Source organism: Vidua chalybeata, chromosome 4, assembly GCF_026979565.1.
Source record: "Vidua chalybeata isolate OUT-0048 chromosome 4, bVidCha1 merged haplotype, whole genome shotgun sequence".
NCBI lineage: Eukaryota > Metazoa > Chordata > Aves > Passeriformes > Viduidae > Vidua > Vidua chalybeata.
In genome coordinates, this window is record NC_071533.1 from 31199352 (window position 1) to 31487709 (window position 288358).

Below are 288358 nucleotides of genomic sequence, written 5' to 3' on the forward strand. Positions count from 1 at the left end.
ATGCTGACAAATCAGATCGTTCAACTGTAAAGTTCTCCTTGTGATCCCTGCTTCTCTGTTATGGCTTGCATTATCACAGTACCTCTAATTCAAGCTCTCACATTTTTATGGAGGGGAGTAAGAAATCTTGTTAAATTATATAACCCGAGGAAAGCAGGGAAGGAAAATTAGCTTGGGATAAAGCAGGATCTAAGACACAAAACCACAACTGCTAATTATTTCTGTATAAATAGCAGGTAGGCATGGGCTAAGGTAGACCTCACAAGGTAACTGTGAGGACAGCTGCTTAATTGTTGTTAAGTGCATCAAAAACTTTTAAAGTAAAGAAATATTTGAAAAAGTACAACAGCTTTTTTTTTTTTTTTTTTTTTTTTTTACCTGCTCCAGCCCCTTTCAGGTAAGAGGAGAAAGGAGAATAGCATCCAAGTGAAATAGTCCCATCATATCTGTAATACTAAGAGACAAAAGAAGATTTTTATAGTTTTCCATTTTAAAGCATTTTTATGGATTAGAGTATCAGCAGATCTCTTGTTAGCTGTGTTTTGTGCCAAAAGCTTATACAATCAGTACCAAATAAGTAACAGAATATAATTTCAGCATATGCTATTAAATGTGAATAAGTGTGCATTGAGGACAGCTCAAAACTAAATTTCACCAATGTTAATAAGAGCTTATAGAATATAGAAATAGAAACAACACTAGAAAATGGAACATATTCCTAGGATAAGAAGGCATGTAAGGAGACAGGGCATTTTCCTCTTCTTCTTTCATTGATCTGACAAAAGCTTTGTATGTGGTAAGATGCTGTTCTCTTTGCAGCCTCACAGAAAATCCTATCTGTTTAAGTCATTTGCAGTGGACTTCAGAACTGCTTCATATGAGTACCAAATGAAGCTCAACAGATGAATACTTTCCATAGGATAACTCAAAGAATCCATTTTGTAACTAGTCTTGTTCATGCTGTTCAGTACAGTGAGGTACATGATTGCTGTGACCTTCAAGTGAGCATTTGGATTTTTGAAATTCATGAGTGTCACTTATTCTCTCCAAATAGTCTAAAAAAACTAAATGGACAAGTTAAGAATTCTTGATTATAGCCACACATAGGTTTTCCACTCCAATTTCTGATTTACAAGTGCTGGAACAGAAATTTATTCTTCTCCAGACAGCTTTTAATTTGGCTGTCAGATGAAAAATTAGGTCTGCTAGAGGGAACAACAAAAAAAGAGCGTCTGTTGACCCTCTAAACTGAACTCCTTGTCTGAAAGCTGCTTGTTGTTTGGTATTTGCTGAGTAATAATGAATGCCTACTGAGAAATAGACTCAGAAAAAAAAAAAAAAAGGTATTCCGGACAGGCACTTTCAAGAAAACTGTGGTCTGGCATCAGGTTCTCCACCAGGTGTATTAAGGTTTTGGGCTTTGTTTGTCATGCAGGATAACTCTTTCCAGGAGCTGAACAGAAGAAAAATCTGCAGACTGGAGTTCTGCTATGGAAACAACAGATTTCCCCCTCTGGAGGACACTGTGCAATGAATTGATCAATGCCAACATTCATACTTTACATTCACCGAGGTGTTACTGACTAAAGTCCAGCTGTGAGAGACCAGAGAAATTGTCCATTTGAACTGAATGCGAGTGCTCAGCTCCTGTGCAGTGAGGTTGGATGAATCAACAGGAAGCACAGTTACTGCCAGAGGGGCTTCAGGAGCTGCAAATGTGCTCCTGACTGCTTGCAACACAGCACGAGACTCTTCAAGATCCCAACCATGTGTAACGGTGCAAGCGACCTGGCTTTTTGAGGGAATACAAGGGTCTATCCAAACTCTTTCACTGGAAAATCATTCAAGTCAAAGGACGCATCCAGCAGCAGGAATGCCTTGGCCCACAGACTGAATGGCAGCATAAGTTGTTTAATGCCTGTGTACTCACCAAAACTTGATTCACCATTGCCTCAAAATGCTCTTATCCTCAGCTTTTAAGAATTTTCCTCTAGTGACATCAAGAATTATATTAACTAATATATTGTCCCTAATTTTAAACTTGCATCAAATTGTAAATAATAATCTTTTGACTACTTGAGTCAGAGGTGAACCTATTAAAACCACATTTGCTTACAATCCAACTAGGATTAAAATTTTATTCTCTCTCATGAAATCACCACAGAAATTTCAGGCTTGGGAGGAAAATGTGAAAATTAGATGTGAAATTACACAAGGTTCTCTGGTAGGTGTGTGTGCGGCTTTTTGTGAGAATTTAGTGATGTGAATTATCTTTTTTTTCTCTTCAGGACAACACTGCACATGCTTATTTTAATATGGTAATTGGCAATGTAAATGATAGACTTAAACTGACAGTGAATGTAAATATGTGCTAAGATCAAACTATGTAAGACAGAAGTTTGTTTTTATGTGAGTAGTTGTCTGCAGCAAAGGGACGGTAGGAGGTGATTCAATAGCATCAGTGTTTTGAAGTGTTATAGCCAAATCTGCCAAAATTACTTCTGTCTGAGACCTAGGTCCCATAATTACTATTTTCTGTAAGTCTTGAGACAGTACTTTTATACCTTAGACTTTTTTTCCTGAGTTTACAGCCAAAAGCAACTTAAGATTTGCAGAGCTCTCTGTATCGAATAGAATGAGACTAAAATTCTCCAATTATGTGTTCATTAATATATTGTATTATGAACGTGAAAGATGCCTACCATTGTTCGAAGAGGAGAAAAAGTTAGACTCTCTTCCTTCAAGTGCTTCCTATCTTTGGACCTTATCCCTCCTGAAGCGGAGTTCTGCAGTTGCCTGCAAAAGGTGCAGGACTCAATTCTAAATCATGCTAAAAAACATTAAGGCTCTATTAAATAAATGTACTTTTGCTAAGGAGCTGAAGAAAAAGCCACCAGTCTAGCTTATTCCATATAACCAAGAGGGTGATTAAATGTTCCAAATATGCAGAAGTCAAATGTCCCATGTCTGCTTTAAATCTTTTCCTTTTATAGGCTGTGGGTTATACTCCCTGCTTTGAAAACCTGTGCTGTTTAAGAACAAGAATTTATTTACAGTTTTGAAAACTTGCAACTAATCTTGGATGAATAGTCTGAATTAACCTTTGGCAGAGAAGTTGTAATTTCTAAGCCAACACATAACTGTATTTTGCATTAGTTTAGGAATATTGGGTACTTTGAGGGGTTAAGAATGAAATATTTTCCATGATTCATATCTCTTTTAGCTTGAAAAGTCAACAACTCAATTCCAGTGTAGCCAAAAGGGGTTTTCAGTCCAAAATGTCTCATTGCTTGCAATTAATTTCGGCTCTTGCAATTAGGGTTTTGTATCCCAATGCATTAATGCATGAAAGCAGCTGCACAATGAGTAGTGCCACATGTTTGAACTAAAAATAATCTGTGTACATTGTTGCTGTGCAAACAGTTGTACATTTTGGTCACTGAAGATAATCTCTGTGTTAGAACAGCAGAGATGCATACGAGATGCAAACTGTACGACTGTGAGGGGACAATTGTGTGTGGCTGCTGATGCCACTTACCCATGCCCTGTCCCTTTTTGTCTTAGCAAGTATGCTGAATCCTGTTATTTAAATCCATGGAAAAGTACATCAAAACTTTTAGTGTTAAACATACTTAGGCAAATGGAAACTACTTTGTTTTCCATGAAATAAGGATTTTGGAGCTTAGACAACTGACATGGTGCTTTAGGGAGGGAGGAAAAAGGCTGTGCTAGTTTAGAATGAATTCTGTCTTGGAGATGTATCCATGGGAGAGGGTAAAAAACCCTCTCAGCTGAAAATGGCATGCTTTCCAACTTTATGAGCTCAATCCTTCCTCCACTGTGCTGGTTTTGGCTGGGGTAGAGTTAAATTTCTTCCCAGTGTCTAGTACAGGGCTGTGTTTTGGATTTGAGCTGAACACTGAGTTGATAATATAGAGATGTTTTTTTGTTATTGCTGAGTAGGGCTTATGCAGAGCCAACACCTTTCCTGCTTTTTTACTGCCATGATGGCAAAGACATTGGGGGTGCATCAGAGGTTTGGAGGTGACACAGCCAGGACAGGTGACCCCAACACACCAAAGGCGTATTCTAGACCGTATAACATCATGCTCAGTATGTAAAATGAAAGGAAGAAGGAGGAAGGGGGGACATTTGGAGTGATGGCTTTTGTCTTCCCAAGTAACCACTACATGTGATGGGGCCCTGCTCTCCTGGAGATGGCTGAGTACCTGCCTGCCCATGGGAACCAGTGAATTCATTCCTTGTTTTGCTTTGCTTGTGTATGCTGCTTTTGCTTTCCCTATGAAACTCTCTATCTTAACCCACTAGTTCTCTGGCTTTGACCCTTTCAATTCCCTCCCCAGTCCTGCTGGTTGGAGCATGAGTTGAGTGGCTGGGTGGTGCCTGATTGCTGATTGGGGCTAAACCACAACATCCATTTACAGGTCAGTGTTTTGTGGCACCATTGAAGAGTCTTTGTCTTTCAAGAAACTCCAGAAAATGTATTCTGATCCCCATCCTCTTAACATTCATGAGTGGCTTACCAATGGGTGACTCCTTTATCCAAACCTAAGAATGACCTTTGGGTCTCAAAAGCACTTGCTTCTACTTCCAGCCTTGCACCTTAATCTCTGCTCTCCATTCCAATGTAAATTATACAGAGGAATAGATTATGTCTAAGTTGGTTTTTTTTTTTTCTTTTGTTGCAGATTTGCAGCCTACATCTTGCATTATTTACACTGGTGGGTGTCCAGTGCAATACTGCACTAGACCACAGCCTGGGTCATCACACATGCTGGGAACTGCTGGCAAAGTGCACCATCATGAAGAGACCGTACCATATTCCATTAGAGGATAACAGCAGCTATCACTGCTTTGTTGGTAATAACATCTTAGGTGTGTTGACTGTCTTTGTTTTCCAAGCACAGTGCAATGTGCTTGACTGCCAACAGCCATAGCTGACAGACTTTGGCTGCTGCCTTTCAGCATGGACTCCTGTCTCCAGTCAAACAGCTTGGATTATAAATTTCCAGTGGAAATTGTGAAACTACACTCCTGCGAGTAAGTCATGATCTTATTTGATGGGATGCAGTTTCAGGTGGCTGCTGGTCACCAAGCAAAATCCGAACAGTCTGTGTGTGCCCTGTCTGAGCACAACAGAATGGCAACATTGGTAAAAAAACATGCCTAGTTATAGTACTAGCACATAATTTATAACAGAGGATAATATAATTATGGTTAATAAACTAGGTGCTTTTAACCATTTACCTGTATTAGATAAATATATAATGTTTTCAATAGAAATATATAATGTTTTCAATAGTTCTCTTATGTGTGCTAAGTTAGGTTAATGACAATATGTTATTAAGCTGATACATGCACTTCCTGGTTTTCTTTCTCACAAAAAGGCAGCATCAATTGAATACTGACAGTGGAGAAAGAGGGGCTGGGATCCTGCAGCTGAGCACACAAGAAATGCAGCATAGAGACAGAGAAGTGTTTAGTTTCCCATTCAGAAGGAGTCAAGAGAGGAAGTTTTTAAGTCCAGAGTGTTAGCTATAAAGAGACTTTGATTTGTGAATAAAGAAACTGATTGCTATTGCATCTGTACCTGAAAGAATGGGAAACAAAAAGAGATATATTCCCTCTAGTTAGGATTACAACTAAACCTGGTTATTAACTACTTCTAAAGGTGAAAAACTTGAGTATTGGGGCCAGAAAGAATGATGGTATTTGAGTATGTCTTTCTCTTATTTCAGTCATGGTCTCTGCTTTTAACTCTGTGTTCATTTGTTCCTTGATTTTTTTTCTCCTTTTTTTTCCCTTTTGAGAGTGAGACAAGAGTAATGTGTGGCCATGGAAGAACTTGCATTGTACAAGGTTTTCTGCTGCATGTTGGCAGACAAGTAGATGTGGTTCTGGCATCTGATTTGTGCTCATTTGGGTTTGTTTACTGACAGTAAACACACAAAAAAAATAAAAAACTGTGAGAGAGCAAATTTTTTACTTGTACTTTTGCCAAGATGTACTTGCATACTCTCTCTATGCCAGGATTTTCAGTAATGATGGCATTAAAATTTACTCTCTTCTCCCTTTGGTCATAACAACTAAGCTCATTTATATTTATTTAAATTGGCTATTTTAAAAATCCTCTTTTCAGTTAAACCAGCTTCTCTTTTCTAGAATAATAACATGGTTGTGTGATTAAATATAAAGGTCGTACTGCAAAAAAGATCTTGTAATGTAGAGCTAGAGAAAATGAAGCATTAATTTCATAATGTTTTAAAGATTTCTGTGTTTCTCCCTCTCTCCACCATAATAGCTTGTTTGGACAAATTTTAAGGTAGGTTTGGCCCTAGAAATTTCAAGGTGCTGAACTCTGAATTTATTTTTTTTTAAAGAGGCTTAAAGACCCTATGCATCCAGCATTCCTTTTCCTGAATTTTGTTCTCAAACTTTAATTTATAGACCATGAATAAAGCAATTAAAATATTTGTAAACACAGGAAAAAATTAAAAGGATTCTTCAAGCATACCTGGAATTGCAGGTTGTGCGCTTTCCAAAAAAATGAGTGTTAGCTTATTAACCCATGAGAATTTCTCAGCTGATTTAGGTAGAAATTTTGAGAACCAGCCCTAGGCTTCAAAGCCTGCCTTCAAGACCATGTGCACTGCAGGGAGTACTCAGGAGGGTTTCATGACAAAAATGGAATCCAAACATTTACAAATTATCTGTTTCAAAACAGACACCTAAAGGTGTTCAGTATTTTTTTTTTTTTTTTTCATCTAATCCTTCTCTTCACTTAGCTCGTTTTTTCATCAGAATCCACATCCTAGAAGCCTTTCTTTGTAGATTGTGGAAAGAATGAAAATCTCTTTTGAATATAAAAACTTCCTTGACTGGACTGTCTGTCCAGCATGTCTGGCACACAAGGGAATTTCCTTCTCTGCTTGAAGAGATATAGAATCAGAAGGATGCAGGTCATCTTGGAAACTGGGCTCTCTGCCCCCTCTCCTTCTTTTTTTTTTTTTAATTTTTTTTTTTCAGAAAATGCACCAGCCTGAAGTGTGGGAACAAAAATGCATCATCCAGTAAATCAGAGGGTGATCATCAGAAGGTATGTGACAATTTATTAGCTTATTTTTCATCATCTGTCTGGTATGGAGTATAACCCAAGTATATCAGTATTTAATATTAAATAGTAGATAAAGAAATAATACATTTAGTGTTGGTTGTCCATGTATCAATGCTTTTGGCTATGCTCAGCTATGGAATATTTTGTCTTCATTTTAGTTTTGCTAGTAAATAAATAAAGGTGGGTGTTTAGTCATAGGTGCTTAAACATATGAGCTACTGTTCTTACACCTCTGTTGTTTTTACTGCCTTATACTTCAGTGCCTATATGCTACCATCTGATTTGCTCTTTTTTTTTTTTTTTTCCATACCCTTGAAAAACTCAAGTCAGTCTTGAGAAAAATTAGATGCATCTGGAAACATTCAAAAAGTCAAAATTCAGACACAAAGAGGAGGGTTAAGTACTGAGGCATTTCAGGTTCCAGGATAAAGCAAGTAATACACGGCTTTTAAAATTTTCAGTTTTGGATTCAAATGCCTAAATTCCATTTCATGCCCACATTAGGGACCTAAGTCTTGCTTTTTCTAAACAAATAATAAGGGTTTTTAAATAAGTATTCTTTATAGATATACTCAAGTTCCTAGTATTGTAATTCTCTGTAAAATTGAACACAAAAATAAAGAAATGTTTGAGAAAGGTAAAATCCCTTTTTAGGAAAGTATCAAAATGCCAAAACAAAATCTAGACACCCCAAAAAATGTTAATATCTATAATTTCTAGTGCATGAAGAACTGGATCCACTTAACTACTGGTTCATTTAGGCTTTCAGATAGCTGTAGTGTTCTAAATAAAAATATACATACTGCTCATAGTGACTTGCACTAGAATGGTGTTCATGTAGCCCAACTGCTGTATGAGAGACATTTCTCTCACAAGAAAATGTGGATACCTAAACCCAGAACAGAGGATGAAGCTTGGCTGCTACAGACTAGCATTAATTCCCCTCAGGGAAAGTATTAGCTAACTTCTGGATATGAGCTGTGGCAAGAAGCAGAGGTGTGAGAAATCACAGGATGACAGTGGAAACCCACAACAGAGGAGACCGAAAGATCAAAGAGGAGCTCTCAGAAATCTGTGTCCAGCCCTGCATTCTGTGCTGAACAGGAACACTGAGGCAGTGTGCTGCAAGCTCCTGGTGAATTAGAGGAACTGGTATTGGAACAACAGACACAAATACTTAGCAATTCTGCTGTGACTGCACTATTAAAATATGATTCAAGTAATGGAAGACTGTCCAAGCCAGTGTATCAGTGTTTCAGAGTCAGAATGACCTGCACCTCTCCCACTTCAGAGAAGTGGGAGAGAAAATGGAGAACAGCAGATGTAAGGAAAGATTCAAAATAGAGGGTTTAAAATGCATACAGCTATTTAAGTATTTTTTTCATTGAAAAAAGTTTAATAAAAATGGGGTACTATCTGAACAATCTGTGATTGAGCTGAAGCTCTTACTTGTGTTTTACATAAGTCATGCTGTCAAAAAGGAAGTTAAAGTAATTTAACTGAACCACCTAACAATACTGCTTAGAAGTATAAATTTGACTAAGTAAGAAAATTAGTATTCTAAAACATGAAGTCTCCCTACGGGAAATAGGGCATTAAAGATCAGTCTTGATTTCCAATGGCAGATAACTGTTAGATGAGTAGTATAGAAGGCTATTGATAGCCAATAGAAAAAAAATCTATTTATGTTTGCTTGTTCAAGTGAAATTAATTATTTAGAGGCAATGGTTTTGCAGTAAATAAATTTGTTTCTATGTAAATATAAAGAGCAGTCATTGCAGTAACTCTTCACAGAGCATAATTTGGAGGGAGTTGTTTGGCTTGTGGTTGCTGTTTTGGTTTCTATTGCTAGGAATCCCAAAGGAATCTAAATATAGATATATAATCAAAAATTGCTTCCTTTCCGTTTGGTGAATTGACATGCTGCAAACAATTTATGAAAGAAAAAAGAGATTTTAACTTTAAAATGTAAGCTAGTCAATCCAGTGAAACCTGCTTGAAAGAAGGATGAAAGGAAGCATGGAGTTCCATTGCTAACAGTAATGCGCATTACGGGGGGAAGAACGAAATATTCTTATGCTGATTAGAAAGTATTACCAGGCTGTTTACTTTAAAACTCACAAAGATTAGTGCTTTGTACAAAGGTACCAGTGGCTTTCTCCTGCAACACCTTGTTGCCTGAGCATGGTTTCAGTCAGCTGAGATTTTGCAATCCCTTCCAGGGGCCTGGAGGCGTGGACTGCACTTCTCCTTCCTCATGCTCTAAACAGGTTGTGCTTCTGAACTCCAGACTGACAGGTTCAAATGCTGTGGCACAAGGGTACCAGGATAAAGGGTCTATTTGTTCCTTTTTGTATGTGGGAAAGCAAATAAGGAAAAGAAATAGTTTTATTAAGAAGGCAAAAATAAATTACTCTTTCCCATCAAAACACAGTAATGAGAGTGAGTTGTAATGAAAAACAGGAACAGGAAAGAATTTTTTTCCCTATTTGTCCAGTCTGCTGACATGCAAGTCCTTTCCCTAAAGAAATATTGCTCGATTTCTCCACTTTTTACATTTCCAGAGAATTTCTTTTATAGAGAAGGGACCTACTCTCTCTGCAGTACAATGTCAGGGCCCAAGGGTACTGGAGCTTATGGTTCAGGGTGCTCTGATGCTCTAAGATACTGAGGGAAAAAACTCTATGCCCATCCTCTCCTGTCCTTGGGAAACTTTAGACCCAGTAATGGCCATAGAAGAATAATAATCCTGATGACTGCTGTGCAGTAGAAGCTACACTAACCCTTTTACAAAAAGAAAGCATTAGTTTTGAGGCAGTAATTCCTCAGATTTGCCTGTGCTTGAGCAGTATATTCTAAGGCAGCTTTTTTCAACTTTATGCTATTTCAGCTTTTTTATATTCTTATTCTTATTTTTAATCTCTGACCAGAACAAGAAGGGATAACCTGTTGTCTGCAGAAGTTATCTGGATGTGAACAGTGGCATATAGACTTAAAGATAACAAGTAGGAATGGAATAGAACTTGCCCAGAGGACAGCCTAAGACTTCTTCCCAGGAAAAAAAAAATTGTCCTATGAAATTGCTTTTTATGCTTTTTTCTAAATTGCTTTTTTAAAAATTGCTTTTATGGCCATATATATAGTAGATAAGATTATGCCATTGCTGATACTTCCACCAAATAATTTCTTAACGACATATTTTTTTAATAACTTTGGAAATTAACAGCAACTTATTATAATGTTTTAAATAAACATAATTACAATCCATTAGAGAGAATCTTTAGTTGATTTAGTTGGGGCTTTTTTTTCCCAAACCGAATTATTCCTCTTCCTCATTTCTATTTTAATAACATGTAACAAAAACAGAAAACAGGAAATTCAAATTTAACTACACTGCTACAATTACTAATGACCCAGTTTCATTGCAAGATGCAAAAATATCTGGAAAGTCTATTTTATGTTCAATATGGCTTCTGTCATTCTTAGAAGATGCAGCCATATCTGATAGAAATATTGTACTTAAATGTAAGCAGGCTTGTTCCAGTTCAACTAGTGGAGTCTGCAAAGCTAGGAAAAAGAAAAAGAACCAAATTAACAGGAAAAATTACTTGACAAAAATTAAGACTTTTTTAGTGTGTCAGGTTACCATCGCTTTGAGCCATTGGTAGTAACTAGTGTTTTCATACACAATGTAAATTAATCCTTCAAATTTAGAAATCAATATAATGCAGGTCAGGTGCAGATTTCTTGTCTGTTTCTTCACCAACCTACAAAGAGAAGGGCAGGGGCTTGAATAAGTCTGTAAAGGCAATGTTCTCACTTGCTACCATGCATTGCTCCAGGTAAGCTGAGAAGTCAGTTACTTTTTTGGGAAAAGCATCAATGGTGTTTCAAAATTAATTTTTAAATTAATTTCTGTTTTGCTTAGGAAAATGTAGGTGGCTGAGAAATGCAGTTTTGTTGTCAAAAACTAGGTGAGCACAGAATAATTCTTCATCATAGGTACAGCCTGTGTATTAAATTTTTAGTAAAGTAAGTGGTAATTAAAAATTAAAATTCCAAATGCTATCTCACTTACAAATTTAGGTCTGGCATATGGGTTTGGAACTGCCAAGGCAACGTATATCTACAGAACCAGTACAGACTGTTCCATCTGAGGCTTCACTGCCATCCCCTGTGGCATGGTAGGCTTGGCTGTCTAGGTGTTCTTAATATTCTATTTAGCTGCCCACAGAGAGTACAAAGAAACAGAATTCTTAGACATTATTCTGAAGTCCCTTTTAGAAATGCAGCTAATCGATTCCCAGTATTAATTATAGATACATGACTATATCATGAATATATATATTATTTCATACTAACTCCATTCTCAATATCATACTGAGCAACGTGAAAATGAAGGTTCATTGAAAGGATAAAATAGGAGCAGTTTCAAGAGGGTAATTATTGTAACTAACAGCAATTGCCTTTTTTTTTTTTTAATATCCATGCTGATATTGAAATACAAAGCTCAGGTTATTCAAATGAGAGTAATGGGATTAAATCTAGAGGACTCTGACCCTTTAGGAATCGTAGTTAAAATGAAGTACCAAAAGAAATTATCATATAAAGATTTGGTTTATAAGTCTTGCTGCAGACTGATATTTCAGTCCTTTGTGTGTTCCATCATTGCAAACAGTATTTGTGTTGGCACCCCATTGTCCTTTCCCACACAGCCTCACTATGGTTTTTGGGAACTGATGCTATTTGGGAAGATTTTTTTCTTTAAATATCTTCCTCTCTAAAACAGTTCACAACATAAGGGAAGGCCAAGCCAAGAAAACTAATATAGTCAGGAAAGACAGCAGGGTAGCCACGGCCAATACACACTGGCTATGGTATGTGAGCCACTTTTCATTTGAGAGATTTTGTGGATTTGAGCAGGTCAAGTGGAACAACCCTCTATTATGGCACTGTGGAAAAAAAAGTAGAAATTCATTCTGGTGCACCTTTCCCAACACTAGTGCTTAACTATCAGAGGGAAAGTATAAGCAATAATTTAAAAAGATCATTTTGACTATACACATTACACAGGAGAATATTAGACTAAAGAAAACCCTGACCCGATGGAAATCACTAAATAAATGTTTCCTTCACAGGGAAATATCTTCTACTTATTGCTTTGAGCATTAGCTCTTATTTAAAATCAAGATTTTATTCTGGTTGCAAAGGAAAAAAAAAAAATTTGAGAAGGTTTATCCATCAAAAAACTGCCAGTGATACCACTACTCCTCTGTCATTCTCCACAGAATTATTTTCATGATGTTCTTTGCAAGCATGGAGAACAAATTATAAGACCATCTGTTATTGTGTAGTACTACACCTGTTTACTTGTCTTCTGGTGTACAATCTAAAAAATTAAATGCCATCATTGGTATTTATTGCAAATGCCACAGCAAAAATAACAAAAATCTGAAATGAAGGTTGTGCTGAAGCTTTAATCTACAAGTAAAACACAAAGTTTTCTTCTGGAAACTGGGAATGTTTCTCAGCTAGAGACCTCAGACCCTGCTCTAAAAACTCTAGCTGTTCAAATTACTCCTGCTCTGGTGACCTGTGGGTTCTTTTGCTGTAATGCTACAGAGTAAATAATAATGGCTTATTTTTTGGGGTATTGTAGAGTTTAAAACAGCATTTATAGGGAATTAAAAATGAAGTAGTAATATTGAACATCTGTATCAAAGCATATCACATAAGATGAGCATCTCAGCATTGCTAACTTGCAACGAGGTGCTCTCATAATCTCTAGCTTCCCCATCCCAAACTTCATTAAAAATCGCTGAAAAGAGTCACTGTTCCTTCCAAATTCAGTCAGAAAGCCACACAATGAGAAAGGGCTGCTCCTTGTCACACTGAAAACCTCCCACATGGCATTAGTATAGCCCATGACAAGGGAAAATCAGGGGACCATGCACATAGGAAAATACTTTGACTATGGGAAATGAATGACCTTCCTGAGAAAGTATGTAAAAATATATAGTAGAAATGTCTATTTATATAGACATTATATATAATATATAGTAGAAATTGTAGAAATGTCTATAATCTGGCAGAAATAAATAACATAATAATTTACACATATACTATGTTTACAGTTGGTTTTAATACATCTTTTAGCAATGCAACACAAAATAATGTTTAGATGTGAGGTGCAAGAACAAGATTTCATGATAGGCACGTTTTGTCTAATATTGTTATTTATATAGATAATGCTTCTGTCATTAGAATACACATACATAGACTTGTGTCACATGCTAGCAGATTGATTGGAAAATATATACCTACTCACTGATATACATTTTACAAGTGTTAACAACCTCTGTCTTTCATCTTAATAGACAGAAAAATACCTTCCAACTAGGTGAACATGTGTCAGATAGGATTATAAATGTTCCATTATTATTCTCATAGTAAAAGACTGCATTAAAAAAATATTAGTTTTTAGCAATGTTTTTCCTGTTCTTTCCTTGGCCATTTCCTACCTCATTTGTTGGTTTTGACTACAAATGCAAACCCTGAACATTTATTTCATACGACAGGACAGATTTTGGTGACAGAAGCCTCCTGAGTGCCCAAAATGAAATAAAAAACGGCATTTGGCATGAAACTATTAAGTCTTTGTTTTAGAGCTGGGTAATGCCACAATGCCCAGGGAAGGATGTCAATTTAGTGTCTTCTTTCCCAGTCCTCCTTGTTGGCAGAAAAGAAGATTTGTTACTAACAGCCTTAGGGGCTTCCTCTTATAGAGCAGCCACTGGTCAGGCAGGTGTGAACAGGTAGGGAACAGTGACTGTCAGGGCTGGAAAGGGATGGAAGTGTGGCACAGCGAGTGCACTCAGTGCCAGGCGCATCCAGGCAAGAAAAATGGAAGCACATCAAACGAAGCTTCGTACCTCACCCACACAACAGATTCTCAGATCAGATGCTCAGATCCTTAAGATTTTGAATTACTGGATTCTTACTCAGTCTTTGAATTCACTTTTAATTTTCTGAAAGACAGAATTCGTTCCATGGAAAGTCATTCTTCCAGGAGGCATAGGTATAGGCTAGAACAGACCAGTTCACTGCTCCTGAGGCACTAAGAATGCTCTGCATGCATGTACAAATCCCAAGATCCATCTCCCTCATCACTGAAAAAATACTGAAGGGGGAAAAAAGGTGAATACTGAAGAAACAGAAAAAGAGATAATGCAAAGGGTTTAGTCTCTCATGCCACAAATATAACATTATTTCCCTGATGTGAAATGTCTTGAGAAGAGTGAAGCTGCATCTACCACATCTTACCATTAACATTGTGCCCCTTGGTGTAAGCATAGGAGGCAGAACAAGATTCTCATTCAATACAGGTAAGACTTATTGCAGATGCATTTTCTAAAACCTAGAATGGCAAGTTAGAAAATACATTTGGATTTTATGCTGATGCTGCTGAAATGCTTTGCTAGCTCTGAGTTAAGCTTCTTCATTCCCTGTGGCTCCAGCCAAAAAGAACCTCTAGTTTTGCAAAAGTTTTGACTGTGGTATAACTTCTTTCATATTAATAATCAGTCAAACAACAGAAAATTAAATAAATGTATTGCGTGATGATGAGACCCTCTGATCTACTGCTACAGTATGGGAGTGCTACAGCCCCTTGCTCCATAGCCACGAAGGGCCTTTACACCATGAATGAAAAACAAATTAATAGAACCCTTTGATATCCTTCCAATAAAGCCTCACCACATTCAAAGTCTCATAAATTCTGTTACTTGAAAAGCAACAGAACATACTCATACTGCTTTTAGTAGAGGAGCTGCTGGAAAGGGCTGTTTCAAGAACCTCTGTAAAAGGAGTTATAAAAACAATGGTAAATCTTCCCTTCACATCCATTAAACAGCAGAGTATAAACCACTGTTATTTGATTTCTGTCCATGCAATGGTATTGAGTTTCCAGTGAAGATGCTGAAAACAGCAAGGAAGGGAAAACAAAACAAAAAAATCACTCCCCTGAACAACCCTGAATGCAAAAACATGCAAGAATTGAGGTTTTACAGATTATTAGAATCATCAAGGCTGGAGAAGACATCCTAGATTGTCCAGTCCAGCCTTTGACAGAGTACCACCATATCAATTAAACCACAGTGTTAGGTGCCACATCCAGTCATTCATTTCTTTAACACTTCCATGGATGGTGACTCCACCACTTCACTGAAAGGGTGGCTAAGCATTGGAAAAGACTGTCCAGGGAAGAAATCCTTCCTGAGGTCCAACCTGAACTTCCCCCAGCAGAACTTGAGGCCATTTTCTCTTGTCCTGTTGCTGTCCTGGGAGGAGAGACCACCCCTCACCTGGCTACAAGTTCCTTTCAGGCAGTTGTAGAGTGTGATAAGGTCTCCCCTGAGCCTCCTTTATAGCAGGCTGATTATGAGCTAAGCATAATATAGGAATCTATTTGGAATGCTGCTCTCATCTTGCTCGTCACTTTAGGAAGTAATTCTCCTTCACTGTACCCAAGTCCTTTTTTCATACACCCAACTGAAGACTGGGTATCCCTCTGCTACTACCTGAGAGCCTGTTGTTACCTGTGGATAACCAGAAACATATCATAACTTTGTTCTCTACTGTCTTTAATACTTACTGAAAAAACTGTTACATCTTTTGGGGAATAGAAAACGTTAAAGAAAAGTGAAATCCACTACTTAAAGTAACATTTGAAAAACAACAATCAAAGCAACCAAAAAGCTTCATAAACCCAGAAGTATGTGAATTTCCTTACATAATTTTACTGTTATGTCTTTTGACACAGCAAATGCACAAAGCTATTTTAATGATACCCATTATAATATCTGAATATTAATATTTCTATAATACACTTTTTTCAAACCATCACTTTTAGAAGCCTTTATAGTTGAATTCATGAGATGAAAAGCAATTCAGAAAATGTCTCCAGCTTTAAATATCAAACAAAATACTAGGGAGGTAGATTTACCTTCTGAACCAAGATACAAGAGAAATAGATATAACAGAATTGATAGTAGAAGTATCTTCAAGAAGTCATAAATAGAATTTTTTTTTCTCTACATTTTTCACTGCTTTCTTTTGTGGCCAGACTCCTAGACATGGGAGCTGGCTAGTGTATCATTTCTACACTTCAGGCAAAGCTTTCATTCACAAAGAAATTAATACCTGACAATATGCATCAGCTTTTGCTAATGAGCTCCATAAATCAAAGTTCACTACAAAAATAAGTATCTTTCTAACATTACAGGCATTACCTATACTTGATACATATGTGCTCATCCACATGTGCTCATGACAGAATGAAGTATAGCACTTCTACCAATTTTTAGTGTTGGAATAAAAAGAAGTCTGCTTCCATAATTTATTTTGTAAAACATTATTGAATAGCAGCCACTTAATTATGTTCATTAGAGAACAGAAAGTTTTCTGAGATTGAATTATGCATTCACTCTTCATAAGCTGGGGAGATATTGAATGATTTCTCATGTGCAGACAAAAATATATATATAGAAATATATGTATCAACTTATCACACCTACAGCTGAGCATATCACCTACAGCAGCTCAACAGCTGCTCAACAGCAGCACCTCCATGATGTGTTTACAACCCATTGCTCATATAGCTTATACCACTGAAGATCTAAGACAAGCCTTGAGAAAAAAACATTTTTAAAAGAAAATAAAATTATAAATTCAAGAGGTAAAAAAAAAAAACCCAAAAAAAAGGGAAAGGAACTTAAAGGAATTTAGTCCAGCTTCTCTTTCTGCCTGGGGTTACTTAAATCAATTGCAATATTGAGTGACACAGTAAAAAGGCAGTGGTTCTTAACATGGCAAAGACAAAATAAAATAATTTAAATTTTCTCAGTTCAACCACCACTTGGGACTACAGTGTACCCAAAGCAGACAGAATCCCAAGTTCCAGCTCTGACACAGAATTTCACCTGATTGATGGCACCCTGTCTGCTAACTTGGTGCTTGTCTGAGGTAAAAATCACTTTTCAGGCCTGCCTAATCTTTGGTTCACATACCACAAATGTCCCTGTAGACCATATTTTATACAGTGGGCCTTTATGTAGTTTTGTGCAAGGTTCCAAGGACAGGGTTATAAGATTTTTTTCTTTCCTTCTTAAATTTATTTTGTTCAGGTTAATCTTTAAACTTTACTTTGTTCCAAAGTGTCTGTAAGGATGACTGTTTGATTGCAATGTCTGAAAGCTCTTAACCATTTCCTTATTTGCACAGGAGAAAAAAAAAAGAAAAAGGAAGAAAATTTCTTTTCATGAGACCACTCCCCATAATGAGAATATTTTGAAGGGTTGCAGACATTACTGTAACAGTGGCCTAAGTCAAACCATACACCAAATGCTTCACAATTTGTAGTTTCCTTTGCTAAGCATAATACTGTATTCTGCCTGGGGTTCAAAACACTTTTCTAAGATGTTAAGCCACTTCCCACAAACTTCACTCTCAGGAAGTTTGAGTTGGCTGCTTTTCCAAGGAGGTTTGAAGGATGCCAGTGTTCTCAGCTTTGTAAATGCAAAATGAACTTGTATTTATGTTTCAGATCAAATGAATGGCTTAAGTTTTACATTTTATTTTTTAATCACTGTGGTGGCACTTTGGAATCCAAATGTCCAGTTCTCCTTTTCTTTTTTTTCCTTTGTAAGCATTTGCCTAGTCTGTTTGACAGAACCATTAATTTCAGACTTTACACAGCAAAAATACACAAACAAAGATCCTGTATTTCTAAATGAGAGGCTGATGGACAATTAAAAAAGTCTCCATAAATAAATAAAACAATCAATAAATAATAATCAATCAATAAAATAATAAATTAAACAGATGATACACAGTGGTTTCAACACACCTGAAAAGATCCACTGAAACCATGTCTCAAATTTATTTTCCTTTTTTAGATTATGCTTATTAAATTTGTAAACCTTAGACATTTTGATTTGAATAATGTATTAAGCAGCAGTGATAAGAGCACTAGCAGCAATATACTTTTCTTAGCTCTGGAGTAAAATTAAAAAAAAAAAAAACAAACAACCAAAGAAAGAAAATAAAACAACTCAGTAGTTATCCCAAGTACTTCAAGAGCAGTATTAGATCAAAAGCAAATTTTGAGGTACAGCTGCTCATGAATATAACACAAGAGAATTTTTACGAGTACCCCACATAAACAGTGACCAAAAATTAAACTATTAATACAAAAGAAATCACACTTGAAAGTTCTTGGCATGAAAGTCTTAGGTTCAAATTCTATCACAGCCCTATGGACTACTACTCTGCCTGTAGAGTTAAGAGAAGGTTGTCTCAAGGCCCAGCCAAGGACAGTCTATTCTGAAGGTATGTAGGCTTGTCAGCCAAGGGGCCATTGTCTGCACAGAAATAATTTTAAGCTGTCACAGTTCCTATTTTCAGCCAGGAACTAACTGAAGACAAGGGTATTTAATGTCTCTAAGCACTTCCTGAATTGCATTGCATCAGTTTACTCTTCCAAAAGAGCAGAGTCCTGAATTTCACCCTCCTTTCAGATCTTCTCTTCTCCTACTTATGAGTGTTCTCACTTTTTGAAAAAAAAGCCAGAATGACTCAACTGTCAGGTGTGGCTTTAAGAGACTACAAAATTTCCATTCAGTCACTAGATAGAATTATTTAAAGTAGGGGGTGGAAAATAGAATGAAGAAAGCACAGGGAAGCAATGCTGCTGCCTATTGATTGTCAGCTGGTGCACACAGCCCATTACACCTTTGGAGACAGCCTAACAAACTCCTTTTAGTGACTGGAAGGATGGCTAGCTGAGCTGAATATATCGATTTTGCCTTCATTCCTCATGTGCACCAGACACCACCCTGACATTGACAGAGCCTGGATCCTTCTGAAACATACTTGAATTCAGCAAATTTATTACAGTTAATAGCAGCAACTGTCAATACCTAGAAATTAAACAGAAAGCTTTCCAGAAGCTCAAAGTGTCTCCCAAATTATTGAAAGAACTGTAGGGGTTAATGTTTTACACATTTTCCCTGTTCATTCATTTGAAGGGTTGGATGTTCAGGTGCTTAAAAAAAAAAAAAAAAAAAAAAAAAAAAAAAAAAAAAAAAAAGGAGTTTTAGAAGAAATGAAAAGGAAACCCTAGAACTCTTCAAAGAAACACTGCTACTACTAAACGTAAACCAGCACTATAAACCAGTCACATCATTTAAAAATTATTTTTCATGTAACTGAACTACACTACAATAAATATTCCGGACAGTAAATGTCCTAATTGTAACTTGGCAACACCTTTTGGCTGCACCAACATATTTAAATAAAGCATCAGACAGTTATAAGGCAAAGAAAATACTTCATTTTGAGATGTGCCATCAGCAGCAAACACATACTACTAGGTTTTGCTACAGAGATAAAATAAACATACAAAATATGAATCTGATAAAAGTTCCACAGCTGTCGGGTTAAGGTTTTTTAAAAAAATATTTGTGATGTCTTAATGATATGGACATGTAGAACAATCCCTGAACTGTATTAATGTGATTTTCCCCATCAGGGAATTTCTAAATAAAACTGGTGAATTTATTCACAAGATAAAAACAACAAGATCAAAGATAACCTCCATCACTGATCAGTGTTGGAAAGGCAAGTCCATCACACTATGTTATCGCAAAGCTCAGATAAGCCCTTTTTTATATAAACAATAGGCAAAAGTGCTCCGAGACTCTGAGAGCCCATAAATCTGAGACAATATATAAAAATGGATTCAGATTGTCTCCAGGTACCACCCAGCCAATCAATCCTACTCTCCAGACTCAAGCTTTGTTGGGCAAATAAAGGCAAACAATAATTTTATTTACTCTACGGTAAGGAAGAAAAAGGTAAAGCATGAGGAAATGCTACAAGTCACAACATGAAGTATAAATAGGTTTTAGAAAATATAAGCCAGGGAACTGAGCATTTCTGGATAACAAATATACGGGCTCATTTTAGACAAATGCCTGCAGAAAGTCTTAAAGAATTGACAGTTTTACTTTGTTGTTCTACTTCAGTTTTTCCAAGCTATTTTGGAAACTTCTGAAATCTGTCTTTTCTGTGGGGAAAAAAATTCAGTTGCAAAAAAAAAAAAATTCCACCTTTGCACAGATTTTTTAATAGCAAGAGAAAAGCTGCAGTGCATTCAGAGTATTAGCTTATCATTGTCTACAATTATCCAATATATCCAAGAAAATTTAAGTGGGTTAAAGATATCACAGAACTAAACAATCGCTCAAAGTTTGAGAACTCCTTGCTTCTGGAAAATGCCAGACATGTCAAAAGAGCTTACACAGGTCAGAAGCAAAAATTCAACAAATTTTTTCTTGATACAGACACTGTAACAAAGAAAGAGTCAGAGTTCTTGACCGATGGATTCCAGAAGTACAGGGAAACAAAAGAATACAGGCCATCAAATTATATTAGAAAAAAAATCCATTAAAAGATATGTCAAAGTTGGTACTAGAATTCAGACAAAGATTTGGGGGTCAGGAAAACAGTGAGGGTAAGAAATTTCATGTGTTTATCTGCAGTGACCACACAAAGTGGATCCATGACTGAGTAGTTATTTCCAGCTACTAATATAACTCCAGTCTAAAGCTCACAGGAAGTGCACAGTGGTCAGCACATGTTAAGTGAAAAAATTTCTGCTCTATACATTGAACCAACTGCATCCCTCCACCCAAATACCTGCAACTGTTGTTAACTAAGGCAAAGCATGCCCTGAAAAAGGAAGTGTTCCTGGACCTGAGCAGGGCCACTGGGATCTTTTGTTTTGAATCCAACCTAAATTAAACCATACAAGTGGACCATTGTGATGTCCCTTTCAAATACCTATAGATTCCAGATGTTAATTCAGAATACAATCCATTATAGAAGAAGATAATAAAACATGTGGCTTTTGGCTGTATATGCTTTTATTGCCAGGTTATACTCAGTATTTCAAGCTCTTAAGCCTTATCAGCTGAGATAAACAGGATCAGGGGGACTGGGGGTGGTGGGAAAAGGAAAGTCTCTCTATGATGAGCTTTTCCCTTCCTATCCTTTCTGGTCATGTCTTCGTAGCTAAACAGTTCTCTCTTTCAGTAAGTCACATGACAAATGTTAGCTGTTAACCCAATTTAAACTATTTTTCTTTCATTTTCAGTACATTCCAATCAGCAGCGTGAACAACAGAGAGTGCCCAGCAACTGGTGAGTGGCAGATGCCTGAATACCACGTTTTTCATCTCCTTTCAAATTCCTTGACTCATGCATCCTGTCTGAGCTAATGTTAGTTTCCTGATTGCAGTGTGAATCTACCCTTGGACTCTAAACAAGGGCCTGAACCATCCCAGAAAGCTCACTCATCCTTGCTAGACTTCAGCTTCACTGTGCTTTTAGTGACTGTTTTGCCAATTCACATCTGGAATTTCTAGATTTGCATTGATTTAGTGCTCCATTTCTTTTCCTCTAATTTTAAAGTAATCCTAGACCATCATATAAAAAAACCAGTCAGTCCTGACTTTATTTGATCTCTAAGAAGAAAATGAGCTGCCACCACCAAGAGCTAAACTCACCATACTCCCATTATTACGTTAACATATTCCTCCACTTGAACGAAATTCCCCCAAAACTGATATGAACCAGAAAAAAAACATTTCTTGTTTGTAATGAACTTGTACCTTTCTTTGCCCAATACTATGAAATTCTCTAAATTACTGTCATGTTCTAGATACTGTAGCAGTGATTTCACACTACTTAATATTATTTAAAACTTCTGTGAGTATGAAATGCAATGATACTTAGTCCAAGAACCTGAGTTTGAAACTAAAAGGATGCCTGTTCAAATAGAAGACAAAATGGGGAAAAAAAAAAAAAGACAAGGAAAAAAGTAGCTTTATTTTTAGCTCTGATTCAGGAATATCATCCAGGAACAGAAAGAAAAGTATAGAGTTACCAAGCGCCAAATTTTCTTAAGTACCCTAGCTGTGATTAAGGTACAAAGAGTTATAGCTCTGTAGCAAACTCATTAATAGCATTAACTAAGGATGGAAAACAGTAGTCTTTTTTCATCCTTTCATGCCACATAGTTAATACAAAACTTAACTTAGGGTCATTGCCTTTATTTTTACATGCTACAGCAGTGGGCCATATAAACTATATGACAGGGTTGGACAAATGCTTTATTAAGCCACTAATCCCAAACTTCAGCTGCATATGCTTCCATGTTCAGTTATTTACCATGGAGTCTTTTTTCTTTACCATCTGAACTTCTCACTATTTCCTTAACAATAAAAATATTTCCCCCAGATCTTGTGACAGGGAAATACTTATACCTCTATTTTACCGAAGGAACCGAGATACAAAGTCCATACAGAAAGTCTACGGCCCAGCCAAGATTTCCTGAGACTCACTCCAACACTTCCTCCTGTGAAGCCTTTTAGATCTTTTCTTTCTTTCACAAATGACTAATCTGTAAAAGATTGTGGGAGTCAGAGTTGAGAAGAACCAGGTAGGGATGCCTTGGGAGGATTCATATATTAAAGTCAGGGAGAGTAACTGAGTCAATTTCCCGAGGTCCCTTGCTCCCACATCTTAATAGTTGCCTGCCTGTCACCCAGGGCTCACTCCCACAGTCTAGAAGGTTCTGTGCTCCCTTTCTCCCATTGGCTCCCAAGTTGCTCCCCTCCCATTCTATTATTGGTCAACTACACGTCACCCCAGCTCAACTCCTCCTTCTACCCTTATCCCCATTGGTTCTTTGTACCCTGTCCCCTCCTACATTCCCCCTGTTTATATACTTTGTATCCACACCCTGTTGGGGCTTCTGCCACGGGCTCCTGCCTTTGACAGTTGCCTGCGCTCCGTCCCTGGTTCCCTTCTGCTGTGGTTTGTGTTCCATGCCTGTTTCACCTGCCTCCCTCCCAGCCTACATTCCTTCATCCTACCCTCAACCTGATCCCACAATAAAACCCAGTTGGATTACTACACGGAGTGCACTTATGTTTGTCTCTGGTGAGAGGAATTACTACATCTGGGCACCGGCAGCTGGTCAGCTGGGGGTTTGGTTAGTGAGATCTGGGGTGGAGACGTCGCCAGCTCTGCAAGTCACCCTATGGGACACGGTTCAGGGCAGCCCGCAAAAAATCTCCGTCTAAAGAATAGGCTTTTAAGAACGCATACACACCCTTTGATTATTTACAAAAACTAATCACACAAGCATTTTAAATAAGATTTGAGTCTTACCAAATTCCACCTAGGTATTCAACACAGGCTGAAACTACGGGCACCTAATATTGTACACCTGTTCAAAAGTTTCAGTAAATCTGAATTCATGGCAAATGAGTTGTGCTCAAAGAACTCACCAAAAAAAAGTACATAGCCATTTTTAGTTTGCAGAAATCAAGTCATGTATGTTATTTGAGCAATGAGACAATATACAAGGTCAGGAGCCTACAGAGTTCCAATTCAAATGTATTTACTCAAGTACAGACCACACATCTAAGCAATAATTGCTCCAATAATTAGTGGGTGGAGGACAGGGTCTCACCTTAAAACTATGACAAACAAAGGAAGAAATAGTAACAACAGCAGTAGCTGCATAGTCTAGCACTTTGACCACAAACTTTAGGCAACAGATACAGCTTTGTTTCCTCAGTTGTGTTTTTAAATCAATAATAATGTTATTACCCCAATGTACAGTCCACCCAAAAGAAACAAACTAAAACATGAGGAAAGTGAAGGGAGGAAGTGGCAAAGCATGTTTTGCAAGGTATAAAATCATACCTTACTTCTTCATAGACTTCTAGTTGGGAAAGAAATTATCCTATTTTCCTTTTTCCCGGGGCTATTTTCTGCAGATTACTCAGTGTTTATTCTCCCTACCAAAGGGCTGCCAAGGCATTAGCCACTCTACCACTAGCCAGAGTGGTTGTACACAGAGCAGAATCCCACCACAGAGTTCTGGTTGAACAAGACTTTCTTTTGCACCAGAATAATCCAGTAACAATGCTAACTTGAGACATTCACAATAATCTCCTATTAATGCTATGATGACCATGACAGGTAGCTTTTACTCATTTCTGTTTTAAAGCTGGGTGCTCTCCTTTATTTGTGAAAACAAACAAGCACACAACCAACCCAAGCCCAGGTTTCAAATAATGTCATTTGTTTCTGATTGCAGTACCTTTATAAAATAGTACAAAGTTATTTATGACACAGTTCAGTTTACAATAATGCAATTCAACACTGATGAAATGTTGAGGAGAGTAAGATGTTAAGTATCACAATCCTGTTCACCCCAAGAAACTGTATAATTGTGCAATGCACAGCAGATTTCTATTGTGATTTTCATTCTCTTGTTAAAAAGACAGTGAAAAAACCTAAATGAGTGGGCATTCTCTTTTTTTTTCTGATTTAAAATTGTTCAGAAAAGTCTATACTGGAATCCATCCTGTGAATCTGCATTATTCAGATGGCACTTAATTGCTCATTTTGTGGAAGGAAATGATAGCTCATAGCCCTCTTAATAGCTGCAAGGAAGCTACCAAAGATGTAAGAGAATGGACTCATTATATTCCTCACAGTATTTTTAAACTTCCCTATTCTTGAACCACAGCACAGACTGCTCTTGAGTATCTGTTCAGCCCATTTACAATGCATATTGTGCAGATTAAGACAAGAAATCTCTTCTTCCTGTCTGCGCAAGCATTGATTACAATAGCAGTTCCTAAGACCCATAATTTTCAGACTCATTCACATATTTTTTCCAAGCTGTATTTTATAGATCTCATAGTTAGACACTTCAGAAATTGATTCTTTCCCTTCTGAAAAGAGAACAGCATGGAAGTGATGTGCAGGCAGGGAATAAGTCTTCCTAAAATAAGCATTAAAAAAAAAGCTATCTTAACTGAGAAGTAATTATAAAGTTAAGTTTATAAAAAAGTGCTTTAACATTGATGTGTCTATTTAAATACCTTATTGTATACGTTTACTATGAGAGGTGCGATACCAAAATGGGTACAAAACCTATAGAATTGAAATATCTTCCTCAGGTTTTGGAAGGTTTTTGCTGGTTTTGCATTATTTTAGTATGGGTGTGTAGAGTTGGTTTGGTTGGTTCATTTTTGCCTCTAGTAGTACTATTGCTGCACTACCTTGACAAACATTTGCTGAAGATGTCCTTTGTATGTAGAAGTGTTTTGAAAGGTTTTGTGAGTAAGAACAACACAGTTTTAGTTCTTGGACATATTTGGCAATCATATTTCTTCAAATCAAAGGTCAATTGTTTCTTCTTAGAAGCTGTTTACAGTCCAGTGTAGAGTTTTCCAGGAACTGAGTTGCACAGATATTATAGAGATATTTATCCATGCACAATGCGACTTACTAAGAACTCTATTCAAGTATTCTGCTGTTTCAAGTGCAAAATGACAGAATGTGATAAAATGTGACATTTCACATAAGCTGAACTCACAACTGAAAATAGAGCACATCTGAAATTATTCTGAAATAGCCTGAATGTTATGATTGACCACAGTTATTTGTATATTACCACTATCTTTTTAAGGTATATTTAATCAGAGAATGCAAATGTACAAAGATACAGAATGCCCACATTTGTTATATTTAAAGAGATTACAGGATATATTTCTGTGGGTGGTTATGAAATATTTGTATGTTGCCATGCACAGCTGATCTGATTGTTGTTAGAGAGTTGTATTTATAAACTGGTGAGAGACTGGTGGCAGTAGCACATGTCAGACTGAGAAAAGCTTGCTGGATATGTATGTACATCATACTGTATGCAGTACTAATTTAATCAGGAATAGCCCAAGCAGGCCTGCATATAAACTACTGTTTTCAACTTAGTCTCAAGAATGTAAAGAATTTAATTTTTAAGATTTATACCTCGTTTTTGTCCACAGGGAGCAGGAGCCTTAGCAATCTATTGCTCTGGATTCCAAGATTCCTCTCATATCATCTTATTAATAAAACTGTCAGTCACAAGACTGATAAGACTGATTTTTTTTTTCTTTATTTTACTATGGCAAGAAGCTCACAAAGACTACAGCCTCTAATTGATCAGCTACTCTATTAAACTATATCTGTTTAAGGGAAAAGTGCATTTAAAATCAAATTATATTTTAAAATGCTTCTTGGAAAAAAACATGAAGTGAAAGTTTCTGCCACGTGGAAGACTAATCTATGGTTGGTATCTGATATACATTCTTCATTGCTTATCACCAAATTCACTGAAATCTGTACAGAGATCTATTTTTTTCCTGTTTTGCATAGACTTACTGCATTTGAAGAAACCTAAATTTTTCCTGTTATCGTCATAGCCTCTCACCTCAGATATTTTATAACCAATTCACTCATAATTTTTTTTCTTTAAAACAACATTCATGAACTTTTAATTGAGCTAAATAAAATCAATTGGTATAGACAACAGCATAGAAAGCCTAAGACATTTATTAGGGCAAGAAAAGTATTAGAGGATGTAATAGTATATATCCTTTTTTAAAAATGTCCAAGTACCTCAACTAGGTTAAGTCAGCAAGGTATCCAAATTTTAATATAGGAACAAACTTATACACAATGATGGGCATTTGTTACATATGTCCTCCTTCTTACATGGCTGGTAGACACAGTTAAAAGTGTAACAGCAGATTTGAATCCAAATAGGACAACATTTGGTCTATTCCCTATGTTCTGAGCTACCTTGTCTTCCACATCTTCCACCCACAAGGTTTATAAATCACTCCATCAGAACCTGTCTCATTCTGGGGAGAAAGGGGAGGGGCAAAGGGGAGAGTAAGGAAGTTGTTTAAGTTGTGATTTGCTCATGAATTTGGCTTGTGAGACTGAAGCAACTCCTGCTCCCCCTTCCCCATACAGGAGTGACTGCCTCCTTTCCTTTCTCTCTGTATGTAGATGCGGTTTCACAGCTCAAGCCCCAGCTGCTCTTTGTACACAACCCAGCAGAGGTTCATGACTTCAAGGCTTCAGTGACATCCACTGAATAATCCAAAAGCCAGAAGTGCATGCAATTATCATTCAGCTACTGTGAGGAATAGACAGAAGATTCAATTCACCATCACTTATGAATTTTTCAAGACAACATGATGAAGTTACATAGACATCTTGGACTGATTTTCATTGGGGGTGAAAGCAGAACTTCCTTAGAAAAGGGTAGGCAAATTCTTAGGGATTGTGAATTACCTGCTAGATTGGCCCTATAGCTATTCTTTCAAGGAGAAAGGTGATTTTTTGGTTTATTTGTTTTGGCTTGGTCTTTTTTCATGGGTGGATGAGCACAGAGATCTAAGCACATTTAGAATCTTATCCCCAACAATCCAAGATTTGTTCTGAGTGCTGGTTATCTACTGGGGTTTTTTTAATGAAAAGAAAAACATCATTACCTATGGTGAAGAAAGGAAATCTGCCTACCTTAAAAATAGTTTTTAACCCAATGGGTAGATGAAAACATTCTGTAAATGTCATTAGGAAACATGTCCTGACTTGTTATTTATATCTGCTGGGCTTAAGTCATACTTTTACTTTCCAAGCCTTAAAGACAGTGTCAATGCCAAAATGTCTCTGTTGCTTAAGAAAGAATTAAACCATTTACTCCCTTATTAATGCATTGCTACTATTCTGAAGAAACTGAATTTTAATTTGAAACCAACTGTGGATGCTGTCTTTTTTGTAGTCTAGTGCTGATGCAAACAATCCATTCCTGTTCGTTTTTATTTCCATTCTCATCAAAGCTCCCAATATCCTGACTATAGACTTGGAGTAATTTGTCATTGAAAGACTGCTTCTTATGCTGTTCCTGTGACTTCTGTGAGAAAGCCACATTAGGAGTTTCTAGGCAAGAACTGACCCTAAAAGCAGTGTCTATTCTAATTCTTAAAGTCAGCTGTACCAGCACTATCAGAATCTGTCTAACAACAAAACACAAACAAACCTTCAAGGGAATAAGGTAATTATACCAAAAAATGTCTACAACATTTTCTGTGGAGCAGCCAAATTACTATCCTAGGAAGAAATATCTATAACACTTGCTAAATCTTCCAATTATCATCTTGTTGGGTATTTTTTTTTGTCTTGTGGACTTTTGCAATCATATGTTTTTTTATTTCCAAGGGAAACTGTAAAGACGTATACATATAAAGTACAGATTATCAGCAAATATTAAAAACCATGAATTCCAATGAAGCAATATCCATTAGAAAGAATTCTGTTCTCTTAGCTCAGCCTATGTACTGTAACTATCACAGAGTATAACACAATTTGAAGCAATGGAGGTTTTATATACTATCTTCCCTTAATATGTTGCCAGCCTGAATGAAATATTCCTTATGACAAATATAAGGATTCCTATGCTAATCTTTTTTATACACTTTAATTTTTAGCTCTAAACATTAATGTTTCCAGCCTGTCTGCAGTTCCTTGCAGTTCTTTTTTGCTGCACATAACTTGCATCTTTAAAGTCTCAAGCCTTCAGCCACAACACATCATCAAAACTTGCAAGACTACTGTTGATCCCACACATCTGGAAACCATAGCTTCAGGACAAAAACACAAAACCCAAATGAAATGAAACAAACAAAAAACCACACAAAATATCACCCCACCAAAACCAACCAGAAATTCCCACTGCTGATTTTATTTGGTCATACATAACATATGTTTAAGTAGCTTTATATATCAGGATTGCATTGCTAACTTTGCAGTCCATTTCCATTTTTTATGTAGTATGCATAATACTGATTTAAACTGTATCTCTATTAAGCAAACTAAAAAAAAGAACCTCAAACAATTTTCTGTAAGAAAAAAGGTGTTTTCTGCAACTAAAGCAGATTTTAATTTATGATAAGAATTATGATTTTTAGTTTGATTTTACAAATGAACTTTTTGTAAGAATAGATATTTCCACAAAACTTATAAACAACAGATGAAAAATCAACAGAAATCGGACAGTTCCAATATCCTTTTTTGGTGTTGTTTTGGAGTATGTTATAGTCCTAGACTCTAAGATCAGGATGGCAAGAATATTTTAATTTCCATTAGCAAATTCTATCACTGAAGAGGAAGGACACTGATCATCAGATGAAAGCCTTGCTTGTACTCCTGCATCATTCTACATTTCATGTCCACACATCACTGGTCAAATGTCTGTAGCAGTTTGGATTTAAGTACACTTCTGTGGAGTATTCTGATATAGCACGGAAAGAGGGATGCTTGCAAATGGTCTTGCATGCGTTGGCCCATAAATAACCCTAAACCAGAGTTCTAATAGATGCTGTAACCTGATCTGTTCAGAACATATACACAAGCAGATATTTCTGTATTTTGTACTAAATAAACAAGCAGCTGAATAGCTCCTGACACCCCAATGCTTGGTAGAAATACAAGCAGAAGTAGTCTCTGCCACCAAAAGCCATATATGTAGGTTATTATGTGGGGTGGGAGCCAACCTCCAAAACTAATCAGCTTCCCCTTGTGGATATTCTCAGCTCAGTCAGAGAGAAAGAGAAAGGTTTTCTAACCAGGCGAGAGCCTGGGAAGCAGTTGGGAAAGAATGTAAATAATTCTCTAATCTATCTTGTTATTCACATTGTTTATAGATATGTCCTGCCACTGTGCCTCATTCACTGCACACCAATGGTGTGACATGTTTTTACTCCAAGACCAATGAAATTAGTCTTCTCGATGTTCTCTATATATAGAGCAGTACATTTGAAATAAATCAATTCATTCTCTTTGCCTTCTAATCTGGAGTTCTCTGTTCCTGTCCTGCTCAATGGCATCATCCCCTCACTGTATTTATTCAGTAACATCAGCCCAGCATTTGAGCTGGGAGCCTCTGCTGTGGCAGCAAACATGAATCCTTAAATAAGTCAGGCAAGGTTAATTACCAGTGTGTTTATGTATAAAGATGATCTGTGACAAGAAAGATTAAACACAGGTAAAACACCATGTTGTTTGTTTAAGATTTTCATTGCTTTAGAAGCAATTTTGTATCTCATGAGCACAGCTATCAGAGCACAGTTCTTTATTTTGTTTAAGAAGCCTGTTCACTCAATGTTACCTAATTTGATCAAAAATCAGCATCCACACAGCACATATTTTCCCCCTCATAGGCTATCTGTGTTGCTAGGTTGGGCAGTAACTGAACACTCTCACATGCAGATGTATTGCAGACCTATAAAACATTACCAAAATTTACTGAGCCTGGTGAGGGTGCTTTTGTTACAGCTTTTGTTTTAAATCCAGTACTGTGTCTGCCTCCTAGGGCCATGAAGTAAGTCTCTTTAAAAAGAGCTGCAGATTTATTCTTCCACTTTGAATAAGTGAAAATGTGTTTTGTTGAAACCTCCTGAGAATAAATGGATTTCCTATAGAATCCCCTTTTGTTTATGGCTTTGATGAAAACATTTGGCACTTGATGGTTCCCAGGCTATCTCCAGTTTAAAAAAGAAAAAATCAAGTGTGCTGAGTGTTAAAATGTTTTCAACTAACTCAAAGCAAGTGTAATATAAAGATGTGCATCAGGTGTCAAATTAGTATGGAAGGGTAATGCCTCCTGTCTTGCCTCTTCAACATTTACACTCAGTATACTGTCCCCTTTTGCTCTTAAAGCAGAGCTAAGGGCTGAACCTGTTCACGCGGCCACCTGAAATCCAAACCTTTTCATCTCAGTTTTATCATCTACTATTTCTTCCATTTCAATTTCTTAAAACTGGGCAGAAATTGTTGAGATTACAGGCAGGTGCTAACTCCCTACAACCAGCCCTTTAACAGAAAAGACTGCAGATTGAAACTTATTTGAACACAATGAATTTCCATTAGATTATTAAATTATTCATAAGAGATTGTTTTATGTTCCACTAGCAAAGTGGTTCAGACAAAAATTTCTAACAGAGAGCTATTTACACTATAAATATACAGAAGACACAATAAATTGACACTTCCAAAAGGCTTTGTGTAGGGTTGGTTAACAGCAGTCCCAGCTTTTGGTGAGGAAACATTATTTACACTGAAGCAGAGAAATATTAAATCTACATCAACTTTTGGGACAATAATAATTTTTCAGCAGCAATAATTTTTGAATCAGCAAGCTCTTTAACACATAATATGTCACATGCAAATCTCAGAACTAACTATTCCCATTTGGAATAGTCAGGACTTTTTCCATTACTTACTTTGAGGAAATAAATACTTTTAATTTTAATCTAATTCACTGTCATCCTCACTTGTCTCTTGCTTCATTGAACTTTTTTTACCATTCTTATAAATAGATATGACACAGACCTGGCAAATCCATCCTAACTAGCAAATATCCACCTGATTGAATCAACTGTCACTGACTGGTTAAAACATCATAGTTCAAAGTCATTGGTTTTACAGTCATTGCAAAAGTGCAAATGCTTTATCATTTCTTGTTAGAGGCAAGTTTCTATACTTCAATTATCCCCTGCTCTATATCTAAAATAACTTCACCTTTCATGTGCTTTGAGACACAGCCACACAACTGAGCTCAAAATAACCGCTAAACTTCAAGAAAAAAGCAAATTAAGCATAATTTCTAATTTCATGTGATCTAATTTGACTCTCATATCTCCTTGCTACAGTTCAAACCTCCTTCCCAGAAACCACTACCAGCTCCCAATTTATGTGTAAGAGACGTGCAAAAAATAATCATGGCTGCAGTTTTATGGGCCCAGTTGATAATCAAAAGGACTTCATCCTTCTCTTCAGAGTGCTTGGGTTCCCATTGCTCCCTTCTGTGAATCACTGAGTCAGATATTGTGTAGAATAACTATTTCTTCAGCTTAGCTTCCTGTACTACCAAGTAAAATCAGATCACAGGAAGGGCCAATATCCCAGTCCCAACACAGGCAAGCGATGCGAGTGGCACTTCTTATTTATAGAGCAGTGAAAATTGTCCATAGTATAATTCTGTAAGATGCAGAAAGAGATGAAAAGCAACCCAGCATCTTAAAGGTACAGTGAATAACCCTATGAAGACATCAGGTCAGTGTAAACATGCCTACCTTTTCATTTGGAAGCACAACTACAAGGGAAGCACAAGAGTCTGAAGAGAATAGTAGAATTAGTAAGTGATAAAGTGAATGCAAGAGGGATTTTCAGTATTTGTTTCCACACAAGAAACTACTTGTTTTCATCCTGGCAAGGGCAACATTGAAGGGTAATGTGGCAGAGGCTCATAAAACCCCCTGTACTGTGACAAAATGAGGTGAAAAAAAAAAACCACTGCCTGTTTTAAAAGAAGGGTTAAAGAAAGATGAGACAACGGTCAGAGTAGTCAAAATAAACCAAAAAGAGGCTTCTTCTTACAGTACAATATGTACTTAAGCTTGATGCCACCAGACTGTAACTACTCACATGTATGTTTATTGTTGTGCTTAATTGTTTGGTTGGTTTTTATTTGGTGATTTTTAGTAGGTTTTTGTTTGTTTGGGTTGTTTTTTTCCTCCAATAATGTGTGTAAGAAAATGAATTAAATCCAAAACCACTTCCTCTGCTTTGGGTGGTTTCTGAACCATGCATGTGTTTTCCTAATCTGCAAGAGTGTTCAGAGAAATACCACCTCCACCACCACTATGCTGTTCTCTGATACTTTTCCATAGTAAAATTATTAGGGAGAGCGGAAAAAGCTTAGCACAGCTCTGACTGGTCTGAAGCATCGCTCACTGTTGGCAGACCTATGCAGAAAAAATTGCACTTTCATTGGAGGACATCCCCCAAATCTGAAAATCAACAAGCTAAAAATTATTTACTGAAGCAAAGCTCTTATGGAACGTTAATTATTTGCATCATCTTAACAAAAACTTATTAGTAATGGCTCCTTTTTCTTCTTTGTTTTCTATTGCCACTTGCTCTTAATTATTAAAAAAAAAAAAAAAAAAAAAGCCTCTTCCTAATGCAACTTGAAATCAGGGGCATACCAGATGCCCCGTATTAAAAAAAAGGAGCACACTAGATGCCTAGATGACATTTCTCACTTTGATGTGCTTGGAGTCTATTTTATATGTTTGCAGACCACCCCCTCTGCCACTATTTTCCCCATCCACCCTCCACCCCCCCAGAAATTTAATTGAACCTGGGAAAAATCTAGAGACTTGCTTCAAAAGCACATCCCTGATTTGAAGTGCTAGGTCAGTCCAATGTGCCATCAGCATCAGGACCATTATAAGACATGACTGTAAAAAAATAAGGAAATAATTTAGAGGGTATAAAACTGGATTTTTAAAATAATAATTGGACTTTAAATAACAATTGGCCTTTTAAATAACAACTTAGATACTCAAGAAAACACTGTCACTTCTGTTCTGTTGTCTTGTTTTTACATTTTATGTTCAAACAGTCATGAAGCAGAACTGGGAGCAGGCTTATTCTGGTGATGCATTAAAATATCTCAGCAAACAAAGTTGGGAATACAAGCACTGCCCCTTTAAGAATCCTTTTACCTGTGGTAGCAAAGGAGTGCAAGTAGGAGTGCAAGTCTCACTCACCCGTCGTCCCAATGTTACAGAGGACACAGACAAGTATAAACACAAGGTGAACTTTTCAGTTCATCTATGCTTTTATGTTTTGCATTAAGGTTAATGTTTTAAAGAAAATGGAATAGAAATGGGTTTTTCTGTACTTTAAACCAGTACTGACTAATATTTCAGTCTGTGTACCTGCTTAACCATGGTCTGAAAGTATCTGTCAGTATAGCTTTAAACAATGTTTAACAAATATTGCCTTCATGAATCAGGCTCATAGCCAGAATATTTTATATACTGCTGACTAAAATTGGATATTTCTGAGGAAGGTACAAACTGGATACTTACAGAATAATAATATGTTCACAAGACAACTTTCCCTGGGCCCCATTAATGTTTCAGCACCTAAAATCTAATCCATTTCTGTTCTGTGCCCCTTTGCCAAGTACCTCTGGCACTTTCATACTTGAGTGTGAGCTAAAGCAAAGCGACCAGCTACTTTCGGGATTGTGTTTCCAGTCTCTGAGGAAAAGACTAGGGGGGAAAAAAACTGAAAGAAATGCTTGCAAATAACTCTTTGTTTGTTGCACTAGCAGCACATCTGTTTGGGGAGCAGCAGCCACCATACCAAATTAGTCTTTTTTGGCATCCCATCTCTTCTGCCTCCTTTTTGCTGTTGCTTTTTCCCACCTAAGGAGAGTGCCATATCAACCTAACTTAAAAAATTAAATCCCATTATATCTTTTTGCCCTTCATGCTGCTCCTGTCTCCGCTTTCTCCATTTGGTTCTGGATATCAACATGACAAAGCAGCAGCTGCATACATTAGCTGAAAACATTTCAGTTGTAATTGATCTGAGACATAATAACTATACTAATGTTCTCATTTACAGTGCACTCATCAGAGCTTCAGACACAAAAAGACTTTTACAATTTTACAGATGAATTCCCTTCAATCTTGGTGTAACTTTCTAAGTGGCTTCTGAGAAGTCAGTCTGTACATTCACTGAGGTGAGTCCTAGTACATAGCAGTAGTCATATGGGAAGGAGAAACATCAAAACAAAGGAGCAAAATGAACAGAGATATCCCATATGGCAGGAATTCTTCTTTCCAATACAACAACACAGACAAAGCATGATAACCACAAATTTTAACAGTCCCAAAATGTAAATTGCTGTTTGTAATCAACTTCCTGCTCACTGATATAAGGCTTTCCAGGCAGTTCTTAGGTTTCGATTGTCATCCTGGGCCTACTGCATGTGTAAGACATATTAAAGCAATTTTCTTCTAAAATCACTCCAGTGACTTTAATACGTTTTTTATTTTGTTATATTTATCATTAAACACAGGTACTGCTCATCCTGTGTTGGCACTTACCCTCTTAAAATATTATAGCTATGGGCTAATTACCAGACTACTTCTGTGTCACTCAAGTCTGCATTCATTACACACAGCTGTTGTGGCAGAACAAGTTCAAGATATTAAGTGTGATGGTATTATCCATGTTCACCTTTACCAGGATACAAAGTCCAAACAACAGAAATGCTGGCACTTGTGGGATATTATAGACAGTCAGCTGGAAAATCTTCCCTCATGCTCAAGAGTGGCAGCAAAGCCCCTATTTTCTCTATTTTGAAGGACTCCCATCTCTCCCTCTCACTGTGCACATCACAATGCTACCTGAAGGCACTGACAGGATGGCCAGGGACAGCCCCACTGATGAAGACATTAATGTCAGCAATACTGAATCAGCTCCACTGTCAAAGCAAATGGACCAGGTTCACTCTCAGAAAACCTACACCAGTGCCTAGGCCTCCTTGTCCAGACATGAAAGAGAAGTGCCACAGCTGGTTAAATAATTCTGCTCAGAAGATTAAGTACGTAAGGCGGGCTGTCATGCTTCCCGTTGTCCTGATAGCCATGCACTTTACAAAAGATGCCAAGTGCTATTGCAAACAGTTTGTACTTCCATGACAGTAAGTGCTTCTCTGTGTCTTTTCATTGCCACAGACCAGTGCTTTTGATCCATCAGCAGTTCTCAGGGCACATTCCCAAGGGAAATTCTTTGAAATGTACCTTCATTTTGATCACTGACCTCAAGCTGGTCCGCACCGCAAGCACTAGTGCAAAGAGCTGCAGTTGCTTTGTGCAGAACTTTATCTGATTACCAGATTTCAAAGAAGCTAAACCAGGCTAATCCACCACATAAAAGAGTCAAACTATTTTTAATGCACGTTTTCTCTTTTAGACCTAACAAGCGACCTAAAATTCAGACCACAGTTTAGCACAGCTTTTTTTTTGTCTCAGAGCCAGTCTGCTACAGTTTATCACAGAGGATCATGCTGTATTAAGAATATTATTCTAGAGATAATAGGGCATTAGAAATACTTAGGAAAAATCAAACATACAAACAGATCCAAGAAATAAACCTCCAAAAACACATGCAGAAAATGAACATGTAACAACTTAATCTACTGATAAAAATTTAGCTGTTATTACTTTATTCTGATACAACTAGTATATCTTGCAAAGACATCAGGGTTTTATATTTTGTTCAAATTAATGACTAACAAAGACTTCATGTAAAGACTAATTCATTTGTCTACTGCATTTGACACAAGAGTTGCTTCATGGTAAGTTGTGTGAATTTTTTTCACATAACATCTGCAACACTTAGAAAATGCTTATAATATATTGAGAGCCCCAGCTGTTGTGGGAATGAAGAAATCCTAATGATATCAGAAAGCAGGAATTATATTTCATTCATCCTTTTTGCCATGGTGAAAAGTCAGTCAACATGATCCAGATGTTTGTTCTGAGTGTTAGAGAATGACTATGTGGTAATTATTGTGTGATACACAAGCTTTTTCCTTATAGTGCTGAAATAATTGATTTAACCCAGAGTAAAGGATTCAGAAATATAGCAACCCTCTTCCATTATTTTCGGAGTAGAGGACATGGTTTAACATTTTTTTCATATTTTGATACTCAACATGAAGTCTCATGAAATTTTCCAGTGGCCAAAAAAAACCCAAAAGGATAACGATATAAGTAAATAATGACGTATTCGAATGGCAAGTTAGATTTCCTACCAAGGTAATATATGCAATTTGTCACTAAAGTTACAAACATCTTTTATAATTATTTTCAGTTCTATGTGAGACTCATTCTACTTTTTTTAATGGGGTGAAAAATTGAAGTTTGGAGTGCAAAGCATATTGCAACTACCCAAAATATTTTTTTTTTCTTTTAAACCTAGTGCACTTACTTGCATCAAACCCACTGTATCTGAGCTCATAAATTTCCCAATTCCAGCCCCACAACTTTTTATGAATATGGAGAAATAGAGCACCAAGGGAGTAGAGAAATCTTTCACCACAGGTCCAAGACAAGACCACTGAGGTGGTGAGCTATGAAAGCACACTGCTCCTCTAGACCAGCTTAGGCTTTTGTAAATACACCAGAGTCAGAAATTTAAATAAGCCATTAATACTGACATTTAGGCTGACGGAGCTTTAACACCTCTACTCTCGGAAGCATCAGGTGAAGTGACAGCTATTTCTGTGTACCAGAAAAGAGAGGAGCAGTAAATAGCTATATTTGCACCTGCGTACAAGTTTCATCATTATATTTTAGTAGACTGACAGAGTGTATGTTTACACCACATCCCCTTTCTTAATGTTTTACAATACCAGCTGTGAGAAAAAAAAATTTAAAAAAAAGTCACATAACATTTTCCATTGATTTCCCCAGCTGATGATCAATGTCTCTGTGACACAGACAACCATCACATTGCACAGCCCATGCAAAGTCAACAGCAGCATAAAAACAATTATACTTGCAAAATTATTGGAGCTTCTGAGGCAGGAGAAAATGCAAGATTGCAACAGGCCTGTTTCCTCTTGAATGGGCTTAGGATAAAATGGAACTTACTCAACTGAAAGAACAGACAAATCTACTAAGAGAAGCACCCAGGAAATGCTCTTTGCTTTAATCTCCTTGCTGTTGCCTTAACATCACAGGCATAAATTAAAAGCCTTATTCTAATTATTATTATTATTATTTATTTAAATGAAAGTGGCAATGATAACTACAATAGTATCCCACCCCCACCCTCCAGTGGACAATTGACTGCAATGGCTATAAAGTCTTCTCAACTCTAACATAGTGACAATACAGTGCAAATAATTAACACAGCCCAGCAGGGTGATGCCAATCTTATATGCAACATCTGACTTCAAAGGCTACACCAGTTGGAAAAAAATAATGTGAGCCATAAAAAGAATAAATTTACAGCTGCAGTTAACTGAGTCCTTATCGACAAATACTGTTTGCTCCTTGTGCACCTGTATTATGCAGCAGATAGCAATTAGTCAGAAATGCTGGTCTTCAGATGCTACTTAAGTGAACATGTTTGCATTGGCTGTTTGTTTGTAATGCATAATTTATTGCCAAATGCTTCAGATCCAAAAAAGCTGCAATGGTGTTTGCTCACATCCAGCTTACAGTATTGAACTTAACCACATTTCTACAAAGCCAGACACACACTTGGATTCCTCTGGAAAGAGGTAGCATACATACTACAAAACTTAAAAGCCACTCAATCAGGTCCTGCTGAAACTTCCCTGACGTGATCAGGAAACTACAAACTACAGTGAAGCTTTAATCTCTATCACCCACCACATTCATGTATTAGTGGTGAAAGGTGCTCTCCTAGGAAGACAGACAATGTCTGACCTCTTTTTTGGTACCAAAAATCTGTAACGCTACACTGAAGTTTAAATGGGGGCTGGGCAGGAATGAACCCATTGAGGAAGCTGGCTGAAGGTTCACAACTCAGCTAAGATGCAGAACGTTTCAGAGAAATAGCCAATACATAGATGAAATTCAAACAATAAATTTCATTAAGAAGTTGGAACAACACTTTTCTTTGCAAAAAAAGTTCTTGAATAAACTTCCAAAAAGGAAAGACAGGCAAGCAAAACACATTAGAGTCAAGTACTATTTATTTTTGAGGTGTTCAAGAAAATGTTGAACTGTTCCTTGACTAATGATTTCTTCAGAGCTTCTTAGATGAGGAAAACTTTGGGTTAAAGTTCTTGTTATTTACATTAAAAAAAAAAAAAAAATTAAATCCAGTCTGTAACAGTCCGTGCATATGTATAAGATAAAGAATGAAGGGCAAAAAACCAAAAAGAATGCAAACAAAACCCAATACTTAAAATTACCTAAATTACTAAATTGCCCAGATTATTCTAAACATTTTTAATATTTTTATGGAGAATAGAAACAACAAGAACATGCCAGTTGGCTAGAAGAGTGAAATTTCTAAATAAATTACTTATGTAAATACTCCCAGTTGTAGCAGCTAGCATATGAGACAAACTTCTCTGTCTTGATAAAATACCAATTTTATATTTATTTATCTAAGTGTTAAAGTAGCAGTAAAGGACCGTGGGTGGATACAATTGTATCAATGAATGTACCTGTCTAGTTTTGAAATAATCTCTCTTTACAGACAATAGAAAGAAATATTTCTGGGTAACAACTAACTTTTTTGCCATGAAGAAGGCATCTTAAACAGGTGAGAAGAATCACACCCTAAAGTTCTCTCTTTCTTTTCAAAGATTTTTGCAAGAAGTTGATGAGAAGCTAAGGGGCAGGCACCTACATCAGGAAACTCCTCTGCCCCATTTCTGACAAAGCCCGTAGGGTTGGAGTCACCCCAGCTCTTAGGTGCAAGGTTCAAACCATTATCATTTTGGGATTTTTTTTTACCCCAATATACATACAAGCCATTTCAGTGCCACGACAAACACTTTGTATCCTGCTTTTCTCACCAAAAGTAGAAAAAAAAAAAAAACAAACAAAAATTAGAGCATGACAAGTTTGTTCAGAGCACTTTACAACAGAATAAAAACTTCCCAGAAAAATAGGGACTCTCTCATATTGTTTCCTCCCTGTTAAAAGATCCATAGTAACCTCCAATTATTCTGTCACAATAGTTATCTGGAAGTTTAGAGAACTGTACATGTTGCAAAATGGAGGTTTTGTTTCAGCGCATAAAACCATCTCTAGAATGAAAGAGGTTAGGCATCTACTTATGTTAATGAAATTCCCCAAATGAATATTTACAGGAGTGAAGATAAGTCTTCATACATGTTTAGCTTTGCAGGAGCCTGGGGAAAAAGAGGAGCATGTTTTGTGCCAAACTAAAGACAGCACATAGTGTTTTTGTGGAACTCTTCCCCCAGATTCCCCATCCTGACTGCTAATATTTGGCCTACATATCTTGGCAGGAAGAGAAGTCAAGGAAGGAAAATGTGTGACATTTAGGCTCAAAGTGCAGCAAGTTCCTTTTTCACTCCAATGGAACTGAAATTCATCAGGATCCTTATTCTTGTGTGTCATATTCTTGAGGCTACCAACAGACAAACCTCATTTTCTTTGTTTAGTTTAATTATTCACCGTCTCCTATAGATCAGTAGGCACACAAGAAAGTCAGGGAAGCTACATGGGCACAGTGAGCCGAGTCTTTGTGAATCCAGAGCTGTTATTATATTCAGCATAATTGTGAAGGTCATGTACCACAGCCTGACAGTTTGGACCATGGAGCCACCACCCTAGACCTTCAGTATAAACACCACAGTTATCAAATATAGCCAGCACTGAAATTCACAACAAACCACAAAATGATAGTTTCTGCAAAAGTCATAGCGGCCTTCCATTTCCACTCACACCTGGTTTTGATCAAAATATTTGCAAGCATTTTTGGCTACTTGAAGCCATGTACTGGAGATGATACTATACACAGCTCCTAGTCCTGGAACAGGGAACCACAGAAGCAGCAGCCCTGCCAGCACTGCACTCCCTAACTACTTTCCCACACTCGTAGCTTTGTTCTGATATACAGGATTTTTTCCTCCCCTTGCTCACGTAGGTGAAGACAAGGAATTCTGCATTTGAAAGTCCAAGGAATACTTGATCATGATAACAAGTCAACTATCAAGGACAGTTTTGCAGGTTACTATTAAAAAATCAAGCATCTGATTAACAAAGGCAAAGAAAGAAATACTAAACAATAAGAAAGTGAAATAAGCTGGGCTCAAATAAGTCAACTCACTAAAATCTAGATATGTTTGCTACAAATATATTTTGACTAATCTCAGGACCTTGGCAACCTCTGTCCTACCAAGGCACTGGTTCTTTTCTCACCTAATGACCCAGTTGGAGTTTCATGGGTGACCATAGGTCTTGTGACTTAGTCGCATAGAAAAGAAATCTGCGTTTTCACCTATGCCCATCCACTGTTTGTATGTTGAGTGGGCAGTGCCAAATGCTTACACGCAGGAGAGGACAGCATTAGACACAGCTGACCTCAACACTATTTTAAAAGTTAAAAGCTTAGTAGTGTTTTCTCTTGTATAAATTTTGACACCTCCTAATTAAAGGAAGGTAAAAATAGGTAAAAAGAAATTGAAATAACCTCTGGTGGTTTTCAAACTGTGTGCTATTTTACTGTTGCAAAAGCTTTTGAAGTTTGATTCCCGATGACATACATCACTGACTCCTGCAAGACTTTGTAAAACAAGACAATAAATTTCTGTTTTCCAAGACTAATAAAAATTGTGACAGTGTCATATAGGATTGCAGATGACTTTTCATACAAATTATTGGAAAGCTGATTTTGGTTCCATAAAATATATAGCCATATCATTATAATTTACTAGAGAACGGAGGTGGAGGGCAAATCATACCCCACTTCATCACTCTGCTGTTTCAAAGGTTTAAACATTTTTTTAATCCCCTTTGGTAGGAAAAGCAATAGAAGGCAAATATAAAAGCATCTCTATACAAGAGGGGAGATGCTTGATTAGGAAGCAGATTGAACAAGCTTAGTTCTTATATTCTTCTCAGTATAATACCCACATATGTACCTACACCACTGCTGATGTTAAAAACAGGAAAAAAAAAAATCTGTAGTTCTGAACCTAATTGAACCATTTTAAAAGGGAGTAACAATCCAGACAATTACAATCTTACTAATGTATGGGTTGGTTGAAGTGATAGTGAGAAGTATTAACTCAGCAAAATTCAGTGCTCTCTCCATTTACTTAGAAATAGATATTATCTTTACTGCCCACCATTAAACAATCCCCCAAAATGCTCTATGAATTTACTGTTTGTAATTTGATTATCTGAAGTGTTTTCTTTAAATATTTAAAATAAAATATTCCTTCCAATTTTGATATTAAACAATCAAAACATTTTCTTCAATTAAAAACATTTTTTGCCAATTTGTCTCATTTAAATAGAATAGTATTGAAGTAATGCTTGTAAATAGTTTTTCTTGGCATCCTTGTCATATGGCTATGGTGTTCAAAATGTAATGACATTATGCAATTTTTAAAACAGAGGAATTTATTTTGCCTAATACATGAGTCAGTAGATATATCTGTAGACAATGCTTGAAATGACTGAACTTGAACAAGAAACCATTTGCAGTTTCATCTGTGATTTATTGCTTACTTCTGAAATACTGTCAGACAAATCATTCCAAGTACTTGATGCTGTACATAACATGGCACATCAAATCTGTGAAGGTAGAAATCCTTTCTTTGTAGAACAGGAGTAGCTTAGAAATACTCATTTAATAGGCTCCAAACAATTATGTGTGTTCCTATGCTTAACCAGTAACTCACACAAAAAAATCCCTATTGAGCAGTAAAAGGCTCCTAGCAATAGTAAAGGAGAGGCAGCAGGTTTGCAGAAACACTGTTTTACTCACCCACTTATTTGTATTTACCTCATTTTAGAAAGCCACAGTTAATGGTACCAGTTTAGAGGTAGCATAAAGATATTCAGGCAACTTGACCACACCAGTCTGAAAGTTTCATACTCAGAGATCTCATTTGACTCTTACCTTCCTCTGTGATACCTATCTTTTTGAAGGGGTTAAAGAGGTGGCTGAAATTCTTTCTGCACAGAGGGAAAGGTCTTCTGGGCTTGCCCGTAACTGCCCAAACCTTGGCAAAGCTAAACAAAGAGCATAGACAAAAGCCCTGCCAAGAAATCTGAAGGTGATCCCCTTCCTTGCCAGGTTTTCTCAGCCTATGATTGTTCTTTTTTTCCCTTATCATTCTCATTTGCATTCTTAAAAAAAACCCACCAAACCCCAACAATTCTCTACCTAAATCCCACATATCTGGAGAGAAAGGAGGGGCATTCTCTACACCAGAAGCACCTCCACTGGAGCACCTAGCCAAGGAACAAAACATGACTTTAAATTCCCATCTCTGCTGAAGGTGACAGAACAGAAAAAGTAAGCTCAATGGGTTTACAGGGGTCTCTGTCATCATTCTCCACAGAAGCAGCTCTTGTGTGGAAAAAGTACTTCACTGAAAGCGAAAAAGAAAGACATTGTAAGTAATTTTATACTCAATGACTCAGTGTCAGAAAATTGGGTCCACAGAGAGCAAAAGTACTGGCACAACCTAAGAAATAGAACATTTATTCAGGATAGGGATAGCTGGCCAACCACACTTCGTATTTTATATTACATATGCCATTATTTAAATGACTAATTGAACAAGTCCACAAGCAAAACTGAGAGTGCTTTATCACAGAATATTTTTCCACTCCATGGCTTAAAGCATTCCCACTGGAGACAGTTAAGTAGGGGTCAAACCTTGCCATTAAAGAAGGAATTTCAGCCTTAACTTTCGAGAACCTGATAAAATATTTTCGCTTCTTCTTGATTTTTATTTTCTTTTTAAAGGGGTACTTTTCCAACAATTTTTTCTTTCTGAGAAGCTTATTAAGGGTACAAGCCACTCATGGGGTGGATATACTGCAGTCACATTTTGTGGGAACAATTGGTTCATTCTTTTAAAACACCCATCTGTGGTTTTTGTCTTGGGAACAAAACTGAATTTAAAGACAGCTTAGTATCCCACTAAGTATCTGATTGGCTGTACTTGCCAGATTATCACATTCACTGACATTGGATTTATTAAATTTGATGACATGAAATAAAGGAGATTGGAAAAGGAGTGCCAGAAAACAGTACCTATCTGTGTCTTACAGTGCTTCTTCCTTAAGGGCAACCGGAGGTTGCTGCAGTTTCAAAATTGCCATTTCAAAACCTTCTGGATCTTGGCCACAGAACATTCTTTTCAAAATTGCCACAGACACAGATCACTCAGATATGGGACACACAGAGACAAAGCAAAAAGCCAGAGAGGTACAGACCCACACACAAGCAGCTGTTGACTTTTGGTGCAGGGCATACGTGGATTTGCCCATAGGCCTAACAAAAATATTCCTTGCCTCTCATCCCCCATTAGACATAAAAGACCATAAAATCATCTCTTAACTATCTCAAAGGCTACTTTTAAATACTTTAAAACCTCTGTATTCTGGTATTTTTTTTCCCTAGCCTTCTCGAACTGCAGATTTTCTTAACTTGAAGTGTACTCTTACCCTTTGTGACGATGAAGACCCCAGGTCAACAACTTGTTTCTTCAAAACAAGAATTCCTCACTGCCACAGGAATGCAAAGGAGAAGAGGAATGCAAACTTTTCAGCACTGCATCTGCTGAAGATATTTGTGCTGGTGCAAGTACAGGAAAATGCAATGCTGAGGGCTTTGCTGGAGCAGGAAGCACAACAGGTGTTTGAAATTTGCTGAAGAACAGCAGCAAAATGTAATTGCACCCAATAGCTACGTAACAGTTCTAACAACAATTTTGTTAAAAAAAAAAAAAAAAAAAAAAGGCATGTATGCCCTCCTAAGTTGAGATTTTGTCACTACTTGCAGGCACTCCCTGTGTGAATGTGCAACAGGTCAGCAGGACCTAGAATCCCCCAGACAAGGTCAGCCCAGCCCAGCATAGTAATGAACTTGAGGGACCTAAGAAACACCTGGGGGGAGTGCACAGGTCTTGCAAATTTGAGTTTAGGTGCCAAAAAAGAGAGGCTTTTAAAGCATTTTGATAACTACTTTTAACATCTTAAATCCTTCTAAGGTCTCCTCTGGAGTGGACCACAATTAGAAAACTTGATGTCACTTAATTTGTTCTCCTATTGATAAAAGTAAGGGGAAGTGTGAACTGCAGAAAATAAATATACAAACATTCTTACCTGTCACAGATGTGATAGGAAATACCCATGATGCTGTTTTACTACACAGGAAACTAAATCATTTACACAATACTTACAGGGTTTTTATCTTGAAAATCCTGATCATGTAACAATCAATTCTTAAAATTAGATTTGTGAAAGGGGGAATTCTGTTTCACAAGCAAACTACTGACAGAAGTACAAATATTTCATATAATGCTGTTACATTCAATTTCATAAACTTTTAGCAAACAGTATTACTATATCTGTCCTCCAATTTCAGATCATTTATTTGATCTTTATCTCTTTATGTGTGGTCACTAGATATGCCTGGTTTAAGAGTCTAATGAAATTTTGAGCCCTTCACATATTAGAAAATGCCAGACTGCCAACTTTTAGGAAATTAATGTATCTATGGCTTAGTACTATAGCACTTTAAATAGTGATGAGTTTCAGATCCATCAAGTCTTACATATTAACTAGAAATTGTAAAGCAAATAGGTGAGTTTTCAGCTTAGAAGTGGTGGAATTCATAACTATTAGCTTTGCAATTGCTTAGAAGTGCAGAAGGTGCATATTTTTGTGACAATTTTTTGACAATGATTGATGGCCCAATTTTCCATTTGAAAAATATAGTTGCTGAAATATAGGTAAAGCTATACTATTCTCCATCTTCAAACTTTTGTAAATTAACCTGCTTTGATACTCTTATGAAAACTGTAAGCTTACACAATTTTGCAAACTTAAGCATTTGATACATGGAAAATTCTACTTCATCACAATGAAACAGTAAAACAAAATAATAAAGCTGATTTTCAATAATAATTAAAAAGTAGTTGGTTTGCATAAACAGCAGTTGTTCTAACTTTTTAAAGTATTGATGAAAGAAGCAAAATCAAAACCCAGGACTTTTACTGTATAGTGTATTTCATATTGTTACTGTATGTTGACAAAAAGAACAAGAGATTAATTTGGTTGATTTTTTTTTTACAATCATTTCTGTGATTTTAAGAACATGGGAAGTTTTTAACTTTTACTTTAGATCTTCAAAAATTTTTTCTTTTTTTTTTTTTTACTCTTACTCGAGTGATGAATTTCTATTTAGCACAAATAAGCAGCAGGAATTAGTTTTGATCACAGGATCTTTACCTTTTTTCACCTCTTATTCAATAAGCCAAACTGGACTCATTGTAAACCATGCGCAGAACACAGTTAAGCATTTCTGAAATCCTTCTTCTATAAACAAGTGGAGTAAACCTAGCCAGTAGCATAATAATTTTCAAAAATGATGGGAAGAAATCTGGGATCATTGGGTCAGTGGAAATTCCTTTGCATTTTTAATAGGCTGGTAACCAAATTCGAAACGACAATGTAGAATCTTGCAGAACCAAACAGAAGATCTGAATAGCCTGGCAGTAAAGCATGGCAATGGCAGTGTTAAGACTTATCAAGCAAAAAACTGACATCAACACCTGATCCACAGCTCAGGGAGTGCTATTTTTGAGGAAAAAAATATTTTACAAATCTCTGTTGCCATCATAGCTCTCTGTGAGCCATTGAATTAGAAACTGGTCTTACTAGTTGGGATTGTAATATGTGTCCCTCTCTGCATAGGAAGTGGGTCAACACAAACAGGTGGCTTTTGCATTCTCTGCTGCAAGTATGAGATATTGGTATTATTTTGAGACTGTATATCTTGGTGTTCAGTAAAAAATGAAGGGAAATTTATTTTTAAAGCAATCTTAAACTCACACCAGTACTTCTTAGAGGAATAATCACAGTTTGCTGAAAAATCAGCACAAACAAAGCAAATCTATTTTTAGTTTTGTAATTTTTCATTTTAAAATTTGAGTGATGTTCTATTGCAATCATCAAAGCGGTAGAAAGTTTCTTTTTAGTTGTCCTTGCTGATAAAGTGGTTTGTTTTTTTTTGGTTTTTTTTTTTTTTTTAATGGCATGCTGAGAGAGAAAACTTGTACTTCTGAAGCACGCACAGAAAGATACAGACCATCCTTTCCTCTGAAAATGCTTAATTGATTTTCTGATGAATCAAAAATACTATTCATTGAAATAATAGTTTACCAGATGTCCTGTAGCTGCCATGAAAACCATGAAGCAGCAGAAAAAATAAACTACAGTTTATGTGTTGATTCAAGAAAAAAAAATGGAAAAGGTTAAAAATAGAATGCCCATTTACATGTAAAAGAGTGGGAGTATTTTACTCCAGAGACAGTGACTGGCAGTAGATGGAACTATTCCAGAGAGTACAATTGCTGGTGAAGTAAATTCAGACTATTTTGAGTGAGAGACAAACAAATCCCGCCGGTTAGGGTAGCATAGGTGGAAATGTGGCCTGACGTGATGGTGCGGGATGCAGCGTGACACGTGGACTCTTTACACATCCGCTGTTGTCTATCCTACAGCTCTCTGCTGTGGTCAGCAAGGGACATGGAAGGACCACGAGGACCTCTCTTGCTGGCTCCTGTCTCAGCACACACAGAGCACTGCTTGGGCAAAGGCTCATGTTACAGCCTAAAGCACCAAGTTCAGTTCTCCTTACCCAGCCACACATTTTCTTTGCAAGACACATTGTATGAATGAATACAAAGGAGTAAACAATGAGATACCCCCTCTGTGCTACCAAGAAGAATTTGAATGAGTTCTCCTTGCAGAAAATCTGTTACCTGTCATGTCTTGCACAGCACTTGATTAAACTCAACCAACTTGGGTACAGATTCTTAGTTGCAATGTGGCTAGATTTTGCCACCCTGCACTGCTGTACTTCTTACCAATGAGTGCAATCAAGGAGAATTTTAAACAAGACTAAATCAGGGCAGCTCTCAGGTTGTTTTATGGCTTGTGGAAGGCAGCCCAGTCTGCAGGGGACCACACAGCTGGAGAAATACAGGAAGTGAAAAAATAGGCCAGTGTTAAAACAAATTGGCAATTCTGAGCATGTACAAGAGTGACTGCAAATTGCCTTAACCTGGAACCATCTATCTTCACTTATCCATTTGGAGAAATAAGGAATTTAAGGCATCTTTCAAACTAAGGAAGAACTTGACTTTTTTCTCCCTGGGCCTTCATAGTGAGTAGTTCTGATGATGGGAGTTCCATTCCTTCACACTTATGGTAATACAAGTAAGGAGGCAATGGAGGCTGGCTTCCTGCCCCTTTTTATTTGTGTTCCAGAAACCAATTTTTGCACTGTCTGTGATCCTGTTGCAATACCTAATGAGAATATAGATTGCCTTCAGACTTCATTGTAGATAAGACCACACATGGCAGAAGTCATGAAGAACAAGCTCCCTGGGGCCTTATCCACAGATGTGGCTGTCTCCTCCTCTTACAGGTAGCTAGCTGATCAGCTGCTGTAAGGGCAGCACCCCAAATTCCTGTTCCCCACATAACTGGGGACCACAGGGATGTGCTTATTTTCCCTACTGAGAAAGGAGTTTTTTATGGTCAGCCCTCTGTAATTCATGAATAACCTTCCACACTCTCAGAAGAGAAATAAATTGGCTATACAGCTATTTTGCTCCAGACCAGAACAACACAATAAATCACAATGCTTTGTCAGGGACGGGGATGTGAACTCTGGTGCCTGGTTCAGGTGTTTCTCAGCAGCTTTCAATATAATCTGCAGAGAAAATGCCTGCCTGGAGTTGCCTCTACAAAGCCATTCAGTGCATTGCCCATGGGAAGCACATACTTCTCACATCACCCTTCTTCCCCTCACACTGCTTTGATTTTAGTAGTATGGCAAAACACCAGACCTATCTATATTCAGGCACAGCTTTTGCATGGAAATCTCTGTATAGCAGGCAGCTTTCTGGCTTTTTTTCCATCACAAATCTTACAGGAGAAGAGGAGCAATTTCAAAGAGTTTTACAAGGAAGCCTCAGGGCTTTGCCAGACTTCAATGGATATGTTTAGAGCATGGTATATGGAGGTTGAACTGCCTGACTCTCATTAACATTAACAGAGACAGAAGGCTAAATGCCTGCGCACCATTCTGGTGACATACCCACAGCATCTGGCAAGGAGCCTGCTGCCATTTCTAAGTCCTTTTGGATATGATTCCTTCTTCGACATCAGGGTGGCAAAGTAGAGAGGGACAGCCTGCTTTCCTTCAGCTAAGACATTCTGAAAAGTAAAATAACTGTGAGGGTTCTGCCTGAATTTTAACACAGGACTTTCCACTTGCACATGAATTTACATGATCTAGCAGCCTTACAAAAACTAAATTCAAAACCCCATATCAAACAGACAACAAACTGCTGTCAACTTATTTGTTTAATATGAAAGAGTAGGCTAGCAGTTACACAGGACTCATGGTCTCACAAAAATTCTAGGATGACTGGATTATATGTGCTCTGAAAATTATAGATAAAGGAGGTACATTTCAAACAATAGGGTGTTGCACAGCTGAAGCAAGTAGCTAATTTAAAATTTAACCTGTATTAATATAAAAAATTCTTCATTCTGTGTTTATGAACACCTGCAGTTTTTATCACTTACATTTTCACTGAAAACAATCTGTTAAAACTGTAAAATTATTATAGTGTAGTCCCATAGTATGTCACACTGGCAGTACCTTTGATCTCAGCCCCTGGGAAACATTTTTTCATGTGGGCAGCAGCAGCAGCTGTAAATACAATGTTAATACTGTTGAAGTATTAAATTTCTCTTTTATTTTGATGGCTGAAGTCTGAGTGCTTATGCAGTACTACATTTTCCATATAACTTGCTTTCAAGTTTCTGAAGTTTCAAGATAATCTAGTGTCCAAGATAATGGACTGTCTTAGATACTTTTATAATGGTGTTAAAAGTGAAAAAAAGGGACCTCTCAGTTTCTTTAAAATCTGGGAAAATATACTTTGGTGATAAATCTTAATCTCTCAACATCTTGATCCCCTCTTTAGCTGCTGGACAATTCCCAGCTTTTCTGCTTTAACCTGATTAGAAACAACCTGTTGGCTAAATTACTTTGTTACAACCTACAGATTACTTCATGGTTTTTCTCACAGGTTCAGTCCTACTTTAACAAAAAAAAAAAGTCACTTTTTAAAATGCTCCCTGCATCCCTGGTGATTGTCTTATCACCTAGCTCGTGTACCGACTTTGCCATACACAAAGAGCCCAAGGATCTGCCCTTAGTCTGCCACCGTGCTGTGCAGCCCATCAGCCACCACACACCCATCCCAACCACTCCTGATGCCAATGGCATAAAGACTGGATAATGCCCTGAGCAGTGTGAAAAACAGCTTGAGCTAGATGAATGCTACTCTAACCCCTACAATTTTATCCTGATGGAATTGCTTTGAAATAATATCTTACTTATTCAAGTTTTGTATGGGGAAAATTATAAAGATTAGGCACTTTTATTGTTCATGTACTGAGTGCACATCTTCAGTAAGAATATTTCTTAAACAACATTTTAATAAAACAAGCAGCACACGCATTCTGTTAAGTGAAAATTTATACACATATCAGTGTTTCAAGTGCTTTATACCTTTCAAGGGCACTTACATTAAAATGTCTTAGGAAAAGCGATTCTACTAAATAATGTGCAAACAATCTTAAGTGTCAAAATTATCTTGATTTAGCCTCTTCTATTCACTGCTTTTGATTCTGAATGAACACACAAGCCACAAGGCCTTTTCTACTTTGTATGCTCTGTACACACTGCCATCAAATGTGCATAATAATATGCATTTTTGTTCATTTTCAAATACCACTGTAATAGTCAGTTGTGCACACACAAAGCTTTTTAAATGCATACACTGTGGTTTTGTGCCTTAAGGCAAATCTCATTTCATGCTTCTTGGTATCAATATAGCTGGGGAATGCAAGGACTGAAGCCTATATTCAGGGTCTAAATCCAGAAAAGATATAAAAGATCTGTTAGAAGGAGGTCTTTTAGGGGGTGGAGGGAGGGTGGGAGAAAGAGGGGCAAGCAGGAGAGTACACTTCCTACCAAGGCCGGTACATCTCTTTCCTCTTCAACCTCTGAGTAGAATTAGGCATACATTTAAGACTTAGAATAGCCAGGAGGCTGTTCATGGTTTTTTTTTTTTGTTAATCAGGCATCAGGTAAAGCCTTTAAATAACCACTTGCAAGGACTGGAAGTCAGCCTTCCCCTTTTCCCAAGCAAGAGCTCCAACTGCCCCAGGACACCTAAATAACATGACTATTTTGGCACAAATTCTGTTCACACTCTCCCCCACCTCCTCCCAGTAATGAAAAAAAGCATTCCTTTTATTCCTGCATATTCCTTTTCAGAGTGGAGCTTTTCACAGAGGAAAGCCATATTAGAATAGCTTTTACATGGAAGATTGGGGTGAAAGATGGACCTAAACCCCTTCTGCCAGGCAAAGATTGAACCCACATTGCATACTCATACTCCTGAATGAATAGAGACTCCCATCACCTGCTTCTGCTGCTGCTGTGCTTCATGAACAGCCTGCGCCCTTAGTCATGCTCAGAGGATGCCAGCTGGATAGAGCCCCTCAGGTGAAACAGACTGAGGAATGACTTGCTTATAAATTTAGATTAGGTTAGATGTAAATTACGTCTGGGTCACTCCAAACTAAGCTGGTTTGGGATGTCCAGGAAAAAAGAATTTAAAGCCTTCAGGAAATACAGGGATTTTGACATGAACGGGTGGCTAAAGACAGGTTCTGTCTGCACTCCCTCTAACCTAGCTCTAGCTAAGCCTGCTCCATTTGAGAAGCTGGGCAGCCATGTCGGTGTGAAAGCTCAGAAAAATGCATGGTAACTAAAGGATTCAGGTGGCCCCAAATTTATGTGACCCCTTTATGACTTCAAGGAGCCAGAAAGGCTGCAGTTTGGAGCACAGAGCCTTAAAGCAAATATTAGGCAGTTTTGTTCTTTCATATTCATCCTGTCTTGATTTTCTTCATATTATTTATATGGTGGAAAATCCTAGTAAAAGAAATTCAAAATTTTAGGGACGAAAATTTCACAGGACTTTAAATGGCTTGGTGGAAAGGTTTACACAGCCACGCTGCAAAAGATGGTGGAGTGTAAAAGAACAACCTGTCAGATGTGAGCCAAGAATGGAAAAGGACAACCTACTTGACTTAGATATGCAGGTACCAGCCCTTGTTTAAGGGGGAGGGTGCAATCACCTGTTCTATAAAAAGCACATCACATAAGGGGCTCAGTATGACTGTATCACAGCCTCCAGTGGCCCAAATCTGCTTGTCTGCCCTGACAAAGCTGCTTCTTGGGCCACTCTTTGCAGCCTGGTTCTGAGTCACAACTGCAAGTACCTTTAGCTGTGGTGGCAAAGAAAATTGTGCAAGGATGGACTTGCTTCCTGAAATCTGACAGGAGCACACATCTGTGCATCCTTGAGACTAAATCAGTCAGGCATGACACCCATCAAGAAGTTAGGGAGGAGAGATGTCTCTTTATAGCTTGGAAAACCCATTTTGCCTCATATAAAATACTCTAATTTCCCACCTCAAAAACTGCTAGGGTATCTCCCAAGCAAAAACTCCCATTCCCCGACCACCTTTGTATTGCAAACACCTGTACGGTGTCATAGACTACTAGAGGAATAAAATAAATATATTTTAATAGAAATAATATTTTAATAGAAATAATTCTCAAAAAAGCTATGATCAGTGACAGGATCTACCATTTAATCTCCCATTTGTTATGGTAGATTTAAACTATAAGAATCTGTTCTTAGAGTAGTTCTGACATTTCTCATTCCTGTTGATATACTAGCTAGACAGAGAAGAAACTATTCTATTTACTGTATAGAAATCAGCACACTGTATTACGCACAATTTGCAATAACATAAAACTGCTTTTGTCAGAGTAAATATTTATAAAACTGTGAGTTTAAAATATTGTGGTGTTTTTTAGTAAAGAACTTTTCCTGCAGTTTAGAAATATGAATTCTGGTGAAAATAATATCAGGTGGTACTTCTTCCTTTCCCACAGCACCCTGATATCTGAATTGGAACATTATGGGTGGTGGAACTGGATGGGTGGCCTACTAGATGGGTGAAAACCTGCCTGGGCCCTGAGGCCAAAAGGGTGGGTAGTTAATGGCACACGCTCTAGCTGGAGGCCAGTTGTGATTTTTTCAAGACCTCTCTTGTCTAATACCGTTTTAAGTGATCTGGAGGAGAGGTCAGAGTTCATTTTCACCGAACTCTAAGGGGACACCTAGTTGGTGCATGCAACCAATCTGCTCGAAGCCATGGCCACTTCCAGGAGCAGCAGGCAGGCTGGAGGGATGGGCTGGCAGGAGCCCTAAGTAACAAAACAAGGACAATTGCAAAGCTGTACCCCTTGAATGCATGAAACCCGTGCAGTGGTACAGCTGCTTGTGGAGCAGCTCTGTAGAGAAGACAGTGGTGGATTTAGAGATGAAGATGCTCTGGCAGTAAGGCAGGGTAGCAGCGTTTGGGGCAGTATAGTCAGGAACATACACAGTGGCAAAGGAGAAAAGTCTGTGCCCTTTAATTTCACATGTCAACCCTATCTAGGAGGCTGTGTTTGGTTTGAGGTCTCTTGAGCAGTAAAGGAAGGCATTGTTAATGCAGCAAGTTCCATGGAGGACTGCCAAGATAGCTGGGACTGCAGCAGGAGTGCAAGCATCCTGTGTAAGGAGAGGCTGAGGCTTGCTCATCTGAGAGAAGGAATGGTGGTTCAGAGGACCCAATGGAGCCCCCAGTGCTTATGGTAAATTTAGCATGAAGACAGGGTCACAAGAGTCCCTGTCAGGAGGGTGAGAGACAACAGACATAAACTGAAACAGGGGAGGTCCCACTGAAAACAGGAGAATGCTCTTTTACCCTGATGGCAGGCCAGCAGTGGAAGAGGCTGCCAAGGGAGGCTGTGCAGCCTTCAGCCTTTGAGGCTTTCAAGACCTAACTGGATCAAACCCTGAGCAGCCTGAGCTGACCTCAGGATTGATTCTGCTTTGAGTGGCAAGTTGGACTAGAGACCTTCTAGGGCTTTTTCCAACCTGGATTAATCTATGATTCATTGCACGTTTTAAGACCTTTCCTGGAGCTTTCAAATCACTACCTTCTTTGACTTTCTTTTGCTTTGGCATGAAAATCCTCTGAACTGTTTCTAAAAGTACATCTAAAACAACATCCCTCAAAATAACTGTTCTATTTTAGGTACATACTGTCATCATATATATATGTGTATATATATATATATATATATTTAAGTTCTAAATACTGCAGCTTATTTTGAAGGGCTCTTCATGAAATAATGAAAGCAAGGGAAAGCTTTTAAAATTTAATCTAGATGAGCTATGTAGGAATGAATTATGCTTAAGGATATGCTGTCATACTTAAATGTAGAAAGGTATACTTACAAGGGTTACAAGTATCAAACGAGCTTCTTAGAGAAATTAGGACTTCTTTAAGAAAAATAAAAGGAATTGAAAATGTCTGTGTGGCTTAAGTTTTCTTCTTTTGTTACTATGGCTACAATAAAGAATTACCAAAGGAGAGAATTGGATTGGTACAGTATTAAAGATTTGAAGTGCTAATTAGTATTCTCCTTCTATTTCTCTGATAGCCACATAATCCAGAGCCATTTATTCTAAATCACTTAACTCTGAATGCTTTTTAGCATTGTTTTGAAACTAAATGCCAACTTTATTTATTACACATTTGTCTGTATTTAAAAAAAAAAACCAAACTCAGTTCAATTAACATATTTTTGAAGTCTAGACTTCTTCATTTTTAAATACTCCAGACAGCCATTTATTTTCAACTTTTTAGGGATATTATTTTCTTTTGTGCAACTGTATTACACAGTATATTTCCTTTGATATATAATCATTTCTGTGGTGCCTCCGTGCTTTTGGCCACACATAACTGTACATGTTAGTACATAAGATTTCTCTATCCCAAAAATAGCCCTTTTAAACTGAAACACATTTAGGTTTTGTACCATTTTAATTGCACATTTTATATTTTTCTAGCATTATAGAGACATCTTTAAAGCCAAGCTGTCTACTGTGCTTAAACACTTCCACACTGAAGTGCTTCCAATCTGAATGCTAATATTTCTGTCTCATTATGTAATTTAAGTTTGCATGATGTACACACAAATTAACCAAAAGAATATAAAACTGTTTGCAAATAAAGGAGAGAAAGAAATAAGGTACTTTATGTGGGCACAGTTCAAATGTTAAGCCAATTAGTGAAAAATACCACTAAATAGAAAAATCAAGAGAAGAGTTTTTTCTATGTGTTAGGCAGGCACTGATTTTGATTCAGATTTTGATTAATTCTTGGCTCTGTCTCAGACTTGATAAGGGACAAGCTATCTAATCTCCTTCCTGCCTGAGGTGGTGGATCCTGGAGTTAATCTGACTGCTGGCTGCTGCAGGCCTGCCATCCTCCCTGTCTCAACTCCAACCCTGGCTAAGGCATTTCAGTTTGAAAAGCAGTATGAAAAGGTTTTGTTCTCCCCTCCCTGCTTTCCCCTGCTTTTTATAGCTTTGAGGCTCAGAAACAGCCAAAATCAGGGCTGGACAAACATTAGAGTTAGTGTGAAGAGAGGACTGCTGGTTTGCCAGAAAAGACAAACTGCTCTAAGTGAGGCTTAGTTATACTGCCTGGGATACCAGCTTCAGTTTCTCTGCCCTAACATAGGTTTAGTGATGATTCCCTCTTTCTTTTTTCCTTTTTTATCCTAATTTGTTACTTGTAACCTGTCTTATTTTAGCAGTGAGACATATTTGTCTTACTAGCTATACATAAAGAACAAGAACATATGCATGAAAGTTCTAAAGGAAAGATGTTGAAAGCAGAAAAAGGAAGCAACAAATGGATTTCTGCCAATAATGTAATTAAAGGCTTCTCGGAAGGTGTTTCAGCAGATGTGTAAGAGTATGATAAATATTTGAAAGCACTGGAGAACAGTTATACTCTTGCTCTTCATCATTACCAATAATAGGTATTTTAACAGATGCATTAACAGCCCAATCTGCAATAATAAGATCAAGCAAACCACAGAGCTTTCCTTGAAAACTTTACTGACCCAAAGACAGAACTAATGGTCACCAATGTATGGCTGCATTTTCATGACAAAGTAATTTTTTCACTGTTATGTCTGGTCTGGAAAAAATATTCTGCTTCAGGCATGGTAAATTTGACAAGATTACCACTTGCTATTTGAGCAGACAATGATCTTGTCTGACTAGGTGACAGTAATTTTTTTTCAAGGCAAAAGGAACAATTGAAGATTTGTCTGGAAGTAAGGCAGGACTGTCTTAGGACAAGTTAACAGTTAGAAAACTTAGGGAGTGGAAAGAATATGAAATCATTTACTTTTGAACAAAATCTCACTGATTCCCAATAAATAATGGGACAGAAGATACTCTTATTTTTCCTTTTTTTCAAACAGTCTGGGAATACCAGATATGAGGCAGGACAGTGCTACCGATCACGTGTGTTAGCACAATGTTAATTTTTAATGCAGGGTGGATAGGTGCAATTGCCTAAAAATCCCAGACCTAGGACATGGAAGTCCATAGAATGTGTGATCTGAGCATCGGTACTAACAAAGCCCACTGACCTTGCAGAGCTCACTGAGATATCTCAACAGCAAGGAGATATCACCTCACTTATCTGCTCAAGTGGACAAGACAAAGATCTGTGAGAAAGAGCACACAGATAACACAGGGCTCTGTGTACCTTCCAGGAAACAACATGAGCCAGATTATCTCCTCCACAGCAGCAGTCCTTGGAAAGTTCAATGTTGTGTATAAAAGCATGTATATTTAAAGAATTTTTAAGTAACCTTCATCAAAAGCTTATAGAGGCACTTCATGCACATTCATTACCTGCAGTAGGACTACTCATTTGTGTTGAACTGAGCCCATCTCTAAGCCTTTGTAGAAGAAAGCCCTTGGAAGTACATGAAACATGCCAGTGAAAATGAGCTGCTGACAGTGAAGTTCTCTAAGAAACTTGTATCAAAACTGAGCTTTAGTAGAAATTCACTGGGGAAAGGACTGGATCAAATGCCACACCACCTAGCTGCTACCAACAGATGGGCAGCAGTCCTGGCACACTGAGCAGCTCTCACAATGGTATAGTGAGAAATGGGCAGGAAAGAGGGGACAGGAAGAAAAAACATGGAAGCAGAGTGGCTGGGGAGGTTGCTATGATTTTTTGCATAAACAGCAATGACCTCATATGAGAGAGGTTTTTTTCATTCCTTGACAACTTGCTAGGAACTAGCAGACACAGAAAAAAGCCAACACTTGGTACAAAAGACAGGTCTTTGGCATCTACTTCTGTTGGGTCAATTGCTCAGCATGCAGACTGAAGTATCAAAACAGAAAGACACGGAGTAGACAACTCTATAAATATATTATTCCATTAATAAAGGTTTTGTACAGTTAACATGGCTGCAAGAAGTCTGCAGTATGAAAAGGTTCACCAAAACCAATACACAGTCCTTATAAGGAACTTAAAATAGACCTGAGAAGTTTGATCTCTGGCAATTTTGAATCTCCTCCCCCTTAGGATAAGCAGATACAAAATCTTTGAAGAAAACCAATAAATATATTAGTAAAGCATTAGAAACAGATTTTTTTTAAAGAAAATTAGAATTTTTTGAAGAAAACCAGCAAGTACATTAGGAAAGCGCTAGAATTGAGATCCTTAGGGAGACTATACAACAAAGCAATTGTCATTGTTACCATTATCAATAGTCTTGTGTGCAGGGGATGAAGCATAGCCTCTGGCAGAGGACAGCAGGCAGATCTAGACTTGATCTCTTTTGAAAATATTTCACTGCCTTCTTTGAATAAGCCTTGCCAATATCAGTGATGCACACAATTACAGTACTACATTTAATATCGCCATGTGACAAACCTGTCTCTCTGCCCTATGAAAACAAAGAAAATGGAAAAGGTAGCATTCTGTAACTGTCAAAATAGTTGAATTATTTTAAGGTCCACATTAGACTTTTCTATTAATTTTATGTACAGGATACTCAGGTGTTAGAGTGATTATAGTGAAAAACGCAACTGTCACATATAAACTTAATTTCTTTGGTTTACAAAAAACCCCAATACCATCACCACCCTAACACAAATAATACTAATAAATTTCAAAGTATAAAATAAATGTAAAAACACAAGAATGTTATGACTCACCCAATGACACATCACATCTTAAAGAGGCATGAATAATCATTATTTCAACAATCAAGCATTCAATCTTAATTTAATGCTATTGTTGGGAATGAAATTACATGCAAGAAGAAACATAGTAATTGTTATGTGGCATTAATTATTTATACCGCATATTGATGTTCTCTACAACAGAATTACAAGAAACTGCAGTGCAGGTCCTGTACTTTCCATCCAATTTCTTCAAACCCATGTAAATCTGTAAATTCTTCACTGCAGGTGAAGCATTCACATCTAAGGCGTGCTGTTCATGGTTATCAATGAGTCAGGAATTCTCCTAAGTCTTTGGTGTAGGTGGGATTATCAGTGCCTGGGTTGCATATTGAAGCATTGCAGTGGGAAGAAATCTGTTGTCTCTGGTATAACCACTTTGATAGGAAAAAGGCATTGGCATGGCATGATGTATCCTGTAGGTGCAGCAGAATCTAATTATAACTCAGAACAATTAAAGCATTTTTTCACTCTTGAAGTTAGAAGCTTTTATAATTAGGATTTTCTGTTCTCTAAATGTATTTTCTGCTAAGAAGTAACAAAACAAGTGTGAGAAGAAAAAATCCATCATAGATTCTTATAAAATTCATGTTTGCAAATAGAGTTTTCATAATTCCAATCTCTTCACAACATAATTGAATAAATATTGACTCATAAAAAAAAATATATAAATCACAATTTCCTCCATTTCTCTTAAGGCTTATTTCTGAGTAACTTTTCCATTTTAAACAGAGAAAAACGTATGACATGTATTAATAAGCAAATAAAAGTTAAATGGAAAACAATAAAATATAAATATTAAAAGCTTTATTTCATGATCACAATTTCTACATAAATAATGTGTGTGATTTCTAGGACTGATCCATTCTGATATCTTACCATAGGAATTTCACTTTTTTGGACATATAATTTTGAGTGATAGAAACTTCTACAGACTACATTCACAGGCATGTTTACTTAAATAATTCATTCAGCTATTAACTTACTGAATATCTCTTAAAAATTCCTCTATGTTCACTGTTTATATAAGTTATTAATACATAATATGCATGCATAAGATTTTTCCTATATATTTTATTGTCATTTAACATTTCTCTCGGTTTCCCTGAGTTATCAATCTCCCCTGTCCCCTCGACTCATTATTTTCTGTTCCAAATAAGGCAGACATAAATAGAAAGAGAATCTGATATATGCATTATTCAGTCAGCTTCCTGTGTTATTTTTCCCTTGAAGTGGTTCACTGAAATATGCTCCACAGGGCATATGAAGGTTATAGCACCTAGTCAAAGGAAATACATTTCATAATAACTATTATTTCTTTCCAGAACTTCCCACTGAGACCTTTCTTCACCTAAAATAGTTTGCATGTCTACATTCTATCTTTTTCATCTAATTGCCTATAAATTTCCTGAAATACAGACAGATGAACAATCAGTCTTAAGACATCTGACAGTAGAGCACTTGGACAGAACACAGACACAAGAAATCAATGACAGTCTCTCAAGAGGCTGGTCTTCAGTAGCTCGAAGGGTACCATTATAATATCCCTGTATTTATTAACAAACTGAATTCATCAATTGGAAGCACTGCATGACCTTCAAGCTTTAACACACGTTAAACCAAGGCTGTGCATATTTTACTACTGCTCCCTGAAATTTCAGGAGTACAGTATTAGCAGTTGAAATAGAGAATGTGCACAAAGGCCCATGGAAATATACTTGCTGGATATTCTGATGGTTATTATTTCTTCACATGATTCATGTTACTTATGGTGTACTTTGTTCGGTTTCTGTGCCTGCGCACATAAATGGGAAAGGGAAGTGTATTATGAGATGGTGAAAGGAATACTGTACTTGCCAATTTGAACAAATACAAGAGCTACTCAGTGAGCTAAAGATGGCCAGCACGTACCACACATAAATTGTCATCTGTCTGTTCCTAATGAAATACAGCCAGCTCTCACAGCTTGGAGTTAAAGTCTTGACCTCCTTCAGTACCAGACCAGTCATCCAAACATCTACACCTTCTTCCCTCTTCTTCTATGCTAAGTGAAAGAGAATGTTATTTATAGCTCAGTATGTTCTAAGTAATTTCCTAGAATAACTGCTAAAAAGGAGATGCTGGGAAGTAAATGCAGCAAGCAGACTTTTCATTGAAGAGAAAAACTTACTATGGTCTTACTCAGGATAGTAAACTGTTCTACTGTCACCCAGTGCTGCATTTATCATCACACTTCCCCTTGTCTTCTGATTGGCTTGTCACCACAGCCAGAACATACTTTTAGGTTCATTAAAGAACATTAAAGTTCCTCAGACTTAATATCTTGTCTTGTCCACCTGATATATCTGATTCCATGTAGATGTTTGAATAACTTCAAGGACACCCAGTTCTTCCAGAAGAAGAGTTGGAGTTTTTGTGAGGTATACATCTTAAATTCACAGGTTCTTAATAGAAATTTAATACATAACTAAATACACATACAAGAACATTAAATCCTGTCCTCCTGGATATTTCTGATGATATTTGTGAAATTCCTGAGGATTTTTTTCACATTTTTTGGTGAAGATTCAGGCTATTTTTTAGAAATATATATATGCACAGTATGGCACAATACAACCTCTCTTCTAGCCTGCTCCAGTCTGACAACCAAAATGAATCTACAGGAAAAATATGGGGGAATCAAAATATTCTTTCAGTCTCTTTCCTGTAATGCAAAGTGTAGCATATCTTTTATATGTTAATTAAAGTCTCCTATGATTTTCTGCAACTGCAGACAAGATAAGAATAAGAAATAGTTACTTCTAGCAATGACTGATACAAACCACCAGGAATTAAAGCTGTAGGTGGAGCTAATGTGTGGAAGTTGCTTTTACACACAGGGAAGTTCTTTGGGGGTGAAAATGCATATGAACCCCTCAACAAGGTGGTGTACCATGATTTATATAAGAAAGACAGCTCACACATCTCACCTACTGGACTCAGAAAATAATAAAATATTAGAAACATCACACATTTGAGAGATGAATCAAAAGGTGCTATTCAGAGAAGGCTGTTGTATCTCTTTTTCCCAGATAACGAACAAAAAGATTGTATCAAATTGATTTTCTTTTCCAAACAAACCTAACTTCAAACAAATCAAGTTATACTGAAGTCCCAATGTTTGGCGAAAAGGAAAATATTCCTGGAAAAAAGAATCATATGCTACTTTTAAGTAACAACTGTGAGGAATCTTCCGTGATAGTCTAGTAATTATTGACTTCATTTGCTTTCCAGAGACTCCACAGTCTATAAAAGGACTGGAAATTCTTATAATGAACACTATAATAGAATTTATTATGCCAGCAGAATGAAGCCTGTGACAACACTTCTCTTATAAAATCTTGGTTTTAAGAGTTTGTAACTTATCTCTATAAATACCACATTCCCCACTGTATAAGTCAAACTAATATTTTCCCACAATATAAAATTATTGCAATGATATCACCAATTTTAACTGAACAAAAGTCTCAATTAACAAAGATGAAAAAGCAAAACCAACCTTATTGCATTATCAATAAAATGTTTATTTTTAAAACAGTGTGTCTGAATTTTAAAACATTCAACACTGGTTCATAATTGGGGTACTTAGACTGGGGATAGGAAGCAGCTTTCCTGTTGCCACTGAGTGTAAGTGCAAAATATGAAGTACTGAATACATTCCTTTCCCTGTAATTTACACTAATTACCGCTCATTCTTTTGTCAGTATTATGCTATTGTCAGTATTTTGTTTGCATGAAACTGCCAACATGACAGGAATGACAACATAGCAAATTAATAAAAAATATGTATATAAAACAAGAATGTATTGTAAGAAGACAAAGCTAATTTCATATTAAAGGTAAGAGCTGAAACAGACACACAGGCAAACAGGGATGTTTTCACTCTAAATGCAAAGTCTAGCCTATGAATGTATGAATGTACAAATAAGGAAATACACACACACACACACACACACACACACACACACACATATATATATAAAGAAATAGCACTTTTAATTTTGAAACATTAATACTATACCACAGAGATTTTCAACAATCCAGTATCAATCTGGAGCCACATGTTATATTTATGCTGCACAGTTTTGGCCCTTTTTTAAAAGTACAATAATTTAGATACTCAGCCTCAAGTTTTATATCCTTGCTGATAAGTTTTTACATTTGTAGCTGCCAAAAGAAGTATAAATTTGGATTTCTTTCAATCTCAAAGGAGTGAGAAAGAAGAAAAAGTTCTTCAGCAGATCATTTGAATACTGTAAGATGTTTTAGGTTGGAGAGAAGCATTTGCCAGGTCTATAAAGAAGACTAAGAAGTATAAAATTCTACCAGTTACATCAAAAATGGTCCTTAAAAACAGGAATAAATACCATTAGCAAATTCATCCAGAAATTAAAATGATTGTTCGTGACATATTGAACAAGGATTTTTGATCTATCGCATACATAGTAAAGGAAAGACATCTGACCTGATGAAAACCAATTTATTTCAATCCCATTTATGCTCACATGTCCAAATAATCCATAGAAAGTAAAATGATTCCCACATTATCCTTCAAGCGATAGGTGGTAAGAAAAACCTGCAAGGAAGACATACCATTGAAAAATCAGCTACTCCTTAATTCCTGGCTTTTCAGGTAATTCACACTTTAATTAAATTTAATTTGCCAGGCTAGAGTGTGTTTGAAGCAGGGCAGACACACACCAACCCACAAACTGTGGAATCCATTGCAACCTTTAAAGGGTGCAACACTAGTTCTGCTGATGTGGGAACAAAGTTGCACTGATGAAGACGTGCTAAAAAAATCCAATCAAAACAAAAAGGTAGCACACTTCTATTTTAATGCATATCTGGGTTACTGTGAGAAAGCAGAAGTTTCCTAATTATGAATGCTGCATACAGCATCTCAGCACCTCATGAAATAATTGCCTGGGGAAATCACTGTCCTCCCCTTACGTGGCAATTCAATTACATGACAAAAACTTCTGCAGTTCCATTTCTTTTTCATTCTGTATACCCCTGGGTTCATCTACGTGGTTATTCCAAACCAACTTATAACAAATAAAATTGCATTTAGCATGGTAATTCCATATTCAGAATTAAAAGTGCCTTGTAAAAAGAAGGTGCCATGACCTACATTCAACAGGGTAAACTAAGAAAGGGACAGGGACTTGCTTAGCAATTCACCAGGCTCATCAATTCACCAGGCACCAAAAACATAATGCTGATTTCCAGTCTGAAAGGTTACCAGCTTGAAGGCAGAGGAGAAGGAGATGATGTTATTACATTAAACCTGGAAACACAATCTTTGGTTATAAAAGCACAGAATCTGAAGTTCAGAATCACAGTCAAGATTTCTCTGTTTTCTTGTAGTGCAAGAAATGTTTAGTGTTCTGATCTGGAAAAAAGAGAAACTTTCCCATGCAAACTGAAAGGGCTGTGAAATTCATTGCTGTGTAATCTGCCAGTTAATTAAATGTCTTTATGGAATATCACAAGAGAGATAATAGGCACACGGTTTAGAATGTGTCTTTGTCATCAAAGAAAACTTGATTTTAAAATCATTTGGAGCTCATAAAAATCTAACTCCAACCTTGGAAGAGAGCACATTAAGCAACCAGCATTCATTTGGACAATTTTTCCTTTTTCATACTAGTAAAAAAAAAAGATTACCATCAAGAGAATCTCTCTGTGACAAATATTCAAACTAGTAGACTTCCAGGGTGTGTGCACATTCATTCATTTGTGAAGGAGCTATACAGGTGTACAGTGTGATGTGCTGCACACAACCTGTGTGTTTAGGTATTTACATGCACTCCTGCTTCAGAAGGGGCCTCCTGCTCCATCCACTATGCAGACAGAAGACGATGCAAAAAACAGGGCAGACTGTTTGATGGACCCCTGTCCACTTCTTAAAATGAAGAAAATTAGATGGTTTCAATATCTGCACATTAGGGAAAATGTCAATATAGAGAGAGAGAGCAAAAGCATTCAAAAAAAAAAAAAAATGGAGAAGGGAGGTCTCCAGCCCAGCTCTCCCCAGCTGAAGGAGTGCATGGTAATAGGACTAAAATTTCACTTTGCTTCAGAGGTGTCATGCACCAGAGCTGAGGAGGTACATGGGTCAGGCAGCTCTGTAAAACACACAGCCCTTCTCTCAGATGCTCCCCAAAGTGCCTTTGTGCTGGCCCAGAAGGAAAGAGGGTCTGTTTGTGTTTGCTATTGGGCAAATGAATCCACAGTCAGATGTCTGATGCAACTGACTTGACAGTCACTAAATTGACAGGCAACATATTTGGAAATAGTTTTAAGCTCTCAGTTTCTTCTGAAAGGACAAATGTATTAAGAAAAAAAAAAGTATACATCAAAAAGCTTTTTAACTTTAGGTAGAAAGCTGAATATCCCACTGAAAAAAAAAAAATTAAAGATCTCTTGTAGAGTGAATGCATCATGTTATTTTCCCATGCTTCCCACATGAACCAATTTCACCCATGGGAAACACAGGAAAATATATTTCACAGTACATACCTCTGGTATACAATTTTGATGGAGCTCCAGCAAAAAGAAAATTTGAAACAGCAGAAAATTAAACATAATACTTCCAATCACTGAAAATGCTGTACCTACAGTAAACAATGAAATCAAGCACAGTAGTCTGAAGGAACACTAAGGAACTTCACACAGCAAACAGAAGACTAAACTTTCAAAGTAAAGATATTTTTGATTGCACAGTGGGAGGAAATTTCTAAGACATGTATCCAAGCTAGTTTTTTAAAATTAATTTCTCACTTTCTAGACTTGAGTCTCAAAGTACTCATGTCACTTAAACAGAAATTGCAGCTGCAAATAAGTTTAGGATTTGCTGAATTAAATGGTAATAGACTGAAGCCAAAGATTACATGCCCCAATAATTAGGAAATAGCCAATATATTTAAACATTTCTTTTTTTTTTCTGTTTAGAACTAAATATTAGCCAGTTGCTCAGTGACAGTAAACTTAAATCAGAGGCCTGATCTTAAGTTTTTATGCATATTGAATGTTTTAATCAAATTCTCAGCCTCTTGAAGTCTTCCTCAGCCATGTGCAACCACAACCCAGCTCTTGCCATTTCCATCTTCAATGGTTTTTCAGCAAACTGCAGAAAATCTCTCCAAATCCCTGCACCTCCTTGCAATGTTTCCCTCTATGCTTTGCAGAAAATAGGCAAAGCACAACATGAAATAGGAACAGCTGAACATTTGGCTCACCACTGGGAACTGCAGCTCAAACCAATGACATACTCTTATGGCAGAATGGCAAAGTGAGAAAAGCATTCGATGAGAAGAAGAAAAAGACAGGAAAACATTCTGACAAAACCTTTGTCTTTTATGACTTGACAAAGTAATGACAACCAGACAGAACCTTGGGAGATAAGTTTACCTCTACAGCCTGAGAGAAGCCGCACATCACAACACATCCAAAGAAACATCAGCCAGAGCAGCACATTTGGTACCCAGGTGTGAAGGCATGGCAGATCTCTCCCAGTACAGCATACCCTTTGCCTAGATGCTTTCTGCCCCTGATGGCACACCCTTGCAAAGTCGGTCAGGAGTGCTCCTGCCTTTGTGGCCTTGGAGAAGACATTTATATAGACACCAGTGTCATCTCTTCAGTCTACCAGAGTCAAGGTGCCCATTAACAGGTCTCTGTCATGCTTGTTTTTGTCATCCTACACTTCCAGGCAGACTCAGAGCAGTGTAAAACACAACTCATCTCCCTGCAATGGAGATAGACACCTATCCCTTCAGAGCTCCTCAAACAATGAACACCACCAGTTGCCAAACACAACCAGCTTCCTTTGTAAACACAAAGGAATCCTTTGCCTTGTGCTTAGTTTCTTCAGTCTTCCTACACTCCAGTCTCTTTTCATAGTTTCTGATGCCATTTTTCTTTGCTCAAAGGGGAGATTTTCAAAGGCAGTAATAAAGTAAAACCCTACAGCCCATTGGCTCTCAAGAGGTGCTTACCTTATATTTGTGTCTGTAAAGAGTTCCTCTGACTCTTCCATTTTTCATCCGTAGAGATACTGAGCTTTTCCTTTTTGTGTTTTGGCATGGACTAACTCCTCTTCGCCAATTACTAATTCTATTGCTTAACTACACTGACACTCATCTCAAATATACAAAAAAGACTGCTTCTTCTTTCCCATTAGCACAGCCTGTAGGCACAAAAGATACGCACAGTCTCAGGCAGTCCTGATGCACTGCTTGCAATGCAGAAGGATGTGTGCAAAAAGAATGTATGAAAACAAATAAAGTTAAATATTAGATTACAAGATTTCTATTTTAATCTTGTTACATTTTCCTATGAGAGGGAAAAAAATTTAAGTTTTAAGAGACAAACCAACCCTAGCTCAGGAATAAGAGTCCCCTTTCTGCCAACAGGGAACGGTGTCTCAAGCCATCTTCCTGAAACTTAAAAATAAATCTATACCTGACCTCTTCTCTTACATCCTCTTTAAATAAGATTGCTGTCATGACCTCACTGTTTAAAACTGTCCCAAAGGTCACAAAGAAGTTTTTCACTGCAGCTGTCACTCAGAGTGACCTCTGAGGATTCTGCAAGGGGAGCCAAAATTCCAAAATCCATTAAGGTTTCTTTAAAAAGTTGTGAACTGTGCTACCATATTTAAGGCAACAATTTAAACTCACCACACAAAGTGCTTTGACATGGTTGGTTATGGTTAGTATAGCAGTGATATGTTAATTCAGGTACTTTTATAGGGTAAATTATTTATATAGAGAACCTTGTTCACTGCTTTCACACTAGAAAGAATGCTGTCTTTACTGATCTAAACACCACCTTGAGCATGGACAAGGGGAACTGCAACATTGCTTAAAAGCTCTATTGTTTTTTCACATTCCCTTTGGGCAAAAAGAATTTTTAAATATTAGGATAGTTTAACTAGCTCTTCTTTTTTTTTCCCTTCCAGGAAGGCTATGATGATGTCATTTGCCTTTAAATATTTTCTCAAAGTAAATCGAGGACAATTCAACTTTGAAGAAATGCATCCTTTCCATGGTTGGCTCCCAGGGGTACTGGTCCCCAGCCCTGCATCCTGTGGGTATTTACATAGTGGCCTATCTGTGAGTTGATGGCTATCATCATCCTGTGTGGCACCATTCCTGGCATTGCTGCCCCTGGACAACATGCCATAAAATTGGTCTGATGGCATTTCCCAAATGACTAGAAATTCACATTCTCTATTTGCTCCTGTGAGGTACCTTTTGTCAGGGCAAAGTACTGCTAGCAAGTACGAGGGGAAAAGGTCTATGTTCTTATGTGCTACATAAAGCAAAATGAAAACACAGAGAAACTCTTAAGTAAGAAATTTGGTAAGAGTTCAAAGGCTATTGCTTATACAAGAAACTTGATCTTACTTGAAAAATAAAGGTGTGATTTCACACAGGATATTGGCCTAGATATAGACCATTTCCTATCACATAATGTACTATTATTTCACATCCTTATCTTCAGTTTTTATCTTGAAAGCAATGATTAACAAAGCAGATATAAACCCTTAGAAGCTTTTTCTGGGAGAAACTGAAGAATTTATCAGATCATAAACATTACAAGGCAATTTGATGCCTAGGTATATCCTTTACAGCATAAGAAAGCACTTGACTCTCTGCTTATTAATTCTTTGTTCTATGATGAGTTGAATATCTCAGTGTTAAGATGAAGATTTAATGTTTGTGGAAATTATATGTGTGCTACTCACAGAAAGGCTGATGTTGGAAGGGACCCCTGGAAACCATGTGGTTCTAGTCCTTTGCTGAAACTGGGCCACCTACAGCCAGATGGCCATACACATGTCCATGTGGCTTTTGAATATCTACAAGCAGGGAGACTCCAAAATCTTTTTGTGAAAACTCTGCCAGTGCTGTGTTACCCTCACAGTGAGAAACCTTTTCCTGATGTTCAGAGGGAAACTCCTGCTTTTCAGTTTGTGTCCACTGTCTCTGGTCCTATCAACAACTGGGCAACATGGAAAAGAACCTGGCTCCATCCCCTTTGCACTTTCCTTTCAGGGATTTGTACAAATTGATGAGATCCCCTTCAAGCCTTTTCCTTTTCCAGCTGAACATTCACACCTCTCTGAGCCTTTTTGCATACAGGAAGTTCTCCAGTCCCTTATTATCTTAGTGGACTTTTGCTACGCTCTCCCCAGTACATCCATGTGTCTCTTGTACTGGGGACAGAACTGGACACAGCACTCCAGGTGTGCCCTCAGCAGTGCTGAGTAGAGAGGAAGGCTTGGCTCCCTCGCCCTGCTGGCAGCACTCTTGCTAATGCAGGCCAGGACACTGTTAGCTTTCTTTGCCATAGCTGCACGTTGCTGGCTCATGTTCACCTTGGTGTCCACCAGGAAGGACCTTCAGATCCTTTTGTTCAAAGCAGCTTTCCAGCTGGGTGGGCCCTGGCATGTATTGGTGCCTAGGGTTGCTCCTCTCCAGAATGCAGGACTTTGCACTTCACTTTGCTGAACTTCATAAGGCTCCTGTAGTCCCTTTCTCCAGCCTGTCAAAGGCCCTCTGCACAGCACCACAACCCTCTGGTGCATCAGTCACTCTTCCCAGTAAGGAGTCATCTACAAATTTTCTGAGGGTGCACTCACTCTGCCCCAACATCCAGAGCATCAATGAAGATGCTGAACAAGACTGGACCCACTACTGATCCTGGGGGGTGTGGATGTGACAGCTTGATGAGAGTGTGAGTAAACTAGATAAGTTTTCTCAAGATCAGCTTGTGAGAATTTAAGAATTTGAAGATAAACAATGATAGCTTGTTATTATAAACAACCTGTAAGTAGTACTTTCTTACTCTCTGTTTTCTTGTTTTTCTCAAAGACTGTTTAAAGGAAAAGTGTTTTTGTTAATTAACCAATCAAGTAAAATGTATTGATTAGTTGACCAATCTAGCCTGTTGGTATCAGAACAGTGTATAAAAGGGAGATTTTCAAAGTAAAACAAGATGCTGAACAAACCAGCTTTCTAGAAAGTCTGTGTTGTTTCTTACTCAACAGCAACATCAGGGCACACATACTGCTCTCCCACTAGAGTTTCTTCTGGCCTGACCAGTTGTCCCGTTTTCAATCTACCTCACTGCCAGCTCATCCAGCCCACACTTTATTAGCTTCTCTAACATAGCTGTCTAATTTAGTTTCATTGATTGAATGGAATAAAACCTTATTTTTACAAGTAGGAAAAAAGCTATATTACTTTGGCATTAACATGCAACACTGATAAACTACTGGAAATGTCCAATTGCCAAGGTGACTGAAAGGAATTCCTCACAGTCACAGATCGTGGTTTAGGCCATAATTTTGTTTTTGTCCCTTTTGTTTGAGATGTTAACACATAATCTCTGTTCAGCAATGGCTATGCTTTAAAGTTTGCCTCCAATACTTCTTGAACCATTGTTAGCAATAGTCAAAATTTCAGCACCAAAAAAATGCTAGTATTTTAATTTACCCGAAAGTGATGGGAAAAAAAAAAAGAATATGTCAAATGTATTAGAAAAGATTGTTCAACCTGAGTGGTGCCTTGGGTACAATGCAATGTACAGCAGGAAATATAGATACTAACAATACTCTGTAAAAGAACACTTAGTAACATTTTTCTATCCTTCCTGAAACTAATTAGTCTGTATGACACTTTTATTGCTTTTATTGAACACTTCTCAGTGCATGCAAGAAGTGTGTTGCATCTCCTGTGTAAAAGAGTTACTTTAAGATCCCACTGCTTTTTTGGTAGTGAAACAGCTGAGCTGTTCCTTTTGAACATGTTCAGCCCAGGTGTGGCAAAGGAAATCAAGTTTAAGACACTTATGATAGCTATCTTTCTGTGAGGCAGAACCTGTGCTGAATTTCAGCACTCTGTGATCACATAATGCAGCAGGCACATCCATTTATTTAAATGGGCTGTGTTTTACAGCTCCTCCTGAAAATGTTATGGGCTGTAATTCAAACTCTGGCCAAAGGAGTCCTAAACTGCTGATCTATGGAATTTGGAAAACATAGCATTCTTTCAAGTATGCTTTCATCAGTGATCACCACAAATAGAGACAAGAATGCTGAACTAGATGAGCACTTGGTTTAAGGCAACACAGACCTTTCACTTGTTTTCTTATTCATAGACTTCTAATCAATAACCAGTTTTCTAAGTGGAAGCCAGCCTGTCACCAAGGACTGCATGCACATCCCACATATATGTACAGACTGCTTCCCAAAGAGCCAGATGCCATAAAATTGTCAGGAAAGGATGCCCTCTCACCTGCTCCCCAGCCAGGACAAGATTGTTTCTGACTGTATCTGAAATTTGTGCTTAAGCTCCAAGATTTAACTACACAGCATAACACAGAGTAAGATTGTTGTTATAGTTAGTTGCTTAAGGCTTTGGATGAAAAAGATTTTATAGCTCAGATATGCTTTGTCTTTCAGAACTTACCTTCAACATGAGACATGAAAAATAACTAAAGTGAGCCACAGGTAAACAGACTTATTTTTAAGGCTTTGCATGTGGAGCATATCCTCTCTGGAGAACAGTGGTGGAATTTTGTTAATTTGAATTCCATACATCCTTCAGCTCGTCTGCTAGGACTTTTCAATTATGTGAAGGCACCAAAAAGGCCAATTCCTGCCTGACATCTCCTCTCTGCAAGTATACCAAAAGTCTGCTTAGCCTTCAAGCATAAAGATGCTACATGGTACCCAGGTGATTGATTTCTCCTCACTGAAAAGTATGTTAGTCGCAATAAAAGAGATGTCACCCTGAAGGCTGAAAGAACCAGGGGTCCAGCCTTTTAAAACCTGAGGAAATAAAGACTTTTTTGTTTACTTTACTGTTTTTGAGGGCAATCACTCAATCTATGACAAAAGAATACAGAATTAGCAAGCTATTAATGAAGGTGAAAAACAGCCTCTCTTCTGAAATTGTGGAAAACCTCTAAAAGAGTGAAATCAAGGTTTGAAAATTTTCTTCTTCTTCGTCTCTAAATGAAGCCTTTTGAACAAAATAGTGAAGTTCATTTTACAATCTTTTGAGTCTCAAAGTTGCTAATTGTTCTGATCACTGTGTGATGCTGTTTTTCAAAAAATTATGGCCTTCAAACATTTCAAACGTTATGGCCTTCACTCTTAAATAAGTTTCACTTTCAGATACTGTCTGAGACAAGGCCCACCCCATAGATATGTGTGAAGCAGGACAAAGACAGATAAACAAGTTTTCTTCCCAACCTTGCTAATTTATTGGAATTCTACACAATGAAAGGAAAACAAGTCTACTGAGATGTGGTTCATCACTCACCCTAAACATGAGAGACACCAGATCCAAGTTGGCTTGGATCTGTCTTCAGTGAAGCAGAATCTGTAGAAGGTAGTAACAGCTTGAGTCAAACTGGCACTTCTGTCTTTACTTTACTTAGGCAAAAAAAAGCTGGCCAAATCAGCTATATGGAAAGCCATTCCAGACTCAGAACTCCTTAAGATCTTTGAGAAAGCAATGTTTTGTTCAGAAAACAGGCCTGTGTGTGAAATATTCCTGTTGATAACCTTATGCACCTAATAGAGCTGCCTCAGCTGGGAAGGCCAGGCTTTGCCTCTATACTTGATGAAGACAGACCAGCTCAATGACACAGAGCAAGATTCAGAGCAGGAATATAGCTTAAGTACTACCACAGTTGCAGAAAAAGCTGTCATTCTCCCATGACTGAGCTGTAAACTTTTCCTTCTTACAACAGTCTGGAAGAATGCCAGTGAGGCAACAGGCAAATTGTCCTCTCTGAAAAGTTTGTCCAATTTATGCTGAATTAAGCAGCCATATTTTTACACTGTGATTTTGGCAGATAAACAAAACCAATGTTTTTGGGTTTAAAAGGTGCACGAAAGGACTTTCAAAGGCAAATTGATAAAGCATCCCACACAAAAACTGATACAAGGAGCAATCTTGCTGAAAGTAATTTAAATATCATATCACAGAGTCAGAAAAGTTGGTCTACTTAGCTTCAGCACCTGGTTTGAACAAGAATCTTGAAACCATAATTCTTTAGCATTTCTGCGTGAGGTTTTGTGAGAAAGCCTTGAATAGTAGCACTATTATTGCATCTTCAGAAGTTAAACAGAATGTAAATGTTTACAATTTTTATTTTCAGAATTTGAGTAATCAAAATGAGACTATTTAAGCAGCTAGCATCTGAATTGCGAATTTTTAAGAGTGTCAACCCAGTTCTTTGCTAGAAAGGAATTCAGGTAACAGCTTGCATTAGATAATGTACTCGCTAATAAAAACCAAATATTTGTGTTTCTATCTTTTTTTCTCCACACTCTCTGTTGTATCATCTATGGGTTTTTCTTCTCCCCTTCTGCTGAAAAGGAGCTGTAAGGCTGTTCAACCAGGCAGACACAGAGCAAAAACACTTAAAGTCTTTTAGGAGCCAAGAGATCTGCAGTTAACGTCCTTGGTGCTTCTCCATGACTCCCATGCTGGCCACAGCTGACAGGAAGGTTCCAGGAATGTGAGTATCTACAGAATCCATAAAAACAAGGCTCAACATCAGTCATCAGCTCCCCCACCTATTCCTCTGGGGAGAACAATTACTTGTGACTGAAGACATTTATTGGGCATAGGATAAAATCTACAAAATCCAGGCTGTGCTATTTGGATTTTGTCTGTTTACAGGAGCTACTTTGTCCTACCTGGTTGTTTCCACTGTTTAGACCCATTAGAAACAGCCATTATTGCCAAACAGTGATGCTTACATTAATGCAATTCAGGAATTCCTAGCTTAAAATACACAGTAGCATTTTAAAAAGATCTCCACAAAGATGTAAGATCAAAACTTGCAACGTTTATTCCACATTAGAAAATCGCAGGCTTACTACCCACTTATGTCAATTTCCAAGCATCCTTGGCATTCAGCTGTCATTACCTGTAGCTGTGAAAGGCACTGTTAGTTGCTTGTTAGTAATTCATTATTAATATCTTCAGTCAGTTTTTACCACACCTTTTGCTTAGAAGTAACCCATGGCCAGGAGCAGCTGCTCTGCCTGGCAGGACCCAGGATGCAGCACCAAGCAGGAGAACTGCACCCTTCACTGCTCCCCTCAGCTGGTGCCTTTCCCACATCCCCTCCTGGGTGAGAAATGAGCCTCTCCAGACTTTCAGCTAGGGAGGAGGTGGAGTGCCAAATCTTCTGAATGTCTGAGGAGAGGCGGAAAAACGAAGTCCTGGCAGAAGTAGTGAGAAGATGAAGCCTGAGCATGGAGCCGAGGGGAGGCACGGAGCTCAATGATGGGTGAAGATGGCACAAGAGGGTGGCAAACAGAAATGGTGCTGATTTTGGGTCAGACCAGAGAGACAGCCCTGTGAAGGTGATACAAGGAGCAAAGGGGTAAGGAGCTCAAATGTGGGTCCATAGCAAGCAGCTGGGAAGGAAACTGGTTCAAGGAACTGGCAAGGAAGAAAGTGAGCCAGAGAGTGGCAAGAGAAAATAAACTAGTCGTAACATTTAGAAAACATTACTCTCCATATCCCACATGGTTCCAGAAACTCCCCATTACTCTGCTGCCACCAAATAACTACTCCAAAATTCATGACCAGCCTTTTTCTCCTAGCAAGTCTACAGAGAGGATGAGACCTCCTGCATTTCCTACAGTAGAATCTTCTGTAATGGAATTACATCTTTTGATTCTTCTGCTGAATTATGATGCCAGAGGCTATGATTTCTGTCTTTACCTTGACTTGCTGTTCAAAAGCTCTTTAAGTAAAAAAAACCAACAAAAAACAAACAAGCAAACAAAAAAAAAAATCAAAAATGAACAAAACAAACAAACAAACCCAAAAAGAAAACCCCAGAAAAACAAAAAAAAAAGGACAACAGTAATACAAAAACATCCCCAACATCCCTTCAAAACACTTCTGGTTAAAGACTCAAAACTCAAGTAAACCAGGTTTCTTGTGTGACCATAATTCTGTGTTCTGATACAGGGTTAATATTCAGACTGGAAAATTATATGTCACATTTACACCAGAATTTTTTCTTACTGAGTAGGTGTTTGAGGGTTGAGACAAAATAAGAAGCCACCTGAATATTTTCCAGAACTGGTATCAGAAAGTCATACTAACTTGTAAAAAACTCAAATTTTCATCAGAATTCATTTTCACTATGGAAACAATAACAGAAGATGTTATTTCAACCTGATGGCTTCACATCCACACAATTTTGAACATTCTGAATGTTTGTACAAATAGCATCACATTAATTCCTTTCCTTTTTCTTCTTGTGGATTTACAGTAATGCAGAATTAATAAAGCAAGTGGAAGTCCTGGCAACAGAAGACTTTTCCATTTAGAGCTGCCTTTCAAAATGATAAGGAGAAAATCACCATCCTAACTTTTCCCATTAAATTGTATACTGACAGGTACAAATATGCAACGACACTGAAACATTTATTCTCCCAAAATTAGCATTATTACTTTATTTTGTGATTCATTACAATCTGAAAATCCAATAGTCAAAAAAATAAACTAGGCATAATGTTAAAACATTTTACAAGCAAAATACTTTACTGTTTCCATTTCAATTTGCATGGGGTGGGATAAGTGTACTGGTTAAAGAATAAAACATACAGAAGAACGATACCATAGAGTTCATCAAACTGCACTGCAGAGTGTTACTTTTCTGTGAGTGAACAGCACTTCAGCAGCTGTTTCTGTCAATGGAAAACCCTACACTTCACCACTGACACAGCTGCCTTCCCACGAACATGATGCATCATGATGGCTTCAAGCCACTGGTTCCTTTTCTTACATTGTAGGTAATTCTCCTTTAAAGATATTAAAGAGTTAAACAAGCCAGAATGCATCCATCTATGCTCATTTCTTTTCTACCTGAACAAAGGACAGTATGGAGAGGGGGAATTTTTAAATTCAGCTTCTGAAACCGGTTATAGTAACCTCTGTCTCATATTTTTAGTCTCATGGAGCTAGCAAGCTTAGAGCTTCATCCACACATCTCTGTCTACTATTACTGTGAATCCAGGTAAAAAACCTGTACTTTTCACTTTGTAGAAACAAACTGCAAAGAGATCATGCTTCTTTCCCACTGTAGTCATATCTCTGTTCCTCCAACTGTATAAATCTGGCTTTAAAGTCTCACAAAACTAAAAAATAGTTGATCTAGGTTGTAATAAAAAAAAGAATATTAAATACCTTTGGTAAAAATAGATATATTTAACAAGTTTAGAAAAGCAAATAGTTATATCGTCAAAAGGAGAGTATAAAAATGTACACGATAAAAAAAAACAAACACACAAAAAAAATCATCAGCCATAGTAGTAAGAATAAAGGCACTGATCTTTTCAATGTTTGCTTCCTTAGCTCACGTTATTGTCCAGTCTTCCTTCTAAAAGGCAGGAGCTTTACTAAAGCACATGGAAAAATCCAGTCCTTCCTACCAGCATTAGACAAATTAAATTTAATTCGGAAAAAGACAGTCTGTTTTAACTCAAGTTTATACAACAGAGAACACTTTGATTTAGAGTACGTAGAAGTAGCTGAACACAAAGATTTCAGGTGTTTTCAACCAGAGGCCAGATGTACTCGAGCTGTAGAAATGAGACAGCCAGCAGGATCAAGTCTCCATGATGTCAGCCTTCTAAATCTATTTTTTACTCCTAAATTATAAATCCATGTATTGCCAAGAAACTTGTGGGGGACAAAACAATACATATATTTTAAATCCCTCATTGATGCCTTTCTCCCATCCTTTCACTGGGCCTCCAAACAGAGCTGTCACACAACATATAATCCCAGTTTGGCTTCTCCTCTTTTTAGAGCTCACTGTAAATCTTCAAGACGGAAGATCCCCAAAGCAAACAACTGAGATTACAGAAGGAGATAATGCACAAGCCCCATAATAGAATCAGCCATTGATTGAATGTGCTTTGAAAGAAAACAGCACAATTATATCATGTTTATCCTTCAGTATTCCTTTTGCACACACAGTCACACTCCTCGTGGTGTTCCAAGGGTACATCTGTCAATGATTTATGCAATCCCCGGACACCAATCCTTGGCTTCAGCTGAAGAACCTGAAGGAGAAGAAGCCAAGCATCAAGAAAACAGCAAGTGTTTCATCACACACCTAGACTATGAGCTAGATTGCACTAAAAACCCACTGGATGACAGGAAGAATATTAAAACTGAATTTCTTCATTAATGCCATTTACAAAACTGATTAAATCATGTTGAACATGATTAAATCATATTGCTTTACCAAAGAAGAGTCTTGCAATTTCAGATTTCCACTTAATTTTATTTAAGAGCAAACAGTAGAGTTAACCCAATTAGAAAATTCTATAATAAATAATTTCAGCTATAAATTTATAGCAATGGAAATGAAAATTATTTGTTTCTTCATAAAGTTGATATCTACCACTAGAAAAAGAAGAACAAAAGGTATAATGTGTCTGAAATGCACCAGTAAATACTTCAGAAATTAATTGCTAGTTGCACAGAATAGTATATTAACAAGGAAGAGTTCACTTTTTTCAATGCAATACCTAATTAAAATGCTAAAAATTATTTATATTAAAATATTAATGTTGGTGCATTCGTTTTATTAAAAATAAACACCCTGATTGGCTTTCAGTATTTCCAAACATGAAAATTTAAAAATAGTGCAAACCTCGTGGTATTTTTTGGTGACTTTTGTTGGCACACATTGGCACTCATTGCAGCTCTGCTGACAACAGGCACAGTTTCCACCACAGCGTTTCACCAGCAGACACAGCGGCCAGAAGATGGTGTCCGTTCTCTTCAGCTCCTCCCTCAGCGACACCGAGAAGTTGCGCGGGGTGCAACTGTACAGCCGCGCCTCCTCCTTCAGGAGGTTCAGATCCACCACTGCAAAGAGACAGGGAGAACGGCGCTTGCCTCATCTGCAACCCAAGTTCCTTTGTGGCAGATCAACTTCAGCGGTGCAGAACCCATGGGGAAGGTTCACTTTTGTGCAGGTTCAGCACAGAAGTACAGTACTGCAGTTCCATGAATACCATGAAACTTAAATGGAATGATTGCTGCATAGTGATATCAACCAATTATTTTATAACTCTGGCAAAGTTGGTTCAAATTAAAGCAAGACTTGTCTGCTATGTTCCAGTACATGTTTTATCAGATCAACTCTAATGGAAATCACTTTGTTCACACAAATACTCTGAGCTCCAGTGTTGCTATTCTATGGTCATTTTGGATTGGAGAAACACACACAGAGCAATTAAGAATCTTGCAAGGTTTCAAAGACATTTTTAATTCACTTACAATAAAGCGTTCAAACTTCTTCCTTGTTACAATTTCAACTATTGCTTCTTTGCTAGGGTGCTGTAATTATAAGAAAGAATGAAACCATTCATATCTAAGCAGAAGTCACTTTTATGGAATAAGAACTTCAAGAAGTTGTCATCATCAGGGAATTCTGCACAGAATAAATAACTGTACAAGATTGTATATCTATATAACTATTAGTAGGTTCCATTTTCTCCTTCCTCTTCATAACAGCATATACATGAATTTCTGTTGTTTCTCTAGGGTTCATTTTCTCTTGATGTGTCTTAAATAAAAGTTCCTCCTTGTAAGCAACTAACTTGAAGTTGCCCTTATAGGGCACCAGTTTCCCTATAAACTGGTTCCACTGTATCATACTAAAGTTTCACTTTGAGAATGGTTGAACAGCAAGTTCATGAAAAGATCTGAAAGACGACAAGCTTTATGTTCATCTTAGCTGCATAGTCAAGAGCTAACAAGCCTTGAAAGAAGCAGGGAAAAAATTGTATAAGACTGGGGAAAAAAAGTGAGAAGCAATGTAAATTGAATTTATTTCAGAAAAGTCAGACTGTAATGATCATGATCTATGATGTTTTGTCTGAATTGATTTTTCTCCACACCTACCATTAAGGAATAGAAGTGATGTCTAATTCACAGGGATACTACTCTCTCTAGTGAAAAACAAAATGGTAAAGAGAAAATGAAAACCCTAAGATAACATGGCTATTGAGATGAGTGAAACAGAGGCCCCGAATAAAGTGACAAAGACCTTTAACCAACTGGTTTTAAGCTAAATCAAGAAAAAAAATAGGGGGGGGGGGAAAGAACCCAGTGCATTAATATAGCTTAAAAAATACTTTAATGTCATCTATTCATAAATAAAAATATATACAATAAAGCTAAAATAAGTATCTGATCTGAATCACCCTCTAGAGAAATACCTTTTTTTCCCTCTCTACTATGTAAAGAACCTCAAGAGGTCATCAAGAACTTCAGCCTATCAAGGCAAGATAATTCCTCCTAATTCTATTTAAACACATAAGACATAAAAAAAGAAATTGGAAGCTGAATTTCTTTAACAGAAATGCTCACTGTTACTCTCCAAGGAGCAGATCTTCAGAGAGGAATTTCAATCCATGTTCCTTCAAACATTTCTTTTGCAGGCATATCCTTATACTGGCACCCATAAGTAAGGAATTATTATTGTGAAAGGTCAGTTAAACACACTGAAGCCTTTTCTTTGCTTGCACTCACAGTGAATGCCAAGCTGGGGAACCTCATTCCACCACTATCAGGTTAACATAGGCTCCTAAATAAACAAACTGAATTTTAAGAGGGAGGAGTGTGTAATAACTCCAATAAAGTTACTGATAGGACACCAGCCTGCCTCCCACACTGCAAGAGCATTCCTTGGAGAAAGTTGAGAAGAGAGCAGAGGAAAAAAGAGACGAAACTTCCAGGGGAGAGATCCACTGTGAGAAACCAGAAATTATTTAAGCCCTTCTGATCAGCTAATAGCTCTAGGCTGAGTCACTTAAAAGGCGGATATGTCTACCTCCATTAATCAAGGACTGTGGACAGGAATGGAGTATTTCTTTCTTCTGTAATGTTTTCAAACATATAATAAGTGAGCTGTCTGAATGAGGATAAAATGCCTGAAGCACACTGTGAGAAGTGCTAGTTTTGCTCATACTTTCTCCTGGAAGATTGTTTATGCAGAGACTGATATGCATTGTGCAGGGAATTGGAAGGAGCTAATCTTACGTGCTGGTCAGCCCTTCACCATGAGATATTGAAAGTGAAAGTGGGCACTGACACCTCTTCCAGCAGGCCCACGGAGCAGTGGGAGAGAGATTCTTGTGTGGTGATGTCCTCCATTGCCTCCTGCCTTCTGGCAGCAGCAGAGGAATGCATCCATTTCCATACCTACAGCTAGCTGTAGGTATCGAGAAAAGGGCAATGCACTAAAATTAACAGCATGTTACTCACTTTGTCACAAAAAAGAAATTAATTTGAACTCAATCCCTCAGACCTGCAGACATTAATTTTAAAAGGGTTCTCTTGGAGAACACACAGTCAGCTCTTAGCAGATGTCTTTCAGTGTGCTGTACTGTTACAACAGGCTTCAGGAAAGATGAACTAATGTCATGTTTGATTTCCATGCTTTAAAATGTACTAAGGTATATTGCTATGATACCTCACAATGAACCCTTGCCCTATCTTATGTAATCCAATTTCATTAAAAGGTCTGTGGCAAATTTATCTAGTGCTTATATAGTCACTTCTTTGAAGTGTGTGAATGAAGCTGTTATTTTTTCAAAGAGTAGCTGTCTGTTCAAAATTTATTTTAACACACTGTGGGCACGAAACTAGATGAGAGAATGTATATATTCCCTTAAAAGTGTTTACTTAACCACAATAAAAGGTTATGTGGATTTCCCAAGTGCACTGAGTTTCAGTACCTGTTATAATGTGAACATTTAAACACTCCTTCAACTTGGCTTCCACTCATGTATCATGTTTGACACAACAGTCAAGGTTCTTTTGTCTAGCACTAGTTCAGGAGGAGTGAAAGGCTCTGCAGTAGCATATAAATGGAAACACTAAAATAAAAATAAGTGAAGGAGAAAAATCTAGATGCAGGTAGGCCTACAGTAAAGTGTATTTCAGGAGTGTGCCTACACTGGCACACACAACTGAACCAATCCATGTTCACAGCAGCCTGAAATTAATTGTGTTATGCAACTGACAATGCAATTTTCTGGCATCTTCTGGATGTGTATCGAGTACCACAGGGAAACTTCTTTCCCAAAACATTTTTCCAGCTGGATACTGCTCTCAAAGTCAATTAAACAAATGAAATTCCAGTTAGGGCACTTGTGTGTGAGCACAGATAGCAGCAGAATGGTTTTCATTGCTAAGCACTTTGGAGATGCTCCTGGCAATGTAAGTTTCTTACTGGCTTCTACAATAGGAGTTATTTCAAAATCTCAAGCAAGAAGAGAAGTATTAAAAAAAAAAAAAAAAAAAAAGTGACATAACTGTACAAAAACCACAACTGCTAAGGACTATGCTTTCACTGGGACTATTTTTTTCCTCCTTAAGGAGATTTCAGAGCATGATCTAAAGATTATACATAGATTTCAGTGGGAAGTGATGAGATAATTTTTTTTTGCACAGCAAAATATATTTTATTTTTCAGCATGTTTAATAGTATAGAAGAATTTAGGACTATATTTCGACATCAAAGCCTCTGAACTTGGTTTTTCTTCTTTCCTGACTAGAAGTTTTTGGAAGCATTTTATCCAGAGAAAACATCAGAGACAGAAATTCTCTGGAATTTAGGTTGTCTAAATATAGTTTTTTCATACAAATTATTAAGTAGGAGTAGAGGATAATTCTCTGCATAAAGTAAGATACACTTCTTTATGACAACAGGACAGCAATTTAGCTTTTACACTGAAACACTGTAAAAATGAAACTGATCTAAGCATGAATCAAAGAGTTTGAATAAAATGCAAAATTTTAGGATATGCCCTTCTCACAAACATTTCTTACAAAGGTTTTGAAATACAGCAACATGTTGCTTGAGAGAATATCTGGGGAAAAAAATTAAAAAGAAGAAAAAGATTTTGCTTTTCCTATCTATTAAATAGTCCTATGTCATTTCAACTGGACATATTTTCCACCTCAGGCTATTAAATTACAGACTAAGTAATGGAGTCTGAGGGTGGTCTCTAACGCAAATGTGGCAATATCATGATATGTTTATTCTGTGAAAAAATCTATTTCAGCATCTAATTAGAAGTCTTTAAAAGATTTACTCTGATAGTTTCTTTCTAAGATGTGTCTTGCAGGGAGGTTCTTTTGTCTATATAGATGTTATCCACCACCTGCATTTTGTTTTTCTCCCACTTACTGTGTGCTTCTGGCATGCATTTGGCAAATACTAAATCTCTTTAATTAAGGAAGTGTTAAATGACTATCTGAGAGCTTTTAAAGATGTTTCCTCCTCTTTGGCTCATAATTCAGCTGCTCTATGCACAGCTATAGCACAGCAAGATGGATAGGGTACAAAGTTGATTTCTGGGCTCTGATCTAAGAATTAACTGTCAAACCCTTAAGTTTGAGCTATGCAAGGTTCTACTTCCTCCCTTTTCTTGCTGATCAGATGATAACCTTCTAGTTTACATTCACCAACAGGGAAGGCTGTTCAGTTATGCTCATATGTTTTCCTTTTCATGCTCTGTGGTGGACAAGGAAGGTGGCATTGCCTTCACGCTATCCATCCACATGTTATCCATAAACATGAAATAGTGGGTAGCATCTGGTTGGGATGTGGCAGGAAATTCAGGAGTGTCAGATGTAGAAGGAAGAAAATGAGTTGCTGATCAATAGATCTACAAAATTTGAAAACACAGTCTACTTTACTTCTGATGAAGTTGACAACTGCATGATCAACCCAGACATGAACACATGGTATTTCCTAAGGTGTCATCAAAGAGAAACATTTAAGTATTGCTCTCAATTCATTTCATGTAGAGACTGGAAAAATTGTAGGGAAATAAAAAATCATGCACATGATACAAACGTAAGACATTACCTACCTAAAATTAAAATAAAGTTTTTGCCCTCCATAAAAAAAGAAACCCACAGATTTCAAATATGTTACCCTATCAAGATGCCCTGCCTCCAGGTTTCCTACAGGAAACTGCTGTGTTTGCTTTCTTTTTTTTTTTCTTTTTTTTTTTTTTGTTAATTACACTTTGCTGCCCTATCCTGCTAAATTCCTTTAAGTTTTGAGTTGAACTATTATCCTTTTTCAATAATACAATGGTGAGGACAGTAACAACAATGGTATCTGCCCTCTTTCTAATGTATTCCTTTCTTGGAACCAAAACTCAAGGTGAAGAACGCTCTTAATTCTTAGTCAAGAAATCTTACCCATAGCAACCTGCAAGACCAGACAGAAGAGTAAATTACCTCTTGACTTCCTCCCATGAATGTATGCTTTCCCAAGAAGTTGCCACGTTGGCCTGTACAAATCTTCCAAATCCAGCTGCCACCGCTCTGGTTCGAGATAGCGGATAAGGTCTTCCACGGTGCTAAAACCAGCAACGGCGTTGTTTAATACATCCAAGGGCAAGGCTGATGGGGGTAGCAGTGATGGGCTGGGTGCTTCTGTGTGGTGCTGCAATCAAACCCAAGAGAAGAGCACCAGTCAGAGGGTTAATGGATCTGCTGACAAAGTGCTGTGCTTTGAGTTACATAGCTGGGAAAGTTTATAAGCGGATAGCTTGTTTCCAAAGTACAGTTTATCTAATAAGACAAATGACAAGAGTCAAAAAGTACCTAATCATTCTTCAGCAATAATTGTAAACAAACTTCCACTGCAGAGTTTGCCTACTTCTTATATTTCCAGCCTTGCAGCTAGCATGCCACTACACCTCTCCTTTGAAGATGTTCATTGAGTGACGGATGGGACTTTAGAAACAGAACAAAGGGTGATTTAAAAATATGGCCCCATTTACAGGCATTTCCCAAACCCCTCTAGAAATCTGAAACATTTCACGTTCTGCCTCAGAAACTTAGCCACAATCTTTGTCTTCTTGTCCTTCAATGCAAAATATTAACATACCCCAGTACAAAGACAGCAAATATTCTTGCTCTCATCTATAAATAAAAAAAAAGCACCAGTTGTGTTTCATACAGTACTAAGAATTACTGAACAGTAATGAACAGAGTAATAACAACATCTGGCATAACTAAAATTATTTCTCCCTTACAAAGAGAAAAAAATGTTCCAAATGAAATCAAAAGTATTTAAACATTGAAATTGAGTCCTCACAAAGTACTTTACCACAGCACAAATCTCACTGACAAGCTCAGCAGACAGGAGTATTTTGTCACAGACAATTCAAGCAAAGTGAGGCATCTGTTTTTGTTTACAATCTGTTTTAAAATTATGCATTGATTTGTATTTTCAAAACAAAAAAAATGGCAGGAAGGTAAGCCTAAGTAGAAAGCTGCTTCTGAAACCTGCAGTTTGGGCTTCAGGCTTTTCTTTATGCAGGCATTATGTCCACAGTACTGCACCAGAGCAATTCATCTGGATCACGTGAGAAAAATGAAGAAAAAATTGAACGTGCTGCAGATTTAGGGGATGGAAAGGAGGAGAATATGTGTTGTTTAAATATATATCTATATTTAAAATTCCTCATACCACTTAATGCCAAAATGGTGCTCTCAGTACTGTAATGTGAAGTGTGTATATCCTATAATTTTTTCCAACTGTAATGTCAGATCAATGGTAGGTAGTCATTTACCTTTTCAAAATGATCAGGGAAATTGATGAGAATTGTAGCAGTTTTGCTGGAAAAGAGGATTTAGTGCAACACTCAACAGAAGTTTTCTAAAATACATATTCCGGTGGTAGCTGTATTATGCAATAATAATATTTTATTTTCTGCCCTCTAAATTCTATTAAATATGCAGTTTTGGTTTCAGCTAAATGTGTGGTTGAAAGAGCAGCAAATGGGAGTAACCACCATGGCCTTCCTATTTTTTGCTTCAAGGCTTTCTCTCTCTACAACTTCAAGAAACGCAGCCACTAGAAGGATTTGTGCTGCTTTTTAACTGGAAGTCTTGCAAAAATAGTCCAAAACATAGATTAAGTGTTCTGCTACTGTTAATTTTACAATATTTTCATCTTGGTAATAATTTCCAATAGAGTTGGTGAAACAGTTGTTTCCCATCCTGGATGAACGTAATTTTCAAAATATTAAAATATTTCTTCTTCTCTTTGCTGTATTGCCTGCATTAAAATAGCAACACATTGACCCATTATGATAATAAACCAACAGATTCTGGTCTATAATTTAAATAGTTGCTCTTAACAAAATATGCTACTTAGCAAGCTTCTGCTGTGACACTGTAATTCAGATAGTCAAAAAAATAAACATTTCAAAATTTTTCTTCCTGTTTTTCTGCACAAAGCTGTAACAGTCACATTTCCTGGTTTGAAGGTGCAGGGTTTTACTAACATGAAAAACAAAGTCAGTGGTAGAACTAATAACTGAAATAAACAAAAAAAGCTTCTATTTTGTCTTCAGCTGAAGAATTTACTTCAGTGTCTTACTTCTGTAGGATTTTTGTTGCCAGAAAAACAGGTGGATTCCAGAAAGAAATGTATGGATCTAGAAGCTATTTCCATATTTACAACTTACAGCATCCACACTAAACAATACATATGTAGCAAATAATCCATCAGTTTATGGTATACTGGATTCAATAGGCATTTTTAAAATGTTGTGAGGATATGGTGAATCACTGCACTTAATTGTAACACAATTAAAGCTGCCATCACTTTCTAGTCATTCTCACAGCAGGCCAAAACAGAAAGAAAAAGTAATTGAAACAGCAAAATCATACAACTTTGAATGTTTTAGAATAAAGTCATTAGGATCTCAGGATTAAGAATGCTTTTTCCAATAATCTTTAATGTTAGTCAATTTATATGTCAGTTAAAATGTCCCAAAGAATAAAGATAATTGATATCATAAAGCTATAAATGCTGTATATTGAATTTGTGACATAATAACCTTTATGAAATCTCAATTCAATAAACTGTTCAAGATAAATGGTACTTCTAATTATACTTTACATTGTTTTTACTTGCTAGTGGATACTAATTATTTTATAATTTAAATATTTTGGATAGAACATCCAGGGCCACATAAGTGGTACTCCTTCCAGTGACTAAAACTATATATTAGAATACTATACAATTTATAATTTCACTTGACTTTCTCAAAGTTTGTCATCTATAGGCAGAATTTGCACATACAATAAGGTTTTACTCGCAGAGTGGAAAGCAGAAATGATTCGATGCAAGAAATTAAAACTTGACTTCTTTGATGGTACACACCTTTTAGAGCAAGCAAATGCAGAACTTCAGCGTAACTCAAAAGTAACATCATAGCTGCTGAAATGCTTCTTACCTGAAGCTTTCTGTCACTTTATAGTAAATCTATCACTCCTGTTTTAATTCAATCTATATTTCTCTAGGCAGTCCTAGCTGGATACCTCACTCTGCAGCTGCATGGCTGACACGCACTGGTGTTCTCACGCACCCTCTGTGCTGTGCCATGACACCAGCAGTCAGTGGGTGTCAGAGAGAGTGCTGCCATTTCACAGCAGAATGGTGCTGGGAAAGCCTCCCAGGGCGACCACTGATAATCTCTAGCTGTTTTGCTGCTCAGTATTGATGGAGATAATGATCTGATAATGAAGCAGCCATCTGTCAGGTGGACATTTATTCTATAGATGGTATCACCTAATTTACTCCACAGAAATTTCTCATGTCTCCCCTAACAGGTCATCTCAAAAATAATCAACCTTTGATTTAACATATATTTATTTATCTGACAGGGGAGATACAACCCAAGAGCGCAGACACTTCTGCTGTCCAAATACAGCAGCTATCCAAAATATCTTTCCTGATGGAAATCGTTTTCTGGGAAGTGATGTTCTCCACAGTCTGCTATAATAAATACTAATTGACAGTAAACACTTACTCTGTCATAGCAACACATTTTCAACTCATGTCAATGTTTTAGGTTTGAGATCACCTTTCTTATTTTTTTTCCCTGAGCATGAATAATTTCTGTCAAGATAGATTTGACAAATGCATCAAGTTCTTTATGTGATTCCTCTATAAAAGTCATACTGTGTTTTCTTTTTCTGTTTTTCTGACCAGGAAACAATTTCACATTACTTTAATAAGCATAAATATGCTTAGAACCAAGATAGAGGCAAACAGTTGCATATTTACTGTTAGTTAAAATGATTCAGGATGAAAACCAGAGCAGAAAACATTAAACTTCTGCTGGCCTGTACAACAGCCAAGAATGACAATTGGTGTTGGATGAAACGGAATTTTCTTCAGGTTTGTTTATATTGTATTTCTGCACATGCACTTAGCCCTTTCAAAACAAATACCACACTGAAATCCTCTAAGTTGTTTACAAACATACAAGACAGGCCAATAGATAAAATTTAGGCAACAGTAAAAGATATAGGCTTGGAAAAAAGGACGGAAATAATACAGATTAATGTCACAAGACTATCCAGCCCAGAACATCACACATAACAGTGCCCCAGAAAAAAATTAGGGACTAAAATGCATCTTATGGTGCTCACAATGTTAGTTGTGCCCTATTAAAGGAATCAAAACTACTCCATCTAGCCTCCTTCTCAAAGGGAACAGAGTAGGACACTACTGTAAGTAGAATAAGAAGTCAACCCTCACTGAAGCAGCAGATCTGAACAAAAACTTCAACAAAAAAATTTAAAATTATTTAGTTGGAGTTAAAGCTTAAAGTATTATTTAGTATGTAGCCTAACTTAAAGACTTATTTCTTGTTCTGACACATATTTCTTGTGTTATTCTGAGCACAGTATTTAAGTCAAACCGTCATAATGTAAAGCATCTGGAAATAGTATCTCCTTGCTATGGCAGCATGACTGTGTATATGGCTGAAAATAAACAAGAGGCAAACTTCTGAAAAAGAAGAATAGACCTACAACAGCAAAACCATCACAACTAAAAGCACAGCAGCTGCTAACACAAATACAGTTTTAGATTCACTCTGGCACCAGGAATTTCACAGCATACAGGTTTGTAACACAGCCTTATCAAATCTGTAAAATGAGCATAAAGGCAATTCCTTGATTTCACAAATTCTGTGAGAGAATGAATACAACCAATTTTTGTTAGATACTCATTACTGGTTTATCTGAAGAATACAGAAGTGTGTTAGACAGATACCAGGTATAAATTTGGATATGAGACTGGATATTATAACCTTTCCTGTTTGCCACTATCCATCTCCTCTTTCCTTGCACTGCACCTGCTCCAAGGATAAACAATTCAGAACATAACAGCACTAAAATCTATAAAATCAGCTCTTAAGCACTATTACGACCTAAGAAAAGCATTTATTTTGCTCCTGTTTCTCAGGGTAAGAGTACTAACACTCTAAAGGCACTAAACACTACTCTCTTCCAGTTAAAGGAGAGGCAAGAAATAGTAATGTTAGGTTGCTGCCGCCAGGAGTAAGGAATTTCATGTTTAATAACACAAGCACTAAGTTAAGACTGGAAAAACAAAAACAAGTGAGTCAAATATTTGGCATGACAGGACACTTACAAGTACTGAATACTATGCCTCAAATAATTACCTCCCCACGAAAGAAATCCCCACTTTTTTTTTTCCTTTCTTGTCTTGAAGAAAATATTGTCAAGCAGTTTCTGAGTTATGACCCATTCATCAGTTGGCACAGTTCATAGAAACCAATACACATCAGTGTAGTTTAATCAAACTAGAAGGGACTCTATTAAAGCCTCAAAGGAACTTAGTCTCCCCTGAAACCCAACTAGGATCAGTAATTTGAAAGAAATAACATATTTCTCTTAATGAAATATCCTCAGAATTTGTTTTTTTTGGTTTTTTTTTTTGGTTTTTTTTTTTTTAATTATTATACAGGAACACTCCAAGTCCTGCTTAGATTTCAAGATATGCTTTTGAAACTTATAGTACATGCACATTCTTGTAACACACACTAAAGAGCCTGTTTTCTTCCTTTATAATCACAGGTAACCGTCCTACTAGCATCATTAGAAGCTCTGGGAGAAAGCAGATATCCAACTCTCTCAAGTTTGCCCCGAGGACACAAATTTCTCCGCATAACAATAGCTCTTTGTTTTCTCCCAGAAGTACAGGCAGTAATAGGTGTGAGGAGCCTCTAGAAATCCTGACCTGCCTGAAAAAGCGCATACTTTTACTTGCTTGCATCTATGCAGTACAAAAGAAAAAGCACTTGTGAAAGTCTCTCAATTATAAAGACATCTTCTCTGTGCAACATTAATGTGCACTGCTAAGAAAGTGTTAGTCCTGTTCAAGTTGCAAGGCAGAAGGAAGTGAGGTGATCTGTAACTGGGCCTGTGTGCAAACACCCAAGTAGAGAAATCAAGTTCCGGGATCCTTTTCTTATGCCTTAAGTAAAGGAATGAAAAAAAAAAAAAAAAGAAAGAAGCCACAGAGGCAGATAAATCAATTTAGACTGCCAAAACCAGGAATAAGGCAAGGATGTTTATTGCACATGGCAGAGATGGAAGTCAGGAAGGCTGCCACAGCTCCTATCCACTGCAGCACTTTTTACTGCTTAGGATGAAGTTACTGGCACAGCAGCAAAGATGGTTGCAGGAGAGGCACATCACCCTGGGGCTGCTGAGCAGGTAGCCTTGGTGAAACAAGCTCCAGTGGCACTGAGTTAAACATCCCTCTCTTTCTGCTAGCCTCGTCTCAAGGATGCAACCTCTTCCAGTCAAATGGTAGAGGGGTACCAGCCCTCCTCAATTTAATGCTTCTGCAAATATGAACCAGACGTCAGGATAACAGCACCTCTCTTTCCTGGGCCTCCAGCTCTCTGCCTTTCACAGGCTCCCTAAATTTTCTGTTCCTATAGAGTGCTATAGAGTGCTTATCAAAAGCTTATTCAGGCTCGCTTCATGTGCATGCAGGGTTTTCCTTTTATTTCACTGAGGACTCCATTTACTGAGTATGCCCTTGCACCAATTTACATCTTAAAGACAGAGATGGCTTTCCAAACTCTGCATCCATATTTTTGTTACTACAGTTTGAGGATTGCTTTCTGAATAGTGCGTAATCTGTACTCCATAACCACCAACAGGAGAAAGAGCACAGAGATCACAAGGGAAAGTGAACACATTTGTGCCTTTCTGGTTTTGCCTGTCATGGGTGGGAATAAAACAATAAAGATGTGCAAAAGTAGCATTGGATAACAGTCTTACAGCTTAACTAACAGCATAACATTTCCTCAGGCTAAACTTCTGAGATAAAATGTTGAAAATGTTTAAATATTCCCCTAAACAGAGTTTCTGTGCAGTTCACAGAGAAGGCCTGGAATTCTAATTGTGCTGGAAACAACTGCAAGATGCTCCCAAGGAAGCTAGCAGCATGGAAATAGCACAGGATGTCACTAATCATCAGTGTTCCTCTGGCAAATTGCAGCTTTTTGCCTGAAGTCTATGCACACTGACACCTTTTGAAATAGACAGTATAGGTGTGAGAGACACTCTGTGAAGACAGAGCTGACACATTTGGAGCTAGCTCATTAACTCTCAGAGGATGCCATCAACAGCAATAATCTCTGTAAGCTATATTCAAAGAAACCTTTAGTGATTGGTTAGCTATCATAAATATCTATAATAATGTATTTGTACATAAATAGTTGTCTTTATACATGCATAAAATACAGTGTGATTTTTTCTGTGATCACATCTATCAGTAATCAATCACACTAATTCATTTTAAAGGCAAAAGGCAGAAAACTGATGCTTAGCTCTGTATTGTATGGGAGATCTTATTGTCAATACACTTCATCATGGTAGTTTTAGAGGTTTCTATTCCTAGGAAATATATACACAGACACAACTATATTTCTTGGGTGCAGTTGCATGTCATTGATTTTTTTCAGTGCATCTGGTAAGTCTCATTGAAGAAGCATGTGCTACTTCATGAGTAATAACCTGCCTCTCCTTTCTGGAAGTATTTGTTTTTTTTACAAAATGACCCAGTGATTCTTGTATTCTTTTCTTTTCATTCACTGATTTATTCTTTGAGCTAATTAAGGAGAGAAGAATTGTATAAACAACTCTGCTTGAAAGCTGTGTTGCCAGCCTCTTTGGCAACTGCAGAGACCTCAAGCCATGAAGCATAAACCCCTGCAAGCCCAAGAATCCAGAAAGCTGGCAGATTCAGCCAGATACTTGAAATGAAAGTCAAACTCTGATGCCTTTTTTTTCTACCTTTCTAATGGCTTTTAATTGTATTTGCCTGCATTAGGAATTTGTGGACATGGTAGTGAAGAGGATTCTAGATAGAAGACTCAAAGAAATGTAAGACATCTCACAACTTGGACACATTTTGACTTAGTAGGCAAAGACCCAGCCTTACTATTCTGAAAGCAGGACCTGATGAAGCTGAAATTCACTGAGTTGAACAGGAAGCATTTAAAAGCAAACAGCCTGTGATAATAGTATAGAACAAGTTATAGCATAGATTATCTCCAAGACAAGAAACTTCAAAGTCAAGTCAGTATGTCAGTTTGAATCTCAAGTTACTTCCTGAAATAATTTTTCTTTTTTTTATAATTTTCAATTTACTGTAGATATACAAACTAATTTTAGGTTTATTATCCCAGAGTCAGGGTTCCTATTAAGTACACTTGTGGCAGAGTAACATTTAAACTATAACTACCTCCAAAATCTTAATTTTTAGTAAGGACTCTCTGCTTTTTTATACATTTCTCTCTTTTAAATGAGACTTTAAAACAAAATTCAGAGTGAGGTCTCCCCATACCATATATCTCTATATATATATATGCCATAAGAAAAAGCCTACCTTTTGTATCCTAGTAACAATTGCTAAATATTTTGATTTCTGAACCTCAGAGTAATTTTCATTATAACATTTTCAAATCAAATTTATGAAATACATTTAAAACTATCTGTCTGTTCCTGTCTCATGTATGAGCACATGGGAGGACTATAACTTTAAAAACTTTAAAAAGCTATAACACAGTAGATAATGTTATGTCTTGTACAATTTAAATGCTTAATAAAAATATTTAGTCTAATTCAGACCACAAGCAATACTAACATCTGTATACTTATTTTAAAGGGTATGAAGTGTGTTTGTGTGTTTATACAGATAAGGTACCTGCTGAAAATGACTGAAAGTAGATGGCCTATAGGCAAAATGAAGTACCCAAATAATTTACCAAAGTATAGTTTCTCTCATCACAATCTTATAAAATCTTTCTTTGGAGAAAGATCTTGTCATGTGCTTGCAGCAAGGTGCTAAAACAGGCAAATCCCCCAGTGTCTGAGAAATCATAACCTTCATGTCTTATAGCATTTTCTTTTTTATATTCACAACAAATTAACAGCTGCTCTGAAGCCTTACAATGTGTGGAACGTGTGAAGGAACGTGCAGGACAGGTGGTCAACTATTCACACCTCATGGGACTGCTGCTGATTTCTGCAGGTTAAGTTTTGGAAACACAAAATATTTTCTTAAGTAGTAACTCTGTCCTCCCTGTCTTAGTGCCTTCCTTTCAACTCTCCCTTATTAACTACTCATCACAGTATTTAAGGACATTTAAAGTTTATTTCCTGCTTAATCTAGCTCACTGTTAAGAGGTCATTGCAGCCTTGTACCCATTTGCAGGGCAGAACTCTGTATTTTCAAAAAAATGGGATATTTTCTCCTCATACCGCTCTCACTGAGGAATTAAAGTGGAGCTCTACAGAGACCCCTCTAAAACTACATCAATATTTCATTGCTTGATGACTTTCTGAACACACCCACAATTATCTTTTTATGTTTCCACCCTAAGCTCTTAAGGTAGCTTTGTTTTTGTTTTGTGCTTGAGCTGTCCTTGTGATTAAAGCAGTGGGGTATTTAGTGACTGTTTTAAATAGTAGTGACATCATTTTGCACTAAAATATTCCTTCATGGACATTCAAATGCATGAGTTGACAGCTAATTAAGAAGTGTTTTTTTCAAATGCTGCTATAAACAAAACTTTTACCTTCATTTTGTGAATATAAAGTTAAATGTAATTTTCTAGGTTGTTCTATTTTGATGAAAGTAGTATTATGCCTGCAATTCCCTTCTGGAAGGGAAACTATCAAGATTTATAAATCAAATACTGGGAACAAGAAAGAGAATATCTATTCTCAATGTTTATAATGATATCCTTATATTTTTTTTTACAGTTTTTATTTATTGCACAGAGACCCTGGCTCCAAGATTTAGCAGAATAGGATTCCACCACAGCTTAGCTTCTTTCCCTGAAACTTTGATACTATGCAAGTCCAGTATACATACCTGAAGGCTGAATTGTGGAACACCTTTTACTTCAGTCAGGAGAATGTGACAACCTGAATTTTCCTTACCATATGAAATTATCATCAAAAAGGAGGAATAACATCGTAGTTGAACTGATAGCAAATAAAGTGCCCAAATGAATCAATGCAAAAAGAGATTCCTGCAATCAGGTGGCAGTGGGCAAGTAGTCTTATGAATGTTTGCTCAGATTTTATTGCAAATGGGGTTACTGTGACTATTGATCACTATCATTTATAGACACACCTAAAATTCAAGCAGGAAAAAGTTGTGGCTGCTATATTTATGATTTACAGAAGCCTTTTTTTCTTTTCTGTACACAAAGCCCTAGTTCTTAGTTGACTGACAGTAGCTGACAAGGAATAAACAGCCAACATAAGTGCACCTGTTCTGAACAGAAAATGCTTTTGTACCTTCTTCTGTGACAGGGGATATGGCCAGCCACAGTTAGAGGACACCATGTCTGCAGACATTTTTTAAAATTACTCATTTTACTCAAAAGACATATAACAGCTTAATCAAATTAAACAACAATAAGTGTTTGGAGTCAGTGAATGAACTGCTCTTTAAGTTCCCTCTAGGAACTTCCCCACTGCAAATGGGTAGGTGTTCTTAGGAAAATGTTTACTTATCCCACTATGTTCACAGGAGGTTCAACAAACCTTAAACACTAGGAATGAGCATTTGTTACAACTGGAAAGTGTATTTCTGAAGGACAATGAAAATTACCTCTACAGTGAACACTACTTTAATTTGATCCTTCAGTGTACATGTTAAATTGCATTCCACAACAGCTTTGTGTTCATTTCATATCACAATAAAATGAACACACCCAACATTCCTGTACAGCAGACATTGCAAATCAGAGCTTGTCCTGCCTTGAAGGTAAAAAGGTCCTTGAACAAAGTATTACTTTGCAGGGAAAGAACCTCATCTCTGTCCTAATATATCCATTCTTAATGTCATCAAACATTTCATGTTACCTCATTATACTTTGATATATATTATGCACACAAGAAGAGTAATGTGATTGCACAAAAAAATAAAAGTAAAAATTAACTGGGAAAGTATGCTTAATAAGAGAATTTTAAGAAAAAGTATTTTGAAATCCCTTGCATTTAGGAGTGAAATATTAAAAGTATAAATACAAAATCATAAGTAGAGTTTGAAGCAGAATAAACAATGTTACAGAGGAGACCAAAACCTGAATAAGAGATGATGGGATCCTGTTTGAAAAAATCAACTCTCATTCAGATATTTTCAGAACAACATCATAAAAACAGATGTTGAGCTGCTAGAGAGGTCTCAGCTGAAATATAGTGTTCAGATTTATCTCCAGCGCTTGAGAGATATAGGCAGAGAGAAACAGGATATTCACATGAAAGAGCAAGATGAAAACAAAAGAATGAACTATGATAAAAGATTAACTGATACAACTCCTTTTCATCTCAACAAGACCAGACTGACAGGAGATAACAAACATGCAAAAGAGCATCAGATGATCAGCTGTTCCCTAGTCCATCAATGACAAGAATTATTTATGTTAAGTGTTTGAAAAAGTTTTATACAATGTAAAAGTGTGCAACAGATGACATGGGGAATCTCTGAAATCTTCATTCCTGGACTTCAGGAACAGCACTAGAATCTAGCAAGAATGAGCTTAGTGTATCTGCTCCCCCTTAGAGCAGGACAATTGCTCAGAAAAGATCCAGTCCCACTGAGTTCCCTTCCAGCCTTGCATCTCTGTGATTGCATTGCAAAGCATCTACCCGGTAATCTTGATCTTTCTAGAAGAGCCGTAAAATAATGCTGAGGGACATGCTGAATTTTAGAAACAAATTAATTCTAAATAATTTTAAAATCTGCTTTTACTAACTATGCCAGGAGCTCTTCTGAATACTTAACCAAACACTTTTTTCCCTCAGTAACTCTTTGTCCATTTGTACATTTCAACCCTTTGGATTTAGTAAACTAATGGTACATATAAAAATAAATAACTGCATGCCAGTATACCTAAATATAGAATATATGGTAGAAAAATACATTTATTTTTTTTTAGCTGAATGTCAAACCACAAGCCCTTAACTAAAATGAGAATGAAACTACTTCAGTTTTGGACTTTCATTTAGCTACTATCTCTTGAAGAAAATTAGGGAGTCACAGGTTTTTTATTAAAAGTTAGTTCCTTGGGAGTAGCAGAAGTTCCTTTGGCAGTATAACTTACAATTTCTTTGAAAACTCAAAATAGTATGTAATATAACACACTTGAGAAAATGGTTTTAGTATCAGCTATAAAATAAAAGTAGATGCATTTCTGCCATGCTATACTTTTTCAAAGCTATTTAAAATTGATCCTTCAAAGATGGTTTGAAAGCAGACTGCTTCATTCTATTTCTAATAGTCTCCCATGAAATTTGGTGCTGCTTACAGCAAGAACAAATCCATTAAAAAAGAATAAGGTTGAATTTTAAGGCACCACTATAAACAACTGCCTCAGCCCGATTCTTGGTGTTATTAAAAATGAAGTAAATCTTTGAAACAGTCTAATTACTTTTACTATAGTGAATAAATATACTTTTTCCTTTGTGCATGCAATTCCTTTTTAGCCATTTCCTTGACAAAAAAAGAAAAGAAGGAAATATGGCATCTGCCAAGTAATAAACCCATATTAACAAATTATTAAGTATCAACAAATCAAATATTTTGTAGAGAAAATATCATTCTCCTGAGGACTTCTAGTTCATCAGCTCTCTTCCATTAAGCCCAATATCTTCAGTTATAACAATGTCACTGTTCACAGATGTGACCAAATTATCTCTAATTAATCTGATGGTCAACTAGATCAAGTATCTTGATATAGATGGATAGATAGATAGTTAGACAGACAGACAGACATCATTATATTCATTTGGGCTTGCTGTCATACTATGGGTATGGGGTACTCTTTTTAACAGAAATGACAGCAAATTATGCTGCTTTATGTCCTCAACCAGGCCATTAATCTTCCTTGTAGCATCTTAAATCTATTCATGCATTGATTGTGGCCCCATTCCTGCCACCGGACTGTTCATAGCAGTGACCCTGACTGAAAGGGATGTCCCCATGTGCACAGACCTTCATCTGGTTTCCTCCTTTCACACTACTCTGGTTTTGCACTGTGCTGGAAAGCTACCACGTCAAAATACCTGCACAAGAAAGGAAGGAAGTGCTGCACACTAACACTGCACTAATCATAACCCATTTACAAACTGCTGCTAGCTGCTGTACCTTACTGTCACTTCTGAAAGAGGTGAACGTTTTCTTCAATTTTGTATTTCAAAAGCATAATTTTAAGGGTTGCAAAGCCTTTTAAAGAGGCACCTTTCATTCTTTTCCCCTCATGTCCCCTTTTTAACATCCACTTGAAAAATTAATATTTATGTTCTTAAACATACTTTTCTGCTTGTATACTCAAAATTTCCCTGTGCCTCTTATTTTTCCATTTACTGATTCAGCAATACTGTCAGTTTCTGATGATTTCATGTCAAATATATGAAGCTAATTACAGAACACAAGACATCAACAACTGTGGTTTTCTAAACTTTAGTTAATTGTGGTTTCACATGCTGCAATCTAGGAAGTGGTTAGATGTTGGGCTTATTATCAGTTTAAGTAAAAAGCCGAAGTGTGAGGCACTGGTTGCACCCGAATTTCCCAGCTCTTAAGAAATATGACTTTCTGTGAACTGCAGACATTGTGGGGTTCAACAGAGAGAAAAGAAAGTGATTTGTTCCCTTAGCCTGCTGGACTGAAAGATACTGGCTAACCACAGGTCTATCTTTTGACCGAGTCAGAAAATTTACTTCACAGCCATATGAGTGAAAATACTCTTTTGCATCCCCAACAAAGCACCATCTCAGAAACAAGCCAAATAAGAAGATAATTTAAGATGATATTAAAAATGCATTATTTGCAAGCAATGATCACTGAATATATATTGTGGTATGTTTTTTCCAGGGCATTATGGACAGACACTGCAAGAAGAGGGAAAAAAAAAAAAAAAACAACAGGGGGGCAGGGGGAGGGAAGCAACTTTGCAAGGAAAACAGCAGTCAAGAACACTCACTGAAGAGATCTGCATGGCTAATTCTGGTGGGATTTCTCCCACCTGCCCTACACAGTGAAGCCTCATGAGATCATCTATTTGTTTAAATAAGGATGAAAACACATTCTGAAAGTTATCAATACCAAAAAATGAAACATAATTGAGATGTTCTGCATGAATTATGCTTATGAAGCAACTTTAAACAAGTGGACTAAAGTGACTGTGCTGAGTGCCACACTTTGCTGAAGGAAGGCTCAGTCTTGTATTTGGAGAAAATATTTTCTGGTTTTGTAAATATTTATACATTTGAGATACCTAATTGCCAAGAAGATAGTATTACCATGTTCTTAGCCTTCTTTCATTATTTACTATTTAATTTGAAGCTACTTTGCATCTTTTAGATTATCTGTGCATTCCCAGTGGACAAACAATGATTTGAATTAACAAATTAGGATGCCTGAGCACTAACCACTTGGGGAACGGAAGGGAAGACAAATTGTCATTTCAAGTACATCACCATAAACTTCATGTAAATTGTCTGAATTTAGATGAGCATAAATTCCCTTTGTAAAGTTATATTTCAGTTAAGAAGTCAGAAGAGGACATTTTGCTATTTAATAATTCAGGTTATATTCTCAAACAATATACTGGTATTAGATATGGGTTACCTTAGTAACTATTATGTTATTAAAGAGAATTCTGAGAAACTTGGATGCCATAGGAAGCAACTAAAACACTGACAACTCTTTTCTTTTTTATCTCCTACAATTCAACTTCTCCCACAGAAAATTAAATCATTTTTTTGGGATTACCACTGACTGTAATCTCAGAATGAGGGCATCAATACTGTTTTTAACCTCATTACCATCAAAGTTTAATTCCTCCAAGCTTCCTCTACTTCATTACTGAATCTGATCCATGGTGTATAATTCCCTTTATGAGTAGATTAGAGGAATACACTGGGCAGAACAATAATCTCAGTGTAATAAATACGTATAGGAAAACAGTTATTTGTCAATTAATTAATTAATTAATATATTTTAAAAAAAATAAAAGCCCCATCAAAATCTATTTGGGATTGAATAATGTGACCACTGTTGTGATGGTGTGGTCATTGTTTTTCAGACTCACAATACCTAATAGTTCCTGTTGAAGGCAATGGGAACTGCATGTTTAAAAATCTGTCACCAGCCACACTGTAAATGACAAAAAATCTAGAATCAAAACTTCCAAAGATTTCAAGCCTATAAATTAGATAGTATATGATTCTTATTGAAATTTCAGTAGTGTTGCATATGAATAGAAATAACATTAAAATTGCATGGAATAATAAATTCAAGTTGGTGCATTGTTAAAATAACTTTAAAATACATTTATTCACCAGATAAAGCCTGCAGGAATACCATTTGTAAACAAAATGGCCTAACCATGACAATTTGGCACTATAGCAATTGCCAGTTATCACCCCTTGGGTAACTTGACTATTGTTTTCACTTTCTCCTCTGAACCTCAACACTTGGCAGAAACAAGCTGCCATCCTTTTCCTGCAGAAATAAAAACAGTGGAAATTGCCATTCTGCAAGAAGCCATGGCCCATGGCAGACTCTACCTGGGGACAGAACACTGTGCATGACAAAGTCAGAGCAGGGTATAAAAGATCTAAACTGAAAAATTCCTGTGCTGTACCCCATGCAAGACGTGTTGCTTCCACATTCTCTTTGGGGATTCTCTAGTTGCTTCATTACTAATTCTCTAATTGCTCAATTAGAAGATTACCTTTTGTAAGTATTTAACTAAGGACAATGGAGAAGTCTTCAAAAATAATTGTACTCTCATAATTTATCAGGGAATCAAATTTAGAGAAAAATTAAGAAAATAATGGTGTTATTAAATCACAACTTATTTGAAATGTCCTGCACAGAAAAGTTGGTCCTGTTCACACTATGATACCTTTAATGAATTGATTTTCCAAATTCCTTTTCAATTTGTAAGTTTCAGATGATGAAAATTCAAACTTTATAATGGAAATTTAAAGACTTTTTCCCTCTTTAACAGCAAGTCTCTTTTCCAATTTAAAGAATTTAAAAACTTTCTGAAAATTTCTAATTGTCTTTATTGTTAACTTGACCATTTATCTTTGATTTTTGGTGAAAATCTGAGCTATACTCTGAAGTTTTTATACCAGCAAACAATTTCAAAACACTCTTATGAACCTTAATTCCACATTAATTTTGCATCAAAGATATACTACTGTTTTAGACACCTAATTGAAAAGGGTTTTTTCCTACATGAAAGGTGCTTATGACTTTATTAAGCAGAAAGGAAATTAAATAAAGTAAATACAGTATTTAAAGATATATAGATTGACAGAGTGCAAACAGGAGGAGATCAATGACAGAACTTACTTAAACTAAAAGACAAGCATTCCAAGCCAAAAAGGCATTACACAGATGAGTTAAGAACAGGAAGCATTTTATTATTAACTTTTGATTACCCGGAACACCTCACATTTAAAAGCCCAAAGACAAATATGCTCACACAAATCAGAAGAGTTCAGCAGATCAGAATGATTTTAAAATATAAGCAAGGGCAACCCTATTAACAGCTCACATATTAAAAGCCTACATATATGTGGGCAACTGTTCTTCCAGTTAGAAAGTTAAAAATTGTTTGGCATTTGATCCTTTCTCCTCAAGAAATATAGATGTTGACTGAGAGGGTTTGATAATTTGGCTCAACTAAGTTATCTTACTCTCCTTGGCTACCTAGTCATTTTGGTTTTGTCAGTCAGCAGGAAAGTTCATGGTTGGTTGCACAGTTAGCAAAAATTTGTTTTCAAATATATTTTAAATCTTAGGGGTTTCCAAGCTTCAAAGACAGTGACCTTTTAAACATTCAAATGCAGGCACAGTAAGAAAAATAGTGAAAATATAACACTTGGAATTTCAAATTCAGAAATTGCATTTACTATGCCAACCATTCAATAAACTACGTAGATACTGATTTCTAATAAAATTTCCTTAGCACAGCATCTGTCTTTTTAAAGATGGTCATGATTTCTAAAGGGTGCTTGTCATACTATTAGAAGAATATTTAGAATAAGAGATGTCTACCGACCAACTCTGAAGCTAAGTGCTACCAAAAGACACTAGAGCTACATTCTGAACAATAAATTACCATATTGATTTAATTATTGACACTACACTGAAAATCCCCTATCCTCCTGACACACTCAGATGAGACCAAGAAGTGCTATAAGGGATGACAGGGTGGAGTTATTAGAGAGTTCCCCCAAGAAAGTCTTTTGCAGCTGAAAGGGAAAGGCTATTAGAATCCACCAACCTCCACAGTGCCTGTAAGATTATATGCAGAATTTCTTGGACAGGCTGTGTCATCTGCTTTTACACCTCCACCTTTCAAGTGCCGTTAAACTGGGTCTTTCATGCATTAAAACACGCCCTTCAGTATGAAGCTCAGCATTCTATTTCTCCTCGTAAATCATCTTTACTTTTTCTTTTCCTGTGATTTATTGCTCAGCTCCAAAGCAGAGTGAAATTAATAGTCAAGCTTCTGGAAATGTCTTTGGTCAAATAAACTCCCATTTCTATATGCTAAGTTATTTAAATTTCGTTTTGTTTTTAAGCAATTACTGTTCTTCAACAACATCAGTCAGCTATGAGCAAACATGGACGCAGCCTTCCTGAATGCCTTGTCTACTACCTTAGCCTGAGATAATTGCAAGAACAGATGTGACAGCTTTGTGATTTTCTAGACTTTCCCATGAAAACAAAACTGAAAGCTTTTCAACAACAATCCTGGCTTCTTCAGCCAAACCTTTCATCATCATCATTAAAAAGGTTTTGAGCACTTATAGAAGCTAACAAATGACAGCTCATAATCCCCATCTGTAACACCAGAGGCCAGGTACTGCAAAGACAAGACAGGTGCAAATTTTGGAATTCCCATAGTGCTTATTATCTACCCCTTTTTAGAAAGAAAAGGATTTGTCTTAACACCACTACCAATATACCACAATAATCTTCCCACAAGCAAACTCTTACCCTGAAGCTACTATACAGTGTTATTACTTTGTCAAGAATTTTTCTCCTGGATTTAAAGAGGTGCCTCTACCAACCTGTGGAGCTAGATTGTGCTGTAAGCTATCTACAGAAGCTGCTCCACTGCTGAGTTTATCTCCAGTGTCTAGAGCTGTCCCCTTCAGAGCTCTAGCACGTGAAAATTAAATAAAATAAATTGCGAAGTTACACTCTCCTGTCCCAACTTCTTTCATTTAATTTCTGCTTTTGCCTTTTCCTACCAGAATCACAGTAAGAAAATTTAGCGTAGTACACATCACTCTAACTAGTTACTGCCTGTATGGTTAGGGTGAGGCAATGGATAGGATTGTGGCATGACTAAGACACTAATAATGAACAGGAATGCACCTAAATGGCATAACTGAAAACTATGGTGGTGCCTGAAACTTAGTATCAAATGTACATTTGCTTTCCTTTTTCTCAGTTAGCAACCATGTCAGACACAATGCCTCAGTGTGATTTGAAAGGAAAAAAAATCAGGACTATGCCAGTTACACAGGGGATTACTTCCAGAGTGGGATAGAAACACTTTGCTTGGGAATTTGTAGAGAAGCCATCAGCATGCTTTCTCAAAAATGTTGATTTTTAAAATTGGAGAAGTGATGATCAACTAGATGATTGAAGCACAAAAAAATGGACTGCTAAAATAACTTTGGGGAAGAGGAAGGTGGTGTTGGGAGTTCTTTGTGGTTTTTGTTTGGGTTTTTTGGTGGGATTTTTGTGTGTGGACATTTTGTTGCCTTTTTTTGTTCGGGATTTTTGGGGGGAAGATGGTTTGGGTTTTTCAAACCAAACATATCAAGTGAACACTAGCTTATAAAATATTTAGCAAAGGATTAAATAAAAAATTACAAATAATTGAGACACTGCATTCTTTAGGATAGATATGATCAACTAGATTGGACACATAAACTTGAACCATGACTACAGAATAATCTTGCAAGACTAAAGGAACATTTGAACATCATTGTGAAATATTTCTGTTGAAGTAGCATCCAAAGTTTCAATTACAATATATAATTGAGTTTACAGCTGAAGAATGACATTTTTATATTTATATAGATTGTTCTTAAGTCACAGCCTTGTTTGAAGGTTTTTTTTTTGAGGACCCTCATATAAAACTCCTAAATTTTTGAAAAAGTAGAGCACACAACATTTAAAATTTACACGAGTAAATGATAGTCCACGTAAAACTCATTTCCAAGTTACATATGCATAAACCTCTCTGCTGAAATGCTATGAGACACTAATAAAGTTTTTAAATACTAAAAAAGAGTCCCATACAATAGAAATATTCATTACTAAATGGAAATTTAATAAAAGCCTTTGGGTAATTTACAGAGAATGAAGAAAAGAGATTGTCTCATGTATCTGAAATACTTTTCCAATACAATTTCTAAACTTTTTCACTTTTTAGGGTATTTAATTGTTTCCAATGAATCATTCTATGGTCTGCTTTTATCTGGGAGGAGAGGGTTAGTATGTGATCAAAGACATTATTTGCAACAAGGAGCAATAAAGGTTGCCTGCTTATCCTTGAAAGATGCATTACCCCATTTCTTATTTATGGGGTAATTTATTTATTATGGGCTTATTTATTGAAACAAGTTGACAGAGAGTGATCTAACTTGGACATAATGCTGTGGAAAACTAAAAGGAGAGTAGTTTTCATGAGCTCGTGTCCATGTCACTTGTTGTGATTGCCCCTCAATAATTTCTTTCAAAAAAAACTCCCCCAAACTCAAAAATTAAAGAGTTTTAAGAGTTATATTAATGTACCATTAAAAAAACACTTTGATACTTGCTGAACACTCCTGAATTTTTCAGGAAGAAAACTTGTACAGATTTTTTTGTAAAGAAAAAAAACACCAAAGCATGACATTTGTGGTAATGCAATTGCATTTAATTTTGAAATTACTGCTAGTTATTTAGAAACAAGCAAATTAGCTGATTTTTCATCTCTTGCCTCAGTGATACAGGATGTGATATTCAATAAACTTCCCAAATCAACAAACTTAAATCTTAGTCAAATATATGATAAATTTGTAAAAAAGTTTAACCCAAGGAAACGAAATTAGTTTTTTTCCACAAACAATGAAACAATTTGGGATTCTTTTCCACCTCAGCCACTGTAAGACCAACATCACAGAAAAATACGAAAGAAATGGTTTACACTACATGTGTTACGTGAGAAATGGCATTCAGATTTTGGCCAAACAGAAAGGAACCTTGTCCTTCAAAGTACAGAACTTGCTATCAGATAAGTACACTCATTCCTTTTAAGAACTAAATGACAACACCAAAACGGTTCAAAATGTCATTCTTCCTTTTAGAGTCTCAGAAAATCCTCACTGACACCTCAGCTTGTGGTGATTAAGGGTACACTTCTATGGACTTCTGTGCAGGTTCATAATCTTGCTAGATTCCTCTCTAACCCTGTCTCTCTCCAAGTCTGCTTCACACACACAGATCTTTAAACTTTTTATGATGTCCATGGGACAGAATGAGATATGGTCACAGGAAGAAAGGCATTATGATTTAATTAGACAGTATACTTCAGAGGTTCTTTTGCTTCAAAGATTTTTTTTCCCCCACCACTCACTTTAGTCCCGTGGATAATAGCCACTCTCAGTTTGTACTTTTTGCATTTTTTTGTTAACTGAAACATTTCACTCCTATCCATGTATTTTGGGGTAATACTTAATGTCTCATTTAAGAAATTATCTCATCTAAGATGTTAAGCAAAAACTAAATGCAAAATGGAATCTCCAAGGGAAGAATTAGTTCCAAAACACCTTTGATTTACAATGAATTTTGGCCACACAAAAGAAAATTAATATATGAAATTTGCACACTGGAGCATCTTTAGTAGCCTGTTCAATTATCCAGACTAAGGTTTCACTGTACTTAATCAGTGGAAAATCTGAACACAGAGGTTTGTTTTAGAGTCCTTCCCACCACATGAAGGATTTTCACAGTTCCTTTTCACTTCATGTAGAATTGCAAAGTGCTACATAACACTCATCCACTCCCCCGATTCTTCCTACCACCTTGGCTTAAACAACCCTGAAATGATTTTATTTCTAAAACTTTTTGACCACTTCTAAAGAGAGTGTAGAAAAAAAACTTGTTTAGGAGATCAATAATGTCCTTTATGATGTTTCTGGATGGATTTCCAGTTATTGCAGGCACAGTTAAGCATCTCTTGGGCTTCAGCACAGACATGTGAGAAACACAATTAATTGCTGTGAAATCTGGAGACTTGTAATAGGAAACAAAAGCAGGGTATGAGCATTCCTCTCTGTTCTAGTTTTATGCACTTTTTCTATTAGTATTTTAATTTTATTTGCCTGTTTCAATCAACAAGCTAAATTAAAAATGTTCCACAAAAAAAAAGTAATATGCCCAATCTTTAAAGAGCAAAGCTTAGCCAACTTGGATGAAATAAAGGAAGTATTACATAGCTCTAATAAGAATATCTATTTAACTTTCATTACTGCTAAAAGCAAGAGCAATACTAACAAAATACCTGCATCAAAAGGGGAAAAATAAAAGCAAACCAAACCAGACCACTCTCAGATTGACACCCACGTAGCCAAACAGGTACTGCACCAAAATCCCAAACCACCTGCTAAGTCATTTTTAAATCAGGTCAGTCTTTAGACAGCTTCTTGGAGTTTCATCTTTGCTTGCATAAAAGAGGGTTAAGTCTGTTCTTTTCAAAGATCTTTGGCATGATCTTTGATGACAAATGACATGCTACCATATGCCAAAAAAGAAGGGGAATACAGTCACCCCCAGCTTCAACTTTAACTGGAGCTGCTTTGTTCTGAGTGCCCTGAATAATTAATAACTACTTTGGCAATCAGTCATGCATTCCTTAATGGCACCTCAGGCATCAAGTATCCCATTCACCCGCTCCCCAACTAACAATGGACTTTATTACATCAAGTTTCTCTGCCAAACTTGTAACTGACATAGTTTAAACTAAACAAGTCACTAGGAAGAATGAGGCCCAAATGTATATTATAAGAGTTTATATGATTTCCCTCAATTTCATGTGGCTATTATACGGGGCAAGTGAGAAGAAGAGGAAAAGAAATGAAATATGGATTGTTTAGGAGGAGGGTTTAGGTGGCACAGTGCTGCAAAAATCATGACTTTTAATAGATGGATAGCTGGTCAAAACTGAGAACCATCACTAGGCAGCCCTTACTGAATGATGCAGCTCACCAGTAAGCACAGAGTAAGTGACAGGGCAGAGCATGAAAGAGTGACTGAGAATAACAGCTGTGCTGAAAGGAGCATAATCATTTTGGAATAACACAAACTATGTTGGCTTAATAAGAATAAGCTTTTTCAAGACTTGCTTCCACTTCATGGTATCACAGACAAAATTAACTTGTAACTATAAAGTAGAGGAAAGAAAGTGGGAGTAAGACCAGAATTACAGAAAGTTCCAGATGCAGCCAGGGTACTCAACTTAAAATGGAAGAAATTCAAATTATTAAGATCTAATTAGTTAGAGTCTGAAGACAGGCATCGTGTTTCTCTTGGGGAACATTCTGCTTATATACAGTATCTGCAATGCTTTTATGCAGTGTCTTCCAATCCCACATCAAACCTCTCTAGAGAAAGATGTTGGATCCACTGACATTGGAATGGCTGTGAGTCCTTTCCTTTAGAGTGACTAAATCCTAGAAATAAAGTGGTCAGATCAATAGCCATTCTCCTACTACTTATCATGTGAGAAGTTGGTTTGAAATATAATATACAAAGTAAAAAACAAACAAAAATTATATATGTGTATATATATATACATACATATATACACACGATAAATTACAGCAGATCTAAACAAAGCCATTTCTCTTGCTCTTTAAAAGACCTGAAAATGTGTCCGGTGCCCCTCAATGTGTGTGGCCTTCAAATACAGAAACAAGCGTGCACTGTTTTATTTCAGTTTTGCTTCATTTCTCCCCAAACAATCTCTCACTTCTAGTCTACCAGGCATCTCCCCCTCCCCACTACTTGTGAAAAAAAAATGAGCAAAAAAAATTAACTGTTTAGGACCAATTCATTGAACTGAATCTCTTAGTGAATCAGTTATGATTTTGCAAGAATTATTTAAAATTTAAGCTCATTTCTATGGCTGACATAATTTTGTAGAGATTTGGGAGGGCAGCTGTAAATCTGATTTTCTCTTGAAAAGCTGTATAAGAAACTTTATAGTCATAAAGCAAGCTAATTTTTTTTGCATTGGTTTTCAATTGCTTTAGGTACAAGAAGAAAATTTAATCTTGGAACTAAACAATATCTATTTAATTTACAATCTGCTGTCTGAAATGTATAATTGTATTCTGCATGTCTGAAATGTGTAATTGTATTTTGCATTCTGCAAAAAAACATATTTTTTGTTGAAAGAGATCACAGATATTTTAGTGGTAGATTTAGAAATTAACTGATAAGAAGTTGCTATACTGCACATTGTGGGACTCATTCCAAATTCTTATGACAGCAAGTGGGCTGCTCGTGTCCCTTGCATGTGTGAGGTGTAACTATTTTGAACATTAAACCATTGTTTTATGAGTGCTGGTGATTTAAATTTTCTAACTGGTTTTCCTATCAAATATGAAGGAATAAACTCAGTCCATTTGTACAGCATGACACAAAAATAATTATACATATACTCCTATTTTCAGGTGCCTTTGTTTAATCAGTTCTACAGACATAGGATCACACATAAGTTAGATAGATACATAGCAGGTAGGGTGTAATATTAGAGCTGTGACAATGGAATTTGGCACCAGCCCCACAAATAGAGGTATTTGTTGATTTTCTTTTACTATTTTCTAAAAGTAAACACACTTATTACATTCTGCCCTCGGGTGTACTGATTTTTAAACCTGGCTTTATTTCAAATTTGGAGACTGACATTTTATTTAATTTTAAAGTTTACTACTATGGGGTCATAATATTCGACTAACAAAAGTTATTCTAACTCATAAAAGAGTCAAATATGCAGATCAAACCTTTAGTCCCTTTAGAAGTAGTGCTTCCTTAGGCATAAGTAGTTAAAAATATTTATAGGAAAACAACACACATAAATATATATATATATACAAACATCCCACCCCTACTACACTACACTGACACCATCACCAGCATGCTAAATATATTCTTCTCAATAACTTAAATTTTGCCAATGGGGAGAAGGAGCAAAAATAGAAAAATAAAGCCAGCCAAGTTCATTCTGAGTGAAGCACATGTCAATGGGGTTACAATATGGATTCTTTTGATCAATTTCTTATTGAGCTTGGAGATATTTTCCACCAACCAAATACCACAGACCACGAGACTACTTAGAAGATTGAAAGTGAATTATGGGGAATTTAACAAAAAATACTCCTTACTCTCTTTAAATTTGGAATACCTATTTAAAAAAAAAAGTCAACTCCTGTTTTCCTCCATTTTAAAGTTTCATGACATTATCTCACCCTGAAAATTCCTGTAAACATATTTTTGCTATCACAGGTCTTTCATTTCATGAAAATAGTAACAGAAAACTGTTGACAATGAAATTAGCCACATTTTAGACAATGACTAGTTTAATACCTGTGACTTATAAGCTTTAAGCAACATTCAAGAGAAGCCTAAAGTACAGTTTACAAGGAAAATGCAGTGAAAAATTAATATTATGGATTGTCTGGTTTGTCTCTATAATAAAACTAGCTAAAATCATAAGAACTCTTCTGTTTGGGAACTAGGTATAATCATCTGGTTGAGTATGTCTAATAGCAGCTGACTAATAAAAACATTAATCTCTTCAGTTTCTTTTTTTAACTTCCCAATCCTCTTTCAATATCACATTGCTGATTCATAAACTGATCTGTTTTTTTCTCAAAGCTGGAATTCTTTTTTTTTTTTCCACAGTACAGTATTAGGAATGCAAACATTTTACTGAGTTTTCCACACAAACAACCAAGCCCACAACTTCCTAGACCAAAGCTATCCAAAAAGAACCACAGGAACACTCAGTTAAAAACACAAACAAAATGTACAATTCAGAAAGACAGATTGCACACTATTATTATTATTAAGAAATAAACAGTAATTAATCTTACCCTATTAAAATATTCTTTTGAGCTACCACTTCAAAGATTTTGTATCCTGAAATGTTTTGATCTGAAACATGTTACTTACTGGCATAAGAAGTGTATAATGGATGCAGAATCCAGGTTCAGAAGGAAAATATTCATCAGACACAAATCTTATTCTGATCTGGTTTCCTTTGGAGATCTGTCTGCTTGGCACAGTACTGGAACCACACCAGCGTCCTAAAACAGTGCCATCACTAGGCTCTTCAACTTCTACAAAGTCATACCTGAACAGAAAAGAAAATAAAATGTTTATTTACTGACAAAAATTCTATAAACTTCCTAATTTAACCAATAAACTGACTCTGCAATTTTTTATTTTTTTAAACGCTAAAAGTATGCAGCAGCTATTTTAAACTTAGCTCCCAAGTTGCTACTGACTTACATACATAATAAAATCATGCAGTGAGGTTAAAAAAATAAAAGCAGAGTTAGCATTTTGAAGAGACCCAAGTGTATGGTTTTGCTTCTTGTACAGAAAGCAATTACCACATGTGTGATAGGGCAGAATGAAATCAGAGGGAAAAAAAAGGCTGTAATTGCCTGAGTGGCACAGTGGAGCATGTGCTGCAATGCCACCAGCAGTACACTGCATGCCACCAGGGAAAGTTCAGGGGTTTTTTGGTACTGAAAACCTGCTTTCCTGGAATATCAGAGGTGAATATCTTCCTAAAGGTTAAGTTAAGCCTTAGAGAAACTTGGAAGGAGTTGATGCATATCCCAAAAAGACATTTGTTGAGCAAAATCCTAGACCTCACTGCATGTCAGAAAGAACCTGTTATTGTGGAAATATTGACAAGAAACATATGGGTAGGGAACATGGAGAGAATTAAACATATTAAGTTTGATTCAGTTTCATTGCTTTTAACATGTGGTCTGGGTATCCTTGGGGATCAGTGAACAACTTCAACCAGATCCATGGAAGGTAACTAAGACATGCCAGTCAATCATCAGTAAGCTTCAGTATGGACAAAGGTCCTCATTTTCCCTGGAAACGTTTAGTGGCTTCCCAAGTCATAAAAGCATGGAAAGCCACTGCTCTAGAAGGTACATCTGGTTTCAGTGCTTTACCCTGCTTCATGTCAGTTCCCCAGCCGCCCACTGACAGAATAAACACTGAGCATTTCAGCTGCATTTTCCCTGCTCCAGCCTGAATCCCCCAGAGCTCCAGTGGCAGCAGAGCCCGGTGGTTTGGGAAGGTGAGAGTGTGCTGGTTAAACCAGGGCTAGCACTCAGCTGTTTTCAGCTGCAGCTTCCCCAGCCAAGGTCTTACTTTTAAACCACAGTTTGTATCCTAAGCATGAGCATAACAAACCTCTGAGAAAGTTTTGAGGTTTCTGATATTTTTATGTCCTCTTGCATGTGCAGTCATATATTAAATACATCTCACATAAATCTAAATTTGTAAATAGCAGAGTCTTTTCAAGGGTACAAACAGTCCTGATGATAGCATCGTCCTCTGATGATAGCAATGGCTCATATTTACAAAACATGCACACAAACACACTCTACCAAATATGCCAAACTATATTTAATGTGAAAATTATTACCTCATAAACGTTTTCTACTAAAGCTTTTTTCTGGATTTTTTTTTTCAGTAAATCTAATCTTTATAATGATTCCCAGTTCCCTAGTTAGACAGCAGGCAATAAATTCTTGTGTTGCATGTTTGTGCAAGACTGACTCGCACATTTATTATCTCCATTTAAAGTACCACTATTTTTTCCACTTAATTAAAAATGAATGCAATGAATATGCTCATTAACTGTTCAAAATCCATTACTGCCATGTACCACAGTTTTAAATCTTTGTTGAACTTATGACACTAATTACTTTATCATTATCTTTTCTCCCCCAAACACAAACTAATTCCTTTAACAGATCCACCAGTGTTTTTACTTTATGATCAAGTATACAACTTATTACAAAGGCAATGTGTACATTAATTGTACTAAGGCCTCAGGGCTCAACACATTTATCAAATTTATTTGGAGTGTTGAGCTTTTTTTCTTTTCAAGATCAGCTTATGAAATTTCTAAAGATAACTTTTTTTATTTTTCACTTAAGAATATGAAATAATTACCTACCTTTCTGATTTTTAAAGAGTGAAATAAGCTATTTATTGACTTAGGTTTAAGATGCTGAGGGGAGTCAGGGGGCCTAGTGCCTCTACCTAACTTGCAGTACTTTTTATTGTGCTCTTTGGTCTTCTGGTACACCTGAAGTAAAAGAGAAACTCACATTCCACAGTTTAACTCTTAGACCCTTCAAGTAAAAGCTAATTAAATTCATTAGTAGAGAGGTAACCTTGAGGGAAATAAGTAACCTGAAAAACCAAATGAAATTCAGCTTGGATAATGACATTTTTAGCCAATAACTTTATTCCTGTCAGTTATCTAGGCTAAATGTGCTACAAGAGCCTGCCAAAAAGCCTTCTGTGAGACTAAAATTCCTTCCATCACACATCTGAACTGATGTCTGAACTTTGTGTAAAAATAACAAAACAAAGCTGTTCAGATGCTTTAGCATTTACATTATTGTGCTACGTAATTTTCCGCTGATGTCACGGAGCTAAGGAGCAGCAGGGACAATAGCACAGCCATGGAAAATTATTTCCCCATCAAGAGAAGCTTGTACTTGAAACACAAGAGAACTAGAATAAATAACCAAGAACTGAGATGCCATTTTTCAACTGCAATGGACTAAGAAAATGTTAAAATGCATGTTGAACTTACCAACGCAGAGGGCTTCTTTTTTTTTTTGCAGTATGCAAAGGAACAAACACAAGTCTCTTTGAAAATGACTAAAGAAATGCTCTGGTGCTGTATCTGTAATATTTTTTTTTTAATATTACTAAGTAAAATTTATGCCAAAAAGGCAGTCCAATCTCCTTTCCTAGGACTAAAGATGCTCTGGACTTTAGGCATGATGCCCACAATGCCTTCTGTTATACCTGTGCAGATTATCTACTCCCCTCCCCTCAGGCCTGGGTGCCTAGGAACATGGATTGAATTAACAACCTGAGCAAAGACAATTTACTGAAAAGGAGCAAGGAAGTAACATAAGCAGCTCAAAGCTTCAACAGCTTTCCAACCAGGAAATGTATTTTCCAAGGGTATGTTTTCCTCTCCTTTCTTTATGTTTTTCTGTGGTTTATACTGTCATTTCCTAAACATATTCTGAGAGGCTGTTTATCTTGGCTTGAAGTTTTGTGACCTTTCTATGGCTTCTCTCTGCCCCCAGAATTCCACAAATATATCAAAAAACGTAAGAAGCAAAAATCCACCAGGTAAAACCCTTTGTCATATCAGTGGTGTTGAACCTTTCCATCTGCATACAGATGCATGCTAGACAAAACTGTAGAAAGCCCATTAACACAGTTTGTGACAGGTGAAATTTATTCTTCCTTCCCCTTTTAATAAAAACAAGTTTCTTTTTCTTTAGCTAAGAAACAAGAAGTTGTTAATAATCCCTATTGGATTTTTTATAGCATTTTGTGGGGCAATGTAGTATTTCTATTCCAACTTGTTTTAAAGCACATAGAATTCTGAGGTTTTCCTGGTGTTGGCATAGCACATCAACCTGCAGACCCAAAACATCCAAGGTCCTCTGGCAGTTCACCAGACAAACAGTTGTAAAATAGCACTGAAATGGTTTGGACAGCTTCAATTTTGGAAACACTAGAAATTACTAAAAACTGTAATCAGAATTTTAACACCATCATTCTAAAGAAAACTTTACTTCCCTCTTCCACCTCTATTTGAAATAATCTTAATATCTGCTATTGCAATATATATATATATTTCCTATGAAACAAAAGTCTTGGTTTCCATCATTTGATATAACTGTGCTTTTGTATAGAAAAAAAGTGTGAGGTACTGGTGATACCTTACATAGTCTTCATTTCTTAGATCAATTTCAAATCACATCTGTAAGTAATAATATTGCCTTTTGTAAAATGAACATATTGGCCTATAGAGGAAGTGAAGGCCAAACATTTAACTCGACAATATTTTTTTCAAAGCTTGGCAGATTCATGTTTATCTGAGTGGAAAAGGGAACACTGGAGCATGACAGAGGCACTCAAATCCATGGTATCTAATAGCAGCTTTGTTAGTCCCTGTAGGCCAATATACAGCAAAGATGTGTGATAGAGCAAGAGGAATGCAGAGCTTATGATAAAGGGCAGAGGGAAAATAGGAGGATCTCAAGAAGGAAGAAAAGGACAGAGTGGCATGCTGGATTACAGAAAAAAAAAAATTATTCCATGTAAGCAACAAGTTTACAGACATAGCAGTACAGTTGTAAAAAGAGAAGCATACTCCATTATGCATTCAACAGGTGGAGAAGTTTCTTTTTTAATACCAATACTGCCCCCCTCACTGAGACAAAATTAAGTTTTCCTCAAAGACAAAGGCACAGACACAAAAGATACATCATGTGAGATGAAAATCAAAATGACACAAAGTTTAAGTCATTGTTAATAATGAAACTGCAGGTACTTGTGCACCACTTTTCAGTTTATGTAAGATGAAATTTTAACTCAGGCATTATTTTTTTAATTTACAATGTGACCAGGTCAGGCAACACAACCACCTATTGCCCAAGTTTGCAAGCTTCAGAAGAGCTATTTAATTCCATTGCCTTTCAAATGCATTATTTTACCCCATAGTCTTCTGCATTTGTTGCCAGACAGAAATATCTATATTAATGTCAGACTGGCCTGTTCAGGCCAGTCCCCCATTCAGCACAAGATTTCTGGAACTGAAAACCACTAGCAGTGTACATCAGTAAAAGTTACCTATGAATAATGTCACTTGCCAGATAGGCAGCAGAGAAAAGAACTCAGAAAGCAGATTTCCTGGAGGGACAGAAGGAAGATTGCACCTTGACTGAAATGGTGGCTCTGTGACAGCACCAGTAAATACCCCGTACAGAGTAGAAGTTCAGTAAAGATTGTTCTGCTCAACATCATCAGAAATATTTAACTGGGGCTACTTTGAATGACAGTAAAATCAGGAACAAAACATTTTTCAAAAACTAGCCAATACAAAATTTTAATTATTTTAAATATTTCCTCTGGATTTTGTTTTTCCAATATGAATTTCCAAACAAAATTACCCAGAGTCATTTGATTGCAGTTCCTGAGGCTCACCCCACGGGTGATTTACCCCTATGACTCACCCACTTTAGGAGGACTTCTCATGCAAGAGGAAACTCCTTTGGATATCATTACAGATCATCCAACAATTAAGAAAAGACTTACATTCTATGATTTCTGTAATGAAATCATCATGCTTGATGTTTTAACATATAAACAAAGAAGAGATGATGGAACACCAGTGATTTGATGAGAAATAAATTTCCATAGTAGTTTCTGTATTTGCTGATCTTATACACACCGTGTCATAATAGTAACTAGAAAGAAACAACAAACCCGGATATAATCCAAATAAATAACTGATGAGGTCAGCTTTTGTACTCAGAAAATTATGTTTAATTATATACAAACATCACTTCTAGCAGTAGACATCACTTCCAGCCAACGAATGAGCATAAAAGTATCCCCCAAGTATCCTGGCCTGTCTACATTTTCCATGAAATAAAGATACTCAAGGTATAAACAGAGAACATTTCTAACTGCCATTCCCCAAATATGGATTGTAATTTCAGCGCCAACTTACTTTGAATACATCTCTTTTAGAATATGCAGTACTGCACATTAGGAACTGCCTTATGGAAACACAGATTCATTCACAAATGTTACATGGTTGCCATGGTTCTCCCTGTTTAATCTTTTCTCACACTGATTAAAAACAGCCTGAAGCTTCTAACACAACCACACAGCTCTCTCTGTATTTCTACCTTTAGAATACATGGGAAAAAAAAGTTTAATCCTTAGACTTCAATTCTCTTCCCTTTCACTCATTGCAAGCCAATTTGATCATAAATATACACTTAACCACACTACAAGTGGAAAGGAAAAACAAGTCAGAGTTCAAACCCCCAGATTCTACTCTTCAAATATTCAAACCCTTTTATTTAAAGGATGCACTGATTGTTTGATTTGGAGAAATTAACTGCTGCACTACCACAGTCAGTCTACCAGAAAACAGATTTTCCATTTTCAGTGGATCAGTACTATGTGAAGGTGAGAAATACACATTTTGCAAAGCAACTTTTATCCCTTGGTGAATGCATTTTGGCACTGCATGCAAAAATAAGAAGCTCAAAGAAATGTATCTCTTTTCCTCAAAACTCCCATTTATATCAAAAGTTTACTTCAGTGCCATTTAATAAACCATGTATTGCTGAAAACATTTCCCTGATGACTAGGAAGCTGGCACACAACTTTATCTAGGAAATAAATTCTCATGATTGATATCTAGGTGCACTGATAAACACTTCTATTTCTCAACCATAAGCACATGAATATCCCACAGCCTCTGAAAGTGACATCTGCCTCGTGGGGACAAAGGAACAAGAATGAGAAATTGCAAACTAGGTACCTTGGTAAATGTACTTCAGGCTCTGAAACAAAAACCATTCTAGCTTGTACAAATAGCAAGCTTTCAACTATTTAAGCATATATTAAACTACTGATATGGATTAAGAACATAAACAAGTCATTTCAGGAATACAGAACCACAGAATTCAGCCTCTGCTACAAACTAATTTATACCCATACAACTTCTATTCATGCAGCATTTCAAGCACTTGAATAAGAATCTTATAGAAAGAGACAGTATAATCCTGCAGATCAGAATTGGAGGTAAGGAAAGAAGATATATTTATCTTCATTGTATTACAGAATGACAGTATTCCCAATACCAGTCAGAAATATGTTTAGCTTTTTTTAAACACAGATTAAGTTTGGTCCAAAAATGGCATGTTATGAGTACAACAGACATATAAACCAAAAAAGTGCATGAGATTTCTTACCATCACTATTACTATATATCAAAAAAGAATTTGGGAAAAAAGGTGAGCTTGGAAAAAATGTAAACATACAAATAAGCCTGCAAATGATGCTCCAGTCCATGTACTTAATTTGGCCTTTATCTTTAAATACAAAGAATTAAGTTCTGTGTAGATGAAGTTTCCAAGGATTTCCAAGGATTTCCACAGTTAATATGCTACACTTACCTTTTTCCTATCTGACTACAGATTCTCCTGTAGTCTTTTAAAATACAGCAAATAAAAAAGATTTTCCACAAACTTAGAATTTACTTGGAAAGGTTATTTTTCAAGGACTGAAAAATGGGTAACATTTACAAGAAACCCTTTCCTGTACTGTTTCACCTCTGACTGTCTACTTTGTGCTATTCACTGGACCTCCTTAGTATTCTGCACCAGTTATGAACTAAATAATAACACACACACAAAAAAAAGTGGTAATTGGACAAAGTATTCTTACTGTTTTGTACTAGAATACACAGAAGTATAGCAGTACTTCTATTATTGGCTTTGTCTTCTGCTGTGCAAGGCATTACCTGTCTTATTATTATTATGTTATAATAAAGCATTGTGTGGAAATGAACACCAAAGTTCAGGGTCCTGCTGTACTGGACACTAGACTCTTCAAAGCACTTTTGCTTTCATAAAGATGCAGCTGCTCACAGAGTCTCTCATCACAGAGTGAATCAGCTTAATAAGTATCCTGTACTGTACAGTACTACACATTCCAGATTTTGGAGAGCTAAATGCCTTACCAAATTTTTCCCAAGACTCCTCTGTAAAGTCTGGTATATTTTATCTTGGGGATTACAGCAATCATAATAAATCACATGTTCCTACTGTACAGATCAACATTTTGTAAAAAACCAAAAACTCTAATGGACCTGAGAGTTCACATTTACAGCCAAGGTTGTAAAGCACTATTTCTAAGCCACTATAAAATTTCTTCCTCTACTCACACTGTTCACAGTGGTCAATGTATCTGTTCCAGATTCTGTTTTTCCATTGCTTTTCAAGCAGCATTAGAAATATTTATTCTAGAATCCCAAAGAGTAATTTCTTCTTTATGCACTCTCCAAGATATTCCAGGATATAAATCCTGGAAAACAGCAATGGCTCCAGTCAATGATGTGCAAACTACTGGCTAAGCAATTTCCTAACAATACCCAAAAAGTATAGTTTTGGGTGAAAAAAAAATCATAAGGAGCACAAGGGGCATTTTTAGCAATGTGCCTACTTCAGGGGAGGCTGGGGCTTTATCTGTGTTCATTTAAATGAAAACACCTTTATTTTCTTTAACTCACAATAACATATGGCCTCTTGGCAGCTACACCTGCATACAGGATTTACCAATCCAGGACAGAGCGGTTGTCACAAAGTGTGATATTCTGCTTCAGGACAGGCTAGTAATTGCTACTCAAACAGAAGGTGAAAAAACACTGTAATGTAACAGACCAGTCTGCGTGAGCCAGAAAAAAAAAACATTCCCAATCCTAGCAGGAGATCACTTTTCACCTAAGGAGTGTAAGAAGTTTCCTCTCACTTCAGTTTTACTAGTTATAAATTGATGGTCATAAAATTAGGCAAATCTGTTTTCAGTCCAGCTACAGTATATGAATCAGAGGGTAATCTGAAGACATATGTCTTAATAATTGGTGCTACAGCACTGGTCTCCCTCTTCACATACTACTTTCAGAAAATGAGATGATCTAATAATTTTACCTTATAAAACCCCTATGATGTTCCCACATGACCACCTAATATTTTTTATAATAATGCATCTTTCTTTCTGCAGTTTCTTATGCACATGCATCTTCTCAGATGTCCTGATGATCAGATTGATGTAAATTGCATTACATTTTACTTCTATTTTATCCTAATGGAGCAGCATTGAGTGCAAGACTGGATTGCTACTAACTTTTCTGACTGAAAATATTTGCTGGCAATGCTGTCTGACTACAATTGCATGTGAGAAACAAACTTAGTTAAAATGTTTGATGATACACTTAAAGAAACACGGATAGTGTTTAGGAAAAGGGCAAGTGGAGAAAGGTAAAAGGAAAAGCTGCACAACAGGTGAAGAAACACACTGTTCATCTAGGAACAGGACAGTTGGAATGTCTGCCATTCCTATTTAATCCTGCTTATATACCTGATGGTGAGTCTAACATCAAAACTGTACTTAGACTTTCATTAATCTGAAAACATCAGGAAGGGAGTGATGCTTAAACTGACATATTTAGACACTACACGGGGTAACTTTAGCTTATGCTGCTGGTCCTGACTCTGCAGCTTGCAGAGTCTTGTCATCAGGAGCTAAATTGAGCCTCAGCAGAAACTACAGGTGGCTACAGGCTCTGTCTTTGTCCCTCAGCTCAGGTGGTAGTGGTTCACAATATGTTTTTCTGCCCCTGAAAGTAGAGATTTACTTCTGTATTTTAATAAGTTGTAGGGTGAGAGCAGGAGAACTCCATCAATTACAACTGATGCCAGAACACCCTAGAAAGAAGCAAGACCCATCAGTTCCACATTCATATTCAAAGAAAATAACTTCAGTCTCCACCATTAGAAACACTGCCAACTATGGTAACATAAAACAATTTTAGAAGCAATAAATTAGGATTAGGATCATTTACAAAAATATTTTGATAATGGGGACACAGTTTACTTTATTCAACCAGCTTGCTTGAGATTGAGAGGACCAGGAAGAAATTTTAAGCCCAAATTTTTTTTAAGTCAATAACTGGAGTCTCTGGTGTGAAAAAGGAGTAAGGGATTATGTCAACTGCCCACTTATCAGCAATCATTCTCCTACACACTCATCTAGGCTGTGAAAGCAGGTGTCAAATTACTTCCAAAATAATATCTATTATAGTGTCCTCTAGCAACAGCGGATACTAAAAATGAATGCTGAATTTACAGAAATGGAGGGAAAAGTGGGTGGGTGAGAATGAAGCCTCTAGGTTTGTGCAGAGTGCCTTTCTGATCACATCACCTGTGCTCTGCTGTCCTCCCATTCCACCCAGAGAAGCATCTCCTTCACTTTTCCTTTCTTATGTTTCATTCTGATTTGCTTAGAGAATACAATTTTGCAGCTTTAAGCCCTTTCTGTATAACAGAAGAGCTCACTCTTCTTGAAGCCTAGGAAATGTGTGTTATGGAGTAGCCTCAATTATAATGACACTGAGCTTTGTTTTTCTGATTTTTGTCGCCTTTTATTGCCTGAGATATCTGCTTTGTCACACTTATAAATCTCTTCTCATGAGAATGGTATTAAGCAGCTTTCAATAAGCAGTAGAGAACCCAAAAGAGAGGATATACTTCTGGATACAGTACACACCTCTGCCACACTGGGAACAGCGGACAATAACTAAACCAAAAGGATGGGACCAGCTGAAAGATGAGTTCATGTTTGAATTATGTGGAATGTTTTTTCTGGAATCATGCAATATCCAAAAGGAAGGCATTTCTTAAAAGAAAAAAACCAAATAAACCAAACCACCAAAACCCAACAATAAAACAAAAAAAACTACCACTATAGTTTTGTTCAATGAAATCAGAATAGAGAAGAAACAAATCCAGATATTTCTTTTTATGCAAAAAATCCACTAATTTTTTCTTTAGAACACCAAGAAAGCAGGAAGCATAAGTTTGTTGGATTATTCATTAGAATTCTATTCATTAAATTGAAATAATGTTGTTACATTGCAATTCACATGAGAGAAATAACTTTAGTAGTATACAATTATTTTCTTTATAAATAAAAGAACAATTTTTAGATAATTAAAGGACTCTGCTCATAAATCTATATAACTTCTTACAAATTTTGATCCCCATCCCCCACTTTCATCTTCCATTTATCATCTAAACCTCTCTTGTCCTGGCACTGCTTTTCAGTTGTCTTGCAAATAGATTGAACAATTTAAAATCAAAACCATAAAAAACCACTCCACAAACATCAGAAGAAATTACTCCATCAGCCTATATTGACACAAGCTTTATGTAATTTTCTACACACTGTTCCTAAAATGCCACCTTTCTGCTATTGATAAAACATCAATGCTGCTACAGAGGACTTCAGATTAAATTAGGTACTTCATACTAATTCTCTGCCATAAGTATTTCAATTAAACCAAGGCACTTGAGTGCTAGAACTCATCCCAACCATTTAAATTATATGTCCCCCTTTCAGGCTTTGAATAAAAATGATTAACGAGTTATTTATGTGTTGGGAAAAAATTAAATATTTTGTATTGAGGAATGAGAGTTCATAAGCTTTTTTTTCGTATGCCCTGTACATTAATGAATCATTCCTTTCCAAATGGATCTGAGTCACAGAACAGAGCTATAATATATTTTAACTCAGTTATGGTTTCATTTTTGCAGAAGCTACAGCCAATTATGAAACACTTCAGTATCACTGATATGTAGAGTCATCTAAACAGAGCCCAGCCCACCCATGTGTCAAATCTCACAGTATTAAAGAATATTCTGAGTTGGAAGAGACCCACAAAGATCATTGAGTCCAACTCCTGACCCTGCACAGGACCCAAGAGTCACACCCTGTGCCCAAGATCATTGTCCAAACACTTCTTGGAACTCTGTCAGGCTTGGTGCTGTGACCACTTTCTTGGGGAGCTCTTCCAGTGCCTGATCAGCCTCTGGGTGAAGAACCATTTCCTAATATCCAGCCTAAACATCCCCTGACACAACTTCAGGCCACTCCCTCAGGTCCCACCGCTGGTCACCACAGAGAAGAGATCAGTGCCTGCACCTCTTCTGCTCACAAGGAAGTTGTAACTGCAATGAAGTCTCCTCTTCTCCGAGCTGAACAGGCCAAGTGACCTCAGCTGCTCCTCACACACCTTCCCCTCCAGAGTCTTCTCCATCCTGGTGGCCCTCCTCTGGACACTAACAGCTTAATTTTTATATTTTTTTTTTATATTATGGCACCCAAAACTGCACACAATGTTCAATGTGACGCCGCCCCAGAGCAGAGCAGAGTGGGACAATCCCCTCCCTTGTCCTGCTGGTGATGCTGGGCCTGATGCCCGACAAGGACAGGGTTGGCTCTCCTGGCTGCCAGGGCACAATGATCACATTCAATTGCCATGGACCAGGACCCCCAGCTCCCTTTCTGCAGCGCTGCTCCCCAGCCTCTCGTTCCCCAGTATGTCTGTACACCCAGAGTTGCTCCATCTCAGGTGCAGAATCCAGCACTTGCCTTTGTTGAACAGCATATCATTGAAGATTATCTCATAAAAAAAAACCAGGTGGTTAAAATTGAACATACTGAAATTCTAAGGCAACAGCTGTAAGAAAAGTTTTAAGGATTAGTCTTCACTATAACTTTCATCTCTGCTTTCAGGATTCAGTGGGTTTTGGTACTCAATATTTTGGGGATTGTCCCAGTTTGAAGCCTAAAATTTTTGGGGACTCTTTTCTGAATTCTCAAGTAAAGGTGGCAGCAGCAACCCCTTCATATTCAGAAATATGAGAGGAAGCAGTAAAAATCCCAGCAGCCCAGCTACTTAGCAACATGAGTCACTGTGAATATTGTCTTCATCAATTCCACTTTAAATACAGAGTTCACTTAAAGGTCCTTATCCAGTTATTCAAAGCCAACTTGAACTTTGTACTTACTCAGGAGATAACTTCACCCTCTGTAACCACAGTCAATGAGGAGAATTTAACACTGAGAGTAAAGTCAGCCCATCAACTGTGTCCAGAAAAACAATTTTCTTGGAAACTAGACTTTGATAAGGAACTTGTTGCCCTCAAAAGCCCCAGACAGAAGTAATACTTACTTTATGTGAAGAGTTCTATTTCTTTCACAAGTCTGTGCTTGATATTGGTGTGGCCTTCACACATATACCAACACTGACTCTATAATGCACCCAAGGTAAAACAAGAAAAACAAAGTTTTTTTTCTTCTCTAGGGGGCAGGGTGTGGGGTGGAATTTCTTCTGAATAGAAGAAAATAATGCTGACATTATAATTTCATGCATGCACTCTCTTGGTGCTGCAAGGTGCTTGCATACAAAGGAGCAAAACAGAAGCAAAATTTCTGTTGCCTTTTTTACTGAGGCATTAGAGAGTCACAGTTATGCATCCGTATTTTACTCCACATACTAAATATTCAGATTTGTAATAATAACAAGAAAGAAAGTTCCACATGGTGCAAGTAACTCATTGTGTCTTATATTACACAGAAAGGTATCTTTGGAAAATTACGTAACAAAATGTTTAGTCTTTTTATTGTGTTTACTGTAACTTATCACTGTCTAGCATCCATTTGAAACAAATTATGCAAAAAAAAAAAGTAAAAAGACTGCTAAGCAAACATTTTCCTTCTTCATAGCCACAGATGAAAGACAGTGTCTGTATGTTTGCTCTTTAATACATCTTTTTCAGTATTGTCAAACTAAGCCAAATCTTCTAATTCTTTAATTCTTATAAACTATTTCCTAACAATACATTCATTAGGAACACATATGACTCTTGAAGCAGTCTGGATTACAGTTTATACCACAGAATCTTGATGTTCCATGAATGGAAGGCAATAGCTCAGTCACAACAGATCTGCACTGAAGGAAAGTAGCTTAAGGAAACACAGAAAGGGGAGGTAGTGAATTTAATACATGTGGCACTGAATAATAAAGTATCATCCTAAGAATCCTCAGAGGAAGAATATTCCCAGGATTAAAAATTAAGTATTGAATTTGACAGGAAGAGGAAAAACAAGTCACATAGATTTTACCCTATGTCAGCACAGATGGCTGCCTTCAGCTTAACTAATTTTCTGCAGGAAAAAGTTCCACAAATTACACATATCAAGTAGACAAGCTTTTAAATCTCTTTCAAAACATTATCGGTTAATCCTTTACTTATACATGTAAATGAACAGACTCACATCTGCAGCTGCTAAAAGCCTTCCTCCCCCCTAAACAAACAAACTATAGTTGATAATTTAAATTATTAGAGGGCTAAAGAGAGTTGGAAATTGGTGTAACCATCCTAAAATGTAGATGTTGCTAAAATAGTATTTATTATTCTACTATCAGTTAGTTCCATAGCCTTTTACTCATGTATTTTATCCTTATCACCTTATCTACAGTAATTGCACTTTGGATTTGTGACACATTTCTGTGTTTTATGATATATAATAAAAGTCAGACTGTAATCATCAGATGATTAGAAAAAACAGCTGCAACCACTACTCAGATGAACAACTAGAGCCACTCCACGCACAGGGAGAGAGCAAGTCTGATACATGCTCCTGATGGAAGAAAGATTCTTTCTTTTCCCTTTCCTATTTTTGCCTTGCATTGTAATACTCCTACCAACTCACATCATCAGACTTCCCTTCAAGGTCAAGTGTAATATCTATGCTCCTGCTGGAAGAAAGCTAAATCTATGTCTTCCTGTCACAGAGGAGTTAATCATAAAGCTGTTATCACTTCATGTTCTTATTGACAGAAAGCAACAAATTTGAGCAACAAGCAACAGCTGAGCAAAAGTCAGTTTTTGGTCATGAAGAGTTATTGCAGCTCCCTGGCAATAGGAGCTGTCTGGCACAGGAGTCTAATGGCTTTATGATTAAAACAGGATTGAGGGGCTAGCATCATGAAAATAATGACCTGTCATATCAGCTACCATATCAACAGCAGAAAAACTGTGGTTTTATTTCATCAGAAAGGGCAGGCGTATGCAATCCAAATTTGCAATGCCTCTGCTAGAAATTCACTGCCACTTTTATCATGTAAACAGTACTGCACAAAACACCCAAGAGTTACATCCTTCTCCTTTTTGTTTGGTTGGTTTGAAGGGGGATTTTTTTGCTTTAACATTTTTCTTTTGCAAGTCACAACTGAAATCAAACACAGTGTATGAAACTGAAATTACCGTAATATGGCAGGGATTTATATATCCCTACTGTCAACCAAACAACCTACATCTCTTCTAGACATATGCATGGATCTAGTTTCCAAAAAAAGTGGTGTTTTTGTTCACTTTGGAAAGGACACAGTGGGATTCTTAACATTTTGTCCATAGGAAGGATGAAGTGCAGATGAAGTAGAACTATTGTGAAAAAAACCAAAAAACAAAAAAACATTGACTATCTTCAAAGGAATGAAAAGAATGAAAACATAATGTGCATGAATTTCAAGTACATCACCATTGTAAAACCAAGAGAAAAATCATCTGGTTAAATACAGGCAAAATACCAGAATTTTATTCTAAAAACCCTGTAATTTAAATTTACACAGCAATTATGCTTAAGACTGTTGAGAATTAGCAGAATGTGCACATTACAGGTGAGTCTGAGTCAGAAGGGCTGGCCTTAACAAAGAATTTTTTGTAATGCAAATTTGCTATATTAGTAAATACTGTAAAAGTTGAATAGCAAGTAAAAACTGAGTGGAAAAAAAAAAAGCCATGAAGGATCACTTTGATTTGCATTTGGAAAAATATTTGAAGTAGAGCCTAGACTGGTACCTGCAAAATATCTGTAAAATGTGATATTTGCTCTAGATGAAAAGACTTCACTGAATATTTTGAAATGTCAGAACTGACTTTGAAGAAATCCAAGGTCAGATACAGGAAAAAATTTGCCATAGCTTCAGGATGCATCCATGACATTTTTTAGTTACCACTACTATGGTACTCCTGTTATAGAACTACATTAAACAAAAAATACTTGTACAACTAGATATGTTTGAGCTTCATTTTTCTCCAAAGTATGAGCAACATTTTAATCACTATGAGATGTAAAAACTGCTAATTATCTTAAGCTGATATACTCCAGAATATTCTCTCATTGGCCCTATGAGCTGACACCACAGGGCACCATAGTCTGCAGAGATGATGGAGAAAGTTCTGGCATGAGCAGCTTAAACAGGTAGAGAGACTGAAAACTGTGACAATGACCACAGCAGGTAACTCATGAAGTTATCTCATACAGAAGGGAGAAAATGATATCCTGATACACACTGTACACTGCACAGAAATCTAATGTTTCCTGGCTGCAGTTTTTACTTAGTTTCAGTCATATGTCAGAGCTAAAGGTATAGAATTATAGTAGATTAAACTTCATGTGATGTTTCATTCTGTCCTTTGTCATATAAACTTGCTTTTGGAGAAATCGTTGAGCACTCTACATCAACAATACTGATTTGTGTGTTTCAAGATAGCAGAAACACAGTATAGTAATAAATTCTGTGTGATGTAGTCAATTAAAAAACCTTTAGTTTTTCTACAGAAAATATTGGAAGAAGTATAAATAATTTTATTAGGAACTCTAAGGGTAAGAAATGCAAGACACAACTCATAAAGAGCTATTACTCAGGTAGCTGGTTACTTACTTGACCCGTGTAGAATTATTTTACATATTTAATCTGTCTCTTAGTTATTTCCTCAACTTGTTAGCTATTTATACTCCCTTTACATCAAACAAGGCGTAATTTCTCTTCCTTTACTGAACTTGCTACTGGAATTAAAGTTCAGAGGAATCTTAGAGTTAAAATCAAAACCATAAATCTTTTCCAGAGACAAATATAACTCTCTTTTTAATCTTCCAAGCCAAAGTATTTTTTCAGTAGGACACATATCAGGAATTGCAGTCATACAACTTCCTGGTATCCCTGCACAAATACGGGCATGATAAGAGTCCAACTGAGTGAAGATTATGAGTGACTTGTTACTGTTTCTTAATTTGCCAGTCCTTTTGTATTTAGCACATTGTTTACTTAAAATAAATCTACTCGATTAAAATACTATTGTAGTTATAATATTATAAAACATTTTAACTTATCTTACTTCTCTTTTTGCAAGTGTACGAATGAGTCACGCTACCTGGATTTTCTTTCACTTGCCACTTCATTCTGCCATGTGCAAAGAAAAGAAAAAGCAAGCTAAGCTTTTACTTGAAGAAAAGACTTAATGTGCAAAGGGAGTGCACTCATTCAAGCAAACCTAGGTTTATAGTTGTTAGTATAGTACTGATATGGCCTTGGTAATTACTTCCTTTAGAGTTATGAGAAAAAAGGTATTTATCTGTCTGTTATAAACACCTTCTCCCAAATTAAGGATAAGTGCAAAAAAAACCTTTAAAAATTCAAATTTGTTATCAAAAGTTGACACAAGATGTGAAACCAATGGAATAACAGTTAATTAGAAAAACTGAAAACAAGAATCAAGTCAAATGTGTGTATGATGTACACAAAAAAAAAAAAAAATCAAGACAGAAAAACAAAACCAAAAAAAAAATTACTTTGAAACAAAAGTCTTGTGTGAAGTACTTCTCCAGGAAGACATCAAAGGAGAAAATGCCATTTAAGTGACATATTTTATTTAATTTACTGAAGAGTCCAGACAATGTACCACTTATTCACACATCGGGACTTTTTATGACGTGTTGCTGCCATGACAGACAGATATAGGATACAAGAGTTTGGGATCTCTTCTCTTTCACCTCCCACAGGAAATGTATATGTCAGTCCTACTGCCTCACAAAACATCCAAAACTTTACCAACCACATGGCTTGGTTCAGAACTACATCTGTGCTGATGCCTGTTATGTCACAACTGTTTCTCTTCCAAATTACAAAGCCTTCAGCTGAGAATCCTGGAAGGAAACAGAGATTCCACAAGTCCTACAGAAACATTTGCCAGTGACTGAGCATGCAGATACTTATTGAAGTCAGGGAAAAACCAGTACCACTGAAGAATGTCAATTAGCACAGTACTTTAAGTGCTGTTTTTCATAGATAACTTGACAATTTAAGGCCATTAAAATATTGTAGAGTAGTGTGTGGGGGTGTCTTAAACAGCTGTGTAGTACTTTGTGTCATGACCTGAATTCTGCTTTAGGTAACTTACTCACCAGAATTTACTCTGTAAAAATTAGACATTCATAATTCTAACATTCTGTCAATAATATTTTCCCAGATGTCAAAACTTTTACTTGAGGGGAAGATTAAATATGTCACATTTTTGAGTTGTTATATATCTATGGCCTAGATATTGAATGCAGAAGCAAAAATGGGAGCACCCCAGAACTTTCAAGCATAAAAATTTCCTCTAGCACTATAAAAGAAAATCATAAACCAATACTTTAAAAGATGCATTTTATAGATAAATTAATGTGCAAGAGCTGATTTTTGCAAAACTCAAGCAATACTTTTTTTCTTCATCTCTAATCACCTCTTTCAGAATTTCTTAAGTGAAATGGAAAGTAACTTACTTGCAAATGTCATCTTCTGGGTCCTCAAGCCCAAACCTTTCATCAAAAGTAAGTTGTATCCATACATTTTCATCAAGTGCTACTAATCTCCACACTAGCACAGTGTTGCGTGGGTATGTATGTGGAAACTTGGGGCTGTGAATACTCCCATTAGTAGTCACAGTAATTATCTTCTCATGGTGAGGGTCCTGCACACCTACAGGAAGGACAGAAAACAGAGGCATCAATACTCATTCCTTCTCCTTCTCCCAAAGTGTTAGTATAGGATGCACAGATAAAAACACTTGTTTCATTTGCTTTTCTTCATCTGGCAAAAATTTCTGCTTGAAAAGTCCATATAATAACAACAAGACAAAAGTTTTTCTAAAACCTATATATTGTCAGATTGGTATTTCACTCAGTAAATGATAGGGATTCTCAGAGGTAGCTATTATTAAATTTTTTAACAAAATAAGGTCATAGTTTTATACAGGAAATTTTATATTACTTTCTTTTCAGCTATTCATTTTTTTTCAGTTAGATATTTTACCTTATTTTTCAGACTTTTCTTTATAAACAGCATTCTGATGAACATTCATTTGAGTTTATAAAACACATACTTCAGTCTACTGTGAAAATACACACTGCAATTGTACACTGCAATATAGCCATATATAAAGGTTGACAGCTAAATGAATGTAGTGCAAGAAAAGAAGGCAACAGGCACTGCATTGCTATTTTAAAAGAATCAATCTATACTTAAATATAATTTAAAGTCTGATGAACTTTTGCCTTCTATTTTTCTGGGCTTGTGCCTTCTACTTTTGGTATGAAAATGGTAAATTTTCTTTTAAGCAGAATGGCTGCTTATATCAAGCTAATGGAGTGTGGTCTTGCCAACATCCACACACACTTGCAAAGGACTGACTGCAGTAAGAGAGGACAGCATGCAGTAATAAGAAAAAAGGCATGAAACCAGAATTCCTAATTTAGATACTTCATTGGGTTTTTGTTAGCTGAGTCACAAACATTCTTCTATAATGTACAGTCTGTCAGCTGAGAGCTGCTTGCTAAACACAGGAGCCAACAATAATAAAAATTACTTTCCCAGAGATTAGTGCATCAGAGTGCTATTTCCAAAGCATTCAAAGCACCACCATTTCAGATAAACATGTCAAAGTGTGGTATCTGATGACACTATACTTAGTGGTACTTTTTGTCCTTAAAAACACGAACAGAATTACAAACCATGATATATTTCACAACATTAAAAAGTGTTTTCTTTTGCATCATCAGGGCACTGATAATAACAGCACTGTAAGTAAGGACTGTAAATAGTCCAGGCATATCATGAATGAGAAGTCAATAAAAAGAGGGGAAGGAATGAAGACATGTCTACTTAATTTAGTGAACTGCATCTCCAGTACCTTCAAGTTCCCCCATTTGTAATGGAAAAATATCTGTTTGCTTTACACACAACAGTGTTACATGAACATATCAAATTTCCACAGACACCACATGCTCCATTTCAAATATTTGCTTTTGCACAATGGAATTTCTTCTCTTACAAAAGAATTATTTTGTATGATTACAAAGGCAAGTAATTGCTGTCACTGGAGAATTAAGCTTGTTATTTCTCTTCAGATAAGCTGCAATATTCCTTTTTATCTGTTCTACAAAATTAGTATCAGTGTACCACAAAATCTAGCCTTTTTCTACTGAGTTCATGCATAGTCTAAAAATTGCTTTTGAGTAGACTGTGAAAAGCACAACTACCTGTGTATGGCTAAGATGAGACTATAGTTTTTGATCTTTGTGGAATGACTTTGCAATTCCTGGCTTTATTTTAGGTATAAATCAGTCCAAATTACATTAAAAAGGCAGTAGCAACCTCACTCAGATTTACAGAGCAGTCAGGTGCAGGACACCAAACCTACATACATAGCTGTTGTGGGCTGTCTGGCTGTCTGCCTTTCTATGAACAACCATCCTCCCCACGCTCATCCTGATATCCCTTTGCTGTCAAAAAAGAAAAATAAATAAATAAAAAAAAATTATACCTGTACAAACAGCATTGAAAAACTCTGAAGCATCAGTTTAGGCAAGGACTGAGGTAGACAAGGCACCATCTCAGCCAGGAGACAACTGGGAAAATGGGGACAGACAAGGACTAGAACCATGCATTTGCATATTTAGTAAAAAGCTTCAGCAGATGATAAGCAACCAAGATCATCTTCAGGAGAAAGTCCCAGAAATGAGTCAAACTAGACAGGAAAAATCCTGGTGTTGACCTAGAGACACGGTTACACTTATTAGGAAAGGACGGCACACACTTAACGTAGCCTGAAGTCGAAGAAGGAGTCGCCGCAGTCGTCTTTGATGTGGTACAAGATGCTATCACCAGATTTATACATCCATTGGTGCAGAAAGTCTGCCCCTGAAAATTACAAGATTCCAGGCATTCTGAAAGCACGGCAGTGCCTAACCCTTCCACCCATGTAGTAATGCAGATGAAAAACCACAGTATCACCAAACAGATCAGTAGATGCCACTGTAAACTGAAATTAAACCCACCGACTAGACAAGCTCATTCCTGCCTACTTCAAAGAAAGTCTCTTCCCCCATGGGCACAACACATTTCACAAAGATCAGCACTGACACTTTTTAAATATAGCAAATACCTCTCTCTTAGTACATTGTAATCTCTATATTTTAGCAAGGGTCATGGTTAAAACTCAAGAAATATTGTATGCAGTTCAGGAGGCAGAGGAGGAACTGCAGAAGAAGAGAGGAGCTCCATGGGTGGAATAATTACCTTGGCACTGATTCACTTAAAAGGCCACACAGTTCCAGAAAAATTCATTTTTAAATCCTTCTGTTAAAACTAGACTTTTTCCACAACAGGACAACAGCACTGCTAATCACACAGTCTTAATATATATTATTTGGTTAATTTCATCTGATAGCCCTAAATTATGAAAAACAACTTTTAGGCCTTCAGAAAGAACATTAGTTCATGTGTGGATATCACTGCTTAAAAAAACAAAGCCAAATCCAAACATAAAAAAAGTCTGAACTCCAAACATTTGCCAATAAACATTAGAAATTTTTCAGATATACAGAAATGTTTCAGTTTGTGAATTTTCTGTTTTAAAACTGAGAAACAAAAACTATTTGGTCATTACCATAGAACTTGAGGGAAAGAGGGTTTTTTAATTAATTGAAAGGATCTCCAGACAACATTCCCATACAATTTTTACAACACACTCATCTGTACAGAAACTGAGACTTTGTAAAGAAATTCTCTGAAATGTAACATAACATGCTACTTCTTCCTCTTTCACCAGACTTTCAAGAAGCAGTAAGCCTGCTTTCAACAGCAGTAGCACAAGCCATACAGGGGCACCTTTTTCTGCCCTGTCTCTGATTCAGTTGCCTCCAGGCACTTCTTAGCTATTATTCGAATACAACAGTCAAAAGAAATTTAACTCTTTTTGCTAGGCACAAAAGAAAAACTGGAAAATTATCTGTTATTGGCAGAAAATTGAAGACAAATACCTCTGTTCTATATTGTTTGCATAAAATGGCTATCAGGGCAAAGTCACCCAAAGCCATACAAATGCTGCTATGCAGAGACCTCTGGAGACCCCCCAGTCCCAGCTCCTGCTTAGGTCACAGCTCCTGCTCACATCAGAGCAGCTCAGTTATTGGAGGGTTGGCATTTTGCAGACAATGCTCAAAGTTCCTCACAGATGGAAACTCCACAGTACCTTGGGATAACTTGTTCCATTGCTGCACTGCCTCTCTAGGTAAGATGTTTTTTCCTAATATTAAATTTTATCCTCTTAAGCTGCATTTTTTTACCCATGATTCTTTCATTGATTTTGTGAGGCTTTTTTGTTTGTTTGTTTGTTTTGGGATTTTTTTGGGGGAAAGGAGACTTGGTTTGTGGGTTTTTGGGTTTTTTTTTGGGTTTGGGGGTTTTTGGTTGTTGTGGTTCTTTTTGGTTTTTTTTTTTTTTTTTTTGTTTGTTTGGTTTTGGGTTTTTTCTGTTGTTGTTGTTTTGGTGGGTTTTTTGGTTTTTTTGTTTTTTTTTTTTTTTTTGGGGGGGGGGTTGGTTTTCAATATTTGTTCTGGTGTTACAGTCTGTACCTTTTACCAGGAAGAGTTTAATTAGTCCACCCCTTGCTACTGCTTTTCAGGCAATTGGGGACCTGCTATGGATGCCTCACAACGTTCTCTTCCTCAGACAAAACAAGCCCAGACTCCTCACTGTCCATCACTTCCTGCCACCAGCTGGCTGAGCCTTCAAGCCTGGCCATCCAGCCAATTTTCAACCTAAGCAAGCAGTCTATTCTTCCCAGAATTTTGCCTCCAGTGGCACAAGAAATGTTTTTGATGCTCACAGGGTTTGCTTTCATCAACAACTTTTCCAGTACTAATGAAAAAAAAAACCTTAATACTGACTTGCTGTATCTCCTAAGAGAGCTTCCCTAAGCAGTATGGTCTGCACCTTTTCTGGGATATGTTTCTAGAAATGGATCTTCTGTGGATTTTCCATTTTCAGTTGATTCTATGATACAGCTACCTATTTTAAGTCTTGACATGATCCTTCAAGTATTAGCAGGAAACTAGAAAAAGAGATGAACACTACCCACACACAATATACACGTGATCTATCAACATCACAGCATGATAAATTCAACCTCTAACTAGAAATCTGATAATTTGCACAGTTACATACTATCCCAAATTAGAAAATTCAATTTATAAAGTATCATATGGATACAAAGTAACAAAGTAGGAACATGTAAGATAAATATTCTATTTTGTTTACATTACTCCTCCCTCTGGCACATACTTAACTCACACACTTGGAAAGAGGTGAAAAAATTCTAGTTCACCCAACTCAAGATGAATGTATAGAAGAACTGTATTTGGTTTGTTTTTTTTTTTAAATCCTACGATTTAACCTGTTCCTTTTTTCTTCAGTTACTATTTTGAGTTCAAACTTGTACTGTTACCTTAGGCACTGAATATCATACACTATTTGACTGCTGGCTAAAGGTCTTTCTGCCTTTCACAGTATGTTAAGGACTGAACACAGATGAAGTGAGTGGAGAAGAAAATGTTCTCTAATTGATCTTCAGGAACCCTCAGTTTTGGCAGCTGGCCCAACAGGGAAGGACAAAAGGAAGAAAAAGAAATGGAGGACAAGAGGGGTGGAGCAGGGGAAGACATCAGTGAGTGACAAAGCATGGAACTGCAGTAACAGATTTAATAAAGTTTCCACACAGCTGTGTGATTTAATGTCCTGCAGAAGATAATAATGACTAATCAGAAACCTTTTTTGATTCCAAATTGCATCAAGAAACAAAAATGAATTTATACTTTAACTTTATAAGCTCATACTTTATAACCTTTGAGTATTCTGCCAGCACTTTGCCTAGTATTCTGGCTTCTGCTCAAAGAAGAGAATGGCAATTAAACAGGGGTGGTTTTTTGGTGGGGTTTTTTTGGTAGGTTTTTTTTGGTTGGTTGGTTGGCGGGTTGTTGTTGTGTTTTTTTTGTTTTTTTGGTTTTGTTTTTTTTTTTTTTTTTTTTTTCCCTGCACAGTAAATCTTCTTGCATTAAAAGTAACCTCTGTTGAGATCTGTTTTCAGACCAAATTCTTTTGGAAGGCAGTCTTGGTCCTGAACTTCTCAGTATCTTTTAAAACTAGATAAATACAACATTTTAGCCAAGATAAAGAATTCCTACTGCTAAATGTTAGATGAGGTAACTTCTTGCTGTTATCACATGCTCAAAGATGCAATTATTGTAGAGTGTTTCAATAAGCATTTATTCCAATGTCCACAGGTAAAGTCTTGGCTACACTGGCATCAATATTAAAGCCCCTGCTGACTTGAATATGAAAGGAATTCCATCTATGCTAAATACATAAACCTGTTAGAATTATTTTATAATGGACTGATAATAATATGATCTGCTTTCTTTATCCTGAAAAAATAGGATTATTAGTACATTGTATATTCATAAGACAAATACATACACCAGTCATTCAAGAATTAACAAAGTAGTCTGTAATACAAAAATTAGCAGGTAAAGTTATTATAAACATCCTTCTTTTCTCTTATGGATGAAATAAATACCAAGCCCATCTTTTTGATTTTTTTTTTTTGCATTATTTCTTGTCTAAATTATTATATAGTTACTAAATTATTATATAGTAAGTAAGCATCACATAAGATACAGTCTCTAGTCAAGGATTTCTCCCTGTCTCTGTCCTCTAGCTTGAGTGACTGGAGTCATCTTAGACAGAACAGGCATCACTTAAGGAAAGAAAATTCTGGCCGCTTCCTACAACCAATGCTATTAATATATTTATCAAAATAATCCAGATTTTTTTTTTTTTTCTGGAGGTGCAATGCTATAAAGAGGAAAGGATATCAAATGTCAAGCAGAAAGTGTTTTAGAAATTTTAAAGGCACTATATTATAGTTCATTCCATTCCCATTTTTATTTTTTACTTTGAATGATTTACAATTCATTTACACATGTGGGTATAGTCTCTGAATGTCAAAGCAGTACCTGAAAGCGTGATGACAAAAACAAAGCCAAAACAATATAGATGGAGAAAGGGTGGAAAAGAGAGAGAGACAGAGAGGAGAGGAAAAGGGAAAGAAGGTAAAACCCATCATTCTGAGTAGATCACTCCCCCTACCATGACAAGGATTGGCAGACAGTAAACAGCCCTATGTGTGCAGGGCAGACAACAAATGTAATCAGCCTAAATACCTGCCTTCACTCATCAACACCTGAGCTCTTCATGACTTCCTCATCTTCCTGCAACAAGACTACTCTTAATATTTTTCTCTTTTGCTATATTCCAGAGCAGCAATCTGTTAAACAATATACTTTATGTTTTCCATTTCCTATTTTCTCTTCCCCTGCTGAAGGGAGAAGCATTTTAAGTAATCTCCACTCAAAAGTCCCTCTCTGCAAAATTATTTAATTAAAAACTGTTGAAACTGAAGCAAAGCATAACAGTAGGCAGTGATGGATCAATTTTCCAGCTTCATCTCATGGAAGGCTAGAGCATCAGGCTCAGTCTCCTTTAATAATGAACAGGTAAAATGGGCGGTCCTGAATGATAACAAAACTCAGGAAGGGAAAGGCTTTTGAAAGCTATCACCCAGGTTTTAACAAACACATGATTAAATGGCATGGGATAGAAGGAACTGCAAGTCTCCTTGGAAAAGTACAACTTGCTCTACATGAAAAATCTCAGTAGAAAAGATCTGCAGGAATATTTAATGCTGTGAGGGATGAGGAAGCAAACAGAAACAGTTAACCAGGAAACCAGGAAAAGGTTTGCCCAGCTGGAGATATTTATATCCATTCAGAGATAGCAAAGTTATTTATTTACTTTATAAAGAAGAAAAAAGTATTTTGTTTGGGAGGTTTGGGTGAAGAAATATTAGTACTTTCAAATCTGTAATCTTTCCAATTCTGTTACTAAAAATAATTGTTCCTTCTTTCCTATGGGAACTGATTTAGAAAAGTTTTGAAAAACATAATTCTGACATGTAAACAAACATCAACAGGAAGTACAACTATAAATAGTATCTACAGCAACAACAGAAACTCAAGTGAATGTAAAAACCATCACATAACTGTTCGAGCCCAGTGCTTCCAAGTTGTTTTCAATTTTATTACAACAGAGCTTAGAAGCTACATCCAAAATTAGCTTTGTTAGTACAGGAGACCACACACATGCCCACACAGTATCAGTCAGTCTGTCTTGAAAAGCTGTACATACCAGCTGAGATAGGAAGGGACAGGGAAACAGAGCATTATTACCCTGATTTTCCAGACTGTGCATGGCACAGAGTGGTTACAAGTGCAAGAAGATAACTTCAACAAAACAGTGAAATGAACCTGGATTTCCTTTCATCTCGGTTAAAAGCATTAATTTCAATGCCATATATTAAAACCTACTTGTAGCTCATTTTTTAATACTAGCTATGGCTCTTCATGTGCTTTTAAAGTCACGTGATTCATACGCTTTATAGAAAAAATTCTTTAAAATCCAAACCATTTGAAACTTGCACTTCTTGATCTTAAGTCAGATTTTGCTGAAAAGCAGGGCTTAATTTTATTATGCCCCTTTTCTTTATGGTGCCTTCAGTTTATATTGTGCAGCACTTGTTAAGAGCAGATACTAGTAAACATTTGTGAAAAAGATTATCCATGGTCCATGTGGAATTCAGTCTGAATAAATAGACTCTATGGATACAGAATGTGTTAAACAGCTCTCTCTCATTTTAGGTATTACTCAGAATAAAAAAAAGACTGATCATATTTCAAGAGGTGGAAAGAAGAAATAAAAAAAAAAGATAAAACTACCACTCTAATATTTAGAAACACCAGCCCTGAAATGCTTTGGTTTGCTATTTGCATTGTTTTGCTATTTGCATGGATTTTATTTTTTTAATTCTTTACACAGTAGAGTATGTTACATATATATCAATTCAAACATTTATGAAGATCATTTTTAATAGTCTAAGTTCTGAAAAAAAATGTGTTGCCCAAGACCATATTGAAAAGCATCGCTGCAAATGCTTTTAGTCAGAAAATTACACTGATGAAGTCCTGTAAGGGGGCACATAAAAGGACACCAGAGACTGAAGGGTTTGTGCACTACAATTGAAGGCAGGAATGCAGCACATTTTGGGCTAGTTTTATCTACACAGCAAGAGTAGCCATAAGAATGAAGCCCATGTGGCATTCAGTTCACTATCAAAAGTGCAGAGGGTCCTAAGCAAAACTCTTAGTACAGAAGTGACATTGCTACTGGAAACTCCAAAAACCAGCTGAAAGTTGTCCCAAGCTTACCTCACATACACACAATATGTACCTCCAGAATAATCTTGTGTTAAAAAGGCAAGAGAAACAAAATAAAAAGAAATCATTTGGCATCACTATTTTCTGAATTAGACTACACTATACTTCCAAATTCAGAGACATAAAAGCATTACATCTTTAATGTCCATTTAAGCAAAAAAAAAAAATTTATCTGGTGTTAGCCTGTTAAAACAAAGCTTTTGGAATAATATGATGTCTTCACCTAATTAAAATTTGATTCCTAGAAGATGATTTCACAGGAAGCAGTCATGTATTATCAATATATATCTGTAGAGATGAATGCAATGCAACTGTTATTGAACTGGAAGACCTTCAGGCAGACAGCACTCAGTACAAAATCAAAATTGAAACATTCATTTCTAATGCCTTTGAACTGAAGGTTAAATCATGCAGCATGTAACATATTTGTATGTGTAGAAGAAATTTAGAAAGGAAGCACAAGTCCAGGTACAGCAGACAGTCTGTCGATCTGCAAGGACAAAATGAGAAAGTTTTGTAGGGTATAAAAACACCATATGGAGAGCTAATACTTTTTACAACTCTGTTATCATGCATCTCTGATCCTGCTGGCTACTGAACTCATGCATATGTGAAAATGAGAACCTGTTTTTACAGACAGGCCACAGTGACAAGAATCTGTTATTTAGACAAACTGATGAGAATTTTCCTAGGACAGAGAGATTTTCTAGCTTGAGGGAGAGAACTATTGCCATTCTCTCTAAATAAGTAAAAACTTTCCCTTTTCAGGTAATTGCAAGTGGTACGAGCCTAACTGATCATTCAGACCTTACTCTTCAGGAAAGCCAGATGAACAATAACATCACATTTGCAAACAATTTATCCTTATTTTCCTGTGACCTTTGTATTTTTCCAAAGACCATAAAGGCATAATGGAACATCCATAAGAGACCTGTATCCCATAGGCTAGTGGGTATAAAATATCATAGGCATATGGTATTTTACATTAAAACACTTCAAAAAGACCCTTCTGCTAATCTAGTATAGCAGGTGTCTTTGAGGAGGACTGACAGCAGGGCCCAAGCACCATCAATCACAATTTATGCCACTGAAAAGGTTATATATAGTGCTGCAGTCTTCAGAAACATATTGATACACTGATTTAGGCTTTACTCCCCAGAGCTGCCAATGTTCACATTATTTCCCATGTTAACTTATTATTTTATTTGTTCACAAATAATTTAGGATTTTTTTCACACAATAAGACTTTCTGTACAGACAGACTCTGACTCCCTTGAAAGCACTGCATTTGACCTGAGGCCATGGAACAGGCTTCCAAAATTGATTGATAGCACTGGGATTACAGGAGTGTCAGTGGTTAGAAGTGTGGAATATCACAGGGTGAAAACTATCATCTCAAGAGCCTTCAATCCCAACCTCAACAGAGGTAGAAAAAGGAAGCCGAAAACTGGTAGAAACCCATCTGTCCACCAATAAATAAGACCTGCTTTCCTGGTAATTTATCCTAGGTGAACAGTAAACTAGGTTTGGATACTTAATGAAAACCACTTTCCAGTCTCTTCACTCACATTTGGAAGAGGTTTTGGATGCCAGTTTGTATTGGCATATGAACTCCTTGGGGAGAAAGGTAGAACTATTTATTTCACAGGCACAGAACTGCACTTTTTAAGAGCAGTTTGGACAAGTTGAATTCGAAGTTCACATCACATCACATGAGTCTCAAGACAAGAAGGAAATGAAATGCCAGAACTCTACCAAAGAGAAGGAAAATGGAAATAATTTTCCCCTAGTTACACTTGGAGTCACTACAGAACAACTCAAGTGTTAATCCCCGTGTTCTAATCGTAAGAGTTGTTTATATTTTAAAATAAAAGAAAACTATAGTAATTTCAATTAAATGAAACTGTGCCTTATATTACGGCACTGCATTTTTCCAGAGCATAGCAGCAAGTTACTATATGAAAGAGAACAGCTTTTGTAAAGATTCCTATCTTGATGCACACCTCATTTATAATTTTATGTCTAAGAATTCCAATGCATCCCCAACAGAAGGCATTTATCAACAGCTTCAACACTAATAGGTGAAGCTAGTAATTCAATTGCAAAACAAACAAGATAGGAATATCAAGCCCTCAAGCTTATGCCTTCATGTAAATTAGAAGGAACAAAACAATTAATACATGCTTAATCTAATCCAGCACTGCGATTAACGGGATGTCTGAATCACTTGGTGATAAATGCTCTGCAATAAATAAACATATATATATTACACATGATGGCTGAAGAAGAAAGTAAATATTTCTCTTATCTAATCAGCTTCCCTCTGCAGAATTTTAGCAATATCAGCTATAAACTTTGATGGTCCACAATGTTGTTTACTCAGTCCACCATAGCACTGCATGAAAAAGAATTCTATGCACATAGAATGCTTAAGATGAATCCGAAGATTGTTAATTAATAGCTTACTGAAATTTTTAGCCATGCTAATATTTTTTCTTATTTCTAGGCACTGTAGCAGAAGCCTATTTTATTAAAAACTTGCACAATTAAAAAAAATAATAAGCAGAAAGTCCAAAGTGTTATGGCAGATGTTTTGTTTGAAATTGAAATCTTGAAGTTAAGATTATAATATGCCACAGGTAAAGTATTATCTGCACATCAAAGCATCACTGCTATAAAGAAAAATGAAGCACCAGATGCCAAATGTTGACTACCTCCGCTATGAAGCTGAAAAAGAACCAAAGGCTGCTGAATGAAAATCAACTGAGAATGTTTAGGATTTGGGGGAGGTGAGGGTGATCTCGTTGTTTCAGTTCCTGGTTGTTTTAGAATTTTTTGAAACAGCATATTAACATGTTTTAAATATTTCAGGTCTTCTGTAAAAGCAGAAAAGTTACATTATCACACCAGCAAATCTGACTTGATGATTACTGATTTCACTCTTTTAAGATTCCTTCCTCACAGACTGGATTTCCCTCACTGAGGGAAGTAATTGATTTATCTTTAGCAGGTTGCACTTTAACACAATTTGGATTTGTAGTCTCCGAATAAAGAAGTTTGCTTCTGAAAACATTATTCCCTCAGACTCTTTTAAAACATGGGCATCATATACAATTTCTTTTAGGATGATCAAAAAAGCAAGGCTCGGGATATTTTTTTTTTAATCCAGAGATGTCTTAAACTCAACTTGCTTAGGTTTAGGTCTTCAGAAGAAGCAGAAAGAGAAGGATTGGTATTTCATGGTATCAATTATTTGCATAGAACTTAATATAACTGAAACAGTTGATTTCACCGAAAGTTTAGCAGATTCTCTGCAATGAGAAAAGTTTTCAAAATAACCTTTAAGTTGAGCTGTTACTGTTCAAAGAACAGTGCACGACCATGAGCACTAAAAAAACCACTTTGAAACATGTCTTCTCTTTTAAATCTAGCAAATACAGACTTGCTAACATATACATTCCTTCATAGGGTACTAACTTTATTCTGGTTTTAAATTCATTAATTTGTGTATTTTAAGAAAACTAAAGCTCACTCTATTAAAAGCTATTAGACTAATTCTTTTTAGATTATCAGCAGGATACAAAGACCTCATGGTTTTAATTATTATTTTAAAAAATTCCTATGTACAGAACTTTTACCTAAACTATTTAAATATTCTTATATGAAGAGCAGGATGACTTATGAGTTGCATTGTTGCAAAGACAAACCATATGCATCCATATACAGGCATTTACTGAAGAATTGGTGAAAAAATATAAATTCTTCTGCCATTTAATACTATTTGTTACTTCACAGTTCAGCAGAAGTAGTTCTGTGATGTCTTTTCAGATTTAATGCTGTTGTTTAAAAAAAAAAAAGAGTTTTCTTGGATGGAGATCTTATCCTAATCTTTTAATTTTTTATGGTATGTCTAATTACTGCTAAGTGCACTTCTGGAAGTAACATCAAATCTACTTGTAAGACCCAGGGAGTTCATAGCACAAGGGAAAGTGAGAAAATAATTAAAAGGAGTAACAACAAAATAAGTCATCATCTTATTTTGAAATCGGCCAAATCTGATGAAGGCTAAAGTGATCACATACTCTCAGCTCATGGGAATGCACATTTGCCTCTGGAAGATTCTTGTTGTACCAAATTGGAAGAGGAGAGAAGAAACTGTTTCTGCTATCTTTAAAGCTGCAGGCCTAAAACTAATAAAGATGAAAGTCTTTGTGCCCACTTCAGAAGGGATGGATGTGAAATATATCAAATATCAGAGGCATACATGAAGTCAACAGTGCTAACAGCTGTATTAAAACAAGTCCATACCATTAGAATAATTACTAGCAGAAAAAGAAATTGAGGGTAGAAATTAAAAATGTGCCAGATTCAGACTAGCACAGTTGCAGTGATTTTTCAAATTACAACCCAAGGATGTCCTCAGATCAGAACTAACCAGTCTTGGTATGGAAAGGTCAAAAATATTCTTCAGTTCAGCAGAGACTTGGAGACATGTTAAACAGACTTTAAGAGTATCAAAAAGAATGGGCAAAAAAATCTCACCACCAGCAGCCCGAGTGATTCCACACATCAGGAGAACAGAAGGTGCCCCCTCCTCCTCCCACAAGCTGGATTTCCCATTTGCTCCATTATTCTACCCCAGCCTCCTGCAGCTGTGAGGATCCCACAGCAGAGCCCTTCCGTGGGGCGCAGGAGGTGAGGCCAGCCCCAGGACAGCACCGCTCCTGCTGCTTCCTCTGCCATGCTCGCTGGAGTCAAGCCTGGCACCAGCTGCATTCCGGAGCAATTCTGGCTTTAAGGCAGCTCACATCTTTTAGCAACACCACCTATGCACACCATCAGACAGCCGCCAATACTCTAGTCAATATCTTCCTTTTCACACACTGGTAGAGAGCAACGCCTTTAAGTTTGCTGGCTGGAGCTAACAGAAGCCCTCCTTGATACAGGTATTCATTCTCGTGAGCTCAGATTGTTTCAGCTGTTCTGGGTGCAGTTTTCCACACCGTAATCATCTCATGTACTAAAAGAATGGTACTTCACTGCGAGAGAACAGATAGAAGAATGAAGACGTATTAGGGCATTTCAGACATTTGCTGTACTGATAAGCCTTCCTTTAGGAGACTTCCCACAAGGACTGGAAGTTTCCACAAGGGTCTGCATTTGCACTTTGTCCAGTGCTGCTTATTACCCTCACTATTTCTAGAGACTGGTCTGGGAAAATATTAGGCAAAAGCTCAATTGAAACAAAGTAACCTCTGTAAAGTAAAAATAGTATAGATTAATAAAGGGTCTAGAAGCACAGTTTCTTTCTTTATTTTGGCAATTCTTCACATACAACTCCCTCCAACCCCCAACAGCTGGAAGGCTGGGTTTTCATTCTGTTCTCTGGTACATCCTGCAGATGACAGTAAACCCACTCTATCCATTTGCAAAATCACTTGCTTTCCTTGTGACTGCTGTTAAAATTCAAGCTGATAACAAAACCATCCTCCTTCTCAAGGAGACACACAGCATTCCCCAGCACACACCCTCAAGCGCTAACGCCTGGTGCAGGATGGGATTACTAGGGATCAGAAGTTGGCAAATCTGGGTATCTACTCACAGCTAAGCCCAAAGCCATTCACAAATACAATATTCTGGGTCTCATTGAAGGCATTTAGTTATAGCTGTTCTTGTTTTCTATTATAATACTTCCTTCCACAGGACAACTTTTTTTGTTAGTGCTACTACAAAAGAGTGCCACATAAATTTTGAACAAAGTCGATACTTATCGGCAATTCCCAATTAACTATCCCAAGGATTTGTTTAATTCATCCCCTAAAGCTTTTACAGTTACTGTATGAAGAGGAAAGCAAAAGCCATTTCCTTTTGTGTTATAAATTTCTATTTAATTTTATTCTAGTTCTGGTTACAAGCCAAAATAATTGTGTATCATTGTCAAAAGGCAGGAGTTACAATAACAATTATAAATGAACAAAAGCAACTAATGATAAATACTTACTGTGCCTGTCTACTCTTGGAGATAAATCCTGAAAGATGATGAGAACCCCATCCCCTTTTCCAGCAGAGCATGTAATTATCTTTTCACCTGGCTCATATTACCAACCAGTCTGGGCTGGAAGACCAGTCTTATATTGCTAACATAATAAAATCTTACACCTTTAGTACAATGGAATTCATCTTAAGCCGAAGCAAAAAAAACCCAAAACCTGAAAATATTTAATGACCTCCAAAGCTAAAGAAAACAGTTTATTTTCTTTAAGTGCACTAAACAGTTCACCATTAATGTCTAGATTTTAGTACTACCTTAACATGAGAACACGAGAACTTCATTTCATCCTCTTTTATCACTGTCATTTATTTCTATCATTACTGGGAGTCAAAGCAGCTGGATGTTTCTTTTTTTTTTTTTCCTTTAAATTCAGGGTACTGTACCACTATTAATACCTAAACATTTAAATTAGTCATAGTCATTTGATGACACAATCTACTGGAATCCTTCTCTTCTTCTCTTTCCCTCTTTTATTCCATGTACATTACAGCTGGTAACGTGGATGAAATCCAGATGTTATGTAAAACAGCTGCAAATATGTGCTTCTATTTAAGCCTCCAGTACTTTTACTCATATACAGAAAATGCTTATACACTCAATGTCTGTGAGATCAGTTCACTGGAAAAAAAAAATTAAGTCAGCTGCTATGACTTGTTAACTGAAGTCAAAAAGACCCCTCAGCCAAACTCAGTTCTTAAAGCTGAATACCAGTTGGCTTATTAACTTATTCATTCAATGACAAAATATACTATTTTGTGTATTATTTTTGTGCTTTTCTTCCCCCTATAAGCTCACTATTCATCCCATTTTATTTTTTGATTTTCATCCATATATACATAACAGCACTACATAAGAGCTGACTACCTGTTCTCTTCCAAGGTCTGGCAGTTTTATCTAAGTCTGCAGTCCTAGTTCTTTAAGGCAAATGAAAGCTCTAATTTTTCTCCAATTCTGTTGCTTTAACACAGAATCATAGTTTTTCTATTCATAACATACTTTTTAGGTAAATTAAGCAAGGAAGGAAATATTCATTAATCACAGCAGAAAAATTAAAAAAAAATAAAACTCCAGTTCTAATATATGCATTGAATAACACCACATTAAGAACAGTTTAGAGGGAAAAAAAAAGGAAAGAAGAGGGTATGGATGAATTTTATTTTAGTCTTACGTAAATATCAGATTTGTGAAGTTCAGTGTGAAATTATCAAATATCAGTGTTTGTATACTCACCAATATATCAGCAACAAAAGAAGGGCTATGGAGAATCTCCACTTTTATGGATGCATGGGGAAGCATAATGAAGAAGGATAAAGAAACTTTAATTGTTAGTCATCATGCCAGACTGGTTCCCAAGACTGGCTTCTTTAACAAGGAAAGGAGAGAAAGCAACCAGGAAACATTTTCTGCAATTTACTGTGCAGAACCCAATAAAATACTTGAGCCAAAGTAAGATACATTACTTTTATTTATCCATGCATGTGTATGGACACACACAAAAACACCCTATGCACAATTCTAAATAATCATGTTTGTGAGGAGGCCTGTGGATATGTACTCTCTAAGCACACAGTTCTGTCTAAATAGTTCAGAAAGGATCACCTACCTCCCTGCAACACACTTAGCCCTCAGATGAAATTCTGAGCGAGGTATCATGCATGGACTCTGAATAACAAAGCAGCTAGCTGCCCAACTCTATGTCACCAATTCCCAATTTTTAATGCAGAGTGGTCTTGCAGAATTTTAGCATAAATATGCAGCTGAGCATAGCCTGAGACAGCTGAATAATAAAAAGGGGAGCATGAACGCAAGGAACAGTGAACCAGTTGCCCTGTGTGAGGCTACAGAGAAGTTCTGAATGCCAGAACTGGTCTAAGTTTAAGGAACAAACTGTCCAAACCTTTTCTACAAATGCAGTCCTGCAGTAGCCTTCTCCTGTATGAGTGACCAAGATCAGACAGTGCATTTAAGAAAACTTTGATAGGTCACTATCTCCTGACTAGTATCTAAGACAAAAGAAACTCTTCCAATGAATGAAGATGAACAATGAGTGTCACAACAGAGAGAGCAGTGTAACAGCCAGGGCAGCAAACACTTATAAACATCTTTACCTTTTCCACAAGTTGCCATGCAGTAGTTCTGTGCAAAAAACCCACAGATGTAATCTCTCTCAAGTTATTTCTCTTTTTCCTTTGTCAGATCATAATTTTACTGCATTTGTTTGGGTTTGGAACAAAGGTTTTCCAATCAGAAAACTATTTCATGGATAATGAGGGTTCTCAATTTTGCCACTACAGCAGCAAAACTGGGCACTGCTCAACAAGTACTGACTGACAACATGGTTGGTTATAGAGAGGATTATTATTATTATTCTATTTTCCACTGAAATGTAGGTGAGATTATCAAAATGGCCACCTGCTTAGTTTGTGGACTAATAGTTTACTGACTACTGTATTCAGAAAACAATGTAGAAGTGTGAAAATATAACACAAAATTCCTAAAATTCTGAATTCATCATTGCTCACAGTTTGAACGAGGAAGAAAACCCTTGTAATTTAATTCCATATTATCCTATGCTTTTTGGTTCTTGGTTTTTTAGAACAAAATATCATTTTTACAAGACATAATTCAGTATCAACTGCAGTCAGTCACTGACAGGAGTGGTGAAACTTTTCAATACATGGATTTTTAATAAAAGGCCTTTTTTTCTTCCTGAATTATACTCTTTCATATCCCATTACTCATAATTTCAGCTTCCATTTCCAAAAGCAGGAGCTTAAATTTCTTACTTAACAAAGATAAAGCTTCACTCTTTCTCCTTATTTTAGTGTTTATGATTTACATCTCCTTTCAATTTTGAAAAATATTGAAGTGAATGGGATAGAAAGAAAAAAGTCAGTTTGAAAAAAGAAGTCCCTGCTTTCTCTTATGGGGAAACAATAAATAATTAATTTTTTTTTTCACCATACACTTTTTATTCTTCCTTTCCCATCAAATGAATAAGAAAATAAGTACAAGTATTTTAATCAGTAATTAACAATTTTTACAAGTTGAAACATTTCTTTAAAATTTCAGCTTAAAACTAATTTTCTATTTTCCACTTACATGCACAAATTAAGTTTCATACATGTGAAGAAACCATGGAAATCACAGATATTCTTATTTATGAAAAGAAATTAAAGGGTTTTTTTAAATTTAACCAAATTACACAGACAAAATGAGTTATACTGCTCTAGTTTTTGCAGATTAACTCTATTTTCCAAAATAAGACCTCCCTCAAGTAGCTTGCCATTATTTTAGCAGATTCATTTAAACTACTTTAATCTCTCTTGAAAGATAAAAATCTAGTCAACAGCAGAATATAGATCAAAAAGCCTTTGCCTTCAAAGGCAAACAACTTCAAATTATAGCTCATAAAACAATAACACACCAAGTTTATTCACTGTGTCTTTGTTTCAGAAAGGTGTTTTTAGGCACTCTTCTTGCAAGTTCACCTTCTTTTCTCCTTCTACATAACTACCCTTCTCACTAGTAAGTCTCAAAATGCAGTGAAATCAAACTGTTTCTGGGACTTGGAAATACCAGGATGGAGGATTACTACACACATGCAAGTGTACAGGGGCTTAACATTTCCTAATTTAAATTAGCACACTCTGGGTGCTTCTGCAGCCACCAAGAAGGTGCTGGGAATGCTTTTTGATCAGATACCAAGATGAAACATTTCCATACCAGCTGCCTCCCTCCAGAAGGACATGTGTGTAGTTAGGAAGCAGGCAAGCTAAACAAACTATTTTTGCAGTTTATTCTTGCAGCTGTCTTCATTCTCTTAATACAGCTGTGCAAGCCATGAAAAGTCTACGTCATAATTAACTACTATGTTTTCACTCTTCATCTCCTCTATAAAAGGCATATAATCAGTCACTTTTATGCTGAAGCTTCTAATATACATCAGTATAATTACTGCTATAGCATTTAAACAAAACTAAACAAGTGCTATTTAGTCAGAATCATGGTGGCGCTTACAGTGTTAACTAATGGCTGCTGCTAGTGACAAATTACTCTCAGTAGATACTTTGTACAGCAAATGACATTTCTCTTTTGGCTGCATTACTATCAGATAATGAGACTGCTTGTGCTTTTTGGGTTTTGTTTTTTGTTTGTTATTTAAATAACTCCCAGAAGAAAAACTCCTAAAATTTCAAGCCTTATTACAGGATACCTATGACCCCGTACAGCTTTGGTGCTGTTCCTATTACAAGGATAATTCAGCAGGATCGTAACATCCGGCTGTTACCTAACTTTCTGCCAGACTATAGGTAAAAATTAATATTTTTTTATATAGCTGTATTATATAAATACACTTTTTTAAAAAAAGTCTGTTTAAAATATCTGAGAGCTTTTCCAGTCTAAATATTTATTCTCACTACTACTTTTGAGGTCTCCAATTTCTGTAGTCACTCTCACAACTTTCATCAAGGTCTCACTGATGCACAGTCAGCTTCTGCCATCTCCCTGGGGATTACTCTCAGACTAACACATTCTTCATAATGATTAAATCTAGTGGGATGTGCTCCTCAGGAATATTAGACTGTCTGAATTTGCAGCATCTTCAAAGAAAAAAGGTCTTCAGAGTAAAACTACTTTTTCAGACTACATCTATCCAAAGCCCAGCATAAGTCTAACAAAATTAAATAGTTCTGTATTCACAAATGGCAAGAGCCAACCTTTGTCTCACAGAATCCAAGCTGCAGTCAGGAACATTATTATGAGCACACTTGCCATCTGTACTCAAATGCTAATGGCACAACTGGATTGACTGTATATGGACAGAAATGGTCTCAGAAAGATTTGGATTACAAAACAGATAAAATATAACAGATGTGCCCATCAGCAGGCAGGCTGGCATTCGCTCCGCAGCAGCTGAAGCTTCCAAGAGTAAGCATACTGGAGTAATTCATCTCTTTCAAGCTTTCAAGTCACAAAAAGCGTAAGTTCAAAAGTACCATAAATATATAAGAGAAGAAAAAAAAAAAAAAGGAAAAAAGATTACTTGTTCCTTGAACCATGGATTGATTATAAACAAGCTCTAGTTCCAAGCCCTGTAGTATTATTCTGCTCTGGATCCAGCCTCAGCCAACCCATTCTGCAGTTCCTGAGTGCACCTCTGCTCCCTGATGAGCTGGGCAGAGCAGCTCCCTGCCCACAGGAACTCCGGGCACACCAGAAATGGGGTGAGACAAGCAAACACCGTGGTGCAAGCCTGCAACAAGCACTCTGGCACTGCCCACTCGACTCGAGGTTTCAGCATTGCAATGCCCACTGAGCAGCAGACTGCAGAGCAAAGCAGAGTGTTTGGAAGAGTTCTTCCCCAGGGTGAGGGCACTGCCTAGAGCTGGCTAAGGGGGGCAAAGATTACACCATTATGCAGCCAGCTTTGGGCTCCTGCTTCAACTGAAGGTCAGCATCACACTCTTCTAGCAGCATCAAAGGGCCACCTTCCTCATGGGAAACTGGAGATGTTTGAAAATCCTGGGAAAAATCTCTCTGGGCTAGGAACTGATCTGTTTCCTAAATCCCATGCAAGTTTGTCAAGGGAAAGGGAAGGGAACAGCCACCATCTCTTCGTGTAATCTTGCTGCTAAATTTCCAAAGCCAGTGACAGATTTACACCAAAATTTTTTTGACACTACGTTCAGATGGTGTTCCACTTTCGAAGACCATAATTTATTGTGTATGTCACCATGTTCAAGAGGGGGGAAAAATTTAAAAATCCATCTTTTAATATTTTCCAAGCTTCTACCAGACTGGCAGACATCTGACAGTTTTATCCTACTTTACTACTTTTAGGAAAAAAAAAATGCAACACATAGAAATACTGTTTCCAAATGAAAAGACAGAATTTTGGAAGAATCCCAACTTCTTTTCCACTCTACTGATCTGAAAATGACATAATGACCTGATGAAGTCAACTGCCAAATACTTCTGAGGCAGACTTCAAGAGCTCCAGATGGCATTATTCAGAAGTTCTTATAGCCCTCATCCTACCGGCTGGCTCAACAGCATTAAAAAATTGTTATTTTCCATATGAAATCCTACTTCTGACCACAGTAATATTTCCACAACAAAAAGGATACCTGCTTAGAGATGACATAAGGCAGATTGGATTTTGTCTAATATGTCTCCAGTCTGCAAATAAAATTAATATGTAATTAGATGGCATTATCAGTTAGTATTAAAATTAATATTGTATCTATATTAAAATTCTAAACAAGTACACAATTGAAAATCAGATGTTGAAGATTATATGCATTCCAATCTTGTCTTACCAGTTCCAAATCTGGAAAATTCAAGTTCTCAGATGATTCAGATTAATGCCAGCATTGCTTTTAGTTTTATACAAGAATACTTTATTATACCTCCACAAAGGATTTTCCAAAGGTTATCAGAAGTACTGTCTGGAAAGGACCTGAACGTCAGAGTCTAAATTCAGAATTCAAGTACTGTAGAAATTGGCATTAAAAGCAGCACAGTTTTAACAGATCAGGACATAGCCAAGCAAGAGACATTTTCAAAGGTTTTCTTCTCTCTTCTCAATACCAAATGAAATATCAGCATAATTCACTTTGGTAGAAGTGAAACTGGGCTGGCAAAATAAATGAGAGGTAAAGGAGCTTCAGCACTTGGTTTTATGTGGTTTTCTTGTGAGGTCTGGTCATTTACTTAGGAAAAAAAGTTAAAGAGTAAGAGCTAATAATGCTGTTGGCTACCATTAGTCCACCCCAGGGACTGATGTCCTGCTGGACATTATCTTTGAGAATCAATACATAAATACACAAAATAAGAATGCAAGTGATTTACAAAAGTAATTTATTAGCAGTTATTTTTAAATGAACTGTTATGCAAAAAGAAAGGCTAATGACAATACTCTGGCTGTGAAATAGCTCACCTTCTTTTCCTCTTGCTCTTCCCCCTTCAACTTGAGTGAAAATTTTAGTTTGACCTTCCAGCAATTCTCCTCTCATTGCTACATAATCTGTTGATCTTATTTCAACATTCCTAACTTTTCTTTGCTCAGATCTCAAGTGGCCATTTGTGAAGTAGCACAGATCAACAGTAAAGATGAGAATTAGCAAGCTAGCTGAACAACATGAAAATATCTTCTAGCACATGGTCTCCAGGAGGCCACATGTGAACACAACTGCCACTTCCCAGAGGGGCCAGTGGGACACGAGGCAGATTGCACTTCCATCAGCAGCCCAACATCAGACCCTTCAGAGGAAAATCAGAGGTGTAACCACTCCACTACAAGACAATGATGAAAGGAGACCAAAATACCAACAGAGAGCAGTTTGAGCAAAAATATTCCTGGAAATATTTCACCTATTTATATTACATACCCAACAAAGAAAGGTACAGAAATAAATTAATACTGAAGGCATGCAGCAGCTGGGGAAGTCTCATATTTAGTAAGGGATCATCGTCTTATTTCTCTGAAGTCAGCATAAGCAAAAAGTAGTGCAAGTTTTTGTTCTTTGAAGATTATTCTGTGCTCTTAATTTTGATCATTCTGAAATAAGAAAACACTGTTGCAATGCCTTGGTATGTTAATGGTGACCTTAATAAGGTATTTATGTGAACTGTAAATTTACAAAGTCCTTCAAAACAAACAAACAAAAACCCACATCAATGAGACCTATTTCTCCCTGTAAAACAGCTTATTATTTACAACCTCAATTTTGAAAACACTTATTCATGTGCTCAGTGTTAAAGACTGCAGTTAGTACCACAAAGGTCAGTGAAATCATGCAAGTAAATTTAGATCTTCACACAAAGCAGGCACATAAATGAATAAAGCGGTTTTAATGGAAATTTTTGTTTTGGTATAATTTATGTAGAAGCCTTTATTTTTTATTATTTTTACATGACATTTATAAGAATGACTTAGGTCAGAAGTGGTTTCCCTAAAGACTAATAACTAGCAAAATCCAGAAAATGAAGGGTGGCTATTTGAGGGGTTTAAGAGGGATATTTTGCTCCTTGTTTGGGTTTTTTTTTTTTTTTTTCTTGTTTCTTTCTAATTTAAAGACAACCGTGTGGTCCCTCAAGAAACAGTGCTGAAACTACCATTGCTGGTCTACTAGTGATTTCTTTAAAGTAGACCACGGCAGGCAAGGGCAGCCACTGATAAGGTGGTGGCTCTGCAAGGAAGGTCCTGGGCATTGTGGTGGGCAGCAAAAATGAACAACTGAGCATCCTTGCAGCAACAAGGGCTAAACACCCACCTCGCTGCATCTGGGGGTGAGACTGCTCAAAGTGCTCCTGTATTTGCAGCAAATAATGCAGGAGGAAAGACTGAAGGACCTGGGTTTGTTAAGCTCGGAGAAAAGAAAGGATGCATCTCATAGTAGTCATCCACAACCTAAATGAGGGTCACAGAGGTGTAACTTAGGACACAAGTAACAGGACAAAAGCCAGTGGTGGCCAGCTGCAGGAAGACAAGGTCTGGCTGAACATGGGAATAATGAGGGTTCACAGAAAATAATGAGGGTTCACTTTGAAAAGTCAGCTGCATAAGGCCCTGAGCTACCCCCATCTAACTTCCCTTTGCTGCAAGGAGGAGGCTGGACAAGGTGACCTGCAGAGTTCTCCAGCTAAAACTTCAGAATAACTAGCATGGAACAGCTTCATTATGCTTCAGTGAAGCTGGAACATGGTCAGATTGCAAGACCAAAGACTACAAATGAACTTGTTAAATATATTACACAGTGATTTCTTTAAACTCCAAATACTCCAAACAATGAACCTCAAGCATGATCACACCTGAAGTCTGTTCTTGGTCTACATTCCACAGCACATCTTACCTGCATGCAGAAACAGGCTGGCTCCTGACAAATTCGGTGTTCCAGGCACAGGGACAAAGACCGTAACACTTGATGGTCAAGTGAACTTTAAGTCACACCAGGTATTTCTCATGTATTCCTTTAACTATCTAGAACACTGAGGGTAACCCAGAACACAAAAAGAACCTTCAGAAATATTATTTTTGCATGTGTGCAGAACTATCAAGAAAGATATGTTTAACATAGTCTTTAACTATGTAAAAGATTAACATAGAGCTTATAGAGCTTGGCATTATTCCTGAGAACTTTAAAATGGTTTCAACTTCACACAATATAATATGACAAAAAGCAGAATTGCTTGATAAGTTTTATGCTATCCTAAAACACCAAGATAAAGTCACTACAAAAAGAAAACATATTTTTTAACAGGTGATTCTAAACCCCACAAGAAATTCAAGCAGTGAATCCCAAAAGCCAAGGTACCAAAAAGACCATGCCCCATGGGTACCAATTACTGTATCCTTATCAGCAATATTAAGTTGTAACTGCTGCATATAAACAGAAAACACATGCCTTTATATTAGTGTATACACTAGCAACTATCAAATGTAATTTCATTTCAGGTTCCAACTTCTCACTTTACAGGCAGACTGAGCAGAAGAGAACACAAAACATTTTCTGATGTATGCAATACTTACATTAAAAAAAAAAAAATACAAAAATCTCACAACTTGTGCCCACACTAAAGGCAATCTGCTGGAATTATTATGTGGTCATGAGAAATTTTAATTCTTTAATAGAACTGTAGTTATCATGAAACCTCATGTCTAGTTTTGGAAAAAAAGTAGTCCACAACTTTATTTGGGGAAAAACAATAATAGAAAAAAGAGTAAACAAAAAATTAGGGCCACTTTCTTTAAAAAATTCTAATCAAATTCTCTCTCCCTCTGTATTTTAGAACTCTACACAACAATCAATTTTTCCATGTTTTGGAATTAAATTAAGGATAGTAAGGTTCTTTTGCTAAATATATATATAAAAATAACTGCAACTGTCCACTTAATCAGAAAAGCAGGCACTGCTTATGCTATGTTAAAGACAGTGGAATGACTTTTCCTGCATTAATAGCATTTTGCATAATTGTCGGTGTCTTTAATTTTGCACAAACAGGATTTACAATAGGACCAAATATTGAAAAAGTTAAAAAGAGATGTAATAGAAAGAAAACTTCTAAAACTACAAGTACAACACAGTTCTTCCAGTTTAAGATCATATTTCATGCAGCACCATGCAGGAATGTCCTGCAGGATAATAAGTAAGGTTCTCTGTAATAGTAAAGAAACAGACAAAACAATTACTATTGAAAAAGCAACAGATTTCAAATCTGCTTCAGAAGCTGAACTAGGTAGACAAAAACTTAAACAGAGAAGTAAAAGAAGAGTAGGGAAACATTTCCCATGGAATTTCTCCTTTTAAAGCTCTAGAATACATTCCTGGAATTTCACACACAGGCTTTGCTATGCACATTAAATATAAAAGTGAACAGAAGTCTCATGATTAAACCTCACAGAATTTTTAATTAACCAACACTCTATGATTCAGAATCATGATCAGTTCTGCCAACCAGCACACTCATCAGTGTCAAAGTTACCTTGAAAACATGCCAAAAAGTCATCCTTTAAGAATACAACCCTCTCTCTGAAAATTATAGATTTACTGCAAGTTGCAAGAAATAAGTGTTTGCACCAGCAATGTGCTACAGCATGCTGCTTAAAAATGAGAAAGGCACATTCACGAAACATTTACAGCAAGGACAAAGAGGAAAAATTCTACATTGTATGGAATTCATAAATGAATGTGCTTTAGAAATGTTTCAGTGAAACAAAGGAACAAATGAAAAAAAATTGGTTCAATCAGTCAAAGAACTTGTACCTACACAACAATACTAAAACATTCCCTAAATACTGGTCGTCTAAATGGGGATAAATATCAGAAGAGATAAATATCCCTCACTTGGCCTTACCTACCACTGGCCCAACTCCTCCCAAAAGAACAAATAAGTGACTGATTTTATTTTTAACATGCAATGTGATCTAATTATCTTTTTTCTTTACTTTTAAGTTATTGTATTTTTGTACTCACTCAATACATGGCTTTTGCATTTAACTGGGCCTGAGTACAAAGATGGATCATTTCTCTGCTCCAAAAGCATATAAGAGGAGACGGAATAGCTCTATTTCTCTCTTTCCTCATTAGGCATGCCACTTCTTAAGCTGAAATGACACAGGGGGAATCTTAATTTGCATAAGCTGTCATCTTTCTATGCTCAAATTTTTGTTGAGAATTTGGAAAGTGACGTTACAGGGCAGATAATAACTTATTTCATATGGCCTCTAGCAATGACCAAAGGGACTGTGCAATTTAGTATATTCTAAGTAAAAAATCTACAAAACTCAACTGTTCAATCAGTGTCTTGAACTTACCTTCTCTGTCTCATTCCATTTATCTTATTTCCTCCAATCACTGATACAGTATCTAATTCTACACCTACCACCACAAATATTTACTGCCATAAATTGTCATAACATGATAAATTGTAAAGTAATTGTACACTGCCACAAACTTTATGACTCTCTAGGCAATGTTAGAAAAGCTCAATAAATGAGTAATCACGAGACTTATCAAAGGCATTGAAAATACATAGAACTGGATTGGAGAAAGATGAAAATGGCTATAATAAGATTAACAAGGATTCTCTTTGCTAATTCAGAGGATTTTATGTTGATGGTGGCTGGGGAAGACCTTGAGATTGGTCATATTAAATTAAATCCTGTGCAATCCCAACCAGAAATTCTATCACTCCTTGGACTCATCTCTTTTCCTACACAATGCCCAGCTACCTGGAAGTAAAGCAGATTTATAGAATAAAAACAAACTGCTATTATTTCTTCCTGACTCTTGTTTTCTTCTGATTATCTTCTGAAAGCTTTGCAATAGGGCCAAAGGTAATTTATAGCCAAATTTAAATGAAGTGAATAACAAGCAACAGCAAAGTATTAGATTTCTTTACAGGGTAGCACTCCAAAGAGCAGACAAAACAAGCTGGCCTAGGGAGGCAGCAATAATAAATTATGCTTCATTAAACACATGAAGGGTTTAATTCTGTTCAATAAGCTTTTGTTAAATTTTTGCTTCCTTGAAATTAAAATGGTCATAAAAAAGGAAAACTGAGGTAACTTTAAAGGATTATAGCAGGAAGGCATCTGTTGTCCCACAGACTTTCATTCTCTGTTAGTGAAAGGGCTGAGAAAAGAGATGGAAATGCCAATTTTGCAGCACTACAAACTGTAGAGCTCTTCAAGCTGGTCTTCAATGGGATGGTCAAAGGAGGTTAATGATTCTTCCTTTGAGCATTCTTCCCCAAAACTCAAGCTGTGATCATTGCTCCTGGCATCAGAACAGCAAGAAAACCCAAAACCACTTCCACCAAATTTTATGCTATGAACGACTGAAGAAATGAACCTGCCAACACATCCATAAAGTAGACTACAAAAAAATTCACAATCTCCACTTTTTAATGCATATGTATTGCAAACACAGGAATTTGCAAAATCACTGCTACAGTGCTTCAGCCATGCTCACTCAAAGTAAACATGAAGTTTCAAGGACATTTACTCCTTCCGTCACTTTACAGCATCACCATTTGCTATTCCACAAGTTTGATTTGTTACATTAATATATATTTTCACTAGCCTCACATTTCTTCCCAATTAGCCACAAAAGCATTCATTCAAAAACATTCATGTGCAACCAGACTGACAAATAAGACTGAATGAAAAAAAAAAAAAAGCGCACACACAGAAAAAAAAAAAAGGGCAAAGCAACAACACAACAACACAAAAGCAAATAATACTTTTTTCCCCCCTCTTAAGGGCCACAGTAGGTCAGCCACACAAATATTGCAGAGCAGGGCCAGGCACAGGAACACCACAGGAGCACCAAATTGGCTGCTAAAGAGCATGGCAAGGTTTGTACCCTTCAAGTATTTCCATTTCCTTAGGATAAGACTGGCATGTAAAATGGACAGGCTTCTGTCATAGCACAAGGTTCACAGAAAAAGGTGTGTGAAGAGAGGTTCACTCACTGAGCAACTGCAGGTAGTAGGCCCAAAAAAAAGAAAGAAAGCAATTCTTTACAAAAATGCATGGCTGACCTGTAAACATCTTTACAACAGAGTCCTGTGGGTGCTGGAAATATACAAAGAGTGAAGTGGACTGAAAGCTGGACATGTTATCAGAATATAAGTTCACTATGCACAGAAACTGCCTCTGATTCATGAGCTATAGCCTGGGAAAGAATTCATACACAGTTCATGTTTATTCTTTTTCATATTTAGCAACCTTTTTACCTTTAGCCACTTCTCAGACAGGGCATATACAGGCCTCTAAACATGCCTATGCTCATGTCAAAAAAAAAAAAAAAAAAGTTATGCATGTATTTGCAGATTTTTTTTTATTTCTTCCAATATTTCTTATTTCCATAATAAAAAAATTTATCCTGTGTGACAGACTAATGTAATGCGTAAGAATGGCATTGATTTTTACACTGTTAATTACTCTAGATCAAATTGTATTTAAAGACTGTATTGTCCTTATTCAGCAAAATTCAGCACAATATCATGGGAAGATTCAGAAAAATAAAAATTACTAGGTTAATAAACAATGTCTTCTAAACTGCATCCCTGTTAGACAAAGTGATTTAACCATGTTTTAGTTCCTCCACAAACATCGATCTAGTTTAAAATTACCAAGGTATCTTATTTGCCCAACCTATGCATTATTTTTATTAAAAAAACAACTACAGAATCATAGATAAGTTTGAGTTAGAAGGGACCTCCAAAATCATCCAGTTCCAACTCCTCTACCATGGGCAGAGACACCTTCAACTAGGCCAGGTGGCTCAGAGCCCCATCCAGCCATTGAACACTGACAGGGATGGAGCAGCCACAGATACTCTGAGGAACCTATTTCAGTGCCTCAACACTCACAGCACAGAGTTCCTTCCTTATATCTAATCTAAACCTACTCTCAGTTTAAAGCCATTCCCCCTTGCCCTATCACTACACACCCTTGTGAAAAGTCCCTCCCCAGCTTTCTTTTAGGCTCCCTTCAGGCACTGAAAGGCTGCAATAAGGTCACCCTGGAGCCTCCTCTTCTCCAGGCTGAACAGCCCCAGCTCTCTCTGTCTCCACAGAGGAGAGGTGCTCCAGTCCTCTGATCATCTTGGTGATCCTTTGGACTCACACTGACACATCCATTTCTTTCCTGTGCTGAGGACTCCAGAGCTGGATGCACTAGTCCAGGTGGGAAATGAACAATAAATGCAGTAAAGTAACTTAAAATATTTCAAACACAACAAAATACTAGGTTGCTATCAATAATACACCAAGAATTTGTGATACGGTGCAGTTTAGTCTACTGAACCTGTCTAACCAGACATTCTTCAACACTCCAAAAGAGTATTTTGAAAGAAATATCTTTCAGTATAAGCTTTCTAACGTGAACACTGCATGTTTTAATGGCTGAGGAGGGCTCATCTCTCATACATGCATGAATACTCCTAATAGGAGGAAACCATGGTAAAATACAAGAGTTGGGACCATTTCTTCTTCCAGACTTCTCCCATTCAGGAAGAAATAAGGTACCTTGCATGGAAGGCTGCCTCACATGTCAAAGCAGGCATCCAACTATTGCTACATTTTATATAGGATACAAATCTTAGAAAGTCAAGGAACTAGGTTTTTTTTCTCAGGTGAGAAAGAAGATCAGGAACAGTAAAGAAATAACTGTTTGGTCCTATTTTTACCCAGGCAGGCCAGACATTGTGCCTGTTCTTTTTCAGCTTGATGAAGATAACTAAGTACATATTCTTTGCTGCCTATGATGAAAAAAACACATTACTTAACCACAAAATCACATTCAGTGTTGACAAGATATTGAGATACAATTTACAAATAAAATGCAATACACATGACTGGCCTTTCTTCACTGAAATTTAGCTGCCATATATGAAAAAGACCTAAAAACCAACTAGAGAAATTGTAGGCTAAGAAACATCTGTTTAAAGAACCACTTTATTTATAGCCTATTAATTTTAGGCAGATGTCCCCAAATCAATATTTATAGTATTTTTAACTAAGAGTTGTTTAAAATAAATTATTTCATTCAAAACCTATTAAAAATAAATCCCACAGGCTTGCAACCTCTGCAGTTTTATTACTGCAGCAGCAAGCATTGATAGCAGTGTGAGGAATGCAGGTGTTGAAGAAGAGTGCAGATGGAAATACAGCACTTCAGAGAGTTTGCCTCAAATCTATTTCAAGCTTTGAAGATAAGAGTATTTCATTTCTCCACAAATGGGGGAAGGGGGACAACAAACAATCTTAACTCTTCTCTTTCAGTAAGTGTTTGACTAATAGGGGTAGTGGTCTCCTGGGCAAACAATATTTGAGCCTGGGTTCAAAGTATTCTCAGGAATACACAGGCTCCTTTTATAAACGACAGACTTGGTCTGCTCTGTAGTTAAGCACACAGAGCCCTGTATTAGCTTCTCAGAAGGGCAATCTAGCCCATGCAGAAAAATCCTGGTCCTCAGATTCCTGGATAAAGCTGTACAGGGCAGAAAAAAATCACTTGTAAGTCTACTGAAGTGCACCATAGAGTCACATCACTTTAAAACAAAACAAAGACCCCCAAAACTTTTCTGCCATCCAACTACACTTAACTCTGCCAACATGCATGGGGAGTTGTGCTTTCTCAGTTTTAATTTTCTCCTTAAAAGGAGATTTTGCCTCAAAGGACATTATCTCCACGTCCCCAAGAATTCACAGAAACCAGAGCAAAATGTTATTTTGGATGTTAATCTATTATTTTACTTTCTAATTTAAACAGTTATAAGAAGCACCAAGTTCAGATTTGGTTTACACGCATCAGATGCTATTTAACATAAACATCTTCCTTACATCCAGTAAGGACTGCCATGTCATTTCCAAACGTATCAGGCCTGTGCACACTGACCACAAACAGCCATTCTTAGCCTAAACTACTGAAGTCCTTCTTTCCAATGTAGCAACGACTACATTACCACACTCTCTTCGAACAGCAAGCTCACCCATCTCAGATACTTCTAATTAGAGGACAAAACTAAGCTGTTGTCTAAATTTAACAAGGAAGGCCAGAGCTGGCTATCATTATTCGGGTCTCAAGGGCATTCCAGACATGTCCACTGCCTCTAGCCAGAACCCACAACTTTTACATCCTCCAGCTAAGTCAGTAACACAATTTTAGAAAGCTCTGTCTCCTCTGTCTGCAAGGCACCATTCTGCAGAAAAACTGCTCTCATCAGGTCTAAGACAAGCCATAGAAAGCCAAGTCACTAGACCTCTTATCTGCAATTTTACTTGTCATCCCAAATAATCTGTAAATTCTTGAGAGAGTCCCTGCAGAAGGAATTCTCAAGAAGCGTGATTTGTTCTACCCATCACATATGCACATATAATTCAGAAAACATTGAATGGCAAGCATTGTGTTTCCATCCCCACCCCCTTTATCCTCAGGTACAGCAAAATATGGGTGGAACTTAAGGAAAAATTGTCACCAAAAAAAGTTACTAGTAGCAATCCCTGCATCTTACTTTAGATGATTTGCAACCTACCTCAAAGGCAGAATTTCTCAGAAACATTTGTTAGTGGGTATATGCTAAAACACTGAGCTTATGCCCCATCAGCAGAATTTGTGATATACAGCTCTTAAGAACTGTGGCATAACTGCCATTGTATCACTCACCACATATCAGACAAAGTATTACATAAAAAGAATTTATATCACAGATCTTTCTAGAATAAGAAATAAAGAGCATGCCTGCAAAATATTTAGGTCTGAACAAAAAACAAATATGCTTGAAAAAGACTGACTGCTTGAGTCAGGCACGGCACTTGAAACATGGTTGTTACAGACAAATCAAAGAACAGAAACACAGTCTCACCAGAAGATTTAGAGTTGGATTATCCATTTTGAACTATGTACCATCATATACTCCTTAATTCACTGCCTTTTAAACTGCTTGTTTCCACACTGTCTTCTTGATCTGCTTATAGCCCAGAATAATTTTGTTATCAGTCACAGTGTTTATCAATACTATTTCATCTACATTTTAAGAAGTGCTCCTCAAAAGATGCAATTTTGCAAGAGAAAGGTATATTATTCATTTGTATTAAAAGAAAACACTGTCAAGAATTAGAATCACAAATATGTTGAGAGAAAGTAAAAAATTTCCTTACACTTTTTTTGTTTAAAAGCCTCACCTTTATTTTGCAAAATATTTTTATTAATTCTACATATTCTAAAATAGAAGAAGCCGCTCACAATAACCCAGGTTTTGCCCAGACAGCACACAACCATAACACGCTTCTAAATGGAAAAGGTAAGAAGCAAGGTAAATTTCCTGAACTGAGTTGCATCATAATTAAACATGGTGAGAAGTAGTGAGAAAAATATTGGAAAGACAGATTGATTTATAGTTATTAAAGCCTGAGAGCAGCAGAAAGGTTCTTCTTTGAAGTTTTAGGAAGGCAGGTATCATTTCAACATTGACTTCAATAACTCCTGCTTTGCAATTAGAAGTCATATTTCTTACAAGTTAGTCTTAGCATCTCAAAGCATTTTACTGATAAAAGGTAGGATAACCTGAAATCGTTCAAATTAAATTTGAATGGTCCACTGAACCCTTAATGATGTCTAATCCCTTCCTTTTTGAGATTGTGGATGTATTTCCAAAAGGCTGTTGAAAAGACTTATCTTCAAATAAGCCTGAGAAGCTTCCTAAGTCTCAAAGAGATTCAGAACAAGACAGTAAGCAGATCCAACATACAACCAGAAAAAAACTGCAGTGAATAAACCTACCTGAAGCTGGTATAAAACACAATAAAATATGTCATGAATATTAAACAGTATGGTTTACATACATGTTTCAAATAATTATTTCACAAAATTTCCACCCTGCAATATCTTTATAATTATTAATTAGTATTATCAGAATCAGAACATCTGGTATAAGTATTAAGAATGGTTTTGGACTGCAAACCTTTTGCTGATTTTGCTGACTACCAAGTCAAATAGTCACCAAACCCTCCTAGTTCTAGTCACAATTATCTTGGCATTAGTTATTAACCAGCTTGTTTAGAAAACTTCACACTTCAAAAATAGAGAACCATTAATTTGTAGATGGATTTGAATCCATGTTTTTGCTTGTATATGTAGCATAAGCAATAACCTAAACACAGCTTTAAAGTTAAATATTTTCTCCACCAGTTAACAGCTCATTAAACTAAAAACTAAATTAATCCAACATATGTGTTTTGCTACCTAGTAATGTTACATGATAGCATCCAAGAAACTCCTGTTTTAATGTTCTTGGAGAAGCATTTAAAGGCAGCATTGCACAAAAGAGGAAAATACTGTAATTCCCTGTGCATATTTGGATGCTGAAATAATAAACACAAGAGACTATATTCCAAATTAACTATTCCTGGAAGAAAAAAAAAAAAAAAAAAAAAGGAAGAAACAATCCAAATATTGATGGTTGCTATTATAGGCAGTGTAGTTTCCTACAAAGGAATCTTCATTAGGATACTGACACAAATCCCTTTACTGAAAGCTTCAGCTTACTTAGCAGACAGCAAGAGAATCATCTTATACTTCAGGTAATTAAATTCTAATTCATACCTACCTACCTTAGCTTTTTATGCTAACTATATTACTTAATTCACTCTTTTTTTAAAGGATTGTGCTTTTAATAGCTGTATATAATGTTCTACATGCAATAATGCATATATTTATAATTTTTCTTTTGCTATTGGAAAAATGGCTAATCCTAGTCAGATTTTAAACATGCAGCAATTTATCCTATGACTTTTGAAATGTGTTTCTGCAAATCAGCTCAGTTGCTGCTGAACTGTCACAAGATAAATATATTATTGACATTTCAAACATTGCTGAAATCATCTTACAGGCTAGAAAATGGGATTATCAGTAGCCAGTTTCTCTAGGGGAACACTAGGGAAATTGGCATAATTTTGGCATAATTAAATTCAATAAGCAGTTCAAACACACCTTACATTTGGTTCAGTGCCACATGGAGAAAGGTTGGATGTAGATCAGTACATTCTCCTTGCTGCCAGTTTCCCTAGAAAAGAAAATATCCAGCTTGCTCAGATCATGCCTAGTCCCAGCAGTATCAGCTGGGGACTACTGAAATTGCAGCAACCACTACAACAGGTAAATCTTACATAAGATTTACATAAATCATACACTTTTGTGAAAATTTGATGACTTGTCATGACACAGGGATGAATACCAAAAGCAGCAGCACAGTATATGCATATTCTAACTGTGTTTTAACATTCAGAGTGACATGAGCTTAAAGTAAAGAAATAATTGTAATTCTTTCATAGTGCCTTAGGGACCAAAGCCTCAACAGACATGATTTTTATGGCTAGGAAAGCTGTTGGTTCTTCAGATATTGAGCTTATTGCTACTGATTTTCTTTTTCTAATTACTATTTTTAATATTTGGTTATTTTATATTCTACAGTATCTTTTACTAGACTCTAAAAGGGATGCTCAGCTTCCAGTACTGCTTACACAGTACATGCAAATACCATTCTGAACCATGTTTAATAAATGTGATACAGTTCAGATTTTCCTCACTGTAGGAAGGAAATGCTTAAAATATTCACCTAGGAACAGATTCTGCAATGTTCAAAGACCTCAGAGTGATTGTGTACAGGTTTGTATTCATGAAGACCATCTCACACTCTGCATTTCAAAAATGTTACACCAATGTAGAAAGCTAGGTAATTTCAACTGTCAGTGGGAATCTCAAGGGAATAACATAGATCATTTCTCTCTTGGATGACATACCCCCAGTCCTTCTATTAGATACTAAAATAATTATCAGCAGCTTCACTGGAAGCAACAGTTGATTTTAAAAAGGGAAAGATGATTATTTGGCAGTCTTGTGAGTCAAGTGGAACCTGCATCTTCAACCCATCACTTGACAACCTCAGCTCTTCCCAGGTGCATTCAGCAAACTAGCAGGACAACCCGTCACTTTTCTAGCTGCTGTACACTGACAGCATGAACTACATTTGTTCAAGAGGTCTCAAGTTCTCTAGGTCTTTCATAGGCTAAATAGCTATGGATTATTCTGCAGACTTAGAAGGTGAAGTGCCAAGTATTAATACATCATTAAATTTTGAGATAAAGACAACTGAACTTGTCCCTCTGCAAGCTGAGGGCAGAACAACAGCTGCCCTCCCATTTCTTTTCAGGCAAAATGGAAACAAGGAGAAAAAATGGGAGAAGAAAAGCACGTGTGGTTGCAAATTTCTCCAGTAAATAGATTTTCCACTTCACTCAGAAAACTAGCACATAATTTAATGTATTTTTTCAAACTGCATTTTATTCCTCGTAATAATGTCTCATTTTTTTTTCTTTTTTCCTGTCTGTCTAGCTACCATTTCTTCTCACACCCACCTAAATAAATTTCCTTTTTCCCCAGAAAAGAAGCAATTTCAATTGTTCTAAGGTTTATTACATTTGCCTTAGGTATTGCTTAGCTAAAATATACATATTCAGCTCATAATTTGCTATAAATAACTCTGCAACTTTCCTTTGAGCTTCATCCAAGTCATAATGATATCTAGCTCCAAAACCAATCTCATTGGAGTCTCATACTTTAGACAAGAAAAGTTACAACTGCCCAGCATCCCTGGAAGTTGAAAAAGTCTTTTTTTGCTACCACATGGCTTCACATTCCTCTCTGACACCACTGTTTTCACTAGTTCTTCCTTGGATTGAATTTCTGTGCTCCATTGCTATCAAAGTGGTGTTTCCATCTTCTATATTTATTTCTTGGTTCTTGACTGTCAGGTACTCATTTTTCTTTATCTGTCTATGAAAATATATTCAGAGAAATTCTTCACTTTTGATTCTACTTTAAGTATTGATTTTGTGGTCTTCACAGTTTGCATGACACATTTTCCACCTCTTTTTCTGATAACAATACCAGGAAACCATAATGCAATCTTACCACTGTGCTTCAGCCTTACCCTTCTCAGATCTAAGTGGTCAGCACTTCTGAACTTGAATTGCCTCCTAATTTGATATTGCATGTAGTAAACTCAGCAGCAAACATCTACTGTATTTCATTATGTGTCTATTCACCTCCTCTATACTTTTCAACTCCCTCTGGTCTGCTAAAGGAATTTCAGAGACCAAAAAAACCCCAAAATAAACCAAGAAAAATCTGGTGCCTTTAAAGATAGAGTTGGATTGATTTATCAAGAAGATATGCAACTTAAAAAGAACAAGCTGAGGCATCAGATTCCTTACTTCTATAAAAATAAGCTACTTTTTAACCACTAAAACTTACAAAATGATAGAATGGTCAACATAGAGACACAGAACATCCAGTCACAGAGATGGTGAGGAGCTGTCTGACTAAAAACCCTTTTTTTTAGTACCAAAATGAGAGTTAAGGATCCATCCTAAAAGTCAGCATGAGTAAGCCTCAAAAAAGCTTAAATTTAAGGCAGAGACTCTGAGAATTTATGTGGACACTGCACATTTAAAACTCAAGAATCCACAACACACACAAGAAAAAACATTTTTTTCTCTTTTGCCCTATTTGTATTCTCTCTTGCAATACACTAGCTAAAGCTAATTGAAAGTTTCAAGGAGTATGAATCTGTGAGGCTGTTTGACTTATCCTTCCATTATAGACCCACTGCAAAATAAAGCAAAAATGGCATAGCATTAGGGCTGAGCAATACTTCAATGCTCACAGTTTTAAAACTCTGTATTTAAAACAACTGGATGTGACACTTAATGCTATGGTCTAGGTGCCAAGGTGGTGACCAGTCAAGGGTGGGACTTTCTCTTAGAGGTTTTTTTCAAACCTACATGATTCTGTGATTGCTTCTTACACACAAGAAGCCTACACAGAATTTCTTGTTATACAAATTGTATGAACATATAGCAACAACATGACACCCTTAATAGGAATTACTGCTTTGAAAGAAAAGTCATCTTATGGAAAAATAACTTTTCTTAAGGAAGACTTTAGATAGAAATATACCTCCAAAAAAAAAAAATGTATATATGTAATATGTTCCAAATCCTTGTTTTACATATAAATGCTTCAGCAAAATATTTTGCTCTAGTAAACTAGATGATTACTTTACATTAGATGAACCTTGGAGCCTTTCAAAACTAAGAGCATACATGAATGTAACTCTGAGGTAACATTTTGCCATAAGCCAAGATTGGGACATGGATGACACAATATTGAATACCTCAGAATTCACATTCTTACTTCAACTGCAGTAAAGTACTATTTTATCAACTGTTCTACTGTTGTTATTTTTATAATGTCTAAAGTGTGGACCTAACCCACAGAAAGAAAAATAATTATTAACACAATAAAGAAAGGCTAAATCACACACACCCCCTCGCAGTGTAGTCATATTTACAGGGTTTCCAAAAGAAAAAAAAAAAAAAAAAAAGTTGTTAAAATAATGTGAGCAGTGGAAAAAAGCAGTTAACCTCACAATAAATATCACTGCTACTTCAGGTGTGTTTCCCAGTATCCCATGCTCCCGGAAATGTCAAAAAATTTGCAGATTAATTCAAATATTTTCAAAAAGTAACTGTGCCTCAAACAGCAGACATGAAGGGAAGGAAGCTTGAATTTGCAATGCCACACAATGCAAAACTACACAAGCACATTTCTCCCTCACACCAAGTATATCTAGGAAAAATACAGATACATCAGAATAGCAGGTGGCCTGCATTAGGAAAACTTTACCAGACACATTGCAGTGCCAAAAAGCCACATTTTCTTAATACTGAGAATAACTGGTTTGTACTTGGCATTCTGAGGAAATTATAAACTGTATTCCACTTTAGGAATCTGTGTTATACAGAAAATCTCTGTATGTACTATATCAGAGAGTAAATAACACTGTTAAAAGGATCAAATATAATAATAATGTAACTGAAGTACATGTCAAATCAGTCATAGTTCTTGAGTGATATTTTATTTCTGAAAAAAGGTCTAAACAAAAGAGAAAAAGCAGACTTAATTGTATTTGTAATATGAAGACATTGAAATATTAAACAATGTCTAAAATGTCTTTTTAACACAGCAGTCTACTTCATCTTCTCAAAATGAGCCCTGAAAATGGGCTGCTTTGCAGTATAGAAACATATCTGCTTTTTCCAGATTAAATGCTTTGACCTACAGTAACCACAGGTTAAGTTGAATGACACCAAATTATTTCAATCAATTGCAATTTTAGCCTAGTCATCCCAGTTATCCCCATTATTTATTTTGCCTTTCCCAAGAAGGTATATTTATCATCTTCTCATTTGTGCTTCTTTATCTCCCATTTCTTTCATTTTGCCATTCCTCCGCAGTAAAGGAACTGAAATCTCTTTTCTCATGCTCCCTGATTAGTTCTCACATTCCTTTCCATATCAGTTTCTCACATATTCCCTATCTGTCTATATCCTTCCATACAGGAAGTCATAGAGACCAAATTCAACCCCCACAGTACCACTTGCTAACACATTTTTATCTAGAATTTTTTCCTGCTGTGAATTACGCATAACTCATTTTAAGCACTTTGGGATTCAGAACCAAACCTCTAGTAAGCAACCTCATAAAATTCTTCAAGTGCACACTTGAACACCAACACTTCAAGTGCACACTACTGCACACCAACACTGCCCAGTATATTACTCGAGAAAAGTAATTTATGGGGTGAAGGGATGGAAACAGATATCCTTCAAATCCTGTGCTACTGGCTGTTGGAAAAGAGTAATGAGCAGCTGGAACAAGGATGGATGAAAACACAGTGTTATGAAGAAACAGAACACATTATTTTGCAGCTTAACACTGAACTTGTGACCTGGCTAATGAGGAGCAGCACAGACACACCTCGCTGAAGCAGAGTCATAGAATCCTCTGTTTGCAGGAGGAGAGCACAGAGCTGGAGCTTAGATGAAATGTTTATCTACAGAACTTCAGATTTATGCAGAGATTAAATCCATTACTTCAGAGCACTCAACCACTGCTTCTCCACGGGAGGCATGGTACTAAGATGTGCGTGGTGGGTCTCTGCTGTGGAAACAACTGATTACAATACTCAGGTCAAAGAAGTCACCTCCAACACACAAGGGAACAAGGGAGCTGAGCACCACTACCTAAGGCTACCCACTAAATGCCAACTTTATCCTTTCAGCTTTGTTTAACAAAAAAAGACCCCTTAGGATTTTTAAGGGCAAAATGTTTTCAAGAAACATATTCTTTGTCTCTGTTTCCTGAGACGTACACAAGCAGGGACTCCTTGGTCAGAGCCATGTTCTGTGGTCCAAAGAAGTATAACGAGGGTCACTGGTTCACTGGGGCCAAGGAGAAAATTCCCAACAACTTCAGCAGGCACCAAGTTATATTTTCTATGTCCACAACCATTGTACACAGCTGATGGGGTTTTATTTGTTTATTTATTTATTTGGTTTTTAAACTACTAGTCTCAGGTTACTTGTAGCTTAAAAAAAAAAAAAAAAAAAACCCAAACAAAAAACCCATAACTAACCAACCAAAAAAACTGGGTCTTCCATAGGTGTAATGTAGGAAAGAAAATGCTTCACATCCAGTGAAGCAATTTTTCAGGCCAACACATTCACATGCTACTATATTTTCCAGTAAAAGAATTAACTCCAATTTCACATGAACATGTGAATTAATAGAAGAAATGCAGGCTAAAATCAAGAGAGGTATATGCTTCAATTGTCAGAAGTTTGTCATTAATACAGTAGTCAAGTATACAGATTCCTGATCCTTTTATCATTATCAGGAGATATAGTACAGGCACTGTTACAGTGGGCGACACTGAAATTATCACATTTTTTACTTTCAGGAGAAAGCAAAAGCATTATAAAAAATAGAAAAACAAAGCACTGCAACTCTGTCCTTGCAACAAGCCTGAAACTCTGTCACCAGGTTTAACTCTAATATGGCCCAAAAAAAAAAAATGTTTTAAAGCAAGATACTCATGCCACATTTTATTCTGCAAAGGTGACAAGGATGCTATTTGTTCACTGCAAGTTACTGAGACAGCAAGGCTAAGCCAGGTGTCCTAGACACTGCTTCTGGCCTTTGTCACGGCAAGTCTTCAGAATGGGCTGCTGAGGAACTAGAGCAGGCTACAAAAGCACCAGCTCAAAAAAGATAAATACCCATTATTATAGCTGTAGTACTTTGCAGATTTTATGTCACGGACACTAATTAGGAGACTGATACTTTTCAGGGCATCTAATAAAGCCTGAAAATTAACAGTCCACCATGATGGTTGTCTGACAATGAAGCAGGTATTCTGAGGTCATTAGCATGATTTTCATGCAGTTAAAACATCCTCAAGAACCCACGGTTAATGCAGCTGCAGTCACTACCAGAGTGGAAGAACTGACCACTGCAGCTATTGGCAAGAAAATCAGCTTTATATATAATACCTGGCACAGACCTGTAAAACTTGTTTTGCTTCCCATAGTTCATGAGACTTTGTGTCAGGTCAAACACAGCCACAGAGCTACAGGATTCACCCAGGTAAATGCTGAAGATGCTGCTTTGCAACTGCAGCAATCTCACCCAAGCATAGTAGAGGACAAGGGAAAAAAAAAAAAAAACTACCCTTTTATTTCCTGGGAAAGAGTCATCTCTATATTTTCCACATCATATCAGTATGGGATCTAAATCCTAAGTAATGGAGTGCATAATGCAACAATGGCACTTCAGTGAAAGCTGAGATTAATACTGACATGTAAAAATTTAAAACCTGTTCAAAATATTCTTAACAAACCTTTCACTATTCTGCTGGATTTTGTGGGTTTGGTGTCCTTAAAAAAAAAGCCTCAGTAAGCCTTCTCATATATTAGCTTTTAGGAAAAATGTTTATGGGATTCAAAGTTTGCTGAACAGGGTGAAGTTTTGAATAGCACAATGTTAAGATGATAAATGTGTGACTAATTCATGGATTATTTAAATAGCATGCACAATATTACACGGACACTGCTCAGATTTCTAGAGTTAAAGATTTGCCCATGTTCCTTCAGTAAATTCCTGCTTTTACAGGGATAGAGATTAGTATTTTGTAACCAATCTGGAATGGAATGGATTACATTTAATTTCAAAAGGATTGCTAGTTTTGTATTTACATACATACAGAACCAAAGATTCAACCATATGCATAAATACATGCATCCCAAAATTTGTAGTGATGTACCTTGTACATAACCTGTCACTTCACCACATTCATTTCTAAAAACTTAGCTTGATTCTAGACAAGTTCAAGGGTTTTCCTTCAAAATCATCATCTAAACACCAAGTTTTGCTGTTACAACATTTCACATAAAAATATTTAATATATATATGCTCACATACATATTTTATATGCTTTTAAAAATATACATATATACAAACATTTATATATAAACACATACCCTCAAGGAAAAAAACAAACAAACAAACAAAAAAAACCACAACAACAAAAAACCTTCTGTTATTACATTTCATTTTTGCCCAAAACCCTAGTTGTATTCATAATAACAAATTAAGAATAGCTTGAGGGTTTTTTTGAGGTCAATTGAAACACATGGGCACTTCGGAGTGTTTTACTTTATTTTTCATCGGGTGTTAGCTTAAAAACGAATCTGTATCTCTCAAGGCCCAGGAGAGTCAGGAAACTGCAACAGTGGCTCTTGATGGGCCAGCAATCAAAACAAGAAGCTGTGCATAAAACAAAGTAGCAAGATCTGCTACTGTTGCCAGTTTCATGGGCCACAGAATATACATATTACAAATTTGTCCATGCATTCACTTTTAACAGTTGCTTTAATTAATAACTTTCTTAACATATCTCCACAAGTCACTTTTTATTTTCTTTCAAGCCAGAAAAGCTATGGGCTGGAAACAGAACTTCATCAGCCACTGGTCACATGATCCTGAGGACTGTTCAACAAACTTTACCCCAAAAAATAATATGTTAAAGTAAACTATCACCGTTATTAAGGGGTAAACCGGAAAGATTGGCGAACCAATTTGCCAGATACGTTAAAAACATATGACTCATGGGAAAATTTTTGCTGCTGACTGATCTTGTATCCCATGTGCATCCCAGAATGTTTTACAAGTTACATATAATTTATTGCTCTCTTGCATAAATCCTGTGTAAGAATTTCTAAGCAAGATCAGTCCTAAATGTAAAAACCAGCATTATGCAGGCAGTCTCTTTATATTGGTCAAGCAACTACTTTTATAGCCTGAGACAGGACCACCTGTGTGAGCTTAAGTAATAAAAGTAGCACTAAAAAAGAAAGAAAAATAGGACAGACACAAGAGGGAAGATGAGAGTCCTAAGATTTATTTTGTAGATGCAAAAACATTGTGTAATTTGTAAACAGCTCTACTTATTTAGTAGTTTCTCACCAAAGCAAGGGATAGTATTTTAGGACTCCAGCCACACTGCAAAGCCTACTAACTCAGAAAAGGTCATAATCAAGTCAACAGGAAGCACCAAACATAACAATCCAGTTATTCAGTCAACTCGCCTTCCTGTGGAGAAAAAGAAAGTCATACCATTCTTAACATCACACCTTTTAAGATATGGAGGTGTTCTGAATTGTTTCTTCACTTACCACCTAACCTGGTAGGGTAAGCATGACCTCACAGAGCATAGCAGACAAGATACCCTCTAGATTCACAGATCTAGAACACAATCACAATTTACCAGCTTAACAATTACATGTGAAGTCTGATGCTATAATCTCTTAGCCAGACATTTCACTGGGACTGACTCCATAGGCTTTGAATGATCCCACTATTTGTGTAAAGCCGTCTTCAAGAGATCAGAGGCTGGTCCTGCTGAGAGGTGCATGCCTAACAGGGTCTCCTTCCTCTTTTATTATAGAGGAGATCAAAGACTGAATGGAACAGTGCTGCACTGCTTCACATGCAGGGGGACAACATTCACCTTTTTCTCATGCCAACACAGTATTTTAATGCTGACAGCACATCTTAGGTATAAAATTTAAAAGCTTTTTAATTTATCATCAATCTCTCTGGTTTAATTTCTCCTCAATTTAAAGCAAAGAACTCTCCTTTTATGGTATGATACAATGGGTTTCTGTAATAGATGTTTTTAGATGAAATTACTTACCATATTATTTTTTTCATATACATATATTAGAATTTTGTGGACACTGAAAAGCTACATATTTATCCATGCTCCAGTTCTTAATAGGACCACCATAGTAACAGTCTACTTTTCTACTTACAAAACAGACCAAAGAAGACAACAGTGTTGGTACAAACTTGTATGCTGAAAAAAAAAAAAAAGGCCTATGTAAAATATCTCAGAAGCCAGTGATATTTACATCAAAGAAACCTCAACAACATGAAAGCAACTGGAAATTGAAGCTACCCATCACCTTTATGAGAAGTTGCAAAACGCTCTTATTTATATCTACAGTGAGCTTTCAAAATTTGTAGCAACTAAATTCAGTTTTAAGTTGGGATAACACTATGACAGTCAACCCCAACCTTGAGTTCAGTTGAACTGAGTGCATTTCTAACATCACATTATCTACAAAATTAGAAACTCAAAAGCCACAATTCAGAACTGCCTCAGTTGACTTTCCTCCCACTTAGATAGGCCAAGAATGCTTTTTTTTCAGAATAAAAACAGGGCACCAGAAAAGCCACCAAGTCACAACTTTCAAAGTGTCCATTTTATAGGTCTGCCCACCAGCTGCTACAAATACTGAAGTTGATACGGTATAATACTGTTTATTCACATTTAAATTTGTGAATTTACAAGATTCACACTCAATATTACATTATGGTCATACAAGAGAAAAATAAGACCACATTTGTTGCTTTGTCTCCACCAAATCTCTAAACAAGAGGGTTTCATTATTTTGCATTCAAATCTATAGTACCTTTTAAAAAAAGTATCAATACAGCCTAGTAATTACAGAACAATTATTTCACACTCTCACAGTATCATCCAAACTGTGATAAATACTCTATTTCATAGATTTGTTTTGCTTGCTTGTTTCTAGAAACCAAAGCTATATCAAATTCTCTTGCAAATTTTATGAGTTCTTGAAACTTGAAATACCTGAGTCTCTGAAGATATTAAAATACTTCAAGGATTAAGCTTTAATTATATTTATTATCTGTTACACAGGCAAAATTCTCTAAGTTTTGTATTTTAGCTTTACTCTTAATAAAGCACGAAGGGTCAGCTGCAAAACAGATTTCTGGAAATCTCACAGTCAATGGGCCTCAAGTTACACTTCACTGTAGGCTTTATGCAAACAAGAAGGGGAAAAAAAACGGGGCTAGAGGGGAAGAGAATAATTGTGAAATGAAGTCTACGAGCTGAAGTGACTGACGATCTCTGAATAGAGTACAGCTATTTTCTTAAGTTTGTATTTAGCAAATGGAATAAAATGAAAACAAACACATCTCACCAACAGCAATACTTACTACCTACTGATATTGAAATGCGGATTATCAAAGACTAATGTTTAAATACTATAAATCTATCAACATAACTGCATTTCCATAAGTTCCTTGAAAATTGAGATCTTAAAACCATGTTTCACAGACCTGTGATTTTTTTTTCCTTACTAGAGACTATTCTTTCCACAGATCAGCATTCATTTATAGAACAATCTAAATCAAAAGTGTAAATTTTACTTTAATAATGCCAGACAAATGCATGTGCTTTGTTTTTTGGGGTGACAGGGTATGTTCATTGGTTTTGTTTGCTGATTGGCTTGGGTTTTTCAAAAAAAAAAAAAAACGAAGCTGCTATCAATTTTTAGAAGAACCATATAAAAATCGTACATTCAAAGTATGAATATGTGAATGGAAAGTTACAAGGAAAAAAAAAAAATTCTCATGAGCAATGTCATACCTAAACGTTTGGCACATGGACTGGTTTCCAAACAAATCTGAAAGCCTGTATCACACTCCTGGAAAGAAAACCTTTATTTAAAGAACAACAAACCACATACTCATCCCAGTTCAAATCAGTATGTGTGTACCATACCATGAAAAGACTTAAAGCAGACTCAAGGGAAAAAAAACTACCATGGTGGAACAGGATGTGCTTTTTGGGACTTTTACTTTGAAATAAGCCCCTCTTCTCTCGAAGACTTCCGTGCTCCACTCAGAGCTGATCTACTCAGATCCTCAAGTCAAAAACTCCTCCTGAAGGTCCTAAGGTATTTAAACATCAGGACTATTTAAGTCATATTTTAAGTCCACTCAGTCAGAAGATGTGTTCAAATTTATGAAATTATATACTCCTGGAAGGATTCTGAAATGTCATGTTACAGCTTTTCTCCAGGAAAATCAGACACAAGGTTTGAAATCCCTCTGATAAAGGAAAAGTCCTGGATCTGTCTCATCATGTGCTAAGATTGAGGATAGATCATTAGATTTCTTTATTGCAAGAAAGAGACATGGCCATTGTAGTTTTCTAAGAGCATACATATGTAAATATTAATAAAGTACAGACTAATAGCCAATTAAAAGCCATCTGGGTAGTTTAGCAAAAAAAGGCCATCTGCATTTGGAGACAGCTCATATGATGAAAAAGCATCACCTCAGCTTACCAGGAGCAGAGTATTTCTGGATATACACAGGAGCCAAGCTTTTTGGGTAGTCAGCTACTACTAACAAGAAGAGTATCAAGACACATGAGCTTTTATCTGTTCTCCTATCTCACCAGCAAAGATAGGACAGTCATTTTGCGATGGCATAGATTATATGCACAAATGACAATAATTACCAACTCCAGAACTGCAGGATAAAAACCCTAGAAGAAAACCTTGAGATTGAAATAAACCTTCCAGCCAAGGTCAAATCCCTTAAAATACAACAAAAACTTACCTTTCCTCATGCCTGCTCTGTGAATTACATGCACTTTAACAACAGAAGACAAAGAAAACAAAGAAGACAAAGAAATTACTTCCACTTTGAATTATGTCAGCTCCAAAATATTCTTCTGTTTCATTACAATTTTAATAAATGAACAGCCTTAGCCCTGAACTTGAGTAGTAACAGAGGATACTATTACAAATATAAAATTGGCATCAACTTTAGCTGAGTCTAACTTAGTAATACCTCACTCAGTGTCACATTCCCTGCCTCATCAGTTTAAAAACAGACTTCAATTTTCCTGTCCAAAACCTTTAAAATCCTATTTTCATACCATTTTTCTCCATCCCATTAAAAACCCCACACATAGTAAGAAAAAGCCCACCCACACCACAAAAACCCAACCCAATCACCATCTGGTGGGAATGCAAAAGAGGTTGATTCTAAACAGACAAAACTGAAAGGAGTTGTGAAAGCAGAGGATGCAACAGCTCCACAGTTTTGACCTTTAGAAAGACCCAGCTTTTCAGCAAACACAAATTCCTTTGTATTGGATGTGAAATGGCAAATATTTCCTGTTATTAAGGAAGGTTTTGGATTACCTTCTCCTCAATCAAATACAAGACTTCTGATAGCTGACAACAATGACAATAAAAAGACTGTTAAGACTCTTCTGAAGCTGAACTTAAAAGCAGATCACGTTGCTATTGTGAAGAACAATAACACTGCATACATGGCCATCACAAAAATTGCATTAAGCTTTTTTGATGGTGCAAACAATTTCAGGGTTCTGACAGCTAGGAATTATTCCTCTCCTAATTTCAGATATAAAACCAACAACCATGGAACATGAAAACTAATGACCTGCTGCTTTAAAGGTGAAGATATCTGAAAATAAAGACTGAACTTTAACCCTTTGGTGCCATCATAACCACAGCTCCCACAAATATCCCAGGCTTACAAATACAGCTTTCCTATCAGCTTAGTTTGGAAAGAGCTGCCAGAATTTTTAACAAGGCTTTGAATCACGGAAGGGTTTTGTCTTTGGGACTTTTCACTGGTGATTCCACAACTGCAGAGTTTTGTTCCTTTATTCCCTCCATACCATGTTTTCAGCTTCAGTGGTAATAGAGGATGCCAACTGGTTCGTTATCATTTCAAAGCAAGAGGTAGCCTTTAAGTAATCAAACAAATTTTTGTGTAGTTCAGAGCAGAAACTGATGTTACATGCACAGAGCCCATTAAAAAAAGCACAGATAAGATGCAAAACAACAAGGCTCTTCAGTTCAGTATGAAATCTGGTACTTTACCTGGGTAGTCAAGTTCAAATTACTACTTTGTAGCCAAATTTGAGTATGCAGTTATAATGCACAGGCTGTTACATCAAAACAGCTTATTTTATCATACCTTTACAGTTTAACTACCACTAGTCACTGAAGCAGAAGAAACAGATCTGAATCTACAAGATACTCCACATTCTCACCCCAATCTAGCAATGCACCAAAGCAGCAGCTGATCTTTCAGCACAGAGTCCCTCTGAAGAGTTTCCTGACCAGGATCAAAGTATTCACATCATATCTAACATAAGAGAATCAGCTCCTGCCTAGTACGTCATGCATGTGATTCGCACCTGAAACATGAATCAGCTCCATGATGCTGAGTATGGCTAACTGAGGAACAAGTTTAATATGCAACCACAGGAAAGAGAGGTCAGTAAGACCTTTGAGAAGTCACCTAGGTCATGCCTTCAGCAATGACATCAACTACAAAATCACACAGAGGAGAAAATAACCCATACTATATAATGATACCAATAACAATCATAGGCAGCTAGAAATGGGAAAACAGCACAAAAGGTAATTAAACTGATATAAAGAAGTAGGAGAAACAAAAACTAAAGAAAAAAAGGAAAATAAAAAGATGGTGTCCTGGTTTCTAGAGTAATACTTCATAGAAGACATAGTTTAGTCTAACATCAAATGGCAGCTTTAACTCAAAAATTTGTAGATTAGTTATTTGTAACTCCAGCTAATTGCACATGGCATGCCCTGTGAATCGAGAGATAATTAAACACATTAAGTGACAACAATTGAATTCTAAGAATACACTTGATCCCCTTGAGGCCCAATTTTCTCTGTTTTAATCCTGCTCACTTATTTCCACTTAAATAATAGCTTTGCTTGCCTCTGGCTGAGCAAAGTTCAGGATTACACCACTAATTAACTAGCGGCACTGGGATTTCTAGGCCTACACAAAGTAGCGAAGACTTAAATTGAGCAAGTGCCCTAGAAACTCTGCTATGCCACTGATCTTTACTTCTTTGGAACAGAAATTACTTTCTTGGTTCATCTGTGGTTGGGTTACATATTTTCAAAGATTACATAGCACCGGTCAATGCAAGAACATGACCTTGCAGAGAAAGCTCCCTATATTATGAAAGCCTCTACAAGGTAATCTTAATTGTCTGAATTCCTACTTGTATGGACTGATTCTGAGAACTTACACACAGCCCATGTGCAAATTCTTTCTGGATGTCTCCACTGACTGCAAATTTAGACCTCTATGAACTTAACTGCACCAATTCTGCCTTTGCAGAATGGTATGACCAAAGGGAGCCTAAGTGAAAGGGAACTGGCTATTACATGCAATTCATCTTTTCTGAGTAGAAAAAAAAACCAAGATTCCCAAAGAGTTTATCTTGATTTGAAACTGAATGTTTAAAACACCTAAAAGCACTCTAATTGAAAGTATATTCTTAGCAAATATGACACATACTGTTATTACAATGTTCAACTTGTTGTCATTTTACTTTGACATAATGAAACAGTCCTGAAATAAAAAACACTTCTATGGAAACTCTCACATCTCACTGCACAAAGATACACGTGGTACAATGCATCTTTGGGAAACTAAGTGGGAATTTTGAAACCTACCCCTTTCAGTATTCAACAAGTAGCGTTCAACTCTTCCTGTAGGCATTTTTCTTTTCCAGAAAGTATTAAAGGGCTTTTTTCTGATTAAACCAAAGACAGCCAGTAATCACATTTAAGAAAACCTATTTAAAAAATTTTAGTATAAAAGCTAGAGTGGAGTACTGTGTGCATCATAGCATAAGAACTAAAAACTGTCTAGCTCTTGTGCCATATTTCAAGTGTTTCCAACTGTCCTGTAGCTTCAGACTACTTGCAGTTTCCAAAACAGTTGATGGAGAATTAAACCACACCTAGACATGTTTCATAGGGCACATTACAAGTTCCCTAAAACACTTTACCATTTCACATAAAAGAAAGAACATATTTATTATGCTCTCTGCAGCTAAATTGCTATGCAATTATTTTGTGCCTTCTCGAGACAATAATACTTTTTGACAGTGTCATTTAAGTGTTCTGCATTCATCTCACAGAGCTCGAGATCGCTCAAATTTAATCAAAATTTCTTTGATAGGCAAAATAGGCCTGCAAGCAACGACTATTTTTTAAATATTTCCATTTCATTGAGATGAACTTTTGTTTGTTTGTGAGGTTTTTTCCTAAGAATATTATTGCTAGATACTATTGATCCATTATGATTGACACTGAGTATCTAGAAAGAGTTTTAGATATTTTAAAAAGATATTATCAACTGAATCTCTTGATAAATAGGTATTTTGAAAAGACACACAGTGAGAGTTTGATTTAAGTGCTATTTTTATAAGTAAACCTGAGAGAGGCAAATCAGGTTAACAAAACACATCAACTTCAAAACCTATTTGTTTATCTTAAAGTATTTTACTACTGGAGAAAGAAAAAATTACTTTTTTTGCCTTTAATCCCCCAAACTTCTTTATTTAAACTGAAGTTTACAAAGTATTAGCTGTAAGTTTCTGAACTGCATACTTGGAAATGCGTAGTTCTCTGGGCAGCTCACAGACAGAGGGAAACACCCCTTCCTGACCATAAAAGGTCTGAGTGCATGTTCTCAAGTGGAAAATGTGTGGGATCTTATTTACAAACGTATAAATACATGCCATTCCTTTGCGCTCACAGGCACTGTTGAAAGCGAGCCAGAAAAGGAAGTACTAGCAACTTGATCTGAGATTTCTGTTACATTTTGTCTGGCATGGTATCACTTCAGCCTGTATTTTCAAAATTGTCTAATTATTGTAGTGAATAAGGTCAGAAAATATTGCCCAAATATGAATTGTGTTTTTCAGTCTGTGCTTCAAACATCTATTTCTCCTCATTCCTCCCCCAATACCTTTATACCCTCCTAAGGCAGAGACAGGAGACCTGGGGAAAAAGCTCAAGAGATCAGTACTGAATCCAGCAGCAACCAAGAAATGAACCTCTTGGCAAGCAGCTTTTCCCTTGGAAAGGGTTTCCAGCGGCCAAGAGCCACTGGCAAGCAGTGTGGCACTGGCACCGTCCTCAGGGACACCAGTCCCTGCTCTTAGCACTGCCTACCAAGAACCAGGCTTGCTTCACTACAGGCTTGACTTAGCAGGGTCATCCAAATTTCAGCAGAGCATGCTGTTCATGATTGCAGAATTCATTCATTCTCCCAAAATCCAGTAGAGCGAAAAAATAAAACAAATAATAGTTCAATTGCTAGGCTCTCTCTAAATATAAAAGGTAATCTTGAAAAATACTCTTCCAAATCATCTCAAAATAAAATACAAATCATTTTCCAGGGTAAATTTAAAGGTGACTTTCAATTTGACAATTTAAACAAAATAGTGCCATGTCATTTTCTAGAACTGCAGATTTTAAAAATACTACTAGAAAATAAGTACCTAGTTCTTATCTTGTCATCTCTACCTGATAAGGTTAGGGAAGATTATCATTTGAGCAGGTGCTATTTATTCCATGCATAAGAACTGGAACTTCAGAGCACAGAACAAACCAGAGGTACACGAGTTCTCTATTAATTTACTTTTCTAAGAATATTTTTTATTTTGGTTGCAGTCAACCCCATTCCTAAATGCAGAATGGCATCCAAATGCTGGCTCAGGTGAAAACGGAAAGATAGTTAGGTGAAGCATCTGGTATTCTAAAATATGTTTTTCCTAATGTAAGAAACCCTAGAAAATATTCTGTTTAAAGAGGAGGGGGGAGTGGAAATCAACCCCTATCCACACACAAGGTAGACAAAGGTGTGGTTACCTCATGAGAGAAACTCAATAGTAAAGAAATAAAATTCAAGTCTAAAATAGGGCAAGTAACAGGAACCAGCAACTCCTTTGCAATATGTTAATATCACTGGCCACACTGAAGAACCTACTTACATCCAGGGGCAGGTTCTTCTTTGAACTAGGATCTAAAATAATCAGCAAGGAAAAAAAAAAAGACAAAAAAACAAACAAACAAACAAAAAAACCAAACAAAAAAAAAAAAGAAACAAACAAACAAAAAAACACACACACACACACAAACCCCTAAATCTGTGCTCTTAGGCAGAGGCATAATGGACGAATAGATTCTGGCCATGAAGGTTTACAAACTAAAAAAATGTCTATGGGAAGAAAACCAAGGCCAAAACAAACAGAACACCACTTGACTCCACAACCTAACACTAGGAAAGAACACTTGAGAAAGTTTACTTTCCATTTTTACAGTCACCACCTGATTTACAGCATCTTTTACCCATATTAACAATGATATACTTGAAGTGGAACATTGAAATGTCTTGATCTTGTGAAATTTATAGCTTTGACTCACTGCAGTCTCTATCACTTCCAGATCTGAGCACAACACAAAGCAATTTCTAGCATCTTTTCCCATGTGCAGAGCTGCTGTCTGTCCTTCTGGGCCAGGACTGCATGGCTGAGGGGAAAACCTGAATATTAAGAACTTGAAGCAAAAGCATGGAAAACTAGAGAAAACACTATTACTGTGTTAATCCAGGGTCTTCTCATATCTTGAATACTGCTCCTCAGTATTTCTTGATACTTGAAATACCAGAAGATACATGCTTTATGTGCATTTTTGCTATAGACAAACACACAAACACTCTGCAGAACAGTGTGGCAGATGCAAGGCTTGGAGAAGCTTCTAGCTGAGTCTCCACAATAGCTGGTCAAATCTAAAAGTCATAGGCAAAACCAAAGAGCAAGATGATACTGAATAACATGAACCAACAGTGTGCATGAAACAGCCAAAATACGATATTTATCAGTTATGTGGTTAAACTTTCTCACTAGGAACTGTAAATAGCAAAAGTTTTCAAGACACCAAAAATCCCTTGGGCTACCAAACACCCAAATTCTGCCTGCAAGTTATAAAAATTTCTGACTCCTACAACACTGGAAGGCAGGAGAATACTCCAGGGAATCATTGCTACATTCCTTACTGAGTATTGTCAAGCAAAACACAATGAGCCAACTATACCTTTAATTTGGCCTGAAATGGCTGCTATTACCTCCTAGAACTTTCTCAGGGAATTGCCTTGGCACACAGGTCTCATTACTAGTGTTTTCTTTTAATCTACAGTCCTGAGATCACAGCATTATACCTAATCTTATCTCTTCCTTTTGGCCTCATTACCATTTGATGATATTCAAAATTCATGTATTATTCCATATCTTTAATTACCTTGCCTTGCCTACCTTTAATAAAATTGTTTCATCTCAAATACAAAGCACTTCTTTTTGAGTACAATCAACAACATTTTTTCTTGAATTCTCCTCAGCCTAATATTAATTATATAAGCTACCTACCACTAAGTTTTACTTCTTTAAAAATATCCATATTTACAAGGTAAACTTATAATTCTTATTTAATTTTTTTCTTGGTAAATAGCAGTCATGTCTGAGTGAACTTTGCAATTTTTCTGCCTATAATTCTGTTCCATTTATCTTCTCTGTCTCAAAGATTTTAGTTCTCTTTTCAAGCCCTGGTTCCTACAGTTTCTCCAAGTTAAAAATGAAATTTAACAAATTGACCTTTAGTCACATCTTCCATGTAAATATCTCAAAAAATCCTAAAACAGATCCAAATTAGTGTAAAGCTGGGCAACAGAACAGCAGCTACATTCTTAACAGATGCAAATGGTAGATAAGAACCTCAAAGTAGTTAATAAAAGGTTGCTCTAATTGCAGACATTATCATAGAGCAAGAAAATTAAGTGTTTACAAAGGAATTTATGGGGACCAAAAGCAATTCTCCAATTTCATTTTGGTCAAAACAGTGTGCTAACCTGCAGCAAGTGATAAGGTATGTCAGTCACTGTCTCAACCCTCCAGCATGAATGGGGAGAGAGAAAGGCAAAAACATAACAAAACAAGCAACAAAACCCTCACAAACAGAAGAGCCTTCATGTCCCCTCCAGTACCAACACAGATGGAAGACCAGCACAGTCTTCAAACCCTCTACATCTAACACTCTGTATTTCTTTGAAAGCCTACTCAGGTAGTAGCTAAACCTAATTTCAACTAAGAGACAAGAACAGGACCTCAGCCTTGTGTTTTCAACTGCTAACTGCTCATGCTTTGTTACTACATGAGTGATGCCATGATACCAAGAAATATGACAGAGGTGTTACACACAGAGGCTGTCATTAAATGAAGTCCATGGCAACATTTTTGCCTCAAGGCAGTAATAAAAAGGTCTTAATGATCCTGGAAGATTTCTGCAAGTGCTTCAACAAAGTTGTTGGCACTACCTAAAACCTAATATACAGCTACAGCTTGACAAGTGTATATTTAAATTGCGTATGAATACAATTGTTGGAGGTGGCATCTTCATCATTAGATAACCCTCTGCAGAGAGATCAAGATGGTAAAATTCTAAAGCAAATTATGAGAAAGCTATGAAAAGAAAACAGAATTATTCCTAACCTCAGAAATTAACAACATAGAAATATTTTACTTCACCTTAAAAAAGACAAGTAACTATGTGAAGCTATTTAGAGAGTCATTTTCAGGACATAATCCCTTTGAATGTAATATTATTTATTTGAACTGGTATTTGTAAATAGAGGTTTGAAGAAGTAGGGAAAATATTGCACCTAGAACCAATGTACCAGATACTCTATTTATAAAGGAATAAAATTCAGAAAACCTGAATTACATGGAGAAGGCTTCGGTTGTGGAGCTGAATGAAATTCCAGAGCAGGAAGAATTTTAAGAATAAGGGTACCCACCTTAAAAATAAAACACAAACGTAACTGTCAGAGAATGAAAGTAGTTTCTTTGAATTAGATCTTGTTTGCTTACAAACATTCTTAAAATCTTTATGGTATTACTACTTTTGCCTTGCTACTGTCACTACATTTTAAACACGGAATTTTTGGAACTGCAAAAGACAAGCATCCGAGCAGTATCTCTTCTTCTGCTGAAGAGAAAGCATTTATTCACATTACCTGGCTAAAAACCACCAATATCTTTCATGGAAAAGATCTAGAGAAAAATTATTTACCAGATATAGCATTATTGGATGCCCCATTTTTTAAAACCATCTTTCTTATGGTGCTTCTCTAGTCTTTGCTACCAAAGGTAGCAGTAACATAAACATCTTGGTCCTTTGAGCAAATAATCCCATTGTGTTTGTGGGGCATTCTTTGTTATCAAGTCATCTGGAACAGAAGGACTCATGACTTTCTGTTTTGTGCAGTCTTCAGGAACTGCACCCCAGACAACTCCAGTAGGATGCAAGATCTTTCCCTCTAGCCCTTTCTAACTGTGACAGAAAGCAGATGCCAGCTGAGCACTCAAAGCCTGATGCCGACCATTATAACTGCTATTTCTGCTAAGGTGGTTCCAGAGATTTCAGGGCTGTTCACAGGAAGAGAAATTACCAAAGCTCCTCTTCCTCCTGTTTTCCCCATCCATATATAAATACATATCTAATAATTTCTGATCAAAATGTTTTTGGCTGGTGCAAGATGCCGACCTTTCTATTCAAAAAGAGCAACCCTCTCACCACTGCCAGGTTTGCACACTTCTTCCTTAGGGTTCAGCTTATTTTAAAAAATCTTCCAAAATGCACACATCCACACACACCCACCCCAAAAAAAAAAAATCAGGAAGAAGAGATAAGAAGGGAAGCAAGGGAAGCATTGGATGCAATTTTATTTATCCTCAAAATCATTTCAGGCATTATGAAATTAATACCACTGAGCAGTTTGTTACATTCTATCCTCTGGCTTTCAGGATCAAGTTCCCAGTGTCAGCATAAGCAAGTGCCAGAAAAGCAGAAAAGTTACTATGTTGATAATTTTCAGAGATACCTATCATTTTCCAATTACCATTAGGTTTCATTTTTTAAATGCTTCAGTCTTGATCTTTAGAAGTATTATTATTTCCTCTTGTTTAAAATAATGACAAGTATTGGTACAAAGCCGTCCCTGAAAGCCACACTTACTGGCCACACAAAAGACAAGCAATTTGAAAGGCCATGTATCATATCTTAATTTTGGTGCACCAGAAAAAAAACACAGGAAAGTAGAGATTGCTCATGTTATTAATCCAATATTGATAAAAAAACCTACGCATCTGCTACTTTATCTCTAGTTCATCAGACATATAAATGCTTAAATGTTTTAGCATAAAAAAAAATTGTAACAGCTGAAAAAATGTTTCTCTCTTCACTCCATGGGATATGAGCCCTGATTACCTATATGTTTAAACCACCGACACTATACACACCCTATGTTTTGAGGAACAGCCCATCAAAAACGGCTGCCAGTAATGCTGAGGACAAACCAAGCCAGTATATTGCAATGTTTATGAACTGATCACTGTCTTTGCTGTTTACAGCTTCATCTCCTGTACCAGTGAAAAATCTTCCAAACTCCCCTTTTAAATACCTCTACATGATGGAAAAATCAGGTGATAACAATCTAGAAGTATAAAATAAGTTCCTCATGCACAACAGGATGGAAAAAATAATTAACCCCATTCAGTAATCATCAAAGAAGAGCTTCTGTGCTGGAGCCCTTTTGTTCATTCTTCTACTACAGAAAGGAAAAAAGATGCAGAGGAAAACAATTTCCATGTAGTGTTGTCACAGCATCTTGGTTTCTTCTATTGTTAACTTTCAACACAGACTTCTTTCACATTTCTGTCTTTACCTGTCAACATATACTACTTCCTTTATGCTGTAAGTAATTCGATGTTGTTCAGCTATTCTGCCAATTGCAAAAAAGAGCATTTATCCCTTGCCATAAAAGCAGAAGCATGGGGGGGTTTGTTACAGTTTTCATCAAATTTTTAACAAGAGCATAGATATTCATATCTGTGCATTAGTATTTCTCTGTAAATGGAGTAGAGATCCTGTTTCTCAGCATACAGCTTGGATTCCTTAGATTACCAAGTATAAGAAAGCTATAAAATAAAATAAAAATAAGAAAGCATGATTAGCTTTTATCTTTCAAATACTATTTTACATGAATAAACTTTATTACACTTTAACCATTATTAGGGTTTTTTTCAGATAAGAAGTAATTCAGATGCTGTAAATTATTTTTATAGCTAGACAGACACAGCCACCATAGCAAACACGAACACAATTGCTGGGTTTTATTTCACGTTTAATAGACATAATCAAAAATCTGAAAAAGAAGTCATCAAGATGCTTCCCTTTTCCAGGCTTTGAATTAATGACAAGGTCTTGATCTTGCAAATGTGCATCATGTAACTTTTTCATTCTAACTAGATCAAATCACTTCCCAACTTCAATGGAATTCCTCATACAAGGTCAAGCCCTTTTGTGTATCTTAGGGAACAACTCCGCAATACATCTTTGCATCTTTTACATCTATCCAATCCAAAGTACTGCCAGTGGGGAAGTTCAGGGATTAGAGCTAGTCAGCTGGTAACACACTATTTATAAAACACTATACATACTTAGCATGTATAATAAATTGCTAGTGGATATAATGGCATACTTTATAGCAATTAGCAACTTTAGAACTGCTTTTATGTTAAGGATTTGACTAAAGCAGTGACAGAAATTAATATTTTTGATAACAGCTTACTTTTATTTAAGTATGTTATAAGATATCTTTTAGAGTAGACTTTGAGTTTCAAAGTAATGAATATTCAGCAAAACAATGGAAAGAAAAATGCAACAGAAAAACCAGCTACCTCTGAAAATAATTATATTTTAGTTGACTCTGAAGTCTTAAATCAGCCAAGGGATTGCAGTAGAGGCAGCAATAAAAAATTGTTTTTAATAAATTAGTTATTAACAAATACGTGATCATGCACTTAAATTTAGAAAATCCAAAACACTGAAAAAGCCAAACAAAAAAAAAGTCCTACATATTCCAAAGTTGTTTTTGAAGATCCTAGAGTAGGGCTAGGGAATCAGGACCCAGAAACCAATAGCTCCTATATTCTGCATTCAGTAGCAACATCTGGGTACACACAAATTCCAAAACCAGATGCTGTGAACCCTCTGCCACCACACATTATCCCTCTGTGGAGCAGAGAGCTCAACATGCAGCTTGGATGTGGCCAGTGATACACATGTTCAAAAGCCACTATTGCCTGGAATTGAATGATTTTAAAAACAGTTGACATGCAGAAGAGCAGAGAAGATTCCATTCTTGCCAAACCCAAGAAAATGAAAATAAAATGTAAATATTGTCATGTTACCTAGCATCAGTTGATCTCTATGTAGATATAAAAGATTACTATTTAAACTCTACACAATTTATTGAATGTTTTAGGACCTATTAACACACTGATAGCCCACCTTGAATTCATTCAAAATACTTTTGGCTCCAATATTCACCACTGCTTGCCCAAGCCAACTTAAAACAAGAGAGTCTCTGATTCTTGCTTTCTGAAAAACTAGAGTTTTCATTTCATTTCTTTTAACTATGTTAAAAACAATAACAATTTGGAAACATTTCACTGCTACTTCATTGGGTATTACCACTACACCAACTTCCACGTGCATCTTGACAAATGAGGCACATCAGAGTTCTGTAAGATTCTTGCTGATAAGGCAGGCACACACTTTAGAAACATGTTTATCTTTCTACTTGACAACTATACAAAACCATCTTTTTCCCCACAAGCAATATGAAAGTTTTGCAAATCAGGTAGGTATTTAAGCAACAGAGCTCTCTTTACTGTCATACTTTGCCGAGGTGTGGCATTCTTGAGGTGTTAGGTAATATCAAAGACAATCTCAGTGGTCTCCCTTCAAATGAAAATTATTCAACTTGATGTCTCAGGTTTCAACTTTTATATTTTTCAGATTGTATTCTACTTTAGTGTGTAAGTCTAGGCTTCGTATTAGGGGACAGTAAGCTCTCTCCACAGAATAGGTAGACAAAACAATTCCTTTTCTAGCTGGGGACCCAAGGATAGCCGATCCAGATCTCAGGCCCAAGAGCATAAACAACAGTGGACCGAAGAGAGAAAACAAGAAGGATGGAACTTCATGGGCTAAAGCTGTAATTGGACAATTAGCTCCAATATGAAAATGGACCAAAACTTATAAAAGTGTGAGATCTGTGATCTGTTGTTCATTTTGTGGCCATTTTGGGTTGTGCTGCCCAAGGTGGATCCATTTGAGACCTCTTAATAAATACCTACTTTACTCCTTTACTCTTTAGCTCTGTCTAGTCTCTGTTCTAGGTCAGCCTTCACAAGGTATCAAACTCTAACTCTATGCCAGTACTGTTTGGACTCAGCCTGGGACACCCACTTCCCAACACACATACCAGTTCTTGTAGGTACTGAGAACAGGTATAGAATAAAGATTCCCAAGGAAAAACCACAAAAAAAAAAAAAAAAAAAAAAAAAAAAAAAGACTGTTCTTAGCATCTTATGCCAATCTTTATAAAGGTTTTTAGGCAGATAGGTAAGGATTGCTGAAAGATTCAACCATCCACAAATTCAATCTCCATTTCAAAGCTGCATTAACACTACAGGCAAGTACTTTGGGACTTCTCATAACAGCAAATACTGTGAGAAATATAGTGAGTGCTTAGCAGAAATTTTTAGAGTATTTAAAGTTTCAGACTCCAGTCTGCCTATAAATATTATAAATATACCTCACACCTTGGTCCTGGGATTTTTGAATGACACAAATAAAGCAAGGCCATCAAGAATCTTTAGCCATATTTTAAAACAATAGGCAAGATCAAATCCAACAGTTCAATCTCCTTTTATAATGTTTGTTTTGGAGCCCTTTCTTGTTAGCTGTCAATTAAGAGGTTTTACCTCCCTTTCAGATCCATTATAGTTTCACAAGCAACAGAAATGTTGGCAGGTATGAACCTCCCTGTGTAACAACAGACCAACTAAGTAATAAGACATGGAAATCTTTAAATATTAAGATAGATCACTTCCCCAAAATTTCCTTTTGAAACATAAATTGTCAATAATACACATATAAACCTTTTGCACTTGACACTGTCTGATGCAATATTCATTCAAATCACTTTCTGAAGGACTTCTTCAAATGCTGCATAATCACACATACACATTATCCAGGTAAGAACTGTTAGTTTCACAAGCACATTATCAAGCCCAAGAGAGATACATCAACAGTTCATTATTTAGCACTGTACATACAAATAAAGAGCTTCACCCATGTACAGTTAATTACTACCAACTCCAGACTTGTGCTTAGCAAAGTTATTTTCTTTCTGAAATGATCTGCAGATTTTAGTGCATGAAGAGTTATGAAAGGCAATTGAAGTTGCTTTGGGAGTCAGAGAGCGAGCACATCTCATGAGAAGGCAAGCACCCCACAGTAGCTAACACCAACATCCTTCCTCTAAATGTGAGAAAATTGTCCATCCTCAGGCTTATATTTACATCAAAGCAAATAAATGACCCACAGAATGCATCTTAACATGCAGAAGTCAGAGTTATCATTTTTTAACTCCTCCCCAACAAGTGATAAAATTGGGAGGGCCTTGCAAGGTGATGCACCATGGATAAGATGTTCAGTGCTTCAATGAGATACAACACACTTTTCTGTGACTAACACAGCTTAACTTGGATCAGTCACTGCTGTTCTGTGCAAATCTATTTATACTGACAGAGTAGAAAGCCAAAATGGTTGCTTTGTAATTAGTTCAGGCATGTTTGAATCCAGAAGGGAAACTCTTTTAGTTGATTTTCCCTGGGAATACTACAAAGTTCCACTACGGCTTCCAGTGTAACCATGAAGATTAAGAAAGGCTCCTCATTCACCTAGAAAAATAACAAATCACAGTACTGAATTGTTCTGTATCTTGGCTTTACTCTGAATGTACTGAAATGTTTGAAAACACTTTTTCTGAAAATTTGTCTTCTCTAGTGTCAAAGGCATTCCTGGCAGAGAAAGAAAATCTTGTTGAGGGCAAAATTCAGTCAAGATGACTGTAAAAACCTAATCCACACCTTTGAATTTGGACTGAATATCCATCACTTAAACATCTTGTAAATGACCCAATTTGTTTACATGGCCCTGTAGCTTTTTATGACTTTTCCATAAAGAAGTTATTACATCCATTCCTTTTATTTTGTTTTAGAGCATTTGAATGAGCCCCAGAACCACAAGCAAGTGAAACAGATTCTCTGCAGATGGAAGTGGCCTCATATAACTCTCCACTACCGGTGAAATAGTCAGAACAACACTTACAGTTTGCAAAATGCCATACCTTCACACACAGCAAAAGAATTTCCTGTGCCATATGTTTTTTTTAATGTTTAACTATTGTATTAAATGAGTTCTGGTTTCCCTGTCAATCCAAGGAGGAACTTGGAGCCCCTAGGACTAATGCCTTGGATTGTTTGGAACAAGGGTGAGCACAGTTGGATGGTTACACAGAGAATTACACTGGGGGAGAAAAAGTAATAAAATAGAAAAAAAAAATCAAACTTAGATATTCTAGCTGCTATCATACAATAGCTCATCCAATTAAGCTCCCTAAATAACAGCTTAGTAAAAGACTGGACAACTGAGTTTTGTGAAAAAGACTATAACTAAAGATAACAATTCAAACAAGTGATACTGTGCATTTATTCAGAAATAAGTACCTCTTCCAGCAAGGTCATTTTCCCACTTCATGTGCTTTTAAACAAATAATGCTGAAAAGGAGGCATAGAGAAATTAGGGGCTACAGATTGACAGGGAAGGTGTGTTAAGAGCATGTCCAAAATCATTTTTCCAGTGTAAACTACTCTTCAAACATTACACTCCCTAGTATTTTACACACACAGAAACGTAAACTTTGCTGATATGTGCCAAACTGAATAATGGTTTAAGGAAAAAGGGGCACCACTCCTTTACCTTTTACTGCCTGAATCTAGTTTGAAGCCCATTTATCAGATTACAGGATCAATTCTCTAATAAACTGCAGCATCTAACTCCTTCCCCCCCCCCACCTTCTTACATGACTTATTGCCAATTCATAATAAGAATACTACAGCAGGAGCAATGTAAAAATGAATCAACTGTACGGAAAAAACAAGAAACATTGTTTCCTCTTCCCAAGACATTCTTTGCTTTTTCTGAGATGGACAGATTAAGGTTCCAAGAGAAGCCACATAAGGGTGATAAGGAATCCAACACCCAAAATTATCACTGGCTATGCCAGACATTTGCTGAAACTTGGAACCTCCCCTGCTTTCCTTTAGTAGTACTGTTGTATCATAGGGAACATGTTAGGATAGGTACCCAACCAACAGCACTGTTCATCTAGAAAAACCAAGCCCTAAAAAATTAAAGCCACAGATTTTTTATTCCAGCCATAATGCATGACCAAAGGAAAGCCCCAGCCTGCCTGCTTTTACCAAGCTTTATTCAGACTCAGTGGTACCCTCCACTTCATGTGGAGAAATCAGCACAACAGTGATCAAACTAAGCCATGCCTGCATGCTGTTTTAACACAGTTAATAACCAGTTTTAACTAATTCAATGTTTTGGGCTTTCAGGGAGGTACGAACAGAGAGGACCTTCAGCCTAGAAGAATCTCCTTAAAACATCCATATTTATAATGATACCTTGAATGAATTTACCACAAAATGGCAAGTTTAATGAATAATTTATGGGGATTAATTCACTAAAAGGCACATTGCTGCAGAAAAAAAAAAAAAAAGGTGTTATTGATTATTCCCTTGAACTCTCATTCTCGGTAGTATAAAAGGAAGCCACTTCATGGGAAATAACCTTTGAAAATTTTCTTATTTAATTTCTCTTTCTGCCTGTATTGTATTGAAGGGAGGTTGATTCATATTCTCTTTTCCCAGCTCCAAACACCTGCATATAAAAATGGCAGAAAGAAAATAAAATTCCAAAAACAAAGGCAGCAACCATCACTGTGAAGTTCCTCACTGCAGAGTTAACCTGCATAGTCTTAAATTAGCCCACGAGAATGAGAATAGCCATGCAGAGAAATAATAATCCAGTGGCTCAAAGAGACTTAACTAAACAGCTGAGGAGTTCTTTTAACATTAGCTGCAGCCAGCAGGATCTGGTCAGCAAAGGTGAAAGCACATTGCCATGGCTTGGAGGTGGCACACACTCACAGGATTTGTGGCAAGAAGCCAAGCAGGGTCTGAGCCCAGGAAAAACATTAGGTCATGCCTATGCAGGGAGAACACCAAAGTCCAAAACTGAGGGCATGCTCAACAAAGATGGAATAGCTGGAAGAAAAGTAAGATCAGAAAAAAAAAAATTGCACATGCAAACTCTCATGCAGAAGGTTTGCAGGAGATTGAGGAATTAGCTGGGCTTTCTCCTTTGTTTATACTAGTTTTTTAATAGTTCTTGTATTCTCTGTGTGTAAGACTTTCTCCCAGAGCATCCAGAGTCCTGCTTTTTGTCACCCAGCCAAACAACTGCTGTGGAAACTGAATAAGTTATGGAAATGTAGTGACTTGTTATTGCACACATGCTTTGTAAAGATGAGGTACCTTCACACATAAGAAGACTGCTTGGTATGTTGTAGAATCATGAAATTAAACACAAATAAACCAATGTAACACTGAAGATTTCTTTGAAAAATCTGAGTAGAACGATCCCAAGAAGAGGTGATCAGAAGACAGATGAGCCCTAAGGCTAGGACATCTACAGATGGAGCCAGGAACAAATTTTCCAGGCATTGTCACCTTAAAACAACATCCTACAGTCTAAGAAAGCCCCTTCAAAACACCAGTTGATATTTTAGCTTCACAATAACACCTTATGAATTTTCACTTACCTACTTAAATAAAAGCATTTCACATTCAAGCACAAGCTGAAAAAGTTCTCCCCAAAAGGGAATGACAGGGCTGAGTAAATTTTACCATGCAATTAATTTCTCAGAAACGTTGAAACAAAAAAGCACTCATACAGCCACTTAAGTGCTACTAAAATTACTATGTTTTCTATGTGTAAGCTCTTTCCTTTCTGTTCCAGTAACTTTTTCTAAGTCACACTGGTTTCTGCTAAAAGGCTACATCTGTACAGGCCAATTCTTAAGATGCTTACGCACCAAGAAGTGTATTTCCCATGGCATACACTTTGGGACTAAAAAGCAAAGGCATGGCTCTCTGGCAAAACCAAGAGCTATCTACAAAGCAATTGAAGAGGCTCATTTCCCAATAAGGGAAGTGGGCTTGCTCAGCACATCCTCTTTCTAGTAACCAGGAACTGCCAGACATAGCAAAAACCAAAAGCAGCAACCACCCAACAGAGACAGAAACCCCCAAAACCACTGCTATAATTCACAATCACTGCTGTATGATGTAAGCCAGTACTTTGCTATTACATGTTGACTATGTAATAATTAAGACTCAAAGGGTCTGGAAAAAGTTATAAGATATAAAAGACATTATGTTTATGGGAAGACAAAGTTGAACATAAGCTCTTTGTCAATATAGCTGTCCCTGACTCAAGGTATGCCTCATGTTTCTTCTCCATTATAAAACTCTATCTAACTGATAAACTAAAACCCCCCCAAACAACGTGACAAAGCTTTGAAGTCCGATCTGCAAACTTAACAGGAATTACTTAATGCAAAAATAAGATTTTACGCTAAATTCCATTCAAGACTCCATTTTACACTAAATTCCATTTCAACATTAAAAAAATACATGGACAGGTCAGAATGACTACATATTTGAGACAAGGAGTAAAAAGTCTGTGCTTTTAAAACCCTTATTTTACCTAACAGAAGAAACTGAGAGAAGCAACAGGACTAAGGAGAAGTCCCAAGCATAACTCTGCTGAATGGCAAACAACATGCCAGAAGTCAACTACAAACACAAAAAAATCCAATTTAGAAACTTTCTTCCTCTGCAATTTGTTGTTGCATTGAACAGCTTCTCTAATTTGTCACAATCTTCTGCTTAAAGTCAAAAGAGGATGTGCTGTAACTCATTAATTTCCAGGAAAACAGCTTTAAAACATTTCAAAAATAGCCTTGGACTAGGCAAAAATAGATTTAACTTGAAAAAAATTTGCATAGCTATCAAATTTCCCTTTAGATGACACAGCTTATCTATTATTCTTCCTTATCTTCTCAAAACTAAGACAATTTTTGCTACCCAGCAGTAGTCAATAGGCTGTGCTGGCATTCTTCAATTCAACATGAGCCAGTGGAAGTGGCATTACGCCAGGATAAAGTATCTTCAGTTATAAGAGAGAATTTTGTAGTCAATTTTTTTTTTCTGCTTTCAAGCAAAAGCACTGACATTCCTGTCTGTAAGGATTTAATGTGCTGCATCACTTGGACATCCACATGTTTTCCTGATGTTCAACCCAAGTTAAAGGAACTTAATCAGAAACCCTTTTTTGCGACGCTGTCCCGCTCCCTGAATTAACTGGGAGCTCTCTTTGGACATACACAAATCAGGGAATTCTCTATGTGGTTCAGAGTAGGCGTGGTGATTCTCATCACCTTGAGAATCTTCTTCTGGCACTTCAACTACTCACTCAGCTCCAGCTGCATCCACCAACTTTTCCTAAGGATGGCCTGAAATATGCAAGTTTCAAACTCTGTCTCAAGGACACATTTTGGGTTTGGATTTTTTAAGCTACATAAATCTTTCCCATTTCAGAAGATTTAAGAAATAGATTATGAAGTGTTCAGTTAATTAAACTTATTCTTAGGGTTTCCATTCATGTGAAGGAAGAAGAAAACCAACCTAATTCCTTTTAAGATCTGTGAAAAGACAGATCATGACAGCCACATTACCTGTGCTGCAGACTTGATATAAATCAAGTAAGTGCTTCAGTTTTCTAAGATTTACTTCAGCAACTCTTTTTACTGCAGTTCATTCATACTTGAAACTGACTACAGGAAAATCAGTCTTTTTAGTTGGTCCTGGTGAGTTTCTAACTAACCTCAGGTTCTCAGCCTTCTGAAGTCATTCAGTACTACACTTGAAATGTACACACCATATAAGATGTACACATCATTGCTTATGCCATCCAACAGTAGTTTTTACATTATTTTCTACAGATACACTCATGTTTCTCATAGAAAACATAACAGCTGATAGCTTAGCAAAATTACCTTAAACATTTATTGCATCTTGCTTTCAGGCAGCCAAGAAAACAGGCCTTAGATTCTCCTGCCATCTCATGTTGTAATCAAATCCAGATTAAGGTAATAACATCACATAAGCAGGTGCACTTAAGACTAACAGAGTTAAGTCACTAGAATTAAGTCATTCACAGTACTCAATCTACCAATAGCTCCCTCAGACATTTCTGAAGCTACAGAAACACCATGAAGATACTACATCAAAAACAGCAGTCAAAAGTAGATAGAAATGAAGAAAGTAGAAGTAAACCATCCAATTAATCAAATTCAATATAAGACATTCAGTTTTGTGATTTAAAAGAAACTGAGCATTCAAGTTTTCTTGACTCTTTGCTTCAATATGGAAAAATTGTAGTAAATACATTAAAGAGCCATAAGAGAAATGATAATGCCACCTAAGTATGAAAAACCCTTCAAAGTGTAATCTGACAAAGAATTGTAGAAATTAAATCCACCCAGATAAACAGGAGCCCTCACTACATGCACCACTTACTACTATTTTACTTTCCAGAAAACTGTTGCACAAACTTCTTTGATCCTCCAGATGACTATTTACTCAGTGGAATAAAATAAAAACATTAAATATAAATAGGATTTTTTCACAGAAATTGCATCAAACTCCTTGCTGTCAAGCAAAGTTACAAATAAAACCTGTTAAAAGGAAATCTCACTATAACAGAGGGCAGGCGTATAAAAACATGGAAGTAGTTTTCAGTGGTTTCAAATGGAGCTACACTGGCCCTACAACAACCAACACAGTGAATTTCCAGGAGGTACCAGGAAAACACTGTGTTCTAAAATATTTAATTTACAATTGTAAAAAAAATATTTACACTAGGAAATTGCCACCCAAAATAATATTCACTATGCAGCAAAACCAAGAGAGCTATTCTTATGCAAATACTTAGCAAATGAGTCAAATTGTAATTTTGAAGTTAATATAATCCAGCTATTAAATAAGTAAATATTAGTTAATCCTTAAGCACATGCTTTATCCTCTGAAACACAAGTAGTCCCACTGAATTAATAACTGGTCACAGGCATCTTCAGCATCACCTTGAAGCAATAGCAATAGCATCCATGTGTGCAGCTGAGTAACACTGAAATCCATTCTACTGCAAAACTTCTTGGCCACTTAGCAGTTTTACAAGTTGAGGACAGAATTTTTATTTGTAGACTGCATGAGTAAAAAAAAATCTCCCTCTCTCCTGACCAGAGATTATTTGGCACATGAACAGCAATATCTCATTCTCATACTCCAGGGAGTTTTAACCTGCCTCTAGCTAAAAGCTATACAATCTTTAGATTGCAGCAGAGTGTAAAAATCACTCTAATTAAATCAAGTAAGAACTGGTTCGACTAGTGTTACTGATCCCCCAAATAATTAAAATCAGTTAAGAAAGTCAGAGGTTGGTACTTAGCTATACCTAAACTTGTGCTAGTGTTTTAAAGCAAGTTTTGCAATTCAACAACTACAAAGCAAACCTAAAGTAAGCTACAAGAGGAACCTGGACTGTTCTGAGTATAAATTAACACATAATACAGTTTCAGGACATTTTTTTTTAAATAAAATTTCTCCTGGCTTTGCATTTGTTCTAAGATGTAGTAAATGTATCTTAGAGCATGCCAAATTTCATTGCAAACCAGTTGAAGCCTGACCTAAGGCCACTGTATTTCTGATATATGTGAACAGAATCTAGTTTGCACTGTCACATATACTTACACCTATTTACACCAGTTTTGCTTCTACCTTTTGCATTGTTGTGCTCCCTTTGTTGCACCCTGGAGGCCTTTCAGGGCCCAGCTGCGTTATCCTGGAATCCTGAAACAAACCTTTTAGAGGAGACTGACAGCATAGCAGGTTTCTTTCCAGTCCTGACAAAGTTAAAGCAAAGAATGACAATACTCTGTGTGTCAATAAGCTCCATATGCACACCATGCAAATTTAAGAGAAGGCAGCATAACAGCACAAGACATCAGTATATAATTGCCAAGCCCATTTTGTCACAAACTGGTGCCCTAAAGCCTCTAAACACCAGGTAGGATAGGAAGGGGTGATTTCTCACACAGAGCAGATAATTTCCTGTACTGTGCACAAAGTCTGATTGGTTTCCTGTCAGAACAGCCCAGTCTCTAAGTCTTTTGATCACTTTCCTCTGGCCCTTCACAGTTGCTGCGATTAGAGATTGATCCCCATGCTGCTCTTTGATCAGCAGCTCCGGCAGTCTGCAGGTGCCATATATCATCACATTACCAGGCCACAGCAGTATTAATCTCCCCCTTTTAAATTTGTTAGTGCACTGCATATTCTACCCACTCAAAGAACACTCGCAGAGGTCTCTGAAACTTTGCTTTCTATTAGAAGATATGACATAGAATACTTTTATCAGGGGAGTCCCAAGTTCAAAGTTAAGAGAATTGAATTAGTCTTGAATCTGCGTTTCTGCTTTATTTCATTACAGTTCAGAGAGTTTTGAGAGCTCCCAGCTTGGCCTTTTGTGTTGGTTTGTGCCCAGGGAGAAAGCTTGTTCTAGCTGACATGCTAAGTACTAAATTTTTCAAACACACCCCCCCGCCCCCCACCCTGTACATTAAACACCAGGGTTTCCACGAATGTATGCAAACAGCCTTAATTTTAGATATTCTACAGTAAGTGTGGTTTCATGCAGTATATAACGTTACAGTTTGTAAAGTATTCTTTAAAATGACTTCATAATAGCAGATCAAGAGGAAAGGCGCTTAAAAATCTGAATAATGTAAATCATATGGAGTTCAGAGGCTAAGCAAATTACACACCCCGAAGCTGCCCTTGCTGTATGAAAGGAGTCTTTCTCCAGCTCTGCGCAGCCCCAGCCCAGGGGAACTTGCATTTGAGAGTTTTCTAAACATTTCAGGTACACTTGAAAGTTGAAAGTAATTCTCATTTCCTATGCAGGATTAGCTCGTTTCCAGCCCGTACAAAACACCACTCATTCACGCACAGACACAAAAACCCACCCCCCCGAGAGCGAAGCATTTACGGTACAAAGGTGCGCGGTTCGTTGTTGGGTTTAGGTTGCTGGTTTTCAGTTTGTTTGGTTTTTTAGCAGGGTGAGGCGGTGGACGGGAAGGGGACACATTCTGCACCTCAAGTACCGCAGAAGAGGGAGCCGCCGGGCTCCCCCGGCGGCCGCCGAACCGCTGCTGCCCTTTATCCCGGAGCCGGCGGGCAGAGCCGCGCTGCCCCCGCGCCCACCGCCCCGGGGCCAGGCTCCCGCACCACGGCGGGAGGAGAGGAGCCGGGAGGAGAGGAGCCGGGAGGAGCGCTCCGCTCCGCTCCGTTCCCCGCCGGCCGCACGCCCGCCCCCGCCCTGCCCCGGGCTGCGCAGCGGCGGGCGCTGCGGCTCCTTACCGTTCTGCTCCTTGGCGCCGGAGAAGGCGAACTTGCTGCTGAGATCGGATTCGGCGACGGCCCCCTGCCTCCGGCCGGCCAGGGCAGATGTCAGCAGGAGCAGCCCGAGGAGGAGCATTGGGCCGGCGGGGCGAGGGGCTCCGGCACAGCAGGCACTGGCGGCGCGGCACCGAGGCCCGGGCGTCTCTCAGCAGCGCCCGGCGCGGGCTGCGCCGCTGGGGAGAAGGCAGCACTGAGCCTGCTCTGGCAGCGGAGAATTGCAGGGTAGTTTCCACATAATCCCATCCAAAACTTTTTCCCTTTTTCCTAGAGCCCTTTTCTGTGTCTCCAGGTTTTGTTTTCCTTTGGCTTTTTTTTTTCCCCTCTCTCTCTTAAAAAGGGAAAAAAAAAAAAAAAAAAGGATCAAAGGAAAATCTGGACCCAGACCAGCTTCCCAAGGACTAAACAATCCGTGGCCGTGGCGGGCGGGGGTCGGAGAAGCCGGGGCTGGTGCGGGGCCGCCGCTGCCGCCGCGGAGGAGCGCGCACCTGTCAGCCGGCAGCGGGGGCGGGCGGGGGGCGGGCAGCCCGCGCTCACACACCAGCGCTTCCCTCGCCCGCAGCTCGGCGGCCGCGCTGCCAGCTCGGGCCGTGCCTGCCGGTTCCCCCCTCCCTCCCACGCCCGCCGTCCCATCACGGCGAGGGCGGCACCTGGCGCGGCCGTTTACGCCCCGGGAAGTTGTCGGTGGGAAGAAGGAGGCTGGCGGGCGGCCCCCGCTGCTGCCCCCTCTCCAGCGGCCAAGTGGCGGCGCAACAGGTGCTGGGAAGGGAACCGGGGGGGCTCCCCCAGCCCCGTGTGCCCCACGAAGGGGGCTCCCTCCGCCGTCCCCCGAGGAGGACCGGGGGTCACCGCGGTCCGGAGTCAGTCTGTGTGTTTGGTAATTAGGGCGAGATGCTGACTTACAAGTATTTGTTTACTGGGTTGTTATTATGGTAATTGGGTTTGCGCTTGAAAACTTGGTGCTTGGTTAAACATTTCGTGTAAAGGATGCCCTTGGTAGTGGGAACTAAAACACTGAGAGGAGGTTTTAAAAAGTCTCTGAATACTTTTTTTTTTTTTTTTTCCTTGTTTGGGTCTGTTTGTTTTGGGTTTTTTGTACTAGAAGTTGTTTTGGTTACCCTGAACTGGGACATCTAACAGTTACATAAGCAGATGGAAACATAGGTTCAACTCTGTAACTGTCCCTGGCTTCTTGCAATGCCTTGTTGTACTTGGTGAAGTAAAGCAGACAGGATTGGGTTCCTTTTTGCTGTTTCACCAGAAACCAGAACTGAGATTATGTCAGTGAGTATTCCCCTATTAATGCTGGTGAGGACTGATGATGTTCAGCACCCATATCGAAGTTTGCTAGAGATGGCATTTCTAGTTTGCTACAGAACTGGAACTGTGACCATGTGGTGGGTCTGGGTAACAACACCGAAAGCTAACTGGATACCAAGAGGGCAAAAGAAGCAATTAAGACAAATCTCTTTGTCTTGATTGAGAAGTTTTGGGAGAGTTTCTTAAATTTTTTACTTCAGCCTCCATAGTTCTAAGGTTGTTTTGGGGATGGATGGGAGACCCATACAGCCATATATATATTTGGGGGGCATGATATGTGAAAGACATACAAGAGAGAAACTGAGTCTGCATTGCCAGAATCTCAAGCACACACTACATAAATTTCTTATCCTTTGACCCAGCTCTTTCCATTATATAACTGAGCTGATTCTTTGCCTCAGCCAAAGTAACCCCTGAGACAGTGATAAACAACCCCTCTGTTCCTAATAAGTGACATATTTCCAGTAGCAACTGAAATCTGTCCAGCCAAGCTGGGCTGTCTTCTGAAAAGCAGACTTGGAGCATACCATAAATAGCAACCCTTCACTTACAGAGTGTGAAGACAGAAATGTACTGCACAAAGCAGACTATGTAGTTACTTTTATTATTGTTATCCTTATAATTTTTTTGGCTTCACCATTGTTATTTTTAAATGGAAATAAAAATAACACGTAAAACTTTCTAGGTCTCCTACTCTGATGATTACAAGCAGTGCTTTGGAGTTTTTTAAATCAAATAAATGAAGTATTACACTGTAACTTAACCTTCATTGCCTGAGGATTTTGTGGGATTCTTTGTATTTTGGAGTACTGATGGCAAGTTCACTCTGAAAAACATGGACCTAATGTCTTATGCTGTGTACATGAAAAATAAACTATCCATTGAAAAATCTAGGCTGCATCAGAGCAGGGTTTCATCTGGAGGTGCTGGAGCACACCCAGAGAAGGGCAGAGGAGCTGGTGAAGGATGTTGCGCACAACTCTTATGAGGAGTGGATGTAGGGTTGTTCTGGCCTGGAGAAAAGGAGGGTTGGGGGAAAGACTATTACTCTCTTCCGCTGCCTGAAAAGGAGGCTGTAACAAGGTAGGGGTTGGTCTCTTCTCCCAAGTAATAAGCAACAAGACAAGATGAAACAGCATCAAGTTAGGTCAGGGGAGGTTTAGATTGGATATTAGGGAAAACCTCCTCGCAGAAAGGGTTGTGAAGCATTGGAACAAGCTATGTGCAGAAGTGGTGATCATGATTCCTGGAGGTGTCTATGTAGATATGTCACATAGGAACATGGTTTAGTGGTGGACTTGACAGTGCTGGGTTTGTGGTTGTACTTGGTCATTTTGGTCTTTTCCAACCTAAATGATTCCACAATTCTGTGGTCAGACTTTTCAAAGGAAAATGCACGAACCCACATAGTGGTTGAATATGGAATAACACTGCCTAGGGTGGAAGCTTCCATTCTAAACCTCCTGTAATTAAAGGTCAGGGTATATTTTTGATCATTGAGACTTTACTTCTCTAAAAAACTCTTTTGTTGTAAATTCCACCCAAAATATCATATGAGATAATCTCTATCCTCAAATGTGTCCAATCTTTTCTGAAATTCATGCTAAGCATTTATCACCAATATGTTTACTTTTAATGTTACTGCTCTCCAGTTTCATGAAGTATATGTATGTGCTTGGGTTTTGAAAATAAATAGTTTATGTTTGCCTCCTTTAACCTCTTCATCTTCTGTGTTACAGCTGTATCACATCCTTTCCCAGCTTGGCATTATTACTATGGTATTCACAATAATACCTCTATACTTCTAAAGTTTTTCAAGTGCCATCTGTTTTTGTTGTGTTTTATTTGGGGTGGGACAAACAGAACATGACATTCCAAGTGAAGGCCTAATCTAACATTACATAGTGAATGAAAATAGAATGTTTCATTGTATGTCGTATCTGTTGTTCATACCTTTAACTTTTTATATGATCTACTTATGTAATAATCCATGGAAGTATTGGCATTAAAATAGTAAATGTCTAGGTAATTATGACAAACTAATGTATATGTAGTTCAGATCATTCCTGTCAGTGCATATTGCTTCCCATACTGAATTTCACTGGGGATCACAGCACTAATGCAGCTAAGAGTTCTGGTGACTCAATGCCCAGTAAAAATTTCTCTGGATATAATTTTTTTCTACATACATTATAAGTATTTTTAACTACATAGAGCTTTATGTTCCTAAGTTTTTCTGCATGATTAGAATTGCACTTCAGTTTTTGTCTTTGTGAACAGTCACCTCACCATAACTCATCTCACAATTATTTAGTTGACACTGTAGACTTTCAAAGACTTTTTTTTGCCCAAATGTTTTGTAATGTAGTCTGTAAAGTGTCTCAAGTCTCAAGTATTTTTCAACTTAAGTATTGCAACAGATGTTTCTCTGTAAATTGGGATATTCAAATTGTCTGAGATGCCAACTTTGCTCTGTAGAATAGCCTCACTGATTTTACATATTTTCAGATTGTTTTATGACTGTTTTTTATGATCCTCATTGAGAACTATCTTTGAAAGAGTATTTATTTTACTAGAATAAAATTTGAACTATCTGGATTATCCCACAGGAATTTATTGTGTTGAGACTTAGCCACCATAGAAGGTAACAGAAATTTGGCCTGTTAGGATATCAGACTTACTGTGATGCTGTATAGCCTTCCTGAACTATAAATATCCTTGAAATGAAAAGGCATTCTCTGTGATTCTTTTAACTGAAAACATTACCATTAAAACATACATTCATCACACAATCTTCAAAACCTTCACTTACATCAGCAAATAGATTTCCCCACACCAAAGTCAAAATAATATGGTCAAAGTGCCAAAAGAGGTGGACAGTCACATGTGCTCCACACCTTGTCCCTTCACCACTTTGCAACAAGAAAGGCTCCCCAGCACTTTTGCAAGTGGGCTGGAACTGGTAAGGTGAATCGATGTTCACAGACTACCCTTTGTGGTTTGAGCTGATGCTAAGAGTTATGACTGATTTCAGGGAGCTCCAAATATCCCAAGTTCTCTGAGGAAGTGTGTTATTTTCTTTTCCTAATATGCTGTTTCAGAAAGACTTTTTTCCCCTCCAAAAGGTTTGCAATGACATAAGCATTTCTCATGTGAGAAGGAATCGTATAAGAAATAGTGTTTGGGGGTAAAATAGCAAAAGGCTGAGATATAAACCCATTTTTAGGCATGATGAACCAAAGGAAAATGCTTCTGGAGACATATAACTCTGGAAATGCAGTAACTTCTATCAAATTCAGTCTCACAAGAGTCAGAGCTAGACATTCATACTTTTGGAAGACTACAACCCACTGTTGGGAAAAGAAGATGGATTGATTCACTTTTCTCTCCAAAGTTTCATTTCTTAATAAAAATAGGGAAAAAATGAATTAATACATATGTACTTTTATATTCCCATATATTCCAAATGTACCTGTATAATACTTGTAAGTTCTTAATAAAGCAAAACAGTATTTTGCAAAATTTAGACTATAATTTAAAACTAATAAATATCTGCTCATCCAGACACACAGGCAAGTGTCCACATTTGTGCAAAGCACTCCTGATTTCAGTGTAGTTACACATGAATTACTTACTGATATAAAAGGGCTGAGCTTTAAATGGTTATGTTCATAATATGGAATTATTTTTAATTATTAAATTAGTTATTAAATATTATGTTTTGTTAAAATATTTTTATGGATGAGTGATAAATATGAAAACAGAAATTGCATTACAGACATTGATTGCCTTTTAGAAAAGCAATAATAAAATTTTCTACTCTCATGATAACTGAGCAATTGAGGCGCAAGGGCTGTGTATGGAATTGAATAGAACATCATTCCTATGTTAGAAAGTAGTCCTCTAAATAAGGTAATGATAAATTTTACTGGTTTAGTCTTATTGTCTCTTCCTACTGAATTTGTAAACGAGCTGAAGATTTGTTGTTCCATTTCCATGCTGCATTCGAAAATATAATAAAGAAAAATGTGAAGTCCAAAGAGGCTTCAATTCTATTGATGCTTGTGTGGTGTGGACTGCTCAGACATAAACAGAGGAGAAGGAACTCTAAACATAGTTTGATCACTAGAATTCCACCTCTAAATAAAAGATGCCATTCCTATTTTGCAAGTCCTAAAATGAGACTTGGATGTTAAAAATACACCTACAAATAAGTCTTTGAAAACAGATTTCTAAGCATATCAGTGTTGTTCTGCTCAATCATGCATAGCTTAATCATTTTTCAAAATGTCTCAAACATTTGAGATCAAAGTCCTTATTGCACTTTTGTGTGGTTTCCACTTATAAGCATTGTTTTAGAGCAGTCACATATAAGAATTCCAATGATTCAGTCAATTGCATACACATATATAGTCCAAGTTACAACACACTTTGCTTTATGTAGGCTGTGGGAGCTACACCAGGAGACAAAGAAGGAGGCCCACTAGAGGTCTCCCAAACTGTGTAAAAAAACACTACCTACTTCTGGCATGACACCTGCTAGCTCATTTGGGTCTTGATGGGCTTCCAAAGTCAACATGTAAAATGTGGGATGTGGAGGTCACTTTTGCTTCATGTTTGTTGAACTTCAGTGTGGACTAAACCCAGCCTGAAAGGGTGGCAGTTGCCAGTCCGAAAGTCAGTGTTTCCCCATGGGATATGTAGGAGTGTTCTGGATGCCAAGGTGTCTCTCTCAAAGCATTCACTTTCTCCTGTATGCTTTGAGAGTAGAAGCTCCTTTCATTTTACACTCCTGTTCAGATGCACCTCAGTATTCAAATGGCATGTGCTCTTAGGCACATGCTTGAGCAAGTGTATAAGGACTTGAGTAAGTGCCCAGACAAAAGGCTTGCTCAGGTACTCATGAATGTTTGACTATTTATGACTATGTGTGTGATGACTTTGGTTATTTATGTCAGAAGTAAGCTTTTTGGCTCCTTTTCAATCAGATGACATCGCTTATTGATCACTAACATCTTTGGTTCAATCAACGTGCATGAAATCCTGTCATGATCAATACTGAAGATGGCAAGTCTCTTTAGAGCTGTGTCAGCTATTGAATTCTGCATAACTATTGGTCTTCCTGCCTGTCTTCCTTTCACTGAGCATTGCAAGATACAGATATGCAATCAGAATACAAATTCTGGTTAGTATTTCTAAGCATTACAAACCACTGCTATTTGAAAAAATAGTATATGTCATGTAGTTTTAAAGTCACATCACTATATCCAGATTCAGTAAAATTAGGGGTAAACTGTATTATTCAAAACACATATAAACAGATTATTTCAAACACTGATAAAACCCACTTATAGCATTACAAGATTTTTTTTTTATCTACTGAAATAATTCTAAGCTATTTATATATAAATATTCAATGGCTTTGAAACTGCTCTTCAGAGAAATGAAACTCAGCTGAGAGTATTTGTGGCACAGCAGCATAATTTTGCTACCAATACTTGCAATTTATCTAGAACTTAACAGCCTGAATGCAGATTGTCTATCAAATAGTTATACTAAGATCTGTCACATTTATTTGAATGGAATATTTATATCTATTGAGTTTGAGGCAGAAAAATAACTTTTCTTGATTTACTCTATGCTGCAGGAATTTTATGTTTATAACATTTAGAATAGTATTGATACTAAGAATTTTGGTTGTTGAACATGATTTTTTTGTATAGGTGTTGCACTTCAGCTTTAGTCTTCTAGTACTTCAGTCCCGACAAAGCAGGAGTAATGCTGAGACAATTACACAGCTACGAGACTTCATTTAGGTACTGATTCAGTTGAAGAGAACAGGAATCATATTGACAACATCAGCTTCCAAACAACATTGTTTGAAGGCTGTACTGAGGTTACAGTTTAATTGGTTAATGAGATCCACCTAAGAAGATATGGAAAACAAGTCCATAGGTTAGGGAACATCAGGAATCTAATAGAAGTAGAGGAGTAAAGGTGAACTGAAGACCTGGAACAACCACTCAGGAATGATGAGGCACCGGGGCAAAATTTCTGCTACACATGGAGTGTCTGTCTCCCCTAACCCTGATTTGCCACTTTACATTTCCTCTCATTTGTCCTTTCCCTGTCTCTTCCCTGGTCTTTCTCTCTTTCACCTCCTCCCTTTCATCCTTCTCAATTAATTAGTTACTACTTCTACTGCACTCATTATTTTATTAAAGTCTTGTCCTTCTAGTCTTATTTCTCCACTCTTGATTTAAGTCCTGTCTTAATCCACCTCCTTTCCTTCATAGCTGGTCCACTAATATTCCCTAGCACTCATATTTGTTTCCTCTTTGTAATTTGCCCTGTTTTATTTCCTGCCAATCTTCAGGCCAGATTTGCTTACCACAGCATATATTTTTATCCCCATTTTCATCTCACAGAATGACTTTTCCACACCTTTACTCAGGCCTTCGTTGCATTGATTTGTTTAACATGGGCTAGTGGAGTGAATCAATTGGTGCTGCGGACCCAGCACCCACACCATGGACATGTTGAAGTAGATCTTTCAATATGCTTCCATAAGAAAGTTTTAATTCTGCAAGACAGCTGTGAGATGATAATCAGTGGTGAGATATGTCTCAGGTATCTTTCTTCTCAAAACTAAACTCCAGTGTAAATTACCTGCTATTCTGTCTTCCCCAATTCTCATGACACCTTTCTGAGATCCCTCTTATTTTAACTTACAGTACGTACATCTCCTTATTGAAGGAGTATCTCTGCCTCTGAACAGCTTCCCTGTTCTATGCTGCACAGAGTCAACAGGAGAGAATGTGTTCTATCAATTCACCTGAATCTAGGCTTGGCATCATCCACAGAAGCACACCAGAGTGTTATTTAGGCCATCTGGGGCTTTTCCAGAGAAGAGAGGAAGAGCTTCCAAGGAGCTGATCTGTAATATTTAAGAATGTACAGATCAGATGCGAAGTTTAATTTTCCAAGTTTCTTAAAATTTATTAATTTATGTTAAAAAAAAAAAAAGCATCAGGCTCATGTTCAAAGTAGTTGATATCACTTCGTAAAACATTAACTCATCAGAAACTTTTAAAAAAGTTTTAACATGGGGGACGTAAACTCTGAGTTTCTCATCAGTTGCTTCATTCACAGAACTATCTAAGTTATTTTGGCAGAAATAAAGTTCAAAATGTAATATGAAGGCTTTAATCCCATGTATTTTTCCAAAGTCAGAAATAGTAAGAATCTTTTAAAATTTCAGTTCACTTCAGTAAAAAGCAAAAGTCTATTTTCAGATTTTTAAAAAAATATTTCATTTAACCCCTTTATTCAATAATATGTTTTAAAAGCAGACATAGATTCTACAATTTCTTTTTCCATAAGATAAAATGTTATTGGTAAAGGCTGAGCAGCTTAATTCTACCAATTTTTTTCTGTCCCTTCCTTCATAAATATAGGTAGAATTTCTGCATATTATAAATATATTAGAATAATCTGAGATACTGAAGAGCAGTAAATTATTAGTTAGCTATACTAAAAAAGAACACAGAGAAAAGCCTACTTCAGTTTCATTATTTCAAATCATACATTGGTTTTTGTATCTGGAAATCCAGGTAATTCTGCAGCAACTGGACTGCCAGCTGGACAAGAGTATGAAGAATATACAAACGATGCATTATTCATACCAATATATTCGCATTGTTATTTCCTTGCCAATTCACTGAATGGAAATACACTACAAAGGAAAATAATTTTAAAGCTTTTTCCAGTAATTTTTCAAGGCTATCCCACAACGATTCACTGGAGTTCATGTCATCCAGTTAAGAATGCACAATATTCCGGAGTATTGCCAACATTTTTCTTTATTGATCACACACTAGCAACAGTCTCTCATTCCCTTAGCACCATAAAAAATGAGAACTTCAGCTTCACAGCCATGTGGATCACAGATCATCCCATAAAATATGTTTAGGTTGACAGTAGGTTTTTGAACTACGTATTTCATAATATGTTTCTAACACTGTTGTATGTTGTGCCCTGTCACAATCCATTTTGAAAAGAATACCACTCCATAAATGTTGAAATTTATAAAAAATACTCCTTTCTCCTTAGACTATGTGTCTAGTTAGATATTTAGAGTGGATTTGTGGATGTAAACAGTGATATTGTCATTCCCTAGTGCTCCTTCAGTATTCTGGTTACTGTCAATACCCAAAATTTAACATGGGCTGAAGGAGATAGAGGAGCTGAAGCTGCTGAGGTTTTCAGCATCTCTTTGGGTGGAACTCAGTACCTCCCAGGATCATTCCTTCCTTCAGAAAGCACATCAGCAGTGCCCAGAATGAATAGTGTGAATACGGGTGGACTTGAAGCTCTTAATCAATGCAAAAATTATTACAAGGACATATTTTGAAAGAGTAAACAAATTTTGAGATTATAGTTCTTAATTTACACAAGGGCTCCTGATCTAAATGGATTTGTAGGACCAGATTCCTAGTCCTCACTCACTACACTACTGGATGAGAGCCTAAAAACTTTTCTGCACGAGGAGTCCTGTCACACACATAGAAAGAGTAAGCCTGTTCACGCCTGAATAAAGCAAATATGACTTGATCCTTTGTAGCTCAACACATTTCTGCTCAATTCTGTGAACCACTGAACTGAGTAATGTTAATTCCATTATATTCATTAAAAAATCAAAAACAAAGCTAAGAAAGAGTGCTCAGTCCCTCATGTAATTGGAAATTAATGAGAAAGATAGTTCAATAGTGGGTTCCCTGCATTCAATTCAGCTGTCCTGTTTACAGCTTGATGAATGGATTTTGATCTTTTTTTTTGATGCAGGAAATAATGAAGGCTCTATTTTCAGTGCCACACCTGGTCTTGACCAGCTAAGTCATACTAAAGCAAAGTGATCACTGAGAGCAGGTAAAGCTACAGAAGCTGAGTTATTACCTCTTTGATTGTTCAATTTGTATTCCTCTCCCCAGTTTTCAGGACTCTGGCATATCTATTATTTTCCACCCATTCTATTATTAATTGCTTGTGTACTTATTGGTACCTACAAAAATATTTTGTCACACAAAATTAGTTGTTATGGTTGTATATTTCAAGCAGAAAATTTTTGTGTGCAGTAAGTTTTAACAAGTGATTATAGTAATAGCTTTCTTGTGCCTGTTGAATATCTTATGAAAGGAGAAGGAATTTTTCTTTGGCAAAGACAGCAGATGATGGCCAATAGACTGTCCTTTTTTCTTCTATTGTAATACAGCAGAATTTTACTTATGGACAGATAAATCAGTGCTGGTTTTGTAGTGGAGGCTAGTTATTATTTCAAGGGCATTGTAAATATGGACCGTTTTTATTCTTCCAGCAATTTCCTGGAAAGCTGTTTGTGAGGATCATTCAATCAAACTGGGACTATTCTAGCCACTGAAAGATGATCATTCAGTCATCATGCCCCTTCACCCTGCAAGCTAGGGGCAGACAAACATCCTTGTACTCATAAATACCAAGCTACTGTAAATGTACTTTTAACAACTGCAGTTTCAGTTAAGACTAATACATGGCTTTAGGTAACTTAGAGAAATTAATGCTAATTGAATAGATGAGAAGAATGTTATTCATTGCACAGACTAATTCAAAACTGCTAATGCAGTTATCAGATGGAAGTCAGATTTGTGGTATCAGTTAAATCTTATATGAATATTATGGCATTAAGAATAGCTGCTACATGTTGAGACAGTGGACAACTCTAAATGCTTTTTGCATTCCTGTTCCATCTCTTTTTCCAAGGTTGTTAGCTTTGATTTGTAGTTCTTTATCTCATACTGAATGAATTTTTTTCTCATGCAGGACCAAGTGCATTAATAGCTTAGGGCAATATTATGAGTTATTTTAGGTAAATCTGCCCATAGAACAATGTTTACAGCTGCTAAATAATACCGTTTTGGTTCTCAAGGTTATTAAATCAGGTTCTAACTTGTAAAACACTATAAAAGGAACATAAACAATATAATAAACTATACAATATTTTGGAAATTAATGAGTTTAAGAATCTGTCAAGTATCCAGTGTATAAAATAAACATTCATGCCTCACTTTGCAGATGTGAACTTGTTCATTTTACTGTATAGCAGAGTACAATACCCAGAAGGAAAAAAAAAAACAAAAAAAACAAAAAAAAAAAAAAAAAAAAAACAAAAAAAAAACAAAAAAAAAACCACCCAAAGCCTTCCAGCAACACATTCCCTTTTCTGTAGTCACTCATCACTCGTGTCTAGTATATCAGGGACAGAAAGCAAGGGGAGTAAAGTATAAGAATCACCAAGTGACGTCTGACATTTATTCAATTGGAACTGCTGAAACAGCTACAAAAAATGAAAGCAGAATGGAAAATTTCACTACAGAGAAATCACTATGGGGATTAAGTAAGGTCTAACCAATTTGCTTGCGAAGTTGTGCTAGCATGATCATGCTACTTTTTGAATGTCAGCTTGTGTATTTTTACAGTGCTGCATTCTGCCTTCAGGAGGTATCAGTCCTCTCAAATACCTAGAGCTTTTTCATCTGGCCCAGATCAACTTAAATCCAGCCTAATCTTGTTCCTCCCCATGACAGGTTTGTCTGGATCCTCAGTTTGACAGCACCATTGTGGGGCAGCCCACAGGCCCCCCTGGTACGTGGCAGCACTGTGTGGGCAGGTAACAGCTTATCTGCAACAAGCTTAATCAACACAACATTTTGAAGCATTGTGCTAAGATATTATCTAAAATTCTGGGGAAAATAGACTTGGGCCAACTCAGCACCTTGCTTGAGATGGAAACCATTCTTGCACTGAGACCATTGTGCCCATAGCATGTATCTGGTATTTTGTGTAGCTGACTTTCTTGGCTCTAATTTAGGCTTTCCTACATGATGCTCGGTTAACGGGATTTTAGAATACCCGTTTGATTGTAAGTTTACTTTACCATCACCTAAGTTATGCTTTAGAATGCTTATATTCCAGCCAACTAAATTCTCCTGATATTCACACCAGCTGAAAAAGAAATGCTTCTGCAGATATGGAAAGGTCTGTGTTAGTACAGCATCGAAAGTGAAGACTATACACTTTCTATTCCCAAAGTAACTGAGGAGACTGGTAAGCAGCAGCTAATAAAAATAACCATCTAAATCTTACTGACTGGTGCCCAACCCAAGAAACTTGTCTCAAGGGAATTTCAATATTTTTGTTAATTTTGCTTAAGCCTGGACTAATAGAGGAGATTTATAAAACTGGAAATAGCAAGTGGTTATGGTTCTACCTTGATGAGAGTGGGATATAAAATAATCATTGCCACATCATGGCCTGTGGCAAATTGAAGTCTGAAGTTATTTGTAAATCTTGAGTTCCTTAAAAAGGGGATGAATGAGAAGTTAGAATGATCCAAGTCAGAAGAAATGTGTTAGCTTGACTTTGATAAATTAATAGAGAACTAAGGGTGATTATATTTTTATCCATTAATTGAAATCATTCAGCACTGTTTATGGCAGAAGGGATTTGATGCCTTTTTATTTTTTAGTAAGAATACACACTTTGTTGCTAAAAGCAATAGTGTTAATAGTGTTGATGTAAAATGCCTCATAGAAATTTGAGTGTATGATGTGGTACAACATAACATCTTGATTAAAAGACTGGAATGTAAAATCAACAAGGAATGGAAGGAAGAGCTGTTTGGAGCCCTAGGGGCTGAAGGCAAGAACAGTATCTTAGAATAAGTTCCCATTATTCTGAATCTTCATTATTCAGTTCAGAAAAGCAATGCTACACGATGCTGTTTAAAATCTCAGCCAGGACACATGACCCAAACTGACCAAAGGGATATTCCAGACCAAATGGCATCATGCCCAGTATATAAAGCTGGGAAAGATGAAGGAGGGGAAGATTTGGAGTGATGGCATTCATCTTCCCAAGCCACCATCACACGTGATGTGGCCTTGCTCTCCTGGAGACAGCTGAACATGTGCCTAAGGGAAGCAGTGAATTAATTCCTAGTTTTGCTCTGCTTGTGTCCATGACTTTTGCTTTCCCTATTAAACTGTCTCTATATCTCAACCCATGAGTTCTCTCACTTTTGCCCTTCCAATTCTCTCCCCAGTTCCATTGGTGGGAGAGTGAGCAAGGGGCTGTGTGAGACTTGGTGGCTGGCTGGCATTAAACCATGACAGTGAGTTGTAAAGACCACCAGAGGACAGAACATTTAAATAAGGTGCTGCAATTCTCAATTCTGTTATGAATCTTCTAAAAAGAGTGCTTTCTTTGATTACCAGGTCATGTTAAGTTACATCACAATGTGACCATGGAGATCAGACATCATGTACTTATTAAAGCTGACATCTGAAGGCTTTTCCAAAAATAAATTCTCCCTTTGCAGAGAGGATTTCTCAATCATCTTAATCTTCTGTGGTATTTGAGGATAAAAAGACTCTCCAATTACTGGAAAATTTCCAAAAGGATGTCTGGAAAATTGCAAAATAAAGACCTATATGTGATTCATTAATTGGCCATTCATTTATGAGATTATCCTATCATACATTCCAGCTGAGGACTGAAGGAAACAGGCACTGCATTATTCAACTTTCAGGTTCTGTGTCTCCATATATTAGATCCTTCCCTGATACATCAGGAGGTGTTCTTCTACCATGTGAATCACCCATAAAGGATGTGCCTGCCCCATAGGGAACTCCCTCCACTGCTGGCTTAATGGTTTGAGTACTTAGGAAACAGAAAATCTAAGTTTAATTACCTTTTCAACCTGATGGTGGCCTAATCACACCTATTCCTCTGAGAGGCTTTGAGAAAAGAGACGTTCTCTAAGTGTCCTGGTAAAGTGATGTTTGTGTTCAGTAGCAGATCCCAGTTTCACTGGATGACAGGAAAAAAGCATTGGCTCCCTAAGTCTAGCTAATATTGCTTAGTGTGGGTGAGGGAATACTGAACCCTTACTTTGCATATTTCTTAGAGTGTAGTGGAAACTACGAACACCAAACTAGGATTTTCCAACTCTGTTTTCTCTTTTCAGTGCTGTAACAAGCAGATCATAGAATCATGTTCCTGGTTGTTGTTTGGGTTTTTTTCTCTCTCTTCTAATCTTGTATCCTTTGCACAGTAATATTTATTCAACAGGAAAGGCTTTAGATATTTCTGTTGTTTTGTACTGGAAAGGACTCATATTTTGTGTATAGAATGGGAATTCCAGGAAACTGTTCTATGTACTCTACTCTTTTCAGTACTTAATCTTCTGACTGTTCTTGAAGCCTGGGAATCTTCCCAGTCCATGTTGATTCTGAACAGAAACAGAGCACTGAGTACCTAAAGAAATTCAAGGGCTCATAAAAGGAGACAACAGCAAGTTTAGGTGCTACTAGTGTCTACATTAAAGCTACATGGTTTTATTTTCTTTAGTTGTAGTAGCAGGTAGAGCTACTTGGTTTAGTCATAAGTTGTGGTATTGGACAGAGGCAGAGCAAAGTGCTTCATTAATCATTCAAGCTAATGAGTATTTACTTAGCTTAATTATGTTTATAAAACTGGGTAAGTAACTTCATTGTTTCTCAAATGGGGAAGCTAAGGAAAATAAGGAAAATAAGGACCTGTTTTAATATAAGAGTTCTCTGCTCCTAGCTCAAATCAGAAGGCCAAATGTATTTTTCCCCTGCTTTTTCTGGTCAGGCTTTTAATGAATATTAAATAATTAAATCATACAGTGAAGTTTGCCAAGAGGCACAGAAATTAATACCTAGAAGAGACTTCCTGCACCATTGACAGCTCCTGTACCTGATAGCTTTGTTTTACAATTGTGTTCCTAGAACATTGCGTACATTATTCCAAATGAGATTTCCACTTGCTTCAATACTTCTCCATCACTTCTTGAAATACTAAATCTAGTTGGAAACCATTAGTCCTCAATGCCACTAATATATTCCAATCTTTTCTACATTGGAAATCCTAATAGGCCTAATTCTTGCAGTTTCTTGTATAGCAGAAATTCTTATTAGTATCTTCTTCTTTGAGTTGAAATTATTTTTCATTTGTTAAACCTCATATTCATTCCTTATGTATAATTAGCTATTCTCCCCTTTCTTCATGATTCCCTTCATCTTCAGTGTCATAAAATTTTGCTAACACAAAATCATTAAGGAAATACACATCACTTAAGGGAAATACAAATTAAAAATCTAAATGGAACACACCTCCAAAGTTAGTTTAAGACAGTGTAGAACAAATAATTATCTCTTTATCCTTTTGCTCTCAGCAAAATATATTCCAGTTGTGGGATGGCTACAACCATTTCTTGGAATCTTGAAATAAACTACATATAATTAATATTCCAGAAGCTCCATGCTGCTGTATGCTTCTTGTTTGGGGAAAAAAGCAAACAGAAACACAACAGCATATACCAGATTATTATTATTATTATTATTATTATTATTATTATTATTATTATTATTTATTATGTAAAAATCCCACTTGTAACTACAAATACAGAAGAGGAAAAAATTGTTGGTCTTCAATAGGAAGCAAAACTGGGTTAGAAAAAGGTCTGGAAAAGTAGTGTCATAACTACTGCATGATACAGTCATTCTTAAAAAACCAAGCCAAAAATGAACTCATCTGCCAAACTAACAGCTCACTGCTTATGCTACTGAAATGGTGTTTTAGGGAAAACTGAAAGAAGCTGAGGGAAAGGTTCTGAGAGATCACTTTTTTTTTTTTTTAATTCAGTATTTTGAAGAAAGGTGGAGACAGGATTTAGGTACTTAACTTTCATTTAAGATGGGTTGATATTTTCTCACCCAAACTCATAAATTTTCCTAACTTCTTTATGATGAAACTATATACACTTTACTGAACTTTAATCAAGTAGGTAGAGTTGAGTTCCTACAGGGCTTGCCAGACAGGGAGATTGGCAGTAACAATAGCTACCCCTGATATTTTCACAAGGGATTTGGGTTCTCATGGTCCAGAGGTCTGAAGTAGATCTGGCCAGGCTGTGTTTATGTGCTGCAGAGCCACATCTATGAACATCTTAGCTTCAAAGAGGGAACTGGAAAGCTGTGTCACACCAATGCAGGCAGGTTACATTGCAAACCAGTGCCAGCTTGGGCTTACCTGCAGTTTTCATCTGCAGCAGGTCAGAAGCAGCTGAGCATTAAGGTTCAGCCTCTCTGCCTGGTGTGGAACTGAGGGGTAGGTGGACATGTTAGGAGAAAGAGACTCTGTTACCTCTGCCTGTAAGCAGCCATTCTAGAAGCTCAGTCCTACATTTGGGCTCAGTCAGAACAAAAAATGGAGGGAGTGCAGGGGGCTTGCCATGCATGGTGTTCACTCAAACAATACAAATGCAGTTTCTAGTAGGGAGCTTTCCTGGAATTTCTGCTTGCAGGTCCCTGGAATGACATTAAAGTTACAAAATATTGGAATTTCCCAGTTTTACTCACAGTATGAGTCAAAAGCAGATCCCAGAATTAATTGCAGTTTGAAAGAAACCCCTTTTGCAAGAATTGTTAGTAAGAGATAACTTTCCACCCCACAGCACTGAGAATATCAGTACATAAAAATGTTATATAGAGACCTGGAGCTTAAAGTTTAGTGAGAGTTAGGGCCTCACATTGGCGTCTACATGGTGTATTTTGACCAACCTCAGCCTTGAAATAGTGTTGCCTCATGTAAGATCAACCTCCATTTTTTCTTTCCTGATCACACCTCTTGATGTTGTCAATGTTTCTTATTTCTCTAAACTAAAAGAGATTTGGTTTGGTCAGGATAATGTGAACTCATAACCCAACAGAATACGTCATTTAAGCTTATTTGACAGCATTGTGAGGTAATTTCTTAAAGGATGTTACCTACATTTCTACACCTGTTCTCATCACACACCTTCATGCTTATTTCAGAATGACTAAAAGCAAAGATAAATACATAGATTAATAGATAGACAGATAGTTACGTATGTCCAAACCTAAATTTGCTTAATAATACTTATCTCTCCCTGCTCTTAAAAGCTTTTTTTTTTGCCCTTTTTCCCTCTTATTAAACATATATGTGTTTCCATTTCCTTTTGAACTGAGATCCAAGTTAGTACCAGAGCTGCAAACAGAATGCAGAAATCCTATACATTGTTTCTGTGGTGCTGTAGCCAGAAAAAAAAAAAAAAATCAGTAATTGATTGAACAGACATAACATATGTTGGTAATCACATCACTTAAATTCTGAACTCTAAACAATAAGGCTAGAAGGATATTCTAATAAAATATTTTAAAAATATTTTCAGTGTTTCTCTATTTCATTGAGACCTTTCCTAAGTTCTTTTAAAGATTGCAGACAAGAGACATAATTGGATTTCCAGCCCTGTCTTTATTACTTGAACTATAAAGAGAGGTCCAGAATGAATGGTCTAACTTTCTGCCAGAATGGATTCATAACTTAAATGAACTGACTCTGGTTTTGCTCATCTAGGAAAAGGGCCCTATCACATCTATGCATTTAAAGGAAGTCTGCTGCTCAGTCTTAGAGATATAACAAGCAAAGTAACTAGTTTTAATTGCATACTGATCTGCAACATTTATGTAGGTGCTCATTCAAAATTAAAACAAAACCCCAACAAATCAAAACTAAAAAAGGAGAAAGACTGAGGATAAAAGAAGAATTAATAGCTTTTAAAAGTGTGTATTTTTTTGTTGTTGTTGTTGTTGTTTTTCACATTATATCTTTCTAAGCTAGAAATTTTATCTCCAAAAGCATACTCAGTCTGACATTCTGGTATATTATTTTTTAGCAAACTTGCTGCTGTCTCAAAGTAGCAGAGATCTGTCTTGTTCATTTTCCATCAGAGGTTTCTTGAGTTATTCCTAAGAACTAGGAATCCATTTTGGACAGAAAACACCAGTTCCATTACAAAAGAAAAATTAAAACTTAAAAGGATGAAGATGCATTCTTTTCTATGTATACAAAATAAATTACTTCCTTAGATTTCCAGTAGACTTGACTGATACATTTAAGTGATTTTTGACAATGCACTGCTGAACGTTATAGGTTCCTTCCTGTATTGAGAACAAAGCATCTTTTCAGACTGAGCTTGTATTCCTAGCTCAGGGAGTTTCCACTATGTTCGCTATAGTCCCCATACCCTCAAGGGGAATGGCTCTGACATTTCCATGATTCTGTAGATCTGGACACCTGAATGGACTCCAGTATATGTCACTGAAGTGCTATGTCAGCAGCTTCACATTCAAACTCTTTGCTAATATGGGAATTTCCCAATTCAGCCTCTCACCAGATCCTACAAGGACTGAAGTTAACTGGTTTTTTTTGGTTCAGGCATCATCATTAGAGCATGAAGCAGAAATATCTCCCTGTTTAAAGTGTTAGTAAATATGATTATACTGTTAAATTAATTCTATGCATGTAATAGGTGTCAGAGGAAAATTTAATTTGCTCTCTTAAATTGGTCTGTTACACTAACCATATTAACATGCAGACAGAGAAATAAATGTATGTTTTAATTCTGATTGCAATGGGGGATACATCTTCATAGCATATGATGCCAACTTTATATGACTGGAAACAACCTCTGAAATTATGGATGGGCATAATATTTGTTTCAAATCTTTTTTTTTACGTATTCTTTATACCTTGTTTCATATCCATCCTTAGATTAGAAATATATTTTTTAACCAGGGAAAGCCTTAGAAATATATTTTTTAAGCCCGGGAAAGACATACTCTAATTGTGGCAGCAAAATGTGGCATAAATGCTGGACAAATAATGAAAGATTTTCAGAGGTTTCTAGCTCACATCAATTTGATGGTCTTTGACTAATTCAAGTAAGCTTCAAACAAACCCCCTTCTTCAAATTAAATGTAAGCTTCAAACCTCCTGAGAATTGCCTAGAAAATGTATCCTGGAAATTAATACTGCATGAACTTCTATGTGATGGTATTATTTGCATTGACAATATCCAGGGAAAGAACTTTTAGTCTGCTTTGCTCCAAATAAAACATAACTACATTGAGAGAATTGCACTCACAACAACTTGAAGTTAGTGTGGTAGATTAAAAATATCTTAAGACTTCCTTCCTTTTTCCACCCACAGCTATGAACCTGATTATAGTGTCCTTAAATCCTGTCTGAATCTCTGCTGATTTTGCCAAAAGTACAGATTATGAAGCAATATTAAACACTCTTTATATCTAAGGAGCTGTTACATATGGACACAATTATGTGTTGACCCTTGGTGAAAGTATATGGTCATACACAAAATATAAGATGGTATCAAAACTTAAAAAACAATGCACTAAAAGAAAGAGAGGTGGCAGTAATTTTTTTTTTTTTTCTTTCTTGAAAATTACTAGAAAATGCATTTTCTTGTCTTTGGAACATGTCTCAATGATGCCTGCAAATGAATTGTGCTGGGAAAGAGAAACTTGGCTGGGATATGACAATCTTCAGATAGTTTACCTAATTCAAACATAAATTTATAAACTATCTTGATGATGCCTTTCAGCCTCTCTTAATCTAGTTTCATTTTTAATCTCTTTCCTATTTTCTAACTTCACCAGGTGAAGAGTCACTTCGCATTATAGAATAATTTAGACTACCCAGAATGAATGCTTCTGGGGACAGTTTACAGCCAGGTCCACTTACAGAAACAAACTCTCTGCTGACCATAAGGGGTTTGGTATCAGATCTTAGCTCCAGTGCCCTGTTTTTAGTTGTCCAAAAGGCAGATTCTACTCCAAAAAGTAATTAAAGGAAAAAGAAGGATGTTTGTGACTCAGCAGATATTAACATCCCTTGTAGGAATTCCTGGCTAAGGAAACCAAACCTGCTCAGTCTTTGTCATGCCCTTGAACCGAAAGAAAAAAAGAGAGGGATGTGTATCAGTATGAAGCCTTGCATTTCTAATACCAGGCCTGAGCTGAAATTCTCTAAGCAGGAACAGGTTTTTTTTTTTTATTATGAGAGGATGATTATGGCTTCCATACTGGCATTTGTTCTTCTGAATTTGAAGATAATTTTATTCTTTCTGCACTGTTTTATTGTATTCTGTCAGTTTTTTTTAATTCAAATCCTCAAAGGGTCATGAATCTGCAATAGAGAACTAAAACTACAGAAAATGAATTCCCTGACTAATTAAAACTTCTGCAGGGAATATTTTACCTCGTTATAGAATAAGGCTTGCTGAATAGTCCATCACTGTTAAAAGAAAGTCCTGGTATTTCCCTGATTCATTGCTTCCTATTCAAACCAGGACTGTTCTCTTTGGAATTAACTGAACTTTTTGTCCTCTTTTGCTTCTTGTGTATTCAGAGATCACCCTTGAACAAATCTCCCCAAGGAAGAGGCCTGTGTGACAGCAACCTGAAACTGACCCCTGGAATGAAATGACATTTAAAATTAAATTATGTATTTGTTTACAGAAATGTTGACTGACTAAACGCCTTAGGACTGCCAAGGTTCTCCTGTGTTGCTAAAACGGTTTTTGAGAAATTCTGATTGTGTAACATCTGCTTGCTCCTGTTCATTCTTGTCCAGTCTGGTCTACCTGGAAATCCCTCCATGACCTCCTGCAGCTAGTGCTGCCCCTCTCACTTTGTCAGTTCCTTTATCTGTCAAGGATGTCCTGGTTCAGAATAAACACACAAGGCGGTTATAGCACAGGAAGGAGCATGGCTGCTGGTGACAGACATAGCACCAGAGGAATCTGTGTGGTCCTTGGCTACAGTCACTTCCAGCCAGGAAAACAATTTTTTCTTCCTTCATCTTACAACTCCCAGCTTTCAGGGCAGGAATTTCATTATACTTTTCATGGGTGAAAAAGCTATAAACAAATGCCTGTGGCAGGTAGACAGGAAGGTTGCTATAGGCTGTCAAAGCAGAAGAAATAAAAAAGCCACCCTAAGGTTTCAAGAAAAACAAAAATTTTTCAAAGAGAATTTTACAAAGCAGCACCTATTCTAGTTCACTCAGCACTGTCAGGGTTGATGACTCTGCAGCCATCCCTGCTGTCAGGAGAGAAATGAGAAGTCAGCAAGAGCCACTAGCTATGTCCTTCTTGAAACACCAGGAATAAATTGCTTTGTATTTTGAAACCACAATGTCAAATATTGCTTAAATGAAAATTTAGAAAAAGTGAATGGAAGACTTGCCCCTCTTAAGTAATCTAGTAATCTAATTAAGGTCTTCTAAGCATACCTAACAGTTTGTAAAACCAGTGGGAATCAGAACAGGACATGTACTTTAATAGAAATCACACATCAGACTTCAGTTTGGTTTGAAAGTTGCTGGTCGGGTCTATTATGTTTATTTTAATCAATATTTTCTGTCATTACAAACATGCTAACATTTCTCTCATCAAAATAAGAGGCAAACTTGAGTAGTGAAACCAAAAGGGAAAAAAAAACCCAAACACAACAGCATTTGGGAACATTTGGTTGAAAGTGAGTATTTCTGCACTTGCTCATATATGGCTTTGAGCAGGGAGCCAAGAACAGGACTGATGCTTTTTCACATCAGCATTCTCACAGATAAGCCTCTGGAGCAGAAGGAAGTTCTGCATCATGGAAAGCTCTCTCAGCTTTCCATGAAGCCCACTAGAGGCTCTTCTGCAATCCCTCCAAAAACCTCCTAAAATAGAAAAAGACAAAACAAAAGATACTTGGTGCATTTTCTATCCCATTCCTATGCAGCATGGTGGAGAACTCTTCCATGACTAAAAGTTTGTAAGCCTCTGCCAAAAGAAAATAATGCTCTTGTAGATATTTTGGGTAACAAGCACTTCTAATGGCAAGTTTTATTTTATATACTCTTTTTTTAAAAATTCAGATCTCGGTTGGTTGAGTTTATAGTTTTGAAATCTTGAAATCAGAATGAATGAGTTGCCAATTTTCATTAAAAAATGTGAAAACTTCTAAAAGTAACTTACATATTTTAACCTAAAAGTAACTTCTCTGTCTTGTTCCATATAGACACTGTACTCATAAGACCTCAGTCTGAAATTATAGATATAATTTTTATCATGTGCCTTAAAGCACATAAGATAGACTGTAGCCAGACCTGCTGTCCAAGTTTCTATGTAAACAAAAAAATATAACAGCAATCTTTTTAAGATGGGAGCCCAACTTTCTCATTTAATCCTTAACAGTCCTCTGGACCATTCTTTGTTAATTTCTGTCTCTCCTTGAAATCTGCATCACTAACTATAACTAGGAGTGAGATGGGGATGTGTTTCTTATGGACACATTGAACAGCCTAATACTGATGTGTATGTGAACTGGTTCATGTAAGTAGTCCCACCAAAGTCACTGCTGAGGACAGGAATATGCTAACAGCAGCAAATGCAGAGCAAAGGTATTATCACAAAATACCTCCCCTTTCTGATTTGAATACACTTGCTAAAAATGCACTTCATGCTTTTACATAGAGAATCGCTGTTACAAGTTTAAATACTCACAATTGTAAATATATTATTCAGTTAGAGAAGGAATAACTAGGACCCAAACTTTCATGAAGAAATAACATTTTTAGTCTGAAATCCTACTCCTCCTTTATACCCTTGAGTTTCTCTGAAGCCTGTACTTAAAATAAAAAAAATAATAAAAAAAAGAAAATGCATTGCAATACCTTTTCTTCCAGTACAGAAAAACAAATATTCAAAGAATATCTGAATAGTCTTTCAAGGTGGTAGTCTAAAGAGGTAGTTTCCAACAAGTTTCTTGTCTGCTTATTTGCCTTTATTGCTCTAAGGTGATAAACTGGTTTATTTTTAGTAACATTTACAATTGTTTAGTCTGACTTCTAATGAAGTCATTCAGGCTTCAGGAAATTAATTTAAACCAATCTTTTTTTTTTTTTTTGCTTGTTTTGTTTTGTTTTGTTTTGTTTGCTTTTTCCATAATGCTTCCGAAAAATCTTGTTGACCAGGAAATTTCTGAACGGTTGGGTAAGGTTATGAAGTCAATAGCCTAAAGAGGAAACTGCAGCTGGCAGTTTTGGGTATATTGAGCAACTGCATTTTCAAGAAATCCTTGTTTGTTTTTAGCTTTTATGGTAACAGTTCATGAGGCTTCATATGGCTGGTGTTTCTTGTGTAAGGAAAAAACCTGCTTGAGATTTATTTTTGATGCTTTCTTCTTTTGTGACTGAAAAGCAAATAATAATTACTTTTGTAAACACAACGATGCAGGAGCTCAATACTAAAAATAGGGAAGTGCAGAGTACCATGTGCATGGATATCAGGAATATATGCAATTTAAGAAAGTAGTTATGGGAATTTGGCAAATACTTTTCATTTTTCTCACATCCTTCTCCTTTCATGATATTCCTTTGGGACTTGTTCATAAAGAAATCCAGACAAAATTTAGTTGAACGCCCCTGGGACTTTCTCTGAATTTTGGTTCAGACTAAAACTTGTGCTTGATACCAAGAGAACAAGAGGCCAAAGAGCAGCTCTGCAGAAAGGGAGCTGGGGGTCCTGGTCCATGGCAAGTTGAATGTGAGTCATTGTGCCCCGGCAGCCAGGAGGGCCAACCCTGTCCTGGGGACATCAGGCACAGCCAGACAAGGGAGGGGATTGTCCTGCTCTGCTCTGCACTGGGGCAGCCTCACCTTGAGTGCTGGGAGCAGTTCTGGGTGCCACAATACAAAAAAGATATAAAGCTATTGGAGTGTCCAAAGGAGCACAACAAAGATGGTGAAGGGCCTTGAGGAGTGGCTGAGGTCACTTGGTCTGTTCAGCCTAGAGGAGACTGAAGGGAGACCTCATTGCAGTTACAGCTTCCTCATGAGGGGCACAGTAGGGGCAGGCACCGATCTCTTCTCTGTGGTGACAGGATCCAAGGGAATGGCCTGAAGTTGTGTCAGGGGAGATTTAGGTTGGACATCAGGAAAGGGTTCTTCACCCAAACAGTGGCTGGGCACTGGAACAGGCTCCCCAGGAAACTGGTCACAGCACTTGGGTGACCACGGACAGAATTCAAGAAGCATTTGGACAATGCTCTCAGGCTCATGGTATGATTCTTGGGGCCGTCCTGTCCAGAGGCAGGAGATGAACTTCAGTGATCCTTGTGGGTCTTTTCCAACTCAGCATATTCTATGATACTGTGCTCAAGACCAGTAATGAATACTAGGATGGACTACTCTACAGACACTGCTATTTATCAAAGTTACAAAGTCAGCTAGGCTCTAATATAACAAAAATCTGAGATTGTACTTTTATCTACCAGTTTCAATTACTATAAATTCATGGATTATGGGAAGGATGAGCTCTAAAATGCATGTGTGAGGGAAGTGACCTTGGTTTTTTATTTAAAAAATAACTAATTCTAATAGAATTAGAATTTTTTTTTTGAGTGTGATCTAAATGAAAGGTAATCTGGAAAATAGATACAAAAGACATTTTGAATACCCATATCAATAGAAGCTGTTTTTCAGAATTCTTAAGCTTTTGAATAAAGAAAAGAATCAAGTGATGTTAAATTAAAAAAACATATCATAAGGTATATGTCACAATGCAATCTTTAAAAAAATAAAAAATATCTAGCCAAAAAGTTACCTCATATCTTAGAAAGCACTGGAACACATTAGTATTTCCATACGGAAAAGTTCTGTCACTGGTGGGGCCTTGCATCATTTATCACTTTCTTTTTTTTCCATTGAAAGCAAGAGGTAAGAAGGGTTAATTATGAGGAAAGAATAAGTGTAATGTTCCAAATAAGAAAGAGGTGGAGCATATCCTGATAAAATCTGTATTGTGTATTAAATATGTGCAGCCAAACTCAGGCCTGGCAGCAAGCGAAATGTTTTAGCTTTGAGCAAAAGAAAGAGGTTAAAAATCCAGTTAGTGAGTTTAAACAAAAAAAATCAACCAAACAAAAAAAACACTACTAAAAAGTGTATTAAGTTAAATGCTTTAAATTTTCACTGGAAGAATTAAATTAGTGGATTAAACATAACTCCTGTGAGAAAATCCATCAGCCAACATGACAGGCCACAAAATAGTGCTTTCTGCCTTGGTAGAACTTATCTCTAATTGGGGTCTAGTTTATCTTTAATTCCATTCAAGATAGAATATTTGGTAACTTAAGCAGGTAAACTCTCATTTTGGAGGTCAATGACATATCACCATGATGACAACTGCTTGAGCATGTCTCCCTCAACCTGCAGTCCTATATGTAGGTATTCTGAAAAGTATTTCTAAACTGTGTTTCTGCCAAAGCTTTTTCTCACTTTCTTCCTGGAAAAGGTATGTATTCTGTAGTCCTTAAGGTTTATCTAACTAGTGATTAATACCCAAGGGGGAAAAACTAATCCTATAATTGATTTCGTATTGATCACACTGATGTTTGTGTTGCTTATTTAATTTTCATAGCCTTTGAAACAGACCTAAAAAAAAAATTTCCAGGAACTTTGTCAAAATGCTCTGACCCTATAAGTCTCTACCAAGCATTCCAGCAGAGTGTCTTACACAGTTGCATTTTCCAAACCATTAAAATGTGTCTGTGATTGTCTTTGAAATGATGCACTTACGTCCACTGGAGCCTGGAAGTTTGGAACTGAAGCTAAGCAGAAGATAGGGACTGCACACACTGGCCAAGGCTTTGCCAGGTGTCACCAGTGAATGGCATTGTGAACAGGCATGGATTTCTTTAACAATATCTGTTCTTCTAAAAGGATGGCTGAGGTTGTAAAAGGTTGTATACTCTTTCTTGTTACTCTACTGTTGTTTTGGTTTTTTGAGAATTTTAAAGTTTTTCTAAAAGTTTTTTGTGATTTCTGATGTTTACATATTTTACTGAAATTTTTTATACTCTTTATATAAGCAATGATTGTTTTGTATTTTTTTTTTTGCGAGTGGAGAGAAATGATGGACTGTTAGTTTGATTAGTGTAGTTAGAGAGGCAGTAATTTCATTTTTCAATCCACTGTCATTTTGATATTCTATATATAGTGGAGTTCTTTGGGTTCTTTTCTTTCCCCTGTTACATCTAACGTCCACGTGTAAGGTATTTCGTGTCGTAGTGTAACACTCTACTAATAAGACTCCTATGGACATCAACAGGAATCATGTCTTGTCTCAAAAGCAGGGAACAGAGTAGTGGTAGAAGAATTAGGGCGTTAATTTTATTTAATTTGTTCCAGCTTGAAAATGGGAATTTATAATTTTTTTTGAGAACACTTTAACAGATAAATGCAGGCAGAATCTGTTGATGGTCATATGTCCTTAAGGATGGAAAGAAGTATTTGCTTGTGCTCTTTGCCAAGTGAAAGGATTGCAAGATTAATCGGTGCCTATCTGCCTGCCTGCCTTAGAGACCTGCTCTTCTCTGTTCATCTGCCACACCAGTTTGCATTTTAGCTGTGATTTCAACCATATTCTTATTCCTGTTGATGGTGGTTTCTTTAAACTCTTGACCATTCCTCTTCGCATAAGCTATATATTATGCAAGACACAGGCAAAAAGGATCTCTTTTTCTTCATATATGGTAGAGACTTAACAAAACAGAGTACATAAGTGCCATTATTTTTCCTGTGAGGCATTAGAAGTTTTTATGGCAATCACACTCCTTTTCAAAGAGAAACTCAGAGAATGAAGGAGAGGTATTGAAACTACATCTTATCTGTCTGCTGCGAATGATTTAATCTCATAAAGTTTATAAAGCAGGGAAAGTTATTATTAAGCTTTCCAGATCTAAAATATGAGAGCTAAACATTTCCTAAATGAGTAGCAATTTTGGCAGAGAATAGAGGAGAGGTGCTGCACTGTCTTTTCCTATTTTTTGAGGTAGCTGTAGTGAGGTTCTTGGCAACCATGTTCTCAACCACACAGGGTTTTCTGCCATTTTTATGTGTGAGGAATTGTTTAGAAAACTGCCATTATTTGAAAACTAAGCAGACTGTCATTCTTGCTTTTAAAGCTCTCTGCTGTTTAAGCCATTGTCATAATCCACCTGTATGTCAAATTCAAGGATTGTGTTATAACATCTTTACATACATGGAGGTGCCAGAGACTGTGCAAAAATCTCTTTACTTTGCCAAAGCAAATAAATGAAGAAAGTCTCCAAGAACAAGAGGTGAGTGGAACAGATGTGATAGCTTTACTTTACATTCGCCTGCCTCATACATAGGCGCCACTTAAGAAATACAGTTTGAGTGTTATACTCAGCCAATAGTCAGCAATATTAAAGGCTCTTTTAGTATGTGGACAGCCACACTTAAGTCATGTGTGCTTGTCTTGTGCCTAACACTGCTGCAAATTATTCAAGATGCTGAAATTTGGATAATTTACAAATCTCCTTCTGAGCTGAGGCATACAGATCAAGTGTTACATCACTTGAAAAGGGAATTGAATTTTTATCCTTGTAATCTTCTACCTTTTTCACCCTAATAAAATGGAATTTTTTTTTCTATTGCGAAACACAAAAGAGAAGGAAAGAAAAAAGAAGTTGCCAACTGGCTGATTTCCAGTTTGCATGGGTATAACTGAGTACAGAATCACGCCAGTATTTGGCTTTATTTAGAAACATGGGCCCTTTTCCAGATCCCATTAAGACTGATGAAAAATGCGCTTCATTGATTTTGCTGACAATGGATTGAATCCATTAAGAAAAATGAGTTTGGTGTCAAGGATAGTGACAGATTCTGTGTAAAACAGAAAGAATGTAATCATTTGTAGACCAAAGGAACATATTTTCACAACTTTAATATGAATTCCAAACAAAATTTTTGAAATTTAATTCAAAATTAAGCTAGTGCCTGTGCACTGCTAGGTTTTTCTTACTGAGAAACACTGCTGGAGGAGTTTAATGTGTCTCCTGATTATCTATCAAGAAGACAAATATTCATAAACACTATCTTCCCAACATATCGTTCAGTGTGGCTGCAGTAACTTTAAAGAGAAAATCATCAGCTGTGGTACACTTCATAGAACCATTTAGGCTGGGAAGGATCTCTGAGGTTATTGAATCCAGCCATTAACTCAGCACTCCCAAGTTCACCACTGAACATCCATACATCTTTTCAATACCCTCCAGGGAACCATTCCCTGGGCAGCTTCACAACCTTTCCTATGAAGAAAATTTCCTAATTGCTAATCTCAACCTCCCCTGGCACAACCTGAGGTTGTTTCTTCTTGTCCTGTTGCTTGTTATTTGAGAGAAAAGACTGACCCTCACCTGGCTACAGCCTCCTTTCAGGTGGTTGTAGAGGGTGATAAGGTCACCCCTGAACCTCCTCTTCTCTGGGCTAAACATACCCGGCTCCCTCAGTTGTTTCTCACAGGACTTGTGCTCCAGACCCTTCACCAGCTCCATTGCCCTTCTCTAGGCCTGCTCCAGCACCTCCAATCCTTCCTGTAGTGAGCAGCCCAAAACTGGGCACAGGACATAAAGTGTGGCATCACCAGTGCTGAGGGGAACAGTCACTTCCCTAGTCCTGCTGGCCACACTTTTGCTGATCAAAGCCAGGATGCCATTGGCCTTCTTGGCTACTCTGGGCCCCAGAGTCCTTTTCCACTGGCCAGCTTTCCAGCCACTCTGCTCCCAGTCTGTAGCCCTGCATAGAGTTGTTGTGACTCAAAAGCCAGAACTTGGCCTTGTTGAATCTCATAAAATTGGTCTTGGCCCATGATGCAGCTTGTCCATATTCCTCTGCATATCCTTCCCATCTTCCAGCAGATGAACATTCCCACCCAGCTTGGTGTCGTCTGTGAGCTGACTGAAGGTGCACTCAATCCCCTTGTCCAGGTCATTGATAAAGACATTACACAGGCTTGGCCCCAGTACTGAGCCCTGGGGAGCTGGTCACTACTGGTGACCCGCTGCCAGCTGGATGGAACTCCATTCACCATCGCTTTCTGAGTCTGGCCACCCAGCCAGTTTTTTACCCAGAGAACAGTGCACACATTCAAGCTATAAACAGGCAGATTCTCCAGGAGAATGCTGTAGAAAACAGCATCTAAGGCTTTACTGAATTCCAGGTAAACAACATTCAGGGACTTTCTTTCATCTACCAAGTGGGTCACTTTGCCAGAGAAGAAGATCAGGCTGGTCAAGTAAGACCTGCCTTTCATAAATCCATGCTGTCTGGATGCTAATAGGTTATTTGTATCCCACAGTCTTGGGAGAAAGAGATAAAGAGATGGTATTTTCTTTTACTGACACTAAATGGCTAACATGAAGTTAACTCGAAATGACTGCTTTGCTCTGGGGGAAGCATAGCTGCACATTTGTTATTTAGAGTACCAGAGGGGTTGAATATGCCTTGACTTATGATTGGAATCTTGCAGGATGTGCCAGAGTGTGTGACTGCTGTGCTGGGAAATGGTTTCTCCCCTGGTGGAACCAAGGTTGAAGCCACTTATCAGAGTGCCCTTGGCTCACTTCTTCTACCTCTTCATGCACGTGCAGTGCATGCCTACAGTCAGATGTTTGCAGAAATATAATTTTTCTTAAAAACACATACCTAGTCCTAGGACCATACAGAAATACAACACATCTGCACCACTTAGTAATGTCAGTGCAACACCTTTGTGTCCCTTAAAATAGGATTTTCACTTCAGCCACCAGACAGGAACCATATGTCTAAAGAATGTCTCCAATTTGCAGCAGCCTGCAACAGTGAAGCCCAAATCACAGCCTAGTTCATGCCCATGAATGGAGATCTATACTTTGTCAGAATCAAGGAAAAGCCTGAGTTTCTTAAGGAGAGCAAGAATCTGTGGACAGATGTATTATGGGAAAAGTAAGATTTTAACTTTTTTTCTCCAGCAACACAATGTTCTCATGGCACACAGACAATAATAGTTTTGAAGACTTAATGCTCACAAAGGCAGTGAAAATAAGGTGAGACTCTCCTGAGGATATTTTAGTAAAGAAAATGCTAATAGGAACTTCACTGCTAACTCATTTCACAAAACAAACAAACAGGTTTGGGGAGCCTCTCCTCCCACTGATGTGGATAGCCTCAGTTATCAAGTCAAGGGGAAAAGGTCATGTATAGGGGCTCCATTTATATTCCAGGGTTTTATCTAGAAAGACTGAGATTTTTTTTTCCTTTGCCCCTTTCCCCTTTGTTTCCATTTTTCCTTATTTCTCCTTTTTTTTTTTTCTTTACTGTCTAAATCAGATCCCAGGCAGAGTTTGAGTTCATTCAGGAAGTGACAAAACCTGACCTCACTTTTGAGCTGAAATCACTGCTGGGATATATGAGGATTGCAACTCTGTCCCAAGGCAAAGTCAAACAGCTTAGCTTTGTGTGGCTTTCCCCTTTGACAGAGGAAGAAAGCAGTGCTTTCAGAACTGGGAATCATCCCTTCCTAAACATCAGTGGCCAGCAATACTGTCTCCTAGCAGATCTGGATGGGAGATCCCTGGGTGGAAAGAATTGGGTCTGCTTTGGATGGCTGGATCTCCTTCCACACAATTGTCATGTGGTCAGAGCAAGCCAAGTTGTGGGCCGTGCTTGCGTGTTTCGTCAATCAAATTGCACCTGCAACTCATATTTGGACTGAATCATCAATAAACATCTGAGCCTAGTTTCCAAAAAAGATATATTTTTTAAATTAAGATTTTTTATGTGGCCTTTTTTCTGGCTAAGTTAATAAAAGGTTTTGGTTACATTTCCTTACACTTTAATGTTTTCATTTGTTCATTTTCCACCACTTTAATAACAAAACTGTTGCTCTGAACTTGTACTGTAAATATCTGACTGGCAACAAAGTTGTTTTGAAAGACAAGAAAAACAATTTAAAAAATCTTTAATCTACACCAACAAAGATATTCCATAACTAGAGCACAAAACCCTGGTTCACATGTACCAAAAGGGAATTTTTTTATTAACTGTGTCTGAGCAAGGGCTCTCCATACTTTTGAACAAGTTGTCAGGTCTCTGGTTTTTTTTTTTTTTTTTTTGGTTTGTTCAAAAAGTTCACTGGAGCATTTCAGAGATAATGATAACGTGTTCCATAGAGTGATATCAGTTATATATGGCTTTTTCACTCTCAGTAAATCACAGTAAGCATCTCAAGATTTTGATGTTTTGCTGTGATCTGTATCTCTGCAAAGTTCCAAGCTAAGGTACCTATTAAAGGGAACAGTTCAGTTAATTTTGAAATATTTAATGAAATAAACAGCAGAGTTATGCATTGTTAAGTAGCCTTATATCCATTTTATGCAAAGGGTCCAGTACTTGAAGCAGATTTAATACGACTGTAAAAAAAGGAAGCCACTTCATTTTTGGAGTGACTAATCTATCTACTGATCTGAAAATTCAGAGAATTGGTACTAATCAGGTTTTTTGTAATTTTGAAGTTAGCTACATATTTAACGATGGGAAACAAAACATTGCTGGAACTGCGAACTGTGTGCTGGTTCAATTCTATTCAACTATCATGAGAAGAGAGCAAAAGAGGAATGTGAAATTCTAGAAAGGAAAAGGGCATACCATATTTGTTTCATCCAATTGTATACACCTAAAAGATGAGGTGCTAAGAAGCATGCAATATGGGCTTGTCTAAACACACCATCGCAACCATTCACTGGCAGCGCTCTAGCCTGCACGGGAAGTGAATAAAGCCGCAGTGAAATCATTTGACTTTAGTAAGGTTGGGCTCTGTTGTGTATCTCAGCATAAGCAAACAAGGAAATGTGGTCTAGTTCAGACCTTATTAGTGCTAATCCAACGTCCTTGTCATCAGGTCCTACCTCAGCAGAGGTCTCTCTCCCCTAGGCAGGGTTTCTAATGCCCAGTGCTGTTCGGTCACCACTCCACTGGAGACCTCCCTAGCCTGTGACTGCCAGCCTAAACATCTAACTTAAGCAGTGTAACTCATCTCCTTTATGCCAGTTGTCTAAAACTGTTTTATCTAGAGGTCCTTAATTCCAATCAAGGCTTCACTGATGAGCCCACCCAGGCAGTTTGGAACTGAGTCCCCCATGCTGGCAATGGGTGAAAGAGCCCTGATATCTCCCACATGTTCTGTGTTAACGTTCAGGCCCTCAAGCAAAACTCAGAGAGTGGGACTGGATAGGCTGACAGCAGTCATTAAGATTAGATTAGAGTGGGTGCTGAGAGGCTGGACTGGGAAAGTCCATAATAGGAATTGAGAGGGGAATATAGTGACTTAAGCAGAGAGTAAAGCAAGGACAGCTTGTGTAGTAGACAAGGTCCAAGCAATCTGAGGTCAGGCAGCTTGGGATGTGTGCCTGAGATCTGTAGATAGAAAGGCTGGAAACTGCTCTGGACAGCAAGCTGCTGTGTTTGCATCACACCATACGGCCACATGCCACTGCAGCATGGTAAAATATTCAAAAGGAGGCTGAGTGGCAGCAAAATGTCTCTTGTAATCTATTTTTCCTGAGTTTCATAGGTGAGGAGTGCAACTGCAACATTGATCATATTTATTCCTTGTGTGATTTTGAAGCTATCTGCCTTGGATGCATTTTATTTATACTATCACTTTTCCACCAGAAAACATCACCCTCAGCATCTAGGCCATTAAGTAACCAGTAAATAATGTCAGTAATTAAGAGCCTTCAGATTGTCACTGACTGTAAGGAGCTTGATGAGATGAGCCTCCAGAAAAGAGGCTTTCCTGGATATTAGAGAATGTTGATGGGACTTATAAATGTTGCAAAAACCATTAGAGATACATTTCTGTTATCCTTGCTGCTACCAGCTATATAGCGACTATAGCGGCTGTCCCTAAAGTCACTGTCCAGTTTGCTGACATCCTCACTGGTTTCTTTATGTTGGTACATGATACTATGACTCAGTCTCAGCTTTTGGTTCACGTGCCAGTTGTAAAGAGATTGACCCAGTCCTTTGTTGGTGTGGTCTCAGCAGACTCTGTGGCCTTTTGCTGGTCAGCTGCACTTCCAGCAGCAAGGGACTCTAATAAAATGGAAAACAGCTTCTGGAGGCTCCTCTCTAAAATGTGCTCAGGGCAGATTCGGAGTCACATTCTCCTAGTCACTGGACTGGAAAGCAGAATAGTTACTCTCTGGTCTGTCTTCACCGGAAGTCTGTATGTCTGAATCCAGATGCTGGCATGCTAACCTAAGATCTTTCTTCACAAACTTAATGGTCAGACCACAGGAGAAGCAGGGAAGGATCAGAATGAAGATTGAAATCCTGTTCTGCTTGTGAATCTGAGTTGGGTCTGGGTTATGAAACAAGAAAAATGGCGAAAAAGAAAAACTGGGGCAAATACTTATGCACATGTACTGCAAATCAGAAGAAAACAATGTCATAAATACCCGCATTTCTAGTTCTTATTTACCCAGTTTTTCTGCCCTATGGGAATTCATTTTTTGGAGCAGACACATAATGTTGGACTGAACAGTTGCAGCAGCCAGTCTCAGACTATTTCTCTGCAGTCTGACAGTTCCTCTGTGCAGCCAAGCTTCCCCATATTCTTCTTTTCCTAACTTGGAGTGGCAGGGCAGCAGTGCCCCTTGCTCTAATTTACTAAGGTCTATGTACTTGCAAAATGCTATTAAGAAATCCCCTGAGCAGAAAATGGTTGGTGTTTGGAAAGATATTTGGGTAAAAAGTAACATCTCCTGGTCCTGTTCGTACTCTTCCCTAGGCATCCGCTTGTGGCCACTGGTGCAGACAAAATGTTGTTTTATGGGGTCCAGTGGTCTGAAGTAGTATGACTGCTTTTATGAAGTCATTTGATAATCTTCATCAAATATTTAATGACTGCATGGTCTTCGTATGGACACTACTGAATTCATACTGCATACGGAATAAATGAATGGTACTTTGACAAAATAGATCAATCTGGGAAGACAAACCCCAATCCTAATCTTTTAAGTGTTCAAAATTGAATATTTCCATCGAGTTTGGCATTTAAAATCACTGCAGGACCTATGATTTTAGCTATGTTCAAGAAAAGTGCTAACACAAAATACAGATCTTTAATCAAAAAAAAGCATTTCAACACACACTTAAGGATGTGAATAATTGCAAAAAGGTAATGGCTCTGCTGACTGGCCTGAGCTGATATTAAAGTGAACCTATATGAAGGCAGAAATATAACAATAATCAGATGTAATCTGAAAATGAGAATGTATTTTTTTCTAGCATAAAAATCGTTCTTTCCAGCAACACTGATGTCAGATTCATTAGCATGGATGAGTGTCTCCTAGTTCAAGACAGGAAGGATGATGTCTTAGACAAGAGAAAATTATGCTAAGGATGCATTCAGAGGTCAGTATGTTCTTTAATATTGAATGATCACCCATCCTCTAGCACCTATGTTTACAGTTAGATATTAAAAAAAATATTAGCAGAACAAGAACTTTCATCAGTTTCTTGAAGTGCTAGATTATTTTTTAGTGTTGTTGTAAGTAGGTAATTTACCCTGTACATTTCAGGCATAATGCGTAAAAATACTTGTTTCCATAACAAGCTGTCATTTTAGGATGAATGGGCTTTCTACAGAGATTTCTGGGTAGCATATTTTTGGAAGTTTCTATTTTGTAAATTATTAGTTGCTATTATAATTTCTGAGAAACTATGTAGTGTAATAACTAGGCACCAAGTATATAATTATTACTACTCTGAAGTGTGTTTTTCAAACTAGAAGGACATGGCCTTTCTTGCATGGTTAATTGTATTCAACCCTCTGAGAAGTATGCACAGTCAAGAGGGTTAATATAACATGTTATCGTTCCAACCCCTAATTTTGTCCAACATTCCTATTCTTGAAAAATATCTCCTTAAATAGTGTGTCACATACCTGCATTGGTGCCTCAGGCAGCTGTTCTTCTTTTTTGAGTTCATTCATTCTCCAGGACTTCCACTGCTGTATATGTAATGATGCTACTGCATTTCACAGTCCTCATTTCCTCATTTCACTCCTTACCCAAACAGCCAGCATTTAGGCATTGCTAGTTCTCCTGGTTTTCTGAAAAAAAAAAATAAAAAAAAAAAAAAGTAGCAAGGCTTTAATTTCAGGGTAAATTTAACAGTGTCTTTTGGGATCTCCTAAGACAGATCCTTTAACATGCATGGACCCTTCACAGTGGTGTGAAAACTCAGATGTTCTCTCAATTATTATGGTGGTGTCCCTTTTCTGAATTGTTAAATCTGAGTGAGGGGACCGATTTTAAAGTTCAGATTCCTATATATCAGCACAGATATAGAGAATATCAATTTTTTAGACTAAGAACCAAATTTTGCTGAAATAGGTCTCTTAAAGGCAGAAAGGACCAGTTTTCTTTATGCAAAAATTGTGGGGCTCAGGTCCAGTTTGGAATTGGAGCATGGGATAGGCACAATTCATTATAACAGCATGCCAGTGTGCTAAAAGTGTTCCAAAGACTGCAGCTGAACATCTTGTGGGTTGTAAGAAATTTTCCCTGTGGGCTTTTGGCACCATATGTCTAGCAGGTAGCTGACAGCTGTTCAGACTGAGTGCAAATCAAGAAGAATTTAAGTAAAGAGCAACTACTACAGTAAAGCACATCAGCAGTGTGATTTAGGTATAATACATATGCTATGGTGGGCAAAAAGGAAATTTGAATGTCATGTTGCATGCTGTCCTCACTTTTGTCCTCAGGAACATCTAGATGCCTTTCCAAAATAGTCAGCCAGGAGGAATACTGAATCATGCTTAAAACTCTTATTAGATGGAATTGCCTTGACTTGTCCAACAAGGCATCTGTCTCTTTATTATGTAACTAGAAGAAATAGAGACAGGTACTTAATTCTGTATTGCACTTTGCATGCAATAAGTGCCTTTAGAAAGAGTCTATGTGGCAGAAAGTATAGGTGTTATTAAATGACATCTCAACAATCACTGTCTTCCTGATTCTTTTCAAGGTTAAGCTATATTCTTTATCGATTTGTATGGATATAGTTGTGGCACAGTTATTCATGAGACATGCAGTTCATGCCTGTAGCTTGTTGATAACAATTACTAATCATGCATTAACTCTTCACAAGTCATTTGCATCTACAATTTATGCATGAACAAACACTGCCTTTAAGAACTTTGAAGCTGACAGGCTAATCCTTTTCACCACTGACTTGTATCTCAATTCCTCAATGACAGAATAATCCACAAAAGAATCCTAAATGGCAATAAATGTATTCAGTCAATTAATTACACTATTTTATTGAGATATAAGGGTTAAATGAGAGCATATGAGTTAAATTTGGATGCAGACAAATAGATATTTTTTGATTTAATCATAATTTTTTTCTCACAAAACTGGTGTGATAGGACTTCTCAACTTTCTAAAATGTTATCTTACGGGAAGAAAATGAGCCTCTGTAATTTTCAAGAGACATTTAGTTGGGTTTTTTTAGCACTATTATAGGCATATGATTGTGTTCAAAACTATTTTTAAGTTATTAATACTGTGAGTGTTATAATTTGCAACACTGTGAGTGTTGTAATGTGCAACAAGAGTTTGAAGTCTTTAAACATTAAAGTTTAGGGGAGGAGGTTGGGCAGGAAAATGATAGGTAAGGGTAAAGAAGAATACAGAAGACCTTACTGTTGAGTCACAAGGTTCAGAGTAGACCCTTGTGCTAAACTGAGCCTCACCTTTACCAACAGGTTATGCCTGAAAGCTCAACAGCCATTAATCTTACACTTAAATTTAATAGCACTTAATCCATAACTTAGGATCGACAACTTAGCAAAGGATTCATATAGAATTTGCCATAGCACAACAGTAACTCACTTACAGGCCTAACTTACTTCCAAATCTAAAGTACTTTAGAATCTAGGAGAGCAACATTCCACTAATTTGCTATAGCATATTCACACTTGCTCGCACAGACATAAAGAATCCATACAAGGTACCTGTGAAAAATTACCCTTGAGTTCAGTGAAGTGTTCACTTCAGATGCCTTTGCATCTTCTCAACAGACACAGGGTTGAGCCTTGAGGAGTTGGAGTATCAGCCCAGAATCGACTGTCTTCATTCAGTGATCCTCTGAGCAGAGCAAACTCGAGAGTTCACTGACTCTGAGAGATGTCCCAGGCAGAGGGAGGTTGCTGGTCACAGTTACTGTGGTCTCGCTCTGGGCTGCTGTTTTAGAACCACAAGAGGTGGCTTTAATCATAGTAATCTTCCATCTTGGCCACAATTCAGGTCAGAAATTTTCTTTGAAAATTGGATAATGAAAATATTATTTTACTTGGATTGTTGTTCGGACAAGAAAAACGAGTTTCCAAGGCTGTTTGTTAATGTCCAGGTGGTCATTAGATCATCATGGTCATTAGGTGGTCACTAGTTCCTGGGAGCAGACAGTGCTCCTGATAAGCTCCAGGTGCACCTTCTCAAGGCTGAGGCCTAGGGAGTATTTCTGGGATTGTAGTGTGGCTGGGGCTGGAGGAGTGGTGTATGCACCACTGCATGGGGCAAAAAATCATGAGGTCATACAAACAGCTTGACAGTGGTTTGCACATGGAGATCTGTCAGCAAAGGCATAGCTACATAGTAAATGGAAGCAATAAAATGCATAAGGCTGCAAGTAACATATGTTTTCAGCATCTTGTACGATCTCAACTTTCTATAAATCCATGACAGCAATTAGACGTGTGGCTGCTTTCTGTGAAGTATGGGCATTATGATTATGGTCATGACTATTATGATCAATGTATTCAATTGCTGTTTTGACAAGCTCTTTATCTACCAGATACATAAAGCCGAACATATATATATACAGATATACTTACTTACCAGCATTAATATGTTTGAAGGGGCACAGGTTTCTAACAATTTTCTCATTTAATTTTAATAAATGAGACACTTCATTGTGTGTGCAGCTCTCTCAAAAGACTTAATTTTAATTTTAGAGCTTCCACCAAGGCATAGCTGTCTGAATTTTGCAGTCAGATTTGCCAGATCGACCCTGTAAGGATCATCTGTCATACTCAGTATCTGTATAGCAGAGAGAGGTGAGGGAACTGGAACATTAAGGAGGACAGACTATAATTTTCTTCATCTGATGGTTCCTCTGTTTGCTATTTTTTTTTTTTTGCTGATGGATTTGCTACTTCAAATTTCTGAATTTCAAAATAAAAGGAAAATCATTGGTCTTCATTTCAAAGAAACAAAATCAGGTTACTTCCACAGTTCTCGTCATTTGTGCCAGATAGGAGAAACCTTGTATACCAAATACCTATTTTGTCTGTATTTCCTACAAAGACCTGAGGATGTATACCCCATTACAATAGTAGAGAAGGAAAGAAAAAAGAGTTTTCATCATCCTTTGGTAATCTGTCTTTCTTAGGTGCTCTGTAAATCTCTAAATCTTCTGGATAATCATCATAGCCATCAAGATGCGACACGTGATTGAAAAAAAAAAAACCATTTATAATTATAAAGGTGGAGAACATGAAATCCTTTCTAAAACTGTGTTTTTTAGTTGTGTGAATTAAATCAACTCAATTTATAAGAAAAACAATGATGGTGAGCATTGAAATTAATAAAATATGATTTTCATTTGATTTGGGTCTTCTTCTGCCTGGATTTTTAACTGAATTAGTCTGAAAGCTAAGGCATGTGTCCCTGTGTTAACAGAAATTTAAAAATATCTATTTGCTTTCCTGAAAAAGGCTTGATAAAGGCTTTAATAAAATTTGGTCAGCTATTTGACATTAGAAAATTGTTTTTCAGTCATAATTCATCCTCTAGTAAAGTAGGTTCTTTATGAATTACATATGTTTGTGGCCAAAGAACTTGTAATCACTTTTTCCTAGGTGGTTTTTCTGGTTTCTAGTGACCACTCAGGCCAGTCTGCTTGGTCACTTGCTTTTCTTCCTTCTGCAGGAACTTTAGCTTAACCTGTATTTTAATCCAGATGCCTTTACAGAACACACAGGACTTCTCTCCGAGTCCTCTGCCTTTTGTTTTTTTTTAAGTTATTGTTATTATGTTAAATGTAGTATAGATCACTTCAAAAAATCAAAAGTTTGAAACAAGCTGTTTGAAATATATACACATAGAGTGTTATTGCACAAAATTCAATACATTAATGAAACTAAAAAGAGCAATAAACCCAAAGAAATTCTATCTTCTACAGTATCTTTTGTGTGATCAAAAGTATCTTTTGTGTGATCAAACAGCAGAGATGGACCTTCAGATGTCCATGTTCGACTACTGCAAACTAAGGAAACAACTAATGTGCCTGGGCTGATCACTAGGAAATGTCTTGTTATATTTTGCATTTGGTTTACACAAGAATTTTCTAGTGAATATTGTCTAAGATCAGGAATTTATGGGAATTATTCCTGAATTAGACAATTTAACATGGTTAAATATTCCCAACTCTTGACAAGGCAGCAATTGCAAGCAGAGGAAAGATAGTTAAGTCTACTGCTGCACTCTGAAATACAATGGATATTGAGACAGACATGTGCCTTCCCCTATACATTCATTTACCAGTAAAACTTGTGTTTTATTCATTTCTTTTCAATAGGACCTCTGAAATACAAACTGATATGACCAAAACCAATCAGCAGAAGCTGGACCATTACTCATGATCAACTGGCTTGGGCATATAAAGCTTTCTCCATTTCTTCCTGTTAGGGCATTTTTCCATTTCTTCCTGTTAGGCTGTTTTCTCCATTTCTTCCTGTTAGGGCATTGCCAGCTCAGTTGGCACTGCAATAGGACATCTGAAAGGTGTGCAAGCTGTCCTCCAGAGCCTTGCACGCATGACAGCTCTGGCTTCCTTTTGCAAGTGTGCAGTGAGGGGGGTGGAGTGATTATTCTGTCCCTGCTGGCCTGCCAAGAAGGTACTGCCAGGCAGGAAAGCAGTTGTCTGTGACCTTGGACTTTATAGGGTGAGAAGTGGAAGAAGAGGCCTTTTCTTACAGAATCTTCACTGCATTGCCCTGATCAGGAAGCTCTTGCCAATGCCTGTACCCAATGGATTGAGATGAATCCTGCTGCCCAAAGCAAGCTTTCTTCCTCATTCCTTTCTGACTTAGATTTGCCTCAGTCCTAGTTTTCCTGAGTCTGTAGCAAGTGCTCTAAGATGACAGCATTAGGAGGACAGTAACTTTAGAAAAACTGAAATAGTAGCAAATCATCTGGGTCATGAGAAGTGATGTAGTGCTAGTTTGGGTAGAGATCTGCTTAAAAGGCAAATGAACAGAAGTGGCAAGGAGGGAAGGAGCAAGTGAAAAGTGAAATTAAATGTTTCTGGAGATAAATGGAAGCAGCTCTGTGTCCCCAGCAATGGGGAGTAAAAGATATTATAAGGAAACGTAAGCAGCAAAAAAAAAAAACCATGCGCCTGGGGGCAGTTGAAACCTGGCAGAGCAAGTCAAAGAGATGACAGCCCTGTGGGTCAGGCTTTCCAAGGTTCTGAAAAGCATCCTGTAGGCTGGGAAGGGAAGAGATTGCCCTTAGCAGTGGCATGGAGGCTCCATGACCTGCTCCATGGTGCCACCATGTCTGGCTGGCAATGGATGGAGCCCATGATGGGGCAAGGGAAGCCAGGCCAGGGCAGTTGGCAGAGGCAGATCAGGCTCACAGCAAGTCAGGACAAAGAGCTGATGCCACTGTTGAGGCAAGTGGAGGGTATCCAGCCAAAATATCTAACTTTGGTTGTTGCCAAAGGTGGAAAACACTTGTACAAAACTCTTTTGCTCAAGGAGAATAGAGAAACTAATTTTCTCCTTTTTCTTTCTAAAATTTGTTTTGTCCATGCATTCTCCTGCCTATGGAAGGTTGGGGCTGACCTGCTTTTTATTCCCCTTTCTTCATGGGAGAGCCTATCTCAGGATGAACAGCCTCTGTGGGACTTAGTCAGGTTGAGTTGAAATAGGAACTTTTCTGGTTTGGGCTGCAACATATACTTTTTTTCTTTTCAATGTGGTTTATTGGGATTAGAAAACAAGCCAGCAGCCCAGCATGTGTTGTCGCTGATTGCTGGAGAAGTGATTCCTTTGCTGAAGCTCACATGAACTGAGGGGTTTTTATGGCTTTGGGGTACTAACAGGCACAGAACAGGTCCTGCAATATTCCCTGCCAGCAGGGCTGGGGCTCTGCACCTTCTGGGACATGCCAGGTTCTCCTTGGTGTCCCAATGCATGGGGGCAAGCCCCAGCCAGGCTTGCTGCAGTTGGCAGAAGAAGTTGGAATTTCCTAACAGAAAATAGTCCTGAATTTAATCATCAGCCTTCTCCACTGCCATCTGCTTCCAGCTGCCATATTCCCCTCTTCAGGTGTGTGGGTGAGGGGTGGATATGGAACTGGGAGCCAGTGTGGGGGCTTGTGGTGTCTCAGTTCTGCATGGGCAGCTCTGCCACAAAGCCAGCCCAGGTACATGGCTTAACTGCAGCCTGCCTGGCTGAGGAGATGGAGGTTGTGAAGGGTGAAAGATTGGAAATTGTTATCCCAGCTGAAAGCAGAACCAGGAAGGAGCTGCAATTCTCCTTCATGTGCCTAATATTGTGGCAGGCACAAGGAAGCTGCCAAAACAAATGCTCCTGTCCTCTAGGCACTCCCCAGCTTGCAGGTGAATTATGACCTGGAAGTGGTGCTGAGCCCAGCACATGTGGAACAGAACAGCAAAACTGAGATGGAGGGGAGGCGGTTTCCTTGGGGTGTGAGCTGGTGGATGCCATGGGCTGGCAGAGGCTGGGGAGCTGGCAGGGACCCCAGGGGCTGGTCCCTGCTTCGCCCCAGCATCAAGTGTTACGACATGTGCGGCTTCGAAGAAGCTGCAATAGAAAAATGCTTTCACTAAGCTCTTCCCAGATAAAAGAAACTGTCTTCAAACAAAGCCATGGAAGAAAGTTTACTGGCAAGTGTGGCATAGAGCCACAGAGTCTTATCTGTCCCTTGTGGAAGTTATGTTTTTTTGGAGAGGCAACACTTCCAGAGGAGAGGATGGACTGTGGCAATTGCTGAGACTTTCAGGTTCCTGCTATTTTATTTGGTGGGTTTGTACCTAGAAAACAAAGACCTTGCCTGTGAGTTGAGCTGTGTTGGGACTTACAGGCACCCTAATGTGGACACAGCTGCACATACAGCAACATCTTAGGAGTCCAGGACACAGTCTAACCTTCCCATGCTCAGCAGTCAAAAAAAAAAAAAAAAAAAAAATTAGGTGGAGTGCCCATTCTGGTCCTCCTGGTACTGCTGTCTTTGTCTCCAGACAGCTGGAGCCAAACCTGTCTGCTCAGCTTAACATTTGCAGGCAGGGAGCTCATTGGAAACAGCTCAAAACCAGATGCTTCTTTGCATCTCTCTGTGACAGCTCAGGAACATGAGGAGAGGGAATGAGCAGGGGGTTCCCTGCAGCAAGGCCAGCTTGGTTTTCTTCCTCTCCAAGAGCAGCACAAAGTTGCTCCCATTGAGAGAACCCTTTGTCTTTCCTGGGAACCATGGTTATGAGATCAGGACAGTGGCTTCCAAGGTTCCCTGGGGATGCAGCTGCCATCTCTCCCCTCATCTGCCTCTGTGGCATATGCACTTCCTGGCCTTTCTTCTCACCACCCTGAAAACCATCAGACCATGGACACATCCCAGGGTAAAAGTTGTCTAGGGAAGCCCGAGCAAAGTGGGAGGGAGGACAAGCTTCTAGTAGGGAAATGCTGGCAGTGGTGGAGAAGTGCTGCTGTATTCACAAAGTGTGCATACAAATGTCTGAGTTCAACCATCCTGAAAATTTAAAAATCACTCTTAAACAAAGTAGTCCTCACTACATGCTGATGGCAGCACATCTTGTTCTTTCCTTGCTAGCTTTCTGTGTGTGTTGTGTGAAGGTCCTACTGTCACCTGCATCCAGAGGCCAGACAGGAATGACTTCCACCCTTATGGCTATATCTAAAGAGAGCATCAGCAATGCTAGGGTCATCTCTCTGGCTGCTTGTGGGACAATGAAAGAGCAAAGGAGGTGGTCCTCATCCCAGGGAGCTGGGCCTATGCCCTGGCCCTACATCAGCTTGGACCTGGTTGTTGCATCTGTGCTGTTGCCAGGATAAGGCTGTGAGGAGTGGAAGGTGGGCTGGCAAGTTCTCCCTGCCCATCCTGGTGTCTTGCCCCTTCCCTAGGCCTGGTAAGGGACTGCTGGAAAAAGAACCAATCCTCACCCTTATACAACCTCTTTTCAGTTGTAGAGAGCAGAAAAGTCTTGTCTGAGCCTTCTTTTCTCCAAGCTAAACATGCCCACCTCTCAGCTACTCCTCATAGGACTTGCTATCCAGACCCCCCACCAGCTTTGTTGCCCTTCTTTGGACTCTCTACAGAACCTCAATGTCCTTCCTGTAGTGAGGGGCCCAAAACTGAACACAGGATTTGAGGTGCAGCCTCACCAGTGTGAAGTACAGAGGGCCAATCACTGCCCTGGTCCTACTGGCCATGCTATTGCTGATCCAGGCCAGGATGCTACTGGCCTTCTTGGCCACCTGGGCACATGCTGACTCATGTTCAGCTGGCTGTTGATCAGCAGCCCCAGAGCTCTTTTGGGCAGCCTTGCAGTCACTCTCCCCCAGCCTGTAGTCCTGCATGGGGTTGTTGTGACCAAAGGGCAGGATGCCTTGGCCTTGTTGAACCTGATACAATTGGCCTCGGCCCATCGATCCACCATTCCGCTAACCTGTGCAAGACTGCACTCGCTCTTCCTCTCAGCCTACTCAGTCCCTCTCTGCTAATATTCTCTTGTTCGTGCCAACTCTATTTGGTAGCTCTCAACACCCCGACCGAACGCATTCTCCTCCAGCCAGAGACCAGAGGATGCTTCGCTCCACCACCCCCTTCTCCACCTCCCACCGCCTCGCCGGTGCCCCGCGTCCAGCGGCGGGAGGGGGGGGGGGGGTCCAGGGAGCCGGGCCCGCTGCCCCCTCCCGACGCGCAGTGCCCGCGTGTGGGCGGGCTCCGGGACGTGCTCGCCGGGGAGCGCCGCGGCGCCGCACATGCTCACTGGCCGCGGAGGCACCGCCGGAGGTAGGGGCTCGCTCCGCCGCCGGAGGAGCCGCGCTGTCGCTGCGGCCGGGCCGCGGCATGGCCCGCCCGCTCCCGGGCCGCCGCCGCCTCTGAGCGCGGCGGGATCGCAGCGTCCCGCGGTGAGCGCGGGGCGCGGGCGGCGCGGCCGTGGCGGCGGCGGGGCCGCGAGTGCGGGCGGGGCCCGCGCCCCCCGTGGGGCGGGCGGGGGATCGAGGGTCCGGCCCGAGGGCCACGTTCCGCCGGGAGGCACGGCCGAGCCCCGTCAGCACCTCGGCCAGCGCCGGTGGGGCGGTGGCGGGCGGCGGTGGGGCACGGCCCGGGGGTGCTGCCGGGGGAGCCCCGCTCGTCTCGTCCTCCCGCTCCCCGCGGAGCGCCGGCTGCGCTCGGCAGCGCGGAGGCCGCTCCCTTCCCGGTGCTGGGAGGCCTCGGGCCGGGAGGCCGGGCGAGGGGCCGGTGGCGGCAGGGGCAGATCCGCGACCTTTCCCGGCCGGGCCGCGGGGGTGGCGATGCTGCGGCTCCCGGGGAAGGGGGAGCTGAAGCATCTCGGTGCCTCCCCGAGGTGAAGGAAAAGAGAGAGATGCACAGATCTTTGAAAACAGTGGGGGGAAAAAATCCAAGTAAATAAAAGTAGAAAAAGCAGCAGGTTCTGAGGCATCTGCGAGATTTCTGTTGGCCCAAGGAAATGCTTGGGAATTATCTGTAGGATGGCAAACAAATGGAAAATGCCTTGGGTGCCGCAGTGCTGTGGCCAGGGGCAGGTGGGGCTGCCTGTGGCCAAACACAAACTCATCTCCTGGCCTTTGGGGTATGTGCTTTTGCCCCAGAGAAGTTTAAATATTAAGCTGAGCACGATGCAATAAAGCATAGTATTGCGGGTTGTGTTTAGTCATCTTTGCAAGGCCCTGTCAGTGCTGGCTCTGCAGTGGAAATGCTTCATGCAAAATTGTTGTGTTTAAATTCTGTACATAAAATTATATTTATAACCTCTTCTCATAACCGGTGTTGAAATGATTGCTATTTTATCTGTGCAAGGTCATTGAGAGCTTGCAGTTCTTCGCCTGGCTACATGACTGGTTGACATTGTATTTAATGCAGTTGATACATTTCTGGTGAGGAACCCCTTTCCAAGCTTCTGAATATTTTTGGTTAGGCAGTCTTTGAAAGACATCACATTTCTAAACATACTGAACCTAAACATACAAACCTGCATTTAAATCTGTTCCTCACTGTCAGTTTGAACTTTGGGAAGCTACTTGGCTCTCTGGAAATTGCCTAAGTCAGTTTCATGTCAGGGATACATGTGAATAGATTCTCTCTCCCAGGATGATGAAGGACAGCAAAAAACCCAACTCCCATGAAGCATTTGTTTACTTTTTGCAGGTATGTATTTCCTTTTGCCATATCCAGCCCTACTAACATAAGCTGCTTTCTTTTACCACAGACTGAAGATTTCTCTGAAGTGTAATCTTCAAGATGAAGTTCTTACTAGCGATTTTATGTTTCATCTCATTCTCCTTATGGATTGAAGAAGTCTATTCCAAAGAGAAGTCTTCAAAGAAAGGAAAAGGGAAAAAGAAGCAATATCTATGTCCATCGTATGTTCCTGCTTTCTTTTATGCTTTTGTATGATGGTGATCCTGCCCTGTTTTTAACAGTGGAAATTATATGGCAATTGAAGTAGAAGGGGGTGCTTTCTGCTGAAAGGTTGGGGTCTGTGGTGGGAATGGGTTTGACCAGCATTGTAGCTAAGTTCTGTCACTGTGTTCCTTCTGCAGCAAGTCTGTTTTAGTGCAAGGGAAAATCTCAGCCGCAGTAATTGTTCCTTTCCTTGTGGTGATTTCAACCCAGTGCCTTGCTATTTATGGGGACACAGTAGCGTGGTCCCATAGCGCTGTGCTGTCTAGCATCATGTTGCAGGTGTATTGGTGAAAGCAAGGAGGGTGCAAAACTGTCATGATGAATTTCAGCTTCTGCTTAGCTAGTTCTGTAAGAGAAGGCTTGTCCTGCACATATTCTTGTTGCATGTTGAATAGAGCTAAGGTCTTCATCATCTTTCATCAATCATGTACAGTACTATAACTTTTATGGAGGTATATTGATTGTTGCTATAAAGTATGCCCTTATGGAATAGTCTGCCTGTAAAAATACAGGAAATTATAATCTGTGATTGCCCAGTTGAATAGAGGATGTGTTCTGGACACCTATGATTACTTGATGTTAAAAATACTCCCTCTTTCTAATGCCTACCACACTTTATATTGTGATCCATAAGATAATATTTTATTTGTGAGTGCTATTTTTATAGTTTTCTTGGCCAGCCTTGCTGATTTTTTAGTGTTATGTTGTAAATATCTGAAGAAAAGATTGATGGACTACAATAAGTTGCCAGTAAGTGTAGAAAATTACTATGACTGAAATAATAAAATTGTTTAGACAAAGTTAAAACATATTTCTTCTTTGGCCATAAAAGAGGAGGTACAGAATGTTAGACTGGCTATTTAACATTAATCAACTTTTTCCTAAGAAAAAACAAAGTAAAAGTGGAATAATCAGACAGAAGCATTGTTCAAGTAATACTTTTTAAAGTTTCCATTCTTTTCAAATATTGACAGTGATGTCAAATTTTAGAATGTTTCTACATATGGTGCATGTCTTCCTTCTCTTTTTTTATATCAAACCTAAAAAATTGTATTTGTCATTAGATTTGAATACCTTAAGTTATGTCTCAAATGTGATCATGGCTCATCTGAAATGACCCCTACCCATTCTTTCCCTTTTAAAATTAAGCTGAGTTCTGAATGAGGCTTTTGGTCTGAGCTACTGTGACAGTTTATAGCAAGGAGAGAAATGTCAGGGTTCCCAGGACAGGCATCAGAACAGAAGCCCTTGGAAAGTGAGTTAGGCAGCTGGGAATTGAATCCAGGTCTTCCGTGGTCTTGTTTAAATACCCAGCATTTCCCCCTGTTCTTGACTAAGTTTTAGTAGAATTCAAAACAGCAGTGTCATTTTATCTTTGTGAGTGGATTTTTCTTGTTTGTTTTTATTTTGAGCCCTGTATTTCTTGGTGCCATTAAATATGATGTCATTTGTCACCAATACACTTGAAAAAACATTGAATACCTGCCATCGTTTTCAAAATGATACTTTTCCAGTTGAAGCTGTCTGAAAAATACTGGTGAATCCAGTACTTGTTGATCCATTGTGCAGTGTTGTTGACCAGACTTGCCATAGCAATGAGTCCTGTTCGATCTCCTGAATAATGACCAAGTTGTCTATATCTTACTTGGCTGAAGTTCACAGCTTGAGGGACAGCCACTTGTAATAGTGGGGTTACTGTTTCTGTGGCTGGCATCTAGAAGACCTGTCATGTGAATGAGCAATGAAAATCAACTCTATCTGGCAGAGAAATTGTCCAATGCTCTCTTAACTCAGGCTGCTGTTGGCAAACTTCCAATGATCCACATTTTTTAAATGATTTTTCACAAAACTTCTTGTTTTGGTGACACTCTGTGTTGTAAAAGAGGTTGACTACTAGAAGTAATTTTTTCTTTGTGAAAAAAGAAAAAAGTCTTTCCTCAGAATCAAACCAAAACACAATGCGGTGGAGAGGGAATCAAGTGACACTATAAGGGTTGACTAAAACTACTCAAGGAAATGTCTAAATGAAAAAAATTCCTAGTAATCATTAAAGAAATCTTTTAGAAGAATGCATTTTATTTTTTTTTAACAAAAAATTAAATTTTTACATAATTTATAAAATTGAATGGCGCAAATTCCTAATGTAAGTGTACATTTATAAGTTAAACTCTTAATCCACCTTTAATTTGCATTGGTTACTGGTGCAATAAAATTTAAACCTTAATTGTAACAAATTATTGCCTTTTGTTTCCTTGCAACATGTGAAAAGCTGAATTTTAATTCTTCAAGAGAACAAAAAACTGCATTAGTAGTTGTATATGGAGCAGTCTTCTCTTGCAAACTTTATAACGAAATTCAAATCTATGCAAATCATTATTCAGGAAAAACATATTGAATCTCATCTTACTGCCTGAGTTCCTTAATTTGATGTTAAGAAATGGATGGCTACAAGACTAGTGGGACTTTATCATGTATTTGTTTGGATAAAAAATAAGCATACTTGAACTTTTCCTTTTATGGCTCTCCAGAATACAAGCCTTTTGCTAAATGTGCCCCTCTGGCATGAAATTAACTACTATTAGGATAAGATGAAAACAAGCTGATTAGAAACCCCATAAAAAGTTCATTATTGTCTCATAAACAGATATTTGCTTCCTTAAATTAGGAAAATTCTATTTTGTATCTTAGAGCAAACCCTGGTGATTATTCATGATGCTGTACTTCTCAGTGCATTGTGTGATAGTGTCTTGATTTGTCATCTTATTTTCATTTATTCCTGAAACTGTTTTTCCCAGGTTTTTATTGAAGGGCTTCTTGAAGGTGATGCTTAATCATTTGGTTCTTACTTTGATTTAATGCTTTGTCAGAACAGATGTAAGATTTCACTTCTTACATTTAGATCATTTTCCTTCTTACCTCAGGCTTTCCAAGTGAAAGATAGAATAATTATACTTCTGTCTGATTCCTGAATCTTTGTTGATTAACAAAGAAATTGACATATTGGGCCTAAAATGTTGTAGTAGAGAGTTTTGCACCATGAATCTTGAGAAACTGGCTTCTACAGATACAAAGTGCAGTGGAATACAAAGCTTTAGTAACAAAACTTTTGCCTTTTGTTTCCATGGAAAATATTTTTTTAAAAAATCAGGCCCACCCCTTCAGAAAAGAAAAGTGTATTACTGTTTACAAAGCTTATTTTTAAATTTCATATACTTAATACAGATGATTTTTATACAGATGCAGATGGATTAAATCACTTGATCTCTTTCCTGCTGACAGACTGCCCATACTAGCATGACCTTTGTTACTTAGTTTTTATTAACTTCTTAATAATTCCTCTTAATACCTTGCTTCTCTTAAACATGTGGGACAGTTAGCTGTGACTTAGAGCACTGCTGAAAAATGTTTTTCTTTTTGTTACACCATAATAAACATATCAGGTATTTTACGGTGTTTGAGCTGCTGCTATCTCCACAATCCTTAGCAGCCTGGAAAACTTAAAACTACTCACAAGATCTCTAGACAAATAAAATTATAAGAAAAGGGAAGTTTGGTTATTACAGAGTTACAGAATGAATAGATAATTCTATTAGATAGAATAGATAAGTAAGAATGTCACATAGCAGCTAACAAAACCAGTAATGACTATGGTCATCATCACAGCTATCCCTGTTAATTATAGTTTTAGGATGACTCAGCTGTTCACTTGCACATCATTCACTTCTGAAGAGCTCTCAGCGTCCCTAATGCCACAGCAACGCTGAGAGCAAAACCTCAGTCGCTAAATCTCATCCTTTTGTCTGGGTAGCAGGACTGTGCTTTGAAAACAGCATCCCTCTTCACCTTTATGCATTTGTCCACTAAATACTCTATAATATCTACAGAGACCTTTTTTATGCACAAAGCAGGGGTACAAATCATATTTGGCTTGTATTGAATAAAGCATATCAGCTACTTCAGAAACTGTGAAATGGCCCTCTAAGCCCTCCAGAAAACATGGCTTGTGCCATCTGCCAGGGCAGAAGCTTAGAAAGGTCACAGATGCGAAGGTTCAATAAACAGCTTCTTTTAAAAAACAACAACAAAAGACAGTGGAACTAGGGAAAAAAGGCTTTGATGTGTTTAAAGCAGAGTTGTATGAAACTCTGTCCTCAATTTTCTCTTGGTTAACTTTAAGCTTCTGACATACTCTTCCTATTAATAATAAAGTAAAAGTTCAAAATATAATTTATACTGTGGGTCCTCTCCACTTCTCCATGAACTGTAACTTCTTTATCAAGTGTTTGGATAAACATCACCTCTCTATCTGTAGTAGATGATCAACCCCAAAATGTAAATGGTGGGAAAGTGGCATCATGTCTCTCTTCATTCCCATCTTCTAGAAGACACTGTTGATAGTCTGTGAACATTTTCATCTGTAGGTGAGGTGGAAGTGTTTATACACTTTGTGGGAGGAGGTGGAATGAAGTTGAAAGGAAAGCCTGAATTTGGTTGTGGAAGAAGATACATCTGACAGTCATTCCAATGATAAGTACTTTGCAGAGCCCAGGTCTTGTTCCTATAAAAATTCTTCTGCCCTATAGTAACAGCAGTTGGTCAATGCTTTTATTATCCTGTATGATGTAACTCTCACGGAAAGCTGTGATCCCAGATAGAGGGCCACATTCCAGAATGTTTGAGAATTTTTTTCAAAATGGTTAAATGGTTAAATCACTGCCAGTGGTGATGGGCAGTAAAAGATAAAGCTGTATAAGCAAAACCTAAACTGTCTTGTAAAACAGTAGTTAAGCATGACAGACTGGTTCTCGTTCAGTAACTTTCTCTCTTGGTGAGCAACGTTTGCTCTGTTCTGAACACCGGAGTGATGAGACGCTCTAATTGTGTGGAAAAGTTACAGACTGTGTATGTCATATGCAACCTCCAGATTAGAAAAAAATTGGATCTGTGGGTTGAATTGCACCACCTTTACCTAAGCCCAAGGAAAACCATAGGTCTAAATTCTGTTGTCAAGGCAAATTATATAGAATGCTTTCCTCTTATGCTTATGCTTTCCTCTTATATCACCATTTGTACCACCATGCAGGTAGTTAGATTTTACCTTCTATTGTCTCCATACTTACAGCATTTGAAAAAAAAAATACTAGTGTATGGAACTGATGTAGATAAATTACTTCAGAAATGTTGCTGAAACATTTTGATGCTTATCCTGTTTTACATCTGTGTGTTATATCGAGACATCACAAGACACCCATTATGCACGAGGGTCACAGGTGGTGACTGGTGGAATGCAGAGATGCCTAAGCTAGGAGCAAGCAAGCTAACTTTAGCAAAAAAAAAAGCATTACTGAGAGCAGTACTAGTTCAGGCTGAGTGAAATACCGTGCTAACCTGGTTCTATTGGTTTGGGGGCTGTCAAATCTGTGGCAGGCAGATGAACCAGCTTGCTTTTCTCAAGTTTAGTGAATAATAAGGCACTTCAGAGTCCCATATAAACACTCCTTAAGGTGTCTAACCCTGGGAATGTTGAATTATGAAACCAAAGCTGGATTTTAGAGGTTTCTGCAAGACAAGGACTGAAGTAGTGACACTAACAGCTATTGACACTACCTAACTGCAGGAAGGTTGTCTGTGTGTCCACTTTAGGAGATTATTCTCTTTGGTCTATGTACAACATGAAAGATGAAAGATGAGCTGTTTCACCCCCTCAACTCACAGTTCAAAATTCAGGGTGCCTAATCTGGGTTTCTGTTTCAAAATTAGCTATGAAGGAACCTTTCTCTTTTTTTCACTGCACTGCACTACCTCCGAATTTTGGTACTGAAACTACATATCTCATTTTAGGTTTTTAACTACCAACTGCATTCATGAAGACAGGTAAATGGTGACTTAGAGTTCCATAGTTTTAATGTAATTAGTGATACCACTTCTCATTGGAGCAATTAATCTTTTTAGGAATAGATGTGTCACCTTGCACAGTTTGAAAATGTAGCTATTAAACATACTAGAGATCAGAGAGATCACTCAGAAGAGTTTTATAGTATGTCATTGATATGTATTAACTTTTTTATGCCTAGAGTTATTGCACTCAGAAATCAAATGCCTGCAAATCAGAACACTGGTACTTTATACCAGGAAAATTGTACTTAAAATATATGGTGAGATAATAGATATTATGTTTCCCAAAACTTATTTTTACCTTTCTGACATGTACACAGCCATGTTATGTGACAAAAATGCCAGTTTCCATCATGTAGATTAAATAAACTGCACTGAAATCTGTGGTTTCAGCATCATATATGAAATTTTACTGGAGATAACAGTGTGAGTTGGAATACATATTTTTATCTGTCAGTAATCTAGAACTATGAAAAAACTTTCCTTCCTGTTTGTGTAGAATATTGTTTATATTCTTTCCTCCTGTAGCACTGCATGTGGAAAGGACTCCTTGTAACTTCGGTGAGCTCTGAGAGAATAAATGTCATGATGACCTATAGAGATATAATGTCTTCTAACACATTTGCCTAAGATACATGTAAAGCTATATAAATTTCAAACCAGGTATAATACATGCTTCCTTTTGTCATGCATATCTGCTTATCTAAAATTCTGTATTTTGATTTGTGAATTATGAAAATAATTACCTGTTGCCATCAACTTAAAATGTTGATCATGATCTTCAAAGGCAGTGATAAAATGTGTAGAGCTTCAGTGGAAGAGGAGATGAACACCTTACTGCATGTCCTGTGAAATAACAGTATGTAAAGCAATTCTTTGATTCGTCAGTGATACCAGATGTAACCTCCGAAAGACCAGGCATTTCACACAGGGATGTTGTAGCAAAAAACTAACTATACTTTGTTTTCTCTCTGGATTGTGAGGACACTGTTTGTAGAAGTGCAGATACTTCTGTGTATACAAGAATACTGGTTGTTTTCCATTTAATTTATTCAGAGACAGAAAAATCACTTTGGGTTTGGATATTTTGTGTGTTGGTTGTGTGGGCTTTTTTAATTGTTACTTACGTAAAATTTTTGGTAGGGAAAGTTATAGCTTTACAATTACTTGCTTTTAACTTTTCTTCATTAGCAGCTGTGAGGCTTCTGTTGCCTTATCCTTTGGTATTCACTGTATCTTGCTTAGAAATCATGAATTACTGTGAAGAGTGCTACATTCCTGTTTCTTAATGCTTTCCATCAGCTCCACATGCATTCAACACAGATCAAAATAAATGCATTAAAATTAAAGTAGGAAAATTGTAGGCTGAATTAGAAAAAATGGTAAATAATTTCTCAGTTGGTGTGTTGTTATGTGGGATTCAGCCTTCAGCAAACTGAAATAAGATTCTTCTATAAAGCCAGATCTCAGCTCAAATCCTTTTTGTCTTATGTGATATGCAAATATGCCTCTCATTAATTCATTCCATAATGGCCAATTAAGCAGGGGTTGTTGTGGCTCTAGGTAAATGTCTCACGTTAATAGTCCCAGCTTCTTTATCCAAGCACCTAACACATCCCATTAACTGTCTCATTAGGTCTTTTTGCTCATCTGTCACTCCAAAAATGTCCTTAACTTCTTAACTCACCCCAAAGAACTCATCTGATGTACTGATTTACAGGTGAAATTTAGGCATTTTGGTCAGCAAGGTTCTCAGAAGGAAAGCCAGTCATTGTGGTGAAATTTCCTTGTGTGCTTGTGTTCAATGATGGTAATTTAATGACAGTATACTGTAAAAGAACCACAGTGAAAATATGACTGATACTCAGCAAAGCTTTTTTTTCCCCAGTAGCTATTTCAACCACTTCATTCAAAGTGACCTTTAAAAGTAGCAATTACTGAATCTTAGTGCTTGTCGTCCTAACTCAAACCAGCCAATGTCATTGGATTTCACTTGGTTCTTAGATAAGCAAGGACAAATGCACTTATACACTAGTGTAAGTTCAAAACACAGCCCAATGACTTGTGGAAGATGTGATTGTGGTGTTCTTTACCAGCGAGCTATATTGCCCTTGTTCTTCCCATCACTGTCTTCCCAGTGCAATAAGTCTCCTTTGCCCAATTTTTGGATAGCTTTTGAACAAACAGCCTGAACAGATATTTGTATTAATATACTACTGCAGTGCAGCTCAGATCTCAAAAAACTACCACTTTATTCCTCTTACGTGAAGAGACAAATAAACCTGTCAGCAGTATTTGGCTTTCTTTTGCTGTTTGCTGCTCACTCATTTAATTTCTCAAACTTTTTTGTCTTTTCGTCATTGCTTTTTATGAGCGTCAGTATTTCATTTATCCTGTGTGGTTCAGTTTACTATTTTCACTATTTAATGAACTTCTTTGTATAACCCATAACAAAAATAATAAAAAAAAAGTATTTAAGTTTGTTCATTAGTTGTTGCTTGGATTTCTTTTCATATTTCATTATACTGGACATACATAATTTAGAAAGAAATCTAGTTGTCAGTATTAAGGAGATTCTTTTATAAATGTAGTTTTTGTAGACATCTGATGTAGAAGTTTTAGGTGTTAATATATGTGACTTGCAAGGAAGCAGTGACGTGAACCTTTCTGTATCAGATAAAACGCAGCATACAAAATGTTTGCCTACCTTTTTAATAGCTAAATGAACATTCTTTTCTGAATTACTCTTTCTAGAAAATTGAAAATAATCTTTATCTTTTGTTTTCCTTCTTTCCAACTAGTGGTAACAGCAAAAAAGGCATACAAAGCTGGTTTATGATTTTTCTGTAGCAATCTCTTAATTGGTAAAGGTCATCACTGAAAACCGAACACATGTCAAAATTACAGAATTTGAATAGAATAGAATAGAATAGAATAGAATAGAACAGAACAGAACAGAACATTTCAGCTGGAATGGACCTACAATGATCATCTAATCCAGCTGCTTGACCACAGGAGGAAATAAACTAATTCTTTTGCATAATGATCCAATTCTAAGTAAAATATAAAAACTTATAAACTCAGCCCTGGGAGGATTGTTTGAAAGAGAATTTGTCAGTTATTAGGAAAGGAGTTAGAACACATATTCCTTTTTTAATCACTCTAATATTAAATTAGCAGAGGATTATTGTATACAGAACATACAGATCTGTATACATAACAGGAAGGTAATATATGTTACTAAAAGTAAATGCTTCCTTGTTTTTTTAGAAGACCAGTCATCTCTGGAGAAGTTCTGCTGGAACAATTAGTTCACCTATGTGGTTGTTACAGATCACAGAGGTTTTAGTGTATTTACTTCTAGAGATGGGTGGGGAATTATATACTCCAGCCACTTAATGCTATTCCACAATCCTTTTCCTGTGTGTTATAGTTTAAGATATCCTCCTGGATAGATATTTCTTGGTAGGTACATCTCTGTGTAGTTTTTGGAACGCATACTTACCCTGCTAATTTCTGTTTAGCTGTCAAAATTTAAAGGAGGATTTAGTGCCATTATATTGCCATAATTTTTTCCTCATTTATAACATCAAGCAAATACAAGAAAATAGCTAAGCAGATATGCAGCTTTAGGTTTCAGAAATATCCTGAATAGAACAAAGAAAACAGAATCTGATTATTTTTTCCTGAACAATAAAATGCTCAATGGATATCAAGGAGACTGTGATATTATAAAATGCATTTATGTTTTCATAAATGGTTGACATATTTTTAATAATAGGGAACTCCTTCATAGTTTTATTTACAAATGTTTTAGTTGTTAAATGTTAACTGAGAAGATTAAATCTCTTTGGGAAGGCACAGTGAGTGCTACCAAGTCAGCAGATCTGATTCCCTTTTCCCTTATGGTTTGAGTTAAACCAGTTGTTTTTGAAGGTGAGGTTATTAATAAAAGCTCTTCAAGGGCTAGGATCTGGTCTCATCTCCAGTTTTCAATCAAATACTGATGTCATGCTATGCTGACATTTATTAATTAATTCATTTCCCAGTAATCAATAAGGAAAATGCTGAACAGGAGCTACCATAATTGAACATCTTAAAATCAGGAGGTCTAATACATTCATGTTGTTTTGTTTTGTGTTTTTTTAAACTGGTCAAAAGCCTTCTGTAGAGTTAATGTTTCCTTCAAAAATGTTTGAATAAGGTAGAAATCCCAGAGGACATGAAGGAACTGAAGGACGAGAAGAAAAAAAAATAACTGATATGTTATATAGAATAACCTGTAGGTCTGTCAAACTGACATTGGTATGAGAGAGAATAATGAAAAAAAGAAATTACAGGGTGAGGAAGGCAACAGCAGCTGATGCTGATTATGGAAAACATTAAGTAAATAAACTTGATCATTTTTTAAAATACATTTGTACATTAGTTTGCAAGAGGTGATAATGTTGATGCATATGAATTATACCTACGTAGGGTGTTCCTCTTGCCTTTACATGGCATCCTGGTTACTGGATTACAATGACAGAAAGCAAAGTAATCATAAAAGGGATGAAAAAGTGATTATGAGACAGAATTCAAAACTGGAAGCAGTCACCGAACAGGTTCTGGAAACATAAAAATTCATTATGAGCCTGCTTGGTGTTTAAAATACCTGGGGAGTGCATTGATGCACCCATATTGCTTTTTATTACACTCAATTTCATGTACCCCTGTAGTTACATTTACCTGTCTCAGGTTCTTTTTGATTGCAGCAATAGTTTTCATTTAACACCCAACAAAATAATGGCAAGATAAAGTAGATTTTTAAATTCCCCCTGTAAAACCAGAGAGTCCAAGGCCTTGTTTTCTGTAGTAAAGCTTTTATTAGCACTTGACAAAGAGATTATGCAATCCTCCAGTTCTAGGTGGAATAGCTGGCATGTGAGAGCAGGAGACTGCCAAAAGCCTCTGCATGGTTTGGCACCTACAAAGTGGCTGTCAATTTACTAAGGTTCCTAATCTGACAGTCACTAAAAATAGTTCAGGTGGCTTTTTTCTACTGATGAAGAAATCATGTCCCTCTGCATATTTTTGTTAGAAGGGAAGGGAACAGTTACTCAATTGCAGTTTATTTGCTTCCAAGTTTACAGTTAAGAGTATGTAAGAGAGCCTTTGTGTTTATTATACAAGTAGTTTCTTGAAAAATACTGCAACTTCTCAAGGAAAGGAAGACTATACAGTCTTCTACAGTATGGCACCTGAAAATAATGAACATTTTTTTGCTCGTGAAATGGCATTTATGGCATTACTTTAAAGTCACTTCAGTTTAAGCGTGCAATTGTTTCTGTCTTGATAGTAACTAATGAACTTTTTTTTACAGGCAGCAATCAGCTGAAGACCTTGCAAGAGTACCTGCTAATTCTACCAGCAATATCTTGAACAGACTGTTGCTCAGCTATGACCCCAGGATAAGGCCTAATTTCAAAGGTTTGTCAGATATTTCAGCCTTTTTTTTTTAACCTTTGGATTTTAACTTTTACTCTTTTCACAAAGAGAAAAATTATGTGGATATAATGCTCACAAGCTAAATTTCTGTTGTTGTTGTTTTTAATTGAAGCCTCCCTAGATAGTGTGAAACTGCAGAAGATACGTATGCTTTTGAGCTGAAAGATAATAGTTAGGATTTAATTTTCATAATAGTGTGTGATGCTTTATTACTATTTGCCTTATTTTATAAAAGATGTTTTAAGTGTAGAAATAGAATTTATGGAATAAGTTTTAAAAATATATTTTTATCCCTACATTTTAGTTAGACTCTGCTTTACAGGATTTTAAACCACCAGATTTCTCTATAGACATCCTTTAAGATGACTATAAAAAGTTGGGGTCAGCAGTATCACTATTAGCAAACTATACAATTATTAAATTGTATAGAAATGTGCAGAAAAAGTTGAAATACATATTCTCTGCAAAACCGCTAAGAATTCACACAAGTTAAGCTGTAAATTAGACTTTCCAGGAATTTGATTATTTACCTTCTGAAAAAAGAGGTAGACAATTTTATTACATATAGGCAGTGCAGCTCTTTCATTTTAAAACTCCTCATATAATTATATGAGCATTAAGAGATATTTTAACATGAATATCACTAGTAGGAAAAATTTGTAAATCTTAAATGTTTATTGTGGTTTTGAAGAGGTTATTTTCAGTTCTATTTAACAGCTTTATAAACATATTAAACTCAGTACTCAGCAAGTGTACTGCTTCTTTCTTATTCTCTGTAGAACCATATTTATATGTTTTCAACACTGAGTCTTGTCACAAAGAATAAATGTCCAGCCTCTTCTCTACTTGTTCTTCAGCATAATCAGCTTATAATCACAAAGCATGGTGCAGATTTCTTTATATTTTTGATAACTCTAATGGAAGTCTGGTAAGAATCAAGACAGAAGGGAAAGGAGGACATGTAATGTTAACTCAGAGGGAGGTGGAAGAAAAAGAACATTTTCTGACAAGTGGTTTGCCCATGTTAAAATGTTCCTTACACATGAGTGATTTTCTTGGGTGGCACATCCTATTCAAATCTGGAAGAGAGAGTACACTCTTGGCTACTAGTGATGTGATGGGTGCTCTGTCACATGCATCAGGCATTAAAAGAAGTATTGTGCTTATTGCATAACCAAAAGCATCACACTTTAATAGTTTGATTAAATAACCAAACCAAACAAATTGGTTTAACTGAAAAAGTGAAATTTTATCTTCATAAATTTCTGGTGAACAAGAGAATGAGTTTGAATTTATGTATTAAATGTACATAAAAATATTATATGCAGACCAACATGCTATTGGAAGAAACATATATTACTTTGTACTGTATTTGCTTAGTCAGTCAAAACAGTATTCATATAGTCTTATATCTCTTTTGTTGCTGAAAGTAGGAAGAAACCCACTGAGTATTTGTAACAGTGTAAATTATATACCTGCATCTAGTGGACATCCTGACACTCACACCACAGAGGTACTAAATAAGAGTAGTGGTCCATAATTAGTTCTCTCAGCTATCAGGCCACTTCTCCTTGCTCTGTGATAACTCTCTGTTAACACCAGATTAAATTACTGCCAATCAATTCCCACAGGGTGACAGAGGGCGGATGTAGCAGCTGTCATACCATCCCTCTTCAACTAAAGGAATCCTGGCTGTGGAAAAGAGAAAAAAATCCAGGCCATCTTAATATCTTCACAGCTGCTGACTTCTAGAAATTTTTCTTGGCTAATTGGTAACCATTGTAAAATTGAGCAGCTTTCCAACTCTTTCATACCAAGGCTAGATAGCTGTGAAAAATGCAAGCAATAATTTTTACCTGCCTGTATTCATACTTTACAGGCAGGTAAAGGCTTATTTACTTTACTTTCACGAAACGGTATCCTCTTAAAACATAAGGAAATATCTCATCATAAATCATAAACAGGTGATTTAGGATGATAGATTGTCATTATGACCTTGACAGTTAAAAGTGTCTCCTGCTAGAAATATGAATTGCCTCTATCCATTACATTGTGTGCAAAAGTAATAGTAGCTTATTCATTCTGAGATAACAGAAAATCATGGAATTCAAACACAAATAATTTAGATATATGGTCAGTGGTATTCTGTAAGATTAGCTCTGTGGACTAAAGATTTTTATTTTTCCCTTTTTCTTATCACTAGGTTAAAGAGGTTTAGTGATTTCTATTGACTTTGATAACTGTATATATACTAACTTAAAGAGATAAAGTTATATTGTGACATTGTGGTACCAGTATAAAGGAGCTCTAAATGAAGGATAATGTACCTTTAATGGATTGTAGCTCACTAGAATTATTTTTTTTGAAGGAATTCCAGTCGATGTTGCAGTTAACATCTTCATTAACAGCTTTGGGTCAATTCAAGAGACAACTATGGTAAGAGTGAAATTAAATTCATGTAGTACACATGGAGATTTTCTTACTAAATTAAACTTCAGACTGAAGATTATGAGCTACAGAAATAGAAATATTTTTTGTGGTTGCAGACACTGAGAATTAAGTTAATGGGGGGCTAGTGATTGTCTGTGCTTTATGCCATAGACCTAAACCTATTAATGTATGTCACTCTATATGTGTCCACAGATTATTGTAGCTTTAGAATCTGAATTACATGAAAGGAAATACATGGTTTCTAAGATGCAAGAGATAGACTAATTTCCATATGTTATTAAGTTAATTGGAAGAACTCATTTGGCAGTATGAGTTGAAGATCTTCCTGAGAGTTATTACATAGGTTGCTTGGTGTATTATTCAAAAAAAAAACAAAAAAACCCACTAAGATTATATAAGAGAGAAAAAGAAAAGACATGCATAAGGATAAAATGTATAGGCTCTTTATTTTATGTGGATCTGAAGATGGAAATAAACTGTGATGGAATACAAGGAACAGTAGTAAAGGAATAGACTATCAATCACCATAGCCTTTTAATGAAGTTTGCTGCTGTTTATTTTCTGTATGGGAAAGATGAACTGGGGAGTGAAGTTTATAAAAATATGTTTCCAGTTCAGCCAGAAAATTTCAACATGTCAGTAACAGGATGAAATAATCCTTACAGCAATTTTGACTTCTTTGTTTCTTTGGGAAATAAAATCAATTTAAAAATATGAATTGCTTCAGTAAAGCACTTTCTGGTATTTTGGGAATTGCAGATCTTTTTTTGTCATGGTGTTTCCAATAAATGCTATCAAAAATATTGCAAAAAATGCATTTAGTTATTGAAGGTGTCCTGACCTGATCAGGTTTTCCTTTTGTGTAAAAAAGAGGGGAGTGCACTGTGTCATGCCAGTACATGGAAAGCCACGGCCAAGACATGCACTGAGTGGGAGTTCTGAGGCATTCCCTGATCACTTTGGTGACCTGCTGCATTTAAAGCATTGAGGAAGTTCCCAAAATCAAGTTGCTTTTTTAAATGCTGGGACTAAGGCAGCATTCTGACACATAATGGCAGAGAAGCAATAAATCACAATACCACTAATAAGCAATAAAACACATTTTTTTGGTTGTTGGAAGTAAGTGCCCACTTAAAATTCAAAACCAGCTTATATGTCACCCTAATGAAATTCCAATAGGACTGCAGAGCCACTCCAAGTTGAACATACATGGTGGCTGGAACAATTTTGAGCAACTTGGTCAGAAATTTCTGTTTCTTTAGCTAGCAGAGATTTATGTTTGATTGCAAATGATAGTAAGTCAACTAATGGCATTAGCAGGAAGTGACATTAAAACAAAAAAATGAAAGTTTGCCCAAAAGGCCACAAGATTTATTTCTGAAAACAAAAAGAATACTCAAATTTAAAGAGGGGCAGGGAGGAAGAGCAGGAAAGTAGGACTGAGATAAGTGTCTTAAGATATCAAGTATATTGGGCCAGATGGCCCTTTCAAGTTTCTGAAATTAGTTGCATGCTTTAAAAAGTGACTTTTAAAGAGGCTTTTTTACAATTCATCCAGATTTAGACAGTAATAAAACATGAATGTGAGAGATTTGCTACCCCCAGACCCTCCAAAAAAAAAAAAAAAAAGTATGCTCTCCACAGCCATGTATGTATGCCTGTCTGTGCCTTCCTGATACTCACAAATTTACTAGGATGTGCTGTATGATAAGTCATGCTTTCCTCTATAGTTCAGAACTTCAGACACCATCCTTACTTTATGTTATGCTTTCATTTAGATTTCTATGTCTAGCTGATCACCATGATAGCTAAATATGTTTATGTGAAGTTTGGATTACTTCTTGATTACCTTAATCTAATACAGGAAGCATCGACAAAATTAACAGTCAGTTTGTTCTTCCATGTATTATTTAGAAAAGTCTTCCTGCTGCAGTGGGCATTGGATATTCAGGAATCACTTCTCTCTTGGGGATGGGTTTGTACTTGTCTTCAAATGGTCTGGCTAATATACCGGACAGTAGAAATGGATCGCTTAGAATAGGAAAAGACTTGTACTTCCAGAATCACAGGAAAAATATTTCCTGGAGGTGAGGCACCAAGTCTGTGAAGGACCAGAAGGGCCTCCTGAGTTCAGAAAGGAGACGTCTGTGGAAGTACCAGAACTGCTGAAAACGCTTCTTAGTGTTGGAGAAGAGAGTGGCTGGCTACAGCTCTACTATCTCTGGCATTGATGAGAATCATGAGGAGTATTGAGTTATAGACTGTCTCTAAAATTACCAGAAACTACTAAACTGGTTGGAGTGGTATCAAAATTTTTGAAATAATGTATTTCTAAGTTTTTCAGTCAATGAATTATTGTGATGATGCTTTGCTCTCTAGCCACTGCTGGCTGTAATAATTGAACTCATAAATTTTTGCAAAATCTATGTCGGAGTAAAGCCATGCTAAAACAACGATTCCTTCTTTTGTGTGATGGAAGTGTGGGGGAAAGTAACAATGGGTACCAGATGACTTGAAGACAGGTTATGATAGAAGGCCCAACAAATGTGTAGAGTGACAGTGAGAGAAGACCTTGCTTGCTGTCCTTCTGGTCCTGTGATAATTATATTCTTAGCTATACAGTTGGCTCATCCTCAACAAAGAGTTGAGATTAGCTCCTTTTGAGGTAGAGTCTGCTTAGATTTAAGAAAGGAGGGAATTTCTTTATAGAAAATCATTGAAGTTACTTTGTTTTAAAGCAAGAGAGTACCCATTTTGTGGGTCCTATGCCCAGAATCCTGTATCACTTTAATCAAGCCTTTTTGAAGAATCTGAAGGGCAAATGTTTGCTCTGTGTTTAGAAAGGCTACTGTTCATGTTGTGTTGTTCAATATTGAAGAGAATTGCAGTGCTTCCACACACTTATCAAGTAAGTCTCCTGGAAAAAACTAAGCAAAAGAACTAGTGAACTACAGAGAGAATCAGAATTTGTACAGATAAAAAGGAGAAGAGCTAATGCCAGAGCTGCTACCTTCCAGTAAACTCCCTTTATCTTGAACCCTGTAACTTGTTTCCTTCTCTATCGTTAGACCACTTGTCAAGGATTCCATGTTAACTCTGCTTCTGAGTTTGCACATGTATTTTCAGACTGCAGATTTGTGGTATAATATGGTGATTATATCACATTTAGAAACAGTTTTAAACTGGATGACCAGTCAAGGATTCCTAGGGATAGAGAGTTTCTGGTATAAATACCCATAGGGCTATAATATTTTTTTCTGTGATGATGATCTGACTTTCTGTCTACAGAATCTATGTTCAAGGTTTTTGCTTGCAGTGTGACCTTTCTTCACTGACTCAAGCAACAAAACACCAGTTCTTCCTTCTCCTTTACTTTAAAATCTTACAGAAATATCCTTTTAATATTAATAACTATAAAAAACATTCAATTTCCTTATTTTAATCTTAAAAATGACATTTTCTACTTCATTAAAAGGAAGCACTATTATTGCCTTTATTGTATGAGTGCAGTTTATGTAGTAAGTCTTTCATGATCTTCTATGTGCTCTATTTTGCAAGGATATGTATAGGCTATGCTTGCTTTCTGGCCTGAGGTGGTTTTCTGGCCACATGCCCACTATTTAGTAGACTTCTGAAATATTTCCTAGAATACCTCCCAACCTCCCTGAAAATGACATACGTTCTGTTGGAGTTACATGGGAAAACAAAGCCCTGTAGAATACTTCTGTATTTCCTTCTACCTGACAGATCCTCCTAGCTCTGATGCTGATGTATATCTCTTCCATCCTCTTTCCCTAGTTTCAAGCTTTTTAGTTGCTATTTGACTCACCTTTACTATAAAATGTCAATCACTCTGCAAATGCAAAAAAACATTTGTAAAAGGTGCACCATTGTGCTCCATGCAGAATGTTTCTTCAGCCCCTGTTCAACCTAATTGTAATACACTTACTGAATCTTAAAATTCATTGTGCAAATTTGAGAGGACTGGTTACAGTCCTTCTTTCAAGATAAATTTTTACCAGATCATAATCCTTACTGCTGCCAGATGCTGTAAGGGTACATGCTCTTCTAACAAGTAGCTCTTTTGCACGTTGTTGTATGGCTAGCCACAGTTTTGTATTGTGACATCTCTGTGCTTCCTTCTACATTCTCTGTATTGCCTCAAGTATGTGGTGGCCTTCCTCTCCAAATATCCCTGTCAATGTCTCTATTTTGGGCCTGAACCTCCCCGTTTTAGATTAATGGGATTTTTCTTTCTCTGAGTTAAATGGGAAGAGACTCAAGTTCTTAAAATGTCAAAACATCTGATTGTTTGGTGTTTAAGTTCATTTGTAATAGAGAAATGAAGGAAATAAAATAGCATCCACCTGATCGTACTTCCAATTCTTATTTTACCAGTGTATTCTGCTTTTCAGTGATGTAAGCATCTCCTACTGAATGGGTAAGCTGAAGGCAAGTGTTGCACAGTGCTTATCATTTGCCTATGGCTTTGAGAAGGCATCTTATTTTGTTTAAAATTAGGGTAATGCACTTTTTTTATGGGGAAATTGAATTCAGTGTAACCAATAGTGTAATGCTTGTGAGCATGTATGGTATGCAGTATTTATTTCATATGGTTTAGAGTAATCTTTTTCCACTGAGAGAAGAAGTGCATATGGAATGGGAACTTCAGCAAGAAGCAAGTAAAGGAAAATTTCAATTATATACATATAATTGAAAAGATGCTTTCTGAGATAATGATCTGAATTCCCTCCAATTATGAAGCTTCTCGATGAGAGCCTTCCAGTATAAATTCACTTCATATTAACCATTTTTTTTTCTTCTTCTTTCTTTTGGCAAGACAACATAGGTCTTTGTATAAATAAGAGTCAGACTATGTATCTTTTTTCCAAAACCAACTACCAACAAGTACAAGTACTTAGTTTTGATACTTTGCTTTTCCTTACAAGACAGTAAGGAAAAATATTACACCGTATAGTGTAATAAAAAAATACTTGGGCTAATTTCACTGGTGGACTGGACATGGGAAAGTGGGCACTGTATTTAAATATACAGAGTAAATCAACAGAATAAATTATTCTGCATGAGGTCTTAGCCAAGAGGACTCCTTCTTGTTGAAGTTAGGATGACTGTCTCAACATGGCACCTGCTTTGGACTGCAAATGTAGTAAGTACAACAGAAGATAATTCAGTTGTATCAACAAAAAATGTGTAAGAGCCATTGACATGGAGAATAAAAAACTTCATAAAATTTGTTTTTATGCAGAATCCATTGACAAACCAAAAATATGTCGAGAACCTTCACTCCCACATTTCTAGCATTTTGCTATAATTGTAGAGCAGTAGCAGTGTTTTCACTGCTCTGAAAGACACCAGCCCTTGTCTCAGGAGGCTTTGTACCTAATAGACAATTAGAAAAAAAAACAAAGCCCACTATAGAAGGCAACTAGGAAGATTGGAGATAAAAATAATCTTACATACAGAATTTTCATTAATTTGGGTTTGTTTAACTTTTTTTCAACAATAACTTTATTCTTTCTCTGTATATGATCTGCCTAGTTTACGTATACATCAAAAAGAGGCACTGGCTTAAATGTAAAAGTAAAAAACAAAAATACTTAAGAGATAAGACTGAAAAATCCTAGCTGACATTCTAGGTTAGATTCTTCCTTCAGATGCACACAGCTTTCACTAAGGACAGAACACGTGCAGCGTATCATTTTGCCCTGAGACACATGCTACTCCAATTCCCAAAAGCAAAATTAGGTTCTCATTGAGCACTGCTCTACTACTGTCCTTTCTTCAGCCAGAGTCCTACTGATTTCAAAAGGAGATTTCTTCTGTAAAGCCTTGACTTCGTCTCTTTGAGACTGATTCAGTTTCTCCTTTCATACCTGCTACCTCAGTACTTACATTGTAAGCTGGCATCAGTTTTCCTGTTACCAAGATAGTCCCAGATCACTGATAGAAGGTCTGAGGCTGGGTGTGTAGTATAAAATCTATTACCTACCTGGTCTGTTTCCTGCTTTTATAGTGTGATATTTTGTCATCAGTGTGCCACTTAACCAAATGGAGAGTAAACTGGAATTGGCACTCACAAAATATCCTGAAAGAAGTGATATCATGCCTGCTGCCTGCAGCCATTTAGTGTAGTCAAGCTATGGCCTCTCTCTGCCCTGCTGCATGCTTTTCTCTATGCCTGGGTAACAGGAGCAAAAATTATTCTGGGAATGCAAAAATTACTCTGGAGTGGGAATTTGATCCTTTGTTTAAGGAAAGTTGCTCTATTCAAAACCATGAGTGAGATGTAATCTGTTTGTAGTAAAGTCCGTTAAACATAACATGTAATGTAATTTGAATAGCGATTACTGTCTTTATGATAGAAAAATCAAGGCATAATTTTTTTCTCTTCCGAGTCTGATGGAATGGTTTTATTTCTCTGTGGGGTTTTTGCTAGACTTTTGGCTAATCTAATATTTGTTTATTCTTCCGATCAGGATTATAGAGTCAACATCTTTCTAAGACAGAAGTGGAATGACCCCAGACTCAAACTGCCCAATGACTGGAGAGGTTCAGATACACTGACAGTGGACCCAACTATGTTTAAGTGTCTTTGGAAGCCAGACTTATTCTTTGCAAATGAAAAAAATGCTAATTTCCATGATGTCACACAAGAAAATATCCTCCTTTTTATATTTCGGGATGGAGATGTCCTAGTCAGTATGAGGTATTTTATTTATATGTTTTCACTGTTTTTTTTAAAGTGACTTTATATGAAATATATATTCTATATTAGCCTTAGTAATGCAATATAATTTATTACTAACATTTAAATTTATATGAGACAATGCTGCAATAAATTGTGTGTAAAGAAATCAGATGGTTCTTTAAAGCATGTCAGTTGATAGCACTGCAGGTGTGAGAATTTTGAAGTATATATACATGTTAAGTTAACACACTGAGCTAACTAAATTTAAACCCTTTTGATAATTTCTTAGGTTCCAAGAAGCATAATATATCTGAAATACAGCATAATATATCTGAAATATAGCCTTCAGTAAAACAGTATATGTTGTACACTACTTGAATTTTTACAGCAACTAAAATAAATGATGAATACTTGCTAAAGATATAGAGAAAGCAGAAATTATGAAATTTGTGAATATGTATGTTTTGTAAAAGTATTACGAAAAAAAATCCTGATTAAGTTCTATGCCTTACTGGATATAATTTTTTTCAGAAGCCTCCAAATTGCTGTTCAGTTGAATTGCAATTAACATATACTTTTTTGGTGGTTTGACTTGGTTTATCAAAGGTATACACAATGACACAAATAGTCATCCGCTTAAACTGGCAAATAGTTGATTAAAAAGGAGGTCATAGTGAATTACAGATCTGGAGAGTTTATAATTTGTAGAGATTAGGCTAAATTTCCTAACAGGAAGTGAATTTTCTTCTGGTGTGAGCTGTAACATATTGCACTGATAGACGCAAAAATTGTTGCAGTGAATACACTGCAACATTACCTTTAAGAGGAAACCACTTGAGAAGCAAGGTTCACATGAACTATTTCTTCCTGGACTAGAAATGGATAGAAAAAAGAAGAAACAATGTGAAAGAGTTGGGGTTCTTTTTATCCCATTTCAAAACAAGATGAGAAAAATTAGTCTCAAGATTATTGCTGGCAGTGATCAGAAAAGAAAATACATTGGGCAATCAAAGCGTTTCATTTGGCTTTCTCTGAAGGTCTTGGTTTTGATTTCAGCGGCTTCTGTAGTGTTGAAGTGTGTAGAAATTAATATTTCAAAGTAGAAATGAGCTATGAAAGAAGTTTTCCTTTTGAAAGAGCGAATGTTAAATAAAACATTGAAATATTTTTCAAATATTTTTTCTGGTTGCAGGTATTTATAAATGAACTCAACAGGTATGGTTAATGATTAATGAATGTTGAGTGAATATTAATGGAAATGTTTCTGATGGAAAAACTATTCTCTGAAAAAGTGCAAATAAGAAAACCAGGTCCAATAAAGTTAGAAATTATTGACATCTTCTAAAAATACTCTGTTTATTTTAATAGCACACTATGTTCTTATATGATATGTATGCAGGTTAGATTAATTATTTTAGGGACTGTGGTTTGATGACATTTTTAAAATATGTAATTTCTATGTCTTGTGTTTCTATAGTTTACAGAGATATTATCATGTATAAATGAAAGAATCTCCAATTATCAAAATACTTTCATGGCAAAATATGTATGAGAGAAAGCTCTTGCACAAATAGTTAAGAATTAGGAAACTGAATGCAGGAATAAACAGCTACTACTCACATCACGGGAAGTAAACAGTAGACTCCCACAAAAAAATCTATTCTGTGTTCTGTGCTTTTCAACATAAACCACCTGAAAAAAACCTCTGAATTTGCAAGTGCATTTGATGATACCAAAATATGCAGAATGGTAAAGATTAGATACAACAGTGAGAACCACAAATCAGTCTAATGACTAGGCAACAAAGTATGGGATGAAATTCAATGTAAACAACTGGAAATTATGCGTGAGGGAAAAAATTATTTTAACTTCACATAAAGCCTGATTGATCTAGAGTTGGTTATTACCAGCCAAAAAAATTAGCTTTGGGTAGTAATGGATAATTCTCTGAAAATGTCAGCTAATAGCTCAGTACTATTTGAGAAAGTGAATGGAGTTCTTGGAAGTATTAGGGATTAAAGTTATGCCAGTGCATAAAAGTATACTATACTTACATCTTGAATGCAATTCTGGTCCTCCAGCTGTAGGAAGGGAGGCAGGGCAGTCAAAGGTATGGAGCAGCTGAGCAAGGCTGAACTTTTCACACTGGAAAAAGCAAAATAATTGAGCTGGTGCCATAGAGGTCTCTAAATCACATATGGCACAGAGAGAATGGATGGGCATTGATTTTTTGCCTTCTTTTACCATGAAAGAACTATGAGACAGACTGAGGATAGACAAAAAGCCATGATTAGAGTGTGTGAAGCTTAGATATGGCATTTTTTTGCTGCAAGATGCTGTGCATATTAAACTTCATGTGGTGTCAGGGTTTAACCCCAGCTGCAGACTAAGTTCACTCACTTCATCCTGGCCTCAATGGGATGGGGAGGAGAAGCAGGAAAATAAAGCCCATAAAACTTGTGGATTGAGCAAAGTAGAACAAAATAAAAATATTAATGCTAATACTAATTGTAATAAAAGAGACACGGGGAGAGAGACCAAGAGAAACAAGTGATGCAAAATAGAATTGCTCACTACCTGCTGACAGATGATCATCCCTTCCCTGCTGCCTCTCATCTCCTTGCATACATGCTCACTGGCAGAGTATGGGAAACTGAAAAGTCCTTGATTTAGGGCAAGCACTACTCAGCAACAACCAGAAACATCAGTGTTATCCATGTTATACTGAATCCAGAACACAGCACTGTGCCAGCTACTAGGGACAAAAACTAACTGTCCCGGGTGAAACCAGGACACCTAGATTCCAGAAAGCAGCTGAAAGCAAAACAACTTCTTGGAGACAAAAAAATCTGTTGATGTCCCTGAAATACTGAAGAATCCCTTCTGGTTTGGGAAGCCCTTGAGGTGAAACTTTTGGATGCTGCTGGATATCTGGCAAAATAACACTTCTAGATTGCTGTAGAGTCATATTCTTCTTTAGAAGTCTCATTGGCCAGTGCTGGAGACAGGACTCTGTTCTGTATAGACATTTGGTTTGGTTATTCTATGACCTCTATTCTGTCTTGTATTAGTAGTTCGCTAATTTGCGAGCTTCTATGCATTTAAAACCCTCTTTAAAATTTTATTGTCTTATTTTATACTAGAAAGATCTCCATTGCAAACTGCTAATTATAACTTCTAGACTTTGTTTCTGCTCTTTTTGAAGACAAAAATCAAAAACCTGTGATTTTTTTCTTTCTCATGACCATCAACTGCTTACCTGACAGCTCACACTGTTTTTAAATACCATTTCTGTATTTTCAGATTGTCTATTACACTTTCATGCCCTTTGGACTTGACCTTGTTTCCTATGGATACACAGCGCTGCAAGATGCAATTGGAAAGCTGTATGTAAATCACTCTGTCCGTAAAAACAGTTCTCTTCTAGGCGTGTATGAGAATCAAACAAAAATTATTAATTCTGTTTACTTCATCTCCACATTTTTAATGAATCATGAAATTGATACTCACTGGTACCAATGTACATTTCCCTATCAAAGATGTTTCTTACTGTTATGGCACTACTGTGCACTCTTAGCTTAGTTTTAGCTTTTGCTGTCAACCAGAATGATAGTTGAGGCCTTTTATAAAAGCATTTACAATAAATTCAGATAAATGGAAACATATAATTTGTAAAAAAGAATGGTTCTGCAAGGTGGTTTTAACTTCCACAACCTGTGCTGCTTTGTAAGTTTGTGTGGCCCAATTTATCCCCTTGCATTGATGATACATTGGTATTATTTGGAACTCCTTTGTTACAGTATGAAAGGAAAAGTATTTGATGTCAAAGCAGCGAGATCATTTAGTATCAAACCTTTTGAAAGTGGTTTCAGGATGTGTTGTGGATGCAGTCAGGCATCTATTCCTGGTCTCCAGGTGATTTAATCTTACAACAGGGCAGACAGGTCACATCTCTGAAGGGATTCATGCCATGCTGGAAGTTGCAGACAAAATGTTTCTGAAATCCATCTTCCTTTCCATGCCCCAAATATGCAGGTGTCTACTCAACTACAGCTTTTCCAACAGTTTAATCCTTGGTGATCCCACTCTCATGGTAATTCTATTTTCCTGAATAAGGATGATCATGAAGCAGAGAGAAGGAAGGTGACCTGTTCCAGTCTGTTCCTGCTGTAACATAAAAACTCATTCAGCTCTTACTCCAGCAGGTCTGGTGGGAAAGGTGAGGTTAGGGAAAGGAAGTCACAAGTTAAGAAAAAGTAAGGTTAACCAAAGCTGGGCAGGGTATCACAATATGGACAAGGCTAATAATAACAATAACAACAATAATAATAATGAAAATAATAATAATGAAAATAATAATAAGAAGAATGAAAATAATAATAATTATAATAGTAGAGTTTTACAATTTAGATTTTGATTGTCGGCATTTATCTTTAAAGTTTTAGTATGTCCATAGTAATTTTGTTCATCGCTACTATGTATGTACATCACTGAAGTAAACTCTTATAGAAAACCCAAATCAGTTTCGGGTTAAACTGGAATTATTTAGTAATTCTAATGGAAGTTCACTCAAGATTTCTCAATCCAGAAAGTCCACTTGCTTTACAAGTGTTGAAAGGTATAGTCATACAAGGATAAACTACTCATTAAAAAAAGTCATGTTAAAATGATATACTCAAATTAAGTGATTTTTCTCCTTTGAAAAGACTGTGCACTAAACTTTCTTCTACCTTTTAATTCTGTTATCAAAAGTAAGAAATGTACCCATGACTTCCTATCTGTCCTTCCACTTCTTTCATTGCTAGCCATTGGCAATTTTATTCTTAGGTTATTTTCAAATCAATATTTTGTTTTTACTTGCTAAACTTTGAAATCAAAAAATGCCATGAGTTGTTACTAAAATGTTCTCATATCCACAGTTATAATCCCCAGTACTACATATTCTAATTAGACACAATTTTCAGTCTCCAGTAAATGTTTTCATAAAGGATCTTGGCAGTTTTGTGATATGCTGTGTGTTGGAATGGGGTGAAAATGATTTTATGAATGAAATATTAAAACAATCTTTTTTATAGTGTATTATATTATGAAGGTTTGAAACATTGTGATTTTTATTAAATTATTTTGAATCATAAAGACATCATTTATGAACAGTTTCAATTTCTTAATCACAGCTGTTTTTCAAAAATTAAAAAGAATAATCTAATGCCTCCAGAAAAAGAATGGCTCTTTAAACATTTTTCTCAGGCTTTCAACTGCAAAATGATGCATTCTAACTCCATCTTTTTTATGTTTCCTCATCTGTGTTTCCATCTAACACACATTATCTCTGTTTGAATTAAGTTAATCTTTAATGAACAGAAGGTAGCAAAGAAATGGCTTGTAAATCATGATTCTGATTATGCATATTTAATTAATATTGCTTTATTCTTGAATATTGTGAGTCTAATTTGCACTGCTTCTCACTTGATGCTGGTGTATATATTATGATTTGGGCACTCAGAGGTTTGCTGAGGACTGTCTGTACTCAGTGGGTCAGGAAGGCACTGAGCTAATTTCTGTAGGACTGCACATCTGCTCTAATTCCTGGGCAAGTATTTCCTGAATGGCAATGCTGTCATGAATCAGGGCTTTTAGTCCAAGAAAATAAGCAGTGCGGTTGTTTTACACAAACACCAAAATTCATCATGGTAATTGAGTTGTTAAATTCTTTTGAAATTACTCAGAGTCATAAGTGCTGTTTAAAATTAATCTTTTTCATTTTTTGCTGGAGTATGAATGAATATGGAGGCTTGAAAGCTGTGGAAAATACAGCTTTGTTTTCTTTCTTTGAAATACTTCTCAATTCCTGTTACCTTTGCAACAAATACCTCTTAGTCATCCTAATATTGCTGACAATGTAATGTTTCACCCACTAAGTCCTAACTTCGGCCTACATAAAAATGCAGCTGTGGATTATTTAATTTTTGAATTTATTTATTTGAACAGGAAAGAAAAAGAAAAAGACAGAAAGATATACAATACATATATTCTAGGTTTTCTTGCAGAGTTTAGTGTGATTGAGGTGGATCTTTAAACAATTATTATTATTATTCTGTTCTTGTAGTTGGTTACACAACAGATGACTTACGGTTTATCTGGCAGTCTGGAGATCCTGTACAGCTAGAGAAAATTGCTCTGCCTCAGTTTGATATTAAAAAGGAGGATATTGAATATGGTAACTGTACCAAGTATTACAAAGGCACGGGTAGGTAATATAAGTTATTTCCTTGCTAAAAAAACTCTAAACTTCCTTTAATTACTGTTTATAGTTAATGGTTAATATTCCACATCTCACATTTCCTGGGATAAAATAGATTACTTTTAACTAATGAGTGGTTCATATAATGGTAAGTTTAATATGTGATCATTACAAACTAGTTCAAATATAGAAATATCCAAGTTGAAGAAGAGATTAAATGTTTGTCTTGGCTTTGCTTACAGATATCATGATCTTACTATTACCATTTTATTTCTATGGTCCTAATACCTGGTTTTGCTTGTAAATGTTGAACTTTTCTGAAAGAATGTGCATGCAGAATCATGCCAGTTGCAGCAAAGTAGGTAAATTTTGATTTTCTGGTTAGACTTTTGTTCCATAAGTGGATAGTACTAGATTTTAATTCCAAATACTTCATCCAGCGGGTTCTTCCTTTCTCTAAATGTTCTGGAAATTCTGTCATTTTTGAAAGCTGCTTAAAATCCTCAGCTCTCTATTTATTTATTCCCATGATTATTTTTTAATGTTGGCACAAATTTTTCCAATGGTTTCTGTACTCTGGCTTTTAATGATTTACCTTTTTTACCTTGATTGATTCCTGCCTACAATTATATCCAAACTACTCATGCTGTGACAACCACAAGACTTTCTACAAGAACAGCTGTATTTTAGTCAGCGCTTTTACATCATGGGTATAAATCTTCCATTAAAACTCAATTGGAAAGTCTGTGGTGCTGCAGCTTCTGAGGACCCTCTGCAAGTTTCTTGTTGCCTATTCAGCTGAAGTGGAGGGTCTGTTACTTGCAGTTGCTCCTGTGGTAGATTCCAACCCTGGAGAGATCTCAAGGAACCTTAGCAGATATCAGAGTTACGAATTTAATTTGAAAAGATAATGAAAACAAAAGTGGGCTTTGGTTTTTAACTGCAAAATGAGGGAGATCTCATCCTAGGAACATAATTCATCTTCTCAAGTGATTTATAATTTGTAAAGAATAAGAAATTAGCTATCTTCAGGAAAATTCAGATTTTTTTGAAAGCATATCCAGCAGCTAGGAGTGATGGCATCCAGGATATGGCAAAACCTTACTTAGCAGTGAGAAAAATATTTTGTTCCTAACTAAAAAATTAAACTGCTGAAAGAAATAGTCCATAATGTAGTGAAAAACTAAAGGAATGGATCTTGCATTTCCCAAATGTAATTCATACAAATGGGAAAACTGTAAAACTTGTATTCTACTCTGATTGAGGTGTGTCCTAAACCTGAAACTAAATGTCTATAAAAACTTTAGATATTTCAGGTATTTTTAGGAACCTTAAACAAAAATGCTTAAGCATTATACACAAAGAAAATCTGTGGTGTTCTCTCGAGTTTCAGCAACTTATGACCGCGAATGATATGGTGCAAAATGTTCAGTAAAATATTCACATTCTGTGTGTGTGTGAACATTAAAGAAAGAACATGAGAGAACCATTTTGGAAAGTTTTCACAATTCATTTACTGCAAATCCATTCTATTAAGAACATCCATTTAATCTCATAACTAAAACAGAATTAATATTTCAGTAATGTGAGTCAAATATTTAGTAGGATGAAATATTTTTAAAGGCTGTTTTCAATGCTCCATTTTTTTATTTACTTGAAAATTCTTATGCTGAAGGTACTTTTTAACAGCAGATTCACACACAGAGCTAAATAATTTTGTCAGATAATCAAGAGAAGTTTTGCATCAAAGAGCAGATTTTCAAAATTATGGCTTATGTAGGAGTTCCCTGACAATTGCAAAAACACCTAATCTTTACTGCCTATTTCTGTCAACGGATGTTTTATAATACCTACCTAAGTTGAAAGAGGGTCAGCAAATCTGGCCTGCTTTTGTAGCAATACATTGAATATTTATATTTGCAAATTTCCTGTTATTCATCAATTTTATGACAGATCAAATAGGTCCTTTCTGAGCTGAATGGTGAGGACAATAGATACCATACTCTGATGAAATATTATTCAAATGAAGGCATGCAAAATGCATTTCCTACATAACACAAACAAATAATGATTTTGAAGGTCATCTCTCATTTGAAAACAAAACCTAAAAGTGTCTGCAATCCATTCATAAATCATAGAGGGAAAATTTTTCAGCCAACTGATCACTGAAGATGATAGAATGAACTATAAAATACAGTATAGTGTCTTCTACACAAGGATGTTTGTCATTAATGTTTTATACTTCTGTTGTTGTGGTGTCTGGATGCCCAAACAGCACTTTTACAATGATGTATCATTGTACAGCATGGAAGGTAAATGGAGAACTTTTTGACACATTCTATCTTCTAAATAAGTATCTCAGCAACTGGATCAATAAATACAGTCTGATTTGAATTTTGAAGTTGTAATATAAAATAGGAATGTCTTTTTCTTGTGATATCATGTTTTTTCCAATAGTGTTGTGTTATTATTAATATAAAAAATCCAGTTCTTTTAATTGAGAGAAAATATGGACAGAAATTATTTTCTGGTTATCAGACTTCTTGATACACTTGTTATCTCAGTAAAACATCTAGTAACTGCAACTTTGTTTTGTGTTGAATTTCTCTTAAACATCTTCTGAAGTTTGTGTGCTTTAGATGTTCATTTTAAAAGATTTGATACATTATTCCTTGTTTAAAAAAAATTGCAGCTTTTCTAGAGTTTCTTTTAAAATGTCTTTACCAATTTTAGAAGTAATTTGTACCAAATTTCAGTACTGGGGAAATCTCTGGTTAGAGTCACATTCAGAACATCTCTTTTCATTCTAAACTTGCTGGACTAATATTTCTTAATTCATCTTTTGCACAAAATAATGCTAAGTAGGCTTTTCAGATGAGCTTAAGCTAGTAGGATTTCCAGACTCCATTGGTTTTGTCTGAACTGCATCTTGAAGCCAGCATCAAGCTGGGAGTCACTTCAGCCTCCTGCTGCTTTGAAAAGTGGAAGGGCTCCTTACAGAGCACAGAGTACCACAGCCTAACCACACTTGATGCTTAAGTTAATCTGTGCTTTGAATTTTTCTTTTCAAATTAAACTCTTTACTGTTATAAAGAAAATCAAAGCATTGAACTTTTGCTCTTAAGCAGAAAAAGACCTGGAAGATATGGATCAGAGGTTCACCTGCAAAGCACATTAAACATTAATGCATTTATTTCTTTAAAGGTTATTACACTTGTGTAGAAGTAATCTTCACTTTAAGAAGACAAGTTGGATTTTACATGATGGGTGTTTATGCTCCTACACTGCTAATTGTTGTTCTATCCTGGCTGTCATTTTGGATTAATCCTGATGCAAGTGCTGCAAGAGTCCCACTGGGTAACCCGCGTTTTCACGTACTGTCACAATCCACTGTAACACCATTGAGCCATTCTCAGTTGCTTTGGCTACATGACACTGGACCCTGAAAGCAACTTCATCTTCCATTATCCTCTCATCATTTTCACTGAAATCTGCTCATTCCAAGTCCTGTAAACTCTACTTTGGCATTAAGACTTCATTTGATTGTAGTTCCAGCATTTGGGTGACAATCACACTGTCTCCTCTCCTGTCAGCCTGGACAAATCTGATCCATCTATGCAGTGGTGATGCTGCAAACACTGGCAATATCCAGTTTACAGGAATTTCAACATTTGCATAATCAATAAAGCAGGATAATAAGTAAGGCTCTTAATAGCTACCTATTGGAGAAATCTTTCTGAAGATTAATAGAAACTATATTTGGAAAAGAGCTAGCATTCCTATTACCTGACTGGCTTTATTTCATTAGAGACTCACTTCGTGGGAGTACTTCAAGCTCATGCAGTCATGCTGCTCAGCACAATGCAGTAGGCAGACCCTTCATTTATTATGGAATAGCAGGACACAGACTTAATAGTAACAATTTTATCTTGACTAATTGGGTACACAGGACTACAGCTCTGGCGTGGCCAAACCTGTTGACCCCAAGAACTCAGTGACGTGCAGAGCCAGGCTCCTGCGTCCTGACACTTCTATTTGGATTCCATTTCCCATGTTTTGGCCTCCCAAGCTCCCATTTTCCCTAGCACTCCCTCCTCTCCAAATCTCTCTCCATACTTTCCAAATCTTTGCTATCTCCCAGGAGGTTTAGTGCACCTGTTTCCAATACCCCAGTGGTGCAGTTGCAGTATCCCTCCAGCTGCCTGCCTTGGTCACAAACCTCTTACGCACACTGGAGCTGCCACACCCCCACAGGATATGACTCCTGTTCAGCCTTTTAATTTTTTTTTCCTTTTTCCTTTTCTTTTTTCTTTTTTTTTTTTTTTTTAACTTTTGAAAATAGTTACTTAGGAAGGAGTCTCAATCTGTATTTGTTTCATAGCAAGTAACAAATATAATATTTTACCTCGAAAAGTCGCAAGATTGCCTTACATAATGCAAAACTCTAGGAGAACATTTGAAGACAAAAAGGGTGGGGAAAATGTAACATGCATTAAATTAAAAAAAAATGAAAGATGAACTGGAAAACTAGAATAAAAACCAAGCTGTACTGCCAATTCTATAATCCGGTGCTTCAAATAGTGAACCAGATGGGCTTATTAAAGACATATTAGATTTATAAGAGTCTTAGCATAGATTTAAGTATCATGGATGTCTTTGTAACTAAATACACATACTTATTGTTTATTTATTTCATTCATTGTAAGTGTTTATTGTCTTCTTTCATGCATTAGCATTTCTGTAATAATGAATTTTCAAAGATACTAGCCATTAGCCTGGCTATGTGACTTTTCCTTAATCCCCAGAAAAGCAAAAAAGCTGTAAATCTGATACCCCTTAGCTGAGTCAGTATTTAGTATGACAGTTATTAATACTGTCACTGGGGTAAGATTTATCTTTCTCCAGTTTCAGGAGAGCAACAAACTAATTCTTCTAGTGACATCCTTGAGATCCTTGACCTTGAAATAGAACAAGATTAACATTTGTGTTTCAAGTAAATGATACCTAGCTCCAAGAAAGTGTACCAGTGGCTAGTTACAGATCTTATTAGATGAGAAGCTACTTCAAATCTTTCAGTTTATTTACTCATGCTCCTCACTCACATTTGAGCTTTAAGCTTTGGATTGTGATAAGTAGTCACCTAGTGCAGCTGCTGCCAGAAGTGCAGCATACACTCTGGTACTAGGGTCTCTGAGGCCATGACAGCATTCATCAGGCAACAAATGGTTGCTGAATAGAATATTTCTGTGCTTCTGTCTCACTTTATTGTTACATTGAAAACCTAGAAGTCTCTTAGACTCTGAAAGTGAACCTTTCATTGTAGGAATCCACATAAAAGGAAATTAGCTGCTGGTCACCGTGGCCTCAGTTGCTCTACTGAACATGTTAATAAAAGCTCCACAAAAATCTTTTCAGCTAGAATGTATAAGTTAGTTCTGTAGAGTTAAATCCAAGATTGTAAGGTATAGTATTTTAAGGTCTAAAAAGTGGGTTTACAAATGTTTTTGGCACCAGTCATGATATTAGTTATCACATATTATGATAGTAAAAACTTTAAAGTCAGTAGGAAAAAAAATACTATATCCAAGATGTTGAGCCAGTCTGTGTTAATGGCTAATTTGGTTATTCAGGAGAAGGATAGAGGTTGCCCTTCAGCAGTCAAGCATGGTACTTGATACAGTTTACTGTTAGAGAATGAGCAGTGTGCTGGACACAGGCAAATCTCCTAGATATATTAAGAGGCAGTATGGCCTTTTTTTTACTTGTTAATGCAATTCATTGTGATCCATAATTAGTGCTCATCCCCAGTCTGCAGGTGTTGGTAAGTGAAAATATTTATTTTTAAAGCAAAACATTCTATGCTCACTTTTTATCCTTATGGGAACATTTGTATGTGAATGCTTCAGATACAGTAGATGGAAAGTAAGCCAGAGTGTACACTGAGGATTCAGTTCAGTATTTGCTGTACCATTCTGTTCTGAGATAACAGAATGGGTCATTCTTTATTATCCCCATGGACAAAAAAAAAATAAAAATCCAGCTTTGCATTGATACTACACATTTCTAAATAAAGCATCACAAAATTTTGTGGGTTAAAATTGCATGACTGTAAATATTTCTTTATACTTCAGTGTTTTAAGAGCTAGTGAATTGTCCATTTGAGATTAATGCTAAATAAAATATCATATCAATCTTATTGAAATCCAAATGGGAACAGTAGCTAAAGAATGTGTTGTTTGTGATCAAGTAGAAATTAATATTTTCATAGGCCAATACAGATAGTTTCATTTTAATTTACATTTTCACATCCTCAGTTACTTAAAATGGATCTGAAGGAAATCATCTCTCTGTGAATGACAAAAAATTTCATGCATTATAAGAAACATAGTTGAGACTCCTTTTGGCCAACATTTTTTATAGACATCAACTCTATTTCATTAAGCCTCCCACTCATAAATAATCATTTATCATTATCATTCACAAAATCAAAATGGGACATTCTGAACTTGGAGACTGAACTAAGTTTTCCCTACATGACAGCCATTTCTAAAGTTAGCTTTTTCCAAATGTAGCTGTTTGTGCTACTATTTTCACAGGAAAATAGTGAGAAATCGCCTGTGAGAAATCTCTCTTTGGCGTCAAGCTTGTATTTTGTCTCTTATGATGTGAATCATGTGTTGATGGTGATATTTGGAAGCCTTATTAGGGGAAATGCTTGGTGAAATCCATGATGAGTGTGACCTTCTAACAGCCTTTGCACATGTGGGCTTTTTTCATGATAAGGGCTTCATGAAATGCACTTTATCTAGAAAGCTTCCTCTAGATCCTGGAAGCTCAAATAGGGAATGACTGTGACCTTCAGTCACCTCCATGTTTTCATCTTCTCAGTGAATTGGGAACAAAGGCTTTTTGATTTGCTTGTACAGATTTGCTTGTCAGCAAAAACTTCCCTTTTACCTAAGGTCTGAATATCACACTTGTGAACAGCTCATTGAGAGAATTTCTCCTGCTATAGCACAGTTTAGATTTCTGGGACAATTTAAAGGACTTGGAGACTTTTGGATCATGTTCTTCCATCTTCCCAGAATTAGATGCACATTTTAAGATAAGTCTTTGGAAGGCCCATTTCCCAACTGTGTGATGAGACAGGAAAACCATAACAACCAGTTTAGCCTCACTTATTTGTTTCTCTGTTTATAAAATGAAGGTAATCATTATTAGTAATTCATCATTAACTTCACTGTCCTATTTAAGTGTTTAACTTGTTCATTAGCTGAAGGCATGTGCACTTTGTATACCTGCTGCACCGACCACATTGTGAAGTCCCATTCACTGTTGCAAAACATCATTCACTATTGTCTGTTTCAGAGGAAGAGCAAAGCCTGTGTCATTAAAGGGAAGTTTTCTTATTCAATATATTGTTTTCTCTTTTTGTAGGTATTTTCTCAGTGCTCAGCTTGGCATCTGAATGTACCACTCTTGCTGCTGAACTTCCCAAAGTGTCTTACGTGAAGGCCTTAGACGTCTGGCTGATTGTTTGCCTTCTCTTTGGGTTTGCATCGCTGGTGGAATATGCTGTGGTTCAGGTAATGCTAAACAATCCAAAGAGAATTGAAGCTGAAAAAGCAAAGATTGCCAAGGCAGAGCAAGCAGAAGGGAAGGGTGGAAATGCTGCCAAGAAGAACACTGTGAATGGCACAGGGACTCCTGTTCACATCAGCACTTTACAGGTAGGAGTTGCAAACCTTTGTATGCAAAATCAGCATTTTTCTCTATTAACCCAGTTCCAGGAATATAGTGTTTGTAATAATTTTGAATAGTGTTTAATCTTGGAAGGGGTAAAGACATTAAAAACATGCTGGTAACTAATGGCTAGCAATCTGACCAATTGGTCTCTAGTGATTTGGGGTCAGAAGTTCTAAGTGAAAAATTTGTCTTTTAATATCGTAGCACTGTGGTTGCTGCTTAACTTCAGGTAAATAAAGTAACAAACAGCTTTACAGTTGCTGTTTTTCTCATAATAAATAGCAGCTGTCAAACTGTAACTATTCAGAGGACAGGACTCTCAGACAGTATTTGCTGAGAGCATACTCAAATAACACCCAGCTCATTGCTTTCCCTGGGATGGCCACAGCTGCACTGTATTGCATGCCTATGAAGCCAGGAATCCAGAAGTCAAGGCATTTGTAGACAAAAGACCTGTCTGTGTCAAACAGTTCCTGCATTTCTTGTGTTGCCAGGTGGAGTTTATATGTAAATCAGTCAGATTTCACTATATGATTAAATATGGCATGTACATCTTCACTCAGGCCAAAGTTTTCCATCATTGCTGAATTCCTGATATTTTAGAAGTCCCTGTTTGTGCTCCAGGAGTTATCAAGCATCCCAATCCAACTGCCTTCAGTCCTAAGTGATATTTACTTGACATTTATTCTGCAAAAGAAAATATGTTATTCTACAACATGTCTGATATGAATTTGGCTTGTCCTTTCCAATGACTCAGCAATTCTGTTGTATAAAATAAAGCTATTAGGCTAGATCCAAGTGATAATATTGGTACACAGTGACTTCGATGTTTCTTTAAGGAGGGAGTAGTTTATGCAAGAATGGCTGAAATCCTATATCAAGCTGGGATTGTCCCATAACTAATTGCCCCCAGTCCAGAAGAGCTGCAGGTATTGCAGAACAGTGTGCTTAACTACCATAATTCTCATCTGGTAGAAGAATCTTTGGGAAATGTTTTGGTAGGCAACTAGTCTCAGCTTAGAGTAACCCCATGACAGCTCTGACTTGTGTCACAAGTAATTCCCCAAGCCCAGGCAACATGAGAAAGAAAATAGCTCTGCTGCAGTTTTGCTTTCCCTGAACTGAATGTGATAATTTTGTGTTTAGCAATCTGCAGGTCCCAAATTCAGCTGTTTCTTCTGACAAAATATGCAGCAGAGCAGCAAAAAATATATTTTTCCTATTTACAATACTTAAAATGTGTTAAGTGTTCAGCTTGATCAATTACAAGTTTAACAAAAAATTACAGTTTTTCAGCAGTGTGAGCAAAACCAATTGCTAAATTACTGATTCTCCTTGCTATGCACACCCTCTAAGGTACATGCCATTGTCATATCCATATGGAAAACAAAATTACCGATTATCACCTATGTTGTGCTTTCATATTTTATTTTTTTTTTCAAGAAGGCACTGGTATATAGTGTATTTTAAGACTTAGAAGGGGAATCATTATCCACAGAAGTTCAGCAATGTTCCCCATGAATGGTGTCTAGCAGTAGGCTGAAGGTTTTTAAAATTCAGAATTCAGTTTGCTCTCCTCTCGTAGCATCTCCCATCTACAATCTTGAAATGCCAGGCTCAGCTTCTCATGTTTGACCTGCACTTCTCAGGGTCTTCCCAGTTTGTTATGAGAGACCTTTAACATTCCAGTAGCTTCTGATGATCTTTATACAAAGATTTACAAAAAAAATTTATTTTACAAGCCATAGTGGAAATATGTATTCCTTGCTGTAAAAGTTGGTTGTGTGGCTGAGTGGCTCATGGCTAACAATTCAGCTTGAATTTATCCACCTGCTTCGAAACACAACCTACCAGAGGAAATGTATCCTGGGCTGGCAATTTCTGGGAAGATGACCAGGCTGAGATAGAAAAAGGTCCCAGACCAATGAATCATTTGACATCAGGATGCGGTAGGACAGTGATGCTAGATTTTATCTATTTGAAAGCTATAAATCTGCCTAGCTGAAAACTCCCTCTCTGAACCTGCTACTGCGTAGGAGTACTTTGAAAATTCTTGGCCCTGGAAAAGCCTGTACTAAAGTCCTAAATCAGAACAGGTGTAAATCTTTCGGTAGCTTTGCCTTCTAATCCAAAACTAGGCCTGCCTCACAAAATTTGGATTGCTCCCATAGAGACCTAGTAATGATCAAGTAGAGAATGCATTTGTCATATGGAAAATATGCAAGGGAAATAAACATTAAAGAGGCAGGTAATGGAAAAAAAACCTGTGTGTTGAAAGGCATAAAGAATACAAAACAAAAAGAGGCCAGAGTGCTGTCCCAGAACTTCAGGAGCTGTTTCTCATCAGGGTCATGTAGGATTGTGTTGGAGGCAAGAGCAAATACTTTGCTAAATGTCTGGAAAGACTTAGGTGACTTTAGGAGAAAAGGACAACTTATAACTGCATCCCTGAAATAAGTGTATGTCCTATAGAAATGTTCAAGGATGTTCTTTTTCCACATAGGAGGTGATATTCAGGCAAAAGTGACTGAGGGTGTAGCTGGAAATGTCAGCATAGCTGAAACAGTGGCTAGACCAGATGGGACTTGAAGGTAAAACCAACAGAAAAGACATGGAAGCAGAAAACTCCAAGTGGGGAAAAACAGAGGGCATGAATAATTCCATTTATAAGTGTTCCTCCTGTTTAAATTAAGATCTTGCATATCACGAAACATTAACTGATACATATCTGTAAGTTATTAGAGGGGAATCAAATTTTAAAAGGGAAGTTACTTTATTTCACTTTAAAATGCCCCTGATCCTGATGCTGTGGCAGTTTGTGTTCCCTGAGCAGCAAATTGTGCACTTCCTGCTTTTGCAGTGTTGCAGCAGTGATGTCTCTGCAGGAGATTTGGGGAAAGGGCCTGCATGTAAGGTACAGGGGAGTTGCTGGGTTGAGAACATTCTTGGCATGAGGACGATCAGAAGGAAGCAAGTGGGGTGGTCAGGCATCCCTGGTTCTAGTCTTTGTGGAACAACTTGTTTTCATGTGCTTGTTCCATTTGTGAAAGTTAAAATGGTATCTGGTTTGGAGGCTTGGAATATTTGATTTTAGTAAAAAACAACTGTAACAAAACCTCATGATAATTCCTAAAAATACAAGCAGCTATTGTTCCATTTTTATGGAGTAAAGGGTAAGCTTTTCAGTGTATCCTAAATATTAAAAGCTTAAAGTAATTCATAATTACAGTCTAGGAGAGGAGATCCCCTATAACAGAACCTGCAAAGGTCCATTGAAAGTTTTCAGCAGAAAGCACTTTCTTCACTGTGTCAATAGTCAGTGATCATGACCAATAATCACCAACAGTGACAGTGAAGATGGCAGGGTGAAAAGAGTGCTTACAATTTGCCAATCACCCAAAGATGGAGAAAGGCTTCCATGGATGTATAGCTACTTCACCAGATCCTGGGAACTGGCTGATGTAAAAGCTGCATGTTGCTAGCATATGCCAACCCCTCAAGTCCAAACTTTATGAGTCATGCTCCCTCCAACAAAAACCCTTGAAATGTCAGTGCCATTTTAAACCCAGAGGTTTATCAATATGACTGTCTGATTAAAGTCAAGTGGTCTGTCTGTCAAGATCACCCTGAATCTGTAGGGAAAAGAAGAGAAAATAAGCACTTCTGATGTGTTTTTCTAGGAGAAGCAGTGGCTATGCACTTAGAGGCAAAAAGCCATGAGAAAATACAGCTTGGCTCCCTCAGCTCATAGTGGCTGCAAGTAGATGCTGTTCTAAGCAGAGGAGAAAATTATGCAATCTGGTGATAACTGCTTGCACTGGCTTTTTTATTGGGAATCCTCAGCAGGAGTTTGCATGTGTTTCCTAGCAATGAAACATCATACAGTGAGAAAAACAAGCAAAAAGGGAAATGTTTTGAAGATGAATCTTTTTTTTTTTTTTTGCTTTCATTGCTGACGTGATTACAGTGAGAGATTGCGCTGTTAACTATAACAACACCCCTCAATTTGAAAAGTCACATTTTCATCAAGCCCATTTTTAGAAGCTGTCCCCCACAGATAATGTGCTAATGACTGGAGAGAATATTTGCTAGAAGAATGGTTCTGGCAGATGATGAATAGCACTATGCAAGTGGTGGTAATAGCTCTAATGCCATTTATTTTAAAAAAGTGGTGCTATTGCTTGCTTTATCTTGTCAGAGCCACATCTAGGCTCTGAAACCTGGGATGGGTTATGTACATCTCTACTGAGTTATAATGTACTTGACCACTGGTAGTGACCTGTGGTTACCTAGTCTTCCCAGGTTTTTCCCGTCATGTGGAACTCCAGACTCAATTTTTTTTTATTGCAGAACCACCAAAAACCCAGCTTACATTTTACCTTGTACACAAAACCACAGGCTGCAGCCTATTTTAATAGTTCCTGACAGCATTTCAGGTACAGAGTAGGTACTTTCTGCTCCAGTGACTCCTTGGAAATAATTCAAACACGACTGTAAAAAGGCCCTGAGCAGTCTGCTTTGAGCAGGGGGTTGGACTAGATGATCTCCAGAGGTCCCTGCCAACCTCAGCTGTGTTGTAATACTGTGATATTTTATGCATTAATATTTTTTGTCCTGTACTTTGCCAGGAATATTTGGAATGTAGTAGCATATTCCTGCTGAGCTGCAGGAATAGAAAATATACCCAGTGTGAATGCAGACTAATGCTAAACAATCATTACTTTATTGATAAGCCACATCTATCATTATAGCAAGAACAAGAGAAGAGCACAAAACCAGTGCAAGAGAGATGAATAACAGAGCTTGTTAAAAAACTCCTTCATCTTGTATGGAAGCCCCTTCCAGAGCTGGCAGCACTGGGGACAGATCTGCATGCCAACAGGAGGCTGGGAACACAGCAGCAGAGGTGGTTTTGTGGCAAGGAGGATGTGCTGTGTTGGACAGGGAACACATCATTCCAGCGGGGAAGCTCTTCAGCCTGAGGGACACGTGCTGGGCTTGAGAAGCTGCCAGTGCTGCAGCATGTTGGAAGTCTTGCTAGGAGTTATGGACAATATGTTTCTGCTCTGAATAAATGATGGCTTTTATATTACACTTCATCCTGATGGATAAAGAGGACTTGATCACAGGATGAACAGTCAGTTGAGAAGCATCTTATTCTATTTGTACAAAAGAAATTGAATCAAGTCCCTGATATTTTTGGTGCTGTGAAAGGTCAGATTTCACAAATTTGACAACTGTCTAATCTGGATGGAAGAATTTAAATAAAAAGTGTGAATGGTGCTGGTGAGTTAATAACGTTCAAACCAGAAGTAAAGCTACACCAATTTAAGAAAAACCCCAAAACCTAATAAACAGCACAATTGACAACAAATTCCCCAAAGATTTAAAACTAACTCAGCTTCAAGCATTTCTCTTTTCTTCTCACTGGCAAATGGAGGTGATAGCAATTAATAAAAGCTGATCTCAATGAAATAATTGTGTAAGTAAGAAAAGTGATATATGCTTAACATAACTGAGGGCAATAGGAAGTTACTTTGCATATACAGCAAGAATACAATACCTTCTAAGACAAGTAATGGTAGAGGTAGAGGTGCTCTAAGTATAAAGAATTAACTGAAAAGAGAAAAGCACTGAACAAATACTCTGCTCTGTGTCTGTGGAAAAGCCAAATATATTCAATGTGTGGATGAACTAGCTCTCAGTCACAGTAGCTGATGAGAATGTTAAACAATAACTATTAAAGTCAGACATTTTACAATCAAGATTTCAGCTTAAGTTGCATCTAGAATTTTTTGACAGAGCTGGTCTATGAGTGCTGTGGAACATTAATGTTGATTTTTAATAAATCCTTTAAATCTGGGAGGGTTTCAAAATACAGCAAGAAGCTAACTTTGTGCCAGTACTTTTAAAAGCTAAGTGGCATTACGTGAATAATTATAAGCCTGACATCAATCAGTGGAGAATATTGCATAGCTTACAGGGCTCTGACTAATAATTATTGTTTGTAAGTATTAATTATCTTTAATATTACTCATAATTCAGCCCCATGTTAGCTAATAAATTGGTCAGTGAAATTAAAGTTGATCTGCATGTTTATTGATTTAATGAAACTGAATATAACTTTTTTAAAGTATTATCAATTAGGTTGACAGAGGTAATGATGCAAAGGTAAGAAACTCTTTAAGAACATTTTTCTTGGCTTCATATGTCAGCCTGGTTACATCATCTGAATTATGCAAATTGAAGGTTAGATTTGTTACCATCTCTATGTACCAGCACTTACTCAGACTAACTATAGTCATGCCTTTTGTCTGAACACTGAAGCCAAATAAATTCAGATTAGAAATAAGGTACATATGTTTCTGAGGAACAAGATCATGGAAAAAATTCTCCATCCTGGATGTTTTGAAAGGAAAATCTAGTGTAACTAGTTCGGGCAGTAAATGTGGAAAGTGAGGAGGAGCACCAGAAGCAGCAGAGGCAGAGCTGGGGAGTTAGTTGCCCCTCCAAGCCAATCTGCATGCATAGGCAGCACTTATTCTTTCATCTCTTTCCCCATTTTCTTCCCACATTATTCCCCTAATTCTGCAACCAAAGGCATTCTGCAAAGGCACACGTGCTGCAGCTCTGGAGCAGCAGCAGGTGCTGAGCTTGGCAGCGAGCACCAGTCAACCTGAATTATTTAAAAGGTGAGAAAGGATCGTCACAAGGGGCCTTATGGTTTCTAGGAGGCATTTTTAGGTACTTCTGAGCTGTTGATCAAAAGACAGGCATTCTGTCCATCCTACCAAACCTAGACAAGGTGGTCCAGTCTTGGAAGAAACAAGAGAACTAGGTCTGTGTTTCAGGCCAAGCCCCAGGAGCCGTCACCTTCCTGTGGTCTCCTTGCCCCCCACGACAAATCCCTGCCAGAGGGACGAGTCACTGCCCAGCTCCCTGGGAATGCAGGGTATCCCCACACTATCCCAGAAGTCTTCCCTTCCCAAACTGCTGCTCCCCATCCCCTGCTGGGGAAAAGCCATAAATCTGGTGAAAGCATCCTGTGGGTTAGGTCTGACCTACAGATCATGATGCTGGGGCAGGATAAGTCAAGTGACATCAAATATTTTCTGTGTCAGGATGAAGTCAAAAGGATATAGCATTTAAAATTTTACTTTTCTTTACACATCTTCAGTGATTCTAAAATCAAGTCCTACAATATTTTTTGTACAGAAAAGGTTTCTGTAGCCTTTGGTAAGTTTCTTGTGCAGTAAATGTGGAAAGTGAGGAGGAGCAGGAGGCATTGTTAGGATTATTGTTAGGCTTCTAGCATAAACCAAGACAAAGCTAATAAAAAGCAGATGATCATATATACTTTATATTATCTAACATTGTTTAGGGAAAGCTGTAGGTCAACTGGAGTGAATTTAGATTGAAACATTGGAGAGTTGAAGAGATATAGGAAAAAAATTTAGAAATATGTTTATGCAGCAACTGAGTGTAATAAATAGGAGAATGTCAGATTTATAAAGCCAAGGAAATAGATGAAATGATTTCCAAAAGTAACATATACTTATTAAAGAAAAATTTGGGCCAAGTTGCTCATACAAGGAAAATTGTGTCACCCTGATAAATCACGTACTCCAGCTGACACTGAACTAAGCAGAGCTCTGTGTGAACAGGTTGTGAACAGTTCTCTGCTTATTCTAAGAGAACAGTTCTCTTAGATTCAGGTCAGAGGTGACCTAGAATCTACTCTCAGTCCTGAATGGGAATGAGAACCGACTTGTAACAGCCTTTAGGGGAGCAGTCTAGATACTGCAGCTGGAACAGGAATATTCTGTGCTATAAATGAGAGAATTTAGGCTACAATTAGTGTCACTGAATTTTTACAACGTATTGCTGGTAATATGAGGAATAGACTACAAGTTTTCAAATCCAAAAGGAGGCCTATAATTTCATACACGATTCTATTTCTTGTAGTGGCCTTAATAAATCTTGCTAGGTTTGACCATGGAAAAAAATCTAATATTCCTATGACTCTTCAGTTAACATGTACCCCAGTCCTGCAAGCTCATTTTTCATTGCACAAGGCTCTGCTTTATATCTTTATTACCTATGTCAGTGGATATGATCTGATTGGAAGGAATGTCTTGGATCGGTGAATAATAGCATCCTGTCACCCAGGGTCACATAATCATGCTTATCTGTGTCTTAGTCACCACCTCACTAGACAGTTTGCCCCTGCTACTCCAGTAATGAACACTGTCTTAGGCTGTCTGGTCTTTGAGGACTGGGAGGCAGTTGCAAGAGATTTGTATGTATAGTTTTGTCCTGCCCTCAGGGAACACCTATCTTGTTTTTCTTTTTAATAACCTGGAATCTTGATTTTGTGGTGGTTTAGGAATCATATTCTCCAATTTAGTACTCCCACTAAAACCATGCACTGCTCCACCTCCTTGCTCCAAGTGGAGGCACAAAAGGTAAAGATCATGGTTTGAGATAAGAAAAATTTACTGAAAATGGCAATGAGATAAGAAAACAAGCAGTTAACAGCAATAATATTAACAACAAAAGGTGTAAGAAAATAAATTATTCAAACGGAAAAATTCTCTGACAATAGACAATACCAGATGGCTCCCTCTGCACATTTTGTGGACCAGAAGAAAAATCTTTGTGCCGGAAGAGAATCCCTTTCCCCAGCCCTGGCAATGACATGAGGTGATATAGAATAACCTCTGTGCCCTGGCCATGCCTCCTCCTGGATACTGCAAAAATTAACCCTCTCCTGGCTGGAACCAGGACAAACCTGCACCTCTGTTTAATGCATCAATTTCAAAATGTACTGTTTTCATGAGAAATAGAACTCTGGAAAATTTGAGAAGGTGTATCCACTTTTTTTCAGAAGGAATAGTGCCATGTCTGTCTTCCACTTTGCACTAGACTCAGCTTTGTCAATAATGGGAGAAAAAGCCCCAGTCAAAGTTTAAGTCTCTTCTTGACTGCCTCAGTTCTTTCCATGCAGGATAAGTTGTCACTGTCATAGAGAAGCTAATAATATTCTTCAGAATATTTTTCATTCATCCATAAACCTAGTACTGTATTTTATGACCCTATTATTATTATTTTAGTAGTTACAAAATATGACCATGCAAATATCCCAAACTATCAGCCAAAAACTGCAGAAAACCAGAGGTGGAGAGAGCTGAGGGTAAAATAACTGCGGGCATTGTGGAGGAGAGACAGGCTAATGGAGAGGCAGCTTTTGAAATAACTGAGTTTTAGTGGACCAGTGGCTCCAGAAAGCCTTTTGAAACTTACATTTATGTCAGTTGCCCATGGGTATAGCCTGATTTGTGAACTATCTATTTTTCAACTAACGCTCAGGTTATATATGTGAACAAATTTATTGTCTATATTCTTTTTTCTTCTTTTTTCCCTCTGCTTTCTTGAGTAGTCCAATTGAAGTGAAAGTTTGAGAGAGGTTTGAGAGAGGCACAAAGCACAGTGCCTTGCAAGTAGTCTCTAAATCACTTCAAGCTCCCTGTACAGTGTGGGGTTGGTTCTCCTAGAGATGTGTTGAATCTGAAATAAAAACTTTGTAAAATCCAAGGAAGGGAATATAGGAACCTTTTTTCCCCACAGAAAAAAAGTATTGCTTGATCCCCAAGAGCACTAAAGGAGCTATAGGAAACACAGGAATTCTGTTGTTGGATTTAGATTTCCCAGTTAAACACTTCTGCAGTGCTGAGACCAGTATTACATCTGTGTTCCCTGTTTTTAGAGAGGCACTAAGCTCCATAGGTACAATGCAAGATGGTCACCCTAGGATGAGGTATAGAATCCTGACCTGATAAGTCTTTAGAACCAGAACAAACTGAAATTAATTGCATCAAACATTGAATTTTACGGCTAATTCTGACTACAGGTTTCAGAGCTTAGAAAAGTGCAAATATTGAATAGTATCAGGTCTGCAGGTTCATCAGCACAGACTCAATATCCAAAAATACTCCGCACAAAAATATTCTCTCCCCTTCTATCATCATAAAATGAAGAAGTCTAACTACAGCAGATTGCAGAGCATGAGGCACCTTGTGCATGAAAAATTACACAATTATGAATGTTTGGATTAGTTGATATGATTGACTGATCATCCTTAAGTACTTTATAACATAACCATTCCACAAATTAGTCTGATGTAATGTATCCCTATCAACAAGTAATTTTCTGTATGTTTGTTTGCAGTGTTCTTTAGCAGCTGCATGAAGTTTGCTAATGAGTTGTGGTGAGTCAATCATGATTCCCCTCACTCTTTATTTCATAGGTTGGTGAGACCAGATGCAAAAAAGTTTGCACTTCGAAATCTGATCTGAGATCCAATGATTTCAGCATCGTTGGAAGCTTGCCAAGGGATTTTGAATTATCAAATTATGACTGTTATGGGAAGCCCATTGAAGTCAACAATGGGCTCGGGAAATCTCAAGCCAAGAACAACAAGAAGCCTCCTCCTCCCAAGCCTGTCATTCCATCAGCAGCAAAGAGAATCGATCTTTATGCAAGAGCGCTGTTTCCTTTTTGCTTCTTGTTCTTCAATGTCATATACTGGTCCATATATTTATGATAAATCTTTTCTTTATTTTTTTCATATGTGTAATATATAGCCCATTTCATCATCCTTCCCAGTCATGAAAGCCACTGTGTGAAATTATTTGCATTTGCAAAGCAATATGTTGCATCTTGATGCCGTGCGATTGTACTGAACATATGGCATCTGAAATTTGAATGAAAGCATGACACTGCAATGTCTGTGCTCTGACCAACTTTGTATATAAATGTACAGCATACATCCTGCTTTAGGAATATATATGAAGGACGATGACTACTATATTATAAAGCTGAATAACGCTCCTCAGTTATTAGTAACATACAGAAATTTAAAGTGTTTCTGACAATGAAACTGATGTGCACGTTGAGTATTAATTATTAAAATCAGTATTCTAGTATCTGTAGTATTTAACAGCTTTTCTGCTGATTTCCAGAGGAAAAAGAAACACCCACCAAACATCTTGTTCATGTATAATTTCAGCTGGTACTGTTGAAGAAAAAGCTAATGTGTAATTATTATTTAGGCTTTGTAAGTGAAGGCAGCATCAAGTAAGCAGATCTTGTCTATGTGGAGAAATAAAGATCAGAGAACTACTAATTTTGTAAAATCAGCTCATTTAGGAAAAAAACCCCAAGAACTGTCCATGAAGCAGGCACAGTTAAATGTGTTAGAATATGCTGGCAATAAAACATTGGGGCAAATTTTAACTGCTGTTTCTTTAGGCACAAACTAGATACAGTACATAAAAAACAAATGGGCCACTTTCTAGACTAAAGATGTGAAGAGTTTTGGAGAGGCATCACAAGATGCAGCTCAGTATCAGGTTTGTTATACATTTTTACATTAGTTTGTCCTCTGGCTCAGCTTCTGTAGCATCTGGCAAGCATCTGGTATGTAAGTCACAATTTTTTTTGTTGTTGCATTGGACACTTCTTACTTGAATTGTTTTGTTTATTCCCTTGAAAGCTTTCATTTTAAACAAACCAGTTGTCAAGACAAAATCCCATTTTCGCCAATAATGATACCTTTTCTTGTTTGCGTGCGAGCTAGCACGTAGCCACCAGTAGGAGTGTCCTAAGGTCTAAGGGGCTGAGACTCCCATGAGCCCTGGTGTGCTTATGTGTTAATTAATGGCTGCCCTCACCAACTCATTGATCTGGCTGCTACATTTTGGAGAATAAGGTCCTATGCATGAAATAGTTCTGACAGGAGACTGCTTTCCATTTTCCAGAGGAAATCTATGGCATGGAGACTTAATGTGAGCTCCTTGGTTTGCATAGGGCAGGGGCTTTGGTCTCCTGTAGTTGCCAGAGTACATCCCTTCACGAGGGCAAGTCTTGAGAAGAAATTTGGCCAAAAGAAAGCTGCGTGTAGGTAAGCATGTGAGTAGAGTGTGTTTCCTGAGAACAGGGACTTGGCCTCAGCCCATGAGAGCATGTCATACACGTCTCTGCTGGGGAGATGGGGCACCACAGCTAGTTACAGTATGAAAATACGGCAATTCATAAAAGGAAATCTAGACTGTTGGCCCCTCATAGGCTAAGAAGGGACTGGTTTAAATACATCAAACCTTCCATAGTGGGGGAAACAAACAATCCCACTTGTTGTGCTACATTTCTGGCATGTCCAGGATGTGCTGAGCTAATGCAGGCCACAAGGGGACTGTTGGATCGTTTGGGAGTTGCCCACAAGGAGAATGTTGTCCACATACAGCGATCCTGCACAACCAAAAGGTCGAAAGTGAGAATGTAAGAGGAATGGCATGCCACACTGGCTTCACTGGACACATGGTGAACCTGCACACCCAGAGCTTTTTGAAGTCACTGCCACTTTGTGATCAGCAGGCTGGCCGCAGCGACTTGTGTTTGGGTTGAGGAGATCTGCTCTTCACAGTATGGTCACACACACTCCACCAGCTTCCTGGCCACTGTCTCATGGGGGTTTCAGGCAGCCACTCTACCAAGTGGCCACAGTTTGTCCTTTGGGTTTCTTTCTGATCCAAAGAAATGGAACGCAAATCCCAGATGTTATTGAGCTGTGTTGAACAGGGGGTGAGGGAAATGATATCTTTAAGGTCTAGTTCAAAGTTTTAATACAGAATTAATTAATGCAGAATTGTCAGAGACTCTAAGAAGCAAGCAATAAGGATAAATGAAAGAGAGGAAGGATGGGAGGGGGAACTTTTATACATACAGAATGGTATATTTATAGACATTATTTATTCTCATACTTGTATTTTTTCTTACAGTACTGGAAGGCAAAAAAATAATTACCTTATGTTGGAAATTATATGAATTTTGGAAGATAACTTTTTTGTTAGAACTCTTATTAAATGATTTATCTGTAATTAATGTCCACATTCTATCTGTAAAATCTCAATTATAGATTTTATTGTTAAATTAATCTTTGTTCCTTCTTGCTTTCCTTCTTACTTGATGGCTTTTCTGTTTTATCATAAAACATTTAATCAATAATACACTGTAATTGCTTTCCAACTCACACAAAGGGAAGCAAAAGGAAGGCATATTGTTCAGATAAAGGTTTTTTGTTCATTACAGCACAAAAACTAAGGCCAGAAGCAAAGTTTAACAGCAAATTTGAAACTAAATTTAAAATG

General features: G+C 37.1%; 2 protein-coding genes across 4 annotated transcripts; one reads left to right on the forward strand and one right to left on the reverse strand.

Moving 5' to 3' along the window:
• Positions 1-74571: 74571 nt before the first annotated feature.
• On the reverse strand, positions 74572-195007 carry PDGFC (platelet derived growth factor C). Its single transcript, XM_053940704.1, has 6 exons — positions 194663-195007; positions 125969-126164; positions 107813-107993; positions 82417-82624; positions 76799-77016; positions 74572-76202 (listed from the first exon to the last, which is right to left on the reverse strand). The coding sequence occupies exons 1-6, from the start codon at positions 194778-194780 to the stop codon at positions 76086-76088; spliced, it is 1038 nt and encodes a 345-aa protein (XP_053796679.1). The 5' UTR covers positions 194781-195007; the 3' UTR covers positions 74572-76085.
• Positions 195008-238927: 43920 nt separating this feature from the next.
• GLRB (glycine receptor beta) lies at positions 238928-288144 on the forward strand. 3 transcript variants are annotated; one of them, XM_053941407.1, is made up of 10 exons: positions 238928-238986; positions 240428-240581; positions 251882-251988; positions 254375-254442; positions 260955-261184; positions 264470-264552; positions 267273-267413; positions 270612-270764; positions 274845-275137; positions 285460-288144. In XM_053941407.1, the coding sequence occupies exons 2-10, from the start codon at positions 240460-240462 to the stop codon at positions 285754-285756; spliced, it is 1494 nt and encodes a 497-aa protein (XP_053797382.1). In that variant the 5' UTR covers positions 238928-238986; positions 240428-240459; the 3' UTR covers positions 285757-288144. The 3 variants fall into 3 exon arrangements, with proteins under 3 accessions (XP_053797382.1, XP_053797381.1, XP_053797383.1); XM_053941406.1 differs by having other exon boundaries at positions 238967-239105; XM_053941408.1 differs by lacking the exon at positions 270612-270764 and having other exon boundaries at positions 238967-239105.
• Positions 288145-288358: the final 214 nt, after the last annotated feature.

Coding starts and splice junctions, on each gene's coding strand:
- PDGFC (XM_053940704.1), bottom strand. CDS start 194,780: ATGCTCCTCCTCGGGCTGCTCCTGCTGACATCTGCCCTGGCCGGCCGG. Junction 77,017..82,416: donor TCATGGGAGGAAGTCAAGAG/GTAATTTACTCT, acceptor GTCTCTTTGCAG/TGGTGGATCTGAACCTCCTG. Junction 76,203..76,798: donor TCACCAAAAAATACCACGAG/GTTTGCACTATT, acceptor CTTCTCCTTCAG/GTTCTTCAGCTGAAGCCAAG.
- GLRB (XM_053941407.1), top strand. CDS start 240,460: ATGAAGTTCTTACTAGCGATTTTATGTTTCATCTCATTCTCCTTATGG. Junction 267,414..270,611: donor CAAGTATTACAAAGGCACGG/GTAGGTAATATA, acceptor ATTTCTTTAAAG/GTTATTACACTTGTGTAGAA. Junction 275,138..285,459: donor TTCACATCAGCACTTTACAG/GTAGGAGTTGCA, acceptor TTTATTTCATAG/GTTGGTGAGACCAGATGCAA.